This window comes from Morchella sextelata (genome assembly GCF_020137385.1).
Source record: "Morchella sextelata strain SCLS chromosome Unknown scls_15, whole genome shotgun sequence".
Taxonomy (NCBI): Eukaryota; Fungi; Ascomycota; class Pezizomycetes; order Pezizales; family Morchellaceae; genus Morchella; species Morchella sextelata.
The window spans coordinates 784,781-1,028,573 of NW_025408630.1; the positions used below are offsets into that span (position 1 = coordinate 784,781).

Below are 243,793 nucleotides of genomic sequence, written 5' to 3' on the forward strand. Positions count from 1 at the left end.
AAATCTTGCAGTAAGCAGGCAGGCAGGCATAACTGGGGGAAATCCATGGTTTTCAAACCTCAAGCGGGCCGGGCGGAAAAAGAACAATTCCAGAAAACAAGCGGGGGGAAGATCAAGACAAAATCACTCCATCACGCTCTGTGTCACCCTGTATGTTTTCGAAGTGGCGAGAAAGAAAAAAAACCCTACATAAACCATGTGCCTATCTAAAGTGCCTACGCTGTTTCTAAGCGGGCAGGCTGTGAAAAAAAAATCTGTTTTTTCGCCCCTCATCAAGCGATCAGCAATGTCAGGCAGGTCAATAGATCGGAATTGAAAAAGACCCGACCCGGACCTTCGGAAAATTCTCGGGGTGGGCGGGGAGCGCCGTTGCATGGTGATGACTGACCTTCATATTTGACTGAGATGAGGTTCGATACTTGGATTAAGTGGAGTAAACGAACTACAACCTATGGAGCCTCGAGAAGTCATATCCCCTATGCTTGTCAACCCTTCACACAAAAAGATTTCACGCGGAAGCCACAGTACGCCACAGGAAGATGGGGGCAATAAGGCTCTTTTCTGCTGTTTGATAGGCCAAAATCAAAAGGTGTGCCTTCTCGCGCCATAGCTAGTCAGCTCTCGCTCAGTTGAGCGAAACCGTGAGCGATCGTTCATATGCGGTTGCGTGCGCTTGAAACGATCCCACTATTTAACCCCGCAACCAAAATAACCTGGCTTCGTAAGATGCAAATGGAAGAAAAGAAAGAGACACCATTAAGCTTCCGATAACTCTATATCCCAAACGTTCATATCGGGGTTTTCCGTCTGCTTTAATCTATTCTGTTTGTTTGGATGCGGTGTACTTTAATTGCCTGAGATGGAGGGACGTTTCCAGTATCCACCCTCCACCTCACACGACGGCGGAAAGAGAAGGATTTGCGGAAAATCTACCAAGCATAGCCTGGAATTGCTTAACAAACAGTAACAACCAATGACCATCCCGGCGGTGGGAGTTGAGGTTGTGGAAGCGGTTCGCTGCTGGTACTGCTGGTCGCCAGCTAGCTTGATTACTATTTTAGAAGCAGCAGCGCAGCAGCAGCAGCAGCATCCTATGTAGCAGCAGCAGGCTGTTTGCTACCCTTGATACGTCTCTACCTACCTATGGTCCTCCCAAGATTCGAATTCCATTGCAGAATAGCCGTTATTTGCGCCCGTCCGCAGTGGAGAATGCCGTTTCCCTATCCTAATTAATTTGAATTCGATCCGACGCCCACGGACCGCCTGCATCAGTAATCACTCGAACTAAGTAAATACTCTACTTTAGAGGGTATTCTAGAGTAGGTTGCTGGTGGGGAATACTTTTGCTAGGATCTGCTTACGAAGCTTATTTTCTTCCTTTGGAAGTGAGCGAGATACTGTCAATACCTGCAAAGAGTTACATATCTATTCCTTCGTCTAGCTCTGCTTCCGGCTCTCCTTGACTCCGGGCCCGCGTTATTTGGTTTGGAGGGGTTGTGGGTGCGCAAGCTCTACTCGTGGTGGTGTATGGCTAGAGGAATATGGTTCGATGCCAGCTGTGTTTGACACATGTCCTCCGCCATCTCCGCCGTTTCTTGGACAATGTCCGGCGGTTGCGGTCCTCCACGCCCTCCACAGCAGCCTAGGCTTGGTGTCTGCTCCCTTCCGCAGCAGCGCCACGAAAGACACATGCACCTCAGCACCCTTGGGGGAATCCTGAAGGAGAGGGCACGCGTATCAAAGAGAACCCGACCCTCCGGCACGCCGAAAGAAATGCCGCTAACTGTAGGTTGTGGGGTAGATAGAGTAGATGGTTGGAGCTTACATAGGTCGGCGCGGCACCACTATCTACCTACCTTCTCTCCGAGCATACCTTTTACACCCATATCTACTGGGGTGTTGCTTGTAGTCATAGAATGCGTGTAGGTTGGAATAAGAAATAAGACCTGCCGCTTTTCCCGGGCAATGCGATTAGAGGACATGATGGTAATGTTCATTACGCGGCCTGGCTTTGGGATGGCATTCATTGATACATGTGTGGTACCGTATATACCTCTGCACGTCGACGGGGGCGATTTGTGAGAGCTGTTGGGGGCTGCCCGGGATGCGTCGGCCTTGAGCTTATTGCCGAGATGCGTGATACCCGGTTTCTGGGGATTCCGTATCTATTGGGAGCTGCTAATGCTTGTGGTGCTTGTAGTGCTTGTGTGCTGGTGGTGCTGATTGTGCTGATTGTGCTGGTATGGCCTGATATGATAGGGGGACGGATTGTGATGAAGAGATTTTCTTTTCTTGCCTCCCATACGATACGATATCTCCGTGGCACAAAAAAAGATAACCACATTATCAATCTTCGGCGTTTAGGTTTTTTGTCTTGGTAGTTCTAGTTTCAGGTCCAGTTCCTGGCCTGGCATGGATGGATGGAAATCGTTCCTCGGGCTGCTGGTTCTCAACCGATCGATCAATGATAGTCCCGCTTATCTAGTAAACACCTAAAGACCAATGATACTCAAACGAATATGATTGTTGAAACAAGCCCTATTTGCAAGTAAGCCAGGCGTAGCCGGTCCTGTCCTGTCTGTCCTGTCCTGTCTGTCCTGTCCTGTCTGGCCCAGCCTGGTCAGATCCAATAGTTGCTTTCAGGCACTCGAGCTCGCGGTCACAACTCATCTCCCGAGATAAGACACGAATCAGTCAGCCCGCTCGGAAAAGAAAAAAGAAAGAAAGACACTCCCGTCAGTCTAGTCTAGTCTAGCTAGGAGCGAGTGATGTACTTGGACAAGTATCAACTGTGATATATCAAGAGCCGTGAGATCTCTAGAATGAACACTTCACGCCAAGAGGAGGTGGGATCGCCATGACGGTTCGTCTCGTCATTAAGGTGCGTTTTTTCGTGGTCGGTGGGGTGGTCAGGGGCAGAGTTAGTCATGGGAGATCACTCGGGCGGGAACATACATAACCCTGACCCTAAGCTGAGAGTCGGGATGCTTTGGTTGGGAGCGTCATAGTCGTGATTGGGTTGGAGATGGGAGTTGGTGGTCTTTGGTTATTGGTGGAGAGACTGTGTTGTTAGTGGGGAGATGAGCTTGGGAGGCGGGTAGGTACGTGCCGGGTGAGGCTTTCTTTTTCTTTTTCTTTTTTGGAGACGGAACGGCCCGGTGACGGGGTGCTTTTTCTATGCGTATGCAAAGGGCTTAAGGCTGGTTTTCTACAATAGGCGCCGGACCGCACAGCTGGGAAGTTTCTGCAGATGGATGAGTCGATATCTACGTTATAATTACATGCAGGTGCCCCAACTGCGATCCGATCTACCACTTTTCACGTATCGGATTCTGACTCAATTCCGCTGACCGTCTTGCAGAATGTTACTACGTACGCTTCCGGAGCCCTCGGGCCTCATTGTAGGTCTTTACTCGTTGGGTGCTGGGAAGTCGCCTGGTCCTACGACGGAAATCGTGACTGTCGATAGGTCTATGTTACTGGCGCTACTTTGGATGGAAGAACCCGGAGTCCGCTGTCGACCTCAGAAGCATTGATAGTGCGGGTGTGACGATTGATCTTCTCCCGGATCCCCCGCGCGGCCGGTGCCCCTAACTCACGGGCATAAAATTTGAAGATAACGATAATTTGAAGAGCTGAAGCTGGTAGGCTCACTGAATACGGCATAGCTATCGTAGACTATTTTCGGCGCCCCCTCAATAACCTCTGGATTGTGTACGCCAGTCGACAGGCCGCAGTACCGGTCGTTAAAATCTGTTTAGCTCTCTAAGGGACATATATTGGGTATTGAAACCTACGGGGCCGGGTGGCTTAAATATCTATATATGAATGACCACCGGTCTGTCTGTTGACAATACCGGGTCGGTCCCTCTTTAATTCTGCGTTCTTGTTGGCGGAGAGCGATAAGGGTCTCTAGAGATCTATGGTGCTGGTCAGGCTAAACCTCTCCTGGCGGTCAAGGGCTCAGACGGAAAGACGATTTATTCGTACTATGATTTGGTTTCATATATTTACCAATAAATTTCTTTTTAGGGAATTATGAGCTCAAACTAGGGCTTTTGATGTGGTTTTGGCAGCAGCCAACAGGTCTGGAGTACCTACGAATCGTAAACCTATCTACACCTTCAAAAAGTAAAAAGAGAGAAAATCTGAACGGTCAATATGTGGTTTTTGTGATACTGTTTTAGAATTTCGACTTGCTTATTTTTGGGAGTTAGGATACCTTTGGCGCGAGAGTCAAGTTTGAAGAGGAAATAAGGTAGGTTTAGCACGACCGGCACGATGGGGCTTGTCATAAAATTGGCGCCTAGAACGGAGAGCTAGGCAGGTGCGCTCAGGACGCAGTTGGGCCAGGCAAAGAGGGAGCACGCGGTATTGAGCTTTCTACTGCTCTTTTTGAGCGTGTATATAATGCAGTAGCAATTTTTCTTTTTTACCTGGGTGGGGGAGATTCGTGGGCTAGTGTTTCTACAGCTATGCTATGATATATATGCGGAGGTAAACAAAAGCGAAGGAGGGATTTAATATGTGGAGCTAGCTATCTAGAGAATGGCAAAATGAGAAAGAAGTCTGGCTAGCTAGCTAGACAGATACCAAACATTTACACTGCTCGTCTTGGGCAAATACCCGCTAATTGGTTAATAGTTGCATTATGATCATTTCCTGGTGCTATTTTTTTTTTTTAACTGAATTATTAATTTGCTGTGTTTTCGACCACCTCCTCTTTTTTGTCTTGGGGTTCGTTAGTTGCTGCTTCTACATCTTTTGTTTTTACCTCTTGCTTCTTCTCTTCGCCCTCAGCTACGACTGCGTCTTCCTTCTTTACCTCTTCCTTCTCCGCTCCCTCCTTCTCTGCCCTTCCTCTTCCACCACCGCCTTCTCCTCCTTCCCCTCTTCCTTCCCCAACCTCCGCCTCAACCTCCACCTCCTCCACATCCTCAAAGTTCAAACTCCGAAACAACCTCCCCCTCACCCTCTCCACACACACCTCCCTCCCCATCCTCTCCCATCCGTGCTCACTCCCCACCTCCGGCCGCTTATGCGGCGCCAGCACCACCAGCCACCGGCACTCGCAGCTCAGCGTATACAGCAGCCCCCACACCTCGCTCGCCGGACATAGGTGCAGCGCAAACGAGCACACAACAACATCATTCTTGCTGCTACTCCTCCCGGGCGACACCTCTAGTCCGCCTGTCTGGATGTCGCGGAACGATTGCGTCCCGCATGGCCGCCCGCCCGTGCGCGTGGTGTAGAGGGAGGCGGTGAAGGGGTCGTGCGCGGAGATGAGGAGACGGTAGGACGGGCGCCGTGTGGAGAACCAGTGGGCGGCGGCGAGGGTGGCTTCGCCGGAGCCGGCGGCGAGGTCGAGGAGGCGGTAGTAGGGCTTGAGGGGGTCGACTATGGGCGGTGGGTTATGTTAGTGCTGGGTGGAGGTGGGGCGGGGTGGAGGGCGGGGCAGGAGGGGGCAGGCTTGCCTGGGACTATTGATTCGAGGATTTTGCGGAGGGCTTTTTGGACGCCGGGTTCGTGGGGGTTTTTGTAGGTGTTTGCGACGAGGGTGTAGTAGTTGTCGACGCCGTGGGTGGTGTATGCGTCGCGGAAGGAGACTGACATCTTTGGGGGGGTGGGTATGATATGCGTCGAGGTGTGTTGAGGTGTTTGGGGTCTTAGATGGATTAGAGGTTAAGCTTTGAGGTGAGGTGAGGCTTGGGGTTGCAAGCAATGATCGTTCGGCCGTTTCCGTCGTAGGCGAGGGCCGAGACTTGTGCTACTCTACCTGGCGTAGATCGTGGAACTGACTACATTACTAGCTGTGGGGAAAGGTTTCATAGCGATCATAGAATCTCACTCGCACGAACAGGGCGTGGGGTTTTATACAGTCATAGTCGCATTTGGGTATAGTAGATCGGAAAGGCTTCTAAAGGTTTTGAAAAACTATAATTTCTTTTACTAATCTGGCTAACTACACTACTCTTAAAGAAATAGGAGTTCCGGATATAACAAATCATAAAAGATCAATACTAACATATATATATAGTTAGTATATGACCATGACAAACACACTAAATCCTTCCCTAAATGAAGTATATCTCTTGAATCCGTTATTAGCCTTTACTCTCAATCTCCCAAAGAGTATAAACATACCTGACAATCGCATCGTCAGTTTCGAGCCAGTTATTACTCTGGACTACTTAGTCTGTTCCTGCTCACCTTTCTCACGATTCTTCCTCTACAAAGCATCAATCAGTAACGTCACTACGAGCATAATTACAACACACGCGAACTCACCTCCGGGTCCGCCTTCAAGCCCAATCTATACTCTTCCCAAGAGTCCTTCCCATGCTTCTTTGTTCGCTCAAGCTTTCTTTCACAGGTGAGGTAGGTAGTGGGGACCGCCAAATTGAGCCAAGTACGACCCCGAATGGTTAATGGAGATAAGATAAACAATGGTCCTGTTAAGTGCCACAAAAGCCACAGGTGCTCAATACAGACAGGTGCGCGTGGGGTTGTGTGATGATGGATTAGTGGAAGCCATCCCGTGGATACTCTGAAGGTGTTCAAACCTGGAGCCTTGAAGATAAATAACAGATCTTGTATAGTAACGGCTCAACACATCAAATTCTGCAAAACAAGACCAGAGCACATAACGCTCTGGATCCCCTAATCCCTATTCGACAATGGAGAAAGAATAAGGCTTGTAAACATGATAGCTATATCTCCAGTTGCTAATAGTGAAGCGCCAATTTTTAGAAGATGTTTTGTTGTTTTGGTCATTTGAAGTATGAGAGTTGTAAGCAGACACCAGGTGAGTAAATCTGTAGACACCTACAGACCACATTTGAACGCCTACAAACTTTCAAAAATATCCGCGGGATGGCTTCCAGTTTAGAAAAGAGAATTGCTCTAAGACAAAGTACTGATAGTTTGGAACCACGTCTAAACTACATAATGAAACGTTGATAATTAACAACAACCACCGGCCGCAATGACATGCCACGAATTAATAATAATCGGTTGCGTGGTTCTTCGGAGTCAAGATTTGGCTGTGCGGACGGTTTTACTAAATTTAATAGAAGGGCAAGGGACTTAAGGGCAAAGGACTTCCGTACTATGGTTTTGATGATCATGAAAAATGACTCGGAAAGGGGTTGAAATATTGGACTCCGGTACCATATTCGAGTGTCCACAAAGGTCTGCAATGTGACCTGTTGGAACCAACCAATTAAGGACAGCAAGGAAAGTCTTTGTCCGCGGGAAGACAGCGAAGTGAACTGTTATCGTCCACAAATACTTCTATAGACGTAGGTGGCTTTAATAAATTAAAAATAAAGCTCATCGATCTTGCCGGCAAGAGCTTATATCACTCTCTAGTTGACTACGTAGCTACTCCATAGGACCATCAACCCTAACCCAAAATAACATATCAATATTCCAAATATTATAAGATCGCTGCGTACATAGCTGTCTGTGCTTGTGTGCGAGTATCTATATATATATACCGCGGGTGAGTAGACACTCGCGCACCCGGGTTTGGTTGCAATGATTGAATTGGTTGTGCGAGTGTCTACTCACCCGCGGTATAATAGTAACCTTCGTGGTACGGAAGTAATGAAATAGGAGTTAAAACTTACCAACAAGTATACACAGGCACCAGCCATTCCGTTAACGAGAATTTACCCCCAAAACCAATCTTCTCCATTTTCATAACACTTGACATGACCTCACGCCACCCCCAAAAACCACCCCACAATCCAACAATAATTATAAGCTCAGGCTTCTCCACGTCTACATATATACCCCATCTCCACCTATATATATCCCCACCCTCCCCAATCCCCACCTCCCATCAATTATCCCAATTTCCACAATGGCATGATACCTTATGACAGTCAGCGCTCAGGTTTCGTCTCCTAGCTAAGCTAAGCGACATGGCACGAACAACCCACGTATCCCTCCCCTCCCAGGGCAACACCTAATATCGGTTAACTACCATTCCTTCCTTCCCCCGCGCAGACAGGCACAAGGATCTGCGAGCTGGCCTGGGCGCCTATAATGTATGGTATACATATGTATATGTGTACAGCCGCATCATATCATTGCCTGAACCAATCACAGCTGCACTGCGGCGCGGGAAAAAATAATAAGTTAGTCTGACGATTATTATAATAGTGGGACGATTTTTTGCTTCCTATGGCATGGTATCGGAAGATCCAAACCTTCGGGTTTTGTTGTGCTGGCTGGCCAGATCACTTATAAACAACGTGCGGGTTCCGTCCGTCTAGCTAGGAAATAGATACCGTTTTGTCTTGTCCAAATTTTTTCGATTTTTTCCGTTTTTTTTTTTTGTTCTTTTTAAACCACTTTTTCTTTCTTTGGTTTTATCAAAACAATGGCGCACATAAACCGGTGGAAACACGTATGGCTTCTTCGGTCCCTGTTCGTTTTCGAATTTCTCCTCCTCACAGCCCTCCTCGGCCTCATTGGCTACGCAAACCCCGATACCTTCACCACAAAGCTCCGTCTTGACGGGGCCCTCAACGGGTTCAACTCTAGCCCTGCCATCTCCACTGGTGCATCTACACCCTACGTTTGGACCACCACGTAAATATCCCCTGCTCCCCCACCCCCTCTGCTTTTTCGGTCGGATATATACTGACAAACCCAATCGAAATCCAGATTGACGAAATACAATCTCTCGCTCTCGGTCGCATCGTTCCTGCTATTTGTGGTACAGGGGGCGCTGTATATCTTGGAGTTCTATGTCCCGGTGGTGGCGGTGGTGCTGAAGGCCGCATTGATGGGGGCGTGGGGGTTCTCAGTGCATTCGCAGTCGGGGAGCGATTATACGGATGCGAAGCACCCATCGCCGAGTCCGTGGTATCTGAGGAAGAGCTGTGATGTGGTGTACTATCAGAGTAATAAGAATTATTGCCATGAGGCCAAGGCGACGTTTGGGATCTCGGTGATGTTGCTGTGAGTTTTCATTCCAGCTGGATAGGTGGAGAGGAGGGCTAATTTGTGATAGTGCATGTTATGGGGCGATCATTGTGTTGGCGGTGGTATCTTTGCTGGCGAAGAGGCCGCCGGGGATGGAGAAGAAGAAAGGGCAGGATGTGGAGGATGGGAATGGGTCCGATAATGATTCTTTGGAGTTGGATGGGGGAGCTCGATGGTGATCATGGTGGTGCGGTTTTGGTAATGATATGGGTGGCCATTTTTTCTCTGTTTAATTTGTTTTTGGTGATGGTGTTTTGGTGTCTTTTTTTTTTGTTTAATGTACTAAACTACGACCTCTAATTTCTTTATGAATATAATCGAGATGGCTACTGTAATTTCTAAAGAGTGGTGGCCATAGCTTGGGCCCGATGAGAGCCTGTGCTGAGTGCACGGGTGTTGCGTGATTAGAGACGTACATAAAGACCGAGGGATTGCGTGAGAAAGGGGCCCAACGGCATGCAGCGCATTGACCAGGCGCTGGTACTTGCGGATTCCTACTTGTGTGATCTACTAAAAGATTTATTTAGAATTTAAGCACGTACCCGTTTTGGGGGTAAAAAATTGGTTAAGGTTATAAATGATAAATGAATAAGTCCCCTCACCAATAAGGCCTTTAAGCCGGTTCCTACATAGTCTCATGCCAAGTATTGCAGAATTCTAAAGATGTGACAGAAAGTCTGGTCGAACGAGAGTAGCCGGCTGCTAATTCCTTCTTCCTACAAGCTACACATGGATACTCAGGGCTGATGCAGTTCTCCAAGGGAATGTGGAAGATTGGATGGTATTCCTTAGGCCGTCACTTTTTTTGGCCTAAAGGTGGTTGTGATTCAAAGCAACCGCCGCAAGAACGAGATTGTGCGGCCTAGCGCTAGTATGGCAGAAACATTGCCTCTTTACACGCATGAGGACACTCTGCCCCAGTGGGACCTTCGCCTACCCGGGTGCTCAACTGCACTCCATACACTCACCTTTAATTGTCTCTTTCCAAGCTTACCCCACCACTATTTCGCCAGTCTCCTCCCATACTAACCAAACTTCTTCCGTAGTTGTCCGGGTATCTAATCGTTTAAACACTGACATCATGTAGGGATTTATATATGTATTCTCGAAGGCTATACCGCGGCCAATGGCCAGGGGCTACAACCCAATTCGAAGCAGGCTCATTCCCGAATGAACATCACGATGGAATGTCGATGATTATCTCCTAGTATAGTTCATGAGATAAGTAGCTTCGTGGGCTATTTCTGATTTTAGAGGGCGATACTGGGTGAGTGATTGAAGTTTTATATCACGATATACGGGCAGGAAGCTCTCACGAGAAATCCGTACAGTTGCTCGAAGAATAATCGGTCTTCACAATATCATAGAGCTGGAGTCACTGGATTTAGCTTGTTTTCATTGATTTTGTCATGCAATTGATGACTGTTACAATGGGTCTTTTACGAGGGCGCGCATCAAACAGAATACATTACATTGTGGCCCTAATATCCAACTTCCCCCCTCTCGCGCCGTCTCATGCTAACCCAAACGCTCTTTACAAAATAGCTCAACAAAACAACAAGCCTCTTGGTCATGATTCGACCCGCCCGCCTCAGCATAACACCAACCCCTCACAAACTCACAAAGACACTCCCTTCAGCATCCCCCGCATCCACAACCCTCCACCCTCAATAAAACCCACACCCCCAGCCGCATCAGTGGATGACCAGCAGCGGTGAATACATTCCGCACATTTGGTGGGGCTTAGTGCAGTGTGGCTATCGTGATCACATCGTAGACGAAGAACCACACCTTGCTTTTTCCACAGCACTGCACCGAGTATACTCAACACTAGCTGGCCACCACTGGTCACGGCTTGGGGTGTGGGATGTGGTGGTGAGAGGTAGGGGATTATAGATGTGGGGGCCGGGGGTGGGGATGGCCGAGGGGATCATGGACCCTTGATGATGACGTCGGGGGAAAGTATACGGGAGCGAGGATTAGAGTGGATAGGCGGTAGGTAGTGGGGGTAGAGATTTTTTTTTTGAGGACTTCGAGCTTGAGGGAGCTCGAGTGCCTGTAGGCATGAGTGCCGCTTCACGAGTTTCCTATCAGGTCCTGCGCCCATTTGTCCGAAGAAGACGATATATACACCTCGGATTAGCGTTACCCGTAGGCTCCCGGTCTTGATTGTCTCTCGAGCCGAGGCCTCGAGGAGTGTTGGCGGGTGCACCATGGTGGACGAAATGTAACTACGGCAGCAGCATTAGTTATATAGTCCGCTTCTAAGCCACAGCTCAATCTCTGGTTTATCCCGTTTTCTTGTTGTCTCTTTACCTTTGTAACTGGCGGATTGGTGGCGCCGCTTATATAATTAATTGGCCAGTCCTTTGTTATATAATTGCGTGTGCCAGCTGTAGTCGGCTTTGTTCTCCTTGTTGCTGGGACCTATCTACCTAGGTAGGCATCTAGATTTGTCTGGAACCTTTACCTTAGTACCGAGAATCAAATCAAAGTGTTACGAGGTTTAATTATCCATTATCAGCGCTTGGGGCAGGGAGGATGGCGATGTTGCATCGAGATCGAGTGATAGCCCATGATCCACACATATCTCACACAGTTTCGCGTGTAGCCGGTAAGTTTCATAGACAGTGCAAATGTCATCACCTAAGATTTTCAACCATATGGTTCCCCACCCCCTTGGTATATCCCTCTGCAGACGAAGTAAAAACACGAAGCAAACGTTCTCTACTCCCTGATGCTCAAAACAAATCCGGCAGCAAAAACTGCAGCGAAGTACGGGGTGAGGGCCCCTCCTTGCCCGACCTGGGATTCGAACCCAGGCCGTTGCAGCTGTGACGGCAGCTAATGGAGATGGAATGAAGTTTTATCCCTTAAGCTAAGCCAACAACGCATGACAGTACTGTCCGGATTTCTCTTATAACCCTGTCCCACAGAAGGGGGCTCGATGTGATCAATCTAATCTAATCGTTATCTGTCCTGAGATAAAGTAGAGAGGTGGCCGAGATAAAGCCAGATGCGGGACAAAAGCAGAGGGCACAGATGAAGGGGATTCTTAATGTGGTAGTGCAGTCGCGTTATATTCAAGCTTTACTCTAAGCGTTCATCTTTCGCCCCATGGCTAGTAAGACCAAAGACACAAAAACAACCCGGATTCTCTATACGTCATTATCGGCGCTTGGGGCAGGGAGGATGGCGATGTTACATCGAGATCGAGTGATAGCCCATGATCCACACATATCTCACACAGTTTCGCGTGTAGCCGGTAAGTTTCATAGACAGTGCAAATGTCATCACCTAAGATTTTCAACCATATGGTTCCCCACCCCCTTGGTATATCCCTCTGCAGACAAAGTAAAAACACGAAGCAAACATTCTCTACTCCCCGATGCCCAAAACAAATCCGGCAGCAAAAACTGCAGCGAAGTACGGGGTGAGGGCCCCTCCTTGCCCGACCTGGGATTCGAACCCAGGCCGTAGCAGCTGTGACGGCAGCTAATGGAGATGGAATGAAGTTTTATCCCTTAAGCTAAGCCAACAACGCATGACAGTACTGTCCGGATTTCTGTTATAACCCCGTCCCACTGAAGGGGGCTCGACCTTGGTTGATCTAATCTAATCTTTATTGTTAGTGGACCACACCACATTGATCAAAAGAAAATGCCACGCGGCCTCCCAAACCTTTCTCGTGAGCCCCACCACGCTGGTTAAATGCGTATACCGTGGAATAGCTCCCGGAGTCTAGTTGCTACTCTAGTGGGTTGAAGATATCTCATGATCCATCTCTACACACCCACCTAAACCCACAACGCCAGTCGAGATCACTCCTCTTTACCACACTATAGAGAAAATAAGGACCACTAGCTGGTAGTATAGACAGACTCCACGTACAGAGCGCCCCCTACATGACGGCACACGTCAGTGTATTAAGACCTCCGGAACGTTTTTCTTTTTTTCTTTCTTTTTTTTTGTAAAAGATTTCCTCTTTTATATATATTTTTTTCCTAAACACCCCATAGCCACCCACTCCTTACACCCAATCAATGCAATGCATGAAATAGATAGATACACAACAGTTGACTTGACAAAAAAAAACCACAAAAGAAAAAAAGGTGAAAAGAAAAAACAGTGGAGAAGGCGACTCTAAAGCGCCACCAAGAACCCAAGTTCCTACACAAAAAAGCGTAAAAATAAAATAAAAAATAGACAATTGAAAATATTAATCCCCAACCTCCCACCCCCGGTCCCCCGGTCCCCCGGCCCTCCAACTAGCCAACCAGTCCAAGGACCCAAAACTAGTCCGCCTTGATAGCGCCATAAATCCTCCTCACGAACGCATACGTGCTCAAGAATCCGATCGTGCCCAGGAGCAGGCCATACACGACGCAGGCAAGGAAGGAGTAGCTGAAGAAGAGGAGGGAGCTGACGAAGCCCTCGATGTGCAGCTTTGTCATGAAGTACCATGCGCTGTAGAGGAAGATCCAGACGGCTGATCCGGCGCCGACGAGGAACGAGCGCCACCACCAGTTGTAGTTCTGTTTTTTATTTGTTAGTTGATTAGGTTTAAGGTGAGGAGGGGAGAGGGGAGACGAACCTCAGAGCAGAGCTGGAAATAGGTGGTTACGATGGTGATCTCGATCACGGTCACGACGTTGATGCCGGCAATGAGCGCGAGGAAGCCGTACATGTAGTAGTACCCGCTCTTGTCTTGCCAAAGGCTCTTGAACACGAATAGCAGCTCGATGAAGATGACTGCGAAGGGGATCAAGCCGCCCATGAGAACAGCGGGTCCGGTACGGAGATACCATGGCTGCGCGGGGATCTGTCTGGCAATCATGGTGGTACGGGTGGGGTGCTCCCATGGCGCCCTCTTGAAGCCCAAGAACGAGCCGACAAACACAAGCGGGAGTGAGATGCACAGCCACATCATGACTAGCGCCACTAGTGTTCCGAACGGGATTGCGGTGGACGATGCTTGTGCCCACACAAAAAGGTTGAGGATGAATACCGATCCAAAGAGGAAGCCGGGGAAGAGGAGAGCTGTCATAAGGGCGTTGTTCTTCCACTTCTCGCCCTTGAAAGTCTTGTAGACACGGGTGCTGAAGTAGCCTGAGAAGACACCGGCAAACACAAAGAGAAAGAGTCCGAAGCTGATGAAGCCACCGCGGTAGCTGGGGTTCAGCACACCGACAGCACTGAGTACGATGAGTGCGACAGCCATGGCGAGCAATTGAACTCCACTGCCAACAATTGGTGCAAATAGTCCTCCGGCCCCAGGTGGTCGGAAGACGTCTCCGTGGACCAATTTCCAGCCAGTGATATCATCAAGAGACTCATCTTCCTCCGCGCCCTCGGCGGCGGCAGCAACTGCTGCTTTTCGCTTGGATTCGGGGTCGGTAGCACCGGTGTCGTTGTAGTTCTGGATATCCCTGGAGAGGGTGCGCAGCATGATGATTGCAACGACGACGGTCAAGAGCATCGCAATGACAAGCGAGTTGACAATGGCGAGCCAGTGAATGGAGGCCGACTCGTCATCGTTGACAAAGTAGAGATCCCAGCGTGAGGCCCAGTCAATAGTGTTGTCCTCTTTCCAGTAGACAGAGTAGGTGTATGGGATGTTCAATCTCTTGCCATCATCTCCACCTTGACCTCCGTCCTCTCTAGGAGTCTCCGGTGGGATGTAGAGCTCGAGCGGCTTCTGTCCCTCAAGAGTCTCGGAGCACTTGCCCATCGGTCCGGCAATCGACTTGGTGTAGACCTCGAAGGCGACGATGACCTTGCGATCGGGGCCTTCGGCGGTCTTGCGCCAGCGGATGACGAGAGTGACATGGTTATTGATGAATGCTTTCTGCGGGCAAGTCAGTCACCGAAACCAAAGATATAAGAAAAATAATTCGAGAGGGTGAAACAAACATCATTTTCGTAGAACCCGAGCTTGAAACCAGCAGCATAGTACTTCTTGGTCTTATCGACCGTCACAAACGAAGTAGCCCCCGGAAGATTATCGACGATCCTGTAACAATCATGCAGCTGTCAGCCCGGACTCCTCACATCCAACCAAACCAACGCCAGCAGCCCACTGGCCATCCAGAAAGCTCCGTGCATCCAAGCCACAGACCATCCCTGAGCGCGTGCCCCAAACGCACGAGTTCCAGGGGTAAGATCACAAAAAACAATGAGATGGAATAAAGTTTGGGAGAGATCGCGCAACCTACCATTCGACCACATAACCACCCCTCACCAATTCCTTCGCCTTCTCCACACCCGCCCTATCGGTCTCCCGATCGCAGAGATGCTTGCATACCTCATCCTGACCCACTGTGAGCTCGTAATCGCTGATCTGGATGCGATCGCCGCGCAGAACCTCGCCCAGGTTGAGGGCAATGGCTCTCGACGACCCGAAGCGCGCGCCGAAGCCGTCCTTGCTGGCGGGGCACACGAATGGCTGCTCGGAGTAGGCGTAGGGGAGCTGCGTGGAGGGGGAGGTGAGCTTGTTTGTCGAGAGAGGGATCGCGTCGCCGTCCTTGTACGAGCGGATAGACCAGCCTGAGCACACACACACACCAATAGCACCCCGTCAGCCCATAGATTCCTGTGATATTACAATGTCTCCAACGGTAGCTCAGTGATGATGATTACGGGGTGGTTCTGGGTCTGTCTGTGGAAAGGGGGGCTGTTCTCCAGAACAAAGGCACTCACCGGGGATGTAGAATGCCGACGAGAGAGACACTCCCATGGCCGACAGGAACAGCAGACTTTTAGAGATCCGCATGTTGAGCAGGAGGAGCAAACCTTTTGCTTTGCGTGAGGGAAAGCAAAGAAATTCAAGCCCAAGGGTTTACTTGAGGGGAGGTGCTTTACGTGAACAACAACAACAGTCTGTCCTGACGGGAGAGATGGGAGAACAGAAATCTGGCGATAGGTGAAAGCCGGGATCGGAAATGAATGAGGCTTAAATGGGCGGGTTACGTAAGGCGGCGCCGTTGGCTGGGCGTTGTTGCTGTTGCGATAATAGCCACGAGTGATAGGAGATGATGTGGCACAGGTACGGCTTAATGCGAGGTACAACTACTGCACGATATTCCACTGGACGGAGTGGGGGCAAGCAGGTGCGGTGTCGGATGCAGAAGGTGAGGAAGAAGAAGAGCGAGTGTCCTGGCCATGACCTGTTGATTATGATGGATAATATGTACATCTTGGCCATCGGACTTGGGGTCTTGGAGGGCTACGTATGCTCTATTGCTCACTCTGACATTGTGAGAAGAGCACTACATGTATCCAACATCGTGGGTGTCGTCTTATATGACACTTTAATCACAGCAGCGTAGAGTACATGTAGTAACAATCTAGGTACATCAAGGTACAAACACTCTTGGTGACATCCAAAATACCCGCACTCATCTATCTACCACTGGCAAGGATCGCAGCACCCTGTACTAAACATCCGGATGATCTCTTGTCCGCGCAGCTGCCAAACCCTTCCTTCCATCGCATAAACACACCTGCACCGTGCACTCCATTCTAATCCCCACGTGCCCATTCGGTGTATCTCTATCCCCGCCCTACCTGTCCCTCTCCCTCCCTCCCTCGCCCGTCATCTCCCCGCCCACACCAGATCTGAAATGCCGTACTCCCGGATATCGGATGCCCGGATGCAACATGAGGCTCAAAATAACGGGGCGGACAAAAAAAAAGAGCTTGTCAAAAACGGTTTCGGGCACTAGCGAAAACCCGCAAGTGTCAAAAACCAAGCCCTTGTGTTAAGGCTGCAGATCCCTGTCGAAAGGGCTCCCTGAGCGGAATTAGTAGTCGGCGCGCTGATCGGTAGCCTTGGCGTTTTTTGGTTTCGTTGCTTGACTGCTTCATGGGATATCACGATAGATGAACATCTCGTCAAAAGCTTCATTTTCTTTCTCTCCGTAGCTAGCTGTATAGTTATAACAAAACCTACCCCATAATCCCCTCCTCTCACATACCGTTCCATTCTCCTTCCACGATGTAAACCCCAAACCCCCCGCGGCGCAGCTGACATAACCCAGCTCCAAATCCAACTCCCCTCCACCGGTCCCTCCCCGCCCCCGGTCCCCGGTAAAGCCACTTTACAACTACAACCACAAACCTCACTCACCGTGAAAGTGTATCGCAAGTATTAAAACCAATGTAGATCCCGTTATTTTATCGCGTAATACCCGAGAGCTTTTAGTTTTACGAATTTTTCTTTTTGTTGTCGCGACGGTCATTACCAGCTACTATTGAAGCTGCTATTAATTGCTACTTTACTGATTGCTACTGGTTAGTGCTACTAATATCGACTACTAGTAGCGGTAATTACCACTAGTGTCTACTACAACTACAACTACAATTTCAGTACTACAGATCTAGCACTACAACTTATCCTTATATATACTTATCCTTATACACACACCTAGCTGCTACCATACCCCTATAAAACTCCCACTACCACCCACCACCACGATGCACCCCCCTCTCGAGCTCCTCCTCCTACTATCACTACACCTCACCCCCATCTTCGCAACGCTAATATTCCCCATGCCTGACACCCCGCCCTGCGTGCAAGCCTGCGAAGATAAGACCGACATGTCCAACGTCCCACTAGTACGTCCCTCTCCGAAACACTCATTTCCACAGCCTTGGACCCAAAGCTAACCAAGAATGACATGTATGGTAGTGCGCAATAAACCCCCCACAAACTAGCGAAAACGACTTCACAAACACCATCAGCTGCCTTTGCACCGACCGGCACCTCCTCGCCTCCACAATCCCCTGCGTGCTCCGGTCCTGCGCTGGGAATAGCTCTTCAATGTATGCCCACTTTCCCCCCATCCCCTCCCCTTATCTCCGCCTTATACACACCAACTAACACCCCCACCCCCACAGAGAAACCTACTTCACAACCCTCTACACGCTCTGCCACACGCACGGCCACACGCACTACCCCCCGCCCCCGCACCTCCTCCGCGCGCTCGGCATCACCGCGCCTCCTAACGCCACCATCCCCGCTACCGTCAGCGGCGTCCCCATAAACTCGGCGTTCCCAGAGGTGGCCGCGGTAACAACGCATCTGCGCGCGCTGCCGACGCAGAACATCCTCAATGCGCTGGCGGCGGAGGCAGAGAATGGGACGGGTAGCAGTAGTGGGACGGGGAAGGTGGAGGTTGTGGGGCATGGGATGGGGGTGGCGGGGGCGGGGGTGGTGGGCGTGGCGGTGGTGGGCGTGGTGGTGTTGGTTGTGTTGGTGGCGTTTTAGTGGTAGGAGAGGCGGATGGTGGGGTGGGGGCGTAATTCTGTTTTTTTTTTAGAGCGGGGGATGTGGGGGGATGTATATAGGGATGGATTGCTTTGGCAGGCGCAATGGTACTTACTATATGAATTCATGATATGAACGATATATAACCACTCTCTCTCGTGGCTGGGATCTAGAGTACCGTGTGGTTCTGCTCTGTCTAGTCCCCTATTCAGCTCGCGGAGCAAGACAAGACAAGCCTTGAGAGCGGATAATCCATTCCCAGTATCTCTAGGAGAAAATGTCAAATCCAACTATGTGTGTGTAATTGGTGTAGTTATCTGCGGCCGATTCCCGCAGGTCTTTGTGCTTTAGTCGAATGCTTTCATAAGCACTCTTCTCATGTAGATAAGCTAGGGTGATATCTTCCCTTGTATAATTCCGGGTTGGTTCTTTTGCTGTGTTTTTTTCTCGCTTCTTTTTCATACTTCGGCGTGTGTTTGTAACCGACATCTGAGCTGGCCAACTATGCAAATATAGAGCCTCATGCATGTTGAAATCTGTACGTTATCCAACTTCTTTATCCCGATTCGGTCTGGTAGTGTACCTAAAAGACTCCCGAGGACTATAATGGGCATGCAACCAAGATATCCACCGGGGGTTAGAAGTAAAGAATTTTGCCAAGCAGATCGGTTCGATCACGGGCCATCACTCGGGCCTGGCAATGCACGCTAGTTCTTCATCTAATCCAACCACTAGTATAGGCGCAAGCTGTTAGTTGCAGTCTGACCAACATAAACCTTTCTTCGCGACAGAAGACATCATGGTAAGCGACTTGAATATCCACTTCACAGAATCTCACTCGTCTCCTCCACCTCGGTGGTGTGAGCGCCCAAAGTGCCACGGTGTGGATTGGTCGGCTAGTAGACACCCTCAGCCAGGGGGGAAAGTGAGAAAAGTCCTGGCGGAAAGATCTTCGTCGTCACGGTCTAGTTCGCTCCTGCTCGGTTGGCACCACCTCCGGACGTCTAGGGAGGCTCTAACCGGGGCCGGGGGAGAGTAGGAGTTGGGTTCATCGTCAGCTGTTCTGAGGCATTCCATGTGTCGGAGAGAAGTTGAGAGAGTGGGAGATGAGAGTGGACATGAAGGGAGATGAGAGTAGACAAAGGGAGTGAGAGTGGACCTGAAGGGGGATGAGGTAAGGTAGTGAGAGAGGGATGGGAGCGCAAAAAAAGAAAAAAAACGCACTGGCGGCCTAGCCGGCCCTAGAGAACAGACCGCCCCCAGAGAAGAAAGTTCTGTGTAAACGTTCGTTGCGCTTGGGTGGAAATCTCGCGGTTGTACAGGTCGTAGCACGCATAGAGAATCCGGCTTGTTTTTGTGTCTTTGGTCTTACTAGCCATGGGGTGAAAGATGAACGCTTAGAGTAAAGCTTGAATATAACGCGACTGCACTACCACGTTAAGAATCCCCTTCGTCTGTGCCCTCTGCTTTTGTCCCGCGTCTGGCTTTATCGAGGCCACCTCTCTACTTTATCTCAGTACAGATAACGATTAGATTAGATCAACCAAGGTCGAGCCCCCTTCAGTGGGACGGGGTTATAACAGAAATCCGGAAAGTACTGTCATGCGTTGTTGGCTTAGCTTAAGGGATAAAACTTCATTCCATCTCCATTAGCTGCCGTCACAGCTGCAACGGCCTGGGTTCGAATCCCAGGTCGGGCAAGGAGGGGCCCCTACCCCGTACTTCGCTGCAGTTTTTGCTGCCGGATTTGTTCAATTTTTCTTGCTCGTGCTTGTATATATATGGGATCACACATGGGGCTTGCACAAAGACATAAAGTACCATTCTCGCCGCTCTCTTATGAGTGCGGGCTAGTTACGGTCGTCCGCTATATTGGGGTCACTTCTTGGGCCCTATTCTCTTGCTCCTTCCTTTCTGCTTCTAGTTCAGGGGAGGGGCAGTCTTCCTACCTCCTAGGAGAAAGATACGCCCAGCGTAGGGACTGGACTCCAGTTGTCAGAGATCCTCCTATAGATTATACTCTACGTTCTGATCATCACCGCCTATGGGGAGGGACATGTGTGTACGTGTGTGAAAACGTGCCTAGGGCCTACCACCCAACCCTCTAAATGCCCGAAGTCTATCCGATCCCCACCACTCCATGTACCCCTCGGGGACTAAAAGACACATGTAAACCCACGCACATCCGTCCCAGCCACAAAAGACCAACACATCAGCAGCACCGGACAACAATCGCTCTCTCCCATCGCCACACAACTGTACAACACAGCAGGGGTGGGCTAGCTAGCGGACAAAGCTTTATTCCCTCTCGACCACAGAAGTAGATCAACTCAGGGGCTTGCCGTTAGCTTTTGCTCGCTGGGTGCATGTGTGTGTGGGAGGTAGCACATGCTGCGAGTAGGTGGTCTTTTTCGACCACGGATGTGGAGACGTTAAGAGCCTGCCCGAGATTGCGGTTGGTGTGGTTTTGAAGGAGTAAGGCGGTCGCGAGGAAGGGTGGTGGGTTGGTTGGAGGCTGGCTTGGCGTTTGGTGGGCCATGGGGAGTATATGGCCCTCATGTGGAGAGTATTCAAAGACATATACCACACGTTGAATTATAGGTATTTTTAGTATCACGTATCCTACTTAAGCTTCCAATTTGCCTCCCAGCGAACAGCAGCGAATCACGATGGCAAGGAGTAGCCACTATGGTAATTGGATCGAAGCCACTGGTCAGGAATCAGCTATATTATACGGTCAATAGTTGTGATGGGCATGGGACAAAACGAGCTGGTCTCGTCTTGTCTCGTCCCATGTATACTGTCGAAACTCGATAGATGAGCCCAGACTCGGACGATTACCTCTTGAAGTATAAGGTATACATCAGTTATCACTCTATAGATCTATTGCTTCACCCACCCGAAAACATGCATAATTATCATTACCCTGCCCATCCAATTCTGGTGTGATCACCGACCTGCTTGCACCAAACGATTTTGTCGCCAAGCTTTGCAAGCGAAGACGCCCTCAAATAAATTCCCAGATATGTATCTCCCGATTTAGGGTTATCTATGGTGAGTAATCGGCCAATGACTGCTGGTTGGGTGAGCTGGCGCCCTGTCGTACATTAACTCAATGATCGACTTCCGCTTATGTACCCGCAGAGCAGATTAACGTGACGGGCTTCCCCCAGCCCCCTCACGCACCATACATAAACCGATCCTCTCCCCTCACTCACTTTCCTACCATTTTCATCATCAGCACCTCTTTCTATCTTGCAAAGAAGAACCACAGTTATGTGATATCCTATAACTCATCGATAGCTGCATGCACCGCCTGTTCTCAACATAAGCAGAAGAACATCGACCCCAATGCCACCATAAACGCGTGTATAAAAAACACAGCTCTCGGCGCTGCACACGAAGGTACTCACCCATCACGAGAGGAAGGTAACATTACCACCTCCATCCCCGACCTCTCCATTCCTGCCCCCTAGCCCACGACCAATTCGGTCAGAGTGTTTGTCACCAACTCGGAGCATTCATCTCGTCGCCTGTTCACCAACTCGGTGTCTTGCGAATGTCCGTACATTACCAACTCGGCTTGTGCGCGTGAGCACCTACCAATCCGGTAGGTGTGCAGAATGAAAACTAAAAACCCTGAACTACGACCGTATTCAAGGAGAGAGGAAAATGCTTGTGGCCCCTGCTTAATGAGTCCGCCCACCTGGTGTTGGCTCTGATGCGGCGGGCATGGGTGCATCTCTGCTCACTTTTCTGTAGTATTTTTATCCCGATAAGAACCGTCCGAGAAGAAGATGTTGTAATTTTTTCGCTATCGAAGGGGTATGTATAGTATACGTACACACTGATCTAGTAGTTAACACAGTTCCTGACCGTAACATTGGCCAGATCGAGACGGGTTTTGAGTCACTCACGTCGATATTTTCTCTCGTCGGTCTGTCTCGAACATCTCGTCCCGTGGAAGCTGGGTCTCGTCAGGTCCGGGGATGTTGTAGCAGGTGTTCTGGCTAGCAATGGTTGTGGGTGATATGAGGACAGGTGGTACTTGTGACGGGGGACTGGTCACGACTACGTATTGCTTATGTCTTGCTCTTTTATCATCATCAATATAATCATTCGAGCTTTATTAGGTGGGAGATAGATCTTCAAAAACACAAGATATAGACACCGTGGGAGCTGCCGACACAAATATTCTCCTTCTCAGGGTGAGAGCTACATGTATTTTACACCTATTACACTTGTAAAACCGTTCTCCTGTATTATCAGTACATGTATCCAGATATGATCAGGACAGTGTGGTCCGCGATCGGGACACTCGAGGCGGCGTTTGGAGGTGTCCTCGAGGCAAGAACAGACATTGTACTCGAGGTTCGTCGTCCTGACGTTGTACCAGTGTCCTCGTGGACCACGCTAAATCATGAGAATATAGTAAGGCAATGGGAAAATCGCATATATATCCTAGAACGGAACTGAGAGCCATGTCTACTAAGAGTGTCGAAATGGCCAGAAGGGCATCATGAAGATTTACTACGAGGTGGATGATTCAACTTGATGTATCAAAAGAGGGTATGGGGCACTCTAAGGGCCTTATGAAAGAAACATGATAAACTGTGTTAGAAGATTCTGAACGAGTGAAAATGTTTTATGATATGCGTATCATGGAAATTTGCAAAAAATACACGGCTTTAACCAAGGACATCTTTCCAGATGATCCTCTGTACAAATACATGTATGTAGTTATGTACCTGCGTTTACGTACTGCTCACAGACTTACCGTAGAACATGACCTCTCCGAGCACCGATCTCATCATTGAGCTCACCTAACTCCATATAGACTCGTATACATAAGGAGCAAAAAGTACTATTCATCATCGAGGTAAGCAAGAGACTACATGTACTTCCACCCCTGGACCCGAATCCAAAACCTTAATTCTGGTACCACGTACACGGTTTCGACAAGCTCTGTAGTACTCCCACTAAACCACTCGCCATTATTTCTCCACCTCTCTAATTGGCATTTGAGCAAGCCGGTGCAAAGATATCAAAATGCACCCTGAACCCATATCCCTCTACTAGTACATTACAATGACAATCATCAATGCATTGACTATGGCTATATTACAGCCTTCGCGGAATCATGCACCGAATCACAAACACCATCAAGAAAGGCTGCTCAGACGCATTCTTCGATTTTAATCCCCACTAAACATCAACCACATGCGGACCAAGACTCTGTAGCAGATTTGGATGGGTCATCGTGCTTTTTGTGTGTACTTACTCCGGGACACCATTTTCCGTCTTCAACCGCTCGCTGCGTAAAGGCTGAGGAACTCTACCCAGTACCTGGCCACCACTATGTATAAAGGCCATCACCACCATTGTAAGGACACTCAGCTATGTACGTCTCTTCCTGCTATCTGTTCTGTCTCGTCACTGGAAATCTTACCTCTACTTACACTCCGGCGTAGATCATCACGACGTGTAAGTTGGCTTTACTAGAAGAGCCACGTCTTGAATGAAGCATGAGGATCTGGTCTATCAAGCATCTCGCTCTACGGAGACCTTCTGGCTCGTTTCAAGCAGCATCGTATACCACATCAGCAGGCCCATATAGTTAACCACAGATCAGGAGGCCACATAGATATCACAGCCTACATGTGTCTTCACCCTCACTTGAAACCGTCAAAAGACAAATCATCACCATGATGGAACGCAACAGCTATGAGGAGAAAACGGATGTATCTGTCTACAGATTTAAGGTGACAAGTGTTTCACAACGAGCCTCGAACAACAGCTGTCTTCTCTCCTCACCTCTATATAAAACGATCTTCTCTTCATTCTTAATTCATTATCGAAATCTCTTAATTCATTATCTAAATCTCTTAATTCATTATCGTACAACACCAACAGCAACTCCAACAGCAGCAGCTGGCTTCTCTTCTCATTATCACAACAACAACAACAAAAACCCACCAAACAGCTCAATCCCCCCACAACCTGTACAAGTCAAAAACCCCAAATGTCTACCAACACCACCACCATTATCGCCCTTCCTCACCTCCTTGAACCCCACCCGTATACTGGCGAGCTCATAACACTGCGTCACGTCGCTCAAGTCAATTCGGTTTGCCAGGAGCTGAAAACGCTGTTCAGGCATCGGAACAGGAACAGGAACAGGAACTTTCCGAAGCCGAGTGTTCTGAAGAGGAGGACCAACAACAATAGCCCTCATAGTGATAGTGATCATACTGAGACTTCTGAGGAAGAGGGAGAGAGGGTAGCGGAGGAGGCGTCAACACCTGTTTATGATGGGTATGTGTACAGCACCGTGGATTATTTCGGGATACCGAAGGAGATCCCGCGTTTGTATAACCCGGAAACTCTAGATATGGATGAGTACATGTACTATGATGGTTGATAATCATCTCAACGGAGGTTCGTTGGGCGTAGGAAAATGGTATGCTTGGATTCCCTCTTCCTATTTTTTCTTTTCTCTCCTTACTCGTCTCTACCTCTTCCTGGCTTTGTGGCTGCAAACGTAAAGTTTGGAAGAGTATATGCCCTCCTCTTTCACCCCCGTCGTCTCTTCCTCGCTTTGTGGCTGCAACCACAAAGTCTGGAAGAGGGGAGGTCTCAGAGGATGATTTGTAGGGTCATAGTACAGGAGGGTGGAGTTTGGAATAGGAGAGGGATCCTCGCATTGTATAACAACGTATAAAAAATGTAGGGGGGATACCGATGTGGTTGGCGGCCACAAAGGTTGGAAAGGGGGGCGTTGTAGAAAAAGATAAAATAAAATAAAAATTAAAAAGATTTTGAAACGTGTCCTTAAGTCTCTTAATAGATGAATAAACTCTCTTATTCTCGATAATTCTCCAAGTAAACCGCTATGCCCGATGGTTATGATGATTATTGGTATGGGAGGATTTGAACGGTCAGAGATTGAGTATTGAGTACATTTTGATGATTGGTATTATCGCTAGAAAATGTAGGGGGATATCGATGTGGTCGCTGGCCACGAAGGATGAAAGAGGAGAGGGAGACGTTGCAACGGTTTTGTCGAAAACAAAGTTGAAACGTGTCCTTAAGTCTATTAATAGAGGAATGACCTCTCTTATTCTCGATAATTCTCAAAGTAAACCGCTTTGCCCCATGGTTACGATGATTGCGATGGGAAGATTTGAACGGTCAGAGATTGAGTATTGAGTACATTTTTGATGATTGATATTATCGCTAGAAAATGTATGGGGACATCGATGTGGTCGCCGGCCACGAAGGTTGGAAGAGGAGAGGGAGACGTTGCAACGGTTTTGTCGAAACCTTTTTCCCGCTTAGAGAACGATGACTAAAAATGTATTAATAGAACAGGCATAAACTCTCTTGTGTTCTAGCTTACTCGACATGGGCGAGCCTTAGGCTCGATACATAACCCTCAAAACAAACCGCTATGCCCGATGGGTATGATGATTATTGCTATAGGAGGATTTGAGTGGTTGGAGATTGAGTACATGACCTTTGGATGATTGGTATGTATTGTTAATTCTGTTCATGTATGATGAGTTACAGTACGAAAAAACGGGGTGAAATCAGTACTGTACATATGACTACGGGATTTAGTGAATAATACGGAATTAAACCGGCATTACAAAAAAGAATACCGTAGTAATGCCGTATTCTTGCTGCATTACTAGCGCATTAACGGGAATAACGTAGCGAATCCATACCATCTTTTGGTATTGTAGTTGATGTTGAATTGCGGGAAGCGAAAAGCATAGTCTATATTTATATAATCGTGTATGAAGTGAAGAAAAAGAAGAAAAAACGACATTGTCCATGAACTTGTATGACCAACTTTAGTTTTCGTAAGTGTATGAGATGAAAGATTCAAATCGTGGCTATGGTACGACCGTTTGATTGTTTAAAATCTAGACTATTTCTACTGATAAAGTGAGGCGGCTTCGGCTAGGATGGCCCGGTGCCGTTAACCTTCTTCACACCTAATCCTTAGCTTCCTATAGCGATAATTCTCAATAAGAATGCAAAATTTCGGTCCCGATCGTATCCTTATAGCGAGAGATTACTGCAGTTTCAAAACCATTTCTGACCTATTGACTGAAATTAATGAAGTAATCAATCAATCAATCGACCTATTGACCGAGTGATGACATATGATCCAAGACTAACGAGTGATCATCCATGACCCACATCTCAGCATGCACCATAGCGTCACACCGCATTACTTTTGACCTGAAGCATCCAAAACATGTCTCGGAAGACGGCCGCATCCCTCGCTGCGGGTCACCCAAAACCTCCGGAGTTGTGGTGTTGGGGTTCTGTCTGGCTTAGTCATCATCGAATCCCAGGCTGGGGTGCCTGAATCTGACCTGCAGGTTAAACACTAGTAAGCATATCGCAGCTCGATCATAGTTTTCTGTTAAGGCGTCCCCTTCCGCCTTCTGCCCTCTGCTCCCGCGCTTTCGTATTTGGGTTTAAACCCCTCCCCACATCTTGGGCTCCGGGGGAGATAGTGGGACGCCTGAGAATGGGGGGAGGTGGGTGCAACTGGGTGATTGCCTGAATCGCATTTATACCCAATCATGCGTAGTGGGAGGGGGAGAGGGGGGCCCGGGCATTGTTGAGGATATCATATGTAGGTATAATAATGGTTAATGTATGTGGGCAGAAGAAGAAGAGGAAGAAGAAGCAGAGTTTACAGTAGTACTGCTGCCTGCCTTCACGCGGGTAGCTGCGTGTGTGTTGGGTTAACCCCTCAGTGCGCAGGAGAGCTGAGATTAGATATATCTTTTTTTTTGTGTGTCTGCATGTATATAAAGAAGGCCGTCAAACACTGCACTGGTCTTTCCGTCTCCGTCTTCCCTCCAATTAACCGATATATCACCAATTTTGGTTTTTTCTTGCTTTCGGTCACCTCTTCTTCCTTCTCCTCCAGCAGTACTGTGTCATCTTCTCCACCTAGCTCACCTCGCTCTCTCGACTTCCCGCAACCAAGCCCCTCCACTCCCCCTCCATCCATTCTACCCCCCCCCCCCCCCCCCCCAAACCACCACTACCACCACTACCACCACCACCACATCACCACACACACAGCAATGGCACGGAGCTTTTCCCAGAACCTCGCTGCAAACCTCTACCAGCAGCTCAGTCTGCTCGGTGAGGCCCCCTCCGGCCCTAACGGTGCCGGTTCGCACCACGACGTCTCCCTCGCCTCCCAGCGGCACTCCCTCATCACCACCCCCGTATTCACTGCAGCCGCAGGCCTCTTCGTCGATAAGCACTGCCCTGCCGCACTAAATCAATATGGGCTTCTCGGGCGCGCATTGGAGCTCGTTGACCCCGGGGATGTGCGGAAGCGGTCGGGCGATATTACGGACCGCAGCAGCGACGACAGCGGCTACTATGATGGCGGGAGGAAGCCTGAGAAAAGGGGGGATCCCAGGGTGTTTTTGAATGGGAATGCGCCATGGTCCGCGTTTATTTGTGGGCTGCAGGGGTCGGGGAAAAGTCATACGTTGGCTTGTATGCTTGGTGAGCTTTTCTTTTTCTTTTACGGGTTTTCTGCATAATTGCTTCGTGGAGAGAATGTGTACTAATATGAAATATTATAGAAAACATGCTCGTCAAGTCCCCCATCCTCGGGGCTCTACCCAATCCCCTCACGGCAATGGTCTTCCACTTCGATATCAACAACAGTGCCAACGCCCTCCGCCCTTGCGAAGCCGCCTATCTGGCCACGCACATGCCCGTGCGCATCTTAGTTTCCTCCTCAAACTATCCCCAGATGTCGCGCCTCTACTCCGGCATCGCCTCACAAAACCTTATCGTCAAGCCGCTCAAGCTGAAGCAGTCCGACCTCAACATCGAGCGCATGCTCTCTCTCATGTCGGTTGACAAGAACTCAGATCATCCGCCACTGTACATGGAGTATGTGCGCAAGATCCTGCGCGAGCTGGCTACAGCAAGTAGCATCTACGGTTCGGGGTTCGACTATAAGCTGTTTCGAGAGATGATCCTGCAGGCGGATCTGACGCCTATGCAGAAGGGCCCGCTGACGCTGCGGTTAGAGATCTTGGAGAGCTTTTTGGAGATGCGGGAGGGCGTGGAGGAGGTGTGGGATTTTACGCCCGGCGTGATTACGATTGTGGATCTGAGTGATCCTTTTGTGGATGAGGCGAGTGCGTGTGCGTTGTTTGATATCTGTGTGGGCCTGTTTCTGGAGAAGGATGTAAAGTATGGGCGGGTGATCGCTCTTGACGAAGCTCACAAGGTAACTCCCCTCTCCCCTCTTCTCCGCACTATAACCTACAATAACTAACAGTATATAAAATAATCACAGTACATGACCGCCACCTCCCCCGCCCAAAAGCTCACCGACAACCTCCTCTCCGTAATTCGGCAGCAACGCCATCTCGCCACCCGCGTCCTCATTTCCACCCAAGAGCCCACAATCTCCCCCAAGCTCCTCGACCTCTGCAATATCATCATCGCGCACCGCTTCACCTCCCCCGAATGGCTCGCCTTCATGAAGCGCCATCTCGCGGCCGTTGCCGTCGAGTCCGATGCCAACGCCCTCTCCCTCCTCGCCCGCATTGTGGCCCTCAACGAGGGTGAAGCATACATCTTTGCCCCCGCCGGCATCATCTCAACAAATGACTTTGAGCAGGACCGCTACTTCGAGGATCAACCTGACGATGAAGACGACGAAGATGACGAAGACTCTGAGGACGTTAGGAAGCTCGGGATGGGATACCTCAAGATCAAAGTGCGAAAGCGACTCACGGAGGACGGCGGGAAGAGTATCCTTGCAAACTCAACCCCCGTTACTGGCCCTGCACCAGTGGCAGGCACAATCCCGCAAGACGTCATCGACGCCATGCTCGCCAGCAAGGTCAGCAGTCGTGGTGGGCGCGGTGGCCGTGGTGGGCGCGGCGGCGCAAGAGGCGGCGGCGGTGGAGACTCGTACGGGAGACTTAACGGGCGAGCGCCCGCGCCGCCTCCCCAGCATCAACAACAACAAGCCCCACCCCCGCAGCGTCCAAACCCACCCAGAGCCGCAGCGCCACCGCAGCGCTCAAACGGGAACAGCAATGGCAACGGCAATGGCAACGGCAGCGGCGGTGTCCCGGTGAACGACCAGTGGGAGACGCCGCAAGCAGAGCAGTCAGGGAGTGGCTGGGACGCATATGAGGGCGTGCAGGTGGAGCCGCACCCGTCGAGAGGCCAGCAGCAGCAGAAACATCCGCTGCCGCAGAGGCCGGCCCCGAGGGGGGGGAGGGGAAAAGCCCAGGCGCCGCCACAGCAGCAACAGAATCATAATAGCTTGAATGGGAATGTGCCGGTGGGGGATTCATTGGAGTGGGAGTGATGTGTGTGTGGTGTGGGTTGCATCTATGCTCACTCAATCACTAACCTACCTACGTACCGACTGACCTGAGGGCTGCGAGGGGTTGTAATACTATCGTGTAGAAGTATACCACCATTTAGCAGCGAGGTTTTGGGGGGGTGGGTGGGTGGTGGGGGTGGGGGCGCATGCAATGAGTACAGGCGGAAAATAATTGAAAAGAAAAGTGTTTTAGTATTTGTGTGTAGGTTAGAACGGTCTAGATAGCACCATGGGCCATGCTACTGTAGTCATGAGTCGATTTGGTGTTGGGCTTAGTCTCTTTTTTTTTTTTTTGGTCTAGTCTTGTCTTGTGTTGCGGTGGGGAGGGGAGTGGAGGGTGGAGGGTGGGGTTATTTGAGATGGTCTCATGCTGTGGGGAGGGGAGGGGGTTATGTCGGCGCCTTCTATGTGCTTTTCTTTTTCTTTGTGGTCCAGGGTTCGGTTTGGCCTCTGCTCATTCTTTGGGTGTTTGTTTTTTTTTCTATTCTTTTTTTTTTCCATCTGTTAGGAATATGAAGTTTTGTGCGCAGTGACTTGGTCCTCTGAGTGGGAGTGGGAGTGGACTTTTTAATGCGTTTTGATCATTGACATATGGGCGTCCTGGGACGGTGGCTGTGCTACTAGGAGGGCGATGTGTCGGAGAAGACTTCACAGTTGTGTTTGGAATCACGGGTAGGTGTTTGCTTGGCGCCCGAGTGAGAATTTATGATGATAGTCACATGCTAAGACACCCATAACTCTCTACCTCCAACCTCCCTGTGCAGCTGTGGCCGTTCCTTGCTATCTAATTTAGTCCTCTCTTCTTCTCCAACCCAAAGATACTACACGGCGCTAGGAGGTGTATGGGGGGTGTAAATATTGTGGGGAATGATCGTGCTGTGTGATGGCTAGATCTAGATAGTGGTGGATGGTCTTTCACCGCGAAGTCCGAAAGGATGTGAAAATCGAGTGATTATCCATGAACCAGCCAACCATTTCCCGGGCCTTCGGCACATGGGAAGAGGAGAGAGACATCATCACGGTAGTGGTAAAGCAGGACATGCTGCGAAAAAGCTCTGGTTCCAAGATTTTGGATCCGGATAGTTATCACCGCTAAAACGACTGAAACTCGCGATAGTCTATGGTGCATTTCCCCTTCTCTTTTTTTCCTCGTCTCAATACTAACACAGTAATTTGCACCCCGCACATATTTTTTTTTTATCTCGGGGAGCAGAATTATTATGGTTTTGCCCATATCCCTAAAATTAGGGTTAGAATGTTTTGGATTTTTTTCGTGGTAGACAATCAAGAAATTGAAGACCCTAACCCTGTTTGATGGGTTTGTTTAGCACGTTGGCTTTGGCAAGATTCAAATGATGACCAGGAGTCAGAACATCCCGCGATCACGACGTGTCATATACTAAAATTCACTGTATCATGTGCGAGACCATTAATATATAAAAACGACCAAGGAAAAAGCGTCATTTCAAAAGAGAAATCCGGGAGCAAAAACTGCAGCGAAGTACGGGGTGAGGGCCCCTCCTTGCCCGACCTGGGATTCGAACCCAGGCCGTTGCAGCTGTGACGGCAGCTAATGGAGATGGAATGAAGTTTTATCCCTTAAGCTAAGCCAACAACGCATGACAGTACTGTCCGGATTTCTGTTATAACCCCGTCCCACTGAAGGGGGCTCGATCTTGGTTGATCTAATCTAATCCTTAGCGCTAGTGTAGGGCTAGGGTTTTGGTAGTCTCGTGCATAGATTTTTGTCAACTCGTTCCTCGTTCTGCAGACTACACGCACCACAGGCTGGGCACGAGACTACATGTAGGGTTTTGGATGTGATACTCTAGCCTACGTAGCAGCTAGCTGCCCATAAAACCTCCGACCCGCACTCTCTCCTGGGCTCACCTTTTCATCGTCCTCGAGGACAACAGGAGCGGGAGACGATCAAGAACCGGGGGAAACGATGACAAGTACCTCGAGGTCACTTCTCAAACCTCCCCTTGGGCCACACCAAGAAGCAATTCAAATGCTGCACCTATATCGTGGAATAGTTGGCGTCCAGATCCGAGTTGCTACAAGATGTACATACTTCACGAGTAGTGCGGCCTGCCCCGTGATCGTGCAAGTCTATCTCCAAAATCGTCCTCCATCGCCCCCCCGCCCCCCCCCAGCGTCAAAATAGTCTTCTAACAAGAAAATTCAAGACAGCAGGCTCCAACCAACACAAAACCACCAAAGAGCCACCCTGGTCTCATGCACATCGTCCATCACATATCTTTCCACACATTGAAGAAAGAGTCGAAACATTCAAAGCGCTCTTCTCGTCCGTACCAGGGCTGAAAGAGGCGGTTGCCTGCATACTCTCGCACAAGCACGCAGTCTTCTTTCGCTGGATTCAAGGCTGAAGGATGTTGCACTTGATTCCGGAGGGCTAGAAGATTAGATGGAGGCGGCGATGGACTATGGTTCCTGCCACGGTAAATCAACATTCCAGCTACTGGCCGAGACGAAAAAACACCTATATTATAGTTTTAGGTCTCAATAAATGATTTAATCACGTAGTTAGCTGGTTTTGGGACGTTAAACTAGGTTACATATTTGGGTGTTTTTTTTTTACGGAAAAGGTCTAAAATGACACAGTTTTTGGTAGACGTGCTCTACAATAACACACGATGCATTGACATCGAAGGGTTAGGGGTTCTGCTTCATCTTGGCACACCGCCAAGCTAGCTTAAGTAGCACTTCCAGCGCACCATCCACCATGGGCGAGTGGTCTAGTGGTTAGACTGCTCGTCGGGTTAGACACCGCGTGTTTGGACAAGGTCTTGAGTTCAAACCAGGGGTGGGGATAGTAACGCTCAATCAGCAATAAGTCGTTACAGTATCTTTTGTTCTTTTTTTATTTGATTTTCGTAGTGAAATAAATTATGAGACTATTTTGATTTTTGATAGTGGTGGGGCTGGGAATTGACACTTATTACTGGCTTTGCCCGATGTCTTTGTGCTCTCGGCGTGAGGTCGAGTAGACTTTCTGTTTTGAATCATAGCGAACTGTGTCATCTTACATCATGTGTTATTGCAGAGCACGTCTACCGAAAACTGTGTCATTTTAGACCTTTTCCATTTTTTTTTTAACGACGACCATTAGTAGTGTGGTCCGCCAGGCTACTCGAGGCGGGTGGGGGCAAATGCCTCGAGGTGCATCTGCTTTGTATGGTCCATGCCTTTGCTTTCTCGTGTAAAGAGAGGTGATGCCTCGAGGCAGATAATTACTTGTACTATATTCGGATCTGTAAAAATTGTGTTTTATGGTAATAGTGGGATGAAAATTTAGGGAATATGTACTTCCAATGTTACTATCGGAAATATCAAACCCAGTGAATATATGTCGATTACATGTACCTAAACCCCGAGAGTTCGAGGCGAGCAAGAGGGTTTGGCTTGAGTATACTCGCCTCGTCAACCCCTATGCCTTAAGTTCTCTCGGGGAGAGGCCTCGAGCGTCGATGCCTCGTGGAACACACCAGCCATTAAGCCGGACAGTCCTATTTTTTGAACCATATCTACCCCTTCAAAAATTGAAGATCGAGGAATCTAAAACAGAGAACGCGTAGTCCTATAGATTGTCTGTCTCCAAACTTTGACTTTCCCATTTTTTGAAGGGTATGATATTATTTGGGGCGGGTGGGTGTTTTTGAGGGGAAAAGTGTTGTTGGTCTACCGTGACCGGAACCAATATACATGTAGCGTGAAAGTAAGAGTTTATCGAGTGATATTCCATGATCTCCTCGAGCCCCAGGGCTCGTTGTGGTGGCCGGACTGGCTGGGTTGGTGAGCTAACTACAGGCAATTAGTGACTTGGCGCCCGAGTGATACGCCATGATCCCCTCCTGCAATGCTGCCAAAAGTTAATTAGCCCCAGCGGACAATGTTCGTGCAGGAAGTCTGTCTCAGCCATAATATTGGGAAGGAAGTCCTTATACATCTTCCTCATGGGAGCTCCATTGGTTAGATGAGAACTAATACTCCTGTGAATCCTGTGTAAACAGAGAAAATCACTCGGCCAGTCCATCCCAACTAATTCACTATCTCCAATCCACACCAACAATTCAGCACGCGATAACTCTTCTTAATACTTCACAAATACTTCATAAACACTATTGAATTCTTTAATCTGACTACATAACAGAGATCCGTACCCAATTAACCCTTTCCACCTCCACAACCCCACTAACCGCTATCACCATCACCTACTAACTAAGTATAACCATAATCGTCCATAAACATTAAATCTAATAAGCTCCGGCGCCGTATCCAGCAGGAGCAGTCGCTTTCGCAGGAGGGGCAGTCGCTGTGGCCGCAGGAGCGGTCTCCTTCGCGGGCAGAGCAGTCTCTTTCGCAGGAGGAGCAGTCTCCTTCGCCGGAGGTGCAGTCTCAGTGGCCGCAGGAGCAGTCTCTTTCGCAGGAGGTGCAGTCTCTTTCGCAGGAGGAGCAGTTTCTGTAGCCGCAGTCCCCTCCGGCATCGGCATAGCAGTACCAGTAGGAGGAGTAGCCTTCTCAGGAGCCCCAGTTGCAGCAGGCGGGGTATCGGTGCACGGAGCTTCAGCCCCTGGGGTGCCTGTCTCTGCTGGCTGTTTACCCTCTACAGGGGGGGCAGTGCCTGTTGGTAGGGCAGTCTCTGCCGGGGCTGCAGTGCCGTTGGGCGCATTGGTCTGGACGGGCTCGGGGAGAGCAGTGTTTTTTCCTGCAGTGCCATTGCGGGCGGGAGTATCGGTTTGGGAAGGGAGAGTTGCGGAAGGAGGGGGTACTCCTGCCGGGGGTGTAGTCTTTGAAGCTGGTGCGTCTGCGTGGGCACCACCAGCAGCACCACCAGCAGCATCACCCGCAGCACCGCCGGCAGCGGCTCCTTCTTTTCCTGCACCAGCAGCACCACCAGCAGCATCACCCGCAGCACCACCGGCAGCGGCGCCTTCGTTTCCTGCACCGCCGGCAGCGGCGCCTTTGTGTCCTGCACCAGCAGCACCACCAGCAGCATCACCGGCAGCGGCGCCTTCGTTTCCTGCACCAGCAGCACCACCGGCAGCATCACCCGCAGCACCACCGGCAGCGGCGCCTTCGTTTCCTGCACCGCCGGCAGCGGCACCTTTGTGTCCTGCACCAGCAGCACCACCAGCAGCATCACCCGCAGCACCACCAGCAGCATCACCCGCAGCACCACCAGCAACATCACCCGCAGCACCACCAGCAGCATCACCCGCAGCACCACCGGCAGCGGCGCCTTCGTTTCCTGCACCAGCAGCACCACCAGCAGCATCACCCGCAGCGCCGCCTCCATATGCACCACCGGCCGCATCGCCAGCAGATGCACCACCACCAGCAGCACCAGCATGTCCCGCATGCTCAACTTGCGTAGAATTGCCCGCTCCATTCTCGCCCGTCCCGCCCTGCTCGTCCGCCTTGGGCTTGTCATTGCTATTAAGCCCCGCTTTGCTACCGCGCTCCCCAGTTCTTAGCGCCGCCAACGACGCCGTCACCGCGTTCCCAAACGCCTGGTTCAGCTCCGCAACACTCGCAAAACCCATTCTCGCGGCCGCATCTGTGTCTGAGGTGCAGGTCACGCTGGTCCCAACCTTGTTGACGAGCGGGAGCGAGAAGCATTTTAGCCCGCCCGCGCATGCAGTGCCGGCAGAGAAGGCGCCGTTGACGCATTGGGCGAATTGGTCTTTGATGCAGGCGGCGGGCTGGGTGGCGGGGTCGCAGTGCGAGCCGGCGGCGAGAGTCTTGAATTGCTGGTTCTCGGCGATGGCGAGGGGAATTGATTGGGCGTTTTTGCCGCCGTTTTGGGGCACCGGGGAGGCGGTGGTGAGGGGGAGGAGGAGGGAGAGTATAAGAGCGTATTGCATCTTGGTTGTTTGGAAGTAAGTGGGTTTTTAAAGAAAGAAGTGGAGAGCACCGCTCTGGAGATTCTTGTGGAAAGAGAGAAGAAAGAAGGAAATAAGGAAAGTATTGATCAACAATATCGAATGTGAATCGAGTATGGACTGAAGAGCTGGTGAGAGAAAAAAAAATCGAGACCGGCGGGATCCCAAAGGTTTATAAAGACCCCCAGTTCCCGCCCAATACAAGCTTTTCGACACCCCCAAAACCCGGATCCCTGGATTAGAAACCCTTCTGCGGATCATTGACAAATACTAAAGTTTTAAGTTATGTAGATCGATCCAACTGCTTTTTTGGCGGTTAGTGCCTTGATATTATCCCCTGCATTCGCTACGTTCGCTGCTGGCCAATCAAGCGTTCTGGCCAAGAATATCGGCTGCTGAGTAACTGGATATCGCGACTCGGGAGCTGTCTCATGTGCGCGCGTAGTGATGCGCGTAAGGCGCTTCTATTTTCGTTCTGCGATTGACGGCTCGCGTTGGTGGTGGTGTCTTGGATCTGTTTTGGAGACCGTCGTTAACGTTACGGGAGGAAGTCAGTGCACCGTGGTAGCCAAACAGCCCTTGCCCTGAGGGAAGCGAAAATTTTCGCCCTTGGGTTGGTGAGACCTGCATATTTCAGGGCTCCTATTCAAGTAATTCAGGTAATCTTTCATCAGATAATAGAGCATGACTGGTTGATTGGGCGTCAGGATGATTGACTTTGGCACCGCTGGAAGACTACTGAGATAGGAAGTTCTAGAATCTGCGTGTCTCATCAGCCCAGGATGGGTAAACAAATCCTTCTGGAGCCCCACAGAAATAACAGCTGCCATAATGAAACCCACAGTGGTGGTTTTGACGGCAGTTGATCTAGGAACTGGCAGGCGACGTTGGAGACATAGGCACAAGTGTTGTGTTAGAGCCAGGCAGACCACATTGGCTCTAGCAGTGAAGAAGCAACGGTATACGTTATTTTTTTTTTCCTCTAAGAAAAGCAGCCACGAAACAATCAGACGGTGCCTGCGCCGAACACCTTATCTGGTCTCTATTGTTACCTGTACTGATTGGCCGACGGCCAAACGGCAGCTCTGATCAATTGGTTAGATGTATCATACCCAACAAAACTGGATACAGATTTGTTTGTTAGCAGACTCCCCTGGGATCACGGGCCAAAGTGGTCGTCGTAACAAGCCTCGGACCTCTGCCAAGACCGACTCCGTTATTGTGTCAGCCACCAAACACTGGTTTCGAAACCACATGTAGCTTGGCAACGTTTGATGCTAAGGCTTTCTTACAACGGCCCAAGTTGGGTGGCACAAGGCCCGATCCCTGGTTTGAAGCAAGCTGTCCGCGCGGGATGGAGGAGAACTCCGGACAGACGGGGGATATCCTTCCATGTCAAAACAGCAGTTGCTCCAATTTATCCGCTGTGTCTCCTATCAATGGACGGGACACTAGATCGTTGATGTTCGCTATCAGAGGTGCGTTTCAATATTGCTTAAGAGCGCTGAAAAGGGGACCGCGAACGATGTAGGTATACATACACTCATAGAGTCCACCCCATGAGTTGTGCTTTTACTAGGCTTCATCAAAGTCTAAAACTTAAATCGGTTTCGACACCTCATACGAAGTCTAGCGCGGTAGATCATTTGGATGTCCCCAGCCCAGGGTCCAGTGCATTCATCCAACGACATGCTTGATAAACAGTCCTGTCAACTGGACTGTTTGTTCTGGCCTAGGCGTGTGATATATAATAATCTTACAGGGACTTGAGTCTCAACGTCCAAAGGAGTGAAGGGGCATCGGAATAATTCCTCTAGTATTAGTTGGCAGATCCCGTCTGCTGTTCGACTTGCTAGGGTTAACATCTTCTGGCAACGCGAGATCACCTGCAAAGGTTCTCGGTTAGGTCTACCGTGTTATAAATTCACTTATCCCGAGTGATATTCTGTGATTAATAATTTGGACTTGCATGCCGCTGCATGTACTCTACAAATCAACGAGAGATCGTGATAATCCCCTCTGTTCTCTCCATATCGTTCACATCATTACTGCGATAAGACTCCGTCGTAGGGCTAGAACCACTAACTACCTGTAGCCAGACAGGATAAGACTAGACGTCTTCATGAGCCATCACTCGACTACATGGCGTCTCCGCTGTTGAGTAACAGATGTCTCCTGTTTCGTACACTTGCATCTGCGGGCTTAACTCAGCAATAGGTCCTAGAAATTCCCGCCTGTAAAGGCATATTTTTTCTCTGTGATGGAGTCGAGACCGTAGATGCTGGCTTTGGTGACATGCGTTATCGCTGGGGATTCGATCCGGGCCCTTCCATTGGTAGTTGCGGTTAGCTGCGGGGAAAGAAAGTGAAAGAGCTGGTGAGAGCCTAAGAGCGGAAGGATCCTAAACGTGAGCTGGACAAACACCGCAGACAGGCTGGGCCTAAAAAGAGAAAGCGGAGGATTAAGCAGAGTGGAGGGCCCCCCGGCCCCTCTAGTGTGGGTTAGCTGTTCCTGGTAATCACAATATCTTATGCCCACGACGGCGCCGTGATAGACACAATTTTAATGTCAAATCTTCGACGCTTCCAGCTACTTAGTACGTAGATTCTACAATTTGTATACTGAGCAATCCTAAATAAACTATTATAAGAAAATGTCCCTAGTTAGTTGATGTGAAAAGGCAGCCTTGGGGGCCGCAGACTTGGTGACTTGAAAACTTTCATCCTAGATTCACCTCACATCTTAAGGAAGACACCTAGAGGGAAAGCTGTCTTTATAATCCCCCCCAACACACAGTTATTTCGGGTTCCGTAGTAGTGGCGTATGTGTTTGTGCATGCCCTCGAAAGGAAACAAGTACGACAGCGAGGCCGGGTTTCGATTCCCGCTACGGAAAACCACTTTTTTTTTTTTACCTCCAGCTCTTGAAGAGTCGAATTAAAGAGTGAACCAGAACAAGCTAATTTTTTTTTTGAGGTTTTGTGCCTACATTAACAGTGCTACAGAACGCGGTCTAACTATCGTGTATCGTGTATTCTACAAACGACTCCCCTTCTCCCTATGGTACAATTTGAAAAAGATAACTTATCAAAGATAATGGGATATCTTTTTTGGTGCTGTGGTATCCTCTGAGGGAGGATCATGTCTTATCCGTGAAAAAGCTCAAACTCGCCCTAATCACTCAGAAAAGATATCTGCTAGTGGGAAAGCGGCAGGAGGCGGCGGAGACGGCACAGCGGTGTGACAGCAGTGCGGGGACGGCACACCTGCGTGACACCTGCGTGACAGTACTGGTAGGCACACCTGTGAAAACGTCTACATAAGTCCCGAATGCCTACATACATGTACATGTAGGCATCATCATGATAATCTAATATATCACCATCATCATGATCACCATCATCATGATCGGTATCATATAGAGGCGGGTATGGGCGTGGTATAGATCGCCCATCCATGCCCGCTTTCGCCAGACTCATGTGCATGTTATCCTTTAAACAATTAATTGTATTTCCTAACTGTTACAAGCCCATATGATCACCGAAGGAGATGATCTGAAGATGTTGGTTGATGGAATTGGATATATAATTCGGTGGGGAGGAGATCGAAGCCTCACGATGAGATTCAATATTATAATCTGACTTTATCCTACTACATAGACAGGATATATAATTTTGAATATAAGCTAGACCATATTGGGGCACGAAATGTCCTCAAATGGCATACGATATCCTGATATGGCCGTTACTTATCTTGTGCGTCCCAAAGCGGAAGTCTCGACCATTTTTTATCCTCCCCAGGAGGGATAACTTATCCCGTTTACACCAAAACCATTGTACCACACAACCTTCCCCCACGTCTCTCTCCCGCCCCCACGCTCGCCAATCCCACAAACTCCTTATCGTACACAGTGGGCTTGAACTTCCCCCCCCAGTGCACCCCCACAATAGTAACATTCTTCAACAGCACCCACCCTGTTCAGCGCCACGTTCTCAATCACGCCCCCCCCCCCCCGCAGACCCCGCCACAAGCACCCGCCCATTCCACGCCACACACTTCAACGACGCCTCCACCATCCCCACCGGATCAAACACCACATCCACGCCCCTCCCCCCCGTCAGCTCCAGCACCCTCGCGCTCCCATAATCCACGCCATGGTCCGCCCCAAACCTTCTACACACGTCCGACTTCGCCGCCGTCCCCGCCGCGGCCAACCCGACGCCCCCGGCCCCCGCATGCACGAGCACGGCGTGGAGGACGTCCTCTTTCGCGGTGGCGAGCGTTGCGTAGGCGCCCTGTTTTGCGCCGAAGACGGCGGTGCCGACGGGGTATTTGGCGGTGGGGGAGGGGGGCGTGGAGGACTACGCCGGCGAACCCCATGCCGGAGATCCAGGCGAAGGGCGGTTGCTGTTGGGGTTGTTAGAAGGGGAAGGGGGTTGCTAAGAGAGGAGAGGGAGGAGGGGGTAAGGGCAGGGACGGACGTGCTGGTATTTGCCTCGGATTTGGAGGAGGTCGAAGAAGTTTGTGGCGGCGGGGACGGGGTCGGGGAGGGTTGTGACGGTGAGGTCGGCGGGACCCTGGGGGGTGAGCTGTGCGCGCTCTTGAGAGGGGGAGGTAGGGGGAGCTCACCTTGACCTAGGAGCTCACCTTGACCTAGGAGCTTAGCTGGATTCCCTTCATCTTGTATTGTAGGTATGTAGGTATAGGTGTGTATAGGTAAGTATCTCTTCTTCAATTCCTTCTCTCTTCAAGCTCACTATCAGACACTCTCATTTGACGGTGATAACAGACAGGTACACAACAAGCTCAGCTCAAGAATCCGGGGAAGTCAACCTAGGTAGACGACAGCCTTGGTTAGACCCATGTTATGCCATGCACAGCAACTGCCTATTCTGGGCGTGCATATTTATTGCATATCGTCACGTTCGACCTCGGCCGGTCTACTGATTATCAGATAAGATTGTTAGATACAACCGGGGGTAATGATCGTTTGGCGGGAAAAGGATTAATTGAGGTTTGGGGTTTTCTGGAGCTAGCTCTAGACGAGAGAACTTTTTTGTTTAATTAGGGCTGCGCATTGGGGTTGGTAGCTGGCATTGGCTAACCACCAACTGCTGCTACCAACTACTGGTAGGTGGGTACATGTTTCGCGCTGTTTTTTTTTGGTACCGCTGGGAATCTAGATAGATTGATACTCGATCCGCAAAACCGCAAAACTACACTTTTGTAAACAAAAACAAATCCCACTCCACACGTAGATTACATGTATTCAGCCTCATGATCATAAGCGAAGACAAATCTCACGAGAAACCAACCCGATAAACCACCCCCCTCCCCCCCCCTTCCATCAGCAAAAGGAAAGAAAAAAAAATATATACTCCCCAGCTTCCCCAAGAACCACTTTCTCCAGCCGTAATCCGACAACCGCATAAACACAGCCAAAATTACGTAGTCCTTAGTACCAACGATCACATCTGCACCTAACTGTATGTCTCACCTGCAACGCGCGCGGTGCGGGTGCAGCCGCGACCCCATGCATGGTTGGCACCGTTATCGGTGCGTTTCGAAACCTGCACAGCTACCTCATCCTCCCTTCAACCTTCTTAAGCTCACCTGCTCACCTCACTTCTAACCTCACTTCCTCACTTTCAACCTCTTCAGCTAGCTGCAAAAGAAAGCATCGTCACATCGATCCAACACCAAAGGAACCCTAACCCACACCCACCAACTACTAACCAACGTCACACAGGCCCAGTCACGGGATATCATATGTGGATGTGATATGATATTATATGGTCACTCGGCCAACATCAATTGCGGGCGTGACGCTTTTATTTCCTGGCTGTTGGCTACACTGCACTACACTGCATTGCGCCATAATGTGCTGTACATATATCCGTCTTATGGATATGGATGATCTAAAGAATTCATGGGGGCCGGAAAGGAAAGGAAGCAACAAAAGAAAGTATGGAAAGGAAAGGAAAGGGCTCATCATGTGGAAGAATGATGGGTGGTCCGCCATGCACCTGATGCTGATGCGGGGACAAAAGAAAGAAAGAAGAGGGGGCAAAGAAGAAGAAGGAAGGACGAAGAAGAAGGAAGGACGAAGAAGAAGGAAGGACGAAGAAGAAGGAAGGACGAAGAAGAAGGAAGGACGAAGAAGAAGGAAGGACGAAGAAGAAGGAAGGACGAAGAAGAAAGAAGTCTATAACGATTACAAAAGAAACATTACAAGAAGCATAGTAAACACGAGGTCACAAGCCGCGATGCATGCAGCCCCCACCTCATCATCACCACCACCAACAAAAGAAACGCAAAAACACCCCACCTACAACAACACCACCCCCACCCCCACCACAACCACCAACATGAGCATCCCCGCCCCCTCCCTCGCCCTCGCCGCCCCACCTGAAACCACCTCCGTCCCCCCATCCGCCGTCGTCCCATTCTCCAACGTCCCATTCAGCACCAACGTCCTCGTCCCATTCACCACCTCCAACCGACTCACCGCACCCCCCTCCGTCGCATTCCCCACCATCGCATCCACATACGCGCGATCATGGTTCTCGTCGCACCCACACACGGCGTACTCCTGGCACAGGCACACTACGGGCAGCGTGACATTGCTGCTGCTCGTGGCGTTCTCGTACTGCACGGGGTTGTCGTAGCGGTAGCTGTACACGCCGCCGTACAGCCAGGCGCCGCTGAAGAACAGGGAGATGGCCGAGAGCGTGAGGAACGTGGGGAGCAGGCCGCTGGGCGAGGCGCGCCCGCTGGTGAAAGGGACACTGGCGCCGCCGCCGTAGAAGCCGCCGACGGAGCGGGGGGTGCCGGAGCCGGTGGTTGTGCGGCCGCCAGCGGTGCTGCGGGACCTGGTGGGGTGTTAGTGGTGTTGGGAGAGGGGGGAAAGGGGGAATTACCCGCCGGCGCCGGTGCCGCTGCTGCCGCCGCTGCGACTACCGCTGCCACTGCTGCTGCTGCCGCCGCCTCGGCCGCTTCCTCCTCCGCCTCCTCCTCCTCCACCTCCACCTCCACCTCCACCACCTCCTCCGCCTTTACGCTTGATGAGGTAGTGGGGGTTGGTGTCTTCGGTGGCGGGGATGCTGTTGAGCAGTGGCGTTGTGGAGACGGACTCAGTCTCGTCCTGAGTGGTATCTACAGTTGGGATTGCGTTTGCAACTGCGAGCAGGAGCAGGAGAGTTATTATTGGTGAGCGCATCGCGAACTAGGTATGTAGGTTGATGTTTGTTTTTTCCGTACTGGTAAAAGAGCACTGAGTATTGCGAGGGCTCAGCGGTTTAAGAGTCCTCCTGCCTGGGCTATGCTGATGATGGTATTGCTGACATGATAATGCTGAGTGGTAGAGGGTGCAGAATCCGGATTGGGTGGCATTTGTGCACTGTGCAGATATTGAATGTGTAGGTGTTGCGGTGGAATGACGTTGAACAACTAGTGGGTGCCTGCTTGCTTGGCGGCCCTAGTAGCTTGCTTGGGGCCGTAGAATAAGGAAGGAGATGAAGAGGAGTCAGTGAGAGAGGCTGATGATGGTCATGGTCATGCATGGTATTGGAAGCAGGTAGACAGAGAGTCTCCAGATACTATGGTCAGCCAGCACTCCCCCTCCCAGCTAATGAATGCATCCACAACTACAAACACCCCCCTTCCAATCCAGCCCAACCCAGCTTGCATCCGATGTGCCACATGCACCCTACATCTGAACCATCTCAGCCCAAATTGCAAATCTCGCGGTTCCTGCATGCGGCTCCTTAATTCCCAATGGGTGTCTCTTTCCCAAGGGGCTGGGTCGACCGATTGGCGAGCAAACATACAAACGCCTATGCTCTAGCGAGTTTGTCAATCAGCCTGTCTTGTCTGCCTTCTCTACACCGCGCCCGCTCTGACAGATACCCGCGTGTATTCTAGATTAGATGCCGCTCTAGAGCAGATTAGATGCACCATGCATATCTGCTTACCACGATCTAGGTTCGCGATGTACTCTCTAGTAGTACAGATCACATCCCTACCGAAACCGTTGCTCATTGCAGGGCTAGGGTCACAAATAAGAAAACCTTAACTCATCTCCACCATTGCAGCTACCCCCCCCCGCGCCACAGCTAACAGCGCAGGGTCATCCATCCCATCTTCTCACTGGCCCCCACGAAATGGAAGGGTCATAGAATATGCAGTTCTATCATTTCGTCCATTCCCCAGCGCTGAGAGAGAGCCTGACCCTGGGGCTCGAGGAATGTGGCATGGGGGTGCGGCTGGGGGCATAATATCATATGTGGACCGAATCAGTCTGCCTCATAGCTGACAGCTAGCTGGTTGTAATTAATTTCTTTTGCGCAGTCTGGCCTAGAGAGAGGATTGGTCTTATATGCGTATCCAGTCCAGCCCCCTAGTCCAGTTCGGTTTTCTGTCTTCCACCTCGGCCGTTGATGCAGCTTGACAGACTTTGTTTGGTCGTGCGTTCTAGAAGCCGGAGACCACTCTATATGCGTGCCCAGTCCCAGTCTTAATCTCCCTCTCGATCTCCCTGGTTGATGCAGCTCGAGTATACTCCGGCACTGCACGATATGCTTGGTTCGGAGACTAATATATATTCTGCGTTTTCTTCCACCATCTACCCTCCTCCTCCCATCGCCCAATCTGTTGCTACAATTACGATATACTCGTGGCAGTCAAGAAGAACCAGGAAACGACGTTTGATGGTAACGGCCTCTGATTCGCGACTGGTGAAAAAGCTACACCCTGCTTGCAGCTTGCATTCTCGGGTTCTTGTTGGCTACGACGACTTACTCGTGTTTTCCTGACGTTTGTAAACTAGGCTGCTGTTGCATAACGACACCCAAAATCATGAGCATGGCGCATTTTTGTATGGCATGTATGTAATAGCAAACGTTGGAACCTACAGCCACATCTCATCCCATCCCTCTTCATCTAGTTACCACCCCGCCCACTAGCTCTCCACTCTGGCTTCGAAAAGAACGTTCCCTATGAAAAGTCTTCTCCCCCTTGACACAGCCCCATGTCCCCGTTAACTCGGATTTTGACAGCTTCTTGTAGTTAGCTATTCGCCTGGGGGGTCCCCATTGGATTTTGGGGGACATTGTCAGGTAGGCAGACAGAGACAGGAGATACTTGAAACTCCAACACGGCTGAGCTCAAAGATTCTCTCACAGCTTCGAAACAAGGGGTCGAATATAAATAACCACCAGAAGACAAGCTACCGTCAAAGCTCGAAAAATTAGCTAACTCCCGTGAGGTCAGGGTTACTTTTATGGGAAACTCAACCAATCACTCGAGAGACATTCCCAGGACGGAGATAACCAGTTTTTTTTTTCGTTTTCGCGGTAAGAAATTCGAAGTAGACTACCTATTGTATCTCGAACGCAAAAACTTGATGGTGCCAGCGCTCTAGAGACACAACCACGGCAGATGTCTTTGGCATAGCCATCTCGGTACATGTAGCTGGTAAGAGATGTATCGAGGTCGTATGTAAGTCTCATGATTACAATGGCTACTAAGGCCGGACCTAAGAGTTCCGGACAACACATCGAGCACAGGCCGCTCGAAGATCCACCCCTTGGATCCACAATGCTGCACATCCCCCACTCTTGGCGTGTAGAAAAATTCTCCGAGAAAGGGTATATAAAGAGCTCTCTCCCCCTTCTCCCTTCGAGGCCGAGTGTGGTTGCAATCATGCAGTATTCACATGTCGATCGATCAAGCCACCAACGTTGGAAAAAAGTAAAAACGGTTCACCTACTTTACTGGTGTGGTATGATGCAGGGGTGCGAGTAGCGATAGGCACGCGACCATCTCGAGACTATCGAAACCTATCGCCATCACCTGTCAAAATCCTCAGTCAGTTGGGGTTGGTTCGCATCCGATGGCTTCTACCGAGAGACATTGCTGACCCTTTTGAGGGGAGGCCGAAAGAGTGCTAGTGTTAACGATTATTCCATCTAAACCAATCTATGTCCGATCTCTCCCCAAACTTTTGGCGAAAGTCTCAGCCTGGTTCGACGGACCGGACTTTGGGATAACTGAGTGCTAGTTTGTATAACTGAGGTTAGTTTGTATAACTCAGGGTTGCCAAGTTTATATATCTCAGCCTTACAGTCAATATCCCGGATCCCTTGCTGTCCCGTACGAAATCCTCTGGGATTTTAATTCTCTTACCGCAAAACCAATTTGCTATCTCGGATTTTTCGTGAATATTTGCGATCCCGTATGGAATTGTCTGGTTCTTGGCATCCGGCATAGCGAGGTGCGACTGTATCTGCTTGTATAACAAAGGGTTAGGGTTTTGTGATTGTAGAGTATTGAATGGGTTGATTGATTGTTTCAATAGAATAGTGGATTTATGGTCGGGGTGAGATATTATGGTGGACTTATTGAGCTGTAGCATTCAATGCGCGAGACGAGAATATAAATAAGTTATTTAGGCAGTCGGGTCGTTCGTTGTTTGTTATTGAGGTTGAATGAGATGAACTTAATAGGCATTAGAACTTATTGTACTTTCGCACACACGGGAGGGGGTTCTTACTTATATTTTAATCCGTCAAGAGACATTGACCTCCCACATACCGCAAACAAAAAACCTAGCAACACAAACATCTGCAATCCGCGGGGATCATAGAACGTCACTCGCCAGTAATACGACCAACCAGCATAGCCGACACCTAACGCCATCTAAACCAACCACCGTACAACATAACACGAGTGAGAACCTGTGACCAACTATCTTCATAATGGCGACCCCAGTCTTCATTAAAGAAGGAGAGGAGGAGGAGGGGAGGGAGGAGGAAGAGGTGAAAGTCTTCGTCAAAGAAGAAGAATCCTTCTCCGCCGAAGAAGAAGGAGAAGAAGCCCCCATCAAAGAAGAATCGGGTGACGACGAAGAACCCCTCCCTTCGCGTCGCAGCTCCAGACCCCCTCTCGGACCATGCGTCGACCAAGCTAGTATATGGATCCCTCAGATGGACCTCCTCGGCTACCGGTCCACCTACCTCCCGCCCGTCAATACTCGCACCCCAACGCCTGAAGCTGCGGGGGAGGACGAAGAAGAATGGGTGCCGTTGCTGGACAGGGAGGGGTATCCGCCTACTTTCATCCCGCCCATAGAGTCAGATGAGGAAGATGAATCCGTGATCAAGAAGGAGAAAGAGGAAGAGGAAGTCTTTTTCAAGAAGGAGGAGGACGAGGAGGACGATGATACCGAATGGGTGCCACAGCTTGACAGGGAGCGATATTCACCGACCTTCTCCCCACCCGCGGAGCTCGAAGAGGATGAAGTCGTTCTCAAGGAGAAGGAACTTGACAGCTCGCCAGTGCGTCTCTACACACCCACCCCCGCCGCTGCCTCACCCCTCACAGCTGAGCAGCCTTACATCAGCTCCAGCAGCCCCTACAGGCCTCCCTCGCCGTTCGGAGACCCCTTTATGTCCCCCCTGACGGGAGCAGCTGGCGCTGCGAGACTGTCGGCTGAGTTGGAGGCGTTGGGAGGCCGTGGCAATGCCAGGGCGGGTTCTCAGAGAGTGCATGGTCGTTCAGCCGAGAAGGGTGCTATAGCAAGAGCAAGAATTAGTGCCAGTCACAGACGCAGAGCCTTCCTGGCTGAGCCCCCTAACAGCCATCGTGGAGCCACGACACCTGAGCACCATCCCGACGATAGCGATGCTCGGATTGAGCCCCCTAGTCCCCCGCGTAGAATTATGGTGCTTTCGCTTCGCCCTAACTTTGGAGCTCCGTCTGCTCCTGCTAGAAGCACGCCGTACAGTCCGCCTGGATCCGTCAAGTCTGAGTACCCGAGTAGCCCGCCGATTCTGCTGCTGTTTGAAGGTAGTCCTGAACCGGTACCACAGCTACCACCTCTTTCGGGGCGGGTGGGGAGTAAGAGGTCTGGCAGTGGGGATGCGAGCGGAAGTGGGGGTGGGATAAGGAAGAAGGGGAGGTGGGGGTAGTGTCTGTAGAGGGTAGAAGTCATGAAACAGTTAATGGAGTTATCTTTTTCTTGCTTTTCCTAGCTATAGTCTTTTCTTGGAGTATAGCATAGAGTATGTAGAGTTTGATGGAATAGCTGGGAGTACTATGATCGGCTCATGATCATCGGGGGGGGGAGGAGAAGAGAAGACACAGGAGGAGCATTCTAGATCTTTACAAAGTAGTTACCTGGCCTTTCATATTCGTCACACAAAAAATATCTTCTCCGGGAAGTCTTACATGTCCTGATAGTGGTACATGTCTGCTACGATCTCCGGCAGCACCGTGTACTACATGTACTAAGCATGTCGAGTGAGAATCCATGAAGCAATTGTAACATCCATCCACCAGAAATAACACAAGCAAACGCAAGCAGAATCAACTGGCCTATACATATACAAGCCGGTTCCGGCCTTTGGCCGGTGAGGATAATGAAATAAAGAATACCTAGTGAAGAGTGTCACCAGAGAGGTGTACTGCCTCTGCCCTGCTCTGCTAAAGTGGTATACCGTTGATATATCACAATCCCAAAACACATCATAATCCCAAACATCTCAAAGTCACAAAACATATCACAATCACCGAATAGCAGAATATTTCAATAACAACAAAAAGAAACGGTAACCTAACATAACCTCCAACATAACCTTTCTTTTTAGCTGACTCTCCACCATAAATATCAATAGCTCGAGAAAAGGAAACACCCAAAACACAGCCAACCAAAACCTTTAAAATACACATTGCATACTCGGTATAGCTACATGTATATACTACTCGCAGCAGATAACAAGTACCCGAAAATGCACGTCCTAATCTGCAATTTCCATTGGAGTAGAAGTCAAAAATACACCAAAAACTTGCAGCTGCATATTCGGGTACTTCATGCCTGTCGCGAGTACATGTAATTAGATTTGCAGCCTATCTCTAGCTCTTCGGCTTGTCCCCTATAAGCGCTTGGCCCCGTCTTGTCCATCTGAGCTATAAGGGGGGACAGGATTAGTGCCTACGCGTTCAAAACCAAATTTATCGCTGCCAGTAATATATATGGTGAGGCAGTTTCTTTCTCTCCTTTGAGTTTGGTTGTCTTGATAATACTTGTCTACTTATCACGGCTTTGGCTCATTATCAAAGGAGCTTGTTTCTTCTGTTCTCGTTCTTAGTTACACGTAGGCCATCTCATAGATACTCAATATATATGCTTCAACCCCACGACGACAAAATACAAAACCTATCCTGAAGACAGGTGTTTGATGTACTCACCCTATCCACCCCGCCTGGCCTGGCTGCTGACACTCCACAGAAGCAAGCTACGAGGGGCGGCCAGTGCCAGTCTCAATGCAGCAATTCTGCGGGGATAAGTACTGCGGGGATCAGCACCGCGGGGATCTCAGGCAGCGCGCCACACCATGCGGTCTCCCTTCACTCATTGCTGCGGTTGTAGGCCCGATCGTGAACTACTGCACAGACAGCAGTCACGAAACCCTATCACAGGCCTCGTTCATAGCGAGCCTCCGGTGTGCGACGCACACAAGACCAAGGTCAGCCCTCCTTCATCTTTCCACCTCTCCATCTATCCCACAATCATCGTCATCATCATCACCACTCACAATGAGCAAACATACCACAACCCCCACCTCCAAGACTAAGCCTAAGCACAGAAAGCGAGAGGAAAGATCAACCTCGATGGAGACTGAATGCATCACCGACCCCCTCGCCGTCTTTGACGATCCAGTCAGCGAGGTCGATACACACTCTGTGGTTTATCCTTCCACACCCCCGGGCCCTGCAAATAATGCATTCCGCGAGAATATGGACTCTGAGCCCTCTTTGCCTGCTCTGATTGCCAACGTCTCCACGTCCGACCCAACAAGCCCTGGGGCTTCGGTCGTCGACTCCGACTACGAGAGCCCCTCGAGCGAGTATGGCTTGCCGCAGCAGCCGCACAGCACCGACGCCCAGCAATCACAAGCCTGCAACTGTTCTGGTTATTACTGCTACAGCAGTGATCTCGCTGAAACTCAGTCCGCTGCACTGGATGATGATCTTAGCAGCGATCTCTCACTGGATGATGACCTTAGCAGCGATCTCCCAGAACCTTTGCTTGACAATGATTCTAGTGAGCTCAGCTCGCCGCCTCCCCTTAGCGATGATGCGCTCCCAATCGAGAACGGCGGGGATCGGGTGGCAGTCCCTCTGTCGTCAAGCAGCGAGCTTAGTGATCTCAGTAGTGAGACTGGGCGACTCATGGAGGCCGAGGACGTTCTGGTGCTGGCATCCTCACCGGCTGTCTCTTCGCCGCTGGTTTCCTCACCGCTGCCGGTTTCCTCGCCCCTGCCGATTGCCCCGCCAAATATTCCGTCCGCGGCGACTAAGAGAAAGGCTACGACTACCTACGGTGCAGGGAACAGGATTCTTCACGGTGCCAAGAAACAGAAACTGGTCTCTGGAGGGAAGAATAGGGATTGAGTGCTGTGCTGTGCTGTGCTGCCAGAGGGGCTTTATCTTTTACATCTGTGCTGCAGCGTTAGTATGCATACACTTACTTCTCAATGACATCTTATAAAATATGCTAATGTGTTTAGCTCTCCCAAATCTTGCCGAACGAATCACTAGGTCAATTATAATCGACCAAACAATCAATCCTCGAAAAGTCACCACCAGGCGAGTGAGACATTGTGATTCTCGGGCACCTTAACGATACGAAAGATTTCATTTTATTTTTAATCAACCACAATACGAGACGCTTCTCTATCTTATTCTTACTTAACTTTAGTGGAGTCTCGATAGCATATGGTCGGGAACGGATTTTCGTGTGCTACTATCGAGAATATGCTTGTATCGAGAACAAATTTGCCCGTACCGACTCGTTTGGGATTGCCCAACTATATGCTACAATTGCAATCGAGGATATGGTGTTGTCGATAATGCCAGGTACTATATCGGGACTCCACTGTACCATGTATGAAATATCAAATAAACAAAATTAACTACAAACTAGGCATTTCCCGCCTGATCTTCGTTCTCTTCATGTTCCTCCGCCACCCTGTCGGCGTCCTCCACCCCCCTTTCCTCCGCATCTCCTCCTCCCGCCCCTCCTCCCGCCCCTGCTTACTCCACCGCCCTCGGTGCCACCTCCCCCCTCTCCCCCCTCCTCATCTGCACCCAGTCCCCCAACGTCCTCCAGCACTCCCTCTTAAACTCCATCGAGATCCCCGCCGCCAGTCCGCTCGTACTGGGAACCACATACACCCTCGTCCCCTCCCACCCCGGGCCCGCACCCCACCTCTCCTCCTGCCACCCCCACACAAACTGCTCCTTCGCCAGTCTCCTCCCCATCCTCGCCCGCCAAATAATCTCCCATATCCCCTTCCCCACAATACACACGCTCTCAGGCCTCCACCTCCTAAGCTTCGTCTCACACACCGCCACCCCCGTCTCCATCTCCGCCCTGCTCAGGTCCGCCTGCCCCGCCGACGCGCGCTCAACCAGGTTCGTCAGCCCCAGCGAATACACCTCCGGCAGCCGCTGGTCCATCTCGGGCGGGCACACGCGGTCCGGCGTCAGCCCGCCCGCATGCATCAGCCGCCAGAAGTGGTTGCGCGGGTGCGCATACATGTGGCCCACCGCCGCCGTCACCAGACCGGGGTTCAGCCCGATCAGCACACAGATGAGCTCCGGCGCCAGCGCATCAGGGACCGTCCGTAGCTCCTGCTCCTGCTCCTGCTGCTGGGCGTCAGCCTGCTGGTTCTCCGCGCGCTGGCGCTTGATCTGCCGCTGGTGCTCGGCGTTGGAGCGTGCGGAGAGCCCGGCGCGGGAGACGCGCTTCCGCTTTGTAGGTTTGGCCTTGGGTTCTGGTTTTGATTTGGTAGTGCGGGAGGAGGGGCCGGGCTCGTAGGCCTCTTCGGGCTCGGACTTAGGTTTTGGTTTTCGTTTAGTAGTGCGAGAGGAGGAGGGGCCGGGCTCGTAGGCCTCTTCGGACGACGACGCGTCGCTGTCGGTGTATGTTGACGTGGGGGCAGAGTTGCTGGAGTTCTCGTCGGCGTCGGCGTCGGCGTCGACGGTGGGGTCCTTGCGGGCTCTGGGGAGGCGGAACATTGTGGGCGGCGGTCTCGGTCTCAGCACACTGCCTGATTACAGTACAGCACCGTACAGGTCTCTCCGTGGGTACAGGTCTCTCCGTGGGTACAGGTCTCTCCGTGGGTACAGGTTAACTATCGCCGTGGGCGGGCGTTTTGTTTTGACTATTGCGGCCCGGAGGGGGGCCTTAAGCGCCCAGGCAGGCAATCGACGTGGCGATGCATGTAACGTTGCACGGACGCTCTGTCGCCTTGTCGCTGGGCGAATAGGAGGGCGCTGGTGGGCGAAGAACAAAAGAAGTCATGATTGTCCGCAGACCCAGAGGGGGGGGGGGTGGGAAAACTGGTAGATTGATCATTGCCCGTGATATTGATACTGCCAAGAGAAGAGGTAGTTGGAGTTGGTTAGGCGAGGTGAGTTTGGCTAGTCTAGTCCCCGGTATAGGTACTAGCTACATGTGGTCTGCATTAGTTACGCAGACTGGTTTAGTAGCACCGAGTAGAGGTTATCCGCGAAAATATCATTGACCCTACCCTCACGGTGGTCTAACTAACTACATGTAGGTGTTGTATTAGCGTTTTCAAAAGTATCTAGACGAAACGGGGGACTTTGACGTAACGAACCCGCAATATTAATACCTAAGGTTAGACCCCCCCCGGCCATAACTTTCGCGTACTAAACGTCGTGTCCTGCAAATGCTTTACACCGAGGTTGCAAGATCACAATCTAGCATACCCGAAGTTTTTGCAGCATGGTGAATTCAGCGAACAAAGAGATTAGGGTGATGAGCTACATAGTTTATTTTGCGCTGGGTACATATGATGGTATTCATTATTCCATTTTGAATTATTGCCAATTGGAAATACAATAGATCGTGATATTGGCCCATGTTTACGGTCACCAGAACACCGCAACAAGAAAGAAAAAAAAAAAAAAATGAACATGGTGATAGAGGGATCGGGTATATATTACGCTACAGTAGAACGCGCCCTAAGATCAAGCTACAGGTACTTAGCTAAGCTGGTAGCTATCGCCTGGTCGGCCGAGAATCTGGTGCTCTGCATATCGTACAAACTTGGTTCTTGGCTTTCCATATAGGGTAATGATATAGTTGAGATTTCCACAAGCAACTCCCACAAACAGTAATTTTTGGTCCAAAGTTGCCAAGGCTGCAGAGCATCAGATTCTGAGCAGGTCTCGGCCGACCAGGCGATACTAGCTCCCATATCTCCTCTTTTTAATTCCGGTGTGACAATATGTCATCATGACAGCCACCGCAACAACCGCGGCCATGAGCACGCAATGTTTGCTAACTTACCCGCTCCATTGTTTATAAGTAGGCAGCCACCCCACCGCCACCCCTCCCCCGTCCCCTTGTTCTTCCCGTTGCCGGACCGACGGCTTCGACATCGACATTAATACCAAGAGAGGTGGTGGATACTCTACCGCTAAAACTCGAAAAATTGGCTATCTCCATCCAGGGATTATCTCTAATCAAGTAATTAGTTAAATGGCATCGATCTGCGCTAGAAGTTTCTATAGAAGTAACTTTGATCTCACGAGGGCTAGCCAATTTATCGAGTTTTGGCGGTAGATGCTAAAGACGAGTCGTGTCTAGAACAGGACGAAAATTCGGATTCGGGAAGGCTGCTGTCTCTTAGCTAAAGGCGGCGAACAAACAGCCATAGAGGCCCTGTTGATTTTGACTCAGGAATACAGACGCCCCTGTCAATTTAGACTTTTGGCGAGCCTACGCTAGACGAGCGTTGTGACTCCCGTGCGGGGTGCCCCCCCAGGGGGGGGGGGGGGGGGTTGGGGTTGGGAGTGCGCAGTAGAGGCGCAATATTAATTGGAAGGCTGCGTCTTTGCCGCAAGAGTCACCCCTCCTCGCCTCCCCGCCGGAGACGGTCATATTAATCTGGCGTCCCAGACTCAGTCTCCATACTCTAGCAGATGAGTCACAAGTCATGAAGGGGCGCGCACGCGCATTGTTATACACTAGTACTCACGGGCAAATGCACACCGCCAATATGGGTGTTTTCCTTCGTGGAGAAAGTGCCGTTCGGAGGCTGGGGGAGAATACTTGAGACTGAGTCTACATCAACCCTGTCTTCCGTAAGTTGAGAGGAGGTTGGGTATTAATTCGTAATACCCGATTGGAGAGGGCACGATATGAGCTATGAATCGGCACCATGGCCTTGCAAAACGGAGACGGTTGAATTGATTGTTTGACGCTCATCGATACTCAGTTAGCACTTGGAATAGACACTTCCACAGTACAGCCCACTCACCTGGACTGACAGACTATGACTGGGCTTGAATTGTTGGGATGTAGATCCTACACTAATTGCTCGCGGGTAGTGGAAAAGTCCATCATATCAGACGTTTGATACAACTGCGCATCTTGGCCGCTGAATTAATCCTGGTCCGGATAGGGTTGAGTTGAGGAACACTCCTCATATCATATGGCATTAATGAGCCAGGAGTTTTGATGGCTATGCCTATGAGCAACGTCGCTTGGAATATAGGCCACGTGAAGAGTAAAGGTGGTAGTTCCATCATTTACACTTTATGTGGCCCCCACGTGACCAATATTCTATGCGACGTTGCTAGTAGATAGCCATGATACGGTCTTGAGGTTTAATTTTCATGGCCTCAATTCGAAAAGAAATGACCTAACGTTTAGATTGGAGCCATCAGACTGTAGAAGCTCTGGAATATCAAAACGTTTATGGCATATAAGACGGGTCGAAATGAGAGACACATCTACGATTCCAGAGGGATATATCAATAAAGACACTTTTTCTAGAGAAGTGTATGAGCATGTGGCGGTGCAATATACAAAAGAGGAGGGAGGCTTGCTGCTTTGAGAAGTCATTATACAGCTCAGAGTTGATAAAACAGAGCTCGAAGATACCTTGAGATTATTCTAGAATTCAATGAAGACAAAATAATTGTCAGAAAGGATGGGCGAACTACCCAGACGCAAGCCACAGCTTACACAAGAAATAGAATGGTTTTAAGAATAAAGACCGTTACTAGTGATGGCGTAATACGAGACGAGGCTAGGATATTATTTTGTCTTCTGAACGCCCCCGCAGGGTCTTGAATCGGCGATATATGACAGTACATACCTAGACTTGGGATCTTGGGTCAGGGTATCAATTTAATTATCTACTTAGGTACTCGGCCCTTTGGATAAAAGAAAACAGCAAAAAAAACCAAAAGAAGCAAATATCTACAGCCCTTTTTTAAGTCTTGAGCCCTCATTAAAAATACTCTCAAGATCTTGGACGCCAGGGTTTGTCTCGGACACAAAGCCAACCTTACTAATATTCCGAGTGCGCATGCATGTTTTCAATTAGTTCTCGAAACGCGTTACCCTCTGAAAACGCTAGCTGGGCTGTGTCCAATCTGGAGCACAGAACTGTAGGGTTCAGTCATAGGCCCAACCTCACTGGCATCCTACTGGCACACCAGATGCCCAGATCTTGGCACACCCAGATAGCCAACACTACGGGATATTACGATAAGTACCCGTCCGCCAAAACCAAACCCCAACCCAATCATCCGGCGATCACTGCCGTTGAGATCAACCCACATCTCCCCTGTCGGCAGCATCTGCCCTGCCCTGCCACCGCCTATGACTCCAATATCCAATGACAGTCATTTCTGCGAACTAATTCCCCCAGCAACTACCCGGCCCTTTCCCTCTGAGTCACATGTGAGTGGCCGCCCCAGACGTACGATTCTTTGCCTGAGTGAAAAAGTGAGAATGGGTAATCGCAGTGCGCTGTGGCCTCTGGTAGAGGAGGAGGGAGGAGGAGCGAGCTTGGTGTTACATAACTAATCTGTAAATTGGGCAACCCTTACCTTACCTCTCCGCTCGCTTCCTATCACCATCATTGTAGAGTAGAGTAAGCGGGGGAAGGGGGAGAAATCCTCCGCGGGTCATTGTGCCAAGAGGAGCCGTCCCTTGCCTGACGTTGTCTCTGAGGAAATGATTCCAGAAGCATCTTGGCGGTTACCTCACCCCATGGGTCTTGGCAACACTACACACACACCAATGGTTGGAGCATCAAAAATCACTCGTTGATGGAATCTTTTATCTGTGCATGGCACGCCATTGGTAGGAAGCCCTTTTTTTTTCCCCTCTCTGGTTTCAGCACACCCCATCATCACCATAACCCCGGTATACCAATGCTTCCATCCGGCGAAAGAAGAAAGCCAGCATACATAGAATGAAGAACAATCATCATCCCATTGAAAAGATCAATCGTAAAAATAAAACATAACTGACATGTAGGTACGATAGATTGGTACTTCTAGATAGAGATAAACTATGTCTATCGAACATACCCGCCTGCCCACCCTTCCTTGCCACTTTCCCGGTCAAGAAGCGCGTGATCGAAACCTGAAACATCGATTAAATCTCGATTCCAATTACACGTGGTAAGCGGTACCCCAGAACCCTTTTGATCGTGCCTGCTCCTCCTCCTGCTTCTGCTCCTCCTCCTACCCCTCCCCCCTCCCCCCTCCCCCCTCCCCCCTACCCCTCCCCCTCCCCCTCCTCCTGCGTTTAATCAATCAATCAATCAATCAATCAATTCTCCCACCTAATCTACTCCATACCATACACACCAACCACACCAAGATAGAGCTTGGGCCACTTTCTCGGAACCCGATTATCTATGTAACGCTCCTCTGTGGACCAACAACACCTCCGACCTCGCAGGTTTATTATTCGTAAAGGGGAAATAAAAACATCGGGAGCTTGGACCACTTTATGGAAAACAGATATATGTACCTCTACCCTACCTGCATGGGCGGTGGTGGCCCCAATCGCCCGGCGAATCGGAATGGGCTTTTTTTCTTTTTCCCCCTTCCCTTGTTTCTTGCCCTCGGCCCGTTTTGCAAGCGTTTTGATATGAAAGGGAAAGTTTAAATGAGTGATGAAACAACATGAGTTTATTGATGATTAGCTGGAGGCATGTGCAGTACCTACAGGTGTGTGATCTCGTAATCTTTGTTTCATAGGAACACGCGGCCAGTTCTCTCATACTGTTACTGGTTATCTGAAATCCCAATAATGAGTAGGGACTTGGGATTTCATTTGTTGTGTATTATTGGTATGGTGAAAACATTCCCACCTTGAATAGAAAACAAATAAAATACAGCATAGCATAGGGCAGCACTCACAATCAGCAGGCTACACGAAATAAAATAAAACCTAGTGAATTGATTTTTATGAACGTTAATAGCAACTATTACACCCTGATTCCTTAACCTAAATTTGTATAGCTAGCTCCTTAACCCCTAAAGAAAAGCACCACCCTATGTAAATAATCGGAGAAAAAGATGAGACCGGAAACGATAAAGACCATGAATCGTGGAAAACGAATGAACCAAGATAATGAAATAATAAACCACAAAGGGAATGACAATGCAACAAAAAAAGAAAAAGAAAAACGCCATCCATGGTAAATATATCCTCTAAACCTAAACAGATTTCCGTGAAAAAATAAAAATAAAGAAATAAAAAATAAAAACGGATAGAAGTAATAAAATGAATGGGACAATACATGATACTCCGGAAAAGTAAAAACACCCCATGAGTTCAAGCCAACATATCATAGCCATAGCGTCCAGGGCGGGATATGAATATCTAGGGTTGACCGAGAACTAAAAATATATATATATATATATCTATAGTCGCGCACTTAATCATGAATTTGGACACCCTAAAATATTGTTAGTTTCTATAGTAGCCGTATAAAGCGCATAGAGATTGGGGTCAAAAACATACAAATAGGAATCCCAAATCTCTCGAATTCAACCTGCCAATGCCCTTGGAAGCATTTTCATCAAGAGCACCCTCAATCAATTTTCTTTTCTTATCTTGTAACGCAAGAACACGATCCTCGACTGTCTTCTCTACAACAAGTCTGTGGACAAAGACCTGGCGCTGTTGACCGATTCGATGTGCACGGTCGATAGCCTGACTCTCAATGAAGGGATTATAAAACGGGTCCAGAATGATAACTTGAGATGCAGCAACCAAATTCAGGCCGGAGTTACCCGCCTTGAGGCTGACCAAGATGATGTTAACTTCGGCCTTATCTGTAAAATCCAAGAGGGCTTGATTGCGATGTGTGCTCGACATTCCGCCGTCATAACGCCTGTATTTCCAGCCTCTAGCACTAATCGGCACTTCAATAAGATCCAATAGTGATGTAAACTGGCTGAAAACGATCGTCTTCTCCGTTGGATCGTTTCGTTCAACGCTTTCGAGAATTTCGACACATTTGTCAATCTTGGCGCTACTTATCCACCGTTTCTGGAGATGCTTCATATCTAAACAAGTATTAGTTTTCATGACTTTCTACGAGGAAGAAAACACGTACATTGCCTCTTGCTCTTAGCATTTCTCATGGCATCCTTTCTAACCTCCGCGAGAGTCCTTGGCGGGGCTTTCACCTTCGCCTTTCCCTTGCCCTTAGCATCCTTTTTCTTCGGAGCCTTCTTAGCGGGCTTTTTACGATCAGAAGTTTCAAGACCATCATCCGTTCCTTCTTCCGAATCAGGAACTACAAAATCCACAAGATCTTCATCATCATCCTCCTCTTCATCTTCTTCATCATCATCATCATCCGTATCAAAAATCAGGTCACCATCCTCCGGATTCTGATCTTTATCGCCAGGTTTTAAGGTTTCTGGTTGGTGAACTTTACGGAAAGTGGCCAGGTTAATCACTCTGTCCACATTTATCTCGCCCCGACATTTAGGACATCTGCATCCCCCCTTATCCTCATCGCCCTGTTGAATGGTCGAGTCTATATGCTGAGTGTGGAGTCTAGCGAGACATTCGGAACAGAACTAGACGCTGGTGTTAGTGTTTGAACACAGAGAAGAAAGAGAAAGATTCGTACCGCATGACCGCAAGGTATAATTATTGAAGGGTTTTCGTCGGCATCAAGGCAAACTATAAAGATATTAGTCCGGTCACTTTGAATAGCTACTGAGAAACATACTTGGGCACTCGAACGCGTCAAAATCCTTGAGTCTAGCTACGGTATCTGGTGCTAATTCTCTTGCCAGCTGACCCATTCTATCATCAACTGGCTCATTATTCGTCATCTCGGCATCCCTTATAAGATGCGGATGACAACATGCCTGCCTCAAGCGTAAAAGAAGCACCAAGATGTTCGAATAGTTTCTTCCCACAGTATTAGCACGAAGATATTTGTTGAATGCAAGAACCGATTTATCCTGGAGAGACTGGTAGAAGGCTTGTTCGTCCGGGCTAAAAACAGCATGCACCATCTCGATTGTCTTTTCCGGTAGTGTGAGGATAGGTTTGCCGTCAATCATTGACGATTTTGTCCGGCGAAGCAATATTGCCTTCATCAGTGCCTGTAACTTTCTGATCGCTGCAGTGATAGAGAGCTCGTTTTTGCCCTTGAGTGGTTTCGAGAAGTTCTGTTCCACATTCTTTTAGTAAAAATGCCATAATTCAAATTTATTTTCATATTCTACCTTTGAGAATTCAGGCCATTCATTATACGGCTTGATCTGGAGGAACCTGACGAGTGAAAATAATCTGCAAGGTCAATTAGCAGACTTTTCATCAGAGCTTAATTCGTGATAATACTTACTCATCGCAACTGTTTTGCATTGGAGTTCCGGACAAGCAAAGTCGATATTCGGCATCAATGGAACAGCAGCCCCTCGCATACTGAGTGTCTTTGTTCTTAATGCATTGAGCTTCATCAATAATGACCCTATACCACTTGCTCTCTTCACCGATAAAAAAGAGTCCTGGAGGAGAACCCTCACGCCCTTGAGTTTCCCAGAGCTGTTTCTTTTTATATTCATTACCGACGGTTCCGAAGGTGGTTAGAACAACTAAATAAAATTTAGCAATCATGTTGGTGGGTGACCTAATCAATCAAAAACTTACCATCAAACTTTGCAAGGTCTGCGAAAGACTTGGCCTTTTTGCTAGTGCCATGATGGATACAAACCTTCAAGCTATTTTCAGGCTTTAGTTTTACCTTAATCTCTCTCTCCCACTGTTTCAACAGTGCAACAGGTGTTAGGATCAGCGTGGTTTTCCTGGCCTCGTCGGTAGATTTTCGGGAAACCATGAGTGCTAGTGCCTGTATCGTTTTCCCAAGGCCCATGTCATCCGCCAAGATTCCGCCCTTGTTACTTCCTTCTTCCATTGACTTCAACCAAGCCAAGCCAAGCTTTTGATGCTCCATAAGCGGGTAGGTCATCTCTGGAGGAGTCCCCTCGCGGTCCTCTGGGGGTATTTCCATATCAGGTCGGATATTTTCCATCAAAGTCTTGATCTCATCTAAACTTTTGGTGGGATCGTGACGGATGTGGTCGATGTACCTATGGATTTCGGGTTTGTAACGAGACTGAGAATTAGGTACAGGCCAGTCATCATTATACTGTTTACCCAAATCCTGAAGCAAATTGCCCTGACTATCTACGATTGCCAGTGATGGATCATTGATAACCGGTTCTAAATCATAGTCGAATTCATGGTCAAAAATTCCCCATCGAGCCGGCTGGTAGCTGGTTAGATCAGTATTTCTTGGTGTTTCATATGTTCCATTTGTTCGCATGGGCGGTAGCCGTAAGTCCCCGTTTGGGTAATAACCATTTTCGTTATCATTTTCGTCATCATCAACTTCAATAATTTGCCGATTTTGGGGGGCGATAGAATTTGAAGGCTGAGAATAAGGATACATCTGGCTTCTAGCTGGTCTCAGTGGCGAAGAAAAGGGAGAATCCGCAACCTGTTGTTCTGAACGACCGGGTTCCCCGAAATCACTTGAAGAGTATTCGGGATTATTATAAAGATCTTGGAGGGCCCTGGCTATTTCCTCGTCGGGCTTCGAAGTCCTAAACCTTAACAATAATTAGCATGGGGAGGTAAGGGGAGGTATATGAGCAGAAGTTAAGAACCTTTCATTATCTATATCTTTGGGGGACCATTGTGATTGTTGTAACACTACATGTGAGGGCTGCATATGCCTGAATAGCTGGGATTCCTGCAGATTATTGCTTGAAATTCGCCCCATCTCATTCTCTCGGTCAATGAGGTTGACCAAATTTGGCGTAGACCGAGATAATCCAGGATCCCTAATACGGTCAATAATGATCCTATTGTTAGGATGGTATGAAAGATTTATAGAATAAGGTTACTTGTTGAATAAATGAAATGCGTGCTACCTTAGTCGCGGAAGATACCCATACGAGCTTCCCCCATTGCCAGTGTCCATAATCCCCGGCAGTACCATCGGAATTGGACTCGGCGTAGTCTTCTGTGACTTCGCTTCACGAATGCCAAGATACTGAAGCTCGACCGGATCGTGGTCTCTATCTCGTTTCCTCCCACGATCGCCGTGTCCCAACGACAGGCTTGCATAAGATGGACTAGAATCTCCACTCCCGCTGCTTCCTTGACCTGATGAATCCATCAACTGGTCTTTCATTTCTCCCATTGAGTTCCCCCATTCTTGTTGTCTTGGGTCGTTAAGGTTATGCGTATCCATTTGCTGCTGGCAGAATCGAATGTTATCGCGAAGGGCTTCTTGAGAAGCATTTAGGGAAGCCATGACAGGGAAGTGTGAGGTTGTAGGCAGTCGACTATTCCGTGATAGCTATATTATTTTTGCTTCTTCCTAGGGAGCCGAGGGAGGGAGAAATGTGAGTAAAGACGGAAGAAAAGAAGGAAGCAGAACACCTCCAACAGAAACAAAACCAGCTAGAAGTAGAGGACAGAAAAAGGAAAGAAAAAAGAAAAAGTCGGCTGAAGTTTGTTGCGTGGACCAACCAAGGCGGGTAATGGAGGGGTGCAAGTAGCGGTTTGGGTGAGCTGTGAGCGTGAAGGAGGTAGGGAGCTTAATGATAACCTTGTTTCGTCGCGAAAGTAGGTGGAGAGCGCAAGGTGTCGAGGCCTGTTTGGAGGAGATTCGAAAGATAGATAGAAACGCACTGAGGGGTGTCGTTCGTCTCAGAAGGAGCACGCGCAGGATGAGGCAGAGGCAGAGGCAGAGGTGGAAGTCTGGGCAGCAGCTATGACAACAGGTAATAGAGGGCCAGCAGAGTAAGGAAGTGAGAATGATTGAAAGTGAGTGATAGACGGACTGAGAGAGACGCACACAGAAAGATGCGCTCAGAGTGAAGCAATCAACCAAGCAGGCAGACCCCTACGTAAAACATAAACACACTTACGGTTTGGTGAAGCTCTCTAGGTGCTCTAGAGTACTCCTGTTGTCTGGGGCGACGCGAGACCCGAACACCGAGGAGTTGAGTGAGTGAGTGGTTGAGTGGTGAAGTGAGGCTGTCAATTACAGCCCAAACGGGCGTGGGCGCAGGAGGGGCGTGCAGGAAAGGATGCAGCTGGTCCTGCGGGTCTACCTGCCTATGGGTTGCAAATACTCTGGTGTATGATGTCGTGCGACAGCTCAGAGGATCCTCTCCGCAACCCCAGCGAGTCGCGGGGCTGGTACCTATCTATTTATTATCTCGAAGCAGTCACTCTAGAAGCACTTTGGCATTCTAATTTTTTTTTTTTTTTTTTTTTTTTTCATTTCTCTCTTCCTCCAGGCTGGTTCTTCGGTTTTGACAGGCGGCAAGGCTCAGTTTAACGGAGGCGAAGGCGGCAGCTCATGAACCGGGGTCAGATGTTTCTTTAAATTGTGATACATACCTACATGTATCATAGATGTAGCCAACAGCAAAGATCTTATCTTCGAGGATCTAACCAGCTAAATGTATGTACATACATGTACCCAGAGTAGAGTATATGTATCTGTACATACAGCTTAACACATAAGATGTACATAAGCTTGTTTGAAAAAGCAAGCAACACGACTCCCACGGATCCTTTGCACGATCAATTCTGTGTTCATAACCCACCTTAGGTACTACATACTTAGCCTTACGCCTCTATCTCAGGGCCGCTTTTCTCTCTTCGTTTCTTCCTCCACCTTCTCGGGTTCTTCCATGTGAGTATTTCTTTCCTTTTTCCACAACCCCATGATGTAACAATCAGTATTACTCATGCCTCCTATGGTTTCTCCATATTACGAAGGATTCCGATAGTTATGAGTCACAACCCCAACCACCACTCACAAATATCACAAGTGGGAGCAGCGAAGTATGTAGATACACAAGGTTTGTACGAATATTTATCTACGAGGGCGGCCTAGATAGGCAACAGGCTCGCAATCAATTCCCTTTAGCTAACTAGATGTAGTATTGTTCAATACAAACTCCACAACATACAGGCACCAACATTCGGCGTGGCAATTGCATGGCTGGAGATCGATCACGAGGCTCAAAAAAGAATCAACCGGAAGATTGCTGACTCTAAGCGTGTGCCCGTCTGCTGGAGTATGTAGTATGTGCTCTAAACAATATCATAATTGTGTATACTAAATTTTAACTAGGTCTTCTCGCTATGGGATTGTCCGTAGATACAGTACTGTATTTGCTTGATATTGGATATCCGACATGACCCCGGGCGCTTTTGGCTACTGACAGCCATTTTGCTTGATAAAACCTTATATCACCAGGGAAAAATACGTGGCTTCGCTCATCGACACCAGTACCTTCACATACAGGATAATTTGTCAGGAATACCTTTTTTCTACCTTGGCTTACCCAATAACCCTATCCTGGCCAGGGCCATCTGGCTCGTCTTTCTTGATGCGCCAGGGAATAGAAAGTAAGTCCCGGTGAGTACATACATAATTCGACTAAGTTTACCAAGCTCTCCAAGCGCTTTGCACACATTCAGTACCACAACTCTTACAAGCTCTTACATACTGTCAACCGGCCTGACGCGGTAATCATGCCGAACCGGAAGGAAGGTCAGTAGCCGTTCTGTCAGTACTCAGTTCAGCTGCAACCCGGAATGCTAGTTCCGGAACCGGGATTCTTCTGCAACTGAGTTAAGTAAACAAGAGAATTAATCCTCAATTATTTCTGCCCAGAGCCTGCTGATGCGACTAGCACTCTTCTACATACAAATCCCATGGTGTATCTCTTCTCTATCTACCCCACAAGGCCGAAAGCGAAATGGACGCGCAGACACAGCAAAAGAGTGGCGCAGATTTGTATCTTTGTACCACCCAGAAATGATCTCGTTAAGATCCCACTTGGTACAGATGGGTCCTTCCTGAGGGGGGGGAATAGAATAAAGAATTCCTATACATCACATCCCTTACTTTACTTTTTTATCGATTGTTTGTCTTTTCGCTACCGCACATGTGGAGAGCGCATTGCTTTTTTCTCTATCTTTTCTTTTTGCTACCTAAAATAGATAAACCTACGATCCTCGCGAGGATTCCTGACGAACAAGGTGCCGAATGCCAACCTCAACTTCCCCGAAACAGATACCATGGCTCCCTCGATATGATTATTCACATCACCGCATGAAAAACAGCACTTCTACATAGCCTTTCAACTATACCAAGCCTAGGGCACCGACATAGAAGGAAGCAACAAGCGGTCTCTAGCTACTATCAGGGGCTTTTGGTATGTGACCACTACCATTAATTCTGCTTTACCACGCACTTCGCACCTCAACAATAAGAACAACGCAACAGTCATTTTCTTGATCAGCCTTACCAATAAGCTTTCAGGCACGCCCAAGCCAAAACCACAAACAGCCACGACCTTGCTCCACTCAGCGTTAAGCCTCAACACTTGGTAGTCGGAGGATAAAGCCGAAAGTAGAAGAAACGTGACCGGCTTTATACTCTACTCTGGAAGGTACTATTTAATAAGGGCCACGTAATCCTCCAACGCGCTCATAAAAACCACAGTCCTGATTTACATTGGAGGTCAGAATGATCCTCGTGCAAACGCAGGCAAGGTCGTGGGAGAGGACAGAGGGGAGAGCCAATTCAATCAGATGTATGTGAAGTAACGAACAATTCGCGCGGATTTGCAGTGGGGCGGAGCAAAGCCGTGGCCTGCAATGTTTAACCGTTCTGATCGTCATGCCTTTGCGCATTCCCGACGGCTTCTTTATTACTATGCCTTACATTATAATTTTTCTCTAATTTTTTAGCCATCCGCAATTCTACTGCACAAAATTCAAAGAGCAGAAAGAAAAGCTCGATAGCTATTCAATGGCCTAACCTGCCCAACCGGGGACTTTGAACTGTCTCTGGCTAGTAGTGGAGTTAAGTCTTCCCACTGTACCTACATGCATGCAGTTTAGTCAAGTTCTTCTCTAGACTAACGAGAACCTCCCACATATCACTCACCCCTGTTTGCTCTCGCCGTTGGCTTCCATTTTTTTGCTCAATATCCCAAAGCCAATGATTCAGCATACATAAAAATTACAATTGAAGCAAATAAAAATAAAAAATAAAATTGGGGTATATTGGAGAGAAAGACCAAGAACTAAGAGAAAACCCAACATAAATGGAGATAATATGTACTTTAAAGGCCAAGTGAGATACGAATCCAGTAAGGAAATTGCAGAGAAAACACCATCGCCCAGCAAAACCTCCGCACGAAGATATACCGAATTCAATAGAAGCGCAGCCCCTCCCCCCCCCCCAAAAAAAAAACCTTTTTTTGTGTGTTTATGACCCCCCTTCCCCGAAACTATAACCCGGAATAGTGCGAAAATACAGGCCTCGAAGGAGCTTACCTCCTAGTTCCCAATAAGGTCCAGTCGATTTAGCGAATGCACACGTGCGTGCACCTGTCAAACATTAAACGAAATGACGAAATATAAAAAATAAAAATAAAAAATAAAAAAAAGAACAACTCCCTGAGCCAGAGAACATGAAACGAAACTACCAGTACATACACCAACCCCGCCCAGGTGCCAATAATTGCTAGTATAGTTCTTCCATAAAATACGAGAAGTAGTAGGCCCGCCAAAACCGAAAGGAAAAGATAAAAATAAAGGGAAAATTAGATGAGAGAATGACTCGAGAAGATACTACAAAGAAGATAGTTACCACCCTTAAAAACGTATGAAAAATTAACAAACTAGAGCCCCTAGTAATGAGAAGAGAAGAGAAAGTTCCGTTGAATTGCACTCCTCAAACCTTCCGAAGGTGCTCATTCGTCCACAGAAGGATTACGCAACAATACTCAGATCGGTCGTTGCTGCAACCCCATTGGACTTGGGTGGATTTGACGTGTTCTTCCCCTGCACATCTCCCTCAGTTGGGTCACCTGTTTCCTGGGAGGGTGCCGAACTACTGATGCTATCCACCTTGCCAAGCCCGGATTCCGTTCCTTCTAGCACTTCATCCCTCTCGTCTTCCACATCAGCCTCCTCCGCTTCCTCCGCTTCCTCCGCTTCCTGCGCTTCCTGCGCTTCCTGCCCTTCTGCAACTCCCAGATCTACCCCAGATATCGCCAATCCCGCGCTCAACAAGTCTGATAACGAATCCTGGTCCTCTTCGCCTTCCTTCAACAGATCTGGAGGGCGGGCTCTTAGCTCTCTAGCCTTTGCAAGCGATATAGTCTTTGCATTGTAGCTGGATATGACTGGTTTTGATTCGTCCCGATCGATAGTTGCTTTCATAATAGCACCCATCCACTTTTTCCCATCATCCCGAGTGTCGGTTGCGAAATAGTGAAGCTTTGGTGGGGTAAATGTAACGCCTTTGGTGGCACCAGGAGCAGGAGGGACGAGCTTGAACGTGAACCACCCCTTATCTTTTTCGACTTCTTTTCCCTTTTCTTTTGAGGATGGTGGCGAGGTTGGTGATTTCTGTGCACTAGTATCTGCAGTTGATGTTTGTGGGGATCCGGAGGATGAAATAGCAGGACTTGCACTTGGGCTCGTTGCCGCGGCAAAAGATGCATGCAAAGAGACAAGTCTGTCTTCCGTCGCTGGGAGTACTCTATGGGATGTAATGTCAATCAATCCCCTTTCCTTAGTGTCACGCTCTGAATAGAAATAAGACAATCTACGACCCTGCAACACAAAAAATCTAGACTTCCAAACACCAATTCCACTGGACCCACGCTTTTTCATCCAGCCGCTGTAGTCAGCCGTTTCCGCCGCCTCTCGAGGAGTTACTTCACGAAGGCCTTTCTCCCAAGCACTAGTACTATGCTTTTTTGACTTTGTACGGAGGGCAGTTCCCGACGAAACGCCACGGATACGACGACCGGCGGATGATGATACCTTTGGTGGTTTTTCGGGAGTACCAGGTGTAATAATACGCAGTGGGTCTGAGGCTATTGTTGCGCTAATAGAAGGAGTTGAACCGTCCAGCGAATTGAAACTACGACCACCAGATTCACCTTGAGGGGTTAGTTGCTCGGATAAGGAGCGAGAATTTGGTAAAGGGGGTGGTGTGCTGGGTGACAACGCAAAGCCGATGGTTGATTCATCAGCATTCCTCTTTGGAGGGCTGATTATCTTATTCGACGGGGAGGGTGAAAGCCTTGGAGCATCGTATGGGAATCCTTCCGGAGCTCCACTAAATGAGCTCATCCGTTTCTTATCTTTGCTACTCCCGCGAGCATGGTAAGCTTGGGCCGCCGTAACGATTGGTGAAGGTTTTCGCGATGTTTCGACTGATGAGCCTGCGCTCCCGATTCTCGATTGACGACTGTGAGCTGTAGCACTTCTCAGCCTTTGTTCTTCGATGTAGCTACCTTTTTTGGCATGATTACCCCCATTCTTCTTTTGCAAGACTTTGCGTTCTCTGGGGGTGGATTCTCCGCTTGAAAAGTAGCTACGTTCTGTCACTTTGGGGGCATGGGTTTGAGATCCCGAGAACCCACTATCTGCAGTTAAAACTGAATCTCCAGTACCAATACTGTTACTCGATTTATGACCATTCTCTGGCGCTTTTGTCCCAGCATTTGACTTGAGCCCTCCTCCGAACGATGGAATCGACCAATTCCTATCAAATGATCCACCTCGTTGATGCGAGACTCCATCATTTCCCCCAGCTGTAAGTACGGCAGCACTCGCTGACAAAGCTGCGTTAAGAGCAGTAGCTGGCAGTTCCTGGCTAGAAAGGCGTCTATTACCACTCGACCGACGATAATGCCCAGCAGTATCTGCATTTCGCTGTGGAGAGATTGGAGGGGACCGGGGAGCCTCAAAAACACCTGCGTAAGGTGGTGGCGCAGAAGGATTAGTCGAATTTGTTGCGGTCATTGGAGTATGGAGAGGCCCATGTCCAAGCACATTGACGTCTAATTGGTTGGCATCATGAACGTTAATACGATGTTGTTGGCGCGAAGAGACTCGGTTATGCTGACTTTGAATTCGTGGCAATACCGTCCCGCCAGTAACCGTGCTGCTCCTTTGACGAGCAGTTTCTTTGCTGTTGTGGCTTGACGTCGATATCCTTGCGTCGCTACCACTGCGTCTTACTACTGCCGGAACAACTGTTTTTGCCTTTTTAACCAAGTTCTCGATCTCTTTCCATACCTCAAATCTTTTGCCAAAACTACCAATCTCCAACTCCTTTAAGTGGGACATTTCTAGCTGCAACAGCGTTGCACCAGTAACTTCCTCCTCCTCGAACTTTTGACAAGTCGCCAACGGGATGTTTCTGCTTTGAAGATATTGGGAAACCTGGTAAGGGGTCCAAGTTCTGATTTCTACCTCAGAATAGATGTATTCGTAGTTAGTTAGATCTTCGTTTCGATATACGTGATCGCCGGCCTCATCCTCTTCCTCGTCGTCCTCGAATTCTGAGTTTGAGTTTGATTCTATATCGTCTTGCCTTGAATATTCTGATGACGAATCTTCGATGACCTCTTCCGCGGGAGAAAGAGCTCGAGTAGGAACAGTTGATTGCATCGATGTATGACGCCTGTTACTAATCCTGCTAGCTCGACGCTGACTTGAGTTCGAGATCTCGGTTATAGCTTCATCAATATCACTGAGAGTGTCTTCAACAACAGGACTTCGCACGCCCTGGGGATAGATTTGTTTATCTTCTGTATTAATTGCTGCAGGAATCAATCTTCCTCCCGGTGTGCTAGCAGTCGGTGTATTACTCCCCGTTGCAACTTTCTCGACAGCTAAAGGTTCTGTCTGATCATGCGGCTCATCGATGTCCGAGGATGAGATGTGGGAATCTGCGGGTGAAGACGGGCGAGGGGGGTCAGGAGTGTATGTTGACGAGGTTTGAGCCGCAATTGGGGTTGTTGTGGCGGTAGAAATCGAACTTGGACCTGCCGATGAAGGGGCGACAGATGAATGTGTATTCTTCGATGGAGACTGGAACATGGTCGTAGTCACTGGGGTGGTGTACACTTAAGAACGCAAGTCACACTTAGCATAACAATTCCACACAAACCACATGCCACGCGTGATGATTTCCGGTTATCCCCGTGAGATTGCATTGTGGAGTAGATATCGCAGAAACAATTCACAACGCATAACCCAGCAACATATATCTCCAAGAGAGATTTACATCCAAGAATGAAATGCTCACCTTGAGGAAAAAGCCCAATTTCGTTTTTTGCAAGTGAGCGGCCCTGTCCCCGAAATCAGGTATTAGCGAGGTGATTTCCATCAAGATCGGAGCTCCCTTGTCACGAAAGCAATTGTCGGGAGGAATCCAGGCTGCTGGTTGGTGGACTATCTCCCTGTAAAGTATGGTCGCGCGTCTTGCATAGGTACAACGCAGTCGGCAATGCAATGCACGCACGATATGGAACGCGGTGATTGAACAACCAACAAATCCCCAGCAGCAAGGTGGCATCTTAGGTTCCTTTTCCTCCAGTGCCAAAGGCAGTGACGGTCAGGGGCAAGGTGGGGAAGCGAGGGTCTAAGAAAAGGGCAAAGTAACAAAGAATTTGGCGAACTCACCATATACCACCCATCTCCGAATTCGTCTTTGTTGCAATGGTCAGCGGTTGAAGAGTTATGAAGAGACGCGGAGGAGCCGGTCAATTCCTACCGTCCTTTTGCAACAGCTCTATATGTTCTCCCTTGCGCAACGTAAGTTCGTCGGGAGTGCGAGCTTCAAAATTGTGCAGCACCTGCAGTAAAACTGATATGCCTGGTACTGGTGGTGGTGGTGGCGGAATGGCGAGCGGTATGTGATATTGTCCATTAGTCGTGGATCCATCTCCAGTCACCGCATCGCTCCTGGCTTCAGCCATGTCGCCGCCTCGCACTTCGGTCTTTCCCCAGAGAACGGTCCAACGTACTCGACCCGCTTGTAGCCTAAGGTGTTGTATGCCTACCTACCCCTAACGTGTAGCTTACGAGCCTATTCGGGGCTATACGGATGGGGGTGTGGAAGGTTGGAAGAGAAGAAAGTGGGGTTAGGGAAGCAAACCCGTCAAGCGGGAGTGTGGACACCTGGCCGGATTCGACGGTGTATGGGCGAGAAACAACCAACTGTCGGCGTGAATCCTGCGTGTTAGCTGTGGGGCTCTTGAGTTCTCCCTATATGTACTTTTGAGTACGGAGAAGGGTGCCGGGAACTCAAGGCGGGGGAAGAGAGGGCAGGGAGGGATAGATGAAAGGAGTTGGAAAAGCAGTAAGTTGTCGAGCTCGTGGTAATGTAGTAATGGCAGTTGTAGCAATTTAAGAGTAATCGCAGAACGTATATAGAGTAGAGCCTCCTGTCGCCTTCACACACATTCCCCACTTCACTCTTCCTTATCGAAAACACACCTTGCTGACTTTCTTTTTCTTCTCTTTCTTCGGTGACGCTGTTGGGAATCCTTCCGAGGCAGGTCGAGAGATGATGGGAATAATAGCCTGTGCTACAGCGCGAGTACGCAGCAGCAACGCCCGGGCCAACCTACATACTTAATGATGGCGGAGCAAATCCCCCTTGTCCCGCTGCAAGTTGCACAAAGAGTTCCTTCCCCACCTCACTTCATCCAAACGTTTTGTGTGTGAACAGATACTCACCAGTCAAATCCAACGCATGACGGACTGATGCCCGACTTGCCAAATCATCTCCACTGCTTTCAGTAACAGGGTCAGGGGAAGAACAGGGACGGGAACTCATACATAGAGTACACCTACTCCTACGTATACATCCCCTGATCTACCGATTTTTATTGCTTGCTGCCATACAGACACAACGTCTAATTTCTTTGACTGGTTGACATCTTGAGTACCTGGTAAAAGACGTTTTACACCCACGGGGGACCGGCTTGTCACGAGAGATCTTTTAAACTCCACGATCTGACAGTCAAATTTCAATTCCGAAAATAGATCGCTTTGAACCTACACTACCCTAAGTAGGTACTTTATATACTGATGCAGAGTTGACTGCTTAAGAAACAGCCGGTGCATGTGGGAGGCGACTCATGAGAACTCCCTTTCGGGGCGTGATTGCTGTTCGTTCGACAACCCTCCAATACCTGTGGAGAGCATCATTCGTAACGTTTGTGTTCTTTCACGTCAAGCTGGCAAGGGACATAACAGTAGAATAAATTATGCGATCAGTTATGCATAACACAACGAGCCTTGGCAAGAAACCACTCTAGGTATAAACGTACTAAGGTTCCTCACTTCTTTACAACTATCCCTCCCGCTCTTCACCTCCAGCGGTGGCTTTCCTATCTCCCTGACAACAAATCTTTCAAAGGCTTCAACAGACAAAGCTAGCGGAAACACGCGCTGTCTGCACCATTTGGACAGCTGTACATGTCTGATCTACCCTTTGGCCAACACAGAGCGAAAAGCAACATTAAGATACACAGCAGCACAGCAACGTCACAAATTCCTCTCCTATAAAAATGGGCGACCAAACATGCCGTACAGATGCTGCCTTTACTACGGCATTCAAGACTTCATCATATGAGCCCATCGCAGGCCTAAATTTACTCAATACTCAGATGACACCCACAGGAGGTGATCTTCTTAGTCACTAAGCATTTACCCTGGCGCACTACAATCACTCAACTCAAGGGTAAAGCACAAAGTGTCCTGAAATATCGGCGAAAACTTGACATGAATACTTACCAAAGCTCTTGCCAAGTAGAGCTTGGTGCTCATTTCCCTTTGTTGTATGCATATTTATCCTTTTGAGAATACTACAGCATGTGGTTTCAGACCTCAAAGATAGAGGGAACTCGCGCCTACGACCGGCAGAAATACCCCTGTGTTGTGTACAGTGGATAAGAAGAACTCAAGTTCATTTCACAAACGCTAAAACCGTCTGATTTTACAAATTACAAAACGATTGGTTTCATCACTAGTTCAATTCTAGTACAATTTGCGTTATTCTACGGATTGTGCTTCCTAGGTCCTGAGAACAGCAAAATAGGATTATTCTACGCGATAGATCTTCCTGATCGAGCCTCAAATTCGAGGTTTTAGCAAAAAATCTTTAATTAACTGGTAGTAGGTCTATTATGGAAAACTTCACCAATAGCTCGGGCTTTTGGTGACACAGGGAGGTTGGTCAAATGCTGGAGATAGGCATAAGTGAGGAGACATGTTTGTCCTTATTCTCGCTGTATCAAAATTATAGAGACCACAGCATCAACTTCGGCCACGGATAAACCTGCAATGGCAGGCGGCAGGAGCACGGGAGAGCGAATTATGACAGTCACAAACTCCCATACGATTGACGTAAGCGAGTCCATAACAGGCCAGGATTCGCGTCAATTTACCACTGTAGAACGCAATTTGCTGCTGTGGCACCCTAAAATGGATGTCTCATGTGACTGCAACTCAATTGTACTTAAATACTGAAGTGCCCACATGCAATTTGTCTCCTATTCTTCTTGTTTTCTGAACCCCTTGCTTCCATAAAGCATATAAGAATAGTCCTCTTATGCACACACAAACATTTTACTTCAGGCAAGTAACCTTGAGTAGATTCTTCATCTGGAGCTGTATAACCCCCATATTGGGGCTGCCAAGACAGCCAGAAACACATCCAGAAGCATCTATTAGCAGATAGCAAGGGTGGCAAGTGTAAACCAGGATAGAGGATAAGTGAAAAAGAAAAGGACAACAACAGGGGTAAGTTTTTCTGAGAAACAGAAAGCAAACACAACTCTGATTATGACAGGAAGCACTGATACCCACATGGTACTACAGTACCGTACTTACGACACCAGTTGGGTATAAACACATCGAGAAAGATCAACTGCACTTTCAACCACGCTCTGCTCTGCGATTGGTCCCCGCTCCATCGGTTGCTAACATCACCTCGAGGGTTCACATACCCATCTTTGGCCGCCACGTCAATCCAAGGATTTGGGTCTGACAATTCTGATATTGTCGAACATAAGGAATACCATAATAAGCGAGCCGCCTGCCCTCGGTCTTTTTGCTGTGTAATCAACTGCTGATCGATCGAGAGAGCGAATTGGCAATTGTGTTATAAAGAAAGAAACAAAGAACAAGGAAAGGAGGGGAGAATTGTTTAAGAATGATCGCGAATGGAGCAAGTATCGCATCTACCAACAATGCGAGTGTTGGGGTTGGGGCTACAGCGGGAGTGAGTGCTGGTGGAGGGGGTCAAAGTGGTATTGGGAGTGGAGGAGGAAGAGGCCCTGGCAAAAGAACCAGGAAGGAACCAGTCGATAAATCAGATGCAACAGCATTTGCAGCGTAAGTGATTACGTTCTCCCTGAATCTGTCTATATCTCATACACTTTCCGCGCGAAAAACGCAACCCTTTGTCTGCTACATATTTCTCTGCATTCGACGCGCTTGACGCTACGGTAGTTGCTGGTAACTGACGTTTCGCCTCAACCACGTATGTCCAGTTCTGAGATGAACAAGGTCAACAACACGCTTCATGCATTCGTCGGTGGCAAGCAAAGATCGTGGATGTGGAATCACAATGCTACTCCGACACCTGGCGGGGAACCCGTCCGAACTACAATTCGATCACAGATAAACCCCATCAGGAGAAGGACAACGCCACTGAACAGAATGCCTTCACAATCTACAACCGCAGGACGAAATACTACTAATATCATAACCATTGACGACCGGAACCAAGGAATACCACTACTCGCTACCGTCGGACCGGGAAAGTCGCCCCCGAGCTCCTTATCCCCGGACTCGCGAGGCTTCGGTTTACCACCTACTCGGACACAGAGATTACCTAGTGCAAATATGGAGGCAGTACTGCCCTCACCGGCGCCTAGTGATAGTCCATCAGCTATAGATAGGCGGGATGAAGAAGGGGAGGAGGGGGTAACATCGGCAGCGGCTCAAGACACACCAATCGGCTCACCAACCGATAGGGTGTATGACAGTGAGCAAGAGCAGAGGCATGGAAGAGCAGAGGATGGACAACATGTGATAGCTGTTGGTACCCGAAAAGAAACACAAACAGAGCTTTCGTCCAGCATCACTGGGGAGAAGGATATACAAACGATGAGTGACCCAGAAAATCGTAGATTACCCCGGGGATCCTCAAAAAGGGTATTCGAAGCCACAGAAGATCATGCCGAAAATGCCAAACGACGGAAGCAAACATCAATGTTACCAGTCTCCGAGGGAAATGCAGTTTTACCACCAGCTCAAATCCCTCGGTCAGGTGAGCAAGGTTCAGGGACTAGTTTGAATAGTCGTGTACAGAGTCCTGTGGTAGATAGTCAACAAATTTCACCTGTTTTTAACCAGCGAAGTTCCCAGTCTCCGATTATACCACCCAATAGGACTCCAGTAATCCCTTCAAATGCATCCTCCATAACAGCGCCATCGTCGCAATCCTTCTCAGCGCCTCTGCATTATTCGACATCACTTCCACCGACAACCTCGTCGCCCTTGACTCAGCCTCCAATGTTGGGTATCCCTTTGCCGAATGCTATATCAGATCTCAATTCGTGGAGTCCTTTGGCATTAGCATCGCAATTTCGAGCACAGGGTCCAGCTTCCCCTCAGTTCCACCCACAACTCCTACAGCTACAGCAACTACAGCAGCAGCAGCAGCATCAAAAGCAGCTACAACTACAGCTTCGGCAGGAGCAGCAGCAGCAACAATTAAAACAACAGCAGCAGCAACAACTACAACAACAACAGCAACAATTACAACAGCAACAATTACAACAGCAACAATTACAGCAGCAGCAACTACAACTACAGCAGCCCCAACAGCAACAGCAGGTTCAAAGACCTCAACAGGTACTACAACAGCAGCACCCAGCGCAGGCGTCTCAAACGGCCTTAAGAGCTTTTCTTCCTCAAATCAATCATTTTATTCAAACAGAGGGTGGGGTTGGCCTACGACTATTCAACGCCGTGGAATGTTTTAGATTCAAGGTTCTCCGTGAAGCAATATCCAAAGAAGATTGGTTTTTTGCTATTATGAGTCAGGTATATGCTCTGACATCAAACGCCGAGGATCAAAACACTTTATTCAAAGAAACTGGGATATCTGCTTCGTTGCCCGGATTCCAGGTGCTAAATGAACTTCTTGAAGACAATCAACGACTGTGCGGAAGAAATCTAACATACCTTGCGGCATTTCCGGTGCCAATTGCGGATGCAAAACAACGGCTGACCTTCTTTCCGAGTTTCTTGGAGGAAGTCAGGAATTTCCTGACAGATGGATATAAGGTTAGTCCTGCTAGCTTAATGCGGCTACTTGATCCTCACCTTTTACACTGATTAGTCAGCTGACACCATTAGATCGTAGGAAGAATGAGGGATTGTTACTTCAAGGCAGGAAGAGTTCCGACTGATGAGGACCTTGCACGAGATTGGAATACCAGAGCTCCGGTATTCCGTTATACAGTTGTTCGTTACCTCCAGCACCAAGTGAAAAAACTACTGCTTCACGCCGCTCAGGTAAGCACATTAGAGCACACAAATGAGCAAGAGCACCGGCAAGCTTTGCAGGGCCAAAATATCCAGATGCAACAATTGCAACGGAACCAGCAACTGCAGGATCAGCAGCTCCTGCAGCGGTTGCAGGTACAAACTGCGCAGCCACAGCAGCAGCAACAGCAACGGCAACAAAACCCTACACCAACGGAGGGTGTTCCAATCCAAAATCACAACTATCAACCACAACTGGCCAATTTCCAACATCGGCAGATGGCAATCAACCATCAATCTCCACCGCAAATCTCACCCGTTCCGAATTACAGCACCCCTCAGAGTAATCCGCAGATATCAGCGACCGGCGGAGCCATTCAACCAGAACAGACTAACGTTACCAATGCCGTAAGGGTTGAGAATGGACAGCCGCATGTTTCCGCGTTGCAGCGCATCGCAACTCAAGGACAAAGACCATCGAATCCTAGCGTCATTAGAGGCAATGGTGCTCCTATGCCCTTGAGCATCGACACCCAAAGAGCTCAACAATTAGCGAGAAGCCAGCCTTTTCAAGTCGGCTCTGTCAACAATTCTCCACTGCCAACATACACCCCAAGCTGGCTCACCATGCCCAGCTCTCACATGCATTCCCCGATAGTTACCCCAACAGCAAATCAAACGCCTAGTGGGATAGTCAATCGCGTACCACCTAGCCCGGGGATGCAGCAGCAATACAATCAATCAGGATTGCCATCACCAGCGGAGACGCAGGCTCGTCGGAATTCACGAGCTCAGCTACAGGGTCAGGGTCAGAGACGTGTAGCTTCAACACCAGCCCAGCAGGTCGCCACCACGCCTCAACAAACTATAAACTCTCCAGCGCGCCGACAAAGCTACGTCCAGGGCCATCCGCTGGAATTCTCTGACATGGCCGTGCTCAACTCTGCGCACATGCGACAAGTTAACGATACAAGTCTGACTACCCAGCCGATACAACAAACATTTCCCCCGCAGCGATCCGAGTTCATGGCCCCAACTACAATGGTAAATGCGCTACCTAGCCCGCGTGGTGTTATCCCATTACCAACACCGATACGAGCCTACACGCAGCTTCCTCAGAACGCGCTCCAATCCCATCTCATGAGTCCGAGATTTGCTGAACCCCCTCGAGTGAACGGAAGCACACCACCACGCTCCAAGCTTTATATCAGCATAAGCGATTTTGCTTTTCCGGGGGTTGCGATCAATTTCAAAAAATCATGTCAGAAAATCGCATTCAATATTACTGAGGATACTGAAAAAAGACTTTCGAAAACTAGGCCAGGGACCAAACCAGGGGATGGACTGACTCGACCAATGGTTTCTCCAGGTTCACTCATATATCGACTACGATCTATCAAATGGACAAAAAGCACTCAACCTCTGACTCCAGACCAGGAATGGGTATCACAAGAAACGGATTGGCCAGTTAATACCTTCATTGAAGTGAATGGTTATCATGTTGAATTAAGGAGAAAACCGGCTTGGGGGAAGGATTTACCGGCGGATATTACAAGCTTCATCAAAACCGGCGATAACGAGATGAAGATCGTAGTTTTGACACCCAGACGGACCGATAAAAGTGTCATGTATGCCATGGCAGTCGAGATTCATGAGTGTAAGCATGAAGATGATATTACCAGTTCTCTTCATACCATTTCTCCTACCGATGCAAAGGCCCTTATTACCAAACGTTTGATCGGCCAAAGTGCAGACGGCGATGATCTTATGGTTGTTGACAGCGACCACCTTTCCCTGGCTGTTACATGTCCGTTGTCTTTCACGCTCATGAACAGCCCGGTCCGGGGGCGGTCCTGTACACACCTTGAATGTTTCGACTTCAAAAACTTCCTGGACAGTCGCCCGCGACGTAGAGAATGGGAGCCACCGAATTCTGATGCTTGGAAATGCCCTATTTGCCGCGGGGATGCACGGCCGGGAGAGTTGGTGATTGACGGATTTTTAGTCGAAGTTTTGAATGCGATCAAGGAGGGTGACATGGGAGTCCAGGACCCAAGAAACATAGTTGTGAAGAAGGATGGGAGTTGGGAAATCAAGCATGAAAAGGAAAACGCCGTTAACGAAAAGAATGAGGACTCCTCAAATACCAATAGGGCGACTAGCGGTAACAGTAAGAAGGAGGTCGAGGTGATCTGCCTAGACGATGACGATGAATAAACATGGTTCGGCTTTTTACAAGGAAAACGGATTTGGTGTTTCTGATCTTTTTTTTTTTTCCCTTCATTATTTTCTTGTGTTTTCAGCTGATGAGCGCAAAAATAGCATAGCGGGGATCTGGTTTTCCTTACTCTTTCTTTTTAATCACTGGAGTTGTGTATTTATTGTGGTCTTCTCATTCATTTCTGTGGTATACCGGCCGCGACTATCAAGGGAGTGGACCGGTTCGATTTTACCTTATTCTTACTTTTACTTTTATTTTAGTTACGTGGTTGGTTTTCATACACTGGCGTTATTGGTAGTGGTTTTCTACCTGTATTTCCCTTCATATTCTCACGAATTGCTTTCTTTACGGCCTGACTGGCTGGCGCTTTCTTTCTATTTCGCTGTTTTCTCAGCTCTCTTTTACTTTGACTGGTGGTTTACTTATCCAGGCGCGTTTCTCCCCTACCTCGCGTCGGCACGGTGTTCACTCATGTTGCGAGGATAAGGTCATACACCTTTTATTACATCGCAAGTTTTCTGTGCCCTATTCTCGGATTAAATATGATCTTATAGTTACATGTATGGCGGGGGCCCCCGGGGGGGGGGGGGGGGTATGCATACTCATCAGCTATTAGAAGCGGAGGATAATCTTAACGAATGAAGTTTGTATTTCTAGTCTCATATGAGACAAGACGAACTAGCAATATCAATATCAGTATTATTCAAGTGTGTATCAAAGTCTAGGGCCAGACAAATAGTTGATCACAGCTGGTAAGCTACCACGGCCGGCATTCCGGACAACGCTGGTGTGGATATCTGCCTACGTCCCTGTCCAGTATGTAGCTAGCGATGTATGAAAAATGAGTTTGGTAACAATTATTGATTCATAATATCTCACTCGTATTTCGAGGGCAAGACTGTTGTTTACCCTTAGTCTGTCAATGCTAAAGGTAGAGATTTATAGGAGATCTATTCTTTAATAAGATAACGGAATATGCGTGCAAAAGCCATACTCTTGGCACAACCTTTTTTTCTTCTTTTTTTTTGGGGGGGCAGCATTTCGTTGATCCTGACAGTTTAAGCTAAAGAGTGAAGTCTGTAAAACTCAGCTACTTAAACAACCGACTACAATACAATAATCATCTACTCTATATGTACCTGTATATAGGTAACACATACGCTGCTCATAACCAGATATTCTCCTCGGCCCGGAAGTCATATCTCAACGAAGTTTCCTAAATTTGTGCTCTGGTATGATCATGATACCAGGTGGTCGGTGTTGTGAAGATATGTAGTGAATCAAGCTTTAGTTTGGTTTGCGTGGTTTTGTGAGATACGATCAGAGCCCCTCAAAGAGATAAGCCTAAAGCAAGGGAACAAACTCAAGCTGACTTAGCTTATAGGTTATATATTACTCTTCGTATTACGTCCACTATAATCTCTTACTCGAAATCATTTGTGTAAACAACACCCCAAAGGTGGCATCTTATTTCCCCCTCTCTCCTCCACCTGACTTACGCATGTCCGTTTGGTGGAAAGCAGTACTACCTCACTGCTGTTTTGCCATACCCCTACTTCATATTCATCACCAACGGCTACTATAGGAAGTGGTAAAGTAGTTTCCTGAAGTTAACAACACTTGAAACCCCGGCTACTGGAGTGTTTGCTCCTATAACAAGGGTAAAAGATAAGTCGAAGATCACGGCATTCGCAGCTTTGTATCGTCGTTAAAATGAGCTTTTATAATCGATTGGTTATATAGTACTTTGATCGAAGCAATGGCGATGATTTCTTTCCCAATTAGTAGAGATTTTTCAATGGTGCATAGTATTCTATTGGGGGCCACGTGTGGTTGTGAGAAATACCATTGAGACGAGTCCATCGCGCATCGTAGAGTGTTTTTCTTGACTGTAGAGCATTCTCCTCCTGAACTGTAGCGCAAGCTCGAAGAGAGCTGGTTTGGGGTAATGAAAGGAGAGCAGGGCCTGGATGGTGATGATGATAATATGTTTTGAGAGTTCGGACAGTTGGAAGGGGAAACCCCCTCCAGCCTGAGTCATATCAGTAGCTTTTCCGTCGTCTTCCACCATCAATCACTTCACACCCCCATCACCCCCACAGATCTAATATGTCTAAAAGAGATAGGATAGCCCCTCCCCCCTCTCCAAATCTCCACGCGCGCGTGTACCTTTGGGGTTCATAGTACGGCTAAAGCCGTTAATCGTCTGAGACGTCGGTTCTCGGAGCCGATTAAGGTATGCCAGAGTACATACTGGAAACCTCTAGCCTGATACTGACACTCAGCCCCCTGCATGTACATGCGAATTAATTTGAATTGAGGGAGTACATGTATATTGGGGTACGGGATACGAGACGAGTTCATAACGTAAAAACTGACGTATCGATAACACACTCTCCTACCAGCCGGGTAGAAAGCACGCATGCATTGCATTCCAGGCGCTCTCTAGGCACGTAACAATCACAGTGAGCAGCAAGCTACTCTTTGGGTATGGGTAACAGACTAGGCGCTCTCTTTTTTTTCACGTAGTATCCATGTTGGTCGAAAACAAGTGCCGCGATCGAACCGATGCGATGCGGTTGATTGAACTTAACTCATGAGTCATCACTCGGGACTGCCAAGGCCTACAAATTTTCTAGCTCACTTACTCAATGATCGTCTACTAAGCCTGGTTCTTCTTTTTCCGGTGTTTTTTATTTCTCAAATACAAGTATCTATTGTTTTTCATCCCCAAGATGACTCAATCTAATCACAAGCATCCACCTCTTGAACAACGGGCCTATGTGTAGCTACACGTAGTCTATAGAGCAGATCTGGGACGCGGGCCAGAAATCTGTCCTTTCCAGACTACATAACTGTGTCCTGCCCAAACTCATACTAATGTCATGGCCTTGGACTTGCCTTTTAGTACCAGATTATCACCACTGATACTCTGGCATTTACCAAGAGGCCAAGCGGTCTTTGGAACACTTTGTGCAAAGATCTCATACTTCTGGGCCAGAGAGGGGACCAATATTGAGCGAGACCAAAGTAACCTGAGACCGTCCTCAACTAACTTTATGGATCAGACTCTATAGTTAGAGTATTCGATTCACTATCAAGATATATGGCTTAATATATTCACCTTCTCCACCACCAGTCGGACAGTTGTGGTAGCTCTCATCTCTGCTTGCCCAATAATTCAATTTGAGTAGAATGTACAGCCTCGTATACTAACTACCCCGCACGCTAGGTATACACAAACACTCTCGGACATCTCCGCAGCTCTGTGAGATGAAACTTGAATCGACCACACTTATGGCGACATACTCACTATGACGTTTCGAGTCCGGAGTTTGTATGTGGGGTGGTGAGTGATAGTCTATGGTCAGCGAGAGAGAAAATCCATAATGCCAAGGTTTCATGGCCACTTATTAGTTCGCTCGCTAGGCTACAACTGCCTACTGAAAGAGTTGCTATTAGGTGAAAATAATTGGTTGTGCTGTCGTTTTTATTGTCTACCAGGTTCAAACGGCCCGGGTGAATATTGGCTTGCATATTTAGTTGAAAAGCTAGAGCTAAATTTTCGAGCTTCGTCGCAAGTACAGATCTATACTAGCTCATAACAAGCACCTGAAACTGGAAACAATGTCGGGCCGTGGATCATTTAGCTATTCCGGTCGGTAACTACATGCACCTAATTCTAGTATGCAGGGTGCAGCTGGAACCAGGGGCACTTATTATAGTACTGACAACCAATAGTGTTATAATATTTTCCTTGAACCAGTACAGAAACCTCTGGTGAACTAGTAACTGTGAGAGTGTTCAAGTGCTCAGGAGTGGGGGAATGGAGAAGACACAAGTGTTTTTAAAAAGTACGTCACTCAAAAGCCACAATCTGTTATGCCATCAATATCTATTATATATATAATTATGCTTGTGCAAGATCGATAAACTAAAGATCGAACAGCAAGGCTTAGTCTAATATGGGGAAGGAAATCATTTCCTCTTCAAACGAGATCTATCCCACCCACTGGTACTATCAATCCTGTGTTGAATTCTGGTGACTCATATAACTCTCTGTACAAAGTTCTCTTACAACTGTTCAACCAATTAATCACTCGCTCTTCCCCACAAAGTAACTCCGAGTGCGTAGCACGGGGGCTTGTTGATTACACCTACAGGTTGCATATTAAAACAACCACATGCCCTCTAGGAATAGGTCAAACTACCGAGAGCACCCAAGGCGCTATCTTCGTATTCCCAATCTCGAAAAATAATCCAGGATCGGATTGTTCGATTTATAATCAGTGATGGACTTACCCGGACCAGAAATCTTGATGCTCTTTACGTGGGGGCCGTGGCTCTTAATTGAATGTAAGGCCTTAAAAACAACTCAATAGATAATATCCAAACAGCCGCTGGTGCCTGTCGATTTCATATGACTGCTACAGAATTATGAAGGAAATGGATTTGTAATTAGAGTCCTACCCCGCGGAAATCATCATGTGCAGCTGAAGGAGGGTGTCATTGTGCAGAATCTCGGCAAGCCGAGCTAGACGCCAAGGTCCCGGTTCGCTAAACCTCCACTTGACAAGGCTACCGTTGGTAGTGTACTTGTGTAACAATGATAATGTTTGTGGTGACTGGGATTCTTTCCCAGGAAAATCTGCATGAATCGCTTACATGTAGGCACATGTACAGTCGTGTTAAGAAAGTCCTGGCAGTCAGCACCACACGAAATATTAAAATCCTTCCCACTCAACAACCATCAATTGGATTTGATTAAAACAAAATAATTAAGCCTTGTAGATGTCCAGAGTACAAGTATTCCTACCCACAGAATTATTGCTGGATTTCTGCTTTTGTGATACAGTGACTAGTGAATATTGCGATTTGAATACTTCCAGGAGAATAGCTACACATGCAGTAGCCAGAGAATTTCTGCAATTAAATCAAGGGTATCCAGGGTCATAGACTCGAGATAGACATTTAGACTTTGGAGAATGCTCTTGTTGTTGTTGAGACTTTGTGGGTAGAGCATGTGGGCCCAAATCACCATTTACAGCCGAAACTTTTCATGGAAGCTACACATTTATTATTCATTCCAAATTCTCAAGATTTTAGAATATAATGAATAGTATCCTAATTTTCCTGTACCCTTAATTTCAAGTCCTCTGGAATTATGGTTGTTGAGGGGAACTGTGTTATATGTACCGCTATCGCGTTGTCATCTACTGACAAGACTTGTTTAACACGGCTGTACTTGCTCCTTTCCTTCAGCTTTCTTCTCGAATGTTTCCTAAAACGATTGGCCTACGGGAGAAATCCTTTTGAGTTTAAAGAAAATGTTCTACTAAAAAAACTTATATTCTACCCACTAGGTCATTGATAAAGTTACTGGCAGGCTAGTAGAGGCGGATGTACGCGCAAGTCCAGTATTGAGATTATGCGCTGCATGTGAACTGGAAAGTCTACGTCTAACAATGAGCCTGGACGTAGAGAAAAATCGATGGCATTGCATTTCCGGATCAATCAACATTGGTACCTCCTGTTAGCTAGCTGCATGACGCACATCGGCCTGGCCTACGTCGAGGCGTGGAAAATCTTAGACAATCGTTTCTCCTAGTAAAAGAGAGAAATCGAATGCTACTATTGCGTGAGTCAGTCATTTGCACCCATCCATCATGAGAATCTCTCGCACTGAATATAAAGCCCACAATGTTCCAGCCCAGGAAGACCAAGAAAATCAAGAAGCACAGAACAGATAACAGAGTATCATTACTCGACTCCCAGCGTTTATATCAATCAGCACTCAAATATATCCCCCCCCCCCCCAATACACCGCGCATGCCAACTGCAATACCTATCTTTACGTCACACATCAATTGCTTTCAGAATAACACATATAATCCAGCGTCAAGAGCTCTTTTTCTACCTGAATATATAGAAAAAAGACGTTAGGTTGACAACCTATATACGTACTTGGTTGCAACACACACCCATTAGGATTCTTTGTTCCTTCTATAGTTATCGTACGATATAAAGACGCCTGCACATTCCTATCCAGTCACATTCCAACTTGTCGATCAACAGTTACATCTGAAGCTCGATCAATTTAGCGAATCCTGCTTTTCAGGATGTTCAGCAGCACATCCTCTATAGCGACTAGGAACTCAGTCGTGAGTTCCATGCGGTCTGTAATGCAAGTAGGCAAACCACGAATCACTATAAATGTTCAAGGCGAAGAACCCACCCAGTATAATGGAGGGTTGAAATCATACTCGACATTGGACACTATTAAGGGAGAGGTGACTATTATTGCAACTACAGCAGACATTCGATTCGATGATGTCCAGGTTACATTTGAAGGTAACATCCCTTCTACCCCACAGCGTGTCGGGGGTGAGGTGAAGCGACGCTGACAGGTGTACAGGGAAACAACGAACATGGATGGATAGAATGGGGGCCACGCCCGCAACATCGGGCCGAACTTCTTCGACAATCACAGTATGTTCATCACAACCTATCAACCATAGCCAATGACATTTTTAACAAGAAATCACCCCACAGTTTCTCAAGCTGACCCAGCCCACGGATGAAACCTTGCTGCCGCATCCCCGCATCTTGGAAAGGGGAAGGAAGTACATATTCCCATTCACCTTTGTAATTCCCGAACGCCTCCTCCCAACGGCCTGCACACACACGCTCAAAAACGACTCAGTCCGAGACTCGCATCTCCAACTACCCCCTTCTGCTGGCGACCCCTCTCTTGCAACAGATCAGGGGTGCCTAGCTGATGATTTATTCCCGGACATGACTCTAGTATCTTATTACATTCAAGCCAAGTTGGTGCGCCGCCGAGAGTCGGACGGAAAAGCTGTTTCGCTCGGAGATACGTTTCGGAGAGTGCGTATCCTCCCAATCGTGGAGGAGCTTCCGCCAGTGCATATAGAAGACCATCCGGGCGAGTATGTGATGCGTGCGGAGAAGGATATCAAAAAGGGATTCTTCAAGGGGAAAATGGGACGCTTGATAGTGGAGGCCGAGCAGCCTAGGTCATTGCGGTTATCGAAAGACTCACTATGTCCAGCGACAACGATGGTGCCAGTGTCGCTCTGGTTCGTCCCTGCAGATGAAGCGCTAGAGCCGCCAAAACTAGGGAGTTTGACTGCAAAGTTGAAGGTGTTGACCTTCTATTCAACATCCCAACTTAGTTATATTCCGGGACCAAGCTCCAAAAACGGAGACCCGTCATTAGGATATTATGGCGAATCACTACTACTATCATCAAGGTGTATGGAGAGTGCCAAATGGGTTAAACAACCATTAGCACCTGGTCCAGCGACAACATATAAAACAACCGTTCTAGTCCCCGTTACTGCTCCGAAATGTAAAGAGCTTGTTCCAAGCTTTACATCGTGTCTCATGTCCCGCTCTTATACACTCGATCTCTCCATATCCGTACAAGCATCCACCCATACCAGCCCTTCCGTCTCGCTGAAACTTCCATTGCAAGTCTCACACCCTGCTACTCCTTCCTCGCCAGTCCTTACAGTAGCCAATCCAAATATCGACGAATTCTTTACCCCACGCTCTATAGCTCCTCCAGAGTTAGAGCAGAACAGATCTGGACTGCCAGGATATTCAATACTTTCTGGACGCGAGGTACCTGTGAGGATACCGTCCCCAGTTGGGATCTCGCCTGGGTGCGGTTGACATTTTGTTCCCTTTGTTGCTTTCTCCCGTTCTCCGTTAGTGCTTTTATTTCGGTTTAACTTGGTGACTTATTGTGTTTGTTTTGGTTTTTATAGTGATGCAACCGGTAATGATTCTGTGCAATGATCATGACTGACGACGAAAAGTATGATAGTTGACTTTTTATGCTTCTCTATTTCTTTAGTTCTTTATATTTACTTTGTTTTGCATATAGATTCCCAGGGAGCTTTCTTAATTTCTCGGCTTTTGTAGCCCCTCTTTTTCTTAGATCAAAAACTGTATATTTGATACCATAACTATTGATAATACAATGTATTTTCAGAGCCGTTTTTCGTTTAGGTTTTTTCCGTAATAAATTACCCGCTCAAGCATTTGTCTCGAGCTGGGGGAATACTCATAACCTTTCATCTATATGGCCTATATTATAGACCAAGAGATAACGGACTTGATCTGAATGACTATATGCGAGTGATTCCATGTGATCCTAACACGCTCTGTAGGCCTATCAAGCTCGAATTCTGAGTGATAGGGCAAACCAAAATATCCCTTATTGTTTCCAGGTTCCAGTGTTGTATATATAATTACCATTCCGCAGCCTCTTTCACTATCCGATTAGTAAGAAGCTGCAGCTAAATTCGAATGATAATCCATGTCCGAATGATGCGAACCCTTTTAGGTTTAGTTCTGATTAATCATAAATGATCGAAATTATCGATGCAGCCGTGTCATCTTAATGGAGACTATTCAAAGAAGAAAAGGCATATAGGGCCGAGCAAGATTTCCATAACAATGAGCCTGTACTATGGCTTATACTCGCACGTGCACTCGATTGTAGGAATGTTGACACGAGGTGTAGTTAGGATCTTGCTGTAATCATAGCTTATCACTCGTGTCTAAGCTCATCTGGTAAAACTTATGGAAACAATGAACATTAAGTGATTCTTAGCGATGGTATCTAGCCGGAAGTAGTCATTAAGCCGAGATGATAGTCAAGGACTCGAAGATGTGAAACCCCAGGCCCAACCCCCCCCCCCATATAGCGTGCCCTTAAAACACCTGAAAGCCTCGCAAGTCGAACTGTAGGTGTCCTGCATACAATTTACCTTGGGATCCGCGGATTAGTGAGCACTCCGGGAGTTGCTTAGATAGATTCACAACCCATCTTTTCCCGTTTTGGTCAGTCATGTCGACAGCAGCTAGTCCGGCCTGATTCATAGGATATCACTCGGTTGTTTATCGAGTTAAGTGGGGAATCTACAGCCCCGAATCTAGATAGAACAGGTCTGCCCCCTTGAGTGCAGCCGCCGAGGTAATACAGCCGCCGAGGCAGTGCTTAGAGATTGGCTTAAAGCAAAGCAAAGACTAGGAAGATATGGCACCCTTAAAGAAGGCTGGCTTTTTGCTCTCTGGCGATAAAATTGGATCTCGTTATTTTCCCTCTCGTATTGGCCTTATATAGATGGGAGCTCATCCGGCCATCGGTCAACCAACTAGACCAGGAGATTCTATGGCGGGGTAAGGCAAAGACAGCAGGAAGGGCCGGGAAAAAAAGGACCCTTATGCTAGAGGGAATGGACAGCACCCGAGCTTTTTGTGGGGTAATGCTTAAGCAGCTTTCGGTTCTAATGTTTCTTGTGCGTTAGCTTACATTCCCAAGAAGAGGGGATTGGGGGGCGGGGGGGCGAGGAGATCAGGGATGAAGGACGAATAACGGGGCTGGGGGATCGGGAAGAGTAGATACCGCGCGCCGTAAGAAGCGGAGAAGGAATAATAGGAGGTATCTGATGAGAGAGGAGAGGGAATAAGAGGAGCTGAGAGAGATGTTGTGGAGGGGATATGGGACCACGGGCGGCACCTTTGTGCGCGCCAAGCTAGTAGATCTATAGTAGGGACAAAACCACTATCAGCAGGACTGTGGTAGGGACCTACATACCTCTCATACGCGAAAAGCCAAGATAACCACATTTGAAGAAAATTCACAGGTCTTGTTCTCCATGACAAAATACTTACATTATTGCACCCTCAAACGCATCTCTCGGTATTGGGTTATGATTTCCCCGGTTGCTCCTGCCTTCGAATTGGGGTAGAGAGTGATAATCCAACGTCGCATGATGGACTTAATTGAGCTCAACACTGTTGGTCCATCTCCACGAAAGTTCCACTTACACGCATATAAATTAACAAACCGCCCAAGAATATTTCAACAAGAGTACGACGGCTACAAATTGCAAACCACGTACAACTTTTAACAGTAACCCGCACTTCTAGCAACAGATATTTACGACATCCTCTACAATACCGCAGCACTATTATGTTATGCTCGCACCCGCAGCGCTATCACCGCGACCCTACCCCTCATCTTCGCGCTGTGTCACCAATCACCTACATAGGCCGCTCACAACAGTACCTTTCCAGAGTGGGTCAAAAATACCAGCTCCCTTATACCCGCAATCCCTTTTCCTACACTATGAACCTGCCAATTACGCATCTCCCCCATCACAGCGAGAAGAGTCCTAAAGCATTTTTTTTCCCGAGACCTAGCTCTTCTAAAGGCCAACCAACTCGATATACGGCATAGCCGGCGCTTCCAGGACACCAGAGTAAAGAAGGCCCCCAAATTCAGGCGTGACTCAACTAACAATTATCCAAAGAGCGGGTCCAGAGTGGGGCCAGGGACCGGGGGTGGGGGGAAGTATGCTGAGAAGTGTTATCTATCAGAAGGAAAGCCACGCTTTGCAACTCTCCATAGGAGCACGCACATGTATTTACTAGCATGAAGGGACTTGCTGGGAGATCTTGCTACGTCGTCAATATAATATTAACAGCAACCGTTAACCCCATATGCCCAGTGATCCCGACTTGATCATACGACGGGGAAACAGTATTCCTGGGTGCTGGTAGGTGTAGTGAATCGGGGAAGGATTTTTTGGGCTAACCTAACCCGCTGCTCTCGATATTCATTGGACAACATAGGAGTTTTTTTCCAGCAAGTAGAATAGACAAAGGAGGACTATTTGTTACTCTCAAGGCATATCTCATATAATTTTTATTTTTAATACTATTCGCTAAGCCGGGTCTGTAGATAAGGCGCCAGAATAATATTAGTCATACTCCATACAGCCTTTTATTACGCATTTCAAAACGTTAGTCACAATATTACAGTAAGATAGACAGCGGCGCTGAAAGAAACCGAGACGTGAGTAAAAGTGTTTAGACACAAAACCTAGAAGCTTTTCGCTAATTCCCGGTGATTACCTAGTAAGATTCGGCGCGTCAAGCTGTCGGTCATACTACTTGCACTATATATATTATCGCTCACATCGCTGAAGGATTAAAAGCATGTTCGTATCTTATTGCCAGTAGGCGAAGTTAATTGAGCATTTAGATACGTCTCAGCTTACAGTACCCTTTATTACTCGGAAGGGTAAAAACGACACGCACATTGTAAGGGGAAAAGCTGGGATAGAGATAGATATGTCATTTGCAATTTTATGCAACCAATGAGAAAATTGGGGGCTCAAAAAAAAGAAAAGAAAACGTTTAGCATTTCCACCTTACAAATCAACCACCCCGTATTGCCAAACTACTAAACTAGCCACCCAACAGTTGGTTGATCGCGCCTTGTACACTCCCCCCACTCCTTCTAAGAGCCTCTACGTTCCTGTCGAAATCAAAGAAACCCATGTCATTAAGCTGCCTCAGCTGTTCTGCGTATCTTTCTTCTGGTGGTCTGGTGTCTGCTGGGGTCTGTGGAGGCGGGGAACCGACAAATGGTGCGCCTCCTTGTCCCATGGCACCAAGCAAAGCATTCATTGTAGCTGGATCAAACAATGGAGCCTGTTGACTGCCTGGTGATCCTGCAGGATTCATGCCGCCAAGCATACCCAACAACGCTGGGTTGATTCCGAACGGATGTGGTGGAACTCCACCGGCACCTGGTGATTGCGCGTTTGCTCCACCAGCAGGAGGAGGTCCACCAAACAAAGCAGCGAAGGGGTTTGCTCCACCAGCAGCTCCAAATGGATTGGGTTGACCGGCGGCAGGTTGGTTGGTGTTTGTAGTAGACCCCTCCTGACCGGCAGGAGCGGGGGTTGTATCTGTTCTCCCTGGCTCCGGGAAAGACGGCGCAGGCGCACCACCCATTCCGCCAAAACCACGGCCACCAAGGGAACCGCCCATTTGACCCATTTGTCGGAGGACATCAGGGTTGGTCATCATTTGACGGAACATGTCGCTATTCATAAGGCGGCGAGCCTCTGGTCCAAGCGATTGAAGCATAGGGTTGGATGCGATTATGTAATCAAGAAGCTGGGGGTTTCGAAGCATTTCGTTCATTGTTGATGCGAATTGAGGATTATTCATGGCTTGGGCAAGCTGCTCTGGGTCGGGTGGGGGGCCCATCTAGATTGATAAAATATTAGCTTTGTAAAACATAGAAAAACGGCGTGGCGAGTAGGGTCGGAAGGACGCTCACCCCTCCATCAGGTCCAAACATCTCCGCACTTGGCAACTGCACATGACCTGCATATCTCGCCCCCGTCAATCCCGCAAGTGGGTTGTTTCCAGTCCCCGCTGCAAGATTCACCGGTACACCCGGTCTGTTTGCTGCCTCTGCATTCGCTGAGCCACCCGATGCAGCACCTCTCTGCGCATTGGAAGCAGCACCCCTGACCATGTGAACTGTATGCCCAGATTGGATCTTGTAAGTTCCTATAGTTTCTTCATCCTTCATTACACGGCCAGAATAGATAAGTCTTTGTCTATCGGCTGGAACGTCGGAAAGCTCGGCAAGCCTTTTCTTGAGGTCTAGCACCGACGTGGTAGGAGGGAGGGATATCGGGAACTTATTGTCGTTGGATAATTTGACGGAGAATGTCACGGGTTCAGCGGGGGGAGCTTCTGATGGAGAGGAGGGCCTCTCGGAAGATGTTTCGTTGGAAGACATTTTTGATTAAAAGTTGCCTGGGAGGCGATATAGCGAGAAAAATAAAAGTGTTGCGGGGTGCGAAAGTAGACGAGGAAGAAAACGAGCTTCTTATCCTGGGTATATTGGGACCTTATGAAAGCTTTAACTTTCAAAGGGTTGTTTGATGATGGCAAGGTGGGCGGTGGTGATGGTGGTGATGATAACGATGATGGTGGTGGTGGTTGTGGAGGATTGGTGTTCGAAGGGGAAGGGTTTATACGGGGATGTGGAGTGGTTGACGTCGGAGAGCTGGCTTGGTATGCAGGCAGATGACGCTTTATAACTCCAGAAACGCCAGCTGCTTGATCCGAATACTATTCTACAGCCTTCCATATAAATTCTAAGAATGAACTTCTACTACACTCGCTTTCACCCCATAATCCCACTTTGCAAGCAGCGGCCATGTTAATCTATCGAGGCGCAGTTACTCGTGTATTTGTGTGTATCGGTGATACGTCCTGCAAGAAATCCTGCAGGGCGAAATCCATTGGTGATACAAGGGTAGGGCAGACACCCCGCCACTTGCTTACAAATATGGGACAAACAAGACCAGGGCTCGAGGCGCAGCGCATGAGTTGAGTACTCGCTGCCTCGATTCTCATGATACATACCTTTGTTTACCTCTACCTCTCCCAAGTAGATATCCTTGGCATTCATGAAGCTATTGAAAAGTCAATCACATGCAAGTGGCGAAAAAGCGGAGCAATGACAGTACAGCCCGAATTCGCGAAACACTGACGTCCGGTTAGCTATAAGGTCCGTAAAGTAATTAATCTAAAATGCTAATTGTTCTTAGAAGGTTCATAACAGTTGTCATCCCAACTTCAGTTTGCCTATCCAAAAGCGTTACATGCTAGTCCCATACGGTATCGATATCTTGAGGGTAGAACAAATGGTAGGCTGCTCGTGTTGTGAGATAAAGACAGAGGTTGGCCATTAAAGTACTTCTTTAGAAAATTCGCCGAATTTATATATACATATATACTTTCGTTCTAGTTACGTATGCTGGCAAATTGTTCCTTTTTATTTCTATCTCATCCTTTTTTCAGTCCTCGAGCTCAGCTTTATCTTTTTAAATTTCAAATCGAGGAGACTTCTGCAATCGAGTGATATTTCATGAATATCGACCGTAACTGGCGCGCAGAAACGTTAACCACTTAATCATAAGCTTATCATATTACATGGATATAAATACATGCACTTGGAGTATAAGTATAATCTTTCTTTAAAACACTTTATTATTGAATATAGGTTTAAAAATGCGTAAACTGCAGCTGGCGTGAGATGGGATTAGAACGCCGAGTTACTTGGCGCAGACTCGGCTTCCTTCCTCATGAGATACACAATAAACCGAAATCAACGCAATGTATTACAAGAGCGATCATCCGGCCCAGTACTCTTTCTGACGTTTCGTTTACTCACGGAATTAGTTCTACACGTACGATATCACTATGAATATGCATGTATACACTTACATCTGGCACGAGTACGTCGAGGCTTTCAATTGGTAAATGAAAGTTACTGATTGGCCTAAACCCAAAGGCTTACCTCTATACCCAGGTACTTTACTTTACATAGGACGTAAAGGTTTGTACTGTAATATACTCAAGCTCTTCAATAAAAGGGTTGTTCTATTTCCTCCGTACGGGAATGTCCCTGAATTGCGGCCATCAATTTCTTTCAAAGAAAGGGTTCGAGGTAATGAATAGTGTTCGAAAGCTTCCAAGAAGGCAACAATGGCTAAAGCTTCTTTGTTCACCGAGCCATGTGAATTACCGGTCGACCGGTCCACTGTACTATTCTGTTGGTAACTAACGGGAAAGCCTCTAGTTTATTAACGAAATATCTGCGGACACACCTAGGCCTATATATGATATTATATAATTGCAGAGCCTATGTCGAAGCCCAAAGCTAGTTGCACTAGATCCCGATCAATGTAGTCTCAGAATGTAAATTTTCTCCTATCATGAATTCTATGGTTCCCTCTTATAACAGTGGGAAGACTTACTGAATCACAATCGAAGCCCGGGTCAATTGAATAGAGTTGGAGCGACGTTGGTATCGGGCACGTGTCCTTTAGTTATCTCAAGTTCGCGTGCCCCGTTGCTGAACTCCCCATGATATCTGCCGTGTCATGCATCCACAAGGTTATCTGTCAGTTCCCGGAGCACTATCGTGGCCAATGAGACATATAATGAGAAGAAAAACTCCGATTCATAGACCGGGCTGCTGCATATCATTCTCTTTGATAACGAAGCATATCCATAAACCCCGGGCCCATGATAAAGAATTATGATCGGCCGAGTTCACTTACTTTCCACGCATATTGCCCTATTGCCCATTCAACCCTCGATACTCCGGAAAGACGAGGGATGGAATCGTGATACTCGTGCGCAGGTGGGTAGAATCAGAAAAAACGTGCTACGGGATACATGTAGTTGGTAACGGCTGCGTGTATGTACGTACATCTGAGTTGGGTTCATAGGAACGTTAATAATATTCAACGTACTCCGAGCTTCCACAGCTAGACTCATGTGATGCCATGCCATGCTCCACGGCCGCGGAAGCATGAAACAAGCCATTGTACCTTCTGCGTTCTGCACCGGTACCGGCAACCAGCCGTAATGAGCATCCGCGTTCCCCATAGTGGGGCGACCCAGATCGACTGTGCCACGCATGTAGGCAGAAAGTAATCAGCCGAGCGCTAACTAACTTACTGGCCTTGCTCTTATGCTTTTGGTGCACATGAATTATTATCATTACCCGGCCTCTGGGCAGCGTTCCCCCTTAATAAAGACCTAGAAGTTTAATATTATTGTTGGAATTCTGCAGCCTAAAAAGAATTTCTTTGTTCTTTGACATGCGGGGATGTAGTACAAGGCAAATCTATTATCAATATGTGACTTGCATGTTCACATAGTTATATACCTACATTCAATAACGGTCATAACCCCAACTAGTAATTTCCACAAACCAACATGATCATTAAGCTGATAGTTATATAATACCCTCGGAATTACGTGGTGAATAAACCAATCAATCAATGGGGTTCTCGGAAACTAACCAGCTTTGCTGAGCTTAAGACTGAGAAAAGTCCCTCATATACAGATATTTCAAGATTCGTCCCTGTTGTAAATATTTCAGCTTTATATGTAGATCTCATATATGTACATTGCGAGGAGATTAGTATACCATGGTGCTTAAAAACCTTCTATGTATGTACTTCGTCACCCAGGTCGATCACTATGTTGAAACAATTGTACAAATAGCTGATATCCAAGTTAAACTCTTTCATGAAGTTAACTCGAAGGCTGCAAAGTTAGTTACCGCCTTGCAATTGGGCATGCGATCCCAGAAAGCCTGCATGCAGGTTGTATACAATAAATGATGTAACAAACAACAACTTAGCAATGCGATCCCAGTATATCATATTTTCCGTCATGGGTTCACAGCCTATCACTCGCCTGCCGCCAACACAACACCACCCCACCAAGGCGCCTAGTTCTCGACTGATCAAATGTGATCCCAAGAACATTTAATTAGCAGTGGCGTGATGGCTACACACACATAGTAAACAAGAGTCAAACGTATACAAAACCGCCTGAGTTGTGACCAGCTAGTTAGCCGCTCCTTACTAAGGTTTAACCTTGAATCTCGAGGCCCAGGAACGATGTTTGCCTTGCAACGCCCAGCGTTTAGCTGTAGGCCTGTACATGTGGTTACATGTACTGTAGTTACAACTATGGGTTTACTCTACTACATGGGGGGACGCCACACGGGGAATCCAACTAAACACTAATGCCGTTGTCGTCTGGCCAATAGCCGTAGTGCAACACCGCCATATCTGCATTCAAACACTAGCGCTCGCCAACAAGCATTCTCGACGGCGCGATCAAGACAGGAGATGCCAGTACTTACTCAGGAGGAGGCATTAATGGAGTTTATGTCTCCTGAAGATGGAGTCATATTGTTACTTGTTAATGTCTCATTGCGATATATAACGGTCGCCAATGCTTTGAGGCTCAGCTGAGGCGAGGCAAGTTTTGAAATCCCAGACGCTGGTACGGTTGGCGCGCACGGTACCTGAGTTTGAAAGAGGGGCAAAAGTGCAATTACCGTTGAGAATAAGGTTTTTGGTTACGCAATACTCCGACGTCAGAATAGTTGCGTGTTGACATTCGAAATTCAAAACCTGCCGACGGAGCCTCAAACACCAAGATCCCGAGATATTAAGCTTTGGCACTCATTTCTGGCAGGTGAGTTTTAGACTTCCCGTGGGCTTGCGGGACCAACGTTTCGGAATTTGATATCTGAGAGCAAACCTTTGACAAAGGATATTATTTATGATAATGATCTCATTAAGTACCCCGATCCCAACCAGCTTTTCAAAGCTCTAACCCAAAAACCCTCAAGCCAACTAATAGGTACAAAGCTAATTCAAAAAAATAAAAATGAAAAACGAGTGTAAAGGTTAGCCCAATCAAGGGCATTATTCCCTATCAAAAACAAAAAAACCCATAATGGGAAATATATATATACAAGAAGAATAAAATCGTTCTAAACCCGACCGATCCGCATCCGAAAGTTGTTGACGGTGAGTGTTATGGAAGAAGCGAAACACACACCGAAGTTGAGGGTCGGGCCGAAACGTTCCGTGCATTGGGTGTGTTATAACACCCATGTAAAGAAAAAGGAAATGTGGGTCTTCAGCACCACAATACATCTCGACATGAGCTCCCCCCGCACATGCCCTGCGATTTCATAACGCACACCAATAAACAAACCCTCGCAAAAACTCTAACACCAGAAACCGACCCAAAAACCAGGAACCATGTCCATAAAAATGATAGTATAAGAAATCATCCATTTGGGTATCGAAAAAAACAACCGCTATGCGCCAGTAAAACTAAGGGATAAAATAATTTGCCGAAATGTGGAATAAAGGAGAGATTTGTCGAAATGGAAGTTGCCATACTGGAATTAAGATGGCCGAAAAGAATAAACGATTTACAGTAAGGGTATCGTATTGGGTGAAAAATGGTAAAGGACTTTTCTCCGCTCGAAGGGGGTCGAAAAGTTAATAAACAATAAGGTGGTACATATCCGGATACACTCGTCTAGAGGTTGAGTTTGTGATTTATGCCTTGTTGGCTCCGGGCCTAGCGCGCTCAGGAAGCTTCCATGGCATGCAGACAGTCTGGAGCGTGTTAATATTTGGATCGTTTTATTATTCCGATAAATGGGGTTACAAACCTCGCCTTCACTGTAAGCCCAAAAGTACATAGCAAGCCCAACTAGGTAGTAAATCGCAGCGTTTGTTCCCTGGTAGAGAAGAGCAGCGGCGAGGATGGCGAGAGGATATAGTGCAAGTCTTGCAGCGATACTTCGGTGGAAAGCGGTGTTGGGAATAAGAAGGGGTAGTGGGTATTCCCAGCAAACCCCCATTATTCCGAATAGAATATTGAAGATTTGGAGAATTGGAGCAGGCTTAACCGCCACATCCAGAGTTCTAGATATTCAGTGTTAGAGATTGGATTTTCTTTTGGATAAAGTTTGGAATCGTACTTTGTCCACATGTCCCAAAAAATCTTAGGCCAGAAGATTCCATGAATCCCAGCGGCTATCTGGTAGGTAGCAGCAGTGAGGATGATGAGACGGGCAAGGTGATTCTTGATGAGTCTTCCCATTTTGGCTTATCCGATTTTCACGTATTGAAGATTAAAGAATTGTTCGAGAAGCTTGATCAATAGACTACTTTTTGCAGCAAGGTGGAAACAGCAAGCTGTTTATCTTTTCTAGAAGAGTTTTAGAGGTGAGTAAGGCTGAGAGAGTAGTTGATCGTTTGTCCCGAGAAGTGAACCTGTCACAGACTCGGATGTATCGATGGTTATATAAAAGATGAAGGATAGAGGCGAAGGTGTGGCACAAATAAGAGTGAAAGATTCAAAAGGAAAAAAAAGCCAATAACCAGTAGTAACCCGAGGCCTTGGGATAGTAGCACTTTACAGAATTAGCCAGCAGCGGGCGGGGGTGCTGACGAGATTAGAAATTGGTGGTTGGTAGGGGCAGGAACGCAGCCAGTGAGTTCAGAATTTGGAGTGGAGGAAAGGAAAGGACATGCGGGAGATCCGGAATAGAAAAAGACCATCGATAGCGCCATACCCTTGAAGTCACTTGCACATGAACCCATGAATTACAGGGGTTTGGTGGTCCAAGTTTAGGAGCCCGATGTGCGACGAGCGTGCAGAATCAGGTCTGGGATCCTAAAACGGAACAGCGTATGATACTATTGTAGTAAAACGACATGGGTTTCAGCGTTAATATGCCGGATAGGCGCTCTCGCTTAACTTTGTGGACTGGGCTACGGACATGGGTTCGCATATGTAAATCACTCACCATCTCCCGCATAGTAGCGTAACGACTTCTTGTTGGTTGAGGTGGTAAATGCGTTACTGCACCCTGCAGGTCTTCCATCAATCACAGGCCATAGGGTCTCGCCTCCCATTATCCGACTATGCCAGGTACGAAGAGCGCTCGATAAACCCTGTTGATTGGCATAACAGAAGTCTGAGATGGGCTGCCTTTAACTAAAGTATCTGCTTGTCAGAATAGTAATACATTAAGTTTCTCCACTCAAAAAAATGAAAGGAATGTTGGTTCTTGGTCCTCATCACCCCGCACTCATCGGGGACGCCTATTCGTCAGTTCTTGATGAATATCTCCTCTAGAGATATTGGCATTCTAGCAGTGAGCGAACCGATCGGGTTCGGCAGACAAAATCCGAGATAGAACGATTGGCTCGTCGCCCCACGCATCTCGCTTCTCATCTTTGTTGGTTCCTTCTTCTACTCTAAAGCGATGCAAGCTATGAAAGTCCAATGGGATCTCTCGATCCGCCAACAGTCCCAAGACAGCAGGCTTACCCAACGGCACTGGTCTGGACTATCATTGGGCGCTACACATCTGGACCCAATATCCCGTCATTTCAGTAAGTACGTCTGCTTGCGCCAGGGCAACGAGCCACCGTGGTTCTAGAATGAGGAAAGTTGCAATCAACCTTAGACAATATTGTCGACGGGTACATAACAACCGTTATACCTGTGTATTATAGTGAGACCGACGTTTTGAAATTTTGTTTGAGGAAATTGTACCATCAGGATCAGGTATGAAGCTAATATACCTACTGATAAATCTATTGATTTCTTATTGTGTGCCAACTTCAACGAGATCTAGGAGTGGAGAAACCATAGGCCATCTCCCCGTCTGCATAAATCTCGGCCCCCAGTCGCTGTCAGGGGTGCTTACTTGCAGGCACGTGAACTAAACATGATTGATGATGTTCACGGCGCTTAAATGTCTTAGCTCTGTAGAGTGCTTTCTGTATGTACCATGTACCTACCCTCAGCTGGCCCATGCCTACAACGACGAAGTAGCGACGACTTTTCAATCGATGAAATTCCCGAGGTCATTATCGTTTGCCCCCATTCCGAGTGATGCCATCATGCACTGACCCCGGACGCTTTCTTATCATCGTATCAGTGAAAGTTCAAATGTTGGGTTTTTCATGGGGTCGGTTATGGAGTTATGTGGGATGATTTGCTAGCTGCAGTGGTGAGATTTTTCTTCTCGTTACTGTATGCTTGGGAGTCAATATGGGACGACTCAAATAGCTCCAAGATGTTAAGATGTTGGAAATCGGGGTGAATGGATAGTTAACAGGGGAGAAAACTCTGTGTGGACGAACACGAATGAGTGATGAAGTAAAGTTATGGTGCAGCGATACCTACAGCTAGCCTATTCGCTTGTAAGGAACCGATTTTAGTACGACGGACCCTGGCCGGCTAATATTGTGGTTTAGTCCAAATTTGGGTCATTTTGGCCAACAACAAGGCTGCAAGCCACGCGAAAGACTCCCACATGCGATCAACCTTTTCTTAGTAGCAACTAATATGGCTTTTCCAAATACCCAAAAGTGGAAGCGTTTTTGATAACTGTGCCTCTCCCCTCACACAAGTTCTGTCCACTCATTCCCTGCAAAATTTAGTAGCGCTTCAACGACTCTGTTGGCCCTGGTGTCCCAATATTCTCGACGGCGACAATATCATGATGCGATTGCCCCGTCCCCTCCCAGCTGCGGTCTCTACCGAGAGTGCACGATGCCACATTGCCCCCACCTGCTGCACCTACAATCGTGAGAGAGAAGGAGCCCTAACTCCGTGTGACGTGCCTACGCTTCAATAATTTTTTCTCGACGTCCCTGAATCACTCGTAGACTCGGACTCCTACTTACTCATACAAGTACTCCTGATCCCCGGGCCCCTCTGACCCGGATACCATTGTGCCAGGAACCCAGTATCTGGCAGCCCCGACAATCGAAAATTCTTCGCAGGTTAAGGAGATCGTTACAGCCCCCGACATCTTTCCTTCTTATTCACAAGCTTAAGGTCGCAGCATCTACCCCGTGCTTGGGTGATTTGCAATCTTTAAAACCTCCTCGCAATCTAGACATCGGTTGACTGTGTCAATCCTTTTCATCGGGTGAAGGCTGGTCCAAGTAACTTAAGCTCCCTGACGGGGAACATCTTTAAACAACAACTCCTGGAACCAAGTCGCATATTACTCCTGGTAGGACCCCTTCAAAATCCCTTCCCCTTGATATTCGTCTAGCTTTCCACTATCTTTCTACCTTACCTTATTGGCCTCTGATACCACCTTCGCCTCTCTCTTCCTCTCATCCAACTCCTCTTTACTCTTCTCCTCTCCGAGGTTCATCAGGAGGAACTTAAAGACCTTTCATTAAACCACCCTTTGCTTTTGTCATAATTGAACACAGTTTATCTCTCAACATTCATTTTGAATCGTGTGTTTGTCGCAGGTCGACCTTTACAACAGGAACTAAAGCTAAACTATATCTTTAATTATTCAGCGCTAGTAAAAATTAAAATGGCGGTTTCTGCAGCCGAGTCGTGGGTAAAAAGAGAGCTCACCGGGAGGAGGTTGTTATTTTGGATATTTTGGTGGGGTTCGCATTGGGGCCTTTTCGCCTTTGGATGGTAAGTCGCAATGTCCAATTATTACAGGATATACTCTTACCAAAAGGTTCTCTACATAGGTGGAAACAATCTGTTGATCCCAAGCTGGCGGGACTTAATACTCTCACATTTTCTGTTTGGATATCCCGAGGTGCAGGATTAGCACTTGCATATGATGGAGGATTGATCTTATTGCCAATGTGCAGAAATATCCTCAGAGTGATTAGACCGCAGATCAAGTGGCTGCCTTTGGACGAAAGTCAGTGGTTTCACAGGCAGACTGCGTACACCATGCTTTTATTCTCAATCATTCACACCACAGCTCATTACGTTAAGTAAGTAAATTTTCACTCACATCTCTTAAGAAAACTGGCTAAAGGTCTCTAGTTTCTTCAACGTTGAAAAATCACAAATTCGACCTACCACCGCCATCAAGATTCACTACACCCAAGCTGGTGGCATCACTGGTCATGTCATGCTTTTCTGTATGCTCCTTATGTACACCACTGCCCATCACAAGATTCGCCAGCAGTGCTTTGAGGCATTTTGGTATACCCATCATCTTGCTCTTATCTTCATCCTCGCCCTTTATACACACGCTGTTGGGTGTTTCGTACGTGACACTGCTGAGCCATTCTCCCCCTTCGATGGTGACATCTTCTGGAAGCATTGCATTGGATATCAAAGTTGGCGATTTACCCTTTGGACCTTTGGCATCTATTTCTTTGAGCGTGTGTGGAGGGAAATCCGGGCCAGAAAACAGACTGAAATCACTAAAGTGGTTAAACACCCGTACGGTACGTTAACGAGTTTCGCTCTCTACAGTATCAAGAATACTAATAGATTTTTGTTTAGGTGCCATGGAGCTTCAATTCAAAAAGTCTTCAATGAAGTACAAATCCGGCCAATATCTTTTCCTCAACGTCCCAGCCATCTCAAAGTACCAATGGCACCCGTTCACGATCACCTCGTGCCCATCAGACCCATACATTTCAGTTCACATTAGACAAGTTGGTGATTTCACCAAGGCTCTTGGAGACATGCTTGGCGCTGGAGCAGACGCAAAAGGATTCGAAAATTTAGATCCTATGGGGCAATACGAAATTGCCTGTCAGAACGGAGCTCAGATGCCAACCCTTAGAATCGACGGACCATACGGTGCACCTGCAGAGGATGTCTTTGATAATGAGATTGCTGTTCTCATCGGTACAGGTATCGGTGTTACTCCTTGGGCATCTATCTTGAAGAGCATCTGGCATAAACGCAACGCGCCTGGGGGTTCTGACATGCGCCTCCGTCGTGTTGAGTTTATTTGGGTTTGTCGTGATATCTCTTCTTTTGAATGGTTCCAAACACTTCTTTCCTCGCTCGAGAGACAAGGGGGGGCCAACTCCACCGACTTCTTGCGTATCCACACATATCTCACCCAAAGACTTGATGTCGACACCGCACAGAACATTGTATTGAACAGTGTTGGGATGGAAGTCGACCCGTTGACCCAGCTTAGAACCGGTACTCAATATGGGCGTCCTGACTTCCCGAAGCTTTTCGCCACAATGAGAGACGGGATCATGGATCAAAGCTATATTGGATTAGAAGGTACTCTGAAGACAAACGTTGGTGTCTATTTCTGCGGACCTAGCGTAGCAGCAAGAGATATTAGGAAGGCATGTAATGCGGCGTCGACGCCGGATGTTAATTTTGGTTTCTGGAAGGAACAGTTAGTATCCCATTTTTTTATAACTCTTGAGTTGATTTTCCTTACTGACTCTCGATGATAGTTTCTAATTGTTTATCCATTTATTGATGGCTCGAAATCCGTGCCTGGTTATTTTGCGATGGCGTTCTTTTGTCAAGTATTTATCTGATTATTTTTTTCCTTTTGTATGACAGTATGGGCGATACCCGGTGTTGGAATTTGGTACTTTATTTTGTTTATTACGTCATCCTAAAGACATGGATATATAAGTATTTATTTATTATTTCAGAATGTACAGTCAGTACATTGTTGTCCCTTTGGCTGCATGGTGTTCAAACTGCCTTTAATTGTTAGACGAGTGATGTTATGTGTAGTAAGGAAAATCTGTTTTTGGCTTCTACAAGCTTTTTAAGAAAATGATTTACCCACCTGTCTACGTAAAAGAAACTACACTCATACTTTTGAGGAATGTATCTCCACGTGATCAAAATGGCAAACGCTCGCCACCTTGATAATACGGTTTGCATCTGTCGGTCTTCATTTTAGCAGTTCTTTATTGATCATCGAGCGATATAGTGCAGGCTATTGGGAGATCGTGCAAACAATCCTGTTTGTCCCCTCCCGATCGAAGGGTTAGGTTTACCCACCGAGCCCAATCATCATTGGCCATTATTTTTGTAGTGCCAAGAACAGATTGTTCGTCCAGAGCCTGCCAGAAAATTTTTGGTTGCCAGGCCAGCGACCACGCCCAGCCAGCGAGTCATCATACTGCTTGTTGGCCTGCTGGCTTTCCCCTCCCCTTTCTCTCTTTTCCCTTGCCCTCTTTTTCTGCCCCTCACCAAACACGTCTACATAACATAACGCCTGGACACCACCACAACGACCAGCCAACTTTCCCTCTTTCCTCTCTCTCTCTCTCTTCCTCACCCATCAGACAAAAGGTATTTATATTCCAAGCTTTACTAAATAAATACATCCCCCGTTCCTATCATTTTCTTTTGCTTTGGGTTACTAACATATCCTGTCCCTTCACCAAGAAGAACTCATCACGACTTATCGCTAGCGTCATCTCAAAGACAACCTTTACTCTAACTTCACGCGACACTTAATTTTTTTCAAAAATGGCCACCCAAGCTCCCGTCGCTGCTGGCACAGTCCCAACCTTCAAGCTCGTCCTTGTCGGTGATGGTGGTACCGGAAAGGTATGCTTTTTTCTCTCTTTTCTTATATTCCTTCGCGTTCTTGTCGTTGCGGTTATTGCCGTGCACGTTGTTTCCCATCATCATCACCATCATCCCCCCCATCCCCTGCAGCCAGGAGTGTAAGGCTTGCATCTTTATCACCGCTTAACTTTGGCGGATTAAGATGTCCTTGATCTGAGCCTATCAAACTTTGAAATCAGACTAGATCTTTGTTGCTAACAATTTTTTTTTTTTTTGGCTGTTAGACCACCTTCGTCAAGCGCCATTTAACTGGTGAGTTCGAGAAGAAGTACATTGCCACTCTCGGTGTCGAGGTTCAGTATGTCACCCATCTATTTCTTTCTATTGTTCCCTAGTATTGCTTTTCACGAAAATTCGGCATCCTATGGCACTATGTTGCGCTAGTACTCTTTTGTCGAGCCTCAGTGCTAACATGATTTATTATAGCCCTCTTGGTTTCTTCACCAACTATGGTGAACTCAAGTTCGATGTGTGGGATACCGCTGGTCAGGAGAAGTTCGGAGGACTGAGAGATGGTTATTACATCAACGGTAACTGTGGTATCATCATGTTCGACGTTACCTCCAGAATCACCTACAAGAACGTCCCCAACTGGCACCGTAAGTTTCCTCATTTTTTGAACGAGATCACTCTCATTTTGAGTAAAGAAATTTTATAACATCGACTTCTCCCCAGGTGACCTCGTCCGAGTTTGCGAGAACATCCCTATCGTCCTGACCGGTAACAAGGTCGATGTTAAGGAACGTAAGGTCAAGGCCAAGACCATCACTTTCCACCGCAAGAAGAACCTCCAGTACTACGACATTTCTGCCAAGTCCAACTACAACTTCGAGAAGCCCTTCTTGTGGTTGGCCAGAAAGCTCGTCGGCAACCCCGGCCTTGAGTTCGTTGCTTCCCCAGCATTGGCTCCACCTGAGGTCACTGTCGACCACACTCTCTTGGAGGCTTACAACAAGGAGATGGAGGAGGCTGCCCAGCACCCTCTGCCTGATGAAGATGATGCGTACGTTTTATCCCACTGATTTTGTTCACGTCAAGTATACTTTCGCTAATGTCTGATATAGTGATTTGTAAACGAGAAAAATTCTACGAACCCCAAAAGATAATGATCGGATTACGATGTCCCATGCCCTCGTCATTTTCCCCAGCGTCGCCAGCTTGTCCGATCTCGTTTCCTTTTTTTTCCTATCTTAACTTTTCTTTTACTGGGACTAGCCAGGGATAAATGGGGGAAATGAATCTCTTGTGCTACGACAATTCGGTTGCTTTGTTCTTGTGGTTTCTAAAAGATGAGAAGGAGAGAATATAATCGATAAAATTAAATTAAAGTTCGCATTCTAGGGGGAACCACTTTTCCTTTAATTCTTTCCTTCTTCGGTTGTAGCGGTTTGTGAAGATATGGGTTTTATTTGGTATGGTTGGGTCTCTTTCTTTGGTTCTCAGCATAGGAGCTTCGTCATATGGTTAAGGAAAGCTTCGCATGTGCGTTCAACTGTTCGAAAGATAGATTGAATGAGATGATAGACAATAAGTTGCTACGAAGTAAACAGTCCAGAGTCCGTAGCTTTTGAGAAGACTTTGTTTAAATTTGTTGAGCAAACCATAGCTTCACGCGTCTTTTTTGAGCTGCCTTGTCGCGTCCTTATTACAACACACCATTGATGTGCACCAGGTATCCCAAAACGGTGAGGAGATGCATGTCGCTGTTGGTTCCAGAGTAGGCAGTAACACCCGAAGCGGTGCTGCTGCTGTTGTTGCACAATCACTCGTTTTTTCCCTCTTCTCGCCGGATATCGACCTGTGTGGAGTACTTGGTTACTCTACATTTACAAGCTCCGGTGTCTATTATATACCCACATGTACCTACTATCTCCCTCTAGATATAAACCTAGCTGAGTGTGGAAAGTAGAGTAGGTAGGTACTCTACTTTCCACAAATTAGATCCCGGGTATCAACCGTGGGGCCCGTCCGTAGCCACATGGGCTAGAGTACTCTACATGCAATATCGCGCCGAAGCATAGTTAACGCGGGGGAACGGGGTTCACAAACCTTGATTGGGGGATAAATGGCACCAGCCAGGGGTACATAGAGTAGAGTAGCTATGCGCGTAAAGTGGATTTTTTTTTTCGCGTTTTGTTGTTTGAGTCATGGGCGCGGGCGCTGGACACAGACCAGCATGGGGTTGTTGGGGTTCGAGGGGCTTGGTGAGTCACACCCCTGGTATGGTAGGCTCGGTGAGTGGGTCATGGGGGATCACTCGTAGGGTTGGGTGGCGGCCTGGGGATGGGGGCCAGCTTGGGTTGATTGATTAATTGTGGCCAGCTTGGGTTAGGGTATCGTACGCGCTGGGTTATCGTGGGTTAGTAATTTGGTTATGGCCCGCCCGGCATTGCCATTGAGTACTCTCTTGGAGCGCTTCGAGGGCTTGGAGCTGAAAGTTAACCTTGTCGCGTTTCTGTAGTCACGATGGTATGGTAGCTGGTATGTAGTTGGTCCGAGGAGTGGGTCTATAGTTGAAGACCCTATTTAGGAGGAAGGTTGTTGGAGCAATCATTGCGACGGCGACCCCGATCCAGTGCGCTCCAATTTCACCGGTGAGGAATGGGATGGGGTATTATATAGTGAGTGGTCCAGTCACGCCATAGTCACAGCTACCGGCGAACCAGCCGCGGGGCAGTTTCTAGTTGAGAATGTATAGTCTAAGAAGGCAACACAGGGGAAGAATGGAGGTTCTAAAAGAGCGGAGGTAGATATGACCGTCGCGTTTAGCATAAAGTGTTAGGGCCTTGGTGGGTTATGTGAAGGGCCTGGTTAATTCAGAAAACGGGTTCTTTGGTGGATTTATGGATGTTATCCAGTCAGTATGAGGGTAAGGAGGACTTGAGTAGTGAAGGAGACTATAGCGGTTGATAAATAGTTTTTTTTCGTGACTGGATGAGTAGTGGGTTGTGGTCTTTTTCTATCAAGTGCTGGATTTTGCCTGGGTCTGGGGCGATCCGTTAATTCTCACCCGGTAGTGAAAAGGACGGCTAAGATCGAAAATTCCCTCTATTATCCTTATTAATATAGGGGCTCGTAGTGTATCATTGCACAGATATATAGGGCCTCTTGATTGCCGTTATATACAGCACAATATAAAAAGATTCATTCTCCTTCTCCGATAAGCTCAAGGCCGTCCTTATGTTCTAGCCAGGAGGTTCGTAAGACTTGTTCTTCTAGAACGGCGTGTGCAACTAGAGTCTGGTTTTCTGACTCCGGTTGATCAGTGCCTTTATCTGAGAAGCTTGTTTCTTCCATCCTGTCGTGGAGTTGGAGCTGATACGACTAGTCCTTAGTTCTACTAGTGTCCTCTCGCGAAGGGATAGCTAGGCTCTGACACGATATCCCGTGATATGTCGAAACGCTATCTAAAAACATAAACACACCCTGTACTAGCATATTAAAAGTACTCATTTAAAAAAAAAAACCTAAACACAAAAGGTACAAGGGGAGGAGATTTAGAACAGCGGCGACCTTCCCCGCGCGCTCCCCAACCTATGGTAATGATTAGTTCCGCACCCCATTGTTCCATGGCTGATCCACTCGGATCCCACCTTCCACTATGAATCACCCATGAGTCACCACCACCAGTAGCACACGGCTAGTGCCGCTCACCGGATCACAGCCTATCACTCGCCGTCCCAAGCCCCTTTCAGAATCTAGGGTGGCCGGGGAGAATGCCCGCCATAAATAAAGAAGCCGGAAACCTGCCGATCAAGATCTAAAATACCGGTGAATAACCTACCCGCAGCATGAGTCTCTTCACATTCGTAAGTCCACCCCACTCCTCCCGGCGATACGGCGAGACTACTAGCTAGCTAAATTAAGCTGCTACCGCAGGGTACGAAAACCGTAGGCCCGGCGTTCAGCTTCGCCTCCACAACACCGTTCACAACTGGCGCCGGCGGGCGCACGGCACTACACATCGCCGCGCTTCAGGGCGATATGGTAGCAGTGACTGAGCTGCTCCGCGGCGGTGCCGACATCGACGCTGCGGATGACAACGGCACGCGGGCTCTGCACGTTGCGGCGGGCGCTGCGGGGGACAGAGCGGGTATATGCGAGCTGCTACTGGAGGCGGGCGCGGACATAAATTGTGTTGATCGGGCGGGTGATACGGCGCTACATCTAGCGGCTGGGTGTGGGGATGTGGCGACGGTAGGAATGTTATTGGTCTGGGGTGCGAAACTGGTTGTGAATGGGCGCGGGAAGACGCCAAGGGTGATAGCGAAAGAAGCGGGATGGAGTGATGTAGTAGCTTTGTTTCCCGCCGAGGGGGTGTGGTGCTCGTGGGAGGGGGTGTTGGATACGTTTGGGGGGGGCTCCTGTGAGGGTAGGCTAGGGTATGGGCCGTGTGAGATATTTGAGGAGGGGGGTGGGTGTGGGTTTTGTGGTGAGTTTTATGGGATGGGTGAGGAGGAGGGGGTGGAGGTGGTGGAGACGAGAATGGGGAGTAGGAAACGGAAATGGGAGAGTAAAAAGTAGAAGTAAAAATAATAATAGTAATTACCACGAATGATTTCTGTTTTCCCCTGTAACAATATTGATAATGATAGAAACTAGAGGTAGAAGCTGGTTTTATGTAAGTTAGCTGAGAGTCGGTCAATGATGTAAAAATTACGTAAATACCCGTCAGAAAGCTACTCGACGATATAGTCATGGGTTACTTTTTTTGAATGCAAGGACGCACCCTCACGTAGTATATGTGTAGCTATGAAAAACACTGTCGGCGTTTACTTAAAAATAGTTATTAATGGGCACAATGCAAAACAGAATGATGCATGGGAGGAACTCATCTTTTTCGATGTTTTCTAAGAAGTAATATTAATATTTTCAGAGTAATATTACGATGTGTTTGCGGCCAAGTCGAGAACATGTATTCGAAGCTGCGCACAACCTTAGGATCATATATTATCACTCGAAGTCCCGCGATGTCTCGTCTTGGAGTAGGCCAGTATCGCAAGTCAAGCCTCGTGATCGAGCTCAAGTCTCATACCCAAATTGAAACGGCGGCTGGCAGGAGTTGCAGCACTGTGAACATCGTATCAAGAATGAATTTCATCGTTTTTATAATCGCCAGAGCCAAAAAGAGTGTTTCCCATGAGACGAGACGCCATGCCAAAGGCTCTTGTCTTAAAACTCTTGTCTCAGAGAGCCCAAAACCAAATATCTTTAGCCTCGAGACTAGCGAAGCTAAAGTAGCCCCATGAATATTAGTATGTAAATGGTCAGTGGCATGCTTTAACCCACGTACAGCTGGCCACCAACAGGAGTTAGTTATCAGTGCTCAAGCATTTTTTTACGAGTCCCTCGGAAATTTATAGCAAACAATCATTGAACTCTTTGGAAACCAGGAACAATTGAAGATTTCTTTCTTCGACGATTGGTGTCAGGTCTTGGCTCATGGCTACTCACTCGGTTCTCCCAAGTGTGTCTTGGGACTGATAGGACGAGACGAGACCGGCCCCTTAATTTCACAAGACGAGACAAGACTAGGCCTTCGTCTCAACTCGAACGGTATTGTGGAGAACAGTAGCCAAAAACCCCAAACCTAAAGGGACCAAAGGGACCAAACCAAACTCACAACTTTTAGCCTTAGCATAAAGTCTAGGACACAATTGGAGTAAAAGGAAGTTGTAACCTACACCGGTGAAGGAAGAGGGAATGAGGGACTAAAAGGAACAGAGCCGAGAACACAGAGAACAGGAAGAGAGCCAATAGGAACAGAGAAGGGGCCGTCATGGAACAGCGGAATCCGGAACCCAAAAGGGAACAGGGGGGAACTCAAAAGGATAGAGGAAGCCAAAAAGGAATAGGGGGAGAATCAGCAGGAACCAACCAGAGATGGAGAGTCAAAAAGGAACAGCGGGAGCCAAAAAGAACAACGAGAGCCAAAAAAGAACGAGAGCCAACGGAAACATAGGGAGCCACAACTACAGAATAAACCAAAAGGGAATTAACAGATATCCGGAAGAAACACAGAGAGAGAGCCAGCGGGGAACATAGAGAGCCAACAAGGAACAGTGGGGGGAGCCTAAAGGAACCGGGGGGGGGGGGGCCAAAAGGAACAAAAATGGCACCTCTTCGACCCTCGGCACAGCCCAGAGTCCAAGAGCGGCGGGGAATGAACATAATATTGGTCATGAGGTGGGTACGAAAGGCAAAGTGTCGAAAGGGAGATAAGGGCAGGTAGATAGAGGGGTAGAATGCCAATTGGCAGGTGTAGGGGCAGCCTCGTTGAAGCTTTTTGGGGGGAGGGACACGATAGGCAGAGACAGAGTGAACGATAGAGAAAGAAGTTATTTGTGAGGTTGAAGGGTTGACATGGCAGTGGTCAAGAGGTCGTTATTTGTGCGCACTCTGTTTGTTCGTTGTGTTGTGCGGCCCCCCCAGGGTAACTGCATACAATCAATGAGTCAACGATGAAAAGGAAGCCCACAGGGTAACGTTTCACAAATGGCTGCCTGAACTTGTAACCAGATAGCAGACGTCAAATCCATCTGCCAAGCTGCCGAATCACAACGCACACTAGTGTCTCACAACCCACCCGCAACAAAACTTTGACTCTGTTGCACCGGCAGCTACATATAGAGCAAAAAGCCATTATAGCAGCCCCGATTAACCTCGCCATCGCCCAAGCCAAAGCTGGGCGCCTAACATGCCGTCTCTTCGTCCGAGTGATACCTCATGACCGACGCTCAAAACGGAGTATGAGCTACGTCAACTATCGCCGACGCTCGAAAAAACCAGTTTTATAATGTACATATAGCAACCGATGGTCTCCGCGCCTAATATTAGTAAAAGGCAAGTGGGCCAGTACACACCTCTCATGATCAAGCGTACCACATTCCAAGAATCCGTGCGCGACAAGTGCACACATGACCTACATACTCCCCACCCACCAGCCAGCCAGCTAGCAGCCAATATGCCAGAAAAACTACATAGACATAGACCATGCGTATATTGGTAGGTAAAACACACGAAGGGATTAATGGGTTCAAAAAGGGATCATATCAAGAGTTCGATTTAGTGCTATAGTAGGATGGGCGGGTAAAACTTTCGTCCCGGATTTAGTTCACTTCACATCTTGGGGGAAGACACCTGGAGGGGAAAGCTAGCTTTACCATCCCCTCCAGCACATAGTTATTTCCGGTTCCGTAGCCATAGTGGCGTATGTGTTCGTGCATGCCCTCGAAAGGAAACAAGTACGGCAGCGAGGCCGGGGTTCGATTCCCGCTACGGAAAACCACATTTTTATTTTATTTTTTTGACTCCAGGCTTTGAAGTGTCGAATTGAAGAGTAAATCGTCCTGTCTTGTCGGCCCAGCCTCGTTGAAGTTCTTTAGGAGGAGGTGGCACGAGAGGCAAGGCAAATAGCAGCTCGTGAATGGGGGGAATAGAGGCAGAGGTCGAGTGATGTACTGGAGGGAGGACCTGTTGGCGAAGTTGGGGGGTTTTACGTGGCGGTGGTCAAGATGTGATTTGTGCACGGTAGCAGCTAGATGTCCACCACACCAGCTTCCGAACTATAACCTACCTCCGTCCGGTATCGATCCACAACAGACCCGCCCGTAACGCAACTTCCGCCATATTACACCGAACAGAACAGAAAGCTGTCCCGCACGCGGCTAAAAAGCCAACAAGCCGGGCACCCAACATCCATACCCGAGTGGTACCCGGTACCTTATGATCCGCAAGTATGGGGAATCACAAGTAATTCCTCTAAACAATATATATTATGAGTTACTGCTTGGATACATGTATTCTCCACTGTTGTCCCGAAAAACCGACTAACAAACCCCCCACACCCCGAGTGACCGCCCATGAACCCGGCGTCAACAAAGCCAGGCGCCTGTTTTTACCCGCATCCCACCTCAAACCAGCAGCAACATACATGTATATACACACCCAGCCTCCCCACCCCCACTGCCCCGGAGCGAGGAAAAACCATCTCGAGTGACACCCCATGACGGACATTCGATATCCTCAACCCCATCGGCCACCACCCTCCCAACCCACCATCCCCAACACCCATCAGAAAAAAAAAACGTCCCACTTGCCCACCACCTATATCTACGTCACTATTATCACCCACCAAATATCATTCCTAACACCGTACCCCCAAAGCCACAATCATCCTTCCTCGGGAACCCCCAAAACAGAAAGATCGACCACCGGCAGCGGCACCAGGAGGATACCGAGAGAGCGCCTGCCACTGTGATCAGCAGAAAAGAAGCCTTTCGCCGATCCCGCTCACCGGTGTGACAGATCTGGGGGGGTGCAACGTCATGGAGATAGATATATCTAATCTACACGTCCCACCACCACCACCACCACCACCACCACCTCGGTTCAGCCACCACCACCCGCATACACACAACCTCCTCGGCAACACAACACCACACCCACCACCGGCCCCAATCACAACCCCAGATTATCCCACACCCTTGCGATGCCGCAATCACATGTCAGCAGCGGGTGCGAGTGGGGGTTCACAACTCCACATTTCGGACGAACAGCGATCCGAGTGAGCAGTCGTGTCCCGGATGGACTTTCCAGCCGGTCGAGAGAAGAGAAGAAAAAAAGGATTTCTTGTATTGTATTGTATTGTATTTTGTGCAATGGTACCTCCTCTTTTTTCTTTCTTCCTGCTGACAGAACAAAGAAAAAAAATGGAAAATGGAAATGTCTACGGCGCATGTATGCTATGCTGCCCAACAACAATAACGAACAACGGCGACAACGAATTATAATAAACACGAGTTCCACCAACCACCATCACCACGAATGGACGGAGAGAAGATGTATCTACATGTACAACACCCCCCCCCCAAATGCAAAACAAACAGACAGACAGACGGGGAAAAAAGCAGAGAAAAAACAGGTGAGATAAAATACAATGTACCAACTCATGATGATTGTAAAAAGAAACAGTAAGAAAAACAATGAGGAAAAAAAGAAAAAGAAAGAGAGGGTAAACAAAAAAAAAAATACTAATGAATAATGCAACCCAATGAATTTACTCCAAACACAAAACAAAACACCCATAATCCAAAAAATAAAAAGAGCATTCCAACAAAGAGAACGAGAAAGGGGGGGGCAGGGGAAGGGCTAAAACAAAAATTACAAGTCACTGGTCTTCTTCTTCATCCTCTATCGATTAGATACCGATGCCCTCACCGGCCGGCTCCTTCTCCTCCTCCGTCTTGGGCTCCTCCTTCTTCTCTGTCAGCACCTGGATCTCACGGACAACCTCGTCGGCAATGCCGCCCATCTCCTTCTCGACGAATTCAACGGCCTGGTGCAGCCTCCCCTGGTCGATATCCATCTTGAGCCCAATCTTGCCAAGACCCAGACCGGGGATCTTGGAGGCAATGGACTTCCGCTCCTTCGCCTTTTCTACATCGTCCTGGTCCTCGACATGGTTATCCGCGAGCTTGACATCCTCGTCGTCATCGAGCTCGCCCTCTTCCTCGTCGTCTTCGGCATTATCGGCCCCGGCCTCAACCTCGGCTTCGGCTTCTTCTTCTTCATCGTCATATTCCTCTTCGCCGTCGCCGTCCTCGGCGTTTTCTGTGTAGTAGCTCTCGCCCATGCCGTGCTCGGACTCATAGTAGCTCTCGCCCATCTCACCCTCTTCCTCTTCCTCCTCATCCTCCTCATCCTCGTCATCCTCGTCGTTTTCCTCTTCGCTGTCCGAGAAGTCCTCCGGATCGGGAATGGTCTCGCGCCAGTAGTTGAAATCCGTGTACTGCTCATCCTGGCTCAGTAGCCCGACGGGCGGGAAGTAGTGGTCCACAAGGTCCCTCATGTTTACATATGAACTTTTATACGTTGTGAGCGTAAGTAGATCTAGTGACACCTCGGCATACGAATTGATGGTGAAGATCCTGGTCGAGGGAATCTTGACGGAACGGTAGGACAGCGCATCCGTAAGCCTGTTTCCAAAACCCGCATAAAATGGGTTATGGTTCTGCCCAAACAGATTCAAGATATCCCTCAGGCATGCCATCTTGAACACTTCGGGCTTGCGCAGATACACCTCTCTGCACGATTGCGAAAAAATAAGTAAAAAAAAAATAAGAAAAACTTCAATTATGCAGAAGCAAACAAGCGGGGAAACAAAAAAAAAAAACCACACACCTTCTCAAAGCGGAAAACGTCCGATCCGGGCTCATGATCACCGGTCCTTTTGGCAATTTGTATTTATCCTGTACAATCCCGTTAAGATAATTCCGCGTGGTGTCTGCCTGCCCTACAGCCCGACTGGTCAGATAAAGCAGATGGTATCCGTTTGCTGCAATGTCGGTATAGAGCTTTGCTACTCCCAGGTGCGTCCAATCTCTACCAATCATGGTCAAGACGTGGCCCAGCGCATCAGATCTACAACCCACGATAAGCATTTTTACTCCCAAAATCTTGATTGGAACGCGGGGGGGGGGGGGGGGGGGTAAGCTCACTTTGTGATTGTCCCATCAATGTCTGAAATCACGATCGGAACATCGTGCTTCCAGACATACATGTAAGCAGTACAAGTTGCCTTGTTGACACTGAAACTGATCTCATTCGCCCCCGGCTTCAAGTTCAAGCTCTTGAGCTGCGTCGATGTGAGCCTCAGAGTCTTTGCGTAATTCTTCACTGAGTCATCGGTAGTCTCCTGCCCCGGCAGCGGGGGTGTCGAAGGCGGCGTCGACAATCTCTGTATTCTCGTGCTCCCATACCCAGAGGACGAATCGCTCTTTGCATCGTCCGACGAATACCCCTGATCGGACACGGCCTCATACATGTGCGAAATGCCGCCGTCCTCACGGCTCGCCTGCTCCTTTGCATCCTCGCTCGAGTAGATCCACAGGTTCCCGTTCCTGTCGGCCGCGATCAGTGACCCAATGTCATAGTCGCCGTCCAGCTCCTCGGCAAGAATCTTGCGCGCAATCATCTCAGCCTGCAGCGACTCCTCCTGATCGAGGTTGTACCCGTTTATGTCCAACATGACGTCACCCTTGTCGGTGATGTGCGTGGGGATATTACTGATCGACAGCTTCCGCGACAGCGCCAACGCCCGCTCGACCGCTGCAGCGTGCTCGAGCGGCGGGGGCGACCGCGTGCGCACCGGACCCCCGCCATTCCCGGAAAGCGTGTACCGCCGATTGCTGCTTGGGAGTATATCCTCCGACGCGCTGCGCTCCAGGTGCACCGCAGCGCCGCTCCAATCGCCGCTCGCGGGGCGGTTGTTCTCCGGTGACGAGCTCAGCGGCGTAAGTCCTCCTGGTAAGTCTCACCAAAATCAGCAAACCCGACCCAACACCTCCCCCCCCCATCTCACCACCGCCGCCGCCGCCCACACATCACATACCGAGATCGCTCTGCGCCCTTCTGGGGTTAATTGGCAGGGCCCCTTCAAAGTCCTTGTCCAGACCGGCGCCATCGCCGATATTTAGGTAGTCGGGCTCCTGTAACGTCGTCGGATCGGGCACGGTGGCCATTGAGCGAGGACTCGCCGACGGCGAGACCAGCGGCGATGTCTGCATATCCGCCGGCACGGCATGGCTCGTCTCGAACACGAAGAAGGCCTCGCCGCCGTCGCCGAGCTTCATAGGGTAGTCTGTTTTCACGCCGTTCACGCGGAACTCAACCTGCTCTCACACAGTCAGACCCCCCCTTCCTCGACTTCCTGATGGGGGCGGAAAGGAGAGAGGTGGAGAGGGCACTCGCCTTTTTCTCGGACGGCCGTAGGAGCGAGAATTTACCGAACCGGACGTGGAACGGGGAGCATGCGAGGTCGCCTATGGGGTTTCCCGGTGGTAAGCATGGGGGGGCCCCCACAAAGAAGCCGGGGGAGGGGAGGGGGGGGTTTACCATTCTCCTGCTCGACTACAATCACGTCGATAGCACCGCTTAGTGTAGCGGGACTGTGGTGGGAAACTTGTCAACTAGAGCTCCTAGGGGAAGAAGAGGGGGGGGGGGGGGGGGGGGGGTGTGAGAAGGTTACGGGGGAGGCAATGTACTTTATCGAATTCCAGGTCTTTGAGACCGAACCACTGAGACTCCTGACATACTGCATAGTAGTAGTAGTAGTTTAAGACCGGCCGTCAATTTAGACTGTAGAAACTGTAGTCGGTCGTGGTAGTGGAAGAGACGGAGACAGAGAGCGAAGAGACAGTTGGGTAGGGGGCGGGGGGGATGTTGTATAGTATTTCTATGACAGGTCGCAGTGGGTGAGTGTGTGTGTGTGGGTACTATAGATAGGAGGAGAAGCTGTCAGATGTGGCTGGCCGATGCTTGTTTTGTTTGTATGTAGTCTGTATGTATGTACGTGTTTGGGAGGGAAAGGGACGGAGGGGAAAAGGGCTGCAAGGCGTAAAGTGATTGTGGTTTGGGGGGGGGGGGGGGGAGAGGTATGTTGTATGTATGTGGGCTTTGGATAGGTATGTAGAACGGGGGCTGCCGGCAAGAGAGATGGGTGGGTTTTCTTTTCTCACTCTCTAGGTATCTTTCTCTTCTATCTACCTCACTCTCTATCTATCTATCTGCTCTCTTCTCTATCGTTCGGGGGGAGTTGCAGCTGCAGGTGGTTGTGGTTGTGGTGGTGGTGGTGGTGGTAATGCAAGCAGCAGTAGTGGGTGGTGGTGAGTATATGAAAGTATGTAGTTGTGGTGGAGAGGAAGGAGGGCCCGGTATGTGGAGGAGGATATGGGGGAGAGATAGGTAAGTAACCCAACCACATGCGTGCAGGGAGCAGAGCACTCTAAGTAGGTGTACCTAGGTAAGTACATCAGACATCAGACAGACCTTGTTGGAGAGCAACAACTAGGGGTTGTGGATATTCAGCACACTACATCATGGACGTAACCTAGCGGTAGTAGTACCGTAGTGTAGTCTATGCAGCCTGCCCTGCCCTGTCCGCCGCCCTTCGCAACGGCCGCTGCGTAACCTGCCCCGGATGTTGAGCAGTTATTTCTTGTTGAGGAGATCTGAACCTAAGACAAACCTGGGCAAGCAAGCAAAATGAACAGCCAAAACCATCGCTTCACTCTCACGGAAGCCCAACGTCCGAGAGCAGCAGCACAACGAAATGCTTGCTTGTGACAGCCGAACAACATGTCTGGTATGCTACTACCCCAAAGAAAATCCCCACAAAACTGTTTTTGGTGAAACGGCTTTTCGCATCCTCATCCTCCCCCTTGTGGCTTGTTGGGTGGTGGGGTGGTGCCAGTGGTGGGTTTACGTTGGGCTGGCTGTGCGATACGTTACCCAATTCTACAAACCCAAAGGTCCTCCAGTCTATCTTGTCGCCAGGTAAAAAAAAAAAAAAAAAAAAAAAGCCCTTTTACTGCCGGGGGCCCCAACAAACGTTTTTTTTTTTCCCTGCTCTAGAGTACAGGTATTTTTCTTACTCATTGCCATGTAGGCAGAGTAGGCAGACAGTCATCCACTCCCCCCCTCCATCTGCAAGGCGGTACATTGCGGCTCCCCATCTCTTCTTCAGCTGCCCCATCGGTCGAGCAACTTTTTAGATTCTGAGAAAGTTATTTTTTTTCTTTCTCTTTCTTTCTTTCCGCCTGCAAGCAATTCGGGTAAAGCAAAATGAGCAAAATGATGCAAGACAAAACCAATCTGGTCAGACGATTGCTTCCAATGGAGCCTCCGCTCCCTCCAGCCAGTAGAGTAGATGAATGATGAATGATGATGATGATGATGATGATATATCCTCTAGCCATCCTTCCTCCATCTCCTCTTATTTCATTTTTTCCTCCCCCGCCAAAGGAAGGGGAAAAAAAAAAAAAAAAAAAAACCTTACGGCGAATTAAAAAAAAAAACCCGGTTTACTTAGCTGGTTTGGTTGGGGTCTCGACCCTGAAGGCGTCGCCCACCTGATCTGGTTGTTGAGATTTTGTTTTGCTTTGTTTCGCTTCTTCGCTTTGTGTGTGAGCCTCCTCCTCCTCCTCCTCCACAAATAAATCCATCACATCACATCACGCCGACCGGCAGACAGGACCGTTGATGTCAGATTTCAGGATTGAGTTTCAAACCGCACCACAGCACACACACACATACCTTTTTTTACTCTAGCCCCGCGCGCCGCTGTGCCCTTCAAATTCTCCGGCGCCGGACGAAATCAGGGAACACAGGCTGGCTGCTGGCTGCTGGCTGCTGGCTGCATCTTGGTCTCCATGAGCGCTAGCCAAGGAGCTACATACGACAAAACTACCGAAAGCCAAAAACAGAACGGACGGGAAAGGGAAGAAAGAAGGTCCTTCTGGAAGAAATCCTGTTTTGCGCCCCTTCCACGCCCGGATTGGACGCTGGCTAGCTGGCTGCATAACCTCCATGTACCTACCGCATAACTCTAGAAGAAAGGAAGAAAAACCTCGTGAGGGTTTGCGTGTGTAGGAGGAGGTACTCATAAAAAAGCAAATATCTGTCGGTCGAGCTAGGGTTTTCCCCACACGTTGTTTTTGTGTGTGGTGGTGGTGGTGGTGGGAGGTGGGTAAGGGTTCTAACTTCTGGGTGGTTTGCAATTTGGGATGAGATGGGAGGCTTGGCGTAAGTCTTGGTTTGCTTGCTTGCTGTGGGTTACGGATGATATTACTGCCTTAATTCGCGGGGGGGGCCATGTCAAAGAATAAACATAGTTTTGGCCCCCGGTGGATACTTGATACGGACGACGAGTTCAACTGTGGGGTAGATATAGAGCGGAGGATTCGTTACCAGTGAATCGACTGAATGGGGGTGGAATTGATGGACGGCCATGGTAGGATGGATTGGAGTTAGGCCTTTGTGAATCACATCCCATCACTCGGCGATACCTTACACCCCCCCCCACAATAACAGCCGGGAGCCATGTGATGTGCAACTCGGAAGAGCTTGTGCCGATGGTGGAAATTGCGGCCCGAACACTTGACTTTGTGGGCGTCCGAGAGCCCTCCGTGCGTGCTCGGGGTAGTGGGTGCGTGGATCCCTAACCCTGGGATACCTAGGTGGGCCGAAGTGTTGAAGAATACCTACATGTATTTAGACAGAGATATTACCGTTGATACCTCACCTAGCCCCTGTTGCTCAAAACGCCGTGTCTCGGCCCCGAGTCCACGCCAGAGTAAACGATGGCCAGAATCAAGTGCATGCTCTAAAGTGTGCACATGTATGTATGTAGAGTCTCGATATCTCCAGACCGGTGCTCTCTCTCGAGCATCGTTCCAGCCTCCTCGTCCTCGCTCGCTAGCCACGTAACCTGCGTGCTGCCAGCACAACATCCATCTGCTCCGCGTAAGTATTCCAGAGCCAGACCAAGACAGAACCTTAAATCCAGAGAAAGGTGGGTGGGTGCTGCGTAACACAGGTGCGACACGGACAGATGAGGGCAGATATGGCAATCAATTAACAGCCACTCTAGAGTACATAGGTACATAGGTACATGTAGCTACAGGATGCACTCTAGGCTTCAAGCACTCCCGCCTGCATGTGGAGCCAGAGGAGCCAGAGGAAGTACCTTCTGTCCTGGTGCGCCCGAGACAAGAGAGACCCCCTTCCTCTCTGCCCAGGATCGCCCTCCCTGCACCTCGCTCCACAGGCACAGGCACAGGCACAGCCACAGCCACATACATGTATCACGTATCTCACTGGATACATCCAACCGCAGCGGCGTAACTCGGATCACTCAGAGATCACGTAATCCGCGCTGTGTGTACTCCATGTGACTAAGCCCCCGCCGGCACAGTCTCTTCTCTTGCCTTCTCCAGTCTCTTCACTGCGAGTAGTAGTCGTCGTTGTTGCTGCTGTTCAGAATCGCCCGCACTTCATATATGCGTCCTCGCCAAGTAAAGTTTCACGCACATACACACACCTCACCTCACCTCGCACACACACACACACACCTCACCTCGCACACACACACCAGACCCTGAGCAGGTCGTGAAGTCTCTCTCTCTCCCTCCCCTCGTAGGCGACATCATCCACCGTCCATCGATCAGGTTCACCACGGAGCAGCAGCAACTACGCAATCATTAGCACGTCGTGATGGTTCTCGTCATCATTGGCACAATTGTCGCCCTGGCATGGTAAGCCTTCATTCACACACACACACACACGCTATCTGCGGTGGCAGCAAACTGATGGCAAATAGGATGTGCTATAGAGCATCGACGCTGCTCAAGATCCCGATACCGACGCTCGTGAAGCTTCTAGGTCTCGATCTGCCCGCTCCGCCGCGTGTCTCGTTGCACGGCATCGCCGCAGACACAATCACGCTGCACTGGAGCCTTCCCGAGAAGGCAGGGTCCGTGGCGAAGCACATCATCCAGATCAATGGAATCAACGGTTAGCCGCCGCCCCCCCCCCCCCCCCCAATTCGCCCACATTCCAAGGCAATGGCAATATATACTAACAAGCCCCCTCCCACCACACAGTCGGCGAATCCGAGAAGCGCGGCGAGACCAGCGTAACCGTCACGGGCCTCAACCCCGACAACCTCTACAACGTGCGCGTCATCGCCGCCAATGCCCACAACTTCCAGGCCCCCGGCCAGCTGATCCGCCTGCGCACGCGGCGCAAGTCGCTCTCGTCGTCGTCGGCCGAGTCGTCGGTCGGCCCCAAGACCGACTCCTCCGAGGACCTGCCCAGCATCCACTCGCACCACGTCGAGCCGCAGCAGCAGCACCCGCAGCCGCAGCACGCCCACCACCACCGCCGCGCCGGAAAGGGGTCCGCGGACCAGCGCAGGAACTCGCCCGCTGCGGCGGCAGAGCAGCAGGCGCAGCAGGGTCAGGGCGCGGCGGTGGCGGCCGCGGCCGCGGAGGAGCAGCACTCGGTGGAGACGCTGACGGCCGCGCTGGAGGCGGTGCGCAGGGATACAGACGATGTGGATTCGCAGTTGGCGCATACGGAGGAGGAGTTTAAGAGCGCCGAGGCGGTGCTGAGGTCGGAGCTGGACTTGCTCAAGGAGAAGAAGAATGAGGAGGATCTTAGCCGCCAGAAGCTCCGCAGCGAGACGCGCTCGCTGGAGGAGGTGAAGCGGGCGGCAGAGGCGCTGAGGAGTAAGACGGATAAGGCCCTGCGGGCCAAAGAGGAGGAGATCCGGAGGATGCGCGATGACTCTGCGCGGTGGGATGAGGAGAGGGCGGCAGCGGTCGAGAAGGTCGGTGCTGTGGAGAAGGAGGCGGAGGAGGCGCGGAAGAATGCGCTGAAGAGGGAGACGGAACTCGGGGAGGAGATGAAGGTGCTGCAGAAGAACATTGTGGAGATGGAAGAGGAGATCAGGTCCCTGATCGGCGCCATCAAGGCTGCCGAGGCGCGGAGGGAGCAGTGGAAGGTCGAGGACGAGAAGGAGAGCGTCAGGATCGCAGAAGACGAGAGAGAGGAGCGGGAATGGAAGGTGCGCCAGAGAAAGCTGGAGACGAGATATGTCAATGTCTACAACAGCTACCAGGCGGTCAGTCCCCCCCCAAATGGTTTCCTGCAATTCGATCATTACTGACAGCCCACAGGCGGAGATTGACTACATGCGCTCCAAGGAACATCTCCTGTCCTCGGAAAGCCGCAGAGGGAGCCAGAGCGACACCGTCCCGCAGAAGAAGACCAAGCAGCGCCGCCACCGGAACCGCAAGTCCAGAACGCACACGCTCTCCGGCTCCACCAACTCCTTCCCGTCGCAGGACCAGATCTTCTCCGATACGCAGTCGGTCAACAGCCTGCATCTGCAGCGCCCCATGGGGAACGCCTTCTCTACGGCCCTCATGCCCAGTCCGTTCTTCAACATAGCCAATGGCGCCGCCCCGACAGACCAAGGCGACGACCCAATGTCCGCCTCCATGGAGCTCGAACGCATCACCGGGGGCGCGCCCATGTCGCCCACTGCAAACTCTCTGCTTCCGTCCAATCTCTTCTCGTTCGAAGACTCTCCCCCAAGCCCCAAAGGCAGCTCCCCACACCTCGAAGACCGCAACCCCAACCTGGACGGCCTCGGTCTCACCACCACCGCCTCTCCGCAATCCTCGGGGTCGGCCTCAACGCGCCTGTCCTCGCCCGGCAGCAGCTTCAACCACATCCCGCTCTTCCCGCACCTACCTGAGACCCCGTCCACTAACCCCCCCGAGTCCGTCTCGGGCGGCCGCCGCTTCGTCAAGCTCTTCTCCAACTCCTTCAACCGCCAGCGCGGCAAGACCATCCCGCTCGAAGGCCCCCTCCTCGGCACCCTCACCAACGCCGAATCGCGCAGCGTCCCCAAATCCCACGACCACCCGCCCGGCCTCGACCCCATCGGCACCCGCCGCCGCAGCGGCTCCCACGGCAGCACCTGGGACTTTGCGCGCTTCAAGAAGGGCCCCCCCGGCCCCGCGCCCGGCCTCGAGCGCACAAACAGCGAACACTCGGGCCGCCGCACCGCCTTCAACCCCTTCAACCCCTCCTTCGACCCCATCGAGCCCGCGCGCCTCTTCGACTCGCGCCCGTCGTCAATCGCATCCTTCGACATCAACACCACCCTGCCCATCCCCGGCTCCGACGTCCCCGCCGCGTTCGGATGGCCTGCTGCTGCCATCGCCGCACACGAGAATGTGCCGAGAAACCGCTCGAGCCTCCTCGCGTCGTGGACAGAGTATCCGCCCGCGTCGTCGTCGCGCCCCATCTCGCCGGCCAGTACGTCGGGCCATAGCTGGTTCTCGCCGGCTGCGGCGGCGGCGGCGGCGGTGCCCGTGGCGCCACGGCTGAACCCGGCGGCGCCGACGTTTGAGGCGCGGCATCATGGGCCGGATGCGGCGCGGTCGAAGGACTCGCTGCGGAGCGTGGGCACGGACGCGTCGGAGGGGGCGGCGAAGGACTCGTCGCTGCTGGGGCGGCTGGGGGCGCTGAGCCGCAAGGGGTCCACGGGGAAGTTTAATCTGCCGAATTGGAAGAAGGAGGGGGGTTTTTTTGGGCGGGGTAAGAAGGAGGGGGATGATGAGGGGGTGGGGGAGGCGGCGGAGGTGGGGTTTGCGGGGAGTGGCAGTCCGTTGCCGTGGGGGGGGAAGGGGGCGGGGTTTTTTGGGAGGAGGGAGGAGGAGAGGGGGGGGGAGAGGGAGAGGGAGGGTTTTTTTGGCGCGGTGGGGGGCGGGAAGGGGGGGGAGAAGGGGCTGTTTGGGAGGAAGAAGGGGAGGGGTGGGGTGGAGAGTGAGGTTGAGGGCGAGGCGGCTTGATGTGCCTTTTGGGTGTCCCCCCCCCGCTTTCTGTTATTATTATTGGGGGGGGGAGAAAGAAAAAAGTTGTGGATTTGAGGGAGTTTTGGGGGATTGGTGTTTTCGTTTTTTCTTCTTTTTATTTTTCTTCCCATTTTTAAACCCTCATTTTATTTTTTGAAAAAAAAAAAAAAGTCTTATTTATTGGCAGCAGCAGCATAGCTCATAGCTCTATACCATTCGTTAGCTACATAGTTACATATCAGCATCGTTATCATCATCATTACCGTCATTAGCCCAGACTTGCAACTGTTTTCCCTTCCCCACTGTCATGTAGTTAAGCTACCTTTTCTTTTCTTTCAAGGCATGTAACGTAGCGGATACCATATGTATGTATATTGTTAAGTACATGTAGTTACCTACATATGTACTATGTATCTACCAGCTTCTTCTTCTTCTTCTTCTTCCTCTGTGGTCACGACTTGTGATTATCTATGCACGATGTGCCGTGATCATTGCTTGCGTGGGTGGGTGGCTTGGCGCCGAGTGATAGCTGCTGACGCAAACACCCTGGAATCCGCTGGGCTGTAGAAAGCGCGTGCAAGCTAGCTCCATGTATATAAGCCAAAGCCAGCGGCGGGCTATTATATTGGGAAGAACCTAGCTGAGGAAAAACACATAAGATAAAAGATGACCCCCCCCCTCCCCCCTCCCCTCTCTTACCGTAGCGGTAGGCGTGTGCCTGGGGGAGGGAAAAAAAAAAAAAGCAAATCAGCTTGTTCTGTCTGGTTCATTCACTCTTTTAATTTTCTCCTCTTTCAAAAAAAAAAAGCTGGATGTTAAAAAGAAAAAAAAAAAAAAAAAAAAAAAAGTGGTTTTCCGTAGCGGGAAAATCGAATCGAACCCCCGTAGCCGGCCTCGCTGTCGTACTTTGTTTTTTTTCTTTCTTTCGAGCTAGGCTAGGGGGGGGCATGCACAAACACATACGCCACTATTGCTACGGAACCCGAAATAACTGTGTGTGCTGGGGGTAGATGGTAAAGATGACCCTTCCCTCCCTCCAGGTGCCTTCACCCCCATATAATCCGGGGATGAGTGATGTGGGGCACGAGAGTTACATAAATCTCGGGAATACCTGCGCGCGGCCATTCGGCACTCTGACTCTCTCCCTCCGCCAGGACTCCTCCTCCCCCCCCCCCCCCCCGCGGGGCCACTCTTTGCTATTTTCCTCCCTCCACTTTCAACACCCCCCCCCCCCCGCCCCCTGTTTCCACTGCCTCTCTCTCTCCGCTCTAACCCTATTCCTTTCCGCACCACCCGCTCCCCGGGGGCTCTCCCTTCACCGGTGACAACCACCCCCCCCACCCCCCCCCAATTCGCATCCTACGTCTCCACTGCGTTTATTTTTCGGTCAGGGGCTCTCGACCAGCGCAGCGGTTTCCACAATACCTTTCAAATCTCGCCGCCCCGTCCGGCTGGGAAAGCCGAGTGAGTATCCGTGACTCAAGGACGTCTTTCTCTGCTCTGCAGGGTAGATAGAGGACCATGGTGGGTTCGGGGCCTCTCTATGTGTGGTTTGTGGACATATGTGGGTGGAGAGCTGGGAGACAGCTCTCGGGGTCAAGAGAGAGGCTGGGGGTTTGGGGGGGGGGGGGGGGGGGTGGTATGGGGTCTAAAGGTAACACGGGGTCTAGAGATGGGGTTCTCTTGGGGTGGGGGGGGGGGGGGGGGGGGGGGGGAGTGGGGGGATAGGGAACCGTGGGGCGTGGGATAGTTGTGAGCCCAGAGCTTGCGAGGGTGCGCGCGCGGGAAACATAACGCCCGTGTGAGAACATCACGGAAACGGAGCGCGGTGTTGTAAAAAAATACTTGTGCATGTCCCACCTTACGGTACTGGGTCAGGGAGCTATCTTCAGTGCGTCATGGGGAGAAAAGTTGGGTTCAAAATAGCGCAGTTCAGTCACTGAAATGCACTTCTGTCCGTCACTGAAATGCACTTCTGCACAATTAATGAAGTAATCAACCAACCAATCAATCAAGTGTACTTCTGTTCGCTGCTCGGCACCCATAGGTCTTTTATGCCCGTCCTGCCACAATGTTCTCGACACCGCGCCACTAGAGCCAGATTAAACACCCCAGATTAAGGAGAGTTCTTCGGCGTCACTATATGTGCGCGGGAGCCTATTTTTGACTCTTTTCGAGTTTTGGGTTATTGGATCATGAGCGGTCACTCGAACTAAGAAATAGACCGAGTGACAGACAAAGGTCCGGGAAAAAGCAGATATAAAGAGTGGAATCCGCGGAACAGACATTCTCGTATACTCTAAGCTGTCAATGGCGTCGGCCGCTATATAAATGAAGTGTGATGGGACATGATTTCATGCTTGAGTGCGGCATTAGCTAGTAAGGTGTGCTCCACGGGGGAGTATTGGCTATGGATGACTTAATCTGTTTGATACAGCACTTTGGTGGAACTAATGTGAAGTGCGTGGCTTTGTGGGCTTGCGGAAGATCTACTGTTTATTAGCCTCAATCAGTGGGTTTAAGTGTTTAAACTGCGTTCACCAAGCTTCGGAATGTCCCTAGAACACGCCGGTGGTAGAAATGCTATAGCCATACTCTATGTTTATTCTCCTCGCCTCTTCAACAGGCAAGTACCAGCAAGTCTTTCCTTTGACACTGACAAATTTGAGAAAGAGAACAAGGTGGATACCGTCGATAGAATCAAGTCTCATGTACACATCCACGTCTCTAAAGAATCATCTGTCATTTATTAACACTTTCGATTGATAACTACATACCCTGGAGACCTGGTTTCTAGTGATTCTTGAAAACCGCTTAAGGTGATAATAGCTGGTGATTGGGAAACAGTAGCTCGAACGACTGAGCTGATAAAGCTCCCAAATCAAATTAAATCGGTAACTAGTTCAAACAGCATCCGTACCAGTGCTCAGTTATAACACCTGAACGTAGGAAATTATCTAGGGAAGAGATTTTGTTTTGTACCAGGCACAGAAGTGTTGGGAACGAGGCAAGGCAAGACTAAATCGACCGTAGTCTCATTCGGATTGTGATTGTGATAGCCCAGATATTGCCCATCTCGGTACAGGTACCTATTCTTGCTTGTGGTCTTGCGGTCTCGCAGAGCTGCTGTGATATATATGTGCAGAAAAGGTCACCAAATGAGGTAAGTTGCCATGGTTAGGTTTGTCTGAAACTACTTTTTCGTTGGGCAAAAAATCAATTTTGTATACGCCTGTGGTAGGTCTCGAGATCAAAATGAAAGTCCTTCTAGTCTTGCCCTCGCAGGTATTACCTCATCTCGAGGTCAAGTCTCAAGAAAAAGTTGTTCTCGTCTTGTGCCCATCATTAGTTTGGATCTAACGAAGGTGTAAGAACAATCTCAAGTGGGTACTTTAGATAAAGGTCAAATATGATTTTATGCTTTTATACCGATTTCAAATATGGATGTGCATGAAGCCCAAGTGACGATCCATGATTCTAGTAAACTAGGAGAGCTAGAGCGGGTTTACAATTGTCCTCAAGTGGAAGTTATAGTCGGTGCATTTTGAATTCCGCGATGACTCGGTCTGTTCTGTTTATAACCCTACTGAGAACCTATTCGTGTACTAATTAAGGAGGGCAAGGCATCACCGGTAGGAATGATATCACTTGTAAACCGGTGGAGTGGTTAGAGTTAACTCCCAGAGATACTATATTAGAATACTTTTGTGGCAGACAACAGAAGTTCTATGAGCGTCTCTTTTCTCCTCTTCACAGGGTACTGCATACCATTATCACTTCTGGCTAGAACAAAAGAGGGCACTCCTTGTTCTCCGGCTAATGAGGCTCTTTCCCTCACCCGGTAGGTCAATGATCGGTCCTACCAGATATCCCCCCGCCAAGCAAAAGAGCAAATTCCTGCGTTAGCACACAAGGGCTCCGGAGCTGTTCTACTCCATTAACATGCCCCACCCACCCAGGACACAATACTGAACGGTATCGCGCCATTCAGCACGTGTAAGGTTCTACTACTCATCATGGACACTTATCTAGCCCAGAATTGCTGCACGGGATCAGACACATATCTCCGGCCTGTGGGTGATTGCTTCTCCACCCCCGAGGCCCGAGGCCCGAGCCCGCCCACTCATCGTCACAGTAGAGTACCGGCGGTGGTGATGGACAGACACGAGCTAATGTACCTACTGGAGGAGCAGGATGATCTAGATAAGGTGATTACCAAGACAAGTTATGCAATTCAAGACCGGGTCTCATCAAGCAGTGCTGCTGCAGTATGATATGCCGGAAGCGTCAATTCCTGCCTCCGTTTCTGATGATGAGATCTGGTACCAAGATGACAAGTCCGACTTCCGGGCGCTGCGTATGAGTTTTTCCACCGCAAGTCCTCGTAAGATACATGTAGCTAAGATGAGACGTGTCTAGCTAGCCAGCCGAGTTTCGCATTAGATGACGAGCTTGGTTCGGGGAGTCTCAAGACACAAGAGAAGGACAGATCTTTTGTGAATAGACTGCAGGATCATGAATCATGGACCAGAGTTTTCGTCCTGATCTCTAGCTAGCTAGAGTAGGTAAATACATAGAGGTACATAGAGGTACATGTACATACTTTACATACGACCCAAGCCTCTCCCACTAGCGACAAGGCAGAAAGAAAAAAACGCGGTACCGAAAAGCAGCCAGTCTGTTTCAGCGCCTCCCACAAAAGCAAATTCATAAGAAGGTGTGTGACCGGCCGGACCGGAGACAAGCCTTCCCACCGCCGACAACAAAACAACTATATAGCACCTGCCGTGAGACAGCAAGTAGGTACCGGTACCTGAAGGAGTATCCTGGTCCGGGCACGACGAGCGAGACATAGCTACATAGGCACTTAGGTAGCACAGATACCCCCAACCCTTGTAGACTCGAGTACGGTAGAGGCCTGCGACATGAGCGCTCACTCGCACATCGCATCGCACCGCATCCGACGCGTGTGTCCGGCCAACCGACCAACCGCAGCCGCAGCGGTGTTTTTTTTCCTCACTCTTCACCGACCGACCGGGCGAACAGAAGAAAAAAGAGCACCTCACTCAGTGCCCGCCCACCAGCTTGGAATTACATAACAAGATTTTGTTCCTGCACTTTTCGTCCAATCCAATCCGATCCGAGCACACACACACTCACACACCCACACACTGACAACCCAGTTTCCAAAAACTGAAAAACCGAAAAAGCAAAGCGAGAGAAGAACTTTGGGAAAATAGGGATGCGGAATCGGGTTTCAGTTTTTCTTACTTTCAGCTGGCAAAGGAGCGCTGATCCGGGTTTCTCGGTCTCCCATTCTGTTGGTTCGTCTCCAACCAGCCCGCCAGCCAGCCAGCAGCAGTAGGCAAGGATCCATTCATGCAGTGGGTTGATGATCGGTGCATATGCACGAGTCATGCAGAGAGAGAGAGAGAAGATGGAAGTGTGTGCGGGCTAGCTGGCTAACTAGGTGGATGGGATGGATGGAAATGCCCACAGAAGCAATTTGGCAGGTTTCCACGCGCGGTATCCCATCGCCAGGTATCGGATGGAACGCGCAACACACGTGCGGGGCTGAACATGAGCAGTAGCAGGAAGGGGGGAGCCAATGACCGCGCAGGCCGCTTTGGGCAACGTATTCCCCGTGCCCGGGGCGACGGCGTGCGGCTATTGGCGGGGGAGGGGTTATAAATAACCTCGCAGCTACAAGTCTCCGAATGGTATGGTACAAACTCTACATTGGGCTACTCTCACTCTTGGAAAAGCTTGCGTCGTCTCTTTTCTTTACTTCTTTTCTCGCTTGAGAGCAGAAGTGGGAGGGGCAGTTCGAGCTGTCTACTTACATACGGTCCAAACAGCACTTTCTACCAGAGTCTGTACCGATTCAGTACAAATACCTGATTATGCGGGTTGCGGGGTGGAGTGCGTGCGTAGAGTACGTAGAGTATGTAGGCAGAGTGCTTATTGTAGGTACCTACTCTACCTACATAAGATTCTGGTAGAATTAATGCGAAAGTGGGTTTTCCGTGACCCGATAGTCCCATTGGCCCTCAAAGGAATTTTTGCAGTGAGCACGGGCCAAGAAACCCACCCTTTTAGTTCTGACTTTCGCAATAATTCTACCGGATACTGTACACACTCTGTGACCCAACTGACCCCACACACAAAAAAAAAACGTAAACGTAGAGTTTTGGAACCGATAAGCAGAGCAGGCGTTGATAGCTTTGTATCGGGCCTGCCGAACGAACGACTGATTGACCGACTGGCTGATTAATCCAGAACTGGCTGGTTCTTCACCGCTATCAGCCGGCGTTTGGTATGTGGTGGTGGTGGTGGTGGAAAAAGTAATTAAAGCAGTAGAGAAGAAAGAAGGATGCCTGGACGCTGGAATACAATGGAAGGAAAGAAAGGGAGAAAAACTATGTAGGTACATACTCTAGAATAAAGGAAGCTGAGAATCGCGAGTAGCAAAAAAAGGGGGGGGGGGGCTACGTACATAGGTGGGGGGATGCGTTTCAAGACGTCTACTCTACTCAATTGGGCGGATATCGAATAGGGCAACCTCACAGACTTGATTCATTTGGGTCGCCGCTATCTATATATCTATATATGTACTGTTACAGTTCTTTAGTTTCCCCAGAAGTTCACACTAAACTGAAGGCACTGCGCGTATCCAGCATATACATACATACCCGACATTGTCCATGCTGCTGTGCAGGCGCCCCCACATGTAGAATTTTTTAAAAGAAAGGCGATGTAATAGGTCGACTGTGTACGTGCGGTTAAGATAAAGCTCATATTGAGATGCTTACAGGGAACTTACAGGGATGCCGTTTGATTTGGCATTGCTGCAGAGCTCCAAGCTGATGCTTCCCAGGAGGTCAATGATATTTCTAATTATCTTGGGGTATGCAAATTAGCGACAAATCACGTCAACACTTATTTTTTTACATCTAGTGGTGGTAGATAAACATAAAAAAGGCCGGCTATCAAGAAGTTATAAACACTTTACGAAAAACACAAAGAAGAAAACGGCTGGCCGAGCCAAAGTCAGGAAATGGAAATGAAGGAGAGAAACTAAGGAAAGAAAAAGCAAACCCGGAATTATTCCGCCTAGAGACCATAATCAATGCACAAGGTAAGCTTGATTCTTTGCCTACGCATGTACAAAGTTTTGATAATCGATAACTATCTCAACTGCATCCAGAGAGGCAGTAGAGAGTTTGCCTCAACAAAAATAAACACAAACCCAGATTAAAACCTCGAGACGCCGATAAAAACGAGTCAAACAGTAAAGAAATAGTAAATGGGATGCAATGAAAGGACAATGGTAGAAAAAGATAGTCGATGGCTACAATGGCAGCGGCGGTAGTGGCGTTAGCACTAAAAACAGCACTCTATCGTGCAGTGCTTCTGCTAAAAAATCTCCTCTGAAAAGCCCCTTTCAAATTGGGTCTTGGGGCGTTACTCCTTTTTTTCCTCTGTATTTTCAAGGAGTTTAGTGGAGGTGGCGGCGGGATTGTGACATCATTAAGAGCAGTGCTCGAGATATCTTTTAAACACTCCCTTGACAGCCCAAATTCCGAATCTGTTGTTGGATTGTTGGCCATCGGTGCAAGAATTTTGGGGGCTGTCTCATAAGTAACACTCACATCCTCTTGCGTCATCGGGAGCCGCCGTTTATCATCCTTAGAAGAAGAGGCACTCTTACGCCAAGTATTTTTCCAATCATTGCTGTTTTTCCTTCCTGTGGCTGAAAACGAGAATGCCCTTTTCATTGGGACAATGTTCGGAACATTTTTTGGTGGTTGCTTAGATTTCACTGAGCTGCCTGCCATCCTTTTCCCAATAGCATTAAAATCATCACCATCCCCAGATTCACATGATTGGATTGACGAGGCCTCTGACTGACTCCCATAGCTCTGTAAACTGTGCATAGATTTCCTTGCAACTGTTGATACCAAGCTAACCACAGACAACCTTTTCATAAGGTTGCTTGTGTCCGCTCTTTTTCGAGTTCCGGGGCCCATCGATCCAAAGGATAGCATATCCTTTGTCCAAACATCTGCTAGCTTTGCCTCAATGCTATTCCTATCAGAGCGCTTGGGTGAAAAAATTGGCACTCGATTGATGCTCAAAACAGAAAGACTTCTATTGATGCTAGGGGCGTTTGACTGCGAACAAATGACTTCGGAGAGAGCATGAGTATTTTTGATGATAACATTGGCGACATCTGATTTTGGATCGCTTCCCGAACGATGAAGAGATTGGTGCCTGACCAAAGTTCCAGGGCGGCCAAAGACAGTTCCGATCGGCTTCACATCGGAATTCATTGAACCAAAAAGATCAAAGTTCGTTGAGCTGTACTCTTGGTAGTCTCTGCTTTCAGCTGTCGCTCTGTCCAATATCTGAGTTCTCCATACCTCCTCCTCTTTCGCTGAACAAGCACTGACTAATATTTCGTAAATTCGATGTCCTGCCTCGAATATGATTTTCCATGAGAAAAGCGCAGAATGACAAGTCAACCCTGTGATTTAATTATCAGAGATTGAGCTTCTAAAGACAACTAGAAAACCGACCTCGGCCCTGATTCACCTCCTCAATACGGGCGGTAGCCAAAGTTATAGCGAACTTCACGCTATACCTGTTATCTGCCTTTGAAACTGTCGCCAACAAAAGGTAGGACTTGTATAATAAACAAGCTAGATATTCCCCAGTTACGCCTGTTTGCCGTTGCCAAACGACATGTAGTACACCGCACAGGACAATGTGTCCCAAAAGACGTATAGAAAATCCGGACTGTGAAAGCATCGCAAGGCTAGTTAGGCATGATTTCACTCATAGAAAGCATGAAAATATCAGTTGTGTGATGGAGTAGAATTACCTTTTCCTGAAAGTCTATTCGATCCTGTAACAACCATGTCTTCTCTATCCTCTCTCGTGTTCTTGGTGCCTCGCGTTTTGCTGTGTTAATCTGGTATGCCGTCTCTTCCAGTCGATAACGAACCTTTTCAAGTAGTCTATTTGTTTGGGGGCAGTCCATTGCTGGCGTATATTTCACTATCTCCGCAAAAAACAGAGGATACTTGCATATCCTTTGTATGGGCTGCGAAAGGTGGGGAATCAGTAAGTATCCTCAAAATCCAGTATATTTTCTAGGGACAGAATCTCCATACCTTAACAAGCATATCATCTAATGTCAGAGCACGCTTCCCATACTCCCGTTGATTGTCTGGCGAGTTTATTGCTCCAGCCAGCATCTCGCATCCTTTCTCCCATGAATTCCATGATTGACCGCGAAATTGGCTTAGATCTTGGCACACGAGTTCGTATTTGGCCGAGTACTCTTCGTAGACAAAGAACCCTCTCATCTGTACCCTCCCCCCAAAAGAATATCAGGACCAGTTGCAATGTTACCACACAATTTACTGCTCACCATTTTATCGAACACTTCTGCCACTTTAGCGGCTGCCTCTGGGTTTGACAAAATGTGTGTCCTCTCCAATTCACCTACTTGCGGGCTGATATCAAGAAACTTCCCTTTATAATTCTGAATTTGGTGTGACGCAGCAGGGAGCATGCGAAAGATTTCCGACAACAAGCTCTCATGGAGATCAAGTATTTCGGCAACGTTGCGTTTGATGGCGTCCTTAACATCTGCGGATATGCAATCGCAATCATTGAGCACAGAGAAATAGAGCTTTCCACGCTCAGCAAATGAAACAGTCACCTATTTTAAAGATGCGGTCCGAAACTTACATTCATCAAAACCTTTAAATCTGCGATGTAATACTCTTCTGTATTTATCAATTCTTCAAGTGCGCATCTGCGATCCCTCATTCTTGTTACAGTGGCATCATCTAGTGTGCCGCCACTAGACTTTCTTCTGGTGGATCCACCTGCGATAGAAAGAGAGGCAAATGTATTTGATGCCGTCTTTACAGCAGTAACAAACCTCATTGATGAAGAGGGTGTTTTTGTATCCGCTTTTGAGGAAGGCATAGAAGAAACTGCATCGCCGTCAATGAGTGCAGAAGCGCCCTCGATTGACGAATATACGCTTTTTCGGCGGTTTGTTTCTTTTCGGCGGAACGATTTTATCCACTTTCGGAATTGCAGTATGTCCCTCTCCTTTCGATACGGTACGTCTAACTCGTTTTGTGAAATTTCAATGCCATTAGAGGAAGTAGTCGTCAACTCTTCAAACTCCTCAAAAAAATCAGCGGTTTCGGTAGATTCAGTAGTCCTTTTTAGTGCCAGATTCAATGAACTCCTATCTGCCTCCACCGTTTCCGTATATACCACAGGAATTGCCCAATCAGCGTCCGATGAATGTGAGCACGGACTTGTTGCAGAGCTAGCAGTGGATTCGTTGATTGACGATGGCTGGCATTCTGCAGCCCCAAGATCCATGGATAGAACAGACAGTTTATCTGCTGTTGAGTGGAAGCTCTGAATGGTGCTACTTTCCCTCGAAGATTCGGCATTTGTAGTTGCTGTTGTTGAGACGAAAGGCCGAATAAAATAGGGAGGTTTCCAGGATACAGAATCTTTGAAGTATAACGAATCACTGTCTGATTGTTGCGCTGGGATAGTCATAGCCATCTCTGCAAGAAATAATGAGAAAACGCAGAGATAAGAAGAACAACAACAACGACGACGACAACAACAACAACAACAACAACAACAGCAATAAGAAGAAGAAGAAGAAGAAAAAGAAGAAGAAGAAGAAGAAGAAGAAGAAGAAGAAGAAGAAGAAGAAGAAAAAGACGAAGACGAAGACGAAGAAGAAGTGTAACCAAAGAGCAAGACAATCAAAAACAAAATGAGTTTAGAAGCAAGGCATGGCAAGAAGAGGAATTTGGGAACGTATTCTATATTTACAGCTCTAACGCTACTTTGTGACCAACTGCGGAAAAACAAATAAGCCAGCTGCAGGCGACGGCCGCGTGGAACAAGAGTGATTATCAAATTTCAACAACCAAAAACGAGATCGAGTGGGAGAAAAGAGAGCAAGAGAGAAAAATACGTACCTTGGCAATAGAATAGAAAGACAGAGAAAGAGCGGAATAATAGAGAGAGTGTGTGAGGGACAGACAGAGCAAGAGAAGGGATAAACTGGAACAGCCCCAGCACTCGACGGATATCATATGCGGCCAACAACTGGGAAGCATACTCATGCAGCTCGTCTGGCTCGTAGTGGTGTCCATCATGACACGCTGCTGGTTCAGTTAAGCAGATATTTTTATTTTTATTTATTTCTATGATTGCTCCTCCCATCGGAGGTGAGCGGGTTGGAGCTTCCTAGGGGCTTTGCGGCATTCCGCTATCTCTCAAACGCAAGCATGCAAGAACGCACCGGTTACCATATCGGTTACTAGGGAGGTCTCAGTAAATCTTCGCCATTCAGGATTCACCCCGTGGTCCACTTCCTTACCACGATAACAATGCAGGATCACAGCCGGTCAACAATTGACCAGGTCTTGTATCAGAGCTCACGTTTTGATTTGCGCGAGTCAAGTGCAAGGTCGCTAAAGACGCATGCACGAAAAAACCAAAACCAGGCTGAAAGCTGAGCTGTCGCTGCGGAACATTGCAAAAAGCACGCAACGGATCTCAACATGCCATAATGTATATGGAGTAGATAACGAGCGTGCTGCCACGGGAGAAGTGGAATTGAATACTACGGGAATCGACATCTCCTCGTCAACCCTGGGTTGATGCAAGATCGTCGATCTCCCGGCGCAGCTCTTTTCGGGATATGACGTCGCCAAGGTGGTAAATTTGGGATGGCTTCGCCCTAATAGCGTAATTCCCAGCACGGAGACCCCGCTTCTCCACATCTGCTCTTTTAACTATCATCCTCACTTCCCCGGCTCATAGTTGCCTCACAAAAGGCTATAACCTAACCCTCTACTCACAGAAATGGATATTCACATGCCCTCTGTCGCCTCTTCCCCAAATCCTCACAACAATGCGCCTCAAAACGGTAACGGGAATGCAAAGGAGGATCTCCTAGCTTTGATGAAGGAGAAAGATAATGTGGAAGCTGAGCTTAAGGCTCTGGGAAGCGTTTTAGATTCAGTATGTTATCCGGATTCAAAGGCTTTTATCCACAATTATAATCATTCAAACATTCTTCCTTTTAGAAGTTTGGTCTCGGGTCACCTATAAAGTTGATTGAATTCCTCAGTGGAGCTGAGAATCGATGGAAAGCTAACCTGGAATGTTTTAAATCAGCACAAAGTAAATATGCAGACGCCGCTCTGTACCTTCGATGGATACCCACGTGACGACATCGACGTTGCCCAGATTCGCATCACTCGGTCACGAATAATACACCTCCGCAACGACTATAAGGGCCTCATGAACAAGATCGAAAAGGGTCTTCATGCCCATCATGCAACTATTGCAGCCTCACTTGCTGCTACACCATCATCCCCATCGGCCTCTTCCTCTACTACACAACTGATAGAAGCGCCCTTCGCAAGGGTCAACACGGTTGTACCAGGAAGTCCCGCCGCTGAAGCCGGCATGAGACCAGGGGACCTTATCAAACGGTTTGGTACTGTGAACGCTTTGAATCATTCAAGACTCTCAAGAGTAGCCGAGTTTGTTACCCAGAATGAAGGTGTAAGTACCTTGTCATTTATTTAGAATCCCTCTACTGTAAATGTCGCTAGCTACATTTTGCTAATTTAACCGAAACACCTAGAGATCTGTTAATGTTCTACTCTCCAGAAAGGATGATTCTGGTACAGAGGTCAATCTCCATGTCAGCCTGACACCAAGAAAAGATTGGGGGGGCAGGGGTCTTCTAGGCTGCCATCTTTTGCTCTTATAACCATCATAAGAGACCAGTCTTTGAATTGTATCGAGGGGTAGGTGTTTACATAACACTTATAAATTTGCGACATACCAGAATACTCTTATTTCTAAATGACGGTTTCTGGGACCTAAACTCATTTAGCTTGCTGGCTCTGCTAATATGTATAGGGATTATTATCTTAGATAATCGGAATGCCCTTCCAGGTTTACTAACCATTTATGGTGTTACTACACAGTGTGCTAAAAGTGATTTTCTGAATTAAACTTTTACGGTATTCTCTAGCCATTTGGGCATTAGATACCAGTCGACATTTCTACGCTTAACTTTAGGATGTAGTAGACAAAATTGGTATGGATAACCGTTTGCATGCAATTATTATTATTAGCTGGTAAAATTACCAACGCAAACGCCCGGTTTTTCTATTCTTGATTCAAACAACCCAATATCTCAATATACAAATTGATCGTATCTTTGTGAAAAAGAGTACAGCTCTCTACTAAACATAAAATTGCATGAAACACTGAGCATTGTTAATACGCTCCACTAGGATTAACTTGAAACAAGACATTCTACCAAACGAAGTAAACAAACAAAAAATGAGAATATATATATATACAAGAACAAAGAAAAGGCCATCCCACCCCCAAAATGAAAGGAAAAAAGGGAACGCAGGAACGCCAAGTTTACTTTTCCGTCCTATGCAGTGAGGAAATCCCTCCTCCGGGAAGTGTCAAATACTCCGAGAAACACCAGCAAATAGAGTGGAAGACCAACAAAAAAAAAGGAATGTTAATCAGGGAGGCAATAAGCACTGGACAACTCAGAGATTGGACTCGTATTTTATCGTAAAGTGTGCGTATCGGATAACGAGGAACCTCGAATCATCCAGTTCGTATTGTCTTCGCCGAGTAAGATCTGAGCCTCACGACCTACGCCAAGCCACCATAACCATTTAGGGTATTAACGGGTTTCGGTAGTCTAGCATAGGCTCAAAGCTCATCAGTATTGGTGGCTTCGTATATTCCAACGCCCTGTCTTTCTGCCTCCTTTTTTATCCAGTTATAAACTCCTGCTGACATCTCCTCTCTTGCTTTCTTCTTGCCGTAGAGATTTTTCAGAGGGCCAACCATGACGTCTTTGGGGCCATTGGGTCGTCTGATAATCGCCGCGACGTCATACATCCCCGGAGTGCGTGGGTCAGGCGTGAATTTATATTCAGGAGTGTTTACACCAAGACGAGGACAGACAACTTCATGAGCAATCGTTAGCCATCTTATAACTTCATGAAGACATGAACGGACCGAGGTAGAAGAGACATAAGGGACAGGATATAGGGTAATTACGATTTACAATCGCCGCCGGTTTAGATCCTTTGGGATATATTACGTCTCCGGTGGCTTTACTCAGCTTTCCGGACCTTTTGGTACCACCCGATATGGAGCCATTAGAGGATGGCGCTGGTGAATTCATTTCTAGCCAAATCCAAGCTGCTTTGGAGGCCGCAACTTTTGCAGAGCGCTTGTTTTTAAATGCAGCGTTCTTGTCACCGAATACCTCGTCTTCAAGACCGGGATAACCGGGTTCTGCAGGAAGCCTGATTTCGCATGAGAAGCCGGCACCGGGTGTAGCATAGTCTGTGAATTCTGGCCTTGTTTTCCTACTATTACACCAATCTGTAAACGATAAATGAGCCCCTTTCCAACTTCAAAATAAAATAAAAAGTATCGAGTGATTCTGGCTTATGTGCCGGGAATGGAGAAAGTAATCTGAAATCAGCAAGGTGTGGGTAAAGGAGACTTTCTCACCGCTTAATTTCCCAACCCAATTCGTATCATCTTTTTCGGGGCTTTCATTCATCATTGACTTTGAATTCTTCGGTAGGCTCCTCAGATATTCAAGCCCCAAACCCGCTACTGCCTCCTTCGCATGCTTCTTACTGGGATAAGCCCCTTCGGCCTGGAATTCTCTTATTCCCTCCGGTCCGACTAGCCTCAGAGTTGCGCTAAACCCAAGCGGCAATTCTGCTTTAAATTCGAAAGAAGGCGACATTCTTATTTGTGATTGGCAGAGCTCATGGAGATCCTTGACATGTGTTGTCGTTATTGAGGTAGAGATTACAACGGGTTCAGTAACTAGATGTTTCTCCTCTTTGATCTTCTTAGATTTAGGGGACTTTTGTGGAATTTCTTCCATGGGGTTGAGTTCGCAGTAAGTATCAGCTGGGATGAAATCTGTATCGCTATATTCTTCAGGTGGATGTTGTTCCTTTTTGATGCGTGGTGATGGGCTCCGTGGTGGTGGACATGACATCTTAGATGTATCTTCTTCCTCAACAGACATTGCAGATTCCTTTCCGGAGTGCAAAGTTGGCAGTGGCACAAAATCTGATGCGACAGTACCAGGAGTATTAGAGAATGTGGTCATAGCGACTACTGCAGCCGCGTGAGTGAGAGTGGTGATATGTGAGGGTGAGTATAAGATTGAGTAGGAGTGCAGATGGAAGTTGTGAGCGATAAAGCTGTGAATCAGCGGGCTATCTACTATTGTAGTTTTGTAGAGGTGCTGATGATTGATGATGATGATAATAATAATGCCAACGATGATCGCTGCGGAGATTCAGGCAGGCAGGCAATTCAGGCCACCAGCGGTTGCGGTTGGGGGTGCTAGTTATAAGTAAGACGACACATGGTGGGGAAAGACAGAGGAACGGTGCACAACGGACGCCTGAACCTTGCAGGGGTTGTGCTGATCAGCCACAGTGTTAGTCTTGGACTATCTCCCTAATCAGGTAAGCTGTATATGTAATCGACAAATGAGGCCCAAATATTCGTCCACGCGACCACTAGGCCCAAATTATAAGACGGCGCGCGATCTAGGAGTATCATCCGCTCCTCTATTTTCAGGACTTGTGGCGATTTGTGGCTCACCGAGCAAAATTTAGAGGCTAACTGAAACCATCGACTGGCGGTGCCAAAAGTCATCCCTAACTTTGGCACCAAGGACGGATGAAACTCTCAAATTCGCATCTTCCCTCTTTCAGCTAGTACTAGCCCTATCTAGTAACTCGTGCTGATTTTTGATTGGCTATATACTATGGATTACTATTACCGCACACAAAAAGCAAGGTTAGTACCTGACTAAGTGCGTGCACGGTCCAGGCTGCGAATTTGAGAGTTTCATCCGTCCAAGGGATAGGGGGTCAGCATTGCTAGACTAAGAGATACTCCTTATCGTTAAATTGTGTCTATCACGGCGCCATCATGTGTATTTCAGACCCAGAACGATTGAGATTAAGTAAATACTTACATTTTAGTAATTTTACTTCTATCGTGACTCACTTCCTGGTTCTTGCTCACCAAATAAATCATATGTATATTCACTATTTTTATTAGTTCACAGGAGGGTAGAAATTTCAATGGCGATACTTCACTGTTACAAGACCTTACATGTAGTTACGCCTGGGTAGACATTCCCGTTGTCTGTGGCGCTGTGGAGGTCTCATGAATTGCCCTGGCAGCATCGGCTGGCCATCACAATATTATAAGTACATGTATATGTATACATACATACATATATGCATTCAAGAGTGTAATAACTTAATACATGTAACACATAGAGTACATACCATGGATCATGTATATACATGTATGTATCAAGTGTAGAGTCGATCCACGTGCACGGTTTAGGTACTTGCATCAGTACCTGTCGACGTCTACTACATGTATATATATGATAACTTACAAATAGATATATAGGGCAGCTGAGGTCGACGAACTATCCCAGAAATGTTCAACCCGCAAGTCAGAGACTACCTTGAATAGCCAGCATATTCCACTCGAATAAGCTTTCACAGATTAAACCAGAAATACCAATCCGATCATCCATTATACAAGTAACCTAAAAGATGGATAATTTTATTCAGAGCCAATATTATAGGTTGACACAAGGATGAGGCATGAAACTATAACTCCACAACTACAAAAGATATAGAGAAGATAGTTATATGATCAGAGAGCTGTAGGTTGATAGAGAATACCTCCTAGGTATGGATTCCAATTACCAAATTTGCGAATTAGTATTTTGAGCAATTTCTCCTGGTTGGCATGCGAAAATCACGAGAACTTTTGTCATCCATATACGCACTGGTGCAAAAGGATTATATATACATATATCCCTCCTTAGGCCTCCAGGCCTAGTCTCAATAGTATTGCTCAAACTCAATAGGGAATTCGTGATAGAAACGCCGCAGAGAAGTGTCCGTAGCTACATGTAGGTGATCTATCACGGCCGGATTAGATGAACTAGTACATGTAGTGCAAAATGGTGAGGAGTGATGCATTCCTATAGTTTTTTACACGTATATCACAACTTCCACATCTGATTGTGTAACACGCTTGAGATCAGGCCTGGCGGCCTAAAGGGATAAATACGTAAACCATGACATTAAATGATGGGAGTTAAGTGCTATAGTGTACGTACATGTAGTCATGTGAGCGAAGCTGTTGGCTACATTCTGGAGGCTAGACTCTTAAGCCGGAAATGATAATGTGCATACACGTGCACGTGTACTTCGCCGCCACGTTCTACTCACTTACCCTTGACACCGTAGTACTCCAACAAGTTCATATTTCACTAGTGCATTTGCCCATTGAGCGGCCGCGGCCGGCCTGTGATCTATAAACCACTGCACAGTTATATATATAACTACACGTACATGTATTTACTTAATTACAGCTAGCTCACAACACCTCGATTGGAATTAATCTATTACAACTAGCCGATATACTATAGTGAGATACTAAAATATTTGCGTAGTGTAATGTATGTATTTGTAGCTAGCCATATGGGCAATATATAGATACATGTACATATATCTCTCTACAGCTAGACGTACATGATTTCACGTACAACCTGGAACAGAAGATAGAAATAAGTCGATTAAGAATAATGCAATCAAGCTCACTGTACAGCCCGTGTTTAGAAAATCATAACTGATCATGATACGGTAATTCGTCTGAACTATTTACAGATCTATGATTATGACAGTACTACCTTGGTTTCTCCATCACCAAGGTTCAAAAATGATGATAACTTCACATGTAATTAAAGAGGAATTTAAACCCAAAAGTAACTTTCTTTAGCTATCTAGATATCTTTATGCAATTATGGACTCAAGCCTCTTTCTTTCTTAATTGCAGTACGTCTACGTACATTCATGTGTTGCCACCGTACCCGGAGTCATTACTTAACTCTAAATTGATTCCTATCGATCCTCGAGTCTCGGACCCGTCGCACGTCGTCAATGTTGATATCGATCCCGAGTACTACATACGGCGTCGCGATCATACCCGGGCCCTAGGGAAGCAAATCACCTCATGGTTTCCCGGGCGTATCTTCCGGATCCCCTTAGCTTCTCTCTTTAAACCTAGTTCTCATTAGTTGCCGTCGGTTTAGCTATAGTTTTTGTCGTTTATAAGCTAAGAGGCCCATAGTATAGTTGGACTTGGTTCAATGGGAAGGGCGCCGGATGAAGGGTTATTTTCGACGGTTTTTATTTTTATTTTTTGTCATGTAGTAGATGCATGCATGTATTATCCACGTTCCGTTCGATTCAATGTATATACATGTTAGTATGTAAGTGCATATAAAGGAACTCCATATATATTATGCACCAATTTTCAGCGTGGAATCAGGGTTGCAACTCAAAAGTTAATATAGCGAAAATGTATTTTACGACGACCGCGAGAATGAAAATTCCTCATATCATATGGCTCGAGAAGCTATGGGGGGTAGATGTGTAAACTTCGGCGTTTGCAGCCAATCAATCTATAGAAATTGGGAGATCTACTCCCATAATGGTACTAGAGCCTAGCCTAACGGTGGAATTTTCTCTAATTCCATACAAAATTAAAAGGTTCCTCTGAACCTTCTCGCGCCATACATCGTGTAAAATTAAAAATTGGTTATCTCCGGCCAGGGTTTATCTCTCTAGCGATTGGCTAAGCTAGTGGTACCGATCTACATTTAAAATTTCCTTTTATAATTATACATGTAGTTTTGCAATTGATCTAGCACTAGCCAGCCAATTTAAGTCCTGAAATACATGTATACACGTATATATTAATTGTGGCTGATTTTGCACACGTTCTAAATTGCAATATGCATAACAGCTGGCTCGTTCCAATACATAGTTTTACTGAGTTGTGCGCAAGCATTTATGTTAACTTAGGGGTTCGGTGTCCATTACCGCTAGCAATCCAGGCCTCCCGCCGGAGACTTGACGTCCGCAAAGGGGCCTGTGGCGTGGCAATATTAAATGATGCTTCACGGATCTTGCCCAGGACCCGATCAACTTGCAGTACCACATTAAGGCATCCAATCGCCACTGAATGGGCCTGAGAATTGATATACTAGGTTTTCTTCAGGCTTCTCAGGTAATATTATGTTATTATTTATAATAGGCACATACTATAGACATAGAGACAACCTAACTATCCAATTCCGCAGAACAGAACTAGATTAGGACCCCGGTATCAGACATTCGCGTGATCTGATAATTAATCCAGTTATTTCACTGCCAGAGGGGGTGTATGGCTTGGCCAATTGGGTGCGGGTGTCATCTTCGGAAAACGGGCATTTTTTATTTGCATAAGAGACCTTGATTTCCTACAGGACACCAAGCATTTTTAGAAAATAGACCTGCACCCTAAGGCCTGATCTCGAACCATAGCTACATGTACGTATATAGCGGGCGACAGCTGGAAGGGTACTCCGGTTTCAACTTACAACGCTTAACGGCTAGACTTAGAGAGGTGATCGCAGTACCCAAAGTGGCGATAGCAAAACCTTTAATCCTACTATAGGAATATTATTGCCCAGCTTGGTCCCACTATTCCTAAAACCATCTAGCAGCCCAATTCTTGGGCGTTGAGACGAAGGTACCTTTCTAGCTGTCGCCCGCCATACCTACCTATATCTACATGTATATATATACAAGCAAGCCACCGACCGAATTGGCCTCCAAGCTCAGATGAGTGCAGTGATAGTCTGCCTAAGAGCGGGGAAGCTACCTACCAATAACCCCCCCTCCCCCCCCAAAAAAAATACCTTGGGCGAAAATGCATCTGTTTTAGCGACCCGTGTGGTTTTTTATTGCCATGGACTAATGGGCACTACATAATTGTCGAGTGATATTCCATGAATTAGCACATGTTTATGGTAAGTCATAGAGTCGATACCCAAAGAAACATAGTATATGCGCTATTCTTGTTTGGGAGTTGACAGCCACATTGGTGCATCAATAACTGAGGCTCCGCGAGATGTTCTGTTTCCCACTGACATTGGAATCTACCGATTGGTTCAGGTCTGCCGGTTGTAACCCGACTCGACATATGTATGTATGTTGGCAAGGAAGTGAGAGTGCGGCGAAAGAATCAAAGATGGGCATGAGGGTATTGGTACAAGCAATACTCATCTCATCAGATGACTCTGTGACTTCAGGTGTCAGTCCTGCCTGTGTTTGAGGCCAATATGAATCGGTACTAGTGGGGTTTGAAATTCTAGCCGACACTTCAAATATCAACCAGGTAGGGGAGGGGTATTGTTCACGCCATAGCTTAAGGCTCCATGCGATATTCTTGTACCCAGAAATAAATGAAACACTGAATTAAAAAAAAAAAAAAAAAACTTCAAATATCAACCACGCCCGCCCTTCATCAATCCTTAGCCATCATCAATTACTGAAATTTCATTGGATGAGGGAGGGTTAGAGACACAGATACATGTAGTTTAATGGTACATATGCGACTAGGAACATAAATTTAGTTCTCATTTCGCGTTGACTTCTGTAGGTGCCTGTAATTAGTAGGAAAGGAAAGCGATTTTGCAACTTCATCTTGGCAAAGCCATGTCTTTATTCTTGGTTTCTAGTACATATGAGCGGCCAAAAGAACGAACTACATGTATTATATACATTTACGCACAAGAAATATACAGCCAAGTCCTAGTATTCGAAAATTCCCCAACTAATCATACTATAGACTATAACTAAAATAAGCCGACGTTTGTTGGTATCCGTTGTAATACTCTCCCCCTCCTCCAGAAACTGAAATAAAAACATCTACTTTTGCATGATTTCAAGCCTTCAATCCAGGAGACACCTATCAAGCAACCAAAGCACGCAGGTTTCTTTTCTTCTTTTTACCCAGAAAAAAAAAAGCAAGAAACATCTTGAGCAAATGCAAGTTCAACTTGGCTAAAAACAATTTTTTTCTCAAAAGGAGACCCTGACATATTGGTTTTCCGTGAAGCTAGGGAAGAGAGTAAAAAAAAAAGGGGGGGAGGGGATGGAACGAAATTGACAGATACAGCTGAAGTGTCATTAACAATGCAGCTGAACTCAAAAGAAAGAGGAATGAGAATAAAAATAAGCCATAGACGATACCTGGACATGGACGGATACAGAAATGGAAACTGTACCCATACAAGAAACGCAACCAAAGAGTTTTTGAACACTGGAAAAGACAAAAAAATAAACATGGTTGACCGCCAATCAAGCCTAAAGGTCCAAACTGATAAGAAAAAAAAGGCCCCGAAGAAAAGCTAAACCCCAACCCACAGAATGGAAAAGCAAGCAAGCAAGCAAAACCCGATACAAGGACCAACACAACACGACGATACTAAAAAAAAGGCCTAAACAAAGCAACAAGATTTTTTCTGAACGCCGGTGAAGTATCAACACTCCCAACACCCCTTCCCCCATTTCTCCCTTGCTATTGTTCCCATTATAACTTTTGTTCGTGTTTCTTTCTTAAGCAGCGTAGACGGAGTGGTAGCCACGCGAGTCAGCTTCAAGGCGGTCCATTCTACCGTCCTTGGCTGCAAGGTACATCGTATTCATTCGTTGGATGTCGAGGGGTTCCGTGGGGTCATTCTGACCAGGAAGAGCACCAGGGGGGCCAGGAGGTGGCATTTGACCTGGTTGAGGAGGTGGGTGCATATGAGCAGCATGAGGACTACAGGAAAACACAAAGACGCAAAAAATCAGCAAACAAACGCTTCCCCACATTATCACAATTTTTCTTTAAGTGAGCCGAGAAGAGAGGGGATGACATATGGGACATAAGCGCATAGGTAAGCAATGTTTGTACAAAGATTGAAAGAACTTTTGCCATGGGGAAATAAAGAAAAAAGGCAATGTGTGAATAGATACATCGAACTATAAGATATGAAAGGAAACCGTGTAACTACTTTAGTGGAGCGAAATTCGCGTAATGGTGCTGGGGAGGAAGTCCCATTGACGGGTAGACCGGGGGCGGAGGAGCAGGTCTGTAAGGTGTTCCGGCGGGACCAGAATTGTTTTGACTGCGGCCCCAGCTCAACCTGACCCTTGAATTCCCGATAGGATAGCCCTGCATTTGATTGATTGCCATCTCCGCCGCGTGTCTTTGGACGAACTGCACAAACCCGCAACCTTTTCCAGGTGGAATTTTAACATAGGTAATTTCCCCAAATCCTTGGAAGAATGAGCGAAGTTCATCTTCAGTTACATAGCCTGATAGTCCTCCGACAAATACGGTAGTGTTATTGGGATCAGTAAACTGATTCATGGGCTGAGGTGCACCATAATAGCCCATAGGGGGGGCGCCCATTGAGTACATTCCCACAGGTGCGGCACCGCCAGGCATTGCTTGACCAGTGGCGGCGCTCTTATTCTTGGGGGTGGCGGTTGAGATGCGCATGGGTCGGTTTCCGCAGTAAACACCTTGCATTTCAGACAAGGCACGTTGCTGATCCAATTCCTCAGAAAAGCGAACAAATCCGTATCCACGCGACATACCGCTCACAGGATCAGTCATTATCTTGGCAGACTTGCAAGACGGAAACCTGGATTGGAAAAGAGAGACAAGAACATATTCATTAACTTCCGGCCCAAGATCGCCCACAAAGATGGAGAATTCGGGACCACGATCATCGCTGGAAATAAAAATTTGTTAGTTTACTAATTATTGGAGTAAGGGATATAGATAAACGCACCGTCGATCAGCCAATCCCCCACCAGAAGCCCAATTCAATTTGAAGGGACGGGCACTTCCGGGAATGGCATTGCCGTTGAGCGTCAAGGCTTTAGCTGCTGCAGCAGGACTATTGAAATCAACAAAGCAGTAACCAGCGTTTCTATATTGTAAATAGCCATTATTAGCGTTCAGTAAGTCACGCATAGGTAGGTAATAAACGCGTACCCGGAGAACTTGTCACGAATCATCTTGACATTGACAGGCTCGCCCATCTGGAACCAAATGTTGCGGACAAATGCCTCATCGATCCAAGGCTCCAGCTCACCCATCCTAAGGAATCAATATTATTAGAATTCTATTACATAAAAGGACTACTCGAGTGATATGCACTTAAAGGATGACATCGAACTTACCACAAAGTTGTCTTGGCATCAGTAGATGGTGCCCCATTAGAGGATCCGGTTGCAGAGTTATTAGGATAAGGCGCCGGAGAAGCAGTGGGTTGCTGGGAAGCGGGCTGGCCGGTCGTCGGAGCGCCGGCGGAGGCACCGGCCGTCGGGGAGGCGGAGCCCTGCTGTTGGTTGTAATCATATTGGAAAGACATGGTTTTTGGTTTGATCGTTAAATGCGGATGAAACTGTTAGTCAAGGATGATGTTAGTCTTTGTTGAGGTCGACTCGGATACCGATGGAAATTTCCGGTTCGTAGCGCCGAAAATCTTTTTGGAAGGAGAAATGCCTTTTGGATGTCTCGAAGACCAACAAAATCCGAAAGAAAATTGCAGGAAATTGTTGTTATGCAATGAATATTTCGTTACTCCTCTCAAAAGGTTTTAGCGAAAACGACTAACGAGTGTACGCTGGCAAAGATGGATCTGTGGAACACGGCGATGAGAGATGGGCATATGACGCCTTTTCGTAGGAGTAGAAAAACACACCTTTGACTGCGTGAATCTGGCTCGCCGGTGTGCAAGGGGAATTCGTCAAATTGCAGTGAGGTCTTTAGAGATGTAAGGGCCGTGGCAAATATCGCTCTAAAAAACGCAAGGGACGTGTCAACATTTAATCATACCATGAAAATGAGACAGAAGGCTAGTGCATAGAATGATATGTAGATGAATTGAAAAGAGGAAGCGAGGGACATATCATGAATACATGGGGAGCGGAAGGGGAAGACAATACTATTTAGTCGTTTAGAAGACGTTAAAGAGAAACGGACAATGATAGCCTTTAAATTTGTCTTAGAAGAAAAATTTATCTCGTTGAGGGGGAGAGGACAGACGTCGAGAGGAAGGGGAGTTGAGTGGTGGGGGGGGGGGGGGGGGGGGAAGGGGATTGAGGGTTGCAGAAGGGATTGGAAAAGCAGAGGGGGGATGGGATGGTGGAGAGGCTAGGAGTGAGGCCGATTTAACTTGGGGGACGATGACGAAGTGCGAAGAAGCTGAAATGTGTGTGCACGGGTGGTAGTGGTTATCGGTAGTCGCGGTAGTAATATGTAGCAGAAGCAACAAGAAGCGAAACAAACCTTTGAAGTTATTCTGTTCAGGAAACCGAAACCAAACGATGCTAGCTAAATAACAAGAATAATGAGAAAAGGTAGATCCGTCCGTGTATAGGATTCGACGATGTGAGTGAGGGAGGATGATAGAGAGCGAGAGGTTTTAGAATGGAATAGAATAGTATGCAGAGAGATCAAGGAAACAGAAACTCAGAAGAGACCAGAGAGAGACTGGGGGGCGCAGAGAGGTAGAAAGAAGAAGGGAAGACAGGGAAGGGTGGGAAAGTGGTGGTAGATGTACAGAATTATGAGAGAATACTACATGTGTCCATACATGGTCATCAGCTAAAAAAAACATTACAAAGTGCGAGGAGTCGGAGTTTAGCGTCTGTTCAGCGCGTCACAGTCAAGTCAGTCAACCGTCAATCAAAGGCAAAAGAATGCCTACGAATGCTTTTGACGTATGTACATGTTTATTTGTGGTGACCACCGTGGGTGCTACTCATTCTTCTCCTTAAGTACACGCATACATTTATTTCTCTCTCAAATTCGTTTCATAAATGTAACCTACATGTAGGCAGACCTCATTCTTTTTCGCCTCTACATACATCATCATCATTGTTTGACCACCCACCTCTCTAGAGTACAGCCATCGGGCTCTCACTCCAGGGTTGCCAAAGGTGCATACATACATAGCCGTATAAGATGTCAAGGGTCAGCGGCGGTGACCGGGGCTGGGTTGAGGTTCTGGAAACAGACTTTTTTGAGAGAAGTTTAGATGTTGAATCATAACCCTATCACCCCTGATGTTTTTTTTTTTTTGTTTCTAATTATCGTCTTGCATAATAAGTAGGTACATGTAGAATACAGACCAGACTTGATAATCGAAGGTGAGTTCTGGCAAGTAATTCATCATCTCGTCTCCAAAGTTGAGATATCTACAGTCTGACTGAGCATGCTCCAAACTGTTCGCTGTCCAGGTTATAATAACCTGTGTCCATTTCGATGATTGGCCACGGTTCCTAACAATGAAAATCAAATCCCAGTCCATGCGATGCAGTAGAGTAAAGTTACGCGTTTTGCTTGGCTTGAGCTAGCTTAACTAACGGTTCTTCTACCTCCGAGTCCGGCCCTCACCGCAAACCATCTACCGCCACATGAACTAATGCATCCCCACTGCAAATATCCGCATCCGTCCTGTCTGCTGGAAGGCGTACGAGCTTCTCCCTTCTCTCGAGATAATCGTTTCCAGAAGACAGACTTATGTGAGGTTTCATTCATTTTTGTCAGGACTTTACGCCCCGGAAGGAGATATTATTTATCCATTTATCATGATGGTCGGTCTAGTGCCCGGCAACGGCGCGCGCTGACGGCATGCTCATTCCATCTCACATGATGACATATCCTCCGCTAGATCGGCTACTCGGGAATTTCTTCTCCTTCGTTCTCATCGGCGTCACAATACCTACGATTTCTCACAACAATATCAATAAAAGAACAAGTACTCTACTATCCAGTACATAATAGATATGTAGGTATATAGCCACAAGATATCGATGGTACCGGTGGTAGTGAGAAGATGAGCTGGGCTCGAAAAAAGCAACTTGATCAAATTCAAGGATTCAAAACAGAGCGGGATATTTCTTCTTCTGAATCGTTGATTCGAGCATGAAGATGTGCATTTTTCTTAATTACTATGTTGTATCTGTTCCTGAAATGCTCCTGTAAATGAGATATTGCCTCAAAAACAGAAAACAGACATCCAACGCACAATTCTATTCAGACACACAGTCACACAAGCACGCACAAGTGTGGCTTCCTTGTCGTTCTCAGTTCGTAACGTGTCCTCGGGGCGACGAAGGGAGCGTCTTAAGGAAAACGAGCGGACGGAACCAGGTTTGCGGGTAGCCGCCATAACGTAACAAAGAAGGCTGGAGAAAACAAATAAGGTCGGAGGATTACTAAAACGGGAGCAGACGAAAACGTCCGTAGGTTGCAGGGATCTACTTCCTTGGTAGAGCATACGCTAGATTGCCGCCAAGAAATGAAAGGCTCAGTAACGTATTTCCAAAATTTATTTGATAGCACGTTTTGATGTCATAACCGAACCCGTCCTAAGTGATTGGTAAAGGAAAACAACGCCCAAAACGAATCAATTGCAAAACATATGCTTCCCTTGTTGGTATGTCAAATAGCCCTCTACAGTATCTCTTTTTAAACCCCACAGTACTTTGAATACACATAAATCATTTTGAAATGGATGCACAACTCGCAATTTTAAGATATAACCTGTACATGTGAGAGTTACATGTAGTGAAATACAATCCGACGACCAAGGAAACCACCGGGTAGTCTTATTATAGCATTGATAGTAGTATTCTCAAGAAATGTGTTAAGATATTGAATTTGTTGGGATCTTGGTTGACATGGCACCGGTACCCTCTACCCAAATCTCAAAACTTGCCGTATAAATTCCCACGTATGAACAGAATTATCTCTTGGAATATATGCTTATGGGTTTTTGTGAGGACGTGAAGGTTAGGGAAGTTGCCAATTTTGGTGTGTTTTGGCATAAAGACGGTGATTTATAATTATTAAGAATGTCTAAGAATTATATATGTACCTACATGTACATACCTTACTGTAGGTACCACACCCACAAATCAAATTTTGAGTTCTGCTATAGTTGAATACCTTCCTCCGGATCATCATAAAACATCAGCTGTCATTATAATACGGTTTAGATTATCGGCCTATCAAGAACGTACCACATTCGCATTATGTACAGATCTAGTTACAAACATGTAGGCACTCGAGTCTTCTAAATGTGCAGGCACATTATGTCAATTTAAAATATAGATGTACTAGTACTATAAGAGAGCACTTTAGCCATGAGGCTGGAAAATAATATGATTGTGTAAATTTAAGTGCTCACAACCGTAAAGGGAAGAGCTTATAATTAAGGTGGCTATAGGTGCGTAGGAGTGCATGAAGGAAATGAAGAATTAAATGTGAAATTAAGGTATATCATTTTAAAAAAATACCAGTGTTGAAATATGGTGACCTACGATTCGAACGGGATCGCCGCGCTAAGTAAATGATTCAAAATCGATCGTAGAGTTCATTAGGTACTTGAATATCACGTTGTATAAGTCTTCTATTGTGTGTCCTGAAGGTGTAAACCAAAGGGCATTTCAAGTGCAACTTCTAAAAAAGGTAGGTGCGTATTTTTATGTATGCAGTCGAACTCAATTATGTTACATGAATAAAAGATGAGGGGAGAAGTAGGACTACAGGTCTCAGAAACTCTGGAGTTAAGAGGATTTCCCTAGCTTAAAATTTGCGAGTTCTTGTAGTATATATTGGGCTGGATTTTATCAACTCTAAATGTTAATTTTTCAATGAGAATAAACTTCCAAATCCCAACCATACGCTCCCAAGCCGGAAACCTCAAACCCCTATGTATGTATCTCGACGTAAGAGTATTACACGGCCATGTAAAGGGGTTCTCTTGTCTCAGTCACAACGGCCTCAGCTCCCTAGCCTAAATCTTATTATAATCGCTTTGTCTCTTCATACGTTTTCCTCGTAGGCAAATCTCCCCAAATCTGGAGAGCATTGTGTATGCTCGGCATCTTGAAATCAAGAGGACGTCTTAGCAACAATCAGTTCGATCAGTGCCAAGTCTGTATTACCGAACACCCTCGCTAGACATTTTCAGAGCGATTAGGATATACCAGTGGTAATCAGCATGATCATTGAGGAAGGGGGCAGCTAAAGAATACTTTAACGCCTTCCACTACATGCAATCTACTATTTATACGATATACAAAGTTGGATTTCTCATTTTACCTGGAGACTTGGAGTAAAGGAAAAAGAGATAATTGTCTAACCCATTTTGGTAGTCTTACGTCAGTTAGTATATTTGTATATGTAAGTGCGTGTGTACTAATGAAATACCACATGTTCATGGTGTTGGAACTATTATAGCTTTCAGGAATTAGTACATCTTAAATGCGGAGGAAAAATTCAAGGGGTACTTACATATAAGTATACTATTTATTCAAAGCTACATTAGCAAGATCATAGAAAAGTTCATGGCAAAGAACTAATTAGCACTATAGGCCACAGTATCAGACCGCAGCATTGGTTGATAACGCATGATGATAGTGTATGTTGATGATGATATAGCATAATCATATCAGCCAAGCTATTTTTTGACCCCGACTTTTCTGGTTGGATCTAGGACGGGGTTGCAATTCTCAAACTCGTCCGGATTGTTTAAGCCGATTCGCTTACCAAAAGGGCTGACAAGTCCAAGTGGGGAAGCCAATGTATTAGGTATGACTTTTGTTTGCTTTTGAGAAGACCGCCTCCTAAGATCATCACTCCCGGAGCCAAAGTGAGCTTTAGAAATTGTGTTCAAGCCCTTTTGATGCTGAACATCAGGGACGATCCCCTGTAATACAGGTATGGTTCTTATAACGCCTTCATGTTTTCTAATTTTGCCGTCCTCCTGGGGTCGGGGTGTGGCAGGGAACAGCTCATTGGTCTCAGAAGTTTTTATCTTCTTTGTAACTCTTCGTTTCCTTCCAGCCACCGTGTCACTATCTTCCACCTTAGAGATAGAGTTGTCTAGGGTTCTTTCCTCAACCGTTTTCTTATTAACGTCCACAATCTCAGCTGATTTAGAAGCATGTTGATCGTCAACTGAGGCCAAATGGATCGATGAAATAGGTGCTTTGGGTAGATCTAGGTGTACAGGCCCAGGATCTAATTAAGTGGATGTTAGAAACATATGGGATGGATAAAAGGGAATTCAAATTGAGACAAACAAATGATAAACCAAAACCTTGCTAAGTGTATTCTTGCAGTAAACTCTGCTTCTCTCATCTGAGTAGTCTTTTGGCTCACTGAAGCTAACCCAATTGGTTTCCATTCCATGATTTCTTTATCAGCGCCCCTCGGAATATAAGTATTATGCCCCCCGATTTCCTCCAATCGCTCCTCACCTCCGATGGTAGCCGGTTTATATGAAGGCCTGACAGGTACTGCAGTACTGGTACCTTCGTTCCTATTTGATTGTTGGGACTCGAGCTTCCTTTTAGTTCCCTGGATATTGACATTGATGCTGTGCTGGAGCCATTGAGAAGACAGTGAAATAGGAGGGATATAGAATGCTTCTTGAAGCACTGGCGAGAATATCAAATATTTTTCTAGGGTATTATGTTTTTTCCCAATTGTGATGAGTATCTCTATGTGTGAGGTGTTTAGTGGCAAACCTGAAGGTGCAAAGGGGATTAGTGTCGGATCCTCAGAATTCCAGCTGGTGGCCGTCTCAATCGTGTTGATTGCCTCAATCGAGGATGTTAGAGTGGAGGCGGAGAGGTTATCTTTCGGTTTTCCAAAGTTTCGGGGAGGTGAATTAAATATAAAGGCCACTTCCTCTGTTCTTGCTACACGTAAACCCGAGAATTCAATCCGGGTACCTTTGGGCCATATTTTGGCCTGTGGTAGAACCCTCCAACCACTTACTACACCATCAATCTTGACCTCAATCCTCACATCACCCTTGGGATGATTTGGGCTATGACGGTCAGTATCTGCATCGAATTCGACCACTATGTAGAATGGAAGGGGCGAGCCAGTTGTTGCAGGAGAGATGACATTGGTTCTTAATATTGGATGTGTCATTCCCTGTATTGGGCTCCACGTGATTTTCGAGGTCGATTCAGAAAGTCTGGATAGTGTTGATAGAGGGCCCGAAGATATATCCTGAAGCTCCAGGAATGTATGGATTCCATAAGAGTGGAAACTAGGCATGATGGCCAGAGTTCAACTTTGTAGTCTTGAAACCCAAATGGTTTGATGGTTGGTAGAGAGGCCATGAATGATGATACACACTCACGAGGGCTGAGACCCTCAGCCCTCAACCCTGAGCCCTACCTACCTCAGCACTCCCTGAATAAACGTCATACAAGTTGTAGTAATCCACGCTACCTTCGTCTGTGCCTACATGTAGGTACCTTATGCAATTCAGTCAGCCCCATGTATCCATCGCTGCCTTCGCCCGCTCCATCAGATGTTTCAACAACTTCATATCACACTCTACCGCATCCCCGCTCGTCGGGCCCACTGAAGGCTGGATCTCGTCCCGAGTCAAATCTAATAGCATATCTCGATGTTCAGCTTCTTGAAGTTTCGAGGAAATATGCTAAGAAATTCCATGAGGGTGGCTATTTTGATATAAAGACAATCGCTGAAGATCTTGAGAGATTGGTAGATGTACTTTGGGTTTCCTCTACTCGTCTGTCTCTCGCTTTACTTTATTATACCCTAGCCACGCTCTCTCAAACACCAGGGGATATATTCGGTTATGGACGCTCCGCTAATCAAGACTTTGGTAAAGCAACTCTTCAAATACATTATATGCTTCAGATGGCGAACTCCTTCAACGATTATCTTGCCTCGTTTCCCCCCCACTTGAAAGTCACACTCCGTCTATTGGACACATTTGATAGATGCTTCTACACCCTTATAACAGAAACATCTGCTGACCCATCCACGCCACTCCCACCCGCATTTTCAGCATATCAAATGAACATGACCGAAAAGGTGCGACTAAAAAGCATGATCGAGAGAACAAGACTGCATGTGGTGAAGCTATTGGAGAGTGGGAGGGGAGCGCCTGATCCATTAACCGAGAATGCGGGAAATTTTGGCGAAAGAAATGAACAAATAGACATCGATACAGAAAATGAAACAGAGGTCGATGGGTGTGGAAGTTATGCAGACGACGAGGAGCTAGAAATTGAGGTATCAAAGGTTTATGATCGATGCATGGTTCAACTTGGAGAAGGTTTGAAGACGGTTGGATAAATTTGAAATGAAAGGAATGTTCATATCGCAAACATGCTACATACATGTATTATCTAGGATGTCATTTGAGCTTTTTTAGCTGGGCTTGTCTCTTTGAGTGGGGTTTGTGTGTGTGTATATAATCATAGTTCTTCAAACTGGATTTTATCTATGTAAGAAGTACATCTGCTCATGATCATGGAGCGTAAAAGCTCAAAGGATCGTAAAGAAATGATGATATATTATGAGAAAATGAAACTGAGGTGCCCAGTCCCTCATGTAGCTGATATGATTTCCGGGTGATGTTTCATGATCGTTAGTGCCATCCCAGATTTCCTAATAAAAGTGTCGGCTTAGTGTTAGTTTTTGGTAAGCTTTCTGCAACGGTTTCCGTTTTCGAATAGACACCAGAATGGCAGCAGGAGACGGATTTAATGTTGATGAACTCAACTGTGCTGACCCCTCGACCCACTCCTCCATCAAAAAAGATGATGGATATGTGAATAAATCCATCGCTTCTCTTAAGCCAGGTCACTCCAATGTATCTATCAGTGGAAGGATTGTCAATCTTTACTACCGAGAGACTGATTCTAAAGCGGATGAGGTCAAAAAAATATTAAGCATCATCGTCAAAGACATAGACGGTGTGATTGAGGTAGCTTATCTCCACTTATATTGTCATCGAATTTAGTTTAACTTGAGATACAGGTAAAATACGAGGTACCGTCAACCCTGGATGCCAACAGAAATGAAGCTGGCTTTTATCTCGGACGATTGTGTAGGGTATACACTACCGAAGTCTTTGCTCTAGATCCTCGGTCCCTTCAGAGCTCACCAGCAGGAATGTCTTACTACATCAAAGTTTTAGAGACAGACTACACTTCACAATTTGGATTCCTTGAAGAAGATGACACACTGTTTAGGACACCAATCAGCTGTACCTTGAGAAGCAAAGGGGAGGAATTCATGCCGCTGAGAACCTTTTTAGAGATTGGGCCCCGGATCCAGGGAGTTATGGCGCTGGTTTGCATTAAGGCAGTAAGTCATTATTGATTGTAGGTGACAAGACCGCAGCTAATTAGTACCATCAAAGATTTATTACCGAAGAATACGTATGTAGTCGTGATACACGACCCCCCACTGGTCTTAAAACATTCCTAACGTTTCTCAGTTTCAAAGATTGATGGAAGATTACTTAATAAAGTTGATGTCGTTGTCTTTGACGACACTTGCGACAGCAGATTGACTATGTGCGGAGCAATTTCATGTTCAGCAAGAACCTGGAGTACGCACGAAACAGGTTTGTTCGCAACTATTTTCACATCAACGATCTAATATTGGATAGTTCTCCTCATAACATCTGCCCATACTGAAGTATGGGAAGATAAGTGCCATCTCATAGTCAATCGCGCCACAACGATCGATGTCAACCCAGCCACTGAAGCTACAGCACGACTGCGTGCTTACGCTCAGCTCATCAAGCCACCTACATTCATCTCGCCTCAGTTTCCCGTAGATCAGGTTTTTGACTGGGAGAGAGAGTTAAATAGTACCAACAACGTTAGGTTACTTTATCGTTTTAGGGAAATCAATGATTTCGTAAAATTACGCCCTAAGGACCAATGTATCGGCTACATAAGCATTATCATTGCCGAAATTAACCTAGTTTCTATGCAAGTTACATAGAACAATCCTCACAAGTTTAACATGACTAATAGACAAGCACTATTAACTATAGATATAAGAAAAATATGTTATTTTATGGAAACTGGTGAAGCAAATAATGTCTCCTAACCTTTAATGCACGATATACTGATCTTTTATACAGCTGCGAAACCCCCGTCTTTACAAATGAACTCCAAGTCGAATGTATAAGATGCAACGAGGAAGTCCCAAATCTACTCCCTAATCGTGATATTGTCAGAAGTCCTCTGTAATATAACGTATTATTAAGGTTGCTGTAGAACTTACTCAGTATGCGAGAAAATCTAGATCGGACTTGTCACCGATGAAACTGGATGCCTACCTGGAAACAAGGCACTATTTTCTCATCGTTCTTGGAGTAGTTTCTTTGGCTGCTCAGTTGAAGAGCTGGCTAGGGGAGCGAGCATCGATAACTTTCGAGACTTTGAACAGAGAAATCTCTTCACCAGACTTACCATGATCTTTGGCTTAGATCCCAAAATTGAGGGGATTTCAATTTGGGACGTCCAGAGATAACCGCTATGATGACCCGCTATAATTATAAGAAGCTAAAAGCTTTAAAGAAAGGCTGTAACAAACCTTTACTTTGCGGGCCGTTGGTTAAGGGGCGTGAGTAAACTCCTATCTATGAGAGACGTAATATTGTTATCCGAGCTATGCTAATTAGCAGTCCACAATAAGATATGCTTTCAAGAATTAATAGTCAATATCCGGCGAGCTTCTAAAAACTCTTAGGATTATTCTATGAACTAGATTCGATCATGTTAAGATACAGACATTCCAGATTTTAATGTAATAAGAGCGGTTGCAATCGAGTGATATTTGATGATTACCGGTTATTCCTATTTGATCATCCACCACAAATATCAGTTTTAATAGCTATTAAGATTTAGGGGAGACCTCCCTTCAGCTTATTTATTGTACCTCTGTCTAACCCGGTGAGTAGTGGTCCACAATGCAGGATTTGAAGGTTTAGTACATACATGTATTCATATCGATCTCCTCGCGATCGTCAATCCCGAGTTCCACATATTAATAATAGTGTGAACAACACTTGAGTGAAAGTTCCCACTACAGGACCCGGATGATATTTTGAGCGGTAATATGAATTATTTACCACCGCGAGTCATAGGCGCCACCTGCGGGGTCCCATTACCTGAAGATGAAAGAGGGGTAGTCAATTCGAAACCAGCACTGAGATTTGTATATTAGCCATGTACATGCATGTAGATATATATGCTCTGCTCGATAGGCGAAATCCTCTAGTTCGCGAACTGGGTGCCCGGTTCAGTTGATTCCCCCGACAGGATGACCAGTTCGTGAACTGTACAGCCTTTTTGAGCGGGGCACGATTGGGAAAGTATGAATTCTAATCGATCAAGTTTCGCTTGAGATTAAGTCCAAGAAAACAACCAAGTAGTGTAGTGAAACGTCTTTTTAACTAAATTACCTTATTTTGAATTCTTCCAGGCCAAATACTACAAATACTACATGTAATTAATATACTCACTCGTTCTCGATCTCAATGAATGAAAAGCATCATTTATTTTGGAGGATCAAAAACCAATTGAGTACAGGCGTTATGTGGATTAATATAATATCAATCCAATTGAATACAATTACAATAGAATGACTGTGGAAGTTAAGGCTAACTCCCGGGCTGGGTGAGTTTGTCGATTTTCACTGCTAAAAGTCTTTTGGGTGGGACAACATCTTATGAATTTGCTGAACAGGTTAACCGTTCAAATTTTGTATGGTGCTTCTGAGCAGGACAACCCATTGGAAAATTTCGCCTATCGGGCAGAACATATATATCGGTTCAGGAACATTGAAATTGAAAGGTCGAGAGATGAAATGTTTCATCGTTTCTTTTGTCTTTTCCAAAATACGATAACTCTAGCTTAGGCCTAAGCTCGAGACTAGAGGGGCAAAGTCCGAACTAGCGCTCAGCTCATGGACTGTATCACCCCCTCACCGTTTTTCCAGATTCAGCCTGAATATTGGATGACATTAGTACTGCGTGGTTCTTGTATATAAGATGATCAAATTCTGAGAGACGGCCAATGATATAGCGTATCAATACTTTACCGCCTCAGGGGGGTATTTTATAAAACTTACCTATACCGATCATCAAACGCTTAGACAAACTACAGGTTTATAAAGACTTTTTTGTATATAAGCCCTTTTTAAAGCGAGTTTTCAGTCTTATCTCATCCTTAAACCTAATTTTGTCAGTGAAAATGTGTATCAACGATTCACTAAAATGAGGACTAGAATTTCGTCTTTTTATTTCAAGTTGTTATATATGAAGCAAATAGCGCCCGGTCCGCTTCAACGCCGGCATATATATGACAGTACACAAGTACTAGGGGTGTGCCAACTCGCGACCGCGAGTTGTACGTTGAATTATGGGTACCAAATAAAATTTAATTCTCCCTCTACAATCATGAGGGGCCTTTGGCCCCATCCTACTCCTCTCGTGAGTGCTCAGTACTTTGATGTGTCGTGCTGACTAATCAACATCCCTGCACTCAGCAGCCAATCAAACCGTTCCAATGTTAGAAAACTTAGCGATAGTACATTATAGACTAGGGGTGGGCCACCTCGCGACCGCGCAATTTAGGCAGCGGAAATATTATATTAAATTAGATATAAAAAAAAATAATAATAATAAAAAATAAAAAAATTAAAAAATAAAAAATAATACTTGCAAGGTATTTAGGGTCCAAAAGAGTTGCTGGTGCAACAAAGGTACTTAGCTTAGTAGTAAATATCTGATACATGTCCTCAATGCTATGGGTTCAACTCATGGCGGGAGCGCGAGCTGTGAAATTCAGACGTTAGTTAGAGGATGTGTCATTGATAACCCTATAGACGTTGGTATTTATGCCTCCTATAGGGAAGAGGGTTGTCCGCTTGGTGAGGCTGGGAACAGTCAACGATCCAAGAGTGTAATGCTCCGGTTATTTACTCCATCCGGTAGTCTGTGACAAAATTAATAAATTCACACGATCATAGTCGGGGAATGGTGTAAATAACCGTGGTAACTCGATGCAGTTTTTTTCTACTAATCGCATATCTTTTTAACAACTTTTTATCACTCTATTACAAAGAAACCATTCTACAAAACAACGATAAGACAGGGAATAAGACAGATAAACGCTAAGAAACATACACGCTAAAGAAAATACAAATTGTTATCTAAATACAGTTCACCGCTCAATTCCTTCCCACTTCCTCCACATTTCCTCCCACCTACTATGCAATTTCCCCCATCATCCCGTATCCAACTCTATCATTCTCTCCTATTTCCTCCATGCCTGGATCCTTCCCACCACTTCCGTAAGTCATTCTAGCTAATGATTTGGTAAACACTTCCGGGTGGTACATGATCGGTATATATACTTACCATTCGATACCCAGTCTCCCGACTTCTTGCATTCCCCCCATCCTACATCCAATACCGTAACCGACCCCTCTTTCCCTTCCTTACCGAAAACCTATAATAAACGTTAGTGTCATATACCAAACTGTCACCTTGCGGCATATACATACCATCTACACAGAAATCCACCTTCTACTACCTCCAACCATATACCCTCAAGTCCTCCCCCCGACTCCAACGTAAGTCCTTTCTACCCTAACCGACAGTCAGTATCAATAAAAATATGGATTAAGGGGACTTACTTCTTTACAGCAGCACTTCACGGTATACAATGTTGTCCGTTTGCGGCGGCGTCTCATCTCGTTGCAGCACCATCAAGCCAGCTACATCTGTGACTCTCGAGAGCGCTACATAGAGCTGCCCGTGAGTGAAGAGATCAGACCTCAAGTCAACCCCAACGACATCCAGTGATTGACCCTGCGATTTATTGACAGTCATCGCAAAGCATAGCCGAATAGGCAACTGCCTTCTCATTAATGTGAAAGGTAGATCTCCCTCAGTGGACGAAAGTTGTATACGTGGTATAATCTTTGGCTCCCCATCAAACTCACCACCCAGAATCTTGGCTTCAATGCACCGTACACCCAGCTTAGTTACCGTCATTCGTGTTCCATTGCAGAGACCTTGCTTTGGAAATAGATTGCGTAGAAGAATTATTGGTACTCCCACCTTTAGTTTAATGATAGACGGTGGGAGGCCAGACGGATTGAGACCCTGCAGATATTCTGAAGGTAGCAGATTTGCATTCTCTTCTGAATTACCACTGTCAACAGTGTCTACCGAATAGTACGTGTGCACTTCGCCTTGAATTTGCTGTAGAACTCTATCATTAAACTCAGCGACTGTGTCGTTTCTCATCGCCAGAATCACCCGCTTCGAGAATGCGGTGTAATTTGTTGGGGCTGATTCAATTATATGCTGTGGGAATACATGCATACAAAGGTCCTCAATTGTCTTACAGCTCTGGATGTATGGTGGTAGAGTTATTCTACCATACCATCGGGAATCATGGCTCATCTGCCCAAGCCAAGCCGCAAACGCCTCATTCTCAACGCCATTGCGGACCCTCATATTGATCTTGAGTCTCAATATCTTGAAGTGCTGCCATAAAGAAGACCGTTGTAGGCATGCCTGCACTATCTGAGCCCTATTACCGCGTTGCACAACTGGTAAAATCTGTGCAAAATCCCCTCCGAGTACGATCGGAATATTTCCGAACAGGCAATCATCCCCCACACTACATATATCATTCAGGGTCCGGCTGACCGCTTCAAAGCAATACTTGTTCTGCATAGGTACCTCGTCCCAGATGATCAGCGCGGTCTTTTGAATTAAACCGGCCAACAGGCTGCCCCGTTTGATGTCACATGTTGAGCCCTCATGGATAGCAATCGGAATTTTGAATCTGGAATGAGATGTTCTGCCTCCAGGGAGCAACTGTGCCGCAATGCCAGAAGAGGCAACACAAAGCACAATCTTACCCTGGGAGTGGAAATGGTTACAGATAACGTTGTATAGGAACGTTTTTCCAGTACCTGCAGGCCCTTGAATGAAGAATAGGGCGGACGCAGCTTCTTCAATACTGTGTGTAATAGTATTAAAGAATTCCAACTGATCTGAATTGAGTTGTGCGATCCTCAACTGTAGACTTGCCGCTTCCGCAACCATATCATATCGTAGTTCTGATGCAATCATCTCGTTCCCACCTGTTCGGTTCCAATCTACTATATAGAGGGGCAACCCAAAGTCGTTAATGTAACGGAGCCATTTCAACTGTCTGGTGTATGAGTACACACAGGGCCCGGTTACATGCTGAGAGTTATTGTTAGAAGCCAGTTGCACGGTGATATGCAAGTACCGGCAGTGTGGTTAGCTACCAGCTGTTAGAGTAACTACATTCCGGGCGCTAGGAAGGGGATCTATTCATGGGAGCAATGACTGACGAGTCTATGCCTCGCCAGTGACTAGAAGACCGGCCAGAGTGAAGCTCTGATTGCCCGGTGATCCTCTATATCCTCCGAGCATTGTAAGTCCGCTGAAGGGCAGGGACTATGCTAGGGAAGTCTACAATAAGCGAAAGCTTTACAGCAATGATTAAGCTTACACCTGAGCGGCAGCTCATTCATGCAGGTCCTCGGTTGTGTGGCAACCAAGACTGCAGGTGTTACAAAGGCTTTGACTAAGGGTGGTTGCCTTGGGTATCGGAAACACCTGCTAACGCCTAGAGAAAAGCGGGGTAGCGGTGGTATTGTTTCCGGTACTGAGGGAAGGCCCACCGGAACTTAGTAAAGGAGTTAGGAGCAGAGAACAGAGGCCTTCGGAGTATAAGTACTCAGGTTCATTCCCGCCCTTCAGTCCGAATTCTCTCCAGTCTTCATCAGAAAGAAAAACCAAGTTCTTATCGGTAGCAGAGCCCTTAAAGATTATTGAGTTCTAGCGATAGTATCTTTGAATAATCTGCAACCTGATTGTCTATCTTGCACGGCCGTCTCTATTCTACTTTAGTCTATACCTCTTAGAAAGGACCCCCGTTACAGATAATCTTTACGGCTCAAGTCACCTTCAGATTATTCTTCCTCTATACAAAATGTCCGCCCTCTCGGCTCCAGATGCACTCCTTCAGATTGAATGGCAGCCGGTGCCCCTCCAGCTGGATGCCACCGGGCAGACACAGCTTGTCAAAAAACCCAGGACCGCTCTACAGACCTACATTCCCGGCTGTGAGCCTGCCTGGCAGGATACCGACGAGATTTCCGTCCAACAGTTCTTCACAGAGCTCCAGACCTACCTCCAACACAGCCTGCAGAATCAGTTGACCCGGGGCAGTCAGGCCCTACTCATTGTACAAGAGCGCCAGGCAGCACAGAATGCTCTGATGGCAGAGGCTCTTGAGTACATGAGGAGGGAGGTCAACTCGGTTCAGGAAGAACTTCGGAAGTATGTGGAGAGGGATGAGCTGAATGCCGATGCCATGGAGATTGAGTGGACAAACCCGGCTACTCCACCAGACTTTGTTGCCGAGATACAGAGAGCCCTTGATGAAGGAAGACTGGTGGTGGGTAGACCAGCAACTCCGGCACCAAATCCAGGCTCTAGGTCCTCGTCCAGGGCAGCCACCAGAACAATGCAGCGGAAGACCAGTCCCTTCGCAGCATTTCCGGTCCGATCCACTAGGAGAGTTATCCCTATTGTGCAGCCAGCGGTGGGGGCTTCACCCTTACCACCTAGCCGCTTCGGTGGAACACATCCACTCCTTGGAGGAGCCGACCGATCCTTTGACTATGAAGGAGAGTTCTTCTCAGGTGCAGGCCGAGGACCTCCCAGCCCGCTAGCCAGGAACCCAGGAAGGTTCACCATGTCTGGGGCCGCTCAACCAGCAGCAACCTCTCCACTGGCCAGCAACCCGGCACCAGTAGCACCTGTGGCCCCTTCTGCTGCGGCCGCTGCTCCCCCTCCAGCCAATGCGCAGGGTGGAAGCGGTGGGAACCAGAACCCTCCACCTCCTGCGGCCCGCGCTCCTGCTCCTGGAGATTCAGACAGTTCTGACAGCTCAGACTCGGAACCAGAAGGAGGTAACAGGAGAGAATGGCGGAGATACCTTAAGAAGAAGTTGGAGAAGCAACAGAAGAACCTGTTGGCAATGATGTCCCAGCAGTATCAACCTCCGGCTACCTCCCACCCTTCTACTTCCACCAGAGCCCGAGAACCAAAGGCACCACCACCATCAAAGTTCCAAGGCAAGGCGGAGCAAGTGGAAACCTTCATCCGGCAATGTGAGAATGTGTTCTCCATTGAGAGCCTGTCATTTACCTCTGAGGAGGTTAAGATCCGATATGCAGGCAACTTGATGGAAGGGGAGGCAGCGATTCGATGGTATGAGGCATACCACAATTCAATTGATCAAGCCTCCGCCAACCGCCTTGCTGGAGTACCGGTGCAGTTGGATCAGAGATGGAAGCACTGGGATTCCTTTGTGGATGCTTTTAGAGCTGCCTTCGGAGAAGCCATCTCCAGAGATGATGCTGTAGCCCAATGGAATACCCTCACCCACACAGCTCGAGGAGGAATAGACCTCTTCCTGAATACTATTATTCAGCTGATGTGGAAGACTGGCTATGAGGGTCAGTTGGTGGATGATAAGATCCATAACTCCCTCCTCCCGGACCTAGGCATGAGTTGGGCTCTTTTCAACCCCAAGCCAAAGTCCTTGATGGAGCGGATAGCTGCTCTAAGAGAGTTAGGGCATACCCATGAGAGGTACCAAGGGATGGCAGCTGAGAAAGCGCACCCTCGGACCAAGAAAGATCCTCCCGCTCAGAAGGACCAGCAGCCTAAGAGGAAAAGAGAAGCTGCGAGCTCCTCCGGACCTCAGAAGACTCCAGGACCTAAAGACAAAGCGGTGGAACTGAAGGGTATCCCGGGGGATATTCTAGAAGAAAGAAGGAAAGCAGAAGTATGTTTGAAGGTATGACCTTCCGGTACTCCCTATTGGTAGAGTGCATAGACTGACTTGTGCAATAGTGCGGCAAGTCCAGACACAAATGGACCGATTGTTGGTCCAAGGAACCTACTGTTGTCCGAGTGGCAGCAGTGAGAGTACAAAAGCGGAAAAGAGGGAATGGCAAGTCCAACTCTCAGAAGAAGGCTAAAGTGGCTGCTGTAGTAGCAGAAGATCCACTTGTTGTACTCCCGGAGGTTACAGAAGATTTTGTTTTTCAGCCTGAGCAAGACTCGGACAATGAAATCATCTGGTAGAAAAGTGTCTGTTTGGGTCTATGTTTACTAGTTTTCTTTTATATGGGTTTTGGTTTCTATGTTTCTTTTGAATAAATTATGATTGTGTTTCCGCCTATTTGATTGCTACAAGTACTCTGAGGATGGGTTTAAGACCCGAAACAGCTGGTCTGTCAGTGCTCTACCAAAGTTATATTTGCTACCAAGACACTTCCAAACCGCTGCTAAAAAGACTACTACACAATACATCTGCTATATTACCGCTTGGGAATAGAACCAAAGGATCTCTGATCTTAGTAGTGCCCGAAGCTATTAGCTATGTTGAAAAGACAAAGAGAAACAAGTTCAGAACCCGCTGTTAAGCAAAGAAGGTTGGAACAGAGGCTTCCCTCCTTACCAGTACATGGAAAAAGACCTATACTGAAGGCAGGACTGTCATGGACGGTCAAAGGAAAGGATGAAGGCGCCCAAGGGTCTTTCCTGTTTGACACCGGTTGTACAGGAGCTATCCTCAACCAGAGTTTTGTCAGGAAACATGGAATTCCCTTAGTGCGGCGGGATCAACCTCTGACAATGTTTGATGCTCAAGGAGATGTCATGATGGGAGGAGGCGAGTATTACACTCACCCGGTCCGTATGACTATGGGAGATCATAAAGAGACACTCCGATGGGAGGTGGCCACACTGGAAGAAGGAATGACCGGTTACCTGCCAATTAGTTGGGCTAGGAAGCATAACCCGGACATTAATTGGGAACTCAACACCATGAGCTGGAGGAGTGACTACTGTAAGCAGAATTGTCTCCCAGCGGCCACCAAGATTGAACTGATCTCTCCATACCAAATGTTGGAAGAAGAAGAGACAGTCTATCAACTAGTTGGTTCAGTATGGCATGATGAGGACGGAGGTGATATTGCTGAGAAAATACACCACCTATACCGGGATTGGGCTGATGTGTTCAGTCAAGAGAAGATTGAGGAAATGCCGCCGCATTCCCATAATGATTTAAAGATCAAACTCTTGCCTGGGACCGCTCCCCCATTTGGCCCGCTGTACCCATGTTCCGCTCCAGAATTGAAGGCCCTCCGAGAGTACCTGGACAAAGAATTGTCTTCAGGAAAGATCTCTAGATCTAATAGCCCCGCTGCGGCGCCCATACTGTTTATTCCTAAGAAAGATGGGACATTGCGGATTTGTGTGGACTACAGAGGATTGAACAAGGTCACTGTCAAAGACAAGTACCCGCTGCCTATCATGAGTGAGCTCAGAGACAGGTTGTTCAAGGCCAAGATCTTCACAAAGATAGACCTGAAGAACGGCTTCAATCTGATCAGGATAGCTGAAGGTGATGAGTGGAAAACCGCTTTCAGAACTCGCTATGGACTGTATCAGTATAATGTGATGCCGTTTGGTCTTTGCAATGCTCCCTCCGCTTTCCAAGCCATGATCAATGATGTGCTGAAGGAACTACTGGATGAAGGAGTGGTTGTCTATATCGACGATATCCTCATCTACTCAGAGACTGAGAAAGAGCATGAGCTACTGGTCAAGAAGGTCTTACAGAAGCTAAGGGAAGCTAAGCTCTGTGCCTCGATCAGTAAGATATCCTTCCATGTCCGAGAAGTAGAGTACCTAGGCTATCACATCTCGGAAAAGGGAGTGTCTATGTCAGAAGACAAGGTGGAGGCAGTTAAGGAATGGCCAATCCCTGAGAATATCAAGGCAGTACAGGCATTCCTCGGATTTGCAAACTTCTATCGCCGCTTCATTGAAGGCTTCAGTAAGGTTTGCAAGCCATTAACTGACCTCCTGCAAAAAGACAAGAAATGGTATTGGACGGCAGTACATGAGCAGGCCTTTGAAGAACTCAAGAGGCTGTTCACAACTGCTCCAATCCTCCTTCATTTTGACCCTAGTAGGAGAACGGTGGTCGAGACAGATGCCAGTGATTTTGCCAAGGGAGCGGTGCTCTCTCAGTATGGGGATGATGGGAAGCTACATCCGGTGGCATTCTATTCTAAGAAGTTCTCCCCTGCTGAGATCAACTATGACATTCACGATAAGGAAATGGGAGCTATTGTAGCCTCTTTCCGGGAATGGGAACACATGCTCAAATCTTGTGAGCAAGAGATCACGGTTTTCACAGACCACAAGAACTTGGAGTACTTTAATTCTACCAAGGTTCTCACTAGGCGGCAAGCTAGATGGTCTGAAGACCTCGCAGGCTACAATTTTAAAGTTGTCTACAGACCGGGAGAAAAGAATGGCAAGACTGATGTGCTATCTAGGCGCTGGGATCACCGCCTTGGAGAGGGAGGTGAAACTCTGCAGCCGGAGCCACAGATCTTTTTTAGGCCAGGTCAATTGGTTTTGGATCCTGCAAAGCTAGCGGCTGTCAGGGTGAATCAATTGCAGAACACATTCTTGGAGCGTCTATATGCGGCCGCTAAAGAGGATAGTTTCTGGCAGGAACTGCACCGCTCCCTGGTTGAAAGGAAACCAAATTTGGATCAGAACTTGTCGGTTAAGAACGGTCTCATCTTCTACAAGAATAGATGGTACATCCCCAAAGACAAGAAGCTTCAGATGGAAATACTGTCCGATACCCATGACTCTAAGGTGGCTGGTCATTTTGGCCAATTTAAGACATTAGAGCGGGTGAAAAACAACTTCTTTTGGCCCAACATGGATAAGGATGTTGAGGAATATGTCCGGAGCTGTGACAGCTGCCAGAGGAATAAGACCTCAAGACACAAGAAGTTTGGTATGCTCCAACCGTTGGAGATACCCTATCGGCCATGGACTTCCATCTCTATGGACTTTATTGTGGGATTACCGGAATCTAGTGGGTTTACAAAGATCTGGGTAATAGTGGACCGCTTTTCGAAAATGGCACACTACATCCCTCTTCCTACCCTCAATAAAACGGAAGATTTGGCTAAGTTGTTCTTAAAGGAAGTTTGGAGACTCCATGGTTTACCTGATGACATAGTCTCGGACAGAGATAGCAGGTTCATCTCTCACTTTTGGCAATCTCTCATGAGTCTCCTCAATGTGAAGCTGAAGATGTCCACATCTTTCCACCCCCAAACGGACGGTCAAACAGAAAGAGTTAATCAGACCCTGGAACATTACTTGCGGAGTTATTGTTCATATCAACAGGATGACTGGGCAGAACTCTTGCCTTTGGCAGAGTATGCTTATAACTCGGCGGTCTCTGAGTCTACCAAAGTATCGGCTTTTTATGCCAACTATGGATATGAACCCAGGACCAACTGGCCGGCCCCAAGGGAAGGAGTAGAATGGAACAATCCAGCAAGCGAGGTTATGATATCTCAATGGGAATCTATCTGGCAGGCTATGAACGCCAGCTTGGGTAAAGCTAGATTAAGGATGGCCCGGTGGTATGATGCTCATGCCCTGGCACCACCTGAAATCAAGCCCGGAGATGAAGTTATGTTGGACCGACGCAATGTGCAAACAAAGCGGCCTTTGGGAAAACTGGATCAGAAGAAGATGGGACCCTTTAAGGTCTTAGAAGCTATTGGTACCCGTGCCTACAAGCTCTCTCTTCCCCCCCAGATGGGAATCCACCCGGTCTTTCATGTCTCTCTCCTAGAACCCTACAGAGCACCGGTAGATCCTGAGAGAAGAGTTCCCCCACCGGAACCCGAAGAGGTTGAGGGAGAACAGAACTGGGTTGTCCGAGAGGTAGCTGATAGCCGGGTCAATAAGAAGAGAAGACGAGTGGAATACCTAGTGCTGTGGGAAGGTTATGAAAACGAGGATGCTACATGGGAACCTTGGGAGCATCTCAAGAAGAGTGCTGAAGAAGCCCTTCGGGATTTCCATATGAGGTATCCTAAGAAACCCAAAGACAAGCGGATTGTTGGGGTGTAGACTATTTTCCTTTCGGGTTTTCATTTTCCTTGCATATCACGAAGTTTCTTGTCATATAGAACGAATGGTAATAGAATGGTTATAGATCTCGGAGACCAAGATCCTGGAAGAGGGGAGTGGTGTAACGGAGCCATTTCAACTGTCTGGTGTATGAGTACACACAGGGCCCGGTTACATGCTGAGAGTTATTGTTAGAAGCCAGTTGCACGGTGATATGCAAGTACCGGCAGTGTGGTTAGCTACCAGCTGTTAGAGTAACTACATTCCGGGCGCTAGGAAGGGGATCTATTCATGGGAGCAATGACTGACGAGTCTATGCCTCGCCAGTGACTAGAAGACCGGCCAGAGTGAAGCTCTGATTGCCCGGTGATCCTCTATATCCTCCGAGCATTGTAAGTCCGCTGAAGGGCAGGGACTATGCTAGGGAAGTCTACAATAAGCGAAAGCTTTACAGCAATGATTAAGCTTACACCTGAGCGGCAGCTCATTCATGCAGGTCCTCGGTTGTGTGGCAACCAAGACTGCAGGTGTTACAAAGGCTTTGACTAAGGGTGGTTGCCTTGGGTATCGGAAACACCTGCTAACGCCTAGAGAAAAGCGGGGTAGCGGTGGTATTGTTTCCGGTACTGAGGGAAGGCCCACCGGAACTTAGTAAAGGAGTTAGGAGCAGAGAACAGAGGCCTTCGGAGTATAAGTACTCAGGTTCATTCCCGCCCTTCAGTCCGAATTCTCTCCAGTCTTCATCAGAAAGAAAAACCAAGTTCTTATCGGTAGCAGAGCCCTTAAAGATTATTGAGTTCTAGCGATAGTATCTTTGAATAATCTGCAACCTGATTGTCTATCTTGCATGGCCGTCTCTATTCTACTTTAGTCTATACCTCTTAGAAAGGACCCCCGTTACAGTTAAGCGTTCTGTTGGAGTCGGCAAGAATCTGTGATATCAGGTAGAGACCATAGTCCAGATGGGCATCTGGCAGCTCAGGGGGGATAATGAGACCTGTGTTTCTTTCCATAGCTCGGGGTAAGTCATCGCAGATATTTGACTTGAATTTATCCCATAATTGCAGAGGTTCAGTCACGTTGCCAAATAGCAAGGCAGTAGTGAAGAGTGTACGGAGGGAATATCCGCTCGAGAATATGCTTGCTTCGGTAAAGCACTGCACCCACTCTTGATCATCGTCCAATAAGCCAAGGGCAATGCATGCAGCCTTGAATGTAGGATACAGCACATTATTGACAGTTTTCAGATAATCAAAAGATTTTGCGCCAGGGATAACGGTTAACAGTAGACGCATATAGTATTTCTCCCCCATCATAGGATTGCAATGCCACATACGTCCAATAGCCACACCTCTCTTCCTGGATGCCCACTTCCGCGATTTAGCGTCATAGGTAAAGTATACCGGGAAATCTTGATAGAGATACCGGGTACCATCCTCGTGCTCTGTATTGTACTCAAAATAAGCTATCAGTGTAGTTCTCGAGTTTTGCATCCTCTGTATCAACTCCTCCCGGTTGGAGTTATCTCCATAGTATACCGGTTGCTCGCCGGGCAAGTGAACAGCCAAGTGAATGACTGACGGGTATTCTTCGTGCATTCCGTATTCGAACAAACGCCATACAGCCTCAGTGGGTCCTATATAACGCCCTTGGAGGTATCTAGTAATTTCATCCGAGTCACTCCCTACTTGAAGTGTTGTTCGATCTGAACCTTTATATATATATTTGTGTATATATTTTATCGCGTGGATAGAACCGCAGATCTCGACATTGATATGAGCTTTATACCGTAAAGAAAGATAAGGATTATATGGAACCACCCATCTGTTGTCCATCTGATACTCTTGATTAAACCCTGAGCCCGTTACTGCCACTGAAAAGGTTCTGCCATCATTACGTCTTCTATACAGTGGATAGCCATCCTCCTGTACAACTGTCTCTGATTGATAGGCGTTAGGGTACCGTTTCGAACATGCAGTTGGTCCCCCATTCTCCTTTGAAGCCATGCAGGGCGATCGCATATTGGCCTCTCCACATGGACCGTGTACCATACAACTTCTAATGATTGCATTTAGTTCCCCCGTAGGATCAGTCGCGGGGTCCGGTAACTCTGCACACACAATTTCGTCGATCCTCTCTGCTGTCAGAAAGCGATCATCCGGATGAAGGAATATCAGTAGATGCATGTGTGGCAGCCCTCTCTTCTGGTACTCAATGGTCCATACAGACCCAAGATAGCGACCAAAGATGTGTTTACGCTTTATTTCTTGGAGGAGTTGTTGTTGCTTGAGATGGAACACCCTTGCAACTAAATCTGGCCTATCAACAGCAGTTTGCCCCGGTAGTAACTCCGCAGTAATCTCTTCTCACTTTGGATTCGCGGTAAAGGTAACAAATAGTGAGGGACGCCCAAAATGACGGACTATAGCCATGGAATCCTGGAACAACTGCAGCATGTATCGGTCGCCTCCTGTATAGCTTCGTGGTAGAATGATACGCTTCCCGGTTTGTTCCGGGTTGAAGTCCTCTTGCCGCATATTATCCGCCAACCCATTATACAGATCAGCCCGAATATTTGCCTGATTCAGTCGAAGCCAATTCAACTTATTCTGATCACAAACAGCCCAAGCATCTATCAAATACTGCTGAAATAGGCGTTGCGAGAGGAACAAAGTCATGGGTTCAGTCGTCCTGGTATGCAGTCGGTACCTGCACACCATGTATAGTAATCAAAAAGTTAGCCATATCAAAAAGTCTTTGAGCCATTGGTGTTTATAACTAACCTGTAAAATTCACGTTGCTGTAACCTTAAATTCTTCCGTCGGTTCAACTCATCACGCAGCCGTAAGCCCCAATGCCAACCCCTCTCACCATTTGGAAATAGCAGAACATAATGTAAGGGCATATAAGCGGCATGATTAGGATCAATTATACTAAACTGCCTATTGGCATCTGGATTTCTATGTGCTAAGACAATGTCCCGGAATCCTGCTTCACCATATTCATCTGGAATAATCGCAGCGACTTCATTGCTTGTAGGCAAATTGTGTCTCCGCTTGTCCGCTCCACTCTCCACTATCAACCGCAATTGCGGATTGAGTAAGACACGTACATCCCCATCTTGTGAGGACGCAGCTTCCAATCTCTCTTTTGCCGTCTTATATAGTGGAATGAATGGATTGACTATTTGTATCTCTTGCGTCAACCGTTCCAAAACCGCAATATCTAGAGTTGGATGTCCATGGTGCCTCAATTGTGCAGCATAGAGTGGGTCATAGAAATATAACTGAGCAAAAGCGGGCGTATCGTTTGCTGCTGCAGTGAGAGGCTCCTGAAGGTGGTATAGCTCCCCATGAATTTGGAAGTATGTAACCCCCCCAGCTTGACGGTCGATGCGTTCATCTGAAGTATATTTAACGGAAGTAAAGGTCAAAGCGGAGTTGTACTCCCTAATACGGCTACGGAACTGTCTAGCAATTGTATCAGTTGATTCGAGGAGGTACCGTAGGTACTCGGGGGCTTGTTCCAATGCCGGCAATTGAACATCGCCTTTCTTGCAACAATTTTCAAACCGCGGTAGCGTAATTGAGCTCCCATGCACGTGCTCGTTAAGCCAATGTAAAGCTTGACATGATGGACAAATCACTGTCATTCTGCCTAACTCCAATGGCGTCCAACGGGTTCGTGCCGACTGGAATGCTAATGGTACTGCAGGTTGAATTGGCGGCTGAAATGGCTGCCATAGTATCTATTAGAATAACCGCCCCGAGTAGTGGTATTAAGAGCTATGCTATAACTCACCTCTTCATTGTTCGAAATTTGTTGCCGTCTGGCTTCGGCCCGACGAAGCCTACTTTGTAGCGCGCGAGCCTTATAATACGTTCTAATCAGTAGAATTCAATTTAAAGTATTCAATTCAAAACTCACCAAGCATGACCGACATGATTTACGGGGCCGGCCATTTCTATCGGAATCATGATCCGTAATATTTTTATTGTGTTTGCACGTTGTGCATTTAACCGTCGACATCTTGTCGAGAGAGCTGGGTGAGAACACTATGGAATGGTATATAATGGAATTTGTTTGGCTAGAGAGGAGATAATTCAATCGAAGATATTGATTGTTAAAGAGTTGATGGTATTTTATTCAGTAGATTTTATTCAGTAGATTTTGTTCAGTAGATTGTATTCAGTAGATTGAATTTTTGGCAAAGAGTCCGGTCCCAAGGAGTTGTGTGTGTTATCACTCAGCTCCCATAGACCCACCGGTGCAAAATAGGGGGGTTCCGGCCACTTGACGCACCGGGGGTTATTTTCAGGGTTGAAAACGGGTTTTTTTTGGTGCATTTCCGCAATTCCGCAACCCACACTCAGAATCCGTACCCCAAGGGTGCAACGGGCGCGACACATCAAATTCAGAGTGCACCCGCTACCTGCAGGCAGGGTAACTGCACCGAATTAGGCAGGGTAACTGCACCGAATTAGGCAGGGTAACTGCATCGAATTAGGCAGGGTAACTGCACCGAATTAGGCAGGGTAACCGCACGAAATTTGATGTGTCGTGCTTACTACACACCCATGTCGCTCTCGACCAATCATATTGCAGAGAGTTCAGAAGAAGTGTATTCCAGTACATATTAGACTAGGGGTGTGCCAACTCGCGACCGCGAGTTGTTGGATTATGAGTATTAATGGGTATTAAATATTGATATTGATTGAGGGGACTCCTTCCATGGATCCAGTGCACCCCCCCCCCCCCCCTTTCCAGTGTACCTTCCCCCCCCCCCCCAATTCCCGCCCCTCCAACTTCCACCATCTCCACCGCCTTCCCGCTGCCCTCAGTCCCCCCCCCAATCCAGCTTCCTCCACCTCCCCCTCCCCTCACCTTCCTCCACCTGCCTCCACCACCCTCTCCGCCTTCTGAGTCCCCCTCCGCCTTACACCCTCCACTCCACCTCTTCCAACTCTTCCACCTCTTCCAACTCTTCCACCTCCTCCAACCCTTCCACCTCCACCGCCTTCCACCTCCTCCACTTCGTCACCTCATCCACATCGTCCACCTCGTCTATCTCGTCCTCCCACTACTCCCAGTCATATTATACATATTATTAAATTGATCGTATTATAATTATACAGACCCCTTTTTAAATGAATATTAGGGCGTGAACCGTAGAGCTTCCGTTGCTAAGCAATGTAATATGTTTTGGTGGGGTGGACCGGTTGCCATGCAGTGACCTCGGACAACATTATTCTAGTTAGTACATAGTAGAAGATGGTGGGGTGGACCGGTTGCCATGCAGGAGTGAGTCAGGGCTAGGGGTTCTCGCTACCGACCAATCAGACTGCAAGAACCTCGGAAAATCATTATTCTAGTACATAGTAGATATATAAAGAACACACCGAATGAGACTGGTAGGCCGCCGAGACTACTTAAGTACAGTTTCTCTTGTCATTAGATTCATCTGAGAAAACGATCCCGGGGTTTGTAAATTTGTTCCTGATAATAAAAACTACTAAGTATGTATGTATGTGGTACATGTATGGCGCCTAGCTGGCATTAACTTTATTTTCACAGTAGGGACAGCCCTCCAAAAAATAAATATAGAAGAATATTAACAATGTCAGTGTGTAGAGCGTCTCTCTCTCTATAAGACTGCATTGAGAGAATCAAATATTTCCGTCATGCTGTGGTAGTTATGCATGGGGGCTACAAAAGTTGGGTTTTGTGTGGGGAAGGTTCGGACTAATACTCTACTTGCGGTGAGAATAAGTTTCCGCTAAATTTGTACGTGAAAATGCGGTTGCAACACAAAAGTGGTGGCGGAAACTTATTCTCGCAGCAAGTAGGTACATATATATGAGGTTTAAAAACCTAAAGTCAGGGTTAGGTGTGACAAAACCAGTGTAAGTCGAATAATTGGTAAAAAATAGTTTTTGCCCTGCTCTTTCTATTTTCTACCCCGTAAAGAAAATTTCTAATTACCATTTTTCCAAGAACGCAATGGCCGGATTTGTTGATACCTTACTTCTTTCTAAGTGGTTCAAGTTTCAACTTGTAGTTGACGCGTTACCTAGAGTACATGTATCTGATGTGACCCTTGGGCCTTGGCATTTACTAACACTTTCGGGAGTAATGACGCCCCTGGGCCGCCGCCGCTTGATGAATGTGGACGTTTCTGCACCAGCCACACATTTGCGTCAGATCCAACGGCTTTTTCTGCTAGCTCGGCATTGTAGTCCTAACGGAGCTAAAGAGAGCTGTCCGCTGTCGTCCTCCAACCTCTTCTTCTTCGTGTCTCAACCATCAACCCTCGCGATTTTGGTATCCACCTCTCTGCCCCCCCATTCATTCTACCCAAACAGCTGTTTATGCTACTACATGTACTCACGTACATATATCTAGTCCGTAGCTTCCTACGTTTTACACCCCGACTCAGTTCGCAACATACACGTGATTTCTCTGCTACTCAACTGCTGTTGCTATTGAAACGAAATACAAAAGTCGATATATAAATAAATATTCTAAAGCTCTCTTTCACATTTACCATAGCTGAACAATGCCGCCACCTCCGCCCCCCAAACGCAGACCTACTGTCCTGGTACTATCGCATATCCCTATACATTATTGTCATGCTGTTCTGGCTTGAGTCTGAATGTACCATCATCTAATCATGCAGTGTTTTAATGTAGGTGACGGATTCTAGAGACCCAGGTGCTCGTGGCCCGCAACGTAGAGCATCAGCAGCTACCTCAATCCCATCAATGGCTCGTTTTATTAGCGTTGATTCTGTTCTTCAGAATTCTTCTGAAATCCCATCAGGCCAGAGTCGCAACCCGCTTGCAAATCTCCAACGTTCCCGTGGCACTGTATCTCCTTCTACACCAAGACCCACAGATCCTCGCCGTTTCCTGGGTCAAAACCTTCCAGTTCGTTCCTCTAAGCTATCGGAAAAACTCGTGCTATTACCAGAAACAGAGGAAGAAGGAGATCGCTGGGATTACGCTGAGGATGATAATGATGATACACCTATTAAAGATGACGAGGAAGAATGGCGGAATAGACTTGCAGAAGAAGACGAATCTTCCGAGCAGCGTCCGAGAAAGAGTTATGCTGAGCGGCTACCAAAGTCCCGGAGGGCAGAAAAGTTGAGTCGTGTGACTGCTTATTGCACAGCAGATTCCAATAGACTTAAGGCGACCTCAAACTTCTTAAGAGAGAAACATTCTGCAAGGACAAAGCTCTATGACGAGTGCTTGTATTGCGCATATCATTTACCGTTGATGCCTGGTAGTGATGGATACAGGGTCCGTTCATCACCAGTGCTCAAAAGCCCAGGGGGAAAAGCAGTGTTAGATGTACAAATTGAGAGGTCGGAGCAGAGGGATTATCGCGAAGGGTATTTTGAAAATGCCTATTCAAGAACTAGGCGACCGAGTGGTGATGGGATGGATGGGGAAGAGGAGGTGGAACATGGGCAATCAAAGTCGCCCGAAAACACACACAACTTCCTCGATCATAGAGACTCTAGGGATGAGGAGACATACAGACCAGAGAGCCCACGAGAATCGCAGATGGATATGAAGTCTTTTGCGGAAATGTTCGTGTTTAGTTATGGAGTTGTGGTATTTTGGAATTTGACAGAGAGGCAGGAGAAGGTAAGCTGGTGTTGCTTTGGGGTATAGTTGTAGTTGACTGATATTGTTGATAGGATATTTTAGCCGATCTTACTTTCGCGGGAAATGATCTCGGTACACCTTTAATAATGGGTCCAATGAAAGAAGAAGATTTTGAAACAGAAGAGTTTCATTTTCAGTACTCGTCTCGCACTAGATCTCCACGCGTATTTGATCCCTCTCCTTGATCTATTTCCATTTATTACCTTAAGACAACCAGAGTCTGAGAAGTTTTCGTTTTCTCACTACAGATATACAACGATATGATCACCCTGAGGTCAGGGGACATAATGATCAAGCTTGCTATCTCGCATGCGATAGCACAATCTACGAAACTTTGTCGATTCGAGGAGAGAATGAACTCAACCATGCTTGGAGTTCAGCATATACCAAAGAAACTCGCACTTACAGGCAACCTTGGTATGAAGAGGGAAGAAGTCGTTAAGATGAGTGGACGACTTTTTAAGCTAAGGGTAGATGTCAATTTATGCATGTATCCCAACTCAAGATTGACTTGCAGTTAACCTTTTCGTACTGACATCAGTCACAATTCGATAGCTAGCAATGTTCTTGACGTGCCCGAATTTTTCTGGGACTCGGAGCCAACACTTCATCCATTGTACGCAGCTGTTCGCGAGTACCTTGAGATAAAACAGCGTATTTTGGTCTTGAACGAAAGATGCAGGGTTTTCCTGGACCTCGCAGATATCCTTTCGGACTCAATTGCGGACAGCAATATGTCACGGATCACCTGGATAATTATCATCCTGATTGTGCTGTCAATATTTGTGACCGTAGCAGAGGTAGCGATTAGATTCGGGATTTTGAAAAAAAAAGGCACAACGGGTGCTGGGACCTTAGCTGAGCTATAAGCGTAAATCGAACGCGGCATTGTGAAGCTGGGATAGGGGAGGTGTAGTCTTAGCGAGATGTTGGAGTGATCCTTCATTATTTATCAAATCATCCCTTATCAAGTGAGTTCTATAGAAAAGACCTTTCTGATGCTACTAATAAGGCCCTTGAGTTTTGTTGTACAGAAGATTCATTAGCGGCTAAGGTCAGTAGTCACCCTGCACTTTCCTTACTGTATCGTAATCTATATATGTATGTATTATGTTTCTTCTTCACTTCAACTTGAGATGTATAATTTGGGAACTGTGATCGACAATATGAAATCACAATGGAATCAGGGATAAAGTGCATGGGAGTATGTTATATGCAAGTTCGGTCCAAGGAAATCACTGGGGGTAGTTGTAACTTGTGGTAGTGGTGGTCCCTGCATGATGCAAGGGCCGGAACGATCGCCGCAGTACTTAGAGTAGAGTACTCTAGATTCTGCATGAGATTTAGTACGGGTGCTTTAAGCTTTTACCCTACGCAGAATAGGGTTATTTTTGGAGCAGAGTAGAAGTGACAACTGCCAGTACTCTATGTAGTGTGCTTGAAAGGTGTATCTACATTTTATATGTACATGTACCTACATGTACGTATGTGCATATAGAGGTACATGTTTCTAGTGTTTCGAACAGTGTTCCAGGCGGTGGTTATCCCAGTTCTTGAGCAAGGGAATTTCATTGATGGTTTATTAACCCAGGATCCTAAGAGATTACAAATGCAATACCTAGCCAAATGTACAAGTATACACGCGTTTATTTGGCCGTACTACTCTACATGCACATAAAAACCACTGAGATAGAATCTCTAGCCGTGGGTTGGTGCCTTGTTCTGATTTGGGTATTTACATACCATCCTTTTGTGGGTTAATTTGGCTCCTTGGCGCTGTTGAAACTCTTGTTTGGGTACATGTATAGAAAGTGATACCCACCAATCTCTCTTAGCTCACTGCTCAGCTACAGTGATACATTACCTCACCCTCATCCCCCTCCGTTTGCTGTTTCTGCTCTCTACCTCGACTTGTCGCTCATTTTTGGCTTATCTTCAATTCAGTAAAGCCTGCTTTCGTAACTCAGCTTTCCAAGGAACCCATCCCAATCCAATCCTAAAATACTTGTCCTAACTATCTACGCAAACAAATTCACAATCATGGCCACTGTCCGCAATCGGCTCCCAACACTATTTGAGGTCCTGAGCCGAAGGACCTTACCGCCAGTTGATTTATTCTCCTTCTACATATATATGCGAGACCAACAGAGATCCGTTGATTACCTTGACTTTTGGTACATCCCCACGCGTTTGACTTACCATATCGCTTGATTGTCGTTTTGAGAGGAGGAGAGGGGAAAACGGCGCCTTTGATGGGAATCTTATATACCAAAACCCGACCCCTAACCATGCTATTCTGTTACAGGCTTGATGTCGCCCAACATATATCGCTTTGCCGTCACTATGTGCGCGAGTTGCGTCGTAGTGTCCTCGTCTCTACCCCCGACCTTGACAAGAATGGTAGTCACCGGTCCTCGCAGATGCTCGATATGCCCGATGACCATGAGTATGAGCTCAAGAATGATGATCAGCGCCTCTCAGCCTTTCTTCGTTCCGAAAACACATCTACCGGGGATCCTACACCACGTCGCTCGATGGGAGATACTCTGGAGACAAGAGAGGCATCTGGTCGCCCTTCTTTCATGTCTTCCTCAGCTCTCGATCCAAATGGGACGGACTCAGAATCCCCTAGGATAGGTGTCTCACGCTCGGATATACGTGCGTCTGCCGAAAAGATTCTATACACCTATCTTCTTGAAGGCTCTGAAAGGGAAATTGTGTTACCCGAGGTCATCACCCGCAGTATTGCAAACGCTATAGAAGTTGACGGTAGAGACGATCCTGAGGTTTTTGACGAGGCAAAGGATTACGTGTTCCAAGCAATGGAGCGAGATGCGTTTCCTCGCTTCCTTGCAGCAAAGGCTCTTGGCAACTTGGTTCCTGGTAGTGGTATGCTGAGATTGATTGTTGGGCTGTTGGCGATGTTTGGTGGTTTTTGGGCGGGTTTTGCTCTAATATTTTTAGACATTCAGCCAAGAGAGACACGACTATGGGTCAGTCACCATTTTCTTTATTCGATATCCCCTAACTGTTACTGTGCTGACATTGCGCAAATCATAAAGCTTATTCTGCCGTTTGCCGTGGGGGTTTATTGTCTTATGGCACAGCAGTACTCGCTAGACCCGATAATGGGGTTAATGGGTATTAGCGAATATACCTTCATGTCTTTCATGAAGGTACGAGAGCCATATGTGAGAAAGTTGTTAAGCAAAAGATCAGTTGGTATCTTACTAATGACTTTCGTGATCGTCACTGCTTTAACTTGTCTTTATGTCTTCGTGCCTGGGCACCGATTATGAAGGCAGATGGGATATCTTTAGTACTTGCTCCATGGAGATTGTAGGGCCTGTCAAGCTCTTCCGGAGATGTGGTAGAGGGGTAATAATTTACTGGTTCGTTCGGGGGTCTTGTTTATACCTTGTCAATTTTTCCGTACCTGCTTTCATGTATTTCTCTCTTGGATTTGATGTTAGATAATGTGTCTCCTAAGCCAAGGGGAATGATAGTTGTGCTTGGTTCAAATCTCAAAATTGGCACGCTAAAGGGCCCTAATATCGCTATATTATACTTGTAAAGCGATGAACAGGAAACTAAAGATTTAGTGCTCGTTTGGCAACACAGTCAACATAGGACCCGTTCGACTGCAACAACCGTGGTTTTGGAGTTCACGGTTTTGTTATTGCGGTTTCCAGGTCGGTTGTCAATTGTTCGAAATTTTTACTAGCAGATTTTTTTTGAAATTGCCAATCCGCGAGTTTGAGACACAAGTTGTTGTTTGTAATGAACGCATGGACAACAGGCTTGGACATGATGAAGACTTCTCCGATCTAGGGTTGGGAATTGTAAAAAATACGATACCGTATTGGAGAGGTTTTGCACGAAGGTCTGACTTTCGTTCGAGGACCCGATTTGATTAGATGGTGGGGGCGAGTTAAGCCAACTTAGAGCGAGTTAAGCCAGGTTATGGTATGAAAGAAATTCCGCTGGACTTTTGGAACTTCCTTCAGTTGATTAATAGTGACGCAACTAGATAGAAAAGTAACAATAGATTCATAAATATTGATCACTTCGCTCCGGACTCTGCCAGTATGTGAGGGAGCGTACCAGACCACGAGAGTACACTATGCAGAGCTCAGAGTTCGGCTAACAGCTACAAAGGTAGAAGTCTCCAAGGCCTCTTCAGTCAACGTTGAGTATGATTCTCCTTGGTCCGAGACGGGCCCCGTGAGCTACGTTATCAACAAAGATTCACTGGAGTTAGCGGATGGTATTCGACCGTCTTCGACGTAGTAGTTCAGGTAGAGTACGAAGTCACGATAGAGTAAAGTATTTCGAATAGTATAGTCAAATAGAGTTGTAACTCGCGTATCAATGATTTATATTGTTAAGACTCTGATTTCGCCGATGATGGTATGGCTAGTCAGTGAATGACACCGTATTTATATCCCTCGCGTATGTCTCGAGGACCCAGTCTACTAATAATACAGAATATACTCGGGGCCTGCCCGAGACCCTGAAAAACAACCAAGAACATTCAACTCCTAAGTCCGTAACCCAAACTCCTAAGCCCGTGTAATGGGGGTCTCTTCTAAGAGAAAATAGAATAAAGTAGAATAGAGACGGCCATGCAAGATAGACAATCAGGTTGCAGATTATTCAAAGATACTATCGCTAGAACTCAATAATCTTTGAGGGCTCTACTACCGATAAGAACTTGGCTTTTCTTTCTGATGATGACTGCAACGGCAACTATGTATTTCGGCTATTGATAAATTGGAATATGAAGAGGAAGTATTGTGTAGCGGGATTAGGATTTGTAATGGGGGTTTCTATTATGTTCTTTTAGTTTCTGTTGCGCCAAGGTATTAGTCATCATTGAATTAGGGTTGGATATATAAGGAGGCGTTGCCTCGTACTTTTATTTATTTTCTTTCTTTCCTTCTTTCCTTACAGAACCTTTGTATTCTACTTCACGAATATTATTCCTGTTCTACGCTACGTCATAGGGTTCAGTTTAGTTGTCAGATCAAACAGAGCCGCTCCATAGTCCATAGTCACAAATATCTTCTACTACGTTCTTGCCTCGGTTGTATTTCTTTGCATCATAGTTCCTTGCCCATAGACCCACGTTATACGTAGGTTGCGTCCTCTATCCCCAACCAATACACCATCATAATTTACCATGTCGGAACACGCCTCTATTGATTATCAACAACTCAACAATAACCTCCAAACCTTTTTCCAAGTGTACTGTAACGGCAACTATGGATTTCGGTTAGGTGATAAATGTAACGGGGGTCTCTTCTAAGAGAAATAGAATGAAGTAGAATAGAGACGGCCGTGCAAGATAGACAATCAGGTTGCAGATTATTCAAAGATACTATCGCTAGAACTCAATAATCTTTAAGGGCTCTGCTACCGATAAGAACTTGGTTTCTTTTCTGATGAAGACTGGAGAGAACAGGACTGAAGGGCGAGAATGAACCTGAGTACTTATACTCCGAAGGCCTCGATTCTCTGCTCCTAACTCCTTACTAAGTTCCGGTGGGCCTTTCCTCAGTACCGGAAACAATACCACCGCTACCCCGCTTTTCTCTAAGCATCAGCAGGTGTTTCCGATCCCCAAGGCAACCACCCTTAGTCAAAGCCTTTGTAACACCTGCAGCCTTGGTTGCCACACAACCGAGGACCTGCATAAGTGAGCTGCCGCTCAGGTGTAAGCTTAATCATTGCTGTAGAGCTTTCACTTATTGTAGACTTCCCTAGCATAGTCCCTGCCGCTCTGGCGGACAAACAATGCTCCGAGGATACAGAGGATCACCGGGCTATCAGAGCTTCACTCTGGCCGGTCTTCTAGTCACTGGCGAGGTATAGACTCGTCAGTCATTGCTCCCATGAATAGATCCCCTTCCTAGTGCCCGGAATGTAGTTACTCTAACAGCTGGTAGCTAACCACACTGCCGGTACTTGCATATCACCGTGCAACTGGCTTCTAACAATAACTCTCAACATGTAATCGGGCCCTGTGTGTACTCATACACCAGACAGTTGAAATGGCTCCGTTACAATAAAGTTGGAATGGGAATAGGAGGTATTGTGCAGTGGGATTAGGATTTGTAATTGGGATTTCTGTTATGTTCTTTTTGTTTCTATTACGCGAAGATATTAGTCATTATCGGACTATGGTTGGATATATAAGGAGGCGTTGTCTTGCGTCTTTACCTGTTTTCTTTCTTTCCTTCTTTCTTTACGCAATCTCTGTATTCTACTTGGTCGCTAAGGCTCGCAAAGAACTCCCTGATAACAAACCTCGCTTTAAAAAACACTTTATTTTCTCCCTCGGTTTACGCTGGTATACCATACCAGGCTGAGCCACTTCGTCCCCGATCGTACGGTCGCGTTTTGTTGTTCCAAGCGAAAGAAACCTACGAAAACTGGCTTCCAGTGAAGAATTCTCCAGCCTTGACCTCCCGAAAGGAAGGAAAAGAAACCTTTCCGAAACATCACTCTACGCCGCCAGAAGAACTGGACATTCAGTCATGTCGCAGCAAGCTTCGCTCCAGTCCTTTTTTACCCAGCCTTCCCAGCAAGGGACAGCCCCTCCGCAGAACAAGAACACTCCGGTTCCCGACCCAACCCAATCCGGAGCTCAGGAACAGGAATTCTCCTCGACCTTTGCAACAGAATCCGACTACAACGACCCATACCAACCGAGAATTGACTACCTCTACCTGAGCGTTGTCCCCCAGGACACTCACACCCAGACGGACCTGAACTATATTACCTGGGCCATCAGACATGCTACCAGCCGGATCTGCCCACCCTCCGACAGGATTGAAATCCTCGAAGAGCAAACGACTACACTCCGGAGAACAGTGGATACACTGAAACACCAAATCGAGGCGCAGACAAATATGATCACCAATATGCACTCGGCGATCCACGCCCTCCTCAGCAAACAACCACAACCGCAGCAACTGCAGCAACCGCAACAACAGCAACAACAGCAACAACAGCGAAAACTACAACAACCGCAAGGACAGAGAATGCCCCCTCCAGCGGTCCCACAAACAGTTCCCCAAGCAGCGCCACAGGCAGCTCCTCAGGCCCCCCCACCCGCACCCCCCCAACAAGCCCCACCCCGTGGATGGAAGGCAGGCACCTGGGCCGCCGTGGCATCGGCACCCGGTCCTGCCCAAGGAAACTTCCAGGTCATCGAGAGAAGAAAGAAGTCCGCAAAGCCAAAAGCGGACCCCCTCTTCAAACCAGAGTACACCAAAATCAACAGGGAGATCATTGTTGAAACTACTGCCCCATCCGACGTTAACCCCTCCGAGATCGGGACCCTCGTCAATGCAAGAATCCAAGATGAGTCCTGCCACTTCATCTCAGCAAGAAGAACACCCAAAGACAACTTCATCTTGGAAACAAAATTCGTTACCCCCGCAACAAAGGCAATGAAATATGCCAAAGAAATCGAGGAGGTCCTCCTCACCCTACAGGTACCGGTCGCTGTCATCCGAGCAAACTCTAAATGGTCAAAGGTTCTCCTCCATGGAATCCCCACAACGGTCGGGGAGGGCATTGAGGCGGGACAATTGGTAGCATCAGAAATGAGAAGTAACTATGGAGAGAACTTCCAACTTGCCCAGGTTCCCCGCTGGATCTCCAGGGCAGAAACTCGAATGGAGAAAACCCACTCATCAATGGTCATCGCACTCCCAGGACAAATCACAATGGAAACGCTAGGAGTTAAGTTCCTATCTTTCTTCAACCGAAGCTGCCATATCGAGGCCTTCCTCCCAACCTTCCCGGATACCCAGTGTGCGAAGTGCCTCGAATACGGCCACCGCCAGGAGAAATGTAAGAACAATGGAAAATGCGGCCACTGCGCCGGAGATCACCTCACCAGTTTCCACCCATGCAATCAATGCCAGGGAGGATATAGATGTACCCACACCCCAATCAGATGTCTGAATTGCAAAGGAATCCATAAGGCCTCCGACCCAGCATGCCCTGAAAGAGTCAAACGCCGATTCCTCAACAAAGGAAAGGAAAACGCCCCACCTGCCCAAGACCCACCTGCCGCACCCGCCCAAGAGCTACTCCCAATAATCCAAGTACCAGTCACCGCTCCGGTCGGAGCTGTTACGGGCATGCCAAGCGTTTACGGGAGTGAGAGAAAGGCTAGTAGATACTCCAATACCCTTTGATACTAATGGCAACACCACTATCAACTCCGGTTCGCACCCACGAGGTGTGGTGCGATCGATATGCGACCAAATGCGGAGTTGCGGTTTTCCTAATTAAAAAACACGTTTTCGACCCCAATAATAACCCCCGGAGTGTCAAACCGCCGGAGGGGAGTGTTTTGGTACCGGTGGATATATGAGGGACAGCTGGAATCAATCGGATCGAAGATCGGACCGCTCGGAGCGAATCGGCGCAAGCTGCCAGCCGACCGAGTACCTATCGGCGGTACCTGTGGGCATGAGAGGACTCTGCTATGTGGGAAAGCGATGTGGGAAGACGCCTGAGTAGGTAGCCTTGCCGTCCGAGACCTCCGAATAGCCGACACTGACGATTATCCACCAGACAGCCGATGGAGAAGAAACATGGACAGGGAAACGTGCATTAGAGTGGATAAATAGGTTGAGGGGTTTCAGCGGCTTTAGGAGTTTGGGTTACGGACTTAGGAGTTAAATGTTCTTGGTTGTTTTTCAGGGTCTCGGGCATGCCCCGAGTGTATTCTGTATTATTAGTAGATTGGGTCCTCGAGACATAAGCGAGGGATATAAATACTGTGTCATTCACTGACTAGCCAAACCATGATCGGCAAAATCAGAGTCTTAACAATATAAATCGTTGATACGCGAGTTACAACTTTATTTGACTATACTTTTGGAATTACTTTACTCTATCGTGACTTCGAACTCTACCTGAACTATTACGTCGAAGACGGTCGAATTCTATACGCTAACTCTAGTGAATCTTTGTTAATAACGTAGCTCGCAGGGCCCGTATCGGATCAAGGAGAATCATACTCAACGTTGACTGAAGAGACCTTGGAGACTTCTACCTTTGTAGCTGTTAGCCGAACTCTGAGCTCTGCGTAGTGTACTCTTGTGGTCTGGTACGCATCCCTCACAGTATATTGTTACTCACAAGTTCACTTGGAGTAACGAAGTCACCTGAAAAGAAGAACTATCATCATTATCCCCTATCACAATGACTACCCGAAGGGATAATTATTTCATAGATACCTCGGCCGTAACTGAGGAGGCCGGAGGGGAAGATTCTATGGTAATATCAAGGGCTGTGTGAGGGATGCGTACCAGACCGCAAGAGTACACTACGCAGAGCTCAGAGTTCGGCTAACAGCTACAAAGGTAGAAGTCTCCAAGGTCTCTTCAGTCAACGTCGAGTATGAATCTCCTTGATCCGATACGGGCCCCGCGAGCTACGTTATCAACAAAGATTCACTAGAGTTAGCGTATAGGATTCGACCGTCTTCGACGTAATAGTTCAGGTAGAGTTCGAAGTCACGATAGAGTAAAGTAATTCAAAAAGTATAGTCAAATAAAGTTGTAACTCGCGTATCAACGATTTATATTGTTAAGACTCTGATTTCGCCGATGATGGTTTGGCTAGTCAGTGAATGACACAGTATTTATATCCCTCGCTTATGTCTCGAGGACCCAGTCTACTAATAATACAGAATACACTCGGGGCCTACCTGTGAGGGATGCGTACCAGACCACAAGAGTACACTACGCAGAGCTCAGAGTTCGGCTAACAGCTACAAAGGTAGAAGTCTCCAAGGTCTCTTCAGTCAACGTCGAGTATGATTCTCCTTGATCCGATACGGGCACCGCGAGATACGTTATCAACAAAGATTCACTAGAGTTAGCGTGTGATGTTCGACCGTCTTCGACGCAATAGTTCAGGTAGAGTTCGAAGTCACAATAGAATAAAGTATTTCCAAAAGTATAGTCAAATAAAGTTGTAACTCGCGTATCAACGATTTATATTGTTAAGACTCTGATTTCGCCGATGATGGTTTGGCTAGTCAGTGAATGACACAGTATTTATATCCCTCGCTTATGTCTCGAGGACCCAGTCTACTAATAATACAGAATACACTCGGGGCATGCCCGAGACCCTGAAAAACAACCAAGAACATTTAACTCCTAAGTCCGTAACCCAAACTCCTAAACCCGCTGGAACCCCTCAACCTATTTATCCGTTCTAATGCACGTTTCCCTGTCGATGTTTCTTCTCCATCGGCCGTCTGGTGGATAATCGTCAGCGTCGGCTATTCGGAGGTCTCGGACGGCAAGGCTACCTACTCAGGCCTCTTCCCACATCGCTTTCCCACATAGCAGAGTCCTCTCATGTTCACAGGTACCGCCGATAGGTACTCGGTCGGCTGGCAGCTTGCGCCGATTCGCTCCGAGCGGTCCGATCTTCGATCCGATTGATTCCAGCTGTCCCTCATATATCCACCGGTACCACAACACTCCCCTCCGGCGGTTTGACGCTCCGGGGGTTATTATTGGGGTCGAAAACGTGTTTTTTATGACTCCGTGTTTTGATCGTATATTGGTCGCACCACACTCCGCGAGTGCGGTCCAGAGATGACATTAGCGTACAGAGGGTATTGGAGTATCTACTGGCCTTTTCTCTCACTTCCGTAAATACTTGACATGCCCGTAACAGCTTACCCCCCTTCCAGGGTGTCACGTCTCGGGACATCTTCTGACAGACTATGGTTCCACAAAACCTGCTCCACATATCACCCGCGGTGTCTGTGGAGGGGAAGGACTTAGCCCCGTAGGGTACCTCTATAGTCTCAGGCGTTGGTCCTTCACGGCCTTGGGGTTCCTTCGATGAAAGTCGCAGACTAAGTCACGTACCTCCTCATCCATAGCATCCAGGACTTGGTACGTGCAGTCGCTCATCGAATAGCCCCGCCATTTCACCAGGTATTCCACTAATCCTCTTCTGCTCTTCCGGCTCCCCACAATACTTTCCACTTCATACAGAACCTCTCCTTCCTTATCGACCTCTTCGGTAGTCGGGGGACGTTGTTCGCGGCCTGGGATACTGCTCTGTCGATAACGTTCCAAGAGTTCGATGTGGAATACGTTATGGATCTTAACTTGTGGTGGCAGTTCCAATTCGCAGGCTCGTTTACCGGCTAGTCGGACAATTTTAAACGGGCCGAGTTTCTTATGATCGAGTTTCTTGGTTGAGCGACGAGTCTTGATGTTGGTTGCGTTGAGCATAACCATGTCTCCCACCTTGAAGTTAGGCGGTTCGTCCCTTTTCCGATCATAGTATTTCCCCATCTTCTCCCTGGTGTCTGTTAAGCGAGCAAGAGCAGAATCATGAACTCCTCGGATGAAGTGAGCGTACAGGTCGCTGGTTGGATTGACCACTTCGGCTTCCGTCGGCCAGTTGGTTCTTGGGTTGTAACCGTAATTGGTATAGAACGGAGATTGACCCGTGGCGGTGGTAACCGAATTGTTGTAAGCATACTCCGCCAACGGGAGTAGCTCTGCCCAATCATCTTGCTCGTAGTTGCAGAATGCTCGTAAGTAGTGCTCGAGGGTTTGGTTGACCCGCTCTGTTTGCCCATCGGTCTGAGGGTGGAAAGCCGTACTCATTCTTATCCTCACGTCCAATAATTCCATAAGAGATGCCCAAAAGCTTGAAGTAAACTTGGCGTCCCTGTCGGAAACTATATCAAGAGGCAGCCCATGGAGTCGCCAGATTTGACCGAGGAATATCTTCGCTAAATCCTGCGCGGTCGTTTCTGCTACTAGGGGGATGAAGTGCGACATCTTCGAGAACCTATCGACTACTACCCAGATTTGGTTGTATCCCTTTGATTCCGGTAATTGCACAATGAAGTCCATTGATATCGATTGCCAGACAGAATGTGGCGTGGACAGTGGTAGAAGCGCGCCGTATTTCTTATGGTGGCTGGGTTTGTTGTGCTGGCACTCGTCACATGACCGAACGTAATCATCAATCCACTCGTTCATTTTTGGCCAATAGAAGTTGCGCGTAATAAGTTCCAAAGTTTTGTCTTGTCCAAAGTGTCCTGCCACCTTCGAATCGTGTTCTGCCTGTGCGATTCGGATCTTGATACGGTCGTCTGCCGGAATATAGAGTCGGTTCTTATAGAAGAGTAGCCCGTCTTTCTCAGCGATATCCTTCAATTCCCCCAACTTCTCCCCTTGCTCAACTCTCTCTTTCATTCCTACCCATGTCGGGTCTCCCGATGCCGCCTGCCTGACATGATCCAGAAAGTTCTTAGACCAGTCAATCACCCCCTTGGAGGCAAGCGACACCGTTGATACCACAAATTCTTCCTCCGCCAACTGTCCGGGCTTAAAGAACCTGTCTATCGGCTGTTTCCCAAGCGTGCCTCCCCCTTCAGGACGGTACTCCGGCCGTCGCGATAGTGCATCTGCCTTCCCATTTTTGGTTCCCGGGCGGTAAATAATCTTGAAGTCAAATTCCGCCAGAGACTCAGCCCACCTTGCCTGTCGTCGGTTAAGAACCTTGGTTGTAGAGAAGTACTCTAAGTTCTTGTGATCCGTATAAACGAGAACCGTTCGGCTAGGTCCTTCGAGGTAGTGACGCCATTGCTTGAAGGCCGACACAATTCCTAGCATCTCCTTATCCCAGACATCGTAGTTGAGTTCCGCTGGGTTAAGCTTTCGAGAATGAAAGGCGACAGGGTGAGTCTTTCCGTCAATAACCTGGGATAGAATTGCGGCGATAGCAAAATCACTTGCGTCCGTTTCCACGATAGTCTGGCGATCTGGAGAGAAGTGTACCAAGATCGGCGCAGACGTAAACAGGGTTTTGAGTTTTTCGAAGGCTGCTTGGGCCATCATAGACCAGACAAAGTTCTTAGCATCACCCCTGAGACAATCGGTAATGGGTTTACAGACCCCGGAGAAATTGTGGATAAACCTTCTGTAGAAGTTGGCAAAGCCCATGAAGATCTGTACTTCTTTAACACTGCGCGGGGCTTGCCAATTTGTAACAGACATGACCTTATCCAGTGCCATGGTGACGCCTGCTGGGGCAAGAATGTATCCAAGGAACTCGATTTCGGTGAGCTCGAAGAACGATTTCTTCGGGTTGGCGACTAGATTGTATTCTTGTAGCCTACTAAGGACTTTGCCGACCAACTCTCTGTGCTCCTCCCGAGACTTGCTATATATTAGGATATCATCAAGGTATACTACTACACCTTGATCCAAGAATTCCCTCAGCGCATCATTCATCATGTTCTGGAAGGTCGCCGGCGCATTTGCCAGCCCAAAAGGCATGACGAGGTACTCAAAATGTCCATACCGCGTACGGAAAGCTGTCTTCCACTCGTCGCCGTCTTTGATCCTGATAAGGTTGTAACCTTCCTTCAGGTCAATCTTCGAGAAGATAACCGCGCCTGCCACTCGATCTCGCAGCTCGTCCATAAGCGGTAAAGGATACCTGTTCTTGATGGACACACGGTTAAGTCCACGGTAGTCAACGCAAAGTCGCAGACTACCGTCCTTCTTCTTCACAAATAGGATTGGGGCTCCTGCCGGGGATTTGCTCGGCCTAATCTTTCCCAATCGCAACATTTTGTCCAGGTACTCCCGAAGCACCTTCAGCTCAACTTCGGATAGGGAGTAAACGGGTCCCCATGGTGGCTGCTTCTCTGGTTCGAGATCTATCGCATGGTCGTAGGATCGATGCGGTGGTAATTTATCTGCTTCCGATGGGAGGAAGACTTTAAGGAACCCATGGAGCCAAGAGGGAAGTGTTTCGCGGAGGTTGACCGATTCATCTTCCAAAAGGCAAATACTACCGATGAATTGTGCCTCCGGATCGTCCAATACACCCTCGTCCATTTCTATTTGAGGTTCCTTGTCAGTGAAGCATCGACTCTTGCAGTTTTCGCTATCGTAGGAAACTTCCCCATTTGCCCCTATAACCGGCTTATGTTCTTTCAACCACCAGTTCGGTAATATTGCATCGATGCCAAGTGGGAGAGGGGCGATCTCGAATGATAGTTGCGTCTGATGCCCCCTTGACATTATAATTAATGGTTGTGTAAAGGCGTGTCCCGTGCCCTTCATAACTTCTCCCGTAAATCCAAATACCCGGGCCGGGACGTCTCGTTTCACCTTCGGGACCTCAAAACTATCAACAAAAACAGCAGACAAAACAGGATCAGTTGCACCAGTATCCAACAACACCTTACAAGGTAAACATTTTTCCGCAAAACAAAGGAACTGATTAACGATAGGTCGAGGACCATGAATAGGTTCCTCCAAAATTTTCTGTTTTTTCTCCGGTTGGGACGCTCTCCCTTCCTGCCTTTTTCTTTTCATATTTTTTTTGTTGTTTTCCGTCAGTGATAACATAGCAATCTGGGGATACTCCTGACCTGACTCATCAGAGTCCCCTTTTAAAAATCCTCGTCGAAATCCATCTCAGATTCCGATCCGCGTTCTCGCACAAACGCTTGCCCACTGGTATACTCTGCCGCAGCCGTAGCAGCCGGCTTTCTAGCACGGTGCCTCGTACGCTTCCTCGGAGGTTGGGGTTCCGGTGGTTCCATATCGTGGTCACCATCGTCATCGCGGGTACGCTTTCGGGAGAAAGAGGAGATAGATGCACTGCTGTTAGCATCTGAACGACACCACTTCCAAAGATGACCCTTTCGGCCACATCGCACACAGGCTCCATCGGTCTTTCGCTGTTCTCGGACCGGCTGTGGAACTCCTTTGGTGGCTTCGTCGTAGTCGTGGTATATTGGCTTATTCCCCGACTTGTTCTTGCTGGTGCTCTTCTTATCTTGCCCTTTTTCTTTCTCCTCGGTCTGAGCTCTCCCCTTGATCTTAAACCCCTTCTCCTTTTGCCGCGAGTTCCCAGCATTATTCGTCTCCCTTCCTCTCGACTCCGCTTTCCCCAACATCTTCATCTGCTCCTGATAGGCCTCATGAGCCTTACCGGCTCGTTCCAACTGTTGGATGTACTCGGAGTCGTCATCGGTTGGCTCGAAGCGTGAGTGGCGCTCCCGGATTTCATTGGGTAGCCCTTGGAGCAGGGCGGCGCGATAGGATGCTCCTTTCATCTGAGCATGCTGGTTCATGATCTCCATTCTCGTCAGGTAGTCTCCGATGTTAGCAGAGTACTTAAACTGCTGCATCTTCATCGCATTCTCCATAGCCTCCTGAGTGCTTAAGAAGCGTTTCCTGATCTCCTGACGGAACCGAGTCCAAGTAGCGTAGTCTGCGGCTGCTGGACCTAACATCTTGGTCTCGATGTACTCCATGAACCATTCCTTTGCCAACCCACACGTATACGTTCCAGCAAACAGTACTTTGTTCCTATCCGTTCGGAACTTCTTTGGCTTCTGCTCAAAGTAAATCTCGCACTCCATGAGCCAATGTCGCAGGTTATGCTTCCGGGCATTATCGAACTCGAAGGGTATTTTGGCGAGCGAATCTACCATATCCTCGTCTTCAGGCGGCGCCGAATTCCGGTTCCCGCCCCGGTTTATTCTCCAATTCTTCCGACCATGCGACCATTCACTGTTATCGTCGTCATCGTCGTCGGAAGGTTCTGGATCTCCCCCAACATTTCCTCTTGGTGGGTTCTGGGGAGGTTGATTTCCACCATTCCCGCCGACGGGGGCAGCTCTCACCGGTTTCCTGCCACTGTTCCCCTGCACTGGGCCGGCATCCTCCGGTTGCCTGCCTCCATTTCCTCCTACGGGACCAGCGTTTCCTCCTACTGGGCCGGCATTTCCTCCTACCGGGCCAGCATTCTCGGGGTTCTTGCCGTTGCCAACAGGAACCGTTTGGGGTGCATTAGGGTCCAAGGGGATGCTCACCATGGAGGGTGCTACCGACATATGTTGTCGTAGGCGTTCCTCCATCTCGGCTATTCGTTGGTTTCTTACATCATCAGACTGCTTGAATTGTGCCAACAGTTCCCGCTGTTCCCTTTTCTCCTGCTCTCGCTCTTCTCTTGCAACCCTCAGCTGTCGTTCCGCCTCCTGCAGTTGGTTCTGGGTAACTCGATAGTTACGATCCAGAACCTCGTGGTCGGCGACTCGTGCGGCTTCCTGTTCTTGTCGAACATTTTCGACGAGCTCAAAGAGCGATTCGAGATGTTGCTTCTGAGCGATGGCTTCTTGTCGTACTTTCTTGTCCAGAATTTGCCCACTTCCTTGGACTTGTTCCTGGAGGTTTTGTAGCTGCTGCCAAACGGCCTGTCCAGCTGTACCAAGATACCTCATTTGAGCCTCGTGGGTATCCAAAAACTCCTGCATGGACCTCGTAAACTGGGCTTGAGCAGAGCGTTTACTCGTTGACCTAGTTTGTGTAGAAGGTCCTCCCTGGAGTAGGGGATCGGGGCTAACAGCCCCAGATAGTACCATAGCGTCCTCCGCGGCCTCGTCTGTTACGGCCGAGGTGTCTACGAAATAATCCCTTCGGAATGCCATTATGGTAAGGGATAATGGTGATAGTTCTTCTTTTTTGAGGTGACTTCGTTACTCCAAGTGAACTTGTGAGTAACAATATACTGTGAGGGATGCGTACCAGACCACAAGAGTACACTACGCAGAGCTCAGAGTTCGGCTAACAGCTACAAAGGTAGAAGTCTCCAAGGTCTCTTCAGTCAACGTTGAGTATAATTCTCCTTGATCCGATACGGGCCCCGCGAGCTACGTTATCAACAAAGATTCACTAGAGTTAGCGTGTGATGTTCGACCGTCTTCGACGCAATAGTTCAGGTAGAGTTCGAAGTCACAATAGAATAAATTATTTCCAAAAGTATAGTCAAATAAAGTTGTAACTCGCGTATCAACGATTTATATTGTTAAGACTCTGATTTCGCCGATGATGGTTTAGCTAGTCAGTGAATGACACAGTATTTATATCCCTCGCTTATGTCTCGAGGACCCAGTCTACTAATAATACAGAATACACTCGGGGCATGCCCGAGACCCTGAAAAACAACCAAGAACATTTAACTCCTAAGTCCGTAACCCAAACTCCTAAACCCGCTGGAACCCCTCAACCTATTTATCCGTTCTAATGCACGTTTCCCTGTCGATGTTTCTTCTCCATCGGCCGTCTGGTGGATAATCGTCAGCGTCGGCTATTCGGAGGTCTCGGACGGCAAGGCTACCTACTCAGGCCTCTTCCCACATCGCTTTCCCACATAGCAGAGTCCTCTCATGCCCACAGGTACCGCCGATAGGTACTCGGTCGGCTGGCAGCTTGCGCCGATTCGCTCCGAGCGGTCCGATCTTCGATCCGATTGATTCCAGCTGTCCCTCATATATCCACCGGTACCACAACACTCCCCTCCGGCGGTTTGACGCTCCGGGGATTATTATTGGGGTCGAAAACGTGTTTTTTATGACTCCGTGTTTTGATCGTATATTGGTCGCACCACACTCCGCGAGTGCGGTCCAGAGATGACATTAGCGTACAGAGGGTATTGGAGTATCTACTGGCCTTTTCTCTCACTTCCGTAAATACTTGGCATGCCCGCAACAGGTTTGTTACGCTGGTACTCGTCACATGACCGAACGTAGTCATCAATCCACTCGTTCATTTTTGGCCAATAGAAGTTACGCGTGATAAGTTCCAAAGTTTTGTCTTGTCCAAAGTGTACTGCCACCTTCGAATCGTGTTCTGACTGTGCAATTCGGATCTTGATACGGTCGTCTGCCGGAATATAGAGTCGGTTCTTATAGAAGAGTAGCCCGTCTTTCTCAGCGATATCCTTCAATTCCCCCAACTTCTCCCCTTGCTCAACTCTCTCTTTCATTCCTACCCATGTCGGGTCTCCCGATGCCGCCTGCCTGACATGATCCAGAAAGTTCTTAGACCAGTCAATCACCCCCTTGGAGGCAAGCGACACCGCTGATACCACAAACTCTTCCTCCGCCAACTGCCCGGGCTTAAAGAACCTGTCTATCGGCTGTTTCCCAAGTGTGCCTCCCCCTTCAGGACGGTACTCCGGCCGTCGCGATAGTGCATCTGCCTTCCCATTTTTGGTTCCCGGGCGGTAAATAATCTTGAAGTCAAATTCCGCCAAAGACTCAGCCCATCTTGCCTGTCGTCGGTTAAGAACCTTGGTTGTAGAGAAGTACTCTAAGTTCTTGTGATCCGTATAAACGAGAACCGTTCGGCTAGGTCCTTCGAGGTAGTGACGCCATTGCTTGAAGGCCGACACAATTCCTAGCATCTCCTTATCCCACACGTCGTAGTTGAGTTCCGCTGGGTTAAGCTTTCGAGAATAAAAGGCAACAGGGTGAGTTTTTCCATCAATAACCTGGGATAGAATTGCGGCAATAGCAAAATCACTTGCGTCCGTTTCCACGATAGTCTGTCGATCTGGAGAGAAATGTACCAAGATCGGGGCAGAAGTAAACAGGGTTTTGAGTTTTTCGAAGGCTGCTTGGGCCGTCATAGACCAGACAAAGTTCTTAGCATCACCCCTGAGACAATCGGTAATGGGTTTACAGACCCCGGAGAAATTGTGGATAAATCTTCTGTAGAAGTTGGCAAAGCCCATGAAGATCTGTACTTCCTTAACGCTGCGCGGGGCTTGCCAATTCGTAACAGACATGACCTTATCCAATGCCATGGTGACGCCTGCTGGGGCAAGGATGTATCTGAGGAACTCGATTTCGGTGAGCTCGAAGATTGATTTCTTCAGGTTGGCGACCAGGTTGTATTTTTGTAGCCTGCTAAGTACTTTGCCGACCAGCTCCCTGTGTTCCTCTCGAGACTTGCTATATATTAGGATATCATCAAGGTATACTACTACCCCTTGATCCAAGAATTCCCTCAGCGCATCATTCATCATATTCTGGAAGGTCGCCGGCGCATTTGCCAGCCCAAAAGGCATGACGAGGTACTCAAAATGTCCATACCGCGTACGGAAAGCTGTCTTCCACTCGTCGCCGTCTTTGATCCTGATAAGGTTGTAACCTTCCTTCAGGTCAATCTTCGAGAAGATAACCGCGCCTGCCACTCGATCTCGTAGTTCGTCCATAAGTGGTAACGGATACCTGTTCTTGATGGACACGCGGTTAAGTCCACGGTAGTCAACGCAAAGTCGTAGACTACCGTCCTTCTTCTTCACAAATAGGATTGGGGCTCCTGCAGGGGATTTGCTTGGCCTAATCTTTCCCAATCGCAACATTTTGTCCAGGTATTCCCGAAGCACCTTCAGTTCAACTTCGGATAGGGAGTAAACGGGTCCCCATGGTGGCTGCTTCCCTGGTTCAAGGTCTATTGCATGGTCGTAGGATCGATGCGGTGGTGTAACGGGGGTCCTCTCTAAGAGAAATAGATTTGTATAGAATAAAGACGGCCGTGCAAGATAGACAATCAGGTTGCAGATTATTCAAAGATACTATCGCTAGAACTCAATAATCTTTAAGGGCTCTGCTACCGATGAGAACTTGGTTTTTCTTTCTGATGAAGACTGGAGAGAATAGGACTGAAGGGCGGGAATGAACCTGAGTACTTATACTCCGAAGGCCTCTGTTCTCTGCTCCTAACTCCTTTACTAAGTTCCGGTGGGCCTTCCCTCAGTACCGGAAACAATACCACCGCTACCCCGCTTTTCTCTAAGCGTCAGCAGGTGTTTCCGATACCCAAGGCAACCACCCTTAGTCAAAGCCTTTGTAACACCTGCAGCCTTGGTTGCCACACAACTGAGGACCTGCATGAATGAGCTGCCGCTCAGGTGTAAGCTTAATCATTGCTGTAGAGCTTTCGCTTATTGTAGACTTCCCTAGCATAGTCCCTGCCCTTCGGCGGACTTACAATGCACCGAGGATACAGAGGATCACCGGTCAATCAGAGCTTCACTCTGGCCGGTCTTCTAGTCACTGGCGAGGCATAGACTCGTCAGTCATTGCTCCCATGAATAGATCCTCTTCCTAGCGCCCGGAATGTAGTTACTCTAACAGCTGGTAGCTAACCACACTGCCGGTACTTGCATATCACCGTGCAACTGGCTTCTAACAATAGCTCTCAGCATGTAACCGGGCCCTGTGTGTACTCATACACCAGACAGTTGAAATGGCTCCGTTACACCACTCCCCTCTTCCAGGATCTTGGTCTCCGAGATCTATAACCATTCTATTACCATTCTATATGACAAGAAACTCCGTGATATGCAAGGAAATGAAAACCCAAAGGAAATAATCTACACCCCAACAATCCGCTTGTCCTTGGGTTTCTTAGGATACCTCATATGGAAATCCCGAAGGGCTTCTTCAGCACTCTTCTTGAGATGCTCCCAAGGTTCCCATGTAGCATCCTCGTTCTCATAACCTTCCCACAGCACTAGATATTCCACTCGTCTTCTTTTCTTATTGACCCGGCTATCAGCTACCTCTCGGACAACCCAGTTTTGTTCTCCCTCAACCTCTTCGGGTTCCGGTGGGGGAACTCTTCTCTCAGGATCTACCGGTGCTCTGTAGGGTTCTAGGAGAGAGACATGAAAGACCGGGTGGATTCCCATCTGGGGGGGAAGAGAGAGCTTGTAGGCACGGGTACCAATAGCTTCTAAGACCTTAAAGGGTCCCATCTTCTTCTGATCCAATTTTCCCAAAGGCCGCTTTGTTTGCACATTGCGCCGGTCCAACATAACTTCATCTCCGGGCTTGATTTCAGGTGGTGCCAGGGCATGAGCATCATACCACCGGGCCATCCTTAATCTAGCTTTACCCAAGCTGGCGTTCATAGCCTGCCAGATAGATTCCCATTGAGAAATCATGACCTCACTTGCTGGATTGTTCCATTCTACTCCTTCCTTTGGGGCCGGCCAGTTGGTCCTGGGTTCATATCCATAGTTGGCATAAAAAGCCGATACTTTGGTAGACTCAGAGACCGCCGAGTTATAAGCATACTCTGCCAAAGGCAAGAGTTCTGCCCAGTCATCCTGTTGATATGAACAATAACTCCGCAAGTAATGTTCCAGGGTCTGATTAACTCTTTCTGTTTGACCGTCCGTCTGGGGGTGGAAAGATGTGGACATCTTCAGCTTCACATTGAGGAGGCTCATGAGAGATTGCCAAAAGTGAGAAATGAACCTGCTATCTCTGTCCGAGACTATGTCATCAGGCAAACCATGGAGTCTCCAAACTTCCTTCAAGAACAATTTAGCCAAATCTTCCGTTTTATTGAGGGTAGGAAGAGGGATGTAGTGTGCCATCTTCGAAAAGCGGTCCACTATTACCCAGATCTTTGTAAACCCACTAGATTCCGGTAGTCCCACAATGAAGTCCATAGAGATGGAAGTCCATGGCCGATAGGGTATCTCCAACGGTTGGAGCATACCAAACTTCTTGTGTCTTGAGGTCTTATTCCTCTGGCAGCTGTCACAGCTCCGGACATATTCCTCAACATCCTTATCCATGTTGGGCCAAAAGAAGTTATTTTTCACCCGCTCTAGTGTCTTAAATTGGCCAAAATGACCAGCCACCTTAGAGTCATGGGTATCGGACAGTATTTCCATCTGAAGCTTCTTGTCCTTGGGTATGTACCATCTATTCTTGTAGAAGATGAGACCGTTCTTGACCGACAAGTTCTGGTCCAAATTTGGTTTCCTTTCAACCAGGGAGCGGTGCAATTCCTGCCAGAAACTATCCTCTTTAGCAGCCGTGTATAGGCGCTCTAAGAATGTATTCTGCAATTGATTCACCCTGACAGCCCCTAGCTTTGCAGGATCCAAAACCAATTGACCTGGCCTAAAAAAGATCTGTGGCTCCGGCTGCAGAGTTTCACCTCCCTCTCCAAGGCGGTGATCCCAGCGCCTAGATAGCACATCAGTCTTGCCATTCTTTTCTCCCGGTCTGTAGACAACTTTAAAATTGTAGCCTGCGAGTGTGAGGGATGCGTACCAGACCACAAGAGTACACTACGCAGAGCTCAGAGTTCGGCTAACAGCTACAAAGGTAGAAGTCTCCAAGGTCTCTTCAGTCAACGTCGAGTATGATTCTCCTTGATCCGAAACGGGCCCCGCGAGCTACGTTATCAACAAAGATTCACTAGAGTTAGCGTGTAATGTTCGACCGTCTTCGACGTAATAGTTCAGGTAGAGTTCGAAGTCACGATAGAGTAAAGTATTTCAGAAAGTATAGTCAAATAAAGTTGTAACTCGCGTATCAACGATTTATATTGTTAAGACTCTGATTTCGCCGATAATGGTTTTGGCTAGTCAGTGAATGACACAGTATTTATATCCCTCGCTTATGTCTCGAGGACCCAGTCTACTAATAATACAGAATACACTCGGGGCATGCCCGAGACCCTAAAAAACAACCAAGAACATTTAACTCCTAAGTCCGTAACCCAAACTCCTAAATCCGCTGAAACCCCTCAACCTATTTATCCACTCTAATGCACGTTTCCCTGTCGATGTTTCTTCTCCATCGGCCGTCTGGTGGATAATCGTCAGCGTCGGCTATTTCGGAGGTCTCGGACGGCAAGGCTACCTACTCAGGCCTCTTCCCACATCGCTTTCCCACATAGCAGAGTCCTCTCATGCCCACAGGTACTGCCGATAGGTACTCGGTCGGCTGGCAGCTTGCGCCGATTCGCTCCGAGCGATCCGATCTTCAATCCGATTGATTCCAGCTGTCCCTCATATATCCACCGGTACCAAAACACTCCCCTCCAGCGGTTTGACGCTCCGGGGGTTATTATTGGGGTCGAAAACGTGTTTTTTATGACTCTGGGTTTTTTGGTCGTAATTTGGTCGCACCACACTCCGCGAGTGTGGTCCAGAGTTGATATTAGCGTACAGAGGGTATTGGGGTATCTACTAGCCTTTCTCTCACTCCCGTAAATGCTTGGCATGCCCGTAACAGCTTACCCCCCTTCCAGGGTGTCACGTCTCGGGACATCTTCTGACAGACTATGGTTCCAGTAAACCTGCTCCACATATCACCCGCGGTGTCTGTGGAGGGGAAGGACTTAGCCCCGTAGGGTACCTCTATAGTCTCAGGCGTTGGTCCTTCACGGCCTTGGGGTTCTTTCGATGGAAGTCGCGGACAAGGTCAAGTACTTCCTCATCCATAGCGTCCATGACTTGATACGTACAGTCACTCATCGAATAGCCCCGCCATTTCACCAGGTATTCCACTAATCCTCTTCTGTTTTTCCGGCTCCCCACGATACTTTCCACTTCGTACAGTACCTCTCCTTCCTTATCGACCTCTTCGGGAGTTGGGGGACGTTGTTCTCGGCCTGGGATACTGCTCTGTCGATACCGTTCCAAGAGTTCAATATGGAACACATTATGGATTTTGACTTGTGGCGGCAGTTCCAGTTCGCAGGCTCGTTTCCCGGCTAGTCGGATGATTTTGAACGGGCCGAGTTTCTTGTGATCGAGTTTCTTGGTGGAGCGACGTGTCTTGATATTGGTCGCATTGAGCATAACCATGTCTCCCACCTTGAAGTTAGGCGGTTCGTCCCTTTTTCGATCATAGTATTTCCCCATCTTCTCCCTGGTGTCTGTTAAGCGAGCGAGAGCAGAATCATGAACCCCTCGGATGAAGTGAGCGTACAGATCACTAGTTGGGTTGATCACTTCGGCTTCTGTCGGCCAGTTGGTTCTTGGGTTATAACCGTAATTGGTATAAAACGGAGATTGACCCGTGGCGGTGGTAACCGAGTTGTTGTAAGCATACTCCGCCAACGGGAGTAGCTCTGCCCAATCATCTTGCTCGTAGTTGCAGAACGCTCGTAAGTAATGCTCGAGGGTTTGATTGACTCGCTCTGTTTGCCCATCGGTCTGAGGGTGGAAAGCCGTACTCATTCTTATCCTCACGTCCAATAATTCCATAAGGGATGCCCAAAAGCTTGAAGTAAACTTGGCGTCCCTGTCGGAAACTATATCAAGAGGCAGCCCATGGAGTCGCCAGATTTGACCGAGGAATATCTTCGCTAAATCCTGCGCGGTCGTTTCTGCTACTAGGGGAACGAAGTGCGACATCTTCGAGAACCTATCGACTACTACCCAAATTTGGTTGTATCCCTTCGATTCCGGTAGCTGCACGACGAAGTCCATTGATATCGATTGCCAGACGGAATGTGGTGTGGACAATGGTAGAAGCGCACCGTACTTCTTATGGCGGCTGGGTTTGTTGCGCTGGCACTCGTCACATGACCGAACGTAATCATCAATCCACTCGTTCATTTTTGGCCAATAGAAGTTACGTGTGATGAGTTCCAAAGTTTTGTCTTGTCCAAAGTGTCCTGCCACCTTCGAATCGTGTTCTGACTGTGCAATTCGGATCTTGATGCGGTCGTCTGCCGGAATATAGAGTCGGTTCTTATAGAAGAGTAGCCCGTCTTTTTCGGCAATATCCTTCAATTCCCCCAGCTTCTCCCCTTGCTCAACTCTCTCTTTCATTCCTACCCATGTCGGGTCTCCCGATGCCGCCTGCCTGACATGATCCAGAAAGTTCTTAGACCAGTCAATCACCCCCTTGGAGGCAAGCGACACCGCTGATACCACAAACTCTTCCTCCGCCAACTGTCCGGGCTTAAAGAACCTGTCTATCGGCTGTTTCCCAAGCGTGCCTCCCCCTTCAGGACGGTACTCCGGCCGTCGCGATAGTGCATCTGCCTTCCCATTTTTGGTTCCCGGGCGGTAAATAATCTTAAAGTCAAATTCCGCCAAAGACTCAGCCCACCTTGCCTGTCGTCGGTTAAGAACCTTGGTTGTTGAGAAATATTCCAAGTTCTTATGATCCGTATAAACGAGAACCGTTCGGCTAGGTCCTTCGAGGTAGTGACGCCATTGCTTGAAGGCTGACACAATTCCTAGCATCTCCTTATCCCACACGTCGTAGTTGAGTTCCGCTGGGTTAAGCTTTCGAGAATAAAAGGCAACAGGGTGAGTCTTTCCGTCGATAACCTGGGATAGAATTGCGGCGATAGCAAAATCACTTGCGTCCGTTTCCACGATAGTCTGGCGATCTGGAGAGAAATGTACCAAGATCGGTGCAGACGTAAACAGGGTTTTGAGTTTTTCGAAGGCTGCTTGGGCCGTCATAGACCAGACAAAGTTCTTAGCATCACCCCTGAGACAATCGGTAATGGGTTTACAGACCCCGGAGAAATTGTGGATAAACCTTCTGTAGAAGTTGGCAAAGCCCATGAAGATTTGTACTTCCTTAACGCTGCGCGGGGCTTGCCAATTCGTAACAGACATAACCTTATCCAGTGCCATGGTGACGCCTGCTGGGGCAAGGATGTATCCGAGGAACTCGATTTCGGTGAGCTCGAAGAACGATTTCTTCGGGTTGGCGACCAGGTTGTATTCTTGTAGCCTGCTAAGTACTTTGCCGACCAGCTCCCTGTGATCCTCTCGAGACTTGCTATATATTAGGATATCATCAAGGTATACTACTACACCTTGATCCAAAAATTCCCTCAGCGCATCATTCATCATGTTCTGGAAGGTCGCCGGCGCATTTGCCAGCCCAAAAGGCATGACGAGGTACTCAAAATGCCCGTACCGCGTACGAAAGGCTGTCTTCCACTCGTCACCGTCTTTGATCCTGATGAGGTTGTAACCTTCTTTCAGGTCAATCTTCGAGAAGATAACCGCGCCTGCTACTCGATCTCGCAGCTCGTCCATAAGCGGTAGAGGATACCTATTCTTAATGGACACTCGGTTAAGTCCACGGTAGTCAACGCAAAGTCGCAGACTACCGTCCTTCTTCTTCACAAATAGGATTGGGGCTCCTGCAGGGGATTTGCTCGGCCTAATCTTTCCCAATCGCAACATTTTGTCCAGGTACTCCCGAAGCACCTTCAGTTCGACTTCGGATAGGGAGTAAACGGGTCCCCATGGTGGCTGCTTCCCTGGTTCGAGATCTATCGCATGGTCGTAAGATCGATGCGGTGGTAGTTTGTCGGCTTCCGATGGTAGGAAGACTCTAAGGAACCCATGGAGCCAAGAGGGAAGAGTTTCACGGAGGTTGACCGATTCATCTTCCAAGAGACAGATGCTACCGATGAATTGGGCCTCCGGATCGTCCAGTACACCCTCGTCCATTTCTATTTGAGGTTCCTTGTCAGTGAAGCAATGACTCTTGCAGTTCTCACCATCGTAGGAAACTTCCCCATTTGCCCCTATAACCGGCTTGTGTTCTTTCAACCACCAGTTCGGTAGTATCGCATCGATACCAAGTGGAAGAGGGGCGATCTCGAATGACAACTGTGTTTGATGCCCCCTTGACATTATAATTAATGGTTGTGTAAAGGCGTGTCCCGTGCCCTTCATAACTTCTCCCGTAAATCCAAATACCCGGGCCGGGACGTCTCGTTTCACCTTCGGGACCTCAAAACTATCAACAAAAACAGCAGACAAAACAGGACCAGTTGCACCAGTATCCAACAACACCTTACAAGGTAAACATTTTTCCGCAAAACAAAGGAATTGATTAACAATAGGTCGAGGACCGTGAATAGGTTCCTCCAAAATTTTCTGTTTTTTCTCCGGTTGGGACGCTCTCCCTTCCTGCCTTTTTCTTTTCATATTTTTTTTGTTATTTTCCGTCAGTGATAACATAGCAATCTGGGGATACTCCTGACCTGACTCATCAGAGTCCCCTTTTAAAAATCCTCGTCGAAATCCATTTCAGACTCCGATCCGCGTTCTCGCACAAACGCTTGCCCACTGGTGTACTCCGCAGCAGCCGTCGCAGCCGGCTTCTTAGCACGGTGCCTCATTCGCTTTCTCTGAGGTTGGGGTTCCGGTGGTTCCATATCGTGGTCGCCATCGTCATCGCGGGTACGCTTTCGGGAGAAAGAGGAGATAGATGCACTGCTGTTAGCATCTGAACGACACCATTTCCAAAGATGACCCTTTCGGCCACATCGCACACAGGCTCCATCGGTCCTTCGCTGTTCTCGGACCGGCTGTGGAACTCCTTTGGTGGCTTCGTCGTAGTCGTGGTATATTGGCTTATTCCCCGACTTGTTCTTGCTGGTACTCTTCTTATCTTGCCCCTTTTCTTTCTCCTCAGTCTGAGCTCTCCCCTTGATCTTAAACCCCTTCTCCTTTTGCCGCGAGTTTCCACCATTATTCGTCTCCCTTCCTCTCGACTCCGCTTTCCCCAACATCTTCACCTGCTCTTGATAAGCCTCATGAGCCTTGCCGGCTCGTTCCAACTGTTGGATGTACTCGGAGTCGTCATCGGTTGGATCGAAGCGTGAGTGGCGCTCCCGGATTTCATTTGGTAGCCCTTGGAGCAAGGCGGCACGATAGGATGCTCCTTTCATTTGAGCGTGCTGGTTCATAATCTCCATTCTCGTCAGGTAGTCCCCGATGTTAGCAGAGTACTTAAACTGCTGCATCTTCATCGCGTTCTCCATAGCCTCCTGAGTGCTTAAGAAACGTTTCCTAATCTCCTGACGGAACCGAGTCCAAGTAGCATAGTCCGCAGCTGCCGGTCCTAGCATCTTGGTCTCGATATACTCCATAAACCATTCCTTCGCCAACCCACACGTATATGTTCCAGCGAACAGTACTTTGTTCCTGTCCGTTCGGAACTTCTTGGGCTTCTGCTCGAAGTAGATCTCGCACTCCATGAGCCAATGCCGCAGGTTATGCTTCCTGGCATTATCGAACTCGAAGGGTATTTTGGCGAGCGAATCTACAATATCGTCACCTTCAGGCGGCGCCGAATTCCGGTTCCCGCCTCGATTCCTTCTCCAATTCTTCCGACCGTGCGACCATTCACTATTATCGTCGTCATCGTCGTCGGAAGGTTCTGGGTCTCCCCCAACGTTTCCTCTTGGTGGGTTTTGTGGAGGTTGATTTCCTCCATTTCCGCCGACTGGGGCAGCTCCTACCGGTCTCCTGCCACTATTTCCCTGCACTGGGCCGGCGTCCTCCGGTCGTCTACCTCCATTTCTTCCTACTGGGCCAGCTCCTTCTGGTTGCTTGCCGTTCCCTGAGGTTTGGGGGCCAGCATTTTCGGGGTTCTTGCCATTGCCAACAGAAACCGCTTGGGGTGCATTAGGATCTAAGGGAGCACTAGCCACGGAGGGTACTACCGACAAACGTTGTCGTATTCGTTCCTCCATCTCGGCTATCCGTTGGTTTCTTGCTTCATCGGATTGCTTAATTTGTACCAACAGTTCTCGTTGTTCCCTTTTCTCCTGTTCTCGCTCTTCCCTCATCATCCTCAACTGTCGCTCCGCCTCCTGTAACTGGTTCTGGGTATTCAGATGATTACGATCCAGAACCTCATGGTCGGCGGCGCGTGCGGCTTCTTGTATTCGTTGAACATTTGCGACGAGCTCGAAGAGCGATTCGAGATGTTGCTTTGTTGCAATGGCTTCTGATCGTACCTTTTTATCCAGGGTCTGCCCGCCCCCTTGCACTTTTTCCTGAAGGTTTTGTAGCTCCTGCCACATTGCCTGTCCTGCTGTACCAAGATACCTCATTTGTGCCGCATGGGTATCCAAAAACTCCTGCATATACCTCGTAAACTGGGCTTGAGTAGAGCGTTTACTCGATTGCCTAGTGTGTGTAGAGGGTCCTCCCTGGAGTAGGGGATCTGGGCTAGCAGCCCTTGATATTACCATAGAATCTTCCCCCCCGGCCTCCTCGGTTGCGGCCGAGGTATCTATGAAATAATTATCCCTTCGGGCAGTCATTGTAATAGGGGATAATGATGATAGTTCTTCCTTTCGAGGTGACTTCGTTACTCCAAGTGAACTTGTGAGTAACAATATACTGTGAGGGATGCGTACCAGACCACAAGAGTACACTACGCAGAGCTCAGAGTTCGGCTAACAGCTACAAAGGTAGAAGTCTCCAAGGTCTCTTCAGTCAACGTCGAGTATGATTCTCCTTGATCCGAAACGGGCCCCGCGAGCTACGTTATCAACAAAGATTCACTAGAGTTAGCGTGTAATGTTCGACCGTCTTCGACGTAATAGTTCAGGTAGAGTTCGAAGTCACGATAGAGTAAAGTATTTCAGAAAGTATAGTCAAATAAAGTTGTAACTCGCGTATCAACGATTTATATTGTTAAGACTCTGATTTCGCCGATAATGGTTTTGGCTAGTCAGTGAATGACACAGTATTTATATCCCTCGCTTATGTCTCGAGGACCCAGTCTACTAATAATACAGAATACACTCGGGGCATGCCCGAGACCCTAAAAAACAACCAAGAACATTTAACTCCTAAGTCCGTAACCCAAACTCCTAAATCCGCTGAAACCCCTCAACCTATTTATCCACTCTAATGCACGTTTCCCTGTCGATGTTTCTTCTCCATCGGCCGTCTGGTGGATAATCGTCAGCGTCGGCTATTTCGGAGGTCTCGGACGGCAAGGCTACCTACTCAGGCCTCTTCCCACATCGCTTTCCCACATAGCAGAGTCCTCTCATGCCCACAGGTACTGCCGATAGGTACTCGGTCGGCTGGCAGCTTGCGCCGATTCGCTCCGAGCGATCCGATCTTCAATCCGATTGATTCCAGCTGTCCCTCATATATCCACCGGTACCAAAACACTCCCCTCCGGCGGTTTGACGCTCCGGGGGTTATTATTGGGGTCGAAAACGTGTTTTTTATGACTCTGGGTTTTTTGGTCGTAATTTGGTCGCACCACACTCCGCGAGTGTGGTCCAGAGTTGATATTAGCGTACAGAGGGTATTGGGGTATCTACTAGCCTTTCTCTCACTCCCGTAAATGCTTGGCATGCCCGTAACAGCGAGGTCCTCAGACCATCTAGCTTGCCGCCTAGTGAGAACCTTGGTAGAATTAAAGTACTCCAAGTTCTTGTGGTCTGTAAAAACCGTGATCTCTTGCTCACAAGATTTGAGCATGTGTTCCCATTCCCGGAAAGAGGCTACAATAGCTCCCATTTCCTTATCATGAATGTCATAGTTGATCTCAGCAGGGGAGAACTTCTTAGAATAGAATGCCACCGGATGTAGCTTCCCATCATCCCCATACTGAGAGAGCACCGCTCCCTTGGCAAAATCACTGGCATCTGTCTCGACCACCGTTCTCCTACTAGGGTCAAAATGAAGGAGGATTGGAGCGCTTGTAAACAGCCTCTTGAGTTCTTCAAAGGCCTGCTCATGTGCTGCTGTCCAATACCATTTCTTGTCTTTTTGCAGGAGGTCAGTTAGTGGTTTGCAAACCTTACTGAAGCCTTCAATAAAGCGGCGATAGAAGTTTGCAAATCCGAGGAATGCCTGTACTGCCTTGATATTCTCAGGGACCGGCCATTCCTTAACTGCCTCCACCTTGTCTTCTGACATAGATACTCCTTGTTCCGAGATATGATAGCCTAGGTATTCTACTTCTCGGACATGGAAGGATGTCTTATTGATCGAGGCACAGAGCTTAGCTTCCCTAAGCTTCTGTAGTACCTTCTTGACCAATAGTTCATGCTCTTTCTCAGTCTCCGAGTAGATGAGGATGTCATCGATATAGACAACTACTCCTTCATCCAGTAGTTCCTTTAGCACATCATTGATCATTGCCTGGAAAGCGGAGGGAGCATTGCATAGGCCAAATGGCATCACATTGTACTGATACAGTCCATAGCGGGTTCTGAAAGCGGTTTTCCACTCATCACCTTCGGCTATCCTGATCAAATTGAAGCCATTCTTCAGGTCTATCTTTGTGAAGATCTTGGCCTTGAACAACCTGTCTCTGAGCTCACTCATGATAGGCAGCGGGTACTTGTCCTTGACAGTGACCTTGTTCAAACCTCTATAATCCACACAAATCCGCAAAGTCCCGTCCTTCTTAGGAATGAACAGTATGGGTGCCGCAGCAGGGCTATTCGATCTAGAGATCTTTCCTGAAGACAACTCTTTGTCCAGGTACTCTCGGAGGGCCTTCAACTCTGGAGCGGAGCATGGGTATAGCGGGCCAAATGGGGGAGCGGTCCCAGGCAAGAGTTTGATCTTCAGATCATTATGGGAATGCGGCGGCATTTCCTCAATCTTCTCTTGACTGAACACATCAGCCCAATCCCGGTATAGGTGGTGTATTTTCTCGGCAATATCACCTCCGTCCTCATCATGCCATACTGAACCAACCAATTGATAGACTGTCTCTTCTTCTTCCAACATTTGGTATGGAGAGATCAGTTCAATCTTGGTGGCCGCTGGGAGACAATTCTGCTTGCAGTAGTCACTCCTCCAGCTCATGGTGTTGAGTTCCCAGTTGATGTCCGGGTTATGCTTCCTAGCCCAACTAATTGGCAGGTAACCGGTCATTCCTTCTTCCAGTGTAGCCACCTCCCATCGGAGTGTCTCTTTATGATCTCCCATAGTCATGCGGACCGGGTGAGTGTAATACTCGCCTCCTCCCATCATGACATCTCCTTGAGCATCAAACATTGTCAGAGGTTGATCCCGCCGTACTAAGGGAATTCCATGTTTCCTGACAAAACTCTGGTTGAGGATAGCTCCTGTACAACCGGTGTCAAACAGAAAAGACCCTTGGGCGCCTTCATCCTTTCCTTTGACCGTCCATGACAGTCCTGCCTTTAGTATAGGTCTTTTTCCATGTACTGGTAAGGAGGGAAGCCTCTGTTCCAACCTTCTTTGCTTAACAGCGGGTTCTGAACTTGTTTCTCTTTGTCTTTTCAACATAGCTAATAGCTTCGGGCACTACTAAGATCAGAGATCCTTTGGTTCTATTCCCAAGCGGTAATATAGCAGATATATTGTGTAGTAGTCTTTTTAGCAGCGGTTTGGAAGTGTCTTGGTAGCAAAATGTAACTTTGGTAGAGCACTGACAGACCAGCTGTTTCGGGTCTTAAACCCATCCTCAGAGTGCTTAGAGCAATCAAATAGGCGGAAACACAATCATAATTTATTCAAGAGAAACATAGAAACCAAAAACCCATATAAAAGAAAACTAGTAAACATAGACTAAAACAGACACTTTTTCTACCAGATGATTTCATTGTCCGAGTCTTGCTCAGGCTGAAAAACAAAATCTTCTGTAACCTCCGGGAGTACAACAAGTGGATCTTCTGCTACTACAGCAGCCACTTTAGCCTTCTTCTGAGAGTTGGATTTACCATTCCCTCTTTTCCGTTTTTGTACTCTCACTGCTGCCACTCGGACAACAGTAGGTTCCTTGGACCAACAATCGGTCCATTTGTGTCTGGACTTGCCGCACTATTGCACAAGTCAGTCTATGCACTCTACCAATAGGGAGTACCGGAAGGTCATACCTTCAAGCATACTTCTGCTTTCCTTCTTTCTTCTAGAATATCCCCCGGGATACCCTTCAGTTCCACCGCTTTGTCTTTAGGTCCTGGAGTCTTCTGAGGTCCGGAGGAGCTCGCAGCTTCTCTTTTCCTCTTAGGCTGCTGGTCCTTCTGAGCGGGAGGATCTTTCTTGGTCCGAGGGTGCGCTTTCTCAGCTGCCATCCCTTGGTACCTCTCATGGGTATGCCCTAACTCTCTTAGAGCAGCTATCCGCTCCATCAAGGACTTTGGCTTGGGGTTGAAAAGAGCCCAACTCATGCCTAGGTCCGGGAGGAGGGAGTTATGGATCTTATCATCCACCAACTGACCCTCATAGCCAGTCTTCCACATCAGCTGAATAATAGTATTCAGGAAGAGGTCTATTCCTCCTCGAGCTGTGTGGGTGAGGGTATTCCATTGGGCTACAGCATCATCTCTAGAGATGGCTTCACCGAAGGCAGCTCTAAAAGCATCCACAAAGGAATCCCAGCGCTTCCATCTCTGATCCAACTGCACCGGTATTCCAGCAAGGCGGTTGGCGGAGGCTTGATCAATTGAATTGTGGTATGCCTCATACCATCGGATCGCTGCCTCCCCTTCCATCAAGTTGCCTGCATATCGGATCTTAACCTCCTCAGAGGTAAATGACAGGCTCTCAATGGAGAACACATTCTCACATTGCCGGATGAAGGTTTCCACTTGCTCCGCCTTGCCTTGGAACTTTGATGGTGGTGGTGCCTTTGGTTCTCGAGCTCTGGTGGAAGTAGAAGGGTGGGAGGTGGTCGGAGGTTGATACTGCTGGGACATCATTGCCAACAGATTCTTCTGTTGCTTCTCCAACTTCTTCTTAAGGTATCTCCGCCAACCTCTTCTGTTATTACCTTCTGGTTCCGAGTCTGAGCTGTCGGAATTATCCGAATCTCCTGGGGCGGGAGCACGGGCTGCTGGAGGTGGAGGGTTCTGATTTCCGCCACTTCCTCCCTGTGCCTGAGCTGGAGGGGGAGCAGCGGCCGCAGCAGGAGGGGCCACAGGTGCTACTGGTGCCGGGTTGCTAGCCAGTGGTGAGGTTGCTGCTGGTTGAGCAGCCCCAGACATGGTAAACCTTCCTGGGTTCCTGGCTAGCGGACTAGGAGGTCCTCGGCCTGCACCTGAGAAGAACTCTCCTTCATAGTCAAAGGATCGGTCGGCTCCTCCAAGGAGTGGATGTGTTCCACCGAAGCGGCTAGGTGGTAAGGGTGAAGCCCCCACCGCTGGCTGTACAATAGGGATAACTCTCCTAGTGGATCGGACCGGAAATGCTGCAAAGGGGCTGGTCTTCCGCTGCATTGTCCTGGTAGCTGCTCTGGAAGAGGACCTGGAGACTGGAAGTGGTGCCGGAGTTGCTGGTCTACCCACCACCAACCTTCCTTCATCAAGAGCTCTCTGTATCTCGGCAACAAAGTCTGGTGGAGTGGCCGGATTTGTCCACTCAATCTCCATGGCATCAACATCGGCATTTAGTTCATCTCTTTCTGCATACTTCCGGAGCTCTTCCTGAACAGAGTTGACTTCCGACCTCATGTACTCTAGAGCTTCTGCCATCAGAGCATTCTGTGCTGCCTGGCGCTCTTGTACAATGAGCAGTGCCTGACTGCCTCGGTTCAACTGACTCTGCAAGCTATGCTGGAGGTAGGTCTGAAGCTCTGTGAAGAACTGTTGTAAGGAAACCTCATCGGTATCCTGCCAGGCAGGCTCACAGCCGGGAATATAGGCCTGTAGAGCGGTCCTGGGTTTCTTAACAAGCTGTGTCTGCCCGGTGGCATCAAGCTGGAGGGGCACCGGCTGCCATTCAATCTGAAGGGGTGCATCTGGAGCCGAGAGGGCGGACATTTTGTATAGAGGAAGAATAATCTGAAGGTGACTTGAGCCTTAAAGATTATCTGTAACGGGGGTCCTTTCTAAGAGAAATAGATTTGTATAGAATAAAGACGGCCGTGCAAGATAGACAATCAGGTTGCAGATTATTCAAAGATACTATCGCTAGAACTCAATAATCTTTAAGGGCTCTGCTACCGATGAGAACTTGGTTTTTCTTTCTGATGAAGACTGGAGAGAATAGGACTGAAGGGCGGGAATGAACCTGAGTACTTATACTCCGAAGGCCTCTGTTCTCTGCTCCTAACTCCTTTACTAAGTTCCGGTGGGCCTTCCCTCAGTACCGGAAACAATACCACCGCTACCCCGCTTTTCTCTAAGCGTCAGCAGGTGTTTCCGATACCCAAGGCAACCACCCTTAGTCAAAGCCTTTGTAACACCTGCAGCCTTGGTTGCCACACAACTGAGGACCTGCATGAATGAGCTGCCGCTCAGGTGTAAGCTTAATCATTGCTGTAGAGCTTTCGCTTATTGTAGACTTCCCTAGCATAGTCCCTGCCCTTCGGCGGACTTACAATGCACCGAGGATACAGAGGATCACCGGTCAATCAGAGCTTCACTCTGGCCGGTCTTCTAGTCACTGGCGAGGCATAGACTCGTCAGTCATTGCTCCCATGAATAGATCCTCTTCCTAGCGCCCGGAATGTAGTTACTCTAACAGCTGGTAGCTAACCACACTGCCGGTACTTGCATATCACCGTGCAACTGGCTTCTAACAATAGCTCTCAGCATGTAACCGGGCCCTGTGTGTACTCATACACCAGACAGTTGAAATGGCTCCGTTACAGGTGGTAACTTATCTGCTTCCGATGGTAGGAAGACTTTAAGGAACCCATGGAGCCAAGAGGGAAGAGTCTCGCGGAGGTTAACCGATTCATCTTCCAAAAGACAAATACTACCGATGAATTGGGCCTCCGGATCGTCCAGTACACCCTCGTCCATTTCTATTTGAGGTTCCTTGTCAGTGAAGCATCGACTCTTGCAGTTCTCGCCCTCGTAGGAAACTTCCCCATTTACGCCTATAACCGGCTTGTGTTCTTTCAACCACCAGTTCGGTAATATTGCATCGATGCCAAGTGGGAGAGGGGCGATTTCGAATGACAACTGTGTTTGGTGCCCCCTCGACATTATAATTAATGGTTGTGTAAAGGCGTGTCCCGTGCCCTTCATAACTTCTCCCGTAAATCCAAATACCCGGGCCGGGACGTCTCGTTTCACCTTCGGGACCTCAAAACTATCAACAAAAACAGCAGACAAAACAGGACCAGTTGCACCAGTATCCAACAACACCTTACAAGGTAAACATTTTTCCACAAAACAAAGGAACTGATTAACGATAGGTCGAGGACCGTGAATGGGTTCCTCCAAAATTTTCTGTTTTTTCTCCGGTGGGGACGCTCTCCCCTCCTGCCTTTTTCTTTTCATATTTTTTTTATTGTTTTCCGTCAGTGACAACATAGCAATCTGGGGATACTCCTGACCTGACTCATCAGAGTCCCCTTCTAAAAACCCATATCGAAATCCATCTCAGATTCCGATCCTCGTTCTCGCACAAACACTTGCCCACTGGTATACTCCGCAGCACCCGTAGCAGCCGGCTTCCTAGCACGGTGCCTCATACGCTTTCTCTGAGGTTGGGGTTCCGGTGGTTCCATATCGTGATCGCCATCGTCATCGCGGGTATGCTTTCGGGAGAAAGAGGAGATAGATGCACTGCTATTAGCATCTGAACGACACCATTTCCAAAGATGACCCTTTCGGCCACATCGCACACAGACACCATCAGTCTTTCGCTGGTCTCGGACCGGCTGTGGAATTCCTTTGGTGGCTTCGTCGTGGTCGTGGTATATTGGCTTATTCCCCGACTTGTTCTTGCTGGTGCTCTTCTTATCTTGCCCTTTTTCCTTCTCCTCAGTCTGAGCCCTCCCCTTGATCTTAAACCCCTTCTCCTTCTGCCGCGAGTTCCCACCATTATTCGAGTCCCTTCCTCTCGACTCCGCTTTCCCCAACATCTTCATCTGCTCTTGATAAGCCTCGTGAGCCTTGCCGGCTCGTTCCAACTGTTTGTAACAGCAGCTAGGCGGGTTGGCTATGTGAGTTGTCTGGGTATAAGAGAGAAGGATTATGCAGTGTGGTTGGGTTTAGTGAAGCGGGTTTCTATTATGTTCTTTCTGTTTCTGTTACGCGAGGGTATGAGTCAGCATTGGGATAGGGTATGGATATATAAGGGGGGCGTTGTCTCGTGATTTCTTGTTTCTCTTTCTTTTCCTTTTCTCTTTATGCAACCTCTGTACTTTACAGTCACGAATACTATTTGGTTCGCGCTACGTCATAGGGTTTACCCGGTATACTAGACCAGGTACAACCATCCATAGTCCATAGTCCACAGTCCCCGTTCTTGCCTTAGATGTACCCTTCGGCCCCATAGTCCATAGTCCACGAACCTCCTACGTCCACGTCTTCGCCTCGGTTGTATTCCTTGGCTTCATAGTTCCTACGCCCATAGTCCCCGTTACACTTAGGTTGGATCCTCTACAGCCAACCAATACAACACCGCCTCGCTTAGCTCTGGTCGTGACCATGTCCGACACCACTCAAGATACGTTGCTGCAGCGTCTTTCAGAATTTTTGACCACAGATGGTCCTCTCCCAGTGGATATAGACTTCGGTGATGAACTTACCGAGGCCCATGATCTCATTGCTGAATGTTTGGAGGCTTTAACCAAGCCTTCTGAAATCCCCGAACCAGTTATCGACACGGCCCAAGAAGAGGTCATTATCGGCCTCACCAAAGAACTCGAAGCAGCTGACGAAAAGGCTGCCGATCTATTGCAAATCTTGTCCGAATGCCAGGAAGAGTCTACCGAGACTATCCGGGGCCGCGATGAAGTTATTGTTGCTCTCAAGGGCGAGCTTGAGGAGTCTAAGGCCGAAGAGGAGGAGTTTTGATATCGCCTGGCACTACATCAGGAAAGTCTCGCCATCGCTGACGAGAACCTCGCTGATGCTGAAGATGAGATTCTTCACATCACCTCTGTTGCAAAGGCCTGGGAGGCCCAAGCCAATGCCACCATCGCTGATCTTCGTTCTCGCATCTCCGCCGCCATAGTTAAACCCCGATCCCGGCATGTCTCCGTTAAACCTCGTTATCTTACCCCTCGCTCCCAAGACCCCCGTACCATCAACAATTGGCGAGAAAAGCCAATTGAACAAGTGTCTCAAAAGCCGGCGTTAAAAGGTCAGCCCCTTTGGTAAAGAATGACAAACCAAAGGGGCAAACCCCGCCACCTGTCTCTGTTCTTCCTGCTATTACTGTGTCCGAAGATAAGATGTCTGAAGACTCTCTTGTCGTCACCTGCTCTGTCTCCCAAGATCCCGACTCCTTCGTTCCTACCTATGCTCTCATCGATACAGGAGCATCAGGATATGCGTTTATTGATCAAGGTTTTATGGAAAAATATGGACTCTCCTCCGAACCCCTGAAGACACCACGCCTCCTTGAGGTAATCGATGGTAGGCTAGTCGAATCAGGAAAAATTACCCACGTCGCTCGTCTTTCATTAGATATCCATGGTCACCAGGAAACTGCTCCATTCTTCGTTACCCAGTTGAGTCACTATCCGATTGTATTGGGAATACCTTGGATGCGACATCATGATGTTACGATTCGGCCGAAGGAAAATTTACTTGTTTTTGACTCTCTAAGCTGTTGTCAACACTGTTCACTCAGTAGAACGACAGTTACTGTCCATGGAATTTCGATCCCTCTACCGGAACATCATACTGTTGTCGTTTCAGCAGTTGAAAAATCCACCGTCGACGTCAAGCAACTAGTACCAAAGGAGTTCCACCATCGTCTCCATATGTTCCAAGAATATGATGTTTCAGTCCTTCCACCACATCAGCCGTCACATGATATTGAGATCGTATTGGAGGAAGGTAAACGACCACCGTACGGACCAATATATGGATTATCCCAGGTTGAATTAAAAGCACTACGGGAATACCTTGACGAAAATCTACCTAAAGGATTTATTCGAGCCAGTGAGTCACCAGCGGGAGCACCCATACTATTCGTAAAGAAAAGTGATGGGACTCTTCGGCTTTGCGTAGATTATCGGGGCCTCAATGCAATCACGATCAAAAATCGGTATCCGTTACCATTGTTAAAAGAAACCCTGGCCAAGTTATCAAAAGCGCAATATTATATCAAGCTGGATCTACGTTGGGGATATAACCAAATCAGGGTCGCCGAGGGAGACGAATGGAAGACGGCGTTCAGGACTCGTTATGGACACTTCGAGTATACTGTAATGCCGTTCGGATTAGCTAATGCCCCTGCCACGTTCCAACATTGGATCAATGATATTTTACGACCATACCTCGACCAATTTGTGACAGCATACCTAGATGACATTCTTATCTACTCGGAAACCCTGGCAGAACACAAAGAGCACATTCGAAAGGTTTTGAAAGTACTTGATGAGAATCATGTTCACTGTGAGGGATGCGTACCAGACCACAAGAGTACACTACGCAGAGCTCAGAGTTCGGCTAACAGCTACAAAGGTAGAAGTCTCCAAGGTCTCTTCAGTCAACGTCGAGTATGATTCTCCTTGATCCGATACGGGCCCCGCGAGCTACGTTATCAACAAAGATTCACTAGAGTTAGCGTATAGTATTCGACCGTCTTCGACGTAATAGTTCAGGTAGAGTTCGAAGTCACGATAGAATAAAGTAATTCCAAAAGTATATTCAAATAAAGTTGTAACTCGCGTATCAACGATTTATATTGTTAAGACTCTGATTTCGCCGATAATGGTTTGGCTAGTCAGTGAATGACACAGTATTTATATCCCTCGCTTATGTCTCGAGGACCCAGTCTACTAATAATACAGAATACACTCGGGGCATGCCCGAGACCCTGAAAAACAACCAAGAACATTTAATTCCTAAGTCCGCTGAAACCCCTCAACCTATTTATCCACTCTAATGCACGTTTCCCTGTCGATGTTTCTTCTCCATCGGCCGTCTGGTGGATGATCGTCAGCGTCGGCTATTCGGAGGTCTCGGACGGCAAGGCTACCTACTCAGGCCTCTTCCCACATCGCTTTCCCACATAGCAGAGTCCTCTCATGCCCACAGGTACCGCCGATAGGTACTCGGTCGGCTGGCAGCTTGCGCCGATTCGCTCCGAGCGGTCCGATCTTCGATCCGATTGATTCCAGCTGTCCCTCATATATCTACCGGTACCAAAACACTCCCCTCCGGCGGTTTGACGCTCCGGGGGTTATTATTGGGGTCGAAAACGTGTTTTTTTAACTAGGAAAGCCGCAACTCCGCATTTGGTCGCGTATCGATCGCACCACACCTCGTGGGTGCGAACCGGAGTTGATAGTGGTATTGCCATTAGTATCAAAGGGTATTGGGGTATCTACTAGCCTTTCTCTCACTCCCGTAAATGCTTAGCATGCCCGTAACATTCACCTTAAGCCTGAGAAATGTGAATTTATGGTCCAGGAAACGAAGTATCTCGGCCTTATTCTCACCCCGGATGGGAATAGGATGGATCCGAAGAAAGTTGTCGATGTTTTGGAATGGTCCACACCAAGGAATCTCCATGATGTTCAAGTATTTCTGGGATTTGCGAATTTCTATCGGCGTTTTATTTTAGGATATTCAAAAATTGTTGCTCCGCTCACGGCTTTGACCAAGAAAAATGTTAAGTTCGAATGGACGGACGAAAGGGAGGAAGCATTCCAGACATTGAAAAAGATTTTCACAACGGCACCCATACTAGCGCATTTTGATCCGAATCGGAAAATCGTAGTAGAAACCGATGCATCCGACTATGTTTCTGCTGCAATCCTGTCCCAACGTGACGACGAAGGAATTCTACATCCAGTTGCTTTCTTCTCTAAGAAACATTCCCCTGCGGAATGTAACTATGAGATCTATGATAAAGAACTTCTGGCAATTGTACGATGTTTTGAGGAATGGCGACATCATTTGGAAGGGGCACAATTCTCAATTGAAGTTCTCAGCGATCATAGGAACCTTGAATATTTTATGTCAACAAAGCTATTAAACCGTCGACAAGCCCGTTGGTCGGAATTTCTTTCACGTTTCGATTTCGTCATTCAATTTAGACCAGGGAAACAAGGGGCAAAGCCAGATGCATTGACTAGGAGGTCGGGTGACCTACCTAAGGAGGGGGATGAGCGGTTGACGCATCAAAGCCAGGTGGTTTTGAAGCGAAAAAATTTGGATTCAAAGCTAAGTTTGTTCGCGGGTTCTTTTTCAAATGAATCCGCTGAAGGAATGTCTACTGTAGAAGAGTTGTTTTCAAATGCTTACCAAGTTGACAGTTTCCTGAACAAAGTCCTTGCTGTTACGGGCATGCCAAGTATTTACGGAAGTGAGAGAAAAGGCCAGTAGATACTCCAATACCCTCTGTACGCTAATGTCATCTCTGGACCGCACTCGCGGAGTGTGGTGCGACCAATATACGATCAAAACACGGAGTCATTAAAAACACGTTTTCGACCCCAATAATAACCCCCGGAGCGTCAAACCGCCGGAGGGGAGTGTTTTGGTACCGGTGGATATATGAGGGACAGCTGGAATCAATCGGATCGAAGATCGGACCACTCGGAGGGAATCGGCGCAAGCTGCCAGCCGACCGAGTACCTATCGGCGGTACCTGTGGGCATGAGAGGACTCTGCTATGTGGGAAAGCGATGTGGGAAGAGGCCTGAGTAGGTAGCCTTGCCGTCCGAGACCTCCGAATAGCCGACGCTGACGATTATCCACCAGACGGCTGATGGAGAAGAAACATCGACAGGGAAACGTGCATTAGAACGGATAAATAGGTTGAGGGGTTCCAGCGGGTTTAGGAGTTTGGGTTACGGACTTAGGAGTTAAATGTTCTTGGTTGTTTTTCAGGGTCTCGGGCATGCCCCGAGTGTATTCTGTATTATTAGTAGACTGGGTCCTCGAGACATAAGCGAGGGATATAAATACTGTGTCATTCACTGACTAGCCAAACCATCATCGGCGAAATCAGAGTCTTAACAATATAAATCGTTGATACGCGAGTTACAACTTTATTTGACTATACTTTTGGAATTACTTTACTCTATCGTGACTTCGAACTCTACCTGAACTATTACGTCGAAGACGGTCGAACATCAAACGCTAACTCTAGTGAATCTTTGTTGATAACGTAGCTCGCGGGGCCCGTAACGGATCAAGGAGAATTATACTCGACGTTGACTGAAGAGACCTTGGAGACTTCTACCTTTGTAGCTGTTAGCCGAACTCTGAGCTCTGCGTAGTGTACTCTTGTGGTCTGGTACGCATCCCTCACAGTATATTGTTACTCACAAGTTCACTTGGAGTAACGAAGTCACCTCAAAAAGAAGAACTATCACCATTATCCCTTACCATAATGGCATTCCGAAGGGATTATTTCGTAGACACCTCGGCCGTAACAGACGAGGCCGCAGAGGACGCTATGGTACTATCTGAGGCTGTTAGCCCCGATCCCCTACTCCAGGGAGGACCCTCTACACACACTAGGTCAACGAGTAAACGCTCTACTCAAGCCCAGTTTACGAGGTCCATGCAGGAGTTTTTGGATACCCATGAGGCACAAATGAGGTATCTTGGTACAGCTGGACAGGCCGTTTGGCAGCAGCTACAAAACCTCCAGGAACAAGTGCAGGGGAGTGGGCAAATTCTGGATAAGAAAGCACGGCAAGAAGCCATCGCCCAGAAGCAACATCTCGAATCGCTCTTTGAGCTCGTCGAAAATGTTCGACAAATGCAAGAAACTGCACGAGCCGCCGACCACGAAATTCTGGACCGTAACCATCGAATAACCCAGGACCAACTGTTGGAGGCGGAACGACAGCTGAGAGTTGCAAGAGAAGAGCGGGAGCAGGAGAAAAGGGAACAGCGGGAACTGTTGGCACAATTCAAGCAGTCCGATGATGTGAGAAACCAACGAATAGCCGAGATGGAGGAAAGCCTACGACAACATATGTCGGTAGCACCCTCCATGGTGAGCATCCCCTTGGACCCTAATGCACCCCAAACGGTTCCTGTTGGCAACGGCAAGAACCCCGAGAATGCTGGCCCGGTAGGAGGAAATGCCGGCCCAGTAGGAGGAAACGCTGGTCCCGTAGGAGGAAATGGAGGCAGGCAATAAGAGGATGCCGGCCCGGTGCAGGGAGATAGTAGTAAGAAACCGGTGGGAGCTGCCCCCGTCGGCGGGAATGGTGGAAATCAACCTCCCCAGAACCCACCAAGAGGAAACGTTGAGGGAGACCCAGAACCTTCCGACGACGATGATGACGATAACAGTGAATGGTCGCACGGTCGGAAGAATTGGAGAAGGAACCGAGGCGGGAACCGGAATTCGGTGCCGCCTGAAGATGACGATATGGTAGATTCGCTCGCCAAAATACCCTTCGAGTTCGATAATGCCAGGAAGCATAATCTGCGGCATTGGCTCATGGAGTGCGAGATCTATTTCGAGCAGAAGCCCAAGAAGTTCCGAACGGACAGAAACAAGGTACTGTTCGCTGGAACGTATACGTGTGGGTTGGCAAAGGAATGGTTCATGGAATACATCGAGACCAAGATGCTAGGACCGGCAGCCGCGGACTATGCTACTTGGACTCGGTTCCGTCAGGAGATTAGAAAACGTTTCCTAAGCACTCAAGAGGCTATGGAGAACGCGATGAAGATGCAGCAGTTTAAGTACTCTGCTAACATCGGAGACTACCTGACGAGAATGGAGATCATGAACCAGCATGCTCAGATGAAAGGAGCATCCTATCGCGCCGCCCTGCTCCAAGGGCTACCCAATGAAATCCGGGAGCGCCACTCACGCTTCGATCCAACCGATGACGACTCCGAGTACATCCAACAGTTGGAACGAGCCGGCAAGGCTCATGAGGCCTATCAGGAGCAGATGAAGATGTTGGGGAAAGCGGAGTCGAGAGGAAGGGAGACGAATAATGCTGGGAACTCGCGGCAAAAGGAGAAGGGGTTTAAGATCAAGGGGAGAGCTCAGACCGAGGAGAAAGAAAAAGGGCAAGATAAGAAGAGCACCAGCAAGAACAAGTCGGGGAACAAACCAATATACCACGACTACGACGAAGCCACCAAAGGAGTTCCACAGCCGGTCCGAGAGCAGCGAAAGACCGATGGAGTCTGTGTACGATGTGGCCGAAAGGGTCATCTTTGGAAATGGTGTCGTTCAGATGCTAACAGCGGTGCATCTATCTCCTCTTTCTCCCGAAAGCGTACCCGCGATGACGATGGCGACCACGATATGGAACCACCGGAACCCCAACCTCCGAGAAAGCGTATGAGGCACCGTGCTAGAAAGCCGGCTGCTACGGCTGCTGCGGAGTACACCAGTGGGCAAGCGTTTGTGTGAGAACGCGGATCGGAATCTGAGATGGATTTCGACGAGGATTTTTAAAAGGGTACTCTGATGAGTCAGGTCAGGAGTACCCCCAGATTGCTATGTTATCACTGACGGAAAACAACAAAAAAAATATGAAAAGAAAAAGGCAGGAGGGGAGAGCGGCCCATCCGGAGAAAAAATAGAAAATTTTGGAGGAACCTATTCACGGTTCTCGACCTATCGTTAATCAGTTCCTTTGTTTTGCGGAAAAATGTTTACCTTATAAGGTGTTGTTGGATACTGGTGCAACTGGTCCTGTTTTGTCTGCTGTTTTTGTTGATAGTTTTGAGGTCCCGAAGGTGAAACGAGACGTCCCGGCCCGGGTATTTGGATTTACGGGAGAAGTTATGAAGGGCACGGGACACGCCTTTACACAACCATTAATTATAATGTCAAGGGGGCATCAGACACAGTTATCATTCGAAATCGCCCCTCTCCCACTTGGCATCGATGCGATACTACCGAACTGGTGGTTGAAAGAACACAAACCGGTTATAGGGGCAAATGGGGAAGTTTCCTACGATGGTGAGAACTGTAAGAGTGAATGCTTCACTGACAAGGAACCTCAAATAGAAATGGACGAGGGTGTATTGGACGATCCGGAAGCCCAATTCATCGGTAGTATTTGCCTTTTGGAAGATGAATCGGTCAACCTCCGCGAAACTCTTCCCTCTTGGCTCCATGGGTTCCTTAAAGTCTTCCTACCATCGGAAGCAGACAAATTACCACCGCATCGATCCTACGACCATGCGATAGATCTTGAACCAGGTAAACAGCCACCATGGGGACCCGTCTACTCCCTATCCGAAGTCGAGCTGAAGGTGCTTCGGGAGTACCTGGACAAAATGTTGCGATTGGGAAAGATTAGGCCGAGCAAATCCCCAGCAGGAGCCCCAATCCTATTTGTGAAGAAGAAGGACGGTAGTCTACGACTTTGCGTTGACTACCGTGGACTTAACCGCGTGTCCATCAAGAACAGGTATCCGTTACCACTTATGGACGAATTACGAGATCGAGTGGCGGGCGCGGTTATCTTCTCGAAGATTGACCTGAAGGAAGGTTATAACCTCATCAGGATCAAAGACGGCGACGAGTGGAAGACAGCCTTCCGTACGCGGTATGGACATTTTGAGTACCTCGTCATGCCTTTTGGGCTGGCAAATGCGCCGGCAACCTTCCAGAACATGATGAATGATGCGCTGAGGGAATTCTTGGATCAAGGTGTAGTAGTATACCTCGATGATATCCTAATATATAGCAAGTCTCGAGAGGAACATAGAGAGCTGGTCGGCAAAGTACTTAGTAGGCTACAAGAATACAACCTGGTCGCCAACCCGAAGAAATCATTCTTCGAGCTCACCGAAATCGAGTTCCTCGGATACATCCTTGCCCCAGCAGGCGTCACCATGGCACTGGATAAGGTCATGTCTGTTACGAATTGGCAAGCCCCGTGCAGCGTTAAAGAAGTACAGATCTTCATGGGCTTTGCCAACTTCTACAGAAGGTTTATCCACAATTTCTCCGGGGTCTGTAAACCCATTACCGATTGTCTCAGGGGTGATGCTAAGAACTTTGTCTGGTCTATGACGGCCCAAGCAGCCTTCGAAAAACTCAAAACCCTGTTTACGTCTGCGCCGATCTTGGTACACTTCTCTCCAGATCGCCAGACTATCGTGGAAACGGACGCAAGTGATTTTGCTATTGCCGCAATTCTATCCCAGGTTATTGACGGAAAGACTCACCCTGTCGCCTTTTATTCTCGGAAGCTTAACCCAGCGGAACTCAACTACGACGTCTGGGATAAGGAGATGCTAGGAATTGTGTCAGCCTTCAAGCAATGGCGTCACTACCTCGAAGGGCCTAGCCAAACGGTTCTCGTCTATACGGATCACAAGAACTTAGAGTACTTCTCTACCACTAAGGTTCTTAACCGACGACAGGCAAGGTGGGCTGAGTCTTTGGCGGAATTTGACTTCAAGATTATTTACCGCCCAGGAACCAAAAATGGGAAGGCAGATGCACTATCGCGACGGCCGGAGTACCGTCCTGAAGGGGGAGGCACGCTTGGGAAACAGCCGATAGACAGGTTCTTTAAGCCCGGGCAGTTGGCGGAGGAAGAGTTTGTGGTATCAGCGGTGTCGCTTGCCTCCAAGGGAGTGATCGACTGGTCTAGGAATTTTCTGGATCATGTCAGGCAGGCGGCATCGGGAGACCCGATATGGGTAGGAATGAGAGAGAGAGTTGAGCAAGGGGAGAAGCTGGGGGAATTGAAGGATATTGCCGAGAAAGACGGGCTACTCTTCTATAAGAACCGACTCTACATCCCGGCAGACGACCGTATCAAGATCCGAATCGCACAGGCAGAACACGACTCGAAAGTGGCAGGACACTTTGGACAAGACAAGACACTGGAACTCATCACGCGTAACTTCTATTGGCCAAAAATGAACGAGTGGATTGATGACTACGTTCGGTCATGCGACGAGTGCCAACGTAACAAACCTAGCCGCCATAAGAAATATGGTGCGCTTCTACCACTGTCCACGCCACATGCTGTCTGGCAATCGATATCAATGGACTTCGTCGTACAGTTACCGGAATCAAAGGGATACAACCAAATTTGGGTAGTAGTCGATAGGTTCTCGAAGATGTCGCACTTCATCCCCTTAGTAGCAGAAACGACCGCGCAGGATTTAGCGAAGATATTCCTCGGTCAAATCTGGAGACTCCATGGGCTGCCTCTCGACATAGTTTCCGACAGGGACGCCAAGTTTACTTCAAGTTTTTGGGCATCCCTTATGGAATTGTTGGATGTGAGGATAAGAATGAGTACGGCTTTCCACCCTCAGACCGATGGGCAAACAGAGCGAGTCAACCAAACCCTCGAGCACTACTTACGAGCGTTTTGTAACTACGAGCAAGATGATTGGGCAGAGCTACTCCCGTTGGCGGAGTATGCTTATAACAACTCGGTCACCACCGCCACGGGCCAATCTCCGTTCTATACCAATTACGGTTACAACCCAAGGACCAACTGGCCGACGGAAGCCGAAGTGGTTAACCCAACCAGTGACCTGTACGCTCACTTCATCCGAGGAGTTCATGACTCCGCTCTCGCTCGCTTAACAGACACCAGGGAGGAAATGGGGAAATACTATGATCGGAAAAGGGACGAACCGCCTAACTTCAAGGTGGGAGACATGGTTATGCTCAATGCGACCAACATCAAGACTCGTCGCTCTACCAAGAAACTCGATCATAAGAAACTCGGCCCGTTTAAGATTATCCGACTAGCTGGGAAACGAGCCTGCGAACTGGAACTGCCACCACAAGTCAAAATCCATAACGTGTTCCACATTGAACTCTTGGAACGTTACCGACAGAGCAGTATCCCAGGTCGCGAACAACGTCCCCCGACTCCCGAGGAGGTCGATAAGGAAGGAGAGGTGCTGTATGAAGTGGAAAGTATTGTGGGAAGCCGGAAAAGCAGAAGAGGATTAGTGGAATACCTGGTGAAATGGCGGGGCTATTCGATGAGTGACTGTACGTACCAAGTCATGGATGCTATGGATGAGGAGGTACTTGACCTTGTCCGCGACTTCCATCGAAGGAACCCCAAGGCTGTGAAGGACCAACGCCTGAGACTATAGAGGTACCCTACTGGGCTAAGTCCTTCCCCTCCACAGACACCACGGGTGATATGTGGAGCAGGTTTACTGGAACCATAGTCTGTCAGAAGATGTCCCGAGACGTGACACCCTGGAAGGGGGGTAAGCTGTTACGGGCATGCCAAGCATTTACGGGAGTGAGAGAAAGGTTAGTAGATACCCCGATACCCTTTGATGCTAATATCAACTCCGGTTCGCACCCACGAGGTGTGGTGCGATCGATATGCGACCAAATGCGGAGTTGCGGTTTTCCTAGTTAAAAAACACGTTTTCGACCCCAATAATAACCCCCGGAGCGTCAAACCGCCGGAGGGGTGTGTTTTGGTACCGGTGGATATATGAGGGACAGCTGGAATCAATCGGATCGAAGATCGGACCGCTCGGAGCGAATCGGCGCAAGCTGCCAGCCGACCGAGTACCTATCGGCGGTACCTGTGGGCATGAGAGGACTCTGCTATGTGGGAAAGCGATGTGGGAAGGGGCCTGAGTAGGTAGCCTTGCCGTCCGAGACCTCCGAAAAGCCACCGCTGACGATTATCCACTAGACGGCCGATGGAGAAGAAACATCGACAGGGAAACGTGCATTAGAGTGGATAAATAGGTTGAGGGGTTTCAGCGGCTTTAGGAGTTTGGGTTACGGACTTAGGAGTTAAATGTTCTTGGTTGTTTTTCAGGGTCTCGGGTAGTGTTACGGGCATGTCAAGTATTTACGGAAGTGAGAGAAAAGGCCAGTAGATACTCCAATACCCTCTGTACGCTAATGTCATCTCTGGACCGCACTCGCGGAGTGTGGTGCGACCAATATACGATCAAAACACGGAGTCATAAAAAACACGTTTTCGACCCCAATAATAACCCCCGGAGCGTCAAACCGCCGGAGGGGAGTGTTGTGGTACCGGTGGATATATGAGGGACAGCTGGAATCAATCGGATCGAAGATCGGACCGCTCGGAGCGAATCGGCGCAAGCTGCCAGCCGACCGAGTACCTATCGGCGGTACCTGTGGGCATGAGAGGACTCTGCTATGTGGGAAAGCGATGTGGGAAGAGGCCTGAGTAGGTAGCCTTGCCGTCCGAGACCTCCGAATAGCCGACGCTGACGATTATCCACCAGACGGCCGATGGAGAAGAAACATCGACAGGGAAACGTGCATTAGAACGGATAAATAGGTTGAGGGGTTCCAGCGGGTTTAGGAGTTTGGGTTACGGACTTAGGAGTTAAATGTTCTTGGTTGTTTTTCAGGGTCTCGGGCATGCCCCGAGTGTATTCTGTATTATTAGTAGACTGGGTCCTCGAGACATAAGCGAGGGATATAAATACTGTGTCATTCACTGACTAGCTAAACCATCATCGGCGAAATCAGAGTCTTAACAATATAAATCGTTGATACGCGAGTTACAACTTTATTTGACTATACTTTTGGAAATAATTTATTCTATTGTGACTTCGAACTCTACCTGAACTATTGCGTCGAAGACGGTCGAACATCACACGCTAACTCTAGTGAATCTTTGTTGATAACGTAGCTCGCGGGGCCCGTATCGGATCAAGGAGAATTATACTCGACGTTGACTGAAGAGACCTTGGAGACTTCTACCTTTGTAGCTGTTAGCCGAACTCTGAGCTCTGCGTAGTGTACTCTTGTGGTCTGGTACTCATCCCTCACAGTATATTGTTACTCACAAGTTCACTTGGAGTAACGAAGTCACCTCAAAAAAGAAGAACTATCACCATTATCCCTTACCATAATGGCATTCCGAAGGGATTATTTCGTAGACACCTCGGCCGTAACAGACGAGGCCGCGGAGGACGCTATGGTACTATCTGGGGCTGTTAGCCCCGATCCCCTACTCCAGGGAGGACCTTCTACACAAACTAGGTCAACGAGTAAACGCTCTGCTCAAGCCCAGTTTACGAGGTCCATGCAGGAGTTTTTGGATACCCACGAGGCTCAAATGAGGTATCTTGGTACAGCTGGACAGGCCGTTTGGCAGCAGCTACAAAACCTCCAGGAACAAGTCCAAGGAAGTGGGCAAATTCTGGACAAGAAAGTACGACAAGAAGCCATCGCTCAGAAGCAACATCTCGAATCGCTCTTTGAGCTCGTCGAAAATGTTCGACAAGAACAGGAAGCCGCACGAGTCGCCGACCACGAGGTTCTGGATCGTAACTATCGAGTTACCCAGAACCAACTGCAGGAGGCGGAACGACAGCTGAGGGTTGCAAGAGAAGAGCGAGAGCAGGAGAAAAGGGAACAGCGGGAACTGTTGGCACAATTCAAGCAGTCTGATGATGTAAGAAACCAACGAATAGCCGAGATGGAGGAACGCCTACGACAACATATGTCGGTAGCACCCTCCATGGTGAGCATCCCCTTGGACCCTAATGCACCCCAAACGGTTCCTGTTGGCAACGGCAAGAACCCCGAGAATGCTGGCCCGGTAGGAGGAAATGCCGGCCCAGTAGGAGGAAACGCTGGTCCCGTAGGAGGAAATGGAGGCAGGCAACCGGAGGATGCCGGCCCAGTGCAGGGGAACAGTGGCAGGAAACCGGTGAGAGCTGCCCCCGTCGGCGGGAATGGTGGAAATCAACCTCCCCAGAACCCACCAAGAGGAAATGTTGGGGGAGATCCAGAACCTTCCGACGACGATGACGACGATAACAGTGAATGGTCGCATGGTCGGAAGAATTGGAGAATAAACCGGGGCGGGAACCGGAATTCGGCGCCGCCTGAAGACGAGGATATGGTAGATTCGCTCGCCAAAATACCCTTCGAGTTCGATAATGCCCGGAAGCATAACCTGCGACATTGGCTCATGGAGTGCGAGATTTACTTTGAGCAGAAGCCAAAGAAGTTCCGAACGGATAGGAACAAAGTACTGTTTGCTGGAACGTATACGTGTGGGTTGGCAAAGGAATGGTTCATGGAGTACATCGAGACCAAGATGTTAGGTCCAGCAGCCGCAGACTACGCTACTTGGACTCGGTTCCGTCAGGAGATCAGGAAACGCTTCTTAAGCACTCAGGAGGCTATGGAGAATGCGATGAAGATGCAGCAGTTTAAGTACTCTGCTAACATCGGAGACTACCTGACGAGAATGGAGATCATGAACCAGCATGCTCAGATGAAAGGAGCATCCTATCGCGCCGCCCTGCTCCAAGGGCTACCCAATGAAATCCGGGAGCGCCACTCACGCTTCGAGCCAACCGATGACGACTCCGAGTACATCCAACAGTTGGAACGAGCCGGTAAGGCTCATGAGGCCTATCAGGAGCAGATGAAGATGTTGGGGAAAGCGGAGTCGAGAGGAAGGGAGACGAATAATGCTGGGAACTCGCGGCAAAAGGAGAAGGGGTTTAAGATCAAGGGGAGAGCTCAGACCGAGGAGAAAGAAAAAGGGCAAGATAAGAAGAGCACCAGCAAGAACAAGTCGGGGAATAAGCCAATATACCACGACTACGACGAAGCCACCAAAGGAGTTCCACAGCCGGTCCGAGAACAGCGAAAGACCGATGGAGCCTGTGTGCGATGTGGCCGAAAGGGTCATCTTTGGAAGTGGTGTCGTTCAGATGCTAACAGCAGTGCATCTATCTCCTCTTTCTCCCGAAAGCGTACCCGCGATGACGATGGTGACCACGATATGGAACCACCGGAACCCCAACCTCCGAGGAAGCGTACGAGGCACCGTGCTAGAAAGCCGGCTGCTACGGCTGCGGCAGAGTATACCAGTGGGCAAGCGTTTGTGCGAGAACGCGGATCGGAATCTGAGATGGATTTCGACGAGGATTTTTAAAAGGGGACTCTGATGAGTCAGGTCAGGAGTATCCCCAGATTGCTATGTTATCACTGACGGAAAACAACAAAAAAAATATGAAAAGAAAAAGGCAGGAAGGGAGAGCGTCCCAACCGGAGAAAAAACAGAAAATTTTGGAGGAACCTATTCATGGTCCTCGACCTATCGTTAATCAGTTCCTTTGTTTTGCGGAAAAATGTTTACCTTGTAAGGTGTTGTTGGATACTGGTGCAACTGGTCCTGTTTTGTCTGCTGTTTTTGTTGATAGTTTTGAGGTCCCGAAGGTGAAACGAGACGTCCCGGCCCGGGTATTTGGATTTACGGGAGAAGTTATGAAGGGCACGGGACACGCCTTTACACAACCATTAATTATAATGTCAAGGGGGCATCAGACGCAACTATCATTCGAGATCGCCCCTCTCCCACTTGGCATCGATGCTGTAACGGAGCCATTTCAACTGTCTGGTGTATGAGTACACACAGGGCCCGGTTACATGCTGAGAGTTATTGTTAGAAGCCAGTTGCACGGTGATATGCAAGTACCGGCAGTGTGGTTAGCTACCAGCTGTTAGAGTAACTACATTCCGGGCGCTAGGAAGGGGATCTATTCATGGGAGCAATGACTGACGAGTCTATGCCTCGCCAGTGACTAGAAGACCGGCCAGAGTGAAGCTCTGATTGCCCGGTGATCCTCTATATCCTCCGAGCATTGTAAGTCCGCTGAAGGGCAGGGACTATGCTAGGGAAGTCTACAATAAGCGAAAGCTTTACAGCAATGATTAAGCTTACACCTGAGCGGCAGCTCATTCATGCAGGTCCTCGGTTGTGTGGCAACCAAGACTGCAGGTGTTACAAAGGCTTTGACTAAGGGTGGTTGCCTTGGGTATCGGAAACACCTGCTAACGCCTAGAGAAAAGCGGGGTAGCGGTGGTATTGTTTCCGGTACTGAGGGAAGGCCCACCGGAACTTAGTAAAGGAGTTAGGAGCAGAGAACAGAGGCCTTCGGAGTATAAGTACTCAGGTTCATTCCCGCCCTTCAGTCCGAATTCTCTCCAGTCTTCATCAGAAAGAAAAACCAAGTTCTTATCGGTAGCAGAGCCCTTAAAGATTATTGAGTTCTAGCGATAGTATCTTTGAATAATCTGCAACCTGATTGTCTATCTTGCACGGCCGTCTCTATTCTACTTTAGTCTATACCTCTTAGAAAGGACCCCCGTTACAGATAATCTTTACGGCTCAAGTCACCTTCAGATTATTCTTCCTCTATACAAAATGTCCGCCCTCTCGGCTCCAGATGCACTCCTTCAGATTGAATGGCAGCCGGTGCCCCTCCAGCTGGATGCCACCGGGCAGACACAGCTTGTCAAAAAACCCAGGACCGCTCTACAGACCTACATTCCCGGCTGTGAGCCTGCCTGGCAGGATACCGACGAGATTTCCGTCCAACAGTTCTTCACAGAGCTCCAGACCTACCTCCAACACAGCCTGCAGAATCAGTTGACCCGGGGCAGTCAGGCCCTACTCATTGTACAAGAGCGCCAGGCAGCACAGAATGCTCTGATGGCAGAGGCTCTTGAGTACATGAGGAGGGAGGTCAACTCGGTTCAGGAAGAACTTCGGAAGTATGTGGAGAGGGATGAGCTGAATGCCGATGCCATGGAGATTGAGTGGACAAACCCGGCTACTCCACCAGACTTTGTTGCCGAGATACAGAGAGCCCTTGATGAAGGAAGACTGGTGGTGGGTAGACCAGCAACTCCGGCACCAAATCCAGGCTCTAGGTCCTCGTCCAGGGCAGCCACCAGAACAATGCAGCGGAAGACCAGTCCCTTCGCAGCATTTCCGGTCCGATCCACTAGGAGAGTTATCCCTATTGTGCAGCCAGCGGTGGGGGCTTCACCCTTACCACCTAGCCGCTTCGGTGGAACACATCCACTCCTTGGAGGAGCCGACCGATCCTTTGACTATGAAGGAGAGTTCTTCTCAGGTGCAGGCCGAGGACCTCCCAGCCCGCTAGCCAGGAACCCAGGAAGGTTCACCATGTCTGGGGCCGCTCAACCAGCAGCAACCTCTCCACTGGCCAGCAACCCGGCACCAGTAGCACCTGTGGCCCCTTCTGCTGCGGCCGCTGCTCCCCCTCCAGCCAATGCGCAGGGTGGAAGCGGTGGGAACCAGAACCCTCCACCTTCTGCGGCCCGCGCTCCTGCTCCTGGAGATTCAGACAGTTCTGACAGCTCAGACTCGGAACCAGAAGGAGGTAACAGGAGAGAATGGCGGAGATACCTTAAGAAGAAGTTGGAGAAGCAACAGAAGAACCTGTTGGCAATGATGTCCCAGCAGTATCAACCTCCAGCTACCTCCCACCCTTCTACTTCCACCAGAGCCCGAGAACCAAAGGCACCACCACCATCAAAGTTCCAAGGCAAGGCGGAGCAAGTGGAAACCTTCATCCGGCAATGTGAGAATGTGTTCTCCATTGAGAGCCTGTCATTTACCTCTGAGGAGGTTAAGATCCGATATGCAGGCAACTTGATGGAAGGGGAGGCAGCGATCCGATGGTATGAGGCATACCACAATTCAATTGATCAAGCCTCCGCCAACCGCCTTGCTGGAGTACCGGTGCAGTTGGATCAGAGATGGAAGCACTGGGATTCCTTTGTGGATGCTTTTAGAGCTGCCTTCGGAGAAGCCATCTCCAGAGATGATGCTGTAGCCCAATGGAATACCCTCACCCACACAGCTCGAGGAGGAATAGACCTCTTCCTGAATACTATTATTCAGCTGATGTGGAAGACTGGCTATGAGGGTCAGTTGGTGGATGATAAGATCCATAACTCCCTCCTCCCGGACCTAGGCATGAGTTGGGCTCTTTTCAACCCCAAGCCAAAGTCCTTGATGGAGCGGATAGCTGCTCTAAGAGAGTTAGGGCATACCCATGAGAGGTACCAAGGGATGGCAGCTGAGAAAGCGCACCCTCGGACCAAGAAAGATCCTCCCGCTCAGAAGGACCAGCAGCCTAAGAGGAAAAGAGAAGCTGCGAGCTCCTCCGGACCTCAGAAGACTCCAGGACCTAAAGACAAAGCGGTGGAACTGAAGGGTATCCCGGGGGATATTCTAGAAGAAAGAAGGAAAGCAGAAGTATGTTTGAAGGTATGACCTTCCGGTACTCCCTATTGGTAGAGTGCATAGACTGACTTGTGCAATAGTGCGGCAAGTCCAGACACAAATGGACCGATTGTTGGTCCAAGGAACCTACTGTTGTCCGAGTGGCAGCAGTGAGAGTACAAAAGCGGAAAAGAGGGAATGGCAAGTCCAACTCTCAGAAGAAGGCTAAAGTGGCTGCTGTAGTAGCAGAAGATCCACTTGTTGTACTCCCGGAGGTTACAGAAGATTTTGTTTTTCAGCCTGAGCAAGACTCGGACAATGAAATCATCTGGTAGAAAAGTGTCTGTTTGGGTCTATGTTTACTAGTTTTCTTTTATATGGGTTTTGGTTTCTATGTTTCTTTTGAATAAATTATGATTGTGTTTCCGCCTATTTGATTGCTACAAGCACTCTGAGGATGGGTTTAAGACCCGAAACAGCTGGTCTGTCAGTGCTCTACCAAAGTTATATTTGCTACCAAGACACTTCCAAACCGCTGCTAAAAAGACTACTACACAATACATCTGCTATATTACCGCTTGGGAATATAACCAAAGGATCTCTGATCTTAGTAGTGCCCGAAGCTATTAGCTATGTTGAAAAGACAAAGAGAAACAAGTTCAGAACCCGCTGTTAAGCAAAGAAGGTTGGAACAGAGGCTTCCCTCCTTACCAGTACATGGAAAAAGACCTATACTGAAGGCAGGACTGTCATGGACGGTCAAAGGAAAGGATGAAGGCGCCCAAGGGTCTTTCCTGTTTGACACCGGTTGTACAGGAGCTATCCTCAACCAGAGTTTTGTCAGGAAACATGGAATTCCCTTAGTGCGGCGGGATCAACCTCTGACAATGTTTGATGCTCAAGGAGATGTCATGATGGGAGGAGGCGAGTATTACACTCACCCGGTCCGTATGACTATGGGAGATCATAAAGAGACACTCCGATGGGAGGTGGCCACACTGGAAGAAGGAATGACCGGTTACCTGCCAATTAGTTGGGCTAGGAAGCATAACCCGGACATTAATTGGGAACTCAACACCATGAGCTGGAGGAGTGACTACTGTAAGCAGAATTGTCTCCCAGCGGCCACCAAGATTGAACTGATCTCTCCATACCAAATGTTGGAAGAAGAAGAGACAGTCTATCAACTAGTTGGTTCAGTATGGCATGATGAGGACGGAGGTGATATTGCTGAGAAAATACACCACCTATACCGGGATTGGGCTGATGTGTTCAGTCAAGAGAAGATTGAGGAAATGCCGCCGCATTCCCATAATGATTTAAAGATCAAACTCTTGCCTGGGACCGCTCCCCCATTTGGCCCGCTGTACCCATGTTCCGCTCCAGAATTGAAGGCCCTCCGAGAGTACCTGGACAAAGAATTGTCTTCAGGAAAGATCTCTAGATCTAATAGCCCCGCTGCGGCGCCCATACTGTTTATTCCTAAGAAAGATGGGACATTGCGGATTTGTGTGGACTACAGAGGATTGAACAAGGTCACTGTCAAAGACAAGTACCCGCTGCCTATCATGAGTGAGCTCAGAGACAGGTTGTTCAAGGCCAAGATCTTCACAAAGATAGACCTGAAGAACGGCTTCAATTTGATCAGGATAGCAGAAGGTGATGAGTGGAAAACCGCTTTCAGAACCCGCTATGGACTGTATCAGTATAATGTGATGCCATTTGGTCTATGCAATGCTCCCTCCGCCTTCCAGGCAATGATCAATGATGTGCTGAAGGAACTACTGGATGAAGGAGTGGTTGTCTATATCGACGATATCCTCATCTACTCAGAGACTGAGAAAGAGCATGAGCTACTGGTCAAGAAGGTCTTACAGAAGCTAAGGGAAGCTAAGCTCTGTGCCTCGATCAGTAAGACATCCTTCCATGTCCGAGAAGTAGAGTACCTAGGCTATCACATCTCGGAAAAGGGAGTGTCTATGTCAGAAGACAAGGTGGAGGCAGTTAAGGAATGGCCAATCCCTGAGAATATCAAGGCAGTACAGGCATTCCTCGGATTTGCAAACTTCTATCGCCGCTTCATTGAAGGCTTCAGTAAGGTTTGCAAGCCATTAACTGACCTCCTGCAAAAAGATAAGAAATGGTATTGGACGGCAGTACATGAGCAGGCCTTTGAAGAACTCAAGAGGCTGTTCACAACTGCTCCAATCCTCCTTCATTTTGACCCTAGTAGGAGAACGGTGGTCGAGACAGATGCCAGTGATTTTGCCAAGGGAGCGGTGCTCTCTCAGTATGGGGATGATGGGAAGCTACATCCGGTGGCATTCTATTCTAAGAAGTTCTCCCCTGCTGAGATCAACTATGACATTCACGATAAGGAAATGGGAGCTATTGTAGCCTCTTTCCGGGAATGGGAACACATGCTCAAATCTTGTGAGCAAGAGATCACGGTTTTCACAGACCACAAGAACTTGGAGTACTTTAATTCTACCAAGGTTCTCACTAGGCGGCAAGCTAGATGGTCTGAAGACCTCGCAGGCTACAATTTTAAAGTTGTCTACAGACCGGGAGAAAAGAATGGCAAGACTGATGTGCTATCTAGGCGCTGGGATCACCGCCTTGGAGAGGGAGGTGAAACTCTGCAGCCGGAGCCACAGATCTTTTTTAGGCCAGGTCAATTGGTTTTGGATCCTGCAAAGCTAGCGGCTGTCAGGGTGAATCAATTGCAGAACACATTCTTGGAGCGTCTATATGCGGCCGCTAAAGAGGATAGTTTCTGGCAGGAACTGCACCGCTCCCTGGTTGAAAGGAAACCAAATTTGGATCAGAACTTGTCGGTTAAGAACGGTCTCATCTTCTACAAGAATAGATGGTACATCCCCAAAGACAAGAAGCTTCAGATGGAAATACTGTCCGATACCCATGACTCTAAGGTGGCTGGTCATTTTGGCCAATTTAAGACATTAGAGCGGGTGAAAAACAACTTCTTTTGGCCCAACATGGATAAGGATGTTGAGGAATATGTCCGGAGCTGTGACAGCTGCCAGAGGAATAAGACCTCAAGACACAAGAAGTTTGGTATGCTCCAACCGTTGGAGATACCCTATCGGCCATGGACTTCCATCTCTATGGACTTTATTGTGGGATTACCGGAATCTAGTGGGTTTACAAAGATCTGGGTAATAGTGGACCGCTTTTCGAAAATGGCACACTACATCCCTCTTCCTACCCTCAATAAAACGGAAGATTTGGCTAAGTTGTTCTTAAAGGAAGTTTGGAGACTCCATGGTTTACCTGATGACATAGTCTCGGACAGAGATAGCAGGTTCATCTCTCACTTTTGGCAATCTCTCATGAGTCTCCTCAATGTGAAGCTGAAGATGTCCACATCTTTCCACCCCCAAACGGACGGTCAAACAGAAAGAGTTAATCAGACCCTGGAACATTACTTGCGGAGTTATTGTTCATATCAACAGGATGACTGGGCAGAACTCTTGCCTTTGGCAGAGTATGCTTATAACTCGGCGGTCTCTGAGTCTACCAAAGTATCGGCTTTTTATGCCAACTATGGATATGAACCCAGGACCAACTGGCCGGCCCCAAGGGAAGGAGTAGAATGGAACAATCCAGCAAGCGAGGTTATGATATCTCAATGGGAATCTATCTGGCAGGCTATGAACGCCAGCTTGGGTAAAGCTAGATTAAGGATGGCCCGGTGGTATGATGCTCATGCCCTGGCACCACCTGAAATCAAGCCCGGAGATGAAGTTATGTTGGACCGACGCAATGTGCAAACAAAGCGGCCTTTGGGAAAACTGGATCAGAAGAAGATGGGACCCTTTAAGGTCTTAGAAGCTATTGGTACCCGTGCCTACAAGCTCTCTCTTCCCCCCCAGATGGGAATCCACCCGGTCTTTCATGTCTCTCTCCTAGAACCCTACAGAGCACCGGTAGATCCTGAGAGAAGAGTTCCCCCACCGGAACCCGAAGAGGTTGAGGGAGAACAGAACTGGGTTGTCCGAGAGGTAGCTGATAGCCGGGTCAATAAGAAGAGAAGACGAGTGGAATACCTAGTGCTGTGGGAAGGTTATGAAAACGAGGATGCTACATGGGAACCTTGGGAGCATCTCAAGAAGAGTGCTGAAGAAGCCCTTCGGGATTTCCATATGAGGTATCCTAAGAAACCCAAAGACAAGCGGATTGTTGGGGTGTAGACTATTTTCCTTTCGGGTTTTCATTTTCCTTGCATATCACGAAGTTTCTTGTCATATAGAACGAATGGTAATAGAATGGTTATAGATCTCGGAGACCAAGATCCTGGAAGAGGGGAGTGGTGTAACGGAGCCATTTCAACTGTCTGGTGTATGAGTACACACAGGGCCCGGTTACATGCTGAGAGTTATTGTTAGAAGCCAGTTGCACGGTGATATGCAAGTACCGGCAGTGTGGTTAGCTACCAGCTGTTAGAGTAACTACATTCCGGGCGCTAGGAAGGGGATCTATTCATGGGAGCAATGACTGACGAGTCTATGCCTCGCCAGTGACTAGAAGACCGGCCAGAGTGAAGCTCTGATTGCCCGGTGATCCTCTATATCCTCCGAGCATTGTAAGTCCGCTGAAGGGCAGGGACTATGCTAGGGAAGTCTACAATAAGCGAAAGCTTTACAGCAATGATTAAGCTTACACCTGAGCGGCAGCTCATTCATGCAGGTCCTCGGTTGTGTGGCAACCAAGACTGCAGGTGTTACAAAGGCTTTGACTAAGGGTGGTTGCCTTGGGTATCGGAAACACCTGCTAACGCCTAGAGAAAAGCGGGGTAGCGGTGGTATTGTTTCCGGTACTGAGGGAAGGCCCACCGGAACTTAGTAAAGGAGTTAGGAGCAGAGAACAGAGGCCTTCGGAGTATAAGTACTCAGGTTCATTCCCGCCCTTCAGTCCGAATTCTCTCCAGTCTTCATCAGAAAGAAAAACCAAGTTCTTATCGGTAGCAGAGCCCTTAAAGATTATTGAGTTCTAGCGATAGTATCTTTGAATAATCTGCAACCTGATTGTCTATCTTGCACGGCCGTCTCTATTCTACTTTAGTCTATACCTCTTAGAAAGGACCCCCGTTACAGATGCAATATTACCGAACTGGTGGTTGAAAGAACATAAGCCGGTTATAGGGGCAAATGGGGAAGTTTCCTACGATGGCGAAAACTGCAAGAGTCGATGCTTCACTGACAAGGAACCTCAAATAGAAATGGACGAGGGTGTATTGGACGATCCGGAGGCACAATTCATCGGTAGTATTTGCCTTTTGGAAGATGAATCGGTCAACCTCCGCGAAACTCTTCCCTCTTGGCTCCATGGGTTCCTTAAAGTCTTCCTCCCATCGGAAGCAGATAAATTACCACCGCATCGATCCTACGACCATGCGATAGATCTCGAACCAGAGAAGCAGCCACCATGGGGACCCGTTTACTCCCTATCCGAAGTTGAGCTGAAGGTGCTTCGGGAGTACCTGGACAAAATGTTGCGATTGGGAAAGATTAGGCCGAGCAAATCCCCGGCAGGAGCCCCAATCCTATTTGTGAAGAAGAAGGACGGTAGTCTGCGACTTTGCGTTGACTACCGTGGACTTAACCGTGTGTCCATCAAGAACAGGTATCCTTTACCGCTTATGGATGAGCTGCGAGATCGAGTGGCAGGCGCGGTTATCTTCTCGAAGATTGACCTGAAGGAAGGTTACAACCTTATCAGGATCAAAGACGGCGACGAGTGGAAGACAGCTTTCCGTACGCGGTATGGACATTTTGAGTACCTCGTCATGCCTTTTGGGCTGGCAAATGCGCCGGCGACCTTCCAGAACATGATGAATGATGCGCTGAGGGAATTCTTGGATCAAGGTGTAGTAGTATACCTCGATGATATCCTAATATATAGCAAGTCTCGAGAGGAACATAGAGAGCTGGTCGGCAAAGTACTTAGTAGGCTACAAGAATACAACCTGGTCGCCAACCCGAAGAAATCGTTCTTCGAACTCACCGAAATCGAGTTCCTTGGATACATTCTTGCCCCAGCAGGCGTCACCATGGCACTGGATAAGGTCATGTCTGTTACGAATTGGCAAGCCCCGCGCAGTGTTAAAGAAGTACAGATCTTCATGGGCTTTGCCAACTTCTACAGAAGGTTTATCCACAATTTCTCCGGGGTCTGTAAACCCATTACCGATTGTCTCAGGGGTGATGCTAAGAACTTTGTCTGGTCTATGATGGCCCAAGCAGCCTTCGAAAAACTCAAAACCCTGTTTACGTCTGCGCCGATCTTGGTACACTTCTCTCCAGATCGCCAGACTATCGTGGAAACGGACGCAAGTGATTTTGCTATCGCCGCAATTCTATCCCAGGTTATTGACGGAAAGACTCACCCTGTCGCCTTTCATTCTCGAAAGCTTAACCCAGCGGACCTCAACTACGATGTCTGGGATAAGGAGATGCTAGGAATTGTGTCGGCCTTCAAGCAATGGCGTCACTACCTCGAAGGACCTAGCCGAACGGTTCTCGTTTATACGGATCACAAGAACTTAGAGTACTTCTCTACAACCAAGGTTCTTAACCGACGACAGGCAAGGTGGGCTGAGTCTCTGGCGGAATTTGACTTCAAGATTATTTACCGCCCGGGAACCAAAAATGGGAAGGCAGATGCACTATCGCGACGGCCGGAGTACCGTCCTGAAGGGGGAGGCACGCTTGGGAAACAGCCGATAGACAGGTTCTTTAAGCCCGGACAGTTGGCGGAGGAAGAATTTGTGGTATCAACGGTGTCGCTTGCCTCCAAGGGGGTGATTGACTGGTCTAAGAACTTTCTGGATCATGTCAGGCAGGCGGCATCGGGAGACCCGACATGGGTAGGAATGAAAGAGAGAGTTGAGCAAGGGGAGAAGTTGGGGGAATTGAAGGATATCGCTGAGAAAGACGGGCTACTCTTCTATAAGAACCGACTCTATATTCCGGCAGACGACCGTATCAAGATCCGAATCGCACAGGCAGAACACGATTCGAAGGTGGCAGGACACTTTGGACAAGACAAAACTTTGGAACTTATTACGCGCAACTTCTATTGGCCAAAAATGAACGAGTGGATTGATGATTACGTTCGGTCATGTGACGAGTGCCAGCGCAACAAACCCAGCCGCCATAAGAAATACGGCGCGCTTCTACCACTGTCCACGCCACATTCTGTCTGGCAATCGATATCAATGGACTTCATTGTGCAATTACCGGAATCAAAGGGATACAACCAAATCTGGGTAGTAGTCGATAGGTTCTCGAAGATGTCGCACTTCATCCCCCTAGTAGCAGAAACGACCGCGCAGGATTTAGCGAAGATATTCCTCGGTCAAATCTGGCGACTCCATGGGCTGCCTCTTGATATAGTTTCCGACAGAGACGCCAAGTTTACTTCAAGCTTTTGGGCATCTCTTATGGAATTATTGGACGTGAGGATAAGAATGAGTACGGCTTTCCACCCTCAGACCGATGGGCAAACAGAGCGGGTCAACCAAACCCTCGAGCACTACTTACGAGCATTCTGCAACTACGAGCAAGATGATTGGGCAGAGCTACTCCCGTTGGCGGAGTATGCTTACAACAATTCGGTTACCACCGCCACGGGTCAATCTCCGTTCTATACCAATTACGGTTACAACCCAAGAACCAACTGGCCGACGGAAGCCGAAGTGGTCAATCCAACCAGCGACCTGTACGCTCACTTCATCCGAGGAGTTCATGATTCTGCTCTTGCTCGCTTAACAGACACCAGGGAGAAGATGGGGAAATACTATGATCGGAAAAGGGACGAACCGCCTAACTTCAAGGTGGGAGACATGGTTATGCTCAACGCAACCAACATCAAGACTCGTCGCTCAACCAAGAAACTCGATCATAAGAAACTCGGCCCGTTTAAAATTGTCCGACTAGCCGGTAAACGAGCCTGCGAATTGGAACTGCCACCACAAGTTAAGATCCATAACGTATTCCACATCGAACTCTTGGAACGTTATCGACAGAGCAGTATCCCAGGCCGCGAACAACGTCCCCCGACTACCGAAGAGGTCGATAAGGAAGGAGAGGTTCTGTATGAAGTGGAAAGTATTGTGGGGAGCCGGAAGAGCAGAAGAGGATTAGTGGAATACCTGGTGAAATGGCGGGGCTATTCGATGAGCGACTGCACGTACCAAGTCCTGGATGCTATGGATGAGGAGGTACGTGACTTAGTCTGCGACTTTCATCGAAGGAACCCCAAGGCCGTGAAGGACCAACGCCTGAGACTATAGAGGTACCCTACGGGGCTAAGTCCTTCCCCTCCACAGACACCGCGGGTGATATGTGGAGCAGGTTTTGTGGAACCATAGTCTGTCAGAAGATGTCCCGAGACGTGACACCCTGGAAGGGGGGTAAGCTGTTACGGGCATGTCAAGTATTTACGGAAGTGAGAGAAAAGGCCAGTAGATACTCCAATACCCTCTGTACGCTAATGTCATCTCTGGACCGCACTCGCGGAGTGTGGTGCGACCAATATACGATCAAAACACGGAGTCATAAAAAACACGTTTTCGACCCCAATAATAACCCCCGGAGCGTCAAACCGCCGGAGGGGAGTGTTGTGGTACCGGTGGATATATGAGGGACAGCTGGAATCAATCGGATCGAAGATCGGACCGCTCGGAGCGAATCGGCGCAAGCTGCCAGCCGACCGACTACCTATCGGCGGTACCTGTGGGCATGAGAGGACTCTGCTATGTGGGAAAGCGATGTGGGAAGAGGCCTGAGTAGGTAGCCTTGCCGTCCGAGACCTCCGAATAGCCGAAGCTGACGATTATCCACCAGACGGCCGATGGAGAAGAAACATCGACAGGGAAACGTGCATTAGAACGGATAAATAGGTTGAGGGGTTCCAGCGGGTTTAGGAGTTTGGGTTACGGACTTAGGAGTTAAATGTTCTTGGTTGTTTTTCAGGGTCTCGGGCATGCCCCGAGTGTATTCTGTATTATTAGTAGACTGGGTCCTCGAGACATAAGCGAGGGATATAAATACTGTGTCATTCACTGACTAGCCAAACCATCATCAGCGAAATCAGAGTCTTAACAATATAAATCGTTGATACGCGAGTTACAACTTTATTTGACTATACTTTTGGAAATACTTTATTCTATTGTGACTTCGAACTCTACCTGAACTATTGCGTCGAAGACGGTCGAACATCACACGCTAACTCTAGTGAATCTTTGTTGATAACGTAGCTCGCGGGGCCCGTATCGGATCAAGGAGAATTATACTCGACGTTGACTGAAGAGACCTTGGAGACTTCTACCTTTGTAGCTGTTAGCCGAACTCTGAGCTCTGCGTAGTGTACTCTTGTGGTCTGGTACGCATCCCTCACAGTATATTGTTACTCACAAGTTCACTTGGAGTAACGAAGTCACCTCAAAAAAGAAGAACTATCACCATTATCCCTTACCATAATGGCATTCCGAAGGGATTATTTCGTAGACACCTCGGCCGTAACAGACGAGGCCGCGGAGGACGCTATGGTACTATCTGGGGCTGTTAGCCCCGATCCCCTACTCCAGGGAGGACCTTCTACACAAACTAGGTCAACGAGTAAACGCTCTGCTCAAGCCCAGTTTACGAGGTCCATGCAGGAGTTTTTGGATACCCACGAGGCTCAAATGAGGTATCTTGGTACAGCTGGACAGGCCGTTTGGCAGCAGCTACAAAACCTCCAGGAACAAGTCCAAGGAAGTGGGCAAATTCTGGACAAGAAAGTACGACAAGAAGCCATCGCTCAGAAGCAACATCTCGAATCGCTCTTTGAGCTCGTCGAAAATGTTCGACAAGAACAGGAAGCCGCACGAGTCGCCGACCACGAGGTTCTGGATCGTAACTATCGAGTTACCCAGAACCAACTGCAGGAGGCGGAACGACAGCTGAGGGTTGCAAGAGAAGAGCGAGAGCAGGAGAAAAGGGAACAGCGGGAACTGTTGGCACAATTCAAGCAGTCTGATGATGTAAGAAACCAACGAATAGCCGAGATGGAGGAAAGCCTACGACAACATATGTCGGTAGCACCCTCCATGGTGAGCATCCCCTTGGACCCTAATGCACCCCAAACGGTTCCTGTTGGCAACGGCAAGAACCCCGAGAATGCTGGCCCGGTAGGAGGAAATGCCGGCGCAGTAGGAGGAAACGCTGGTCCCGTAGGAGGAAATGGAGGCAGGCAACCGGAGGATGCCGGCCCAGTGCAGGGGAACAGTGGCAGGAAACCGGTGAGAGCTGCCCCCGTCGGCGGGAATGGTGGAAATCAACCTCCCCAGAACCCACCAAGAGGAAATGTTGGGGGAGATCCAGAACCTTCCGACGACGATGACGACGATAACAGTGAATGGTCGCATGGTCGGAAGAATTGGAGAATAAACCGGGGCGGGAACCGGAATTCGGCGCCGCCTGAAGACGAGGATATGGTAGATTCGCTCGCCAAAATACCCTTCGAGTTCGATAATGCCCGGAAGCATAACCTGCGACATTGGCTCATGGAGTGCGAGATTTACTTTGAGCAGAAGCCAAAGAAGTTCCGAACGGATAGGAACAAAGTACTGTTTGCTGGAACGTATACGTGTGGGTTGGCAAAGGAATGGTTCATGGAGTACATCGAGACCAAGATGTTAGGTCCAGCAGCCGCAGACTACGCTACTTGGACTCGGTTCCGTCAGGAGATCAGGAAACGCTTCTTAAGCACTCAGGAGGCTATGGAGAATGCGATGAAGATGCAGCAGTTTAAGTACTCTGCTAACATCGGAGACTACCTGACGAGAATGGAGATCATGAACCAGCATGCTCAGATGAAAGGAGCATCCTATCGCGCCGCCCTGCTCCAAGGGCTACCCAATGAAATCCGGGAGCGCCACTCAAGCTTCGAGCCAACCGATGACGACTCCGAGTACATCCAACAGTTGGAACGAGCCGGTAAGGCTCATGAGGCCTATCAGGAGCAGATGAAGATGTTGGGGAAAGCGGAGTCGAGAGGAAGGGAGACGAATAATGCTGGGAACTCGCGGCAAAAGGAGAAGGGGTTTAAGATCAAGGGGAGAGCTCAGACCGAGGAGAAAGAAAAAGGGCAAGATAAGAAGAGCACCAGCAAGAACAAGTCGGGGAATAAGCCAATATACCACGACTACGACGAAGCCACCAAAGGAGTTCCACAGCCGGTCCGAGAACAGCGAAAGACCGATGGAGCCTGTGTGCGATGTGGCCGAAAGGGTCATCTTTGGAAGTGGTGTCGTTCAGATGCTAACAGCAGTGCATCTATCTCCTCTTTCTCCCGAAAGCGTACCCGCGATGACGATGGTGACCACGATATGGAACCACCGGAACCCCAACCTCCGAGGAAGCGTACGAGGCACCGTGCTAGAAAGCCGGCTGCTACGGCTGCGGCAGAGTATACCAGTGGGCAAGCGTTTGTGCGAGAACGCGGATCGGAATCTGAGATGGATTTCGACGAGGATTTTTAAAAGGGGACTCTGATGAGTCAGGTCAGGAGTATCCCCAGATTGCTATGTTATCACTGACGGAAAACAACAAAAAAAATATGAAAAGAAAAAGGCAGGAAGGGAGAGCGTCCCAACCGGAGAAAAAACAGAAAATTTTGGAGGAACCTATTCACGGTTCTCGACCTATCGTTAATCAGTTCCTTTGTTTTGCGGAAAAATGTTTACCTTGTAAGGTGTTGTTGGATACTGGTGCAACTGATCCTGTTTTGTCTGCTGTTTTTGTTGATAGTTTTGAGGTCCCGAAGGTGAAACGAGACGTCCCGGCCCGGGTATTTGGATTTACGGGAGAAGTTATGAAGGGCACGGGACACGCCTTTACACAACCATTAATTATAATGTCAAGGGGGCATCAGACGCAACTATCATTCGAGATCGCCCCTCTCCCACTTGGCATCGATGCAATATTACCGAACTGGTGGTTGAAAGAACATAAGCCGGTTATAGGGGCAAATGGGGAAGTTTCCTACGATGGCGAAAACTGCAAGAGTCGATGCTTCACTGACAAGGAACCTCAAATAGAAATGGACGAGGGTGTATTGGATGATCCGGAGGCACAATTCATCGGTAGTATTTGCCTTTTGGAAGATGAATCGGTCAACCTCCGCGAAACTCTTCCCTCTTGGCTCCATGGGTTCCTTAAAGTCTTCCTCCCATCGGAAGCAGATAAATTACCACCGCATCGATCCTACGACCATGCGATAGATCTCGAACGAGAGAAGCAGCCACCATGGGGACCCGTTTACTCCCTATCCGAAGTTGAGCTGAAGGTGCTTCGGGAGTACCTGGACAAAATGTTGCGATTGGGAAAGATTAGGCCGAGCAAATCCCCGGCAGGAGCCCCAATCCTATTTGTGAAGAAGAAGGACGGTAGTCTGCGACTTTGCGTTGACTACCGTGGACTTAACCGTGTGTCCATCAAGAACAGGTATCCTTTACCGCTTATGGACGAGCTGCGAGATCGAGTGGCAGGCGCGGTTATCTTCTCGAAGATTGACCTGAAGGAAGGTTACAACCTTATCAGGATCAAAGACGGCGACGAGTGGAAGACAGCTTTCCGTACGCGGTATGGACATTTTGAGTACCTCGTCATGCCTTTTGGGCTGGCAAATGCGCCGGCGACCTTCCAGAACATGATGAATGATGCGCTGAGGGAATTCTTGGATCAAGGTGTAGTAGTATACCTCGATGATATCCTAATATATAGCAAGTCTCGAGAGGAACATAGAGAGCTGGTCGGCAAAGTACTTAGTAGGCTACAAGAATACAACCTGGTCGCCAACCCGAAGAAATCGTTCTTCGAACTCACCGAAATCGAGTTCCTTGGATACATTCTTGCCCCAGCAGGCGTCACCATGGCACTGGATAAGGTCATGTCTGTTACGAATTGGCAAGCCCCGCGCAGTGTTAAAGAAGTACAGATCTTCATGGGCTTTGCCAACTTCTACAGAAGGTTTATCCACAATTTCTCCGGGGTCTGTAAACCCATTACCGATTGTCTCAGGGGTGATGCTAAGAACTTTGTCTGGTCTATGATGGCCCAAGCAGCCTTCGAAAAACTCAAAACCCTGTTTACGTCTCCCCCGATCTTGGTACACTTCTCTCCAGATCGCCAGACTATCGTGGAAACTGACGCAAGTGATTTTGCTATCGCCGCAATTCTATCCCAGGTTATTGACGGAAAGACTCACCCTGTCGCCTTTCATACTCGAAAGCTTAACCCAGCGGAACTCAACTACGATGTCTGGGATAAGGAGATGCTAGGAATTGTGTCGGCCTTCAAGCAATGGCGTCACTACCTCGAAGGACCTAGCCGAACGGTTCTCGTTTATACGGATCACAAGAACTTAGAGTACTTCTCTACAACCAAGGTTCTTAACCGACGACAGGCAAGGTGGGCTGAGTCTCTGGCGGAATTTGACTTCAAGATTATTTACCGCCCGGGAACCAAAAATGGGAAGGCAGATGCACTATCGCGACGGCCGGAGTACCGTCCTGAAGGGGGAGGCACGCTTGGGAAACAGCCGATAGACAGGTTCTTTAAGCCCGGACAGTTGGCGGAGGAAGAATTTGTGGTATCAACGGTGTCGCTTGCCTCCAAGGGGGTGATTGACTGGTCTAAGAACTTTCTGGATCATGTCAGGCAGGCGGCATCGGGAGACCCGACATGGGTAGGAATGAAAGAGAGAGTTGAGCAAGGGGAGAAGTTGGGGGAATTGAAGGATATCGCTGAGAAAGACGGGCTACTCTTCTATAAGAACCGACTCTATATTCCGGCAGACGACCGTATCAAGATCCGAATCGCACAGGCAGAACACGATTCGAAGGTGGCAGGACACTTTGGACAAGACAAAACTTTGGAACTTATTACGCGCAACTTCTATTGGCCAAAAATGAACGAGTGGATTGATGATTACGTTCGGTCATGTGACGAGTGCCAGCGCAACAAACCCAGCCGCCATAAGAAATACGGCGCGCTTCTACCACTGTCCACGCCACATTCTGTCTGGCAATCGATATCAATGGACTTCATTGTGCAATTACCGGAATCAAAGGGATACAACCAAATCTGGGTAGTAGTCGATAGGTTCTCGAAGATGTCGCACTTCATCCCCCTAGTAGCAGAAACGACCGCGCAGGATTTAGCGAAGATATTCCTCGGTCAAATCTGGCGACTCCATGGGCTGCCTCTTGATATAGTTTCCGACAGAGACGCCAAGTTTACTTCAAGCTTTTGGGCATCTCTTATGGAATTATTGGACGTGAGGATAAGAATGAGTACGGCTTTCCACCCTCAGACCGATGGGCAAACAGAGCGGGTCAACCAAACCCTCGAGCACTACTTACGAGCATTCTGCAACTACGAGCAAGATGATTGGGCAGAGCTACTCCCGTTGGCGGAGTATGCTTACAACAATTCGGTTACCACCGCCACGGGTCAATCTCCGTTCTATACCAATTACGGTTACAACCCAAGAACCAACTGGCCGACGGAAGCCGAAGTGGTCAATCCAACCAGCGACCTGTACGCTCACTTCATCCGAGGAGTTCATGATTCTGCTCTTGCTCGCTTAACAGACACCAGGGAGAAGATGGGGAAATACTATGATCGGAAAAGGGACGAACCGCCTAACTTCAAGGTGGGAGACATGGTTATGCTCAACGCAACCAACATCAAGACTCGTCGCTCAACCAAGAAACTCGATCATAAGAAACTCGGCCCGTTTAAAATTGTCCGACTAGCCGGTAAACGAGCCTGCGAATTGGAACTGCCACCACAAGTTAAGATCCATAACGTATTCCACATCGAACTCTTGGAACGTTATCGACAGAGCAGTATCCCAGGCCGCGAACAACGTCCCCCGACTACCGAAGAGGTCGATAAGGAAGGAGAGGTTCTGTATGAAGTGGAAAGTATTGTGGGGAGCCGGAAGAGCAGAAGAGGATTAGTGGAATACCTGGTGAAATGGCGGGGCTATTCGATGAGCGACTGCACGTACCAAGTCCTGGATGCTATGGATGAGGAGGTACGTGACTTAGTCTGCGACTTTCATCGAAGGAACCCCAAGGCCGTGAAGGACCAACGCCTGAGACTATAGAGGTACCCTACGGGGCTAAGTCCTTCCCCTCCACAGACACCGCGGGTGATATGTGGAGCAGGTTTTGTGGAACCATAGTCTGTCAGAAGATGTCCCGAGACGTGACACCCTGGAAGGGGGGTAAGCTGTTACGGGCATGTCAAGTATTTACGGAAGTGAGAGAAAAGGCCAGTAGATACTCCAATACCCTCTGTACGCTAATGTCATCTCTGGACCGCACTCGCGGAGTGTGGTGCGACCAATATACGATCAAAACA

At 48.1% G+C, this 243,793-nt stretch overlaps 55 protein-coding genes across 55 annotated transcripts; 31 read left to right on the top strand and 24 right to left on the bottom strand.

Moving 5' to 3' along the window:
* Window positions 1–4,693: 4,693 nt before the first annotated feature.
* On the bottom strand, window positions 4,694–5,613 carry H6S33_003515 (uncharacterized protein; the record flags this gene model as incomplete). The annotated part of the gene is made up of 2 exons (XM_044834865.1): window positions 4,694–5,397; window positions 5,475–5,613. 2 exons carry the CDS (start codon window positions 5,611–5,613, stop codon window positions 4,694–4,696), a joined length of 843 nt encoding a protein of 280 aa, XP_044691876.1.
* A 2,776-nt stretch (window positions 5,614–8,389) lies between these two features.
* Window positions 8,390–9,176, top strand: H6S33_003516 (uncharacterized protein; the record flags this gene model as incomplete). Its single annotated transcript, XM_044834866.1, has 3 exons — window positions 8,390–8,601; window positions 8,677–8,973; window positions 9,026–9,176. 3 exons carry the CDS (start codon window positions 8,390–8,392, stop codon window positions 9,174–9,176), a joined length of 660 nt encoding a protein of 219 aa, XP_044691877.1.
* Window positions 9,177–13,292: 4,116 nt separating this feature from the next.
* Window positions 13,293–15,769, bottom strand: H6S33_003517 (uncharacterized protein; the record flags this gene model as incomplete). The annotated part of the gene is made up of 5 exons (XM_044834867.1): window positions 13,293–13,532; window positions 13,592–14,845; window positions 14,911–15,010; window positions 15,213–15,543; window positions 15,697–15,769. 5 exons carry the CDS (start codon window positions 15,767–15,769, stop codon window positions 13,293–13,295), a joined length of 1,998 nt encoding a protein of 665 aa, XP_044691878.1.
* Window positions 15,770–17,472: 1,703 nt separating this feature from the next.
* On the top strand, window positions 17,473–18,265 carry H6S33_003518 (uncharacterized protein; the record flags this gene model as incomplete). Its single annotated transcript, XM_044834868.1, has 3 exons — window positions 17,473–17,613; window positions 17,687–17,820; window positions 17,896–18,265. 3 exons carry the CDS (start codon window positions 17,473–17,475, stop codon window positions 18,263–18,265), a joined length of 645 nt encoding a protein of 214 aa, XP_044691879.1.
* A 6,022-nt stretch (window positions 18,266–24,287) lies between these two features.
* Window positions 24,288–24,686, top strand: H6S33_003519 (uncharacterized protein; the record flags this gene model as incomplete). Its single annotated transcript, XM_044834869.1, has 1 exon — window positions 24,288–24,686. The coding sequence occupies one exon, from the start codon at window positions 24,288–24,290 to the stop codon at window positions 24,684–24,686; it is 399 nt and encodes a 132-aa protein (XP_044691880.1).
* A 2,692-nt stretch (window positions 24,687–27,378) lies between these two features.
* H6S33_003520 (uncharacterized protein) lies at window positions 27,379–29,651 on the top strand (the record flags this gene model as incomplete). Its single annotated transcript, XM_044834870.1, has 3 exons — window positions 27,379–27,814; window positions 27,895–28,553; window positions 28,623–29,651. The coding sequence occupies 3 exons, from the start codon at window positions 27,379–27,381 to the stop codon at window positions 29,649–29,651; spliced, it is 2,124 nt and encodes a 707-aa protein (XP_044691881.1).
* A 4,295-nt stretch (window positions 29,652–33,946) lies between these two features.
* Window positions 33,947–35,557, bottom strand: H6S33_003521 (uncharacterized protein; the record flags this gene model as incomplete). Its single annotated transcript, XM_044834871.1, has 1 exon — window positions 33,947–35,557. The coding sequence occupies one exon, from the start codon at window positions 35,555–35,557 to the stop codon at window positions 33,947–33,949; it is 1,611 nt and encodes a 536-aa protein (XP_044691882.1).
* Window positions 35,558–39,566: 4,009 nt separating this feature from the next.
* Window positions 39,567–41,113, bottom strand: H6S33_003522 (uncharacterized protein; the record flags this gene model as incomplete). Its single annotated transcript, XM_044834872.1, has 5 exons — window positions 39,567–39,869; window positions 39,940–39,981; window positions 40,056–40,151; window positions 40,222–40,227; window positions 41,072–41,113. 5 exons carry the CDS (start codon window positions 41,111–41,113, stop codon window positions 39,567–39,569), a joined length of 489 nt encoding a protein of 162 aa, XP_044691883.1.
* Window positions 41,114–41,902: 789 nt separating this feature from the next.
* On the bottom strand, window positions 41,903–42,793 carry H6S33_003523 (uncharacterized protein; the record flags this gene model as incomplete). Its single annotated transcript, XM_044834875.1, has 2 exons — window positions 41,903–42,446; window positions 42,495–42,793. 2 exons carry the CDS (start codon window positions 42,791–42,793, stop codon window positions 41,903–41,905), a joined length of 843 nt encoding a protein of 280 aa, XP_044691884.1.
* Window positions 42,794–44,397: 1,604 nt separating this feature from the next.
* H6S33_003524 (uncharacterized protein) lies at window positions 44,398–46,152 on the bottom strand (the record flags this gene model as incomplete). The annotated part of the gene is made up of 10 exons (XM_044834876.1): window positions 44,398–44,405; window positions 44,487–44,514; window positions 44,716–44,800; window positions 44,869–44,874; window positions 45,344–45,426; window positions 45,495–45,520; window positions 45,576–45,630; window positions 45,698–45,719; window positions 46,003–46,071; window positions 46,127–46,152. The coding sequence occupies 10 exons, from the start codon at window positions 46,150–46,152 to the stop codon at window positions 44,398–44,400; spliced, it is 408 nt and encodes a 135-aa protein (XP_044691885.1).
* A 179-nt stretch (window positions 46,153–46,331) lies between these two features.
* Window positions 46,332–47,543, top strand: H6S33_003525 (uncharacterized protein; the record flags this gene model as incomplete). Its single annotated transcript, XM_044834877.1, has 1 exon — window positions 46,332–47,543. One exon carries the CDS (start codon window positions 46,332–46,334, stop codon window positions 47,541–47,543), a length of 1,212 nt encoding a protein of 403 aa, XP_044691886.1.
* Window positions 47,544–49,170: 1,627 nt separating this feature from the next.
* Window positions 49,171–50,028, top strand: H6S33_003526 (uncharacterized protein; the record flags this gene model as incomplete). Its single annotated transcript, XM_044834878.1, has 1 exon — window positions 49,171–50,028. One exon carries the CDS (start codon window positions 49,171–49,173, stop codon window positions 50,026–50,028), a length of 858 nt encoding a protein of 285 aa, XP_044691887.1.
* A 642-nt stretch (window positions 50,029–50,670) lies between these two features.
* H6S33_003527 (uncharacterized protein) lies at window positions 50,671–51,657 on the bottom strand (the record flags this gene model as incomplete). The annotated part of the gene is made up of 1 exon (XM_044834879.1): window positions 50,671–51,657. The coding sequence occupies one exon, from the start codon at window positions 51,655–51,657 to the stop codon at window positions 50,671–50,673; it is 987 nt and encodes a 328-aa protein (XP_044691888.1).
* Window positions 51,658–57,359: 5,702 nt separating this feature from the next.
* On the bottom strand, window positions 57,360–61,271 carry H6S33_003528 (uncharacterized protein; the record flags this gene model as incomplete). Its single annotated transcript, XM_044834880.1, has 10 exons — window positions 57,360–57,380; window positions 57,446–57,993; window positions 58,044–58,515; window positions 58,569–58,621; window positions 58,671–59,118; window positions 59,176–59,239; window positions 59,295–59,544; window positions 59,600–60,555; window positions 60,619–60,795; window positions 60,886–61,271. 10 exons carry the CDS (start codon window positions 61,269–61,271, stop codon window positions 57,360–57,362), a joined length of 3,375 nt encoding a protein of 1,124 aa, XP_044691889.1.
* A 1,159-nt stretch (window positions 61,272–62,430) lies between these two features.
* On the top strand, window positions 62,431–63,618 carry H6S33_003529 (uncharacterized protein; the record flags this gene model as incomplete). Its single annotated transcript, XM_044834881.1, has 8 exons — window positions 62,431–62,436; window positions 62,617–62,666; window positions 62,764–62,835; window positions 62,918–63,054; window positions 63,111–63,129; window positions 63,347–63,388; window positions 63,443–63,459; window positions 63,530–63,618. The coding sequence occupies 8 exons, from the start codon at window positions 62,431–62,433 to the stop codon at window positions 63,616–63,618; spliced, it is 432 nt and encodes a 143-aa protein (XP_044691890.1).
* A 2,149-nt stretch (window positions 63,619–65,767) lies between these two features.
* H6S33_003530 (uncharacterized protein) lies at window positions 65,768–68,899 on the bottom strand (the record flags this gene model as incomplete). Its single annotated transcript, XM_044834882.1, has 1 exon — window positions 65,768–68,899. One exon carries the CDS (start codon window positions 68,897–68,899, stop codon window positions 65,768–65,770), a length of 3,132 nt encoding a protein of 1,043 aa, XP_044691891.1.
* Window positions 68,900–73,025: 4,126 nt separating this feature from the next.
* H6S33_003531 (uncharacterized protein) lies at window positions 73,026–77,587 on the top strand (the record flags this gene model as incomplete). Its single annotated transcript, XM_044834883.1, has 4 exons — window positions 73,026–73,207; window positions 73,366–75,169; window positions 75,242–75,859; window positions 76,097–77,587. 4 exons carry the CDS (start codon window positions 73,026–73,028, stop codon window positions 77,585–77,587), a joined length of 4,095 nt encoding a protein of 1,364 aa, XP_044691892.1.
* Window positions 77,588–83,773: 6,186 nt separating this feature from the next.
* On the top strand, window positions 83,774–85,289 carry H6S33_003532 (uncharacterized protein; the record flags this gene model as incomplete). The annotated part of the gene is made up of 3 exons (XM_044834884.1): window positions 83,774–83,942; window positions 84,007–84,080; window positions 84,144–85,289. The coding sequence occupies 3 exons, from the start codon at window positions 83,774–83,776 to the stop codon at window positions 85,287–85,289; spliced, it is 1,389 nt and encodes a 462-aa protein (XP_044691893.1).
* A 3,591-nt stretch (window positions 85,290–88,880) lies between these two features.
* On the bottom strand, window positions 88,881–90,234 carry H6S33_003533 (uncharacterized protein; the record flags this gene model as incomplete). Its single annotated transcript, XM_044834886.1, has 2 exons — window positions 88,881–89,690; window positions 89,764–90,234. 2 exons carry the CDS (start codon window positions 90,232–90,234, stop codon window positions 88,881–88,883), a joined length of 1,281 nt encoding a protein of 426 aa, XP_044691894.1.
* A 5,158-nt stretch (window positions 90,235–95,392) lies between these two features.
* On the bottom strand, window positions 95,393–95,942 carry H6S33_003534 (uncharacterized protein; the record flags this gene model as incomplete). Its single annotated transcript, XM_044834887.1, has 3 exons — window positions 95,393–95,452; window positions 95,509–95,764; window positions 95,821–95,942. 3 exons carry the CDS (start codon window positions 95,940–95,942, stop codon window positions 95,393–95,395), a joined length of 438 nt encoding a protein of 145 aa, XP_044691895.1.
* Window positions 95,943–99,578: 3,636 nt separating this feature from the next.
* Window positions 99,579–101,075, top strand: H6S33_003535 (uncharacterized protein; the record flags this gene model as incomplete). Its single annotated transcript, XM_044834888.1, has 4 exons — window positions 99,579–99,622; window positions 99,675–100,084; window positions 100,143–101,007; window positions 101,069–101,075. 4 exons carry the CDS (start codon window positions 99,579–99,581, stop codon window positions 101,073–101,075), a joined length of 1,326 nt encoding a protein of 441 aa, XP_044691896.1.
* A 1,032-nt stretch (window positions 101,076–102,107) lies between these two features.
* H6S33_003536 (uncharacterized protein) lies at window positions 102,108–103,283 on the top strand (the record flags this gene model as incomplete). The annotated part of the gene is made up of 5 exons (XM_044834889.1): window positions 102,108–102,188; window positions 102,434–102,507; window positions 102,636–102,808; window positions 102,885–103,212; window positions 103,274–103,283. 5 exons carry the CDS (start codon window positions 102,108–102,110, stop codon window positions 103,281–103,283), a joined length of 666 nt encoding a protein of 221 aa, XP_044691897.1.
* A 2,717-nt stretch (window positions 103,284–106,000) lies between these two features.
* On the top strand, window positions 106,001–106,733 carry H6S33_003537 (uncharacterized protein; the record flags this gene model as incomplete). Its single annotated transcript, XM_044834890.1, has 2 exons — window positions 106,001–106,018; window positions 106,089–106,733. 2 exons carry the CDS (start codon window positions 106,001–106,003, stop codon window positions 106,731–106,733), a joined length of 663 nt encoding a protein of 220 aa, XP_044691898.1.
* A 4,675-nt stretch (window positions 106,734–111,408) lies between these two features.
* H6S33_003538 (uncharacterized protein) lies at window positions 111,409–114,309 on the bottom strand (the record flags this gene model as incomplete). The annotated part of the gene is made up of 7 exons (XM_044834891.1): window positions 111,409–112,294; window positions 112,392–112,631; window positions 112,709–113,513; window positions 113,602–113,881; window positions 113,961–114,031; window positions 114,105–114,157; window positions 114,254–114,309. 7 exons carry the CDS (start codon window positions 114,307–114,309, stop codon window positions 111,409–111,411), a joined length of 2,391 nt encoding a protein of 796 aa, XP_044691899.1.
* Window positions 114,310–118,262: 3,953 nt separating this feature from the next.
* On the top strand, window positions 118,263–121,414 carry H6S33_003539 (uncharacterized protein; the record flags this gene model as incomplete). Its single annotated transcript, XM_044834892.1, has 4 exons — window positions 118,263–118,303; window positions 118,369–118,562; window positions 118,652–119,673; window positions 119,729–121,414. The coding sequence occupies 4 exons, from the start codon at window positions 118,263–118,265 to the stop codon at window positions 121,412–121,414; spliced, it is 2,943 nt and encodes a 980-aa protein (XP_044691900.1).
* Window positions 121,415–128,814: 7,400 nt separating this feature from the next.
* Window positions 128,815–132,022, bottom strand: H6S33_003540 (uncharacterized protein; the record flags this gene model as incomplete). Its single annotated transcript, XM_044834893.1, has 6 exons — window positions 128,815–129,944; window positions 129,997–130,102; window positions 130,302–130,523; window positions 130,594–130,788; window positions 130,854–131,117; window positions 131,177–132,022. 6 exons carry the CDS (start codon window positions 132,020–132,022, stop codon window positions 128,815–128,817), a joined length of 2,763 nt encoding a protein of 920 aa, XP_044691901.1.
* Window positions 132,023–132,036: 14 nt separating this feature from the next.
* On the top strand, window positions 132,037–132,246 carry H6S33_003541 (uncharacterized protein; the record flags this gene model as incomplete). Its single annotated transcript, XM_044834894.1, has 1 exon — window positions 132,037–132,246. The coding sequence occupies one exon, from the start codon at window positions 132,037–132,039 to the stop codon at window positions 132,244–132,246; it is 210 nt and encodes a 69-aa protein (XP_044691902.1).
* Window positions 132,247–133,342: 1,096 nt separating this feature from the next.
* H6S33_003542 (uncharacterized protein) lies at window positions 133,343–134,261 on the top strand (the record flags this gene model as incomplete). Its single annotated transcript, XM_044834895.1, has 3 exons — window positions 133,343–133,501; window positions 133,658–134,050; window positions 134,133–134,261. 3 exons carry the CDS (start codon window positions 133,343–133,345, stop codon window positions 134,259–134,261), a joined length of 681 nt encoding a protein of 226 aa, XP_044691903.1.
* A 974-nt stretch (window positions 134,262–135,235) lies between these two features.
* On the bottom strand, window positions 135,236–136,670 carry H6S33_003543 (uncharacterized protein; the record flags this gene model as incomplete). Its single annotated transcript, XM_044834897.1, has 3 exons — window positions 135,236–135,495; window positions 135,590–135,919; window positions 136,052–136,670. 3 exons carry the CDS (start codon window positions 136,668–136,670, stop codon window positions 135,236–135,238), a joined length of 1,209 nt encoding a protein of 402 aa, XP_044691904.1.
* Window positions 136,671–143,055: 6,385 nt separating this feature from the next.
* On the bottom strand, window positions 143,056–144,866 carry H6S33_003544 (uncharacterized protein; the record flags this gene model as incomplete). The annotated part of the gene is made up of 5 exons (XM_044834898.1): window positions 143,056–143,260; window positions 143,496–144,221; window positions 144,282–144,422; window positions 144,488–144,592; window positions 144,676–144,866. The coding sequence occupies 5 exons, from the start codon at window positions 144,864–144,866 to the stop codon at window positions 143,056–143,058; spliced, it is 1,368 nt and encodes a 455-aa protein (XP_044691905.1).
* Window positions 144,867–146,464: 1,598 nt separating this feature from the next.
* Window positions 146,465–147,094, top strand: H6S33_003545 (uncharacterized protein; the record flags this gene model as incomplete). The annotated part of the gene is made up of 6 exons (XM_044834899.1): window positions 146,465–146,539; window positions 146,613–146,649; window positions 146,740–146,752; window positions 146,806–146,823; window positions 146,885–146,972; window positions 147,050–147,094. 6 exons carry the CDS (start codon window positions 146,465–146,467, stop codon window positions 147,092–147,094), a joined length of 276 nt encoding a protein of 91 aa, XP_044691906.1.
* Window positions 147,095–149,743: 2,649 nt separating this feature from the next.
* H6S33_003546 (uncharacterized protein) lies at window positions 149,744–151,582 on the bottom strand (the record flags this gene model as incomplete). The annotated part of the gene is made up of 5 exons (XM_044834900.1): window positions 149,744–149,749; window positions 149,804–149,814; window positions 150,059–150,532; window positions 150,595–150,951; window positions 151,042–151,582. 5 exons carry the CDS (start codon window positions 151,580–151,582, stop codon window positions 149,744–149,746), a joined length of 1,389 nt encoding a protein of 462 aa, XP_044691907.1.
* Window positions 151,583–151,807: 225 nt separating this feature from the next.
* On the top strand, window positions 151,808–152,638 carry H6S33_003547 (uncharacterized protein; the record flags this gene model as incomplete). Its single annotated transcript, XM_044834901.1, has 2 exons — window positions 151,808–152,066; window positions 152,169–152,638. 2 exons carry the CDS (start codon window positions 151,808–151,810, stop codon window positions 152,636–152,638), a joined length of 729 nt encoding a protein of 242 aa, XP_044691908.1.
* Window positions 152,639–153,029: 391 nt separating this feature from the next.
* Window positions 153,030–155,046, top strand: H6S33_003548 (uncharacterized protein; the record flags this gene model as incomplete). The annotated part of the gene is made up of 9 exons (XM_044834902.1): window positions 153,030–153,272; window positions 153,326–153,655; window positions 153,711–153,729; window positions 153,789–153,902; window positions 153,963–154,182; window positions 154,446–154,536; window positions 154,610–154,825; window positions 154,885–154,930; window positions 155,003–155,046. The coding sequence occupies 9 exons, from the start codon at window positions 153,030–153,032 to the stop codon at window positions 155,044–155,046; spliced, it is 1,323 nt and encodes a 440-aa protein (XP_044691909.1).
* A 2,533-nt stretch (window positions 155,047–157,579) lies between these two features.
* H6S33_003549 (uncharacterized protein) lies at window positions 157,580–159,461 on the bottom strand (the record flags this gene model as incomplete). The annotated part of the gene is made up of 4 exons (XM_044834903.1): window positions 157,580–157,677; window positions 157,731–157,821; window positions 157,920–157,961; window positions 158,037–159,461. The coding sequence occupies 4 exons, from the start codon at window positions 159,459–159,461 to the stop codon at window positions 157,580–157,582; spliced, it is 1,656 nt and encodes a 551-aa protein (XP_044691910.1).
* An 892-nt stretch (window positions 159,462–160,353) lies between these two features.
* On the top strand, window positions 160,354–162,521 carry H6S33_003550 (uncharacterized protein; the record flags this gene model as incomplete). The annotated part of the gene is made up of 2 exons (XM_044834904.1): window positions 160,354–162,231; window positions 162,288–162,521. The coding sequence occupies 2 exons, from the start codon at window positions 160,354–160,356 to the stop codon at window positions 162,519–162,521; spliced, it is 2,112 nt and encodes a 703-aa protein (XP_044691911.1).
* Window positions 162,522–162,818: 297 nt separating this feature from the next.
* On the top strand, window positions 162,819–166,400 carry H6S33_003551 (uncharacterized protein; the record flags this gene model as incomplete). Its single annotated transcript, XM_044834905.1, has 1 exon — window positions 162,819–166,400. One exon carries the CDS (start codon window positions 162,819–162,821, stop codon window positions 166,398–166,400), a length of 3,582 nt encoding a protein of 1,193 aa, XP_044691912.1.
* An 881-nt stretch (window positions 166,401–167,281) lies between these two features.
* H6S33_003552 (uncharacterized protein) lies at window positions 167,282–170,362 on the bottom strand (the record flags this gene model as incomplete). Its single annotated transcript, XM_044834906.1, has 6 exons — window positions 167,282–168,084; window positions 168,157–168,719; window positions 168,771–169,109; window positions 169,184–170,136; window positions 170,202–170,250; window positions 170,328–170,362. 6 exons carry the CDS (start codon window positions 170,360–170,362, stop codon window positions 167,282–167,284), a joined length of 2,742 nt encoding a protein of 913 aa, XP_044691913.1.
* Window positions 170,363–173,161: 2,799 nt separating this feature from the next.
* H6S33_003553 (uncharacterized protein) lies at window positions 173,162–174,945 on the top strand (the record flags this gene model as incomplete). Its single annotated transcript, XM_044834908.1, has 4 exons — window positions 173,162–174,055; window positions 174,109–174,240; window positions 174,325–174,562; window positions 174,632–174,945. 4 exons carry the CDS (start codon window positions 173,162–173,164, stop codon window positions 174,943–174,945), a joined length of 1,578 nt encoding a protein of 525 aa, XP_044691914.1.
* Window positions 174,946–176,116: 1,171 nt separating this feature from the next.
* H6S33_003554 (uncharacterized protein) lies at window positions 176,117–177,375 on the top strand (the record flags this gene model as incomplete). The annotated part of the gene is made up of 3 exons (XM_044834909.1): window positions 176,117–176,250; window positions 176,382–177,069; window positions 177,139–177,375. The coding sequence occupies 3 exons, from the start codon at window positions 176,117–176,119 to the stop codon at window positions 177,373–177,375; spliced, it is 1,059 nt and encodes a 352-aa protein (XP_044691915.1).
* Window positions 177,376–180,615: 3,240 nt separating this feature from the next.
* On the top strand, window positions 180,616–182,289 carry H6S33_003555 (uncharacterized protein; the record flags this gene model as incomplete). Its single annotated transcript, XM_044834910.1, has 1 exon — window positions 180,616–182,289. The coding sequence occupies one exon, from the start codon at window positions 180,616–180,618 to the stop codon at window positions 182,287–182,289; it is 1,674 nt and encodes a 557-aa protein (XP_044691916.1).
* A 2,631-nt stretch (window positions 182,290–184,920) lies between these two features.
* H6S33_003556 (uncharacterized protein) lies at window positions 184,921–188,478 on the bottom strand (the record flags this gene model as incomplete). The annotated part of the gene is made up of 1 exon (XM_044834911.1): window positions 184,921–188,478. One exon carries the CDS (start codon window positions 188,476–188,478, stop codon window positions 184,921–184,923), a length of 3,558 nt encoding a protein of 1,185 aa, XP_044691917.1.
* Window positions 188,479–188,555: 77 nt separating this feature from the next.
* On the bottom strand, window positions 188,556–190,601 carry H6S33_003557 (uncharacterized protein; the record flags this gene model as incomplete). Its single annotated transcript, XM_044834912.1, has 1 exon — window positions 188,556–190,601. The coding sequence occupies one exon, from the start codon at window positions 190,599–190,601 to the stop codon at window positions 188,556–188,558; it is 2,046 nt and encodes a 681-aa protein (XP_044691918.1).
* Window positions 190,602–197,128: 6,527 nt separating this feature from the next.
* Window positions 197,129–200,686, bottom strand: H6S33_003558 (uncharacterized protein; the record flags this gene model as incomplete). The annotated part of the gene is made up of 1 exon (XM_044834913.1): window positions 197,129–200,686. One exon carries the CDS (start codon window positions 200,684–200,686, stop codon window positions 197,129–197,131), a length of 3,558 nt encoding a protein of 1,185 aa, XP_044691919.1.
* A 77-nt stretch (window positions 200,687–200,763) lies between these two features.
* Window positions 200,764–202,815, bottom strand: H6S33_003559 (uncharacterized protein; the record flags this gene model as incomplete). Its single annotated transcript, XM_044834914.1, has 1 exon — window positions 200,764–202,815. The coding sequence occupies one exon, from the start codon at window positions 202,813–202,815 to the stop codon at window positions 200,764–200,766; it is 2,052 nt and encodes a 683-aa protein (XP_044691920.1).
* Window positions 202,816–209,055: 6,240 nt separating this feature from the next.
* Window positions 209,056–209,727, bottom strand: H6S33_003560 (uncharacterized protein; the record flags this gene model as incomplete). The annotated part of the gene is made up of 1 exon (XM_044834915.1): window positions 209,056–209,727. The coding sequence occupies one exon, from the start codon at window positions 209,725–209,727 to the stop codon at window positions 209,056–209,058; it is 672 nt and encodes a 223-aa protein (XP_044691921.1).
* Window positions 209,728–209,804: 77 nt separating this feature from the next.
* Window positions 209,805–210,314, bottom strand: H6S33_003561 (uncharacterized protein; the record flags this gene model as incomplete). The annotated part of the gene is made up of 1 exon (XM_044834916.1): window positions 209,805–210,314. One exon carries the CDS (start codon window positions 210,312–210,314, stop codon window positions 209,805–209,807), a length of 510 nt encoding a protein of 169 aa, XP_044691922.1.
* A 568-nt stretch (window positions 210,315–210,882) lies between these two features.
* Window positions 210,883–211,540, top strand: H6S33_003562 (uncharacterized protein; the record flags this gene model as incomplete). The annotated part of the gene is made up of 2 exons (XM_044834917.1): window positions 210,883–211,244; window positions 211,278–211,540. Coding segments are annotated over 2 exons (625 nt in total), but the record flags the coding sequence as incomplete, so codon positions are not given.
* An 86-nt stretch (window positions 211,541–211,626) lies between these two features.
* H6S33_003563 (uncharacterized protein) lies at window positions 211,627–212,922 on the top strand (the record flags this gene model as incomplete). The annotated part of the gene is made up of 2 exons (XM_044834919.1): window positions 211,627–212,813; window positions 212,872–212,922. Coding segments are annotated over 2 exons (1,238 nt in total), but the record flags the coding sequence as incomplete, so codon positions are not given.
* Window positions 212,923–213,813: 891 nt separating this feature from the next.
* On the top strand, window positions 213,814–214,740 carry H6S33_003564 (uncharacterized protein; the record flags this gene model as incomplete). The annotated part of the gene is made up of 1 exon (XM_044834920.1): window positions 213,814–214,740. One exon carries the CDS (start codon window positions 213,814–213,816, stop codon window positions 214,738–214,740), a length of 927 nt encoding a protein of 308 aa, XP_044691925.1.
* Window positions 214,741–215,752: 1,012 nt separating this feature from the next.
* On the top strand, window positions 215,753–221,433 carry H6S33_003565 (uncharacterized protein; the record flags this gene model as incomplete). Its single annotated transcript, XM_044834921.1, has 3 exons — window positions 215,753–216,487; window positions 216,536–217,747; window positions 217,927–221,433. 3 exons carry the CDS (start codon window positions 215,753–215,755, stop codon window positions 221,431–221,433), a joined length of 5,454 nt encoding a protein of 1,817 aa, XP_044691926.1.
* A 1,766-nt stretch (window positions 221,434–223,199) lies between these two features.
* On the top strand, window positions 223,200–225,245 carry H6S33_003566 (uncharacterized protein; the record flags this gene model as incomplete). The annotated part of the gene is made up of 1 exon (XM_044834922.1): window positions 223,200–225,245. One exon carries the CDS (start codon window positions 223,200–223,202, stop codon window positions 225,243–225,245), a length of 2,046 nt encoding a protein of 681 aa, XP_044691927.1.
* Window positions 225,246–225,322: 77 nt separating this feature from the next.
* On the top strand, window positions 225,323–225,718 carry H6S33_003567 (uncharacterized protein; the record flags this gene model as incomplete). Its single annotated transcript, XM_044834923.1, has 1 exon — window positions 225,323–225,718. One exon carries the CDS (start codon window positions 225,323–225,325, stop codon window positions 225,716–225,718), a length of 396 nt encoding a protein of 131 aa, XP_044691928.1.
* A 12,137-nt stretch (window positions 225,719–237,855) lies between these two features.
* H6S33_003568 (uncharacterized protein) lies at window positions 237,856–239,901 on the top strand (the record flags this gene model as incomplete). The annotated part of the gene is made up of 1 exon (XM_044834924.1): window positions 237,856–239,901. One exon carries the CDS (start codon window positions 237,856–237,858, stop codon window positions 239,899–239,901), a length of 2,046 nt encoding a protein of 681 aa, XP_044691929.1.
* Window positions 239,902–239,978: 77 nt separating this feature from the next.
* H6S33_003569 (uncharacterized protein) lies at window positions 239,979–243,536 on the top strand (the record flags this gene model as incomplete). The annotated part of the gene is made up of 1 exon (XM_044834925.1): window positions 239,979–243,536. The coding sequence occupies one exon, from the start codon at window positions 239,979–239,981 to the stop codon at window positions 243,534–243,536; it is 3,558 nt and encodes a 1,185-aa protein (XP_044691930.1).
* Window positions 243,537–243,793: the final 257 nt, after the last annotated feature.